We start from the raw sequence: 288,358 nt of genomic DNA on the forward strand, positions 1-288,358 counted from the left end.
AGGGGGCAGTCTGCTCATCCCCTCAGTTTGTGATACAGAGACAGGGGGCCGTCTACTCATCCACTGATTCTGTGATACAGAGACAGGGGGCGGTCTACTCATCCACTGAGTCTGTGATACAGAGACAGGGGGCGGTCTACTCATCCACTGAGTCTGTGATACAGAGACAGGAGGCGGTCTACTCATCCCCTGAGACTTTGATACAGAGACAGGGGGCAGTCTGCTCATCCCCTCAGTTTGTGATACAGAGACAGGGGGCGGTCTACTCATCCCCTGAGTCTGTGATACAGAGACAGGGGGCGGTCTACTCATCCGCTCATTTTGTGATACAGAGAGATGGGGCGGTGTACTCATCCCCTGAGTCTGTGAGACAGAGACAGGGGGCGGTCTACTCATCCCCTGAATCAATGATACAGAAACAGGGGGCGGTGCACTCATCCCCTGAGTCTGCGATACAGAGACAGGGGCCGGTCTGCTCATCCCCTGAGTCTGAGATACAGAGACAGGGGGCGGTCTACTCATCCCCTGAGTCTGTGATACAGAGACATGGGGCGGTCTACCTATCCCCTCAGTTTGTGATCCAGAGACAGGGGGCGGTCGACTCATCCCCTGAGTTTGTGATACAGAGACAGGGGACGGTCTACTCATCCCCTAAATTTGTGATACAGAGACAGGGGACGGTCTACTTATCCACTGAGTCTGTGACACAGAGACAGGGGGCGGTCTACTCATCCCCTGAGTCTGAGATACAGAGACAGGGGGCGGTCTACTCATCCCCTGAGTCTGAGATACAGAGACAGGGGGCGGTCTACTCATCCCCTAAATTAGTGATACAGAGACAGGGGACGGTCTACTTATCCACTGAGTCTGTGACACAGAGACAGGGGGCGGTCTACTCATCCCCTGGGTCAGTGATAAAGAGACAGGGGGCGGTCTACTCATCCCCTGAATCAATGACACAGAAACAGGGGGCGGTCCACTCATTTTCTGAGTCTGTGACACAGAGACAGGGGGCGGTCTACTCATCCCCTGAGTCTGTGACACAGAGACAGGGGGCGGTCTACTCATCCCCTGAATCAATGACACAGAAACAGGGGGCGGTCCACTCATTTTCTGAGTCTGTGACACAGAGACAGGGGGCGGTCTACTCATCCCCTGAATCAATGACACAGAAACAGGGGGCGGTCTACTCATCAGCTGAGTCTGTGATACATCGACAGGGGGCGGTCTACTCATCCCCTGAGTCTGTGATACATAGACAGGGGGCGGTCTACTCATCTGCTGAGTCTGTGACACTGCGACAGGGGGCGGTCTACTCATCCCCTGGGTCTGTGATACAGAGACAGGGGGCGGTCTACTCATCCCCTGGGTCTGTGATACAGAGACAGGTGGCGGTCTACTCATCCCCTGTGTTTGTGATACAGAGACAGTGGGCGGTCTAGTCATTCCCTGAGTCTGTGATACAGAGACAAGTGGCAGTTTACTCATCGCCTGAGTCTGTGACACAGAGACAGGGGGCGGTCAAGTCATCCCCTGAGTCTGTGATACAGAGATAGGGGGCGGTTAACTCTTTCCCTGAGTGTGAGATACAGAGACAGGGGGCGGTCTACTCATCCCCTGAGTCTGTGATACAGAGACAGGGGGCGTTCTACTCATCCCCTCAGTCTGTGATGCAGAGACAGGGGGCGGTCTACTCATCCCCTGAATCTGTGATACAGAGACAGGGGGCAGTCTGCTCATCCACTGAGTGTGTGATACAAAGACAGGGGACGTTCAACTCATCTCCTGAGTCTGTGATGCAGAGACAGGGGGTGGACTACTCAACCCCTGAGTCTGTGATACAGAGAGAGTGGGCGGTCTACTCAACCCCTGAGTCTGTGATACAAAGACAGGGGACGGTCTACTTATCCCCTGAGTTCCTGATACAGAGACAGTGGGCGGTCTACTTATCCCCTGAGTTTGTGATACAGAGACAGGGGGCAGTCTACTCAGCCCCAAAGTCCCTGAAATACAGACAGGGGCCAGTCTACCCATCCCCCGGGTCTATGAGACAGAGACTGGGGGAGATCTATTCAATCCTGAGAGTGTGATACAGAGAAAGGGGGCGGTCTAATCATCCCGTGAGTCTGAGATACAGAGACAAGGGGCAGTTTACTGATCCCCTGGGTCTGTGATACAGTGGAAGGGGGCGGTCTACTCATCCCCTGAGTCTGTGATCCAGAGACAGGGGGCGGTTTACTCTTCCCCTGAGTCTGTGATACAGAGACAGGGGGCGGTCTACTCATCCCCTGAGTCTGTGATACAGAGACAGAGGGCAGTCTGCTCAGCCACTGAGTGTGTGATACAGAGTTAGGGGGCGGTCTACTCATCACCTGAGTCTCTGATACAGAGACAGGGAGCGGTCTACTCATCCCCTGAGTCTGAGATGCAGAGACAGGGGACGGTCTACTCATCCCCTGAGTCTGAGATACAGAGACAGGGGACGGTCTACTCATCACCTGAGTCTCTGATACAGAGACAGGGAGCGGTCTACTCATCCCCTGAGTCTGAGATACAGAGACAGGGGACGGTCTACTCATCCCCTGAGTCTGAGATACAGAGACAGGGGGCGGTCTACTCATCCCCTGAGTCTGTGATACAGAGACAGGAGGGGTCTACTCATCACCTGAGTCTCTGATACAGAGACAGGGAGCGGTCTACTCATCCCCTGAGTCTGTGATACAGAGACAGGGGACGGTCTACTCATCCCCTGAGTCTGAGATACAGAGACAGGGGACGGTCTACTCATCCCCTGAGTCTGAGATACAGAGACAGGGGACGGTCTACTCATCCCCTGAGTCTGTGATACAGAGACAGGAGGCGGTCTAATCATCCCCTGAGTCTGTGATACAGAGACAGGAGGCGGTCTACTCATCCCCTGAGTCTGTGATGCAAAGACAGGGGACGGTCTGCTCACCCCTGAGTCTGTGATACAGAGACAGGAGGCGGTCTACACATCCCCTGAGTCTGTGGTACAAAGACAGGGGGCGGTCTACTCATCCCCTGAGTTTGTGATACAGAGACAGGGGGCGGTCTACTTATCCCCTCAGTCTGTGAAACAGAGTCAGGGTGTGGTCTAACCATCCCCCGAGTGTGCGATACAGAGACAGGGGGCGGTCTGCACATCCCCTGAGTCTGTGGTACAAAGACAGGGGGCGGTCTACTCATCCCCTGAGTTTGTGATACAGAGACAGGGGGCGGTCTACTCATCCCCTCAGTTTGTGATACAGAGACAGGGGGCGGTCTACTCATCCCCTGAGACTTTAATACAGAGACAGGGGGCAGTCTGCTCATCCCCTCAGTTTGTGATACAGAGACAGGGGGCCGTCTACTCATCCACTGATTCTGTGATACAGAGACAGGGGGCGGTCTACTCATCCACTGAGTCTGTGATACAGAGACAGGGGGCGGTCTACTCATCCACTGAGTCTGTGATACAGAGACAGGAGGCGGTCTACTCATCCCCTGAGACTTTGATACAGAGACAGGGGGCAGTCTGCTCATCCCCTCAGTTTGTGATACAGAGACAGGGGGCGGTCTACTCATCCCCTGAGTCTGTGATACAGAGACAGGGGACGGTCTACTCATCCCCTAAATTTGTGATACAGAGACAGGGGACGGTCTACTTATCCACTGAGTCTGTGACACAGAGACAGGGGGCGGTCTACTCATCCCCTGAGTCTGAGATACAGAGACAGGGGGCGGTCTACTCATCCCCTGAGTCTGAGATACAGAGACAGGGGGCGGTCTACTCATCCCCTAAATTAGTGATACAGAGACAGGGGACGGTCTACTTATCCACTGAGTCTGTGACACAGAGACAGGGGGCGGTCTACTCATCCCCTGGGTCAGTGATAAAGAGACAGGGGGCGGTCTACTCATCCCCTGAATCAATGACACAGAAACAGGGGGCGGTCCACTCATTTTCTGAGTCTGTGACACAGAGACAGGGGGCGGTCTACTCATCCCCTGAGTCTGTGACACAGAGACAGGGGGCGGTCTACTCATCCCCTGAATCAATGACACAGAAACAGGGGGCGGTCCACTCATTTTCTGAGTCTGTGACACAGAGACAGGGGGCGGTCTACTCATCCCCTGAATCAATGACACAGAAACAGGGGGCGGTCTACTCATCAGCTGAGTCTGTGATACATCGACAGGGGGCGGTCTACTCATCCCCTGAGTCTGTGATACATAGACAGGGGGCGGTCTACTCATCTGCTGAGTCTGTGACACTGCGACAGGGGGCGGTCTACTCATCCCCTGGGTCTGTGATACAGAGACAGGGGGCGGTCTACTCATCCCCTGGGTCTGTGATACAGAGACAGGTGGCGGTCTACTCATCCCCTGTGTTTGTGATACAGAGACAGTGGGCGGTCTAGTCATTCCCTGAGTCTGTGATACAGAGACAAGTGGCAGTTTACTCATCGCCTGAGTCTGTGACACAGAGACAGGGGGCGGTCAAGTCATCCCCTGAGTCTGTGATACAGAGATAGGGGGCGGTTAACTCTTTCCCTGAGTGTGAGATACAGAGACAGGGGGCGGTCTACTCATCCCCTGAGTCTGTGATACAGAGACAGGGGGCGTTCTACTCATCCCCTCAGTCTGTGATGCAGAGACAGGGGGCGGTCTACTCATCCCCTGAATCTGTGATACAGAGACAGGGGGCAGTCTGCTCATCCACTGAGTGTGTGATACAAAGACAGGGGACGTTCAACTCATCTCCTGAGTCTGTGATGCAGAGACAGGGGGTGGACTACTCAACCCCTGAGTCTGTGATACAGAGAGAGTGGGCGGTCTACTCAACCCCTGAGTCTGTGATACAAAGACAGGGGACGGTCTACTTATCCCCTGAGTTCCTGATACAGAGACAGTGGGCGGTCTACTTATCCCCTGAGTTTGTGATACAGAGACAGGGGGCAGTCTACTCAGCCCCAAAGTCCCTGAAATACAGACAGGGGCCAGTCTACCCATCCCCCGGGTCTATGAGACAGAGACTGGGGGAGATCTATTCAATCCTGAGAGTGTGATACAGAGAAAGGGGGCGGTCTAATCATCCCGTGAGTCTGAGATACAGAGACAAGGGGCAGTTTACTGATCCCCTGGGTCTGTGATACAGTGGAAGGGGGCGGTCTACTCATCCCCTGAGTCTGTGATCCAGAGACAGGGGGCGGTTTACTCTTCCCCTGAGTCTGTGATACAGAGACAGGGGGCGGTCTACTCATCCCCTGAGTCTGTGATACAGAGACAGAGGGCAGTCTGCTCAGCCACTGAGTGTGTGATACAGAGTTAGGGGGCGGTCTACTCATCACCTGAGTCTCTGATACAGAGACAGGGAGCGGTCTACTCATCCCCTGAGTCTGAGATGCAGAGACAGGGGACGGTCTACTCATCCCCTGAGTCTGAGATACAGAGACAGGGGACGGTCTACTCATCACCTGAGTCTCTGATACAGAGACAGGGAGCGGTCTACTCATCCCCTGAGTCTGAGATACAGAGACAGGGGACGGTCTACTCATCCCCTGAGTCTGAGATACAGAGACAGGGGGCGGTCTACTCATCCCCTGAGTCTGTGATACAGAGACAGGAGGGGTCTACTCATCACCTGAGTCTCTGATACAGAGACAGGGAGCGGTCTACTCATCCCCTGAGTCTGTGATACAGAGACAGGGGACGGTCTACTCATCCCCTGAGTCTGAGATACAGAGACAGGGGACGGTCTACTCATCCCCTGAGTCTGAGATACAGAGACAGGGGACGGTCTACTCATCCCCTGAGTCTGTGATACAGAGACAGGAGGCGGTCTAATCATCCCCTGAGTCTGTGATACAGAGACAGGAGGCGGTCTACTCATCCCCTGAGTCTGTGATGCAAAGACAGGGGACGGTCTGCTCACCCCTGAGTCTGTGATACAGAGACAGGAGGCGGTCTACACATCCCCTGAGTCTGTGGTACAAAGACAGGGGGCGGTCTACTCATCCCCTGAGTTTGTGATACAGAGACAGGGGGCGGTCTACTTATCCCCTCAGTCTGTGAAACAGAGTCAGGGTGTGGTCTAACCATCCCCCGAGTGTGCGATACAGAGACAGGGGGCGGTCTGCACATCCCCTGAGTCTGTGGTACAAAGACAGGGGGCGGTCTACTCATCCCCTGAGTTTGTGATACAGAGACAGGGGGCGGTCTACTCATCCCCTCAGTTTGTGATACAGAGACAGGGGGCGGTCTACTCATCCCCTGAGACTTTAATACAGAGACAGGGGGCAGTCTGCTCATCCCCTCAGTTTGTGATACAGAGACAGGGGGCCGTCTACTCATCCACTGATTCTGTGATACAGAGACAGGGGGCGGTCTACTCATCCACTGAGTCTGTGATACAGAGACAGGGGGCGGTCTACTCATCCACTGAGTCTGTGATACAGAGACAGGAGGCGGTCTACTCATCCCCTGAGACTTTGATACAGAGACAGGGGGCAGTCTGCTCATCCCCTCAGTTTGTGATACAGAGACAGGGGGCGGTCTACTCATCCCCTGAGTCTGTGATACAGAGACAGGGGGCGGTCTACTCATCCGCTCATTTTGTGATACAGAGACATGGGGCGGTGTACTCATCCCCTGAGTCTGTGAGACAGAGACAGGGGGCGGTCTACTCATCCCCTGAATCAATGATACAGAAACAGGGGGCGGTGCACTCATCCCCTGAGTCTGCGATACAGAGACAGGGGCCGGTCTGCTCATCCCCTGAGTCTGAGATACAGAGACAGGGGGCGGTCTACTCATCCCCTGAGTCTGTGATACAGAGACATGGGGCGGTCTACCTATCCCCTCAGTTTGTGATCCAGAGACAGGGGGCGGTCGACTCATCCCCTGAGTTTGTGATACAGAGACAGGGGACGGTCTACTCATCCCCTAAATTTGTAATACAGAGACAGGGGACGGTCTACTTATCCACTGAGTCTGTGACACAGAGACAGGGGGCGGTCTACTCATCCCCTGGGTCAGTGATAAAGAGACAGGGGGCGGTCTACTCATCCCCTGAATCAATGATACAGAAACAGGGGGCGGTGCACTCATCCCCTGAGTCTGAGATACAGAGACAGGGGGCGGTCTACTCATCCCATGAGTCTGTTATACAGAGACAGGCGGCGGTCTACTCATACCCTGAATCAATGATACAGAAACAGGGGGCGGTGCACTCATCCCCTGAGTCTGCGATACAGAGACAGGGGCCGGTCTGCTCATCCCCTGAGTCTGAGATACACAGACAGCGGGCGGTCTACTAATCCCCTCAGTTTGTGATACAGGGACAGGGGGCGGTCGACTCATCCCCTGAGTTTGTGATACAGAGACAGGCAGCCGTCTGCTCATTCCATAAATTCGCGATACAGAGACAGGGGACGGTCTACTCATCCCCTAAATTAGTGATACAGAGACAGGGGACGGTCTACTTATCCACTGAGTCTGTGACACAGAGACAGGGGGCGGTCTACTCATCCCCTGGGTCAGTGATAAAGAGACAGGGGGCGGTCTACTCATCCCCTGAATCAATGACACAGAAACAGGGGGCGGTCCACTCATTTTCTGAGTCTGTGACACAGAGACAGGGGGCGGTCTACTCATCCCCTGAGTCTGTGACACAGAGACAGGGGGCGGTCTACTCATCCCCTGAATCAATGACACAGAAACAGGGGGCGGTCTACTCATCCCCTGAGTCTGTGATACATAGACAGGGGGCGGTCTACTCATCAGCTGAGTCTGTGACACTGCGACAGGGGGCGGTCTACTCATCCCCTGTGTTTGTGATACAGAGACAGTGGGCGGTCTAGTCATTCCCTGAGTCTGTGATACAGTGACAGGGGGCGGTCTAGTCATTCCCTGAGTCTGTGATACAGAGAAAGGGGGCAGTCTACTCATCCCCTGAGTCTGAGATACAGAGACAAGGGGCAGTTTGCTCATCCCCTGGGTCTGTGATTCAGAGGAAGGGGGCGGTCTACTCATCCCCTGAGTCTGTGATACAGAGAAAGGGGGCGGTCTACTCATCCCGAGTTTGTTAGACAGAGACAGGGGGGGGTCTACTCATCCCCCGAGTGTGTGATACAGAGACAGGAGGCGGGCTACTCATCCCGAGTCTGTGATACAGAGACAGGGGGCGGTCTTCTCATCCACTGTGTCTGTGATACAGAGACAGAGGGCAGTCTACTCATTCCCTGTGTCTGTGATACAGAGGCAGGGGGCGGTCTACTCATCCCCCGAGTGTGTGATACAGAGAAAGGGGGCAGTCTACTCATCCCCTGAGTCTGAGATACAGAGACAAGGGGCAGTTTGCTCATCCCCTGGGTCTGTGATTCAGAGGAAGGGGGCGGTCTACTCATCCCCTGAGTCTGTGATACAGAGAAAGGGGGCGGTCTACTCATCCCGAGTTTGTTAGACAGAGACAGGGGGGGGTCTACTCATCCCCTGAGTCTTTCATACAGAGAATGTGTGCGGTCTACACATCACCTGAGTCTGTGATACAGAGACAGGGGGCGGTCTACTCATCCCCTGAGTCTGTGACACAGAGACAGGGGGCGGACTACTCATCCCTTGAGTCTGTGATACAGAGACAGGGGGCGGTCTACTCATTCCCTGAGTCTGTGATACAGAGACAGGGTGCGGTCTACTCATCCCCTGAGTCTGTGATACAGAGACAGTGGGGAGTCTACTCATCCCCTGAGTCTGTGATACAGAGACAGGGGGGGTCTACTCATCCCCTGAGTCTGTGATACAGAGACAGGGGGCGGTCTACTCATCCCCTGAGTCTGTGATACAGAGACAGGGGGCGGTCTACTCATTCCCTGAGTCTTTGATACAGAGAAAGGGGCCCGTCTTCTCATCCACTGAGTCTGTGATACAGAGACAGGGGGCGGTCTACTCATCCACTGTGTCTGTGATACAGAGACAGGGGGCGCTCTACTCATCCCCTGAGTCTTTGACACAGAGACAGGGGCCCGTCTTCTCATCCACTGAGTCTGTGATACAGAGACAGGGGGCGGTCTACTCATCCACTGAGTCTGTGATACAGAGACAGGGGGCGGTCTACTCATCCACTGAGTCTGTGATACAGAGACAGGAGGCGGTCTACTCATCCCCTGAGATTTCGATACAGAGACAGGGGGCAGTCTGCTCATCCCCTCAGTTTGTGATACAGAGACAGGGGGCGGTCTACTCATCCCCTGAGTCTGTGATACAGAGACAGGGGGCGGTCTACTCATCCCCTGAATCAGTGATACAGAAACAGGGGGCGGTGCACTCATCCCCTGAGTCTGCGATACAGAGACAGGGGCCGGTCTGCTCATCCCCTGAGTCTGAGATACAGAGACAGGGGGCGGTCTACTCATCCCCTGAGACTTTGATACAGAGACAGGGGGCAGTCTGCTCATCCCCTCAGTTTGTGATACAGAGACAGGGGGCGGTCTACTCATCCCCTGAGTCTGTGATACAGAGACAGGGGGCGGTCTACTCATCCCCTGAATCAGTGATACAGAAACAGGGGGCGGTGCACTCATCCCCTGAGTCTGCGATACAGAGACAGGGGCCGGTCTGCTCATCCCCTGAGTCTGAGATACAGAGACAGGGTGCGGTCTAATCATCCCCTGATTCTGTGATACAGAGACATGGGGCGGTCTACCTATCCCCTCAGTTTGTGATCCAGAGACAGGGGGCGGTCGACTCATCCCCTGAGTTTGTGATACAGAGACAGGGGACGGTCCACTCATCCCCTAAATTTGTGATACAGAGACAGGGGACGGTCTACTTATCCACTGAGTCTGTGACACAGAGACAGGGGGCGGTCTACTCAACCCCTGGGTCAGTGATAAAGAGACAGGGGGCGGTCTACTCATCCCCTGAATCAATGACACAGAAACAGGGGGCGGTCCACTCATTTTCTGAGTCTGTGACACAGAGACAGGGGGCGGTCTACTCATCCCCTGAGTCTGTGACACAGAGACAGGGGCCGGTCTGCTCATCCCCTGAATCAATGACACAGAAACAGGGGGCGGTCTACTCATCAGCTGAGTCTGTGATACTGCGACAGGGGGCGGTCTACTCATCCCCTGTGTTTGTGATACAGAGACAGTGGGCGGTCTAGTCATTCCCTGAGTCTGTGATACAGTGAGAGGGGGCGGTCTCGTCATTCCCTGAGTCTGTGATACAGTGACAGGGGGCGGTCTACTCATCCCCTGAGTGTGTGATACAGAGACAGGGAGCGGTCTCCCCATCCCCTGAGTGTGTGATACAGAGACAGGGAGCGGTCTACTCATTCCCTAAATTTGTGATACAGAGACAGGGGGCAGTCTACTCAGCCCCACATTCCCTGAAATACAGACATGGGCCAGTCTACTCATCACCCGGGTCGATGAGACAGAGACTGGGGGTGATCAATTCAAACCCGAGTATGTGAAAGAGAGACAGGGTGCAGTCTACTCATCCCCCGAGTGTGTGATACAGAGACAGGAGGCGGGCTACTCATCCCGAGTCTGTGATACAGAGACAGGGGGCGGTCTTCTCATCCACTGTGTCTGTGATACAGAGACAGAGGGCAGTCTACTCATTCCCTGAGTCTGTGATACAGAGGCAGGGGTCGGTCTACTCATCCCCCGAGTGTGTGATACAGAGAAAGGGGGCAGTCTACTCATCCCCTGAGTCTGAGATACAGAGACAAGGGGCAGTTTACTCATCCCCTGGGTCTGTGATTCAGAGGAAGGGGGCGGTCTACTCATCCCCTGAGTCTGTGATACAGAGAAAGGGGGCGATCTACTCATCCCGAGTTTGTTATACCAAGACAGGGGGCGGTCTACTCATCCCCCGAGTGTGTGATACAGAGACAGGAGGCGGGCTACTCATCCCGAGTCTGTGATACAGAGACAGGGGGCGGTCTTCTCATCCACTGTGTCTGTGATACAGAGACAGAGGGCAGTCTACTCATTCCCTGAGTCTGTGATACAGAGGCAGGGGGCGGTCTACTCATCCCCCGAGTGTGTGATACAGAGAAAGGGGGCAGTCTACTCATCCCCTGAGTCTGAGATACAGAGACAAGGGGCAGTTTACTCATCCACTGGGTCTGTGATTCAGAGGAAGGGGGCGGTCTACTCATCCCCTGAGTCTGTGATACAGAGAAAGGGGGCGGTCTACTCATCCCGAGTTTGTTAGACAGAGACAGAGGGGGGTCTACTCATCCCCTGAGTCTTTCAAACAGAGAATGTGTGCGGTCTACACATCACCTGAGTCTGTGATACAGAGACAGGAGGCGGTTACTCATCCCCTGAGTCTGTCATACAGAGAATGTGTGCGGTCTACACATCACCTGAGTCTGTGATACAGAGACAGGGTGCGGTCTACTCATCCCTTGAGTCTGTGATGCAGAGACAGGGGGCGGTCTACTCATTCCCTGAGTCTTTGATACAGAGACAGGGTGCGGTCTACTCATCCCCTGAGTCTGTGACACAGAGACAGGGGGCGGACTACTCATCCCTTGAGTCTGTGATGCAGAGACAGGGGGCGGTCTACTCATTCCCTGAGTCTTTGATACAGAGACAGGGTGCGGTCTACTCATCCCCTGAGTCTGTGATACAGAGACAGTGGGGGGTCTACTCATCCCCTGAGTCTGTGATACAGAGACAGGGGGGGTCTATTCATCCCCTGAGTCTGTGATACAGAGACAGGGGGCGGTCTACTCATCCCCTGAGTCTGTGACACAGAGACAGGGGGCGGTCTACTCATCCCCTGAGTCTTTGATACAGAGACAGGGGCCCGTCTTCTCATCCACTGAGTCTGTGATACAGAGACAGGAGGCGGTCTACTCATCCCCTGAGTCTGTGATACAGAGACAGGGGCCCGTCTTCTCATCTCCTGAGTCTTTGATACAGAGACAGGGGGCGGTCTACTCATCCCCTGAGTCTTTGATACAGAGACAGGGGCCTGTCTTCTCATCCACTGAGTCTGTGATACAGAGACAGGAGGCGGGCTACTCATCCCGAGTCTGTGATACAGAGACAGGGGGCGGTCTTCTCATCCACTGTGTCTGTGATACAGAGACAGAGGGCAGTCTACTCATCCCCCGAGTGTGTGATACAGAGAAAGGGGGCAGTCTACTCATCCCCTGAGTCTGAGATACAGAGACAAGGGGCAGTTTACTCATCCACTGGGTCTGTGATTCAGAGGAAGGGGGCGGTCTACTCATCCCCTGAGTCTGTGATACAGAGAAAGGGGGCGGTCTACTCATCCCGAGTTTGTTAGACAGAGACAGAGGGGGGTCTACTCATCCCCTGAGTCTTTCAAACAGAGAATGTGTGCGGTCTACACATCACCTGAGTCTGTGATACAGAGACAGGAGGCGGTTACTCATCCCCTGAGTCTGTCATACAGAGAATGTGTGCGGTCTACACATCACCTGAGTCTGTGATACAGAGACAGGGTGCGGTCTACTCATCCCTTGAGTCTGTGATGCAGAGACAGGGGGCGGTCTACTCATTCCCTGAGTCTTTGATACAGAGACAGGGTGCGGTCTACTCATCCCCTGAGTCTGTGACACAGAGACAGGGGGCGGACTACTCATCCCTTGAGTCTGTGATGCAGAGACAGGGGGCGGTCTACTCATTTCCTGAGTCTTTGATACAGAGACAGGGTGCGGTCTACTCATCCCCTGAGTCTGTGATACAGAGACAGTGGGGGGTCTACTCATCCCCTGAGTCTGTGATACAGAGACAGGGGGGGTCTATTCATCCCCTGAGTCTGTGATACAGAGACAGGGGGCGGTCTACTCATCCCCTGAGTCTGTGACACAGAGACAGGGGGCGGTCTACTCATCCCCTGAGTCTTTGATACAGAGACAGGGGCCCGTCTTCTCATCCACTGAGTCTGTGATACAGAGACAGGAGGCGGTCTACTCATCCCCTGAGTCTTTGATACAGAGACAGGGGCCCATCTTCTCATCCACTGAGTCTGTGATACAGAGACAGGGGGCGGTCTACTCATCCCTTGAGTCTGTGATACAGAGACAGGAGGCGGTCGACTCATTTCCTGAGTCTTTGATACAGAGACAGGGGCCGGTCTTCTCATCCACTGAGTCTGTGATACAGAGAAAGGGGGCGGACTACTCAATCACTGAGTCTGTGATACAGAGACAGGGGGCGGTCTACTCATTCCCTGAGTCTTTGATACAGAGACAGGGTGCGGTCTACTCATCCCCTGAGTCTGTGATACAGAGACAGTGGGGGGTCTACTCATCCCCTGAGTCTGTGATACAGAGACAGGGGGGGTCTATTCATCCCCTGAGTCTGTGATACAGAGACAGGGGGCGGTCTACTCATCCCCTGAGTCTGTGACACAGAGACAGGGGGCGGTCTACTCATCCCCTGAGTCTTTGATACAGAGACAGGGGCCCGTCTTCTCATCCACTGAGTCTGTGATACAGAGACAGGAGGCGGTCTACTCATCCCCTGAGTCTGTGATACAGAGACAGGGGCCCGTCTTCTCATCTCCTGAGTCTTTGATACAGAGACAGGGGGCGGTCTACTCATCCCCTGAGTCTTTGATACAGAGACAGGGGCCTGTCTTCTCATCCACTGAGTCTGTGATACAGAGACAGGGGGCGGTCTACTCATCCCTTGAGTCTGTGATACAGAGACAGGAGGCGGTCGACTCATCCCCTGAGTCTTTGATACATAGACAGGGGCCGGTCTTCTCATCCACTGAGTCTGTGATCCAGAGAAAGGGGACGGACTACTCATCCACTGAGTGTGTGATACAAAGACAGGGGACGGTCTACTCATCACCTGAGCCTGTGATACAGAGACAGGGGGTGGTCTACTCCTCCCCTGAGTCTGTGATACAGAGACAGGGGGCGGTCTACTCATCCCCTGAATCAATGATACAGAAACAGGGGGCGGTCTACTCATCCCATGAGTCTGTGATACAGAGACTGGCGGCGGTCTACTCATCCCCTAAATCTCTGACACAGAGACAGGGGGCAGTCTACTCATCCCCTGAGTCTATGATACAGAGACATGGGGCGGTCTACTCATCCCCTGAGTCTGTGATTCAGAGACAGGGGCCGGTCTGCTCATCCCCTGAGTCTGAGATACACAGACAGGGGGCGGTCTACTAATCCCCTGAGTCTGTGATACAGAGACATGGGGCGGTCTACTCATCAGCAGATTCTGAGACACTGCGACAGGAGGCGGTCTACTCATCACCTGAATCTGTGATACAGAGACAGGGGGCGGTCTACTCATCCCCTGGGTCTGTGATACAGAGACAGGTGGCGGTCTACTCATCCCCTGTGTTTGTGATACAGAGACAGTGGGCGGTCTAGTCATTCCCTGAGTCTGTGATACAGTGACAGGGGGCGGTCTACTCATCCCCTGAGTGTGTGATACAGAGACAGGGAGCGGTCTACTCATCCCCTGAGTGTGTGATACAGAGACAGGGAGCGGTCTACTCATTCCCTAAATTTGTGATACAGAGACAGGGGGCAGTCTACTCAGCCCCAAAGTCCCTGAAATACAGACATGGGCCAGTCTACTCATCACCCGGGTCGATGAGACAGAGACTGGGGGTGATCAATTCAAACCTGAGTATGTGATAGAGAGACAGGGTGCGGTCTACTCATCCCCCGAGTGTGTGATACAGAGACAGGAGGCGGTCTACTCATCCCGAGTTTGTTATACAGAGACAGGGGGCGGTCTACTCATCCCCCGAGTGTGTGATACAGAGACAGGAGGCGGGCTACTCATCCCGAGTCTGTGATACAGAGACAGGGGGCGGTCTTCTCATCCACTGTGTCTGTGATACAGAGACAGAGGGCAGTCTACTCATTCCCTGAGTCTGTGATACAGAGGCAGGGGGCGGTCTACTCATCCCCCGAGTGTGTGATACAGAGAAAGGGGGCAGTCTACTCATCCCCTGAGTCTGAGATACAGAGACAAGGGGCAGTTTATTCATCTCCTGGGTCTTTGATTCAGAGGAAGGGGGCGGTCTACTCATCCCCTGAGTCTGTGATACAGAGAAAGGGGGCGGTCTACTCATCCCGAGTTTGTTAGACAGAGACAGGGGGGGGTCTACTCATCCCCTGAGTCTTTCATACAGAGAATGTGTGCGGTCTACACATCACCTGAGTCTGTGATACAGAGACCGGGGGCGGTTACTCATCCCCTGAGTCTGTCATACAGAGAATGTGTGCGGTCTACACATCACCTGAGTCTGTGATACAGAGACAGGGTGCGGTCTACTCATTCCCTGAGTCTGTGATACAGAGACAGGGTGCGGTCTACTCATCCCCTGAGTCTGTCATACAGAGAATGTGTGCGGTCTACTCATCCCCTGAGTCTGTGACACAGAGACAGGGGGCGGTCTACTCATTCCCCTGAGTCTGTGATACAGAGACAGGGTGCGGTCTACTCATCCCCTGAGTCTGTGATACAGAGACAGGGGGGGTCTACTCATCCCCTGAGTCTGTGATACAGAGACAGGGGGCGGTCTACTCATCCCCTGAGTCTGTGATACAGAGACAGGGGGGGTCTTCTCATCCACTGAGTCTGTGATACAGAGACAGGGGGCGGTCTACTCATCCACTGAGTCTGTGATAAAGAGACAGGGGCCCGTCCTCTCATCCCCTGAGTCTTTGATACAGAGACAGGGGGCGGTCTACTCATCCCCTGAGTCTTTGATACAGAGACAGGGGCCCATCTTCTCATCCACTGAGTCTGTGATACAGAGACAGGGGGCGGTCTACTCATCCCTTGAGTCTGTGATACAGAGACAGGAGGCGGTCGACTCATTTCCTGAGTCTTTGATACAGAGACAGGGGCCGGTCTTCTCATCCACTGAGTCTGTGATACAGAGAAAGGGGACGGACTACTCAACCACTGAGTCTGTGATACAGAGACAGGGGGCGGTCTACTCATCCCCTGAGTCTTTGATACAGAGACAGAGGCCGGTCTTCTCATCCACTGAGACTGTGATACAGAGACAGGGAGCGCTCTACTCATACACTGAGTCTGTGATGCAAAGACAGGGGCCGTTCTAGTCATCCACTGAGTCTGTGATACAAAGACAAGGGCCGGTCTTCTCATCCACTGAGTCTGTGATACAGAGAAAGGGGACGGACTACTCAACCACTGTGTCTGTGATACAGAGACAAGGGGCAGTTTACTCATCCCCTGGGTCTGTGATTCAGAGGAAGGGGGCGGTCTACTCATCCCCTGAGTCTGTGATACAGAGAAAGGGGGCGGTCTACTCATCCCGAGTTTGTTAGACAGAGACAGGGGGGGGTCTACTCATCCCCTGAGTCTTTCATACAGAGAATGTGTGAAGTCTACACATCACCTGAGTCTGTGATACAGAGACAGGGGGCGGTTACTCATCCCCTGAGTCTGTCATACAGAGAATGTGTGCGGTCTACACATCACCTGAGTCTGTGATACAGAGACAGGGTGCGGTCTACTCATCCCCTGAGTCTGTGACACAGAGACAGGGGGCGGACTACTCATCCCTTGAGTCTGTGATACAGAGACAGGGGGCGGTCTACTCATTCCCTGAGTCTGTGATACAGAGACAGGGTGCGGTCTACTCATCCCCTGAGTCTGTGATACAGAGACAGTGGGGAGTCTACTCATCCCCTGAGTCTGTGATACAGAGACAGGGGGGGTCTACTCATCCCCTGAGTCTGTGATACAGAGACAGGGGGCGGTCTACTCATCCCCTGAGTCTGTGATACAGAGACAGGGGGCGGTCTACTCATTCCCTGAGTCTTTGATACAGAGACAGGGGCCCTTCTTCTCATCCACTGAGTCTGTGATATAGAGACAGGGGGCGGTCTACTCATCCACTGTGTCTGTGATACAGAGACAGGGGGCGCTCTACCCATCCCCTGAGTCTTTGATACAGAGACAGGGGCCCGTCTTCTCATCCACTGAGTCTGTGATACAGAGACAGGAGGCGGTCTACACATCCCCTGAGTCTGTGATACAGAGACAGGGGCCCGTCTTCTCATCCCCTGAGTCTTTGATACAGAGACAGGGGGCGGTCTACTCATCCCCTGAGTCTTTGATACAGAGACAGGGGGCGGTCTACTCATCCCCTGAGTCTTTGATACTGAGACAGGGGCCCATCTTCTCATCCCCTGAGTCTTTGATACAGAGACAGGGGGCGGTCTTCTCATCCACTGATACTGTGATACAGAGACAGGGGGCGGTCTACTCATCCCTTGAGTCTGTGATACAGAGACAGGAGGCGGTCTACTCATCCCCTGAGTCTTTGATACAGAGACAGAGGCCGGTCTTCTCATCCACTGAGACTGTGATACAGAGACAGGGAGCGCTCTACTCATACACTGGGTCTGTGATGCAAAGACAGGGGCCGTTCTAGTCATCCACCGAGTCTGTGATACAAAGACAAGGGCCGGTCTAGTCATCCACTGTCTCTGAGATACAGAGAAAGGGGGCGTCTTCTCATCCACTGTGGCTGTGATACAGAGACAGGGGGCGCTCTACTCATCCCCTGAGTCTGTGATACAGAGACAGGGGGCGGTCTACTTATCCCCTAAATTTGAGTTACAAAGACAGTGGGCGGTCTACTCATCCCCTAAATTTGTGATGCCTAGACAGGGTGCGGTCTACTCATCCACTGAGTGTGTGATACAAAGACAGGGGGCGGTCTAGTCATCCCCTGAGTCTGTGATACAGAGACAGGGGGCGCTCTACTCATCCCCTGAGTCTGTGATACAGAGACAGGGGGCGCTCTACTCATCCACTGAGTCTGTGATACAGAGACAGGGGGCGCTCTACTCATCCCCTGAGTCTGTGATACAGAGACAGGGGGCGGTCTACTCATCCACTGAGTCTGTGATACAGAGACAGGGGGCGGTCTACTCATCCCTTGAGTCTGTGATGCAGAGCAAGGGGGCAGTCTACTACTTCACTGATCTGTGATACAGAGACAGGGGGCGGTCTACTCATCCACTGAGTCTTTGATGCAGAGACAGGGGGCGCTCTACTCATCCACTGAGTCTGTGATACAGAGGCAGGGGGCGGTCTACTCATCCCCTGAGTCTGTGATACAGAGACAGGGGGCGGTCTACTCATCCCTTGAGTCTGTGATGCAGAGACAGGGGGGGGTCTACTCATCCCCTGAGTCTGTGATGCAGAGACAGGGGGCTGTCTACTCATACACTGAGTCTGTGATACACAGACAGGGGACGGTCCACTCATCCAAAGAGGCTGTGATACAGAGACAGGGGGCGGTCTACTCATCCCCTGAGTCTGTGCTACAGAGACAGGGGGGGGGTCTACTCATCCCCTGAGTCTGTGATGCAGAGACAGGGGGCTGTCTACTCATACACTGAGTCTGTGATACAGAGACAGGGGGCGGTCTACTCATCCCCTGAGTCTGTGATGCAGAGCAAGGGGGCAGTCTACTACTTCACTGATCTGTGATACAGAGACAGGGGCCCGTCTTCTCACCCACTGAGTCTGTGATACAGAGACAGGGGGCGGTCTACTCATCCCTTGAGTCTGTGATACAGAGACAGGAGGCGGTCGACTCATTTCCTGAGTCTTTGATACAGAGACAGGGGCCGGTCTTCTCATCCACTGAGTCTGTGATACAGAGAAAGGGGACGGACTACTCAACCACTGAGTTTGTGATACAGAGACAGGGGGCGGTCTACTCATCCCCTGAGTCTTTGATACAGAGACAGAGGCCGGTCTTCTCATCCACTGAGACTGTGATACAGAGACAGGGAGCGCTCTACTCATACACTGAGTCTGTGATGCAAAGACAGGGGCCATTCTAGTCATCCACTGAGTCTGTGATACAAAGACAAGGGCCGGTCTAGTCATCCACTGTCTCTGAGATACTGAGAAAGGGGGCGGTCTTCTCATCCACTGTGGCTGTGATACAGAGACAGGGGGCGCTCCACTCATCCCCTGAGTCTATGATACAGAGACAGGGGGCGGTCTACTCATCCACTGAGTCTGTGATACAGAGACAGGGGGCGGTCTACTCATCCCCTGAGTCTGTGATACAGAGACAGGGGGCGGTCTACTCATCCACTGAGTCTGTGATACAGAGACAGGGGGCGGTCTACTCATCCCCTGAGTCTGTGATACAGAGACAGGGGGCGGTCTACTCATCCCTTGAGTCTGTGATGCAGAGCAAGGGGGCAGTCTACTACTTCACTGATCTGTGATACAGAGACAGGGGGCGGTCTACTCATCCACTGAGTCTGTGATACAGAGACAGTGGGCGGTCTTGTCATTCCCTGAGTCTGTGATACAGTGACAGGGGGCGGTCTAGTCATTCCCTGAGTCTGTGATACAGTGACAGGGGGCGGTCTACTCATCCCCTGAGTGTGTGATACAGAGACAGGGAGCGGTCTACTCATCCCCTGAGTGTGTGATACAGAGACAGGGAGCGGTCTACTCATTCCCTAAATTTGTGATACAGAGACAGGGGGCAGTCTACTCAGCCCCAAAGTCCCTGAAATACAGACATGGGCCAGTCTACTCATCACCCGGGTCGATGAGACAGAGACTGGGGGTGATCAATTCAAACCTGAGTATGTGATAGAGAGACAGGGTGCGGTCTACTCATTCCCCGAGTGTGTGATACAGAGACAGGAGGCGGTCTACTCATCCCGAGTTTGTTATACAGAGACAGGGGGCGGTCTACTCATCCCCCGAGTGTGTGATACAGAGACAGGAGGCGGGCTACTCATCCCGAGTCTGTGATACAGAGACAGGGGGCGGTCTTCTCATCCACTGTGTCTGTGATACAGAGACAGAGGGCAGTCTACTCATTCCCTGAGTCTGTGGTACAGAGGCAGGGGGCGGTCTACTCATCCCCTGATTCTGAGATACAGAGACAAGGGGCAGTTTACTCATCCCCTGGGTCTGTGATTCAGAGGAAGGGGGCGGTCTACTCATCCCCTGAGTCTGTGAGTTTGTTAGACAGAGACAGGGGGGGGTCTACTAATCCCCTGAGTCTTTCATACAGAGAATGTGTGCGGTCTACACATCACCTGAGACTGTGATACAGAGACAGGGGGCGGTTACTCATCCCCTGAGTCTGTCATACAGAGAATGTGTGCGGTCTACACATCACCTGAGTCTGTGATACAGAGACAGGGTGCGGTCTACTCATCCCCTGAGTCAGTGACACAGAGACAGGGGGCGGACTACTCATCCCTTGAGTCTGTGATACAGAGACAGGGGGCGGTCTACTCATTCCCTGAGTCTGTGATACAGAGACAGGGTGCGGTCTACTCATCCCCTGAGTCTGTAATACAGAGACAGGGGGCGGTCTACTCATCCCCTGAGTCTGTGATACAGAGACAGGGGGCGGTCTACTCATTCCCTGAGTCTTTGATACAGAGACAGGGGCCCGTCTTCTCATCCACTGAGTCTGTGATACAGAGACAGGGGGCGGTCTACTCATCCACTGTGTCTGTGATACAGAGACAGGGGACGCTCTACTCATCCCCTGAGTCTTTGATACAGAGACAGGGGCCCGTCATCTCATCCCCTGAGTCTGTGATACAGAGACAGGAGGCGGTCTACACATCCCCTGAGTCTGTGATACAGAGACAGGGGCCCGTATTCTCATCCCCTGAGTCTTTGATACAGAGACAGGGGGCGGTCTTCTCATCCCCTGAGTCTTTGATACAGAGACAGGGGGCGGTCTACTCATCCCCTGAATCTTTGATACAGAGACAGGGGCCCGTCTTCTCATCCACTGAGTCTGTGATACAGAGACAGGGGGCGGTCTACTCATCCCTTGAGTCTGTGATACAGAGACAGGAGGCGGTCGACTCATCCCCTGAGTCTTTGATACAGAGACAGGGGCCGGTCTTCTCATCCACTGAGACTGTGATACAGAGAAAGGGGACAGACTACTCAACCACTGAGTCTGTGATACAGAGGCAGGGGGCGGTCTACTCATCCCCTGAGTCTTTGATACAGAGACAGAGGCCGGTCTTCTCATCCACTGAGACTGTGATACAGAGACAGGGAGCGCTCTACTCATACACTGAGTCTGTGATGCAAAGACAGGGGCCGTTCTAGTCATCCACTGAGTCTGTGATACAAAGACAGGGGCCGGTCTAGTCATCCACTGTCTCTGAGATACTGAGAAAGGGGGCGGTCTTCTCATCCACTGTGGCTGTGATACAGAGACAGGGGGCGCTCTACTCATCCCCTGAGTATGTGATACAGAGACAGTGGGCGCTCCACTCATCCCCTGAGTCTATGATACAGAGACAGGGGGCGGTCTACTCATCCCCTGAGTCTGTGATACAGAGACAGGGGGCGCTCTACTCATCCACTGAGTCTGTGATACAGAGACAGGGGGCGCTCTACTTATCCGCCGAGTCTATGATAGAGAGACAGAGGGCGGTCTACTCATTCACTGATCTGTGATACAGAGACAGGGGGCGGTCTTCTCATCCCTTGAGTCTGTGATACAGAGACAGGAGGCGGTCTACTCATCTACTGAGTCTGTGTTACAGAGACAAGGGGCAGTCTACTCATTCACTGATCTGTGATACAGAGACAGGGGGCGGTCTACTCATCCCCTGAGTCTATGATACATAGACAGGGGGTGGTCTACTCATCCCTTGAGTATGTGACACAGAGACAGGGTGCGGTCTACTCATCCCCTGAGTCTGTGATACAGAGACAGTGGGGGGTCTACTCATCCCCTGAGTCTGTGATACAGAGACAGGGGGGGGTCTACTCATCCCCTGAGTCTGTGATACAGAGACAGGGGGCGGTCTACTCATCCACTGTGTCTGTGATACAGAGACAGGGGGCGCTCTACTCATCCCTTGAGTCTGTGATACGGAGACAGGGGGCGGTCTACTCATCCACTGAGTCTGTGAAACAGAGACAGGGGGCGCTCTACTCATCCCCTGAGTCTGTGATGCAGAGACAGGGGGCGGTCTACTCATTCACTGAGTCTGTGATACAGAGACAGGGGGCGGTCTACTCATCCACTGTGTCTGTGATACAGAGACAGGGGGCGCTCTACTCATCCCCTGAGTCTGTGATGCAGAGACAGGGGGCGGTCTACTCATTCACTGAGTCTGTGATACAGAGACAGGGGGCGGTCTACTCATTCACTGAGTCTGTGATACAGAGACAGGGGACGGTCTACTCATCCCCTGAGTCTGTGATGCCGAGACAAGGGGCAGTTTACTCATCCCCTGGGTCTGTGACACATCGACAGGGGACGGTCTACTCATCCACTGAGTCTGTGATACAGAAACAGGGGACGGTCTTCTCATCCACTGACTCTGTGATACACAGACAGGGGACGGTCCACTCATTCAAAGAGTCTGTGACACAGAGACATGGGGCGGTCTACTCATCCCCTGAGTCTGTGATGCAGATACAGGGGGCGGTCTACTCATCCACTGAGTCTCTGCTACAGAGAAAGGGGACGGTCTACTCATCCCCTGAGTCTGTGATGCAGAGACAGGGGGCTGTCTTCTCATCCACTGAGTCTGTGATACAGAGACAGGAGGCGGTCTACACATCCCCTGAGTCTGTGATACAGAGACAGGGGCCCGTCTTCTCATCCCCTGAGTCTTTGATACAGAGACAGGGGGCGGTCTACTCATCCCCTGAGTCTTTGATACAGAGACAGGGGCCCGTCTTCTCATCCACTGAGTCTGTGATACAGAGACAGGGGGCGGTCTACTCATCCCTTGAGTCTGTGATGCAGAGACAGGAGGCGGTCGACTCATCCCCTGAGTCTTTGATACAGAGACAGGGGCCGGTCTTCTCATCCACTGAGTCTGTGATACAGAGACAGGGAGCGCTCTACCCATCCCCTGAGTCTTTGATACAGAGACAGAGGCCGGTCTTCTCATCCACTGAGACTGTGATACAGAGACAGGGGGCGGTCTACTCATCCACTGAGTCTGTGATACAGAGACAGGAGGCGGTCTACTCATCCCCTGAGATTTCGATACAGAGACAGGGGGCAGTCTGCTCATCCCCTCAGTTTGTGATACAGAGACAGGGGGCGGTCTACTCATCCCCTGAGACTTTGATACAGAGACAGGGGGCAGTCTGCTCATCCCCTCAGTTTGTGATACAGAGACAGGGGGCGGTCTACTCATCCCCTGAGTCTGTGATACAGAGACAGGGGGCGGTCTACTCATCCCCTGAATCAGTGATACAGAAACAGGGGGCGGTGCACTCATCCCCTGAGTCTGCGATACAGAGACAGGGGCCGGTCTGCTCATCCCCTGAGTCTGAGATACAGAGACAGGGTGCGGTCTAATCATCCCCTGATTCTGTGATACAGAGACATGGGGCGGTCTACCTATCCCCTCAGTTTGTGATCCAGAGACAGGGGGCGGTCGACTCATCCCCTGAGTTTGTGATACAGAGACAGGGGACGGTCCACTCATCCCCTAAATTTGTGATACAGAGACAGGGGACGGTCTACTTATCCACTGAGTCTGTGACACAGAGACAGGGGGCGGTCTACTCAACCCCTGGGTCAGTGATAAAGAGACAGGGGGCGGTCTACTCATCCCCTGAATCAATGACACAGAAACAGGGGGCGGTCCACTCATTTTCTGAGTCTGTGACACAGAGACAGGGGGCGGTCTACTCATCCCCTGAGTCTGTGACACAGAGACAGGGACCGGTCTGCTCATCCCCTGAATCAATGACACAGAAACAGGGGGCGGTCTACTCATCAGCTGAGTCTGTGATACTGCGACAGGGGGCGGTCTACTCATCCCCTGTGTTTGTGATACAGAGACAGTGGGCGGTCTAGTCATTCCCTGAGTCTGTGATACAGTGACAGGGGGCGGTCTACTCATCCCCTGAGTGTGTGATACAGAGACAGGGAGCGGTCTCCCCATCCCCTGAGTGTGTGATACAGAGACAGGGAGCGGTCTACTCATTCCCTAAATTTGTGATACAGAGACAGGGGGCAGTCTACTCAGCCCCACATTCCCTGAAATACAGACATGGGCCAGTCTACTCATCACCCGGGTCGATGAGACAGAGACTGGGGGTGATCAATTCAAACCCGAGTATGTGAAAGAGAGACAGGGTGCAGTCTACTCATCCCCCGAGTGTGTGATACAGAGACAGGAGGCGGGCTACTCATCCCGAGTCTGTGATACAGAGACAGGGGGCGGTCTTCTCATCCACTGTGTCTGTGATACAGAGACAGAGGGCAGTCTACTCATTCCCTGAGTCTGTGATACAGAGGCAGGGGTCGGTCTACTCATCCCCCGAGTGTGTGATACAGAGAAAGGGGGCAGTCTACTCATCCCCTGAGTCTGAGATACAGAGACAAGGGGCAGTTTACTCATCCCCTGGGTCTGTGATTCAGAGGAAGGGGGCGGTCTACTCATCCCCTGAGTCTGTGATACAGAGAAAGGGGGCGATCTACTCATCCCGAGTTTGTTATACCAAGACAGGGGGCGGTCTACTCATCCCCCGAGTGTGTGATACAGAGACAGGAGGCGGGCTACTCATCCCGAGTCTGTGATACAGAGACAGGGGGCGGTCTTCTCATCCACTGTGTCTGTGATACAGAGACAGAGGGCAGTCTACTCATTCCCTGAGTCTGTGATACAGAGGCAGGGGGCGGTCTACTCATCCCCCGAGTGTGTGATACAGAGAAAGGGGGCAGTCTACTCATCCCCTGAGTCTGAGATACAGAGACAAGGGGCAGTTTACTCATCCACTGGGTCTGTGATTCAGAGGAAGGGGGCGGTCTACTCATCCCCTGAGTCTGTGATACAGAGAAAGGGGGCGGTCTACTCATCCCGAGTTTGTTAGACAGAGACAGAGGGGGGTCTACTCATCCCCTGAGTCTTTCAAACAGAGAATGTGTGCGGTCTACACATCACCTGAGTCTGTGATACAGAGACAGGAGGCGGTTACTCATCCCCTGAGTCTGTCATACAGAGAATGTGTGCGGTCTACACATCACCTGAGTCTGTGATACAGAGACAGGGTGCGGTCTACTCATCCCTTGAGTCTGTGATGCAGAGACAGGGGGCGGTCTACTCATTCCCTGAGTCTTTGATACAGAGACAGGGTGCGGTCTACTCATCCCCTGAGTCTGTGACACAGAGACAGGGGGCGGACTACTCATCCCTTGAGTCTGTGATGCAGAGACAGGGGGCGGTCTACTCATTCCCTGAGTCTTTGATACAGAGACAGGGTGCGGTCTACTCATCCCCTGAGTCTGTGATACAGAGACAGTGGGGGGTCTACTCATCCCCTGAGTCTGTGATACAGAGACAGGGGGGGTCTATTCATCCCCTGAGTCTGTGATACAGAGACAGGGGGCGGTCTACTCATCCCCTGAGTCTGTGACACAGAGACAGGGGGCGGTCTACTCATCCCCTGAGTCTTTGATACAGAGACAGGGGCCCGTCTTCTCATCCACTGAGTCTGTGATACAGAGACAGGAGGCGGTCTACTCATCCCCTGAGTCTGTGATACAGAGACAGGGGCCCGTCTTCTCATCTCCTGAGTCTTTGATACAGAGACAGGGGGCGGTCTACTCATCCCCTGAGTCTTTGATACAGAGACAGGGGCCTGTCTTCTCATCCACTGAGTCTGTGATACAGAGACAGGGGGCGGTCTACTCATCCCTTGAGTCTGTGATACAGAGACAGGAGGCGGTCGACTCATCCCCTGAGTCTTTGATACATAGACAGGGGCCGGTCTTCTCATCCACTGAGTCTGTGATCCAGAGAAAGGGGACGGACTACTCATCCACTGAGTGTGTGATACAAAGACAGGGGACGGTCTACTCATCACCTGAGCCTGTGATACAGAGACAGGGGGTGGTCTACTCCTCCCCTGAGTCTGTGATACAGAGACAGGGGGCGGTCTACTCATCCCCTGAATCAATGATACAGAAACAGGGGGCGGTCTACTCATCCCATGAGTCTGTGATACAGAGACTGGCGGCGGTCTACTCATCCCCTAAATCTCTGACACAGAGACAGGGGGCAGTCTACTCATCCCCTGAGTCTATGATACAGAGACAAGGGGCGGTCTACTCATCCCCTGAGTCTGTGATTCAGAGACAGGGGCCGGTCTGCTCATCCCCTGAGTCTGAGATACACAGACAGGGGGCGGTCTACTAATCCCCTGAGTCTGTGATACAGAGACAGGGGGCGGTCTACTCATCCCCTGAATCAATGATACAGAAACAGGGGGCGGTCTACTCATCCCATGAGTCTGTGATACAGAGACTGGCGGCGGTCTACTCATCCCCTAAATCTCTGACACAGAGACAGGGGGCAGTCTACTCATCCCCTGAGTCTATGATACAGAGACATGGGGCGGTCTACTCATCCCCTGAGTCTGTGATTCAGAGACAGGGGCCGGTCTGCTCATCCCCTGAGTCTGAGATACACAGACAGGAGGCGGTCTACTCATCACCTGAATCTGTGATACAGAGACAGGGGGCGGTCTACTCATCCCCTGGGTCTGTGATACAGAGACAGGTGGCGGTCTACTCATCCCCTGTGTTTGTGATACAGAGACAGTGGGCGGTCTAGTCATTCCCTGAGTCTGTGATACAGTGACAGGGGGCGGTCTACTCATCCCCTGAGTGTGTGATACAGAGACAGGGAGCGGTCTACTCATCCCCTGAGTGTGTGATACAGAGACAGGGAGCGGTCTACTCATTCCCTAAATTTGTGATACAGAGACAGGGGGCAGTCTACTCAGCCCCAAAGTCCCTGAAATACAGACATGGGCCAGTCTACTCATCACCCGGGTCGATGAGACAGAGACTGGGGGTGATCAATTCAAACCTGAGTATGTGATAGAGAGACAGGGTGCGGTCTACTCATCCCCCGAGTGTGTGATACAGAGACAGGAGGCGGTCTACTCATCCCGAGTTTGTTATACAGAGACAGGGGGCGGTCTACTCATCCCCCGAGTGTGTGATACAGAGACAGGAGGCGGGCTACTCATCCCGAGTCTGTGATACAGAGACAGGGGGCGGTCTTCTCATCCACTGTGTCTGTGATACAGAGACAGAGGGCAGTCTACTCATTCCCTGAGTCTGTGATACAGAGGCAGGGGGCGGTCTACTCATCCCCCGAGTGTGTGATACAGAGAAAGGGGGCAGTCTACTCATCCCCTGAGTCTGAGATACAGAGACAAGGGGCAGTTTATTCATCTCCTGGGTCTGTGATTCAGAGGAAGGGGGCGGTCTACTCATCCCCTGAGTCTGTGATACAGAGAAAGGGGGCGGTCTACTCATCCCGAGTTTGTTAGACAGAGACAGGGGGGGGTCTACTCATCCCCTGAGTCTTTCATACAGAGAATGTGTGCGGTCTACACATCACCTGAGTCTGTGATACAGAGACAGGGGGCGGTCTACTCATCCACTGTGTCTGTGATACAGAGACAGGGGACGCTCTACTCATCCCCTGAGTCTTTGATACAGAGACAGGGGCCCGTCATCTCATCCCCTGAGTCTGTGATACAGAGACAGGAGGCGGTCTACACATCCCCTGAGTCTGTGATACAGAGACAGGGGCCCGTATTCTCATCCCCTGAGTCTTTGATACAGAGACAGGGGGCGGTCTTCTCATCCCCTGAGTCTTTGATACAGAGACAGGGGGCGGTCTACTCATCCCCTGAATCTTTGATACAGAGACAGGGGCCCGTCTTCTCATCCACTGAGTCTGTGATACAGAGACAGGGGGCGGTCCACTCATCCCTTGAGTCTGTGATACAGAGACAGGAGGCGGTCGACTCATCCCCTGAGTCTTTGATACAGAGACAGGGGCCGGTCTTCTCATCCACTGAGACTGTGATACAGAGAAAGGGGACAGACTACTCAACCACTGAGTCTGTGATACAGAGGCAGGGGGCGGTCTACTCATCCCCTGAGTCTTTGATACAGAGACAGAGGCCGGTCTTCTCATCCACTGAGACTGTGATACAGAGACAGGGAGCGCTCTACTCATACACTGAGTCTGTGATGCAAAGACAGGGGCCGTTCTAGTCATCCACTGAGTCTGTGATACAAAGACAGGGGCCGGTCTAGTCATCCACTGTCTCTGAGATACTGAGAAAGGGGGCGGTCTTCTCATCCACTGTGGCTGTGATACAGAGACAGGGGGCGCTCTACTCATCCCCTGAGTATGTGATACAGAGACAGTGGGCGCTCCACTCATCCCCTGAGTCTATGATACAGAGACAGGGGGCGGTCTACTCATCCCCTGAGTCTGTGATACAGAGACAGGGGGCGCTCTACTCATCCACTGAGTCTGTGATACAGAGACAGGGGGCGCTCTACTTATCCGCCGAGTCTATGATAGAGAGACAGAGGGCGGTCTACTCATTCACTGATCTGTGATACAGAGACAGGGGGCGGTCTTCTCATCCCTTGAGTCTGTGATACAGAGACAGGAGGCGGTCTACTCATCTACTGAGTCTGTGATACAGAGACAAGGGGCAGTCTACTCATTCACTGATCTGTGATACAGAGACAGGGGGCGGTCTACTCATCCCCTGAGTCTATGATACATAGACAGGGGGTGGTCTACTCATCCCTTGAGTATGTGACACAGAGACAGGGTGCGGTCTACTCATCCCCTGAGTCTGTGATACAGAGACAGTGGGGGGTCTACTCATCCCCTGAGTCTGTGATACAGAGACAGGGGGGGGTCTACTCATCCCCTGAGTCTGTGATACAGAGACAGGGGGCGGTCTACTCATCCACTGTGTCTGTGATACAGAGACAGGGGGCGCTCTACTCATCCCTTGAGTCTGTGATACGGAGACAGGGGGCGGTCTACTCATCCACTGAGTCTGTGAAACAGAGACAGGGGGCGCTCTACTCATCCCCTGAGTCTGTGATGCAGAGACAGGGGGCGGTCTACTCATTCACTGAGTCTGTGATACAGAGACAGGGGGCGGTCTACTCATCCACTGTGTCTGTGATACAGAGACAGGGGGCGCTCTACTCATCCCCTGAGTCTGTGATGCAGAGACAGGGGGCGGTCTACTCATTCACTGAGTCTGTGATACAGAGACAGGGGGCGGTCTACTCATTCACTGAGTCTGTGATACAGAGACAGGGGACGGTCTACTCATCCCCTGAGTCTGTGATGCCGAGACAAGGGGCAGTTTACTCATCCCCTGGGTCTGTGACACATCGACAGGGGACGGTCTACTCATCAACTGAGTCTGTGATACAGAAACAGGGGACGGTCTTCTCATCCACTGACTCTGTGATACACAGACAGGGGACGGTCCACTCATTCAAAGAGTCTGTGATACAGAGACAGGGGGCGGTCTACTCATCCCCTGAGTCTGTGATGCAGATACAGGGGGCGGTCTACTCATCCACTGAGTCTCTGCTACAGAGAAAGGGGACGGTCTACTCATCCCCTGAGTCTGTGATGCAGAGACAGGGGGCTGTCTTCTCATCCACTGAGTCTGTGATACAGAGACAGGAGGCGGTCTACACATCCCCTGAGTCTGTGATACAGAGACAGGGGCCCGTCTTCTCATCCCCTGAGTCTTTGATACAGAGACAGGGGGCGGTCTACTCATCCCCTGAGTCTTTGATACAGAGACAGGGGCCCGTCTTCTCATCCACTGAGTCTGTGATACAGAGACAGGGGGCGGTCTACTCATCCCTTGAGTCTGTGATGCAGAGACAGGAGGCGGTCGACTCATCCCCTGAGTCTTTGATACAGAGACAGGGGCCGGTCTTCTCATCCACTGAGTCTGTGATACAGAGACAGGGAGCGCTCTACTCATCCCCTGAGTCTTTGATACAGAGACAGAGGCCGGTCTTCTCATCCACTGAGACTGTGATACAGAGACAGGGAGCGCTCTACTCATACACTGAGTCTGTGATGCAAAGACAGGGGCCGTTCTAGTCATCCACTGAGTCTGTGATACAAAGACAAGGGCCGGTCTAGTCATCCACTGTCTCTGAGATACAGAGAAAGGGGGCAGTCTTCTCATCCACTGTGGCTGTGATACAGAGACAGGGGGCGCTCTACTCATCCCCTGAGTATGTGATACAGAGACAGTGGGTGCTCTACTCATCCACTGAGTCTGTGATACAGAGACAGGGGGCGGTCTACTCATCCCCTGAGTCTGTGATACAGAGACAGGGGGCGCTCTACTCATCCACTGAGTCTGTGATACAGAGACAGGGGGCGCTCTACTCATCCACTGAGTCTGTGATACAGAGACAGGGGGCGGTCTACTCATCCCCTGAGTCTGTGATACAGAGACAGGGGGCGCTCTACTCATCCACTGAGTCTGTGATGCAGAGACAGGGGGCGCTCTACTCATCCCCTGAGTCTGTGATACAGAGAAAGGGGACGGTCTTCATTTCCACTGAGTCTGTGCTACAGAGACAGGGGGCGGTCTACTCATCCACTGAGTCTGTGATACAGAGACAGGGGGCGGTCTACTCATCCCTTGAGTCTGTGATGCAGAGCAAGGGGGCAGTCTACTACTTCACTGATCTGTGATACAGAGACAGGGGGCGGTCTACTCATCCACTGAGTCTGTGATGCAGAGACAGGGGGCGCTCTACTCATCCCCTGAGTCTGTGATGCAGAGACAGGGGGCAGTCTACTACTTCACTGATCTGTGATACAGAGACAGGGGGCGGTCTACTCATCCAAAGAGTCTGTGATACAGAGACAGGGTGCGGTCTACTCATCCCCTGAGTCTGTGCTACAGAGACAGGGGGGGGTCTACTCATCCCCTGAGTCTGTGATGCAGAGACAGGGGGCTGTCTACTCATACACTGAGTCTGTGATGCAAAGACAGGGCCCGGTCTAGTCATCCACTGACTCTGAGATACAGAGAAAGGGGGCGGTCTTCTCATCCTCTGTGGCTGTGATACAGAGACAGGGGGCGCTCTACTCATCCCCTGAGTATGTGATACAGAGACAGGGGGCGGTCTACTCATCCCCTCACTCTGTGATCCAGAGACAGGGGGCGGTCTACTCATCCACTGAGTCTGTGATACAGAAACAGGGGGTGGTCTACTCATCCACTCACTCTGTGATACAGAGACAGGGGGAGCTCTACTCATCCCCTGATTATTTGATACAGAGACAGGTGGCGGTCTACTCATCCACTGAGTCTGTGATGCAGAGACAGGGGGCGGTCTACTCATCCCCTGAGTGTGTGATACAGAGACAGGGGGCAGTCTTCTCATCCCTTGAGTCTGTGATACAGAGACAGGAGGCGGTCTACTCATCTACTGAGTCTGTGATACAGAGACAGGGGGCGGTCTTCTCATCCACTGAGTCTGTGATACAGAGACAGAGGGCAGTCTTCTCATCCCTTGAGTCTGTGATACAGAGACAGGAGGCGGTTCACTCATCTACTGAGTCTGTGATGCAGAGACAAGGAGCGGTCGACGCATCCCCTGAGTCTGTGATACAGAGACAGGGGGCGCTCTACTTATCCGCCGAGTCTATGATAGAGAGACAGAGGGCCGTCTACTCATTCACTGATCTGTGATACAGAGACAGGGGGCGGTCTTCTCATCCCTTGAGTCTGTGATACAGAGACAGGAGGCGGTCTACTCATCTACTGAGTCTGTGATACAGAGACAAGGGGCGGTCTACTCATTTACTGATCTGTGATACAGAGACAGGGGGCGGTCTACTCATCCCCTGAGTCTATGATACAGAGACAGGGGGCGGTCTACTCATCTACTGAGTCTGTGATACAGAGTCAAGGGGCGGTCTACTCATCCCTTGAGTATGTGATACAGAGACAGGGTGCGGTCTACTCATCCCCTGAGTCTGTGATACAGAGACAGTGGGGGGTCTACTCATCCCCTGAGTCTGTGTTACAGAGACAGGGGGGGTCTACTCATCCCCTGAGTCTGTGATACAGAGACAGGGGGCGGTCTACTCATCCACTGTGTCTGTGATACAGAGACAGGGGACAGACTACTCATCCACTGAGTCTGTGATACAGAGACAGGGGACGGTCTACTCATCCACTGAGTCTGTGATACAGAGACAGGGGGCGGTCTACACATCCACTGTGTCTGTGATACAGAGACAGGGGGCGCTCTACTCATCCCCTGAGTCTGTGATGCAGAGACAGGGGGCGGTCTACTCATTCACTGAGTCTGTGATACAGAGACAGGGGGCGGTCTACTCATCCCCTGAGTCTGTGATGCCGAGACAAGGGGCAGTTTACTCATCCCCTGGGTCTGTGACACATCGACAGGGGACGGTCTACTCATCCACTGAGTCTGTGATACAGAAACAGGGGACGGTCTACTCATCCCTTGAGTCTGTGATGCAGAGCAAGGGGGCAGTCTCCTACTTCACTGATCTGTGATACAGAGACAGGGGGCGGTCTACTCATCCACTGAGTCTGTGATACAGAGACAGGGGCCCGTATTCTCATCCCCTGAGTCTTTGATACAGAGACAGGGGGCGGTCTTCTCATTCCCTGAGTCTTTGATACAGAGACAGGGGGCGGTCTACTCATCCCCTGAGTCTTTGATACAGAGACAGGGGCCCGTCTTCTCATCCACTGAGTCTGTGATACAGAGACAGGGGGCGGTCTACTCATCCCTTGAGTCTGTGATACAGAGACAGGAGGCGGTCGACTCATCCCCTGAGTCTTTGATACAGAGACAGGGGCTGGTCTTCTCATCCACTGAGTCTGTGATACAGAGAAAGGGGACAGACTACTCAACCACTGAGTCTGTGATACAGAGACAGGGGGCGGTCTACTCATCCCCTGAGTCTTTGATACAGAGACAGAGGCCGGTCTTCTCATCCACTGAGACTGTGATACAGAGACAGGGGGCGGTCTACCTTTCCCCTGAGTCTTTGATACAGAGACAGAGGCCGGTCTTCTCATCCCCTGAGTCTATGATACATAGACAGGGGGTGGTCTACTCATCCCTTGAGTATGTGATACAGAGACAGGGTGCGGTCTACTCATCCCCTGAGTCTGTGATACAGAGACAGTGGGGGGTCTACTCATCCCCTGAGTCTGTGATACAGAGACAGGGGGGGGTCTACTCATCCCCTGAGTCTGTGATACAGAGACAGGGGGCGGTCTATTCATCCACTGTGTCTGTGATACAGAAACAGGGGGCGCTCTACTCATCCCTTGAGTCTGTGATACGGAGACAGGGGGCGGTCTACTCATCCACTGAGTCTGTGAAACAGAGACAGGGGGCGCTCTACTCATCCCCTGAGTCTTTGATGCAGAGACAGGGGCCCATCTACTCATCCACTGAGTCTGTGATACAGAGACAGGGGGCGGTCTACTCATCCACTGTGTCTGTGATACAGAGACAGGGGGCGCTCTACTCATCCCCTGAGTCTGTGATGCAGAGACAGGGGGCGGTCTACTCATTCACTGAGTCTGTGATACAGAGACAGGGGGCGGTCTACTCATTCACTGAGTCTGTGATACAGAGACAGGGGACGGTCTACTCATCCCCTGAGTCTGTGATGCCGAGACAAGGGGCAGTTTACTCATCCCCTGGGTCTGTGACACATCGACAGGGGACGGTCTACTCATCCACTGAGTCTGTGATACAGAAACAGCGGACGGTCTTCTCATCCACTGACTCTGTGATACACAGACAGGGGACGGTCCACTCATTCAAAGAGTCTGTGACACAGAGACAGGGGGCGGTCTATTCATCCCCTGAGTCTGTGATGCAGATACAGGGGGCGGTCTACTCATCCACTGAGTCTCTGCTACAGAGACAGGGGACGGTCTACTCATACCCTGAGTCTGTGATGCAGAGACAGGGGGCTGTCTACTCATTCACTGAGTCTGTGATACAGAAACAGGGGCCCGTCTTCTCATCCACTGAGTCTGTGATACAGAGACAGGAGGCGGTCTACACATCCCCTGAGTCTGTGATACAGAGACAGGGGCCCGTCTTCTCATCCCCTGAGTCTTTGATACAGAGACAGGGGGCGGTCTACTCATCCCCTGAGTCTTTGATACAGAGACAGGGGCCCGTCTTCTCATCCACTGAGTCTGTGATACAGAGACAGGGGGCGGTCTACTCATCCCTTGAGTCTGTGATGCAGAGACAGGAGGCGGTCGACTCATCCCCTGAGTCTTTGATACAGAGACAGGGGCCGGTCTTCTCATCCACTGAGTCTGTGATACAGAGACAGGGAGCGCTCTACTCATCCCCTGAGTCTTTGATACAGAGACAGAGGCCGGTCTTCTCATCCACTGAGACTGTGATACAGAGACAGGGAGCGCTCTACTCATACACTGAGTCTGTGATGCAAAGACAGGGGCCGTTCTAGTCATCCACTGAGTCTGTGATACAAATACAAGGGCCGGTCTAGTCATCCACTGTCTCTGAGATACAGAGAAAGGGGGCAGTCTTCTCATCCACTGTGGCTGTGATACAGAGACAGGGGGCGCACTACTCATCCCCTGAGTATGTGATACAGAGACAGTGGGTGCTCTACTCATCCACTGAGTCTGTGATACAGAGACAGGGGGCGGTCTACTCATCCCCTGAGTCTGTGATACAGAGACAGGGGGCGCTCTACTCATCCACTGAGTCTGTGATACAGAGACAGGGGGCGCTCTACTCATCCACTGAGTCTGTGATACAGAGACAGGGGGCGGTCTACTCATCCCCTGAGTCTGTGATACAGAGAAAGGGGGCGCTCTACTCATCCACTGAGTCTGTGATGCAGAGACAGGGGGCGCTCTACTCATCCCCTGAGTCTGTGATACAGAGAAAGGGGACGGTCTACTCATCCACTGAGTCTGTGATACAGAGACAGGGGGCGGTCTACTCATCCCTTGAGTCTGTGATGCAGAGCAAGGGGGCAGTCTACTACTTCACTGATCTGTGATACAGAGACAGGGGGCGGTCTACTCATCCACTGAGTCTGTGATGCAGAGACAGGGGGCGCTCTACTCATCCACTGAGTCTGTGATGCAGAGGCAGGGGGCGGTCTCCTCATCCCCTGAGTCTGTGATGCAGAGACAGGGGGCAGTCTACTACTTCACTGATCTGTGATACAGAGACAGGGGGCGGTCTACTCATACACTGAGTCTGTGATGCAAAGACAGGGCCCGGTCTAGTCATCCACTGACTCTGAGATACAGAGAACGGGGGCGGTCTTCTCATCCTCTGTGGCTGTGATACAGAGACAGGGGGCGCTCTACTCATCCCCTGAGTATGTGATACAGAGACAGGGGGCGGTCTAGTCATCCACTGACTCTGAGATACAGAGAACGGGGGCGGTCTTCTCATCCTCTGTGGCTGTGATACAGAGACAGGGGGCGCTCTACTCATCCAAAGAGTCTGTGATACAGAGACAGGGGGCTGTCTACTCATACACTGAGTCTGTGATGCAAAGACAGGGCCCGGTCTAGTCATCCACTGACTCTGAGATACAGAGAACGGGGGCGGTCTTCTCATCCTCTGTGGCTGTGATACAGAGACAGGGGGCGCTCTACTCATCCCCTGAGTATGTGATACAGAGACAGGGGGCGGTCTACTCATCCCCTCACTCTGTGATCCAGAGACAGGGGGCGGTCTACTCATCCACTGAGTCTGTGATACAGAAACAGGGGGTGGTCTACTCATCCACTCACTCTGTGAAACAGAGACAGGGGGAGCTCTACTCATCCCCTGATTATATGATACAGAGACAGGGGGCGGTCTACTCATCCACTGAGTCTGTGATGCAGAGACAGGGGGCGGTCTACTCATCCCCTGAGTGTGTGATACAGAGACAGGGGGCAGTCTTCTCATCCCTTGAGTCTGTGATACAGAGACAGGAGGCGGTCTACTCATCTACTGAGTCTGTGATACAGAGACAGGGGGCGGTCTTCTCATCCACTGAGTCTGTGATACAGAGACAGAGGGCAGTCTTCTCATCCCTTGAGTCTGTGATACAGAGACAGGAGGCGGTTCACTCATCTACTGAGTCTGTGATGCAGAGACAAGGAGCGGTCGACTCATCCCCTGAGTCTGTGATACAGAGACAGGGGGCGCTCTACCTATCCGCCGAGTCTATGATAGAGAGACAGAGGGCGGTCTACTCATTCACTGATCTGTGATACAGAGACAGGGGGCGGTCTTCTCATCCCTTGAGTCTGTGATACAGAGACAGGAGGCGGTCTACTCATCTACTGAGTCTGTGATACAGAGACAAGGGGCGGTCTACTCATTCACTGATCTGTGATACAGAGACAGGGGGCGGTCTACTCATCCCCTGAGTCTATGATACAGAGACAGGGGGCGGTCTACTCATCTACTGAGTCTGTGATACAGAGACAAGGGGCGGTCTACTCATCCCTTGAGTATGTGATACAGAGACAGGGTGCGGTCTACTCATCCCCTGAGTCTGTGATACAGAGACAGTGGGGGGTCTACTCATCCCCTGAGTCTGTGTTACAGAGACAGGGGGGGTCTACTCATCCCCTGAGTCTGTGATACAGAGACAGGGGGCGGTCTACTCATCCACTGTGTCTGTGATACAGAGACAGGGGACAGACTACTCATCCACTGAGTCTGTGATACAGAGACAGGGGGCGGTCTACTCATCCACTGTGTCTGTGATACAGAGACAGGGGGCGCTCTACTCATCCCCTGAGTCTGTGATGCAGAGACAGGGGGCGGTCTACTCATTCACTGAGTCTGTGATACAGAGACAGGGGGCGGTCTACTCATTCACTGAGTCTGTGATACAGAGACAGGGGACGGTCTACTCATCCCCTGAGTCTGTGATGCCGAGACAAGGGGCAGTTTACTCATCCCCTGGGTCTGTGACACATCGACAGGGGACGGTCTACTCATCCACTGAGTCTGTGATACAGAAACAGGGGACGGTCTACTCATCCCTTGAGTCTGTGATGCAGAGCAAGGGGGCAGTCTACTACTTCACTGATCTGTGATACAGAGACAGGGGGCGGTCTACTCATCCACTGAGTCTGTGATACAGAGACAGGGGCCCGTATTCTCATCCCCTGAGTCTTTGATACAGAGACAGGGGGCGGTCTTCTCATCCGCTGAGTCTTTGATACAGAGACAGGGGGCGGTCTACTCATCCCCTGAGTCTTTGATACAGAGACAGGGGCCCGTCTTCTCATCCACTGAGTCTGTGATACAGAGACAGGGGGCGGTCTACTCATCCCTTGAGTCTGTGATACAGAGACAGGAGGCGGTCGACTCATCCCCTGAGTCTTTGATACAGAGACAGGGGCTGGTCTTCTCATCCACTGAGTCTGTGATACAGAGAAAGGGGACAGACTACTCAACCACTGAGTCTGTGATACAGAGACAGGGGGCGGTCTACTCATCCCCTGAGTCTTTGATACAGAGACAGAGGCCGGTCTTCTCATCCACTGAGACTGTGATACAGAGACAGGGAGCGCTCTACTCATACACTGAGTCTGTGATGCAAAGACAGGGGCCGTTCTAGTCATCCACTGAGTCTGTGATACAAAGACAAGGGCCGGTCTAGTCATCCACTGTCTCTGAGATACAGAGAAAGGGGGCGGTCTTCTCATCCACTGTGGCTGTGATACAGAGACAGGGGGCGCTCTACTCATCCCCTGAGTATGTGATACAGAGACAGTGGGCGCTCCACTCATCCCCTGAGTCTATGATACAGAGACAGGGGGCGGTCTACTCATCCCCTGAGTCTGTGATACAGAGACAGGGGGCGCTCTACTCATCCCCTGAGTCTGTGATACAGAGAAAGGGGACGGTCTTCATTTCCACTGAGTCTGTGCTACAGAGACAGGGGGCGGTCTACTCATCCACTGAGTCTGTGATACAGAGACAGGGGGCGGTCTACTCATCCCTTGAGTCTGTGATGCAGAGCAAGGGGGCAGTCTACTACTTCACTGATCTGTGATACAGAGACAGGGGGCGGTCTACTCATCCACTGAGTCTGTGATGCAGCGACAGGGGGCGCTCTACTCATCCACTGAGTCTGTGATACAGAGGCAGGGGGCGGTCTACTCATCCCTTGAGTCTGTGATGCAGAGACAGGGGGCAGTCTACTACTTCACTGATCTGTGATACAGAGACAGGGGGCGGTCTACTCATCCCTTGAGTCTGTGATGCAGAGACAGGGGGCAGTCTACTACTTCACTGATCTGTGATACAGAGACAGGGGGCGGTCTACTCATCCAAAGAGTCTGTGATACAGAGACAGGGGGCGGTCTACTCATCCCCTGAGTCTGTGCTACAGAGACAGGGGGGGGTCTACTCATCCCCTGAGTCTGTGATGCAGAGACAGGGGGCTGTCTACTCATACACTGAGTCTGTGATGCAAAGACAGGGCCCGGTCTAGTCATCCACTGACTCTGAGATACAGAGAAAGGGGGCGGTCTTCTCATCCACTGTGGCTGTGATACAGAGACAGGGGGCGCTCTACTCATCCCCTGAGTATGTGATACAGAGACAGGGGGCGGTCTACTCATCCACTGAGTCTGTGATACAGAAACAGGGGGTGGTCTACTCATCCACTCACTCTGTGATACAGAGACAGGGGGCGCTCTACTCATCCCCTGAGTATTTGATACAGAGACAGGGGGCGGTCTAGTCATCCACTGAGTCTGTGATGCAGAGACAGGGGGCGGTCTACTCATCCCCTGAGTGTGTGATACAGAGACAGGGGGCAGTCTTCTCATCCCTTGAGTCTGTGATTCAGAGACAGGAGGCGGTCTACTCATCTACTGAGTCTGTGATACAGAGACAGGGGGCGGTCTTCTCATCCACTGAGTCTGTGATACAGAGACAGAGGGCAGTCTTCTCATCCCTTGAGTCTGTGATACAGAGACAGGAGGCGGTCTACTCATCTACTGAGTCTGTGATGCAGAGACAAGGAGCGGTCGACTCATCTACTGAGTGTGTGATACAGAGACAGGGGTGCTCTACTTATCCGCCGAGTCTATGATAGAGAGACAGAGGGCGGTCTACTCATTCACTGATCTGTGATGCAGAGACAGGGGGCGGTCTTCTCATCCCTTGAGTCTGTGATACAGAGACAGGAGGCGGTCTACTCATCTACTGAGTCTGTGATACAGAGACAAGGGGCGGTCTACTCATTCACTGATCTGTGATACAGAGACAGGGGGCGGTCTACTCATCCCCTGAGTCTATGATACATAAACAGGGGGTGGTCTACTCATCCCTTGAATATGTGATACAGAGACAGGGTGCGGTCTACTCATCCCCTGAGTCTGTGATACAGAGACAGTGGGGGGTGTACTCATCCCCTGAGTCTGTGATACAGAGACAGGGGGGGGTCTACTCATCCCCTGAGTCTGTGATACAGAGACAGGGGGCGGTCTACTCATCCACTGTGTCTGTGATACAGAGACAGGGGGCGCTCTACTCATCCCTTGAGTCTGTGATACGGAGACAGGGGGCGGTCTACTCATCCACTGAGTCTGTGAAACAGAGACAGGGGGCGCTCTACTCATCCCTTGAGTCTGTGATACAGAGACAGGGGGCGGTCTACTCATCCACTGTGTCTGTGACACAGAGACAGGGGGCGCTCTACTCATCCCCTGATTCTGTGATGCAGAGACAGGGGGCGGTCTACTCATTCACTGAGTCTGTGATACAGAGACAGGGGGCGGTCTACTCATTCACTGAGTCTGTGATACAGAGACAGGGGACGGTCTACTCATCCCCTGAGTCTGTGATGCCGAGACAAGGGGCAGTTTACTCATCCCCTGGGTCTGTGACACATCGACAGGGGACGGTCTACTCATCCACTGAGTCTGTGATACAGAAACAGGGGACGTTCTTCTCATCCACTGACTCTGTGATACACAGACAGGGGACGGTCCACTCATTCAAAGAGTCTGTGACACAGAGACAGGGGGCGGTCTACTCATCCCCTGAGTCTGTGATGCAGATACAGGGGGCGGTCTACTCATCCACTGAGTCTCTGCTACAGAGACAGGGGACGGTCTACTCATCCCCTGAGTCTGTGATGCAGAGACAGGGGGCTGTCTACTCATTCACTGAGTCTGTGATACAGAAACAGGGGCCCGTCTTCTCATCCACTGAGTCTGTGATACAGAGACAGGAGGCGGTCTACACATCCCCTGAGTCTGTGATACAGAGACAGGGGCCCGTCTTCTCATCCCCTGAGTCTTTGATCCAGAGACAGGGTGCGGTCTACTCATCCCCTGAGTCTTTGATACAGAGACAGGGGCCCGTCTTCTCATCCACTGAGTCTGTGATACAGAGACAGGGGGCGGTCTGCTCATCCCTTGAGTCTGTGATGCAGAGACAGGAGGCGGTCGACTCATCCCCTGAGTCTTTGATACAGAGACAGGGGCCGGTCTTCTCATCCACTGAGTCTGTGATACAGAGACAGGGAGCGCTCTACTCATCCCCTGAGTCTTTGATACAGAGACAGAGGCCGGTCTTCTCATCCACTGAGACTGTGATGCAGAGACAGGGAGCGCTCTACTCATACACTGAGTCTGTGATGCAAAGACAGGGGCCGTTCTAGTCATCCACTGAGTCTGTGATACAAAGACAAGGGCCGGTCTAGTCATCCACTGTCTCTGAGATACAGAGAAAGGGGGCAGTCTTCTCATCCACTGTGGCTGTGATACAGAGACAGGGGGCGCTCTACTCATCCACTGAGTCTGTGATACAGAGACAGGGGGCGGTCTACTCATCCCCTGAGTCTGTGATGCAGAGACAGGGGGCGCTCTACTCATCCACTGAGTCTGTGATACAGAGACAGGGGGCGCTCTACTCATCCACTGAGTCTGTGATACAGAGACAGGGGGCGGTCTACTCATCCCCTGAGTCTGTGATACAGAGACAGGGGGCGCTCTACTCATCCACTGAGTCTGTGATGCAGAGACAGGGGGCGCTCTACTCATCCCCTGAGTCTGTGATTCAGAGAAAGGGGACGGTCTTCATTTCCACTGAGTCTGTGCTACAGAGACAGGGGGCGGTCTACTCATCCACTGAGTCTGTGATACAGAGACAGGGGGCGGTCTACTCATCCCTTGAGTCTGTGATGCAGAGCAAGGGGGCAGTCTACGACTTCACTGATCTGTGATACAGAGACAGGGGACGGTCTACTCATCCACTGAGTCTGTGATGCAGAGACAGGGGGCGCTCTACTCATCCACTGAGTCTGTGATGCAGAGGCAGGGGGCGGTCTCCTCATCCCCTGAGTCTGTGATGCAGAGACAGGGGGCAGTCTACTACTTCACTGATCTGTGATACAGAGACAGGGGGCGGTCTACTCATCCAAAGAGTCTGTGATACAGAGACAGGGGGCGTTCTACTCATCCCCTGAGTCTGTGCTACAGAGACAGGGGGGGGTCTACTCATCCCCTGAGTCTGTGATGCAGAGACAGGGGGCTGTCTACTCATACACTGAGTCTGTGATGCAAAGACAGGGCCCGGTCTAGTCATCCACTGACTCTGAGATACAGAGAAAGGGGGCGGTCTTCTCATCCTCTGTGGCTGTGATACAGAGACAGGGGGCGCTCTACTCATCCCCTGAGTATGTGATACAGAGACAGGGGGCGGTCTACTCATCCCCTCACTCTGTGATCCAGAGACAGGGGGCGGTCTACTCATCCACTGAGTCTGTGATACAGAAACAGGGGGTGGTCTACTCATCCACTCACTCTGTGATACAGAGACAGGGGGCGCTCTACTCATCCCCTGATTATTTGATACAGAGACAGGGGGCGGTCTACTCATCCACTGAGTCTGTGATGCAGAGACAGGGGGCGGTCTACTCATCCCCTGAGTGTGTGATACAGAGACAGGGGGCAGTCTTCTCATCCCTTGAGTCTGTGATACAGAGACAGGAGGCGGTCTACTCATCTACTGAGTCTGTGATACAGAGACAGGGGGCGGTCTTCTCATCCACTGAGTCTGTGATACAGAGACAGAGGGCAGTCTTCTCATCCCTTGAGTCTGTGATACAGAGACAGGAGGCGGTTCACTCATCTACTGAGTCTGTGATGCAGAGACAGGGGGCGCTCTACTTATCCGCCGAGTCTATGATAGAGAGACAGAGGGCGGTCTACTCATTCACTGATCTGTGATACAGAGACAGGGGGCGGTCTTCTCATCCCTTGAGTCTGAGATACAGAGACAGGAGGCGGTCTACTCATCTACTGAGTCTGTGATACAGAGACAAGGGGCGGTCTACTCATTCACTGATCTGTGATACAGAGACAGGGGGCGGTCTACTCATCCCCTGAGTCTATGATACAGAGACAGGGGGCGGTCTACTCATCTACTGAGTCTGTGATACAGAGACAAGGGGCGGTCTACTCATTCCTTGAGTATGTGATACAGAGACAGGGTGCGGTCTACTCATCCCCTGAGTCTGTGATACAGAGACAGTGGGGGGTCTACTCATCCAATGAGTCTGTGTTACAGAGACAGGGGGGGTCTACTCATCCCCTGAGTCTGTGATACAGAGACAGGGGGCAGTCTACTCATCCACTGTGTCTGTGATACAGAGACAGGGGACAGACTACTCATCCACTGAGTCTGTGATACAGAGACAGGGGACGGTCTACTCATCCACTGAGTCTGTGATACAGAGACAGGGGGCGGTCTACTCATCCACTGTGTCTGTGATACAGAGACAGGGGGCGCTCTACTCATCCCCTGAGTCTGTGATGCAGAGACAGGGGGCGGTCTACTCATTCACTGAGTCTGTGATACAGAGACAGGGGGCGGTCTACTCATTCACTGAGTCTGTGATACAGAGACAGGGGACGGTCTACTCATCCCCTGAGTCTGTGATGCCGAGACAAGGGGCAGTTTACTCATCCCCTGGGTCTGTGACACATCGACAGGGGACGGTCTACTCATCCACTGAGTCTGTGATACAGAAACAGGGGACGGTCTTCTCATCCACTGACTCTGTGATACACAGACAGGGGACGGTCCACTCATCCAAAGAGTCTGTGACACAGAGACAGGGGGCGGTCTACTCATCCCCTGAGTCTGTGATGCAGATACAGGGGGGGGTCTACTCATCCCCTGAGTCTGTGCTGCAGAGACAGGGGGCTGTCTACTCATTCACTGAGTCTGTGATACAGAAACAGGGGGCGGTCTACTCATCCACTGAGTATGTGATACAGAGACAGGGGGCCGTCTACTCATCCACTGAGTCTGTGATACAGATACAGGGGGGGGTCTACTCATCCCCTGAGTCTGTGCTGCAGAGACAGGGGGCGGTCTACTCATCCCCTAAGTCTGTGATGCAGAGACAGGGGGGGGTCTACTCATCCACTGAGTCTGTGATACAGAGACAGTGGGCGGTCTACCCATCCCCTGAGTCTGTGATGCAGATAAAGGGGGGGGTCTACTCATCCCCTGAGTCTGTGCTACAGAGACAGGGGGCTGTCTACTCATCCACTGAGTCTCTGCTACAGAGACAGGGGACAGTCTACTCATACACTGAGTCTGTGATGCAAAGACAGGGGACGGTCTACTAATCCCCTGAGTCTGTGATGCAGAGACAGGGGGCGGTTTACTCATCCCCTGAGTCTGTGATCCAGAGACGGGAGCGTCTACTCATCCCCTGAGTCTGTGATCCAGAGACGGGGGGGGGTCTACTCATCTCTTGAGTCTGTGATACAGAGACAGGGGTCGGTCTACTCATCCACTGAGTCTGTGATCCAGAGACAGGGGACGGTCTACTCATCCCCTGAGTCTGTGATGCAGGGACAGGGGGAGGTCTACTCATACACTGAGTCTGTGATGCAAAGACAGGGGCCGTTCTAGTCATCCACTGAGTCTGTGATCCAGAGACAGGGGACGGTCTACTCATCCCCTGAGTCTGTGATGCAGGGACAGGGGGAGGTCTACTCATCCATTGAGTCTGTGATACAAAGACAAGGGCCGGTCTAGTCATCCACTGACTATGAGATGCAGAGAAAGGGGGCGGTCTTCTCATCCACTGTGGCTGTGATCCAGAGACAGGGGGCACTCCACTCATCCCCTGAGTCTGTGATACAGAGACAGGGGGCGGTCTACTCATTCACTGAGTCTGTGATACAGAAACAGGGGGCGGTCTACTCATCCACTGACTCTGTGATACAGAGACAGGGGGCGGTCTACTCATCCCCCGAGTGTGTGATAAAGAGACAGGGGGAGGTCTACTCATCCCCCGAATGTGTGATAAAGAGACAGTGGGCGGTCTACTCATCCCCTGAGTCTGTGATACAGAGACAGGGGGCGGTCTAGTCATTCCCTGAGTCTGTGATGCAGTGACAGGGGGCGGTCTACTCATCCCCTGAGTCTGTGATGCAGGGACAGGGGACGGTCTACTCATCCCCCGAGTGTGTGTTACAGAGACAGGAGGCGGTCTACTCATCCCGAGTTTGTTATACAGAGACAGGGGGCCGTCTACTCATCCCCTGAGTCTGTGATACAGAGAAAGAGGGCGGTCTACTCATCCCCTGAGTCTGTCATACAAAGAATGTGTGCGGTCTACACATCACCTGAGTCTGTGATGCAGGGACAGGGGGCTGTATCCTCATACACTGAGTCTGTGAAGCAAAGACAGGGGCCGTTCTAGTCATCCACTGAGTCTGTGAAACAGAGACAGGGGACGGTCTACTCATCCATTGAGTCTGTGATACAGAGACAGGGGGTGCTCTAGTCATCCACTGAGTCTGTGATACAGAGACAGGGGGCGGTCTACTCATCCACTGAGTCTGTGATACAGAGACAGGGGGCGGTCTACTCATTCACTGAGTCTGTGATACAGAAACAGGGGGCGGTCTACTCATCCACTGACTCTGTGATACAGAGACAGGGGGCGGTCTACTCATTCACTGAGTCTGTGATACAGAGACAGGGGGCGCTCTACTCATCCCCTGAGTCTGTGATACAGAGACAGGGGGCGGTCTACTCATTCACTGAGTCTGTTATACAGAAACAGGGGGCGGTCTACTCATCCACTGACTCTGTGATACAGAAACAGGGGGCGGCCTACTCATTCACTGACTCTGTGGTCCAGAGACAGGGGGCGGTCTACTCATCCACTGTGTCTGTGATACAGAGACAGGGGGCGGTCTACTCATCCCCTGAGTCTGTGATACAGAGACAAGGGGCGGTCTTCTCATCCACTGAGTCTGTGATACAGAGACAGAGGGCAGTCTACTCATTCACTGATCTGTGATACAGAGACAGCGGGTGGCCTACTCATCCCCTGAGTCTATGATACAGAGACAGGGGGCGCTCTATTCATCCCCTGAGTCTTTGATACAGAGACAGGGGCCCGTCTTCTCATCCACTGAGTCTGTGATACAGAGACAGGGGGCGGTCTACTCATCCACTGAGTCTGTGATACAGAGACAGGGGGCGGTCTACTCATTCCCTGAGTCTGTGATACAGAGACAGGGGGTGGTCTACTTATCCCTTGAGAATGTGATACAGAGACAGGGGGCGGTCTACTCATTCACTGAGTCTGTGATACAGAAACAGGGGGCGGTCTACTCATCCACTGACTCTGTGATACAGAAACAGGGGGCGGCCTACTCATTCACTGAGTCTGTGATACAGAAACAGGGGGCGGTCTACTCATCCACTGTGTCTGTGATACAGAGACAGGGGGCGGTCTACTCATCCCCTGAGTCTATGATACAGAGACAGGGGGCGCACTATTCATCCCCTGAGTCTTTGATACATAGACAGGGGGTGGTCTACTTATCCCTTGAGAATGTGATACAGAGACAGGGGGCGGTCTACTCATCCCTTGAGTCTGTGATACAGAGACAGGGGGCGGTCTACTCATCCCCTGAGTCTGTGATACAGAGACAGCGGGCGGTCTAGTCATTCCCTGAGTCTGTGAGACAGTGACAGGGGGCGGTCTACTCATCCCCTGAGTGTGTGATACAGAGACAGGGAGCGGTCTACTCATTCCCTAAATTTGTGATACAGAGACAGGGGGCACTCTACTCAGCCCCAAAGTCCCTGAAATACAGACAGGAGGCGGTCTACTCATCCCCCGAGTCTGTCATGCAGAGAAAGTGTGCTTTCTACACATCACCTGAGTCTGTGATACAGCGAAAGGTGGCGGTCTACTCATCCCCCGAGTCTGTCATGCAGAGAATGTGTGCGTTCTACACATCACCTGAGTCTGTGATCCAGAGACAGGGGGCGGTCTACTCATTCCCCGAGTCTGTCATACACAGAATGTGTGCGGTCTACTCATCCCCCGAGTGTGTGATAAAGAGACAGGGGGCGGTCTACTCATTCCCTGAGTCTGTGATACAGAGAAAGGGGGCAGTCTACTCATCCCCTGAGTCTGTGATTCAGAGGAAGGGGACGGTCTACTCATCCCCTGAGTCTGTGACACAGAGACAGGGGGCGGTCTACACATCCCCTGAGTCTGTGATACAGAGACAGGGGGGGGTCTACTCATCCCCTGAGTCTGTGATACAGAGACAGGGGGCGGTCTACTCATCCCCTGAGTCTGTGATACAGAGACTGGGGGGGTCTACTCATCCCCTGAGTCTGTGATACAGAGACAGGGGGGGGTCTACTCATCCCCTGAGTCTGTGATACAGAGACTGGGGGGGTCTACTCATTCCCTGAGTCTGTGATACAGAGGAAGGGGACGGTCTACTCATCCCCTGAGTGTGTGATAAAGAGACAGGGGGCGGTCTACTCATTCCCTGAGTCTGTGATCCAGAGAAAGGGGGCAGTCTACTCATCCCCTGGGTCTGTGATACAAAGACAGGGGACGGTCTACTCATCCACTGAGTCTGTGATACAGAGACAGGGGGCGGTCTACTCATTCCCTGAGTCTGTGATCCAGAGAAAGGGGGCAGTCTACTCATCCCCTGAGTCCGTGATACAAAGACAGGGGGCGGACTATTCATCACTTGAGTCTGTGAGACAGAGACAGGGGACGGTCTAATCATCCCCTGAGTCTGTGATACTGAGACAGGGGGCGGTCTACTCATCCCCTGAGTCTGTGATACTGAGACAGGGGGCGGTCTACTCATCCCCTGAGTCTGTGATACAAAGACAGGGGACGGTCAACTCTTCCCCTGAGTCTGAGATGCAGAGACAGGGAGCGGTCTCTTCATCCCTTGTGGCTGTGATACAGTGACAGGGGGCTGTCTGCTCATCCACTGAGTGTGTGACACAAAGACAGGGGACGGACTACTCATCCCATGAGTCTGTGACACAGAGATAGGGGGAGGTCTACTCATGCCCTAAATTTGTGATGCAGTGACAGGGGGCGGTCTCCTCATTCCCTGAGCCTGTGATACAGAGACAGGGGGCGGTCTACTCATCGCCTGAGTCTGAGATACAGAGACAAGGGGCAGTTTACTCATCGCCTGGGTCTGTGATAGAGAGACAGGGGGCGGTCTACTCATCACCTCAGTTTGTGATGCAGAGACAGGGGGCGGTCTGCTCATCCACTGAGTTTGTGATACAAAGACAGGGGACGGTCTACTCATCCACTGAGTCTGTGATACAGAGACAGGGGGCGGTCTACTTATCCCCTAAATTTGAGTTACAAAGACAAGGGGCGGTCTACTCATCCCCTAAATTTGAGTTACAAAGACAGGGGGCGGTCTACTTATCCCCTCAGTATGTGATACAGAGACAGGGGGTGGTCTACTCATCCCCTGAGTCTTTGATACAGAGACAGGGGCCGGTCTACCCATCCACTGAGTCTGTGATGCCTAGACAGGGGGCGGTCTACTCATCCACTGAGTGTGTGGTACAAACACAGGGGGTGGTCTAGTCATCCCCTGACTCTGACATACAGAGACAGGGGGCGGTCTACTCATCCACTGAGTGTGTGGTACAAAGACAGTGGACGGTCTACTCATCCCATGAGACTGTGATACAGAGGCAGGAGGCGGTCAACTCATCCCCTGAATCTGTGATACAAAGAAAGGGGACGGTCTACTCATCCCCCGAGTGTGTGATACAGAGACAGGGGGCGGTCTACTCATTCCCTGAATCTGTGATACAAAGACAGGGGTCGGTCTACTCTTCCCCTGAGTCGATGATACAGAGACAGGGGGCGTTCGACTCTTCCCCTGAGTCTGAGATACAGAGGCAGGAGGCGGTCAACTCATCCCCTGAATCTGAGATACAGAGACAGGGGGCGGTCTACTCATCCCCTGGGTCTATGATACAGAGGAAGGGGACAGTCTACTCATCCCCTGAGTCTGTGATACAGAGACAGGGGGCGGTCTACTCATCCCCTGAGTCTGTGATACAGAGGAAGGGGACGGTCTACTCATCCCCTGAGTGTGTGATAAAGAGACAGGGGGCGGTCTACTCATTCCCTGAGTCTGTGATACAGAGAAAGGGGGCAGTCTACTCATCCCCTGAGTCTGAGATACAGAGAAAAGGGGCAGTTTACTCATCCCCTGGGTCTGTGATACAGAGGAAGGGGACGGTCTACTCATCCCCTGAGTCTGTGATACAGAGACAGGGGCCGATCTACTCATCCCTTGAGTCTGTGATGCAGAGACAGGAGGATGTCTAATCATCCCCTGAGTCGGTGATACAAAGACAGGGGGCGGTCTACTCATCCCCTGAGTCCGTGATACGAAGACAGGGTGCGGACTACTCATCACTTGAGTCTGTGATACAGAGACAGGGGGCAGTCTACTCATCCCCTGAGTCTTCGATACAGAGACAGGGGGCGGTCTACTCATCCCCTGAGTCTGTGATACTGAGACAGGGGGCTGTCTCATCATCCCCTGAGTCTGTGATACAAAGACGGGGGACGGTCTAAAATTCCCCTGAGTCTGAGATACAGAGACAGGGAGCGTTCTACTCATCCCTTGTGGCTGTGATACAGAGACAGGGGGCTGTCTGCTCATCCACTGAGTGTGTGACACAAAGACAGGGGACGGACTACTCATCCCATGAGTTTGTGACACAGAGATAGGGGGTGGTCTACTCATGCCCTGACTGTGAGATACAGAGACAGGGGGCGCTCTCCTCATCGCCTGGGTCTGTGATCGAGAGGAAGGGGGCGGTCTACTCATCCCTTGAGTCTGTGATACAGAGACACGGGGCGGTCTACTCATCCCCTCAGTTTGTGATGCAGAGACAGGGGGCAGTCTACTCATCCCCTGAGTCTGTGATACAGAGACAGGGGGCAGTCTGCTCATCCACTGAGTTTGTGATACAAAGACAGGGGACGGTCTACTCATCCACTGAGTCTGTGATACAGAGACAGGGGGCGGTCTACTCATCCCCTCAGTTTGTGATGCAGAGACAGGGGGCGGTCTACTCATCCACTGAGTCTTTGATACAGAGACAGGGGCATGTCTACCCAACCACTGAGTCTGTGATGCCTAGACAGGGGGCGGTCTACTCATCCCCCGAGTCTGTGATACAGAGACAGGGGGCGGTCTACTCATCCCCTGAGTCTGTGATACTGAGACAGGGGGCGGTCTACTCATCCACTGAGTTTGTGATACAAAGACAGGGGACGGTCTACTCATCCCCTGAGTCTGTGATACTGAGACAGGGGGCGGTCTACTCATCCACTGAGTTTGTGATACAGAGACAGGGGGTGGTCTACTCATCCCCTGAGTCTTTGATACAGAGACAGGGGCCGGTCTACCCAACCACTGAGTCTGTGATGCCTAGACAGGGGGCGGTCTACTCATCCACTGAGTGTGTGATACAGAGACAGGGGGCGGTCTAATCATCCCCCGAGTCTGTGATACAGAGACAGGGGGCGGTCTACTCATCCCCCGAGTTTGTGATACAGAGACAGGGGGCGGTCTACCCATCCCCTGAGTCTTTGATACAGAGACAGGGGCCGGTCTACCCAACCACTGAGTCTGTGATGCCTAGACAGGGGGCGGTCTACTCATCCACTGAGTGTGTGATACAGAGACAGGGGGCGGTCTAATCATCCCCCGAGTCTGTGATACAGAGACAGGGGGCGGTCTACTCATCCCATGAGACTGTGATACAGAGGCAGGAGGCGGTCAACTCATCCCCTGAATCTGTGATACAAAGACAGGGGTCGGTCTACTCTTCCCCTGAGTCGATGATACAGAGACAGGGGGCGTTCGACTCTTCCCCTGACTCTGAGATACAGAGGCAGGAGGCGGTCAACTCATCCCCTGAATCTGAGATACAGAGACAGGGGGCGGTCTACTCATCCCCTGGGTCTATGATACAGAGACAGGGGGCGGTCTACTCATCCCCTGAGTCCGTGATACAGAGGAAGGGGACGGTCTACTCATCCCCCGAGTGTGTGATACAGAGACAGGGGGCGGTCTACTCATTCCCTGAATCTGTGATACAAAGACAGGGGTCGGTCTACTCTTCCCCTGAGTCGATGATACAGAGACAGGGGGCGTTCGACTCTTCCCCTGAGTCTGAGATACAGAGGCAGGAGGCGGTCAACTCATCCCCTGAATCTGAGATACAGAGACAGGGGGCGGTCTACTCATCCCCTGGGTCTATGATACAGAGGAAGGGGACAGTCTACTCATCCCCTGAGTCTGTGATACAGAGACAGGGGGCGGTCTGCTCATCCCCTGAGTCTGTGATCGAGAGGAAGGGGGCGGTCTACTCATCCCCTGAGTGTGTGATAAAGAGAAAGGGGGCGGTCTACTCATTCCCTGAGTCTGTGATACAGAGAAAGGGGGCAGTCTACTCATCCCCTGAGTCTGAGATACAGAGACAAGGGGCAGTTTACTGATCCCCTGGGTCTGTGATACAGAGGAAGGGGACGGTCTACTCATCCCCTGAGTCTGTGATACAGAGACAGGGGCCGATCTACTCATCCCTTGAATCTGTGATGCAGAGACAGGAGGATGTCTAATCATCCCCTGAGTCGGTGATACAAAGACAGGGGGCGGTCTACTCATCCTCTGCATGTGTGATACAAAGACAGGGGACGGTCTACTCATCCCCTGAGTCCGTGATACGAAGACAGGGTGCGGACTACTCATCACTTGAGTCTGTGATACAGAGACAGGGGGCGGTCTACTCATCCCCTGAGTCTGTGATGCAGAGACAGGGGGCGGTCTACTCATCCCCTGAGTCTGTGATACTGAGACAGGGGGCTGTCTCATCATCCCCTGAGTCTGTGATACAAAGACGGGGGACGGTCTACTCTTCCCCTGAGTCTGAGATACAGAGACAGGGAGCGTTCTACTCATCCCTTGTGGCTGTGATACAGAGACAGGGGGCTGTCTGCTCATCCACTGAGTGTGTGACACAAAGACAGGGGACGGACTACTCATCCCATGAGTTTGTGACACAGAGATAGGGGGTGGTCTACTCATGCCCTAAATTTGTGATACAGAGACAGGGGGCTGTCTATTCATTCCCTGAGTCTGTGATACAGAGACAAGGGGCAGTTTACTCATCGCCTGGGTCTGTGATCGAGAGGAAGGGGGCGGTCTACTCATCCCTTGAGTCTGTGATACAGAGACACGGGGTGGTCTACTCATCCCCTCAGTTTGTGATGCAGAGACAGGGGGCGGTCTACTCATCCACTGAGTCTGTGATACTGAGACAGGGGGCGGTCTACTCATCCACTGAGTTTGTGATACAGAGACAGGGGGCCGTCTACTCGTCCCCTGAGTCTGGGATACTGAGACAGGGGGCGGTCTACTCATCCACAGAGTTTGTGATACAAAGACAGGGGACGGTCTACTCATCCCCTGAGTCTGTGATACTGAGACAGGGGGCGGTCTACTCATCCACTGAGTTTGTGATACAAAGACAGGGGACGGTCTACTCATACCCTAAGTCTGTGATACAGAGAAAGGGGGCGGTCAACTCATCCCCTGAGTCTGTGATACAGAGACAGGGGGTGGTCTACTCATCCCCTGAGTCTTTGATACAGAGACAGGGGCCGGTCTACCCAACCACTGAGTCTGTGATGCCTAGACAGGGGGCGGTCTACTCATCCCCCGAGTCTGTGATACAGAGACAGGGGGCGGTCTACTCATCCCCTGAGTCTGTGATACTGAGACAGGGGGCGGTCTACTCATCCACTGAGTTTGTGATACAAAGACAGGGGACGGTCTACTCATCCCCTGAGTCTGTGATACTGAGACAGGGGGCGGTCTACTCATCCACTGAGTTTGTGATACAAAGACAGGAGACGGTCTACTCATCCCCTGAGTCTGTGATACTGAGACAGGGGGCGGTCTACTCATCCACTGAGTTTGTGATACAAAGACAGGGGACGGTCTACTCATACCCTAAGTCTGTGATACAGAGAAAGGGGGCGGTCAACTCATCCCCTGAGTCTGTGATACAGAGACAGTGGGTGGTCTACTCATCCCCTGAGTCTTTGATACAGAGACAGGGGCCGGTCTACCCAACCACTGAGTCTGTGATGCCTTGACAGGGGGCGGTCTACTCATCCACTGAGTGTGTGATACAGAGACAGGGGGCGGTCTAATCATCCCCCGAGTCTGTGATACAGAGACAGGGGGCGGTCTACTCATCCCCCGAGTGTGTGATACAGAGACACGGGGCGGTCAAATCATGCCCTGAGTCTGTGATACAGAGACAGGAGGCAGTCAACTCATCCCCTGAGTCTGTGATACAAAGATAGGGGGCGGTCTATTCATCCACTGAGTCTGTGATACAGAGACAGGGGGCGGTCTACTCATCCCCTCAGTTTGTGATCCAGAGACAGAGGGTGTTCTACTCATCCCCTGAGTCTATGATACAGAGACAGGGGGCAGTCTGCTCATCCCCTGAGTCTATGATACAGAGACAGGGGGCGGTCTACTTATCCCCTCAGCATGTGATACAGAGATTGGGGGCGGTCTACTTATCCCCTCAGTTTGTGATACAGAGACAGGGGGTGGTCTAGTCATCCACTGAGACTGTGATGCCTAGACAGGGGGCGGTCTACTCATCCACTGAGTGTGTGATACAAAGAAAGGAGGCGGTCTAGTCATCCACTGAGTCTGTGATACAGAGACAGGGGGCGGACTACTCATCCACTGAGTCTGTGATACAGAGACAGGTGACGGTCTACTCATCCACTGATTCTGTGTTACAGAGACAGGGGGCGGTCTACTCATTCCCTGAATCAATGATACAGAGTCAGGGGGCGGTCTACTCATCTCCCGAGTCTGTGATAAAGAGATCGGGGGCGGTCTACTCATCCCCCGAGTGTGTGATACAGAGAAAGGGGGCTGTCTAATCATCCCCTGAGTCTGTGATACAGAGACAGGGGGCGGTCTACTCATCCCCTGAGTCTGTGAGACAGAGACAGGGGGCGGTCTACTCATCCCCTGAGTGTGTGATACAGAGACAGGGGGCGGTCTACTCATCCCCTGAGTCTGTGATACAGAGACAGGGGGCAGTCTGCTCATCCCCTCAGTATGTGATGCAGAGACAGGGGGCGGTCTACTCATCCCCTGAGTCTGTGATACAGAGACAGGGGGCAGTCTGCTCATCGCCTGAGTCTGTGACACAGAGACAGGGACGGTCTACTCATCCACTGAGTGTGTGATATAGAGACAGGGAGCGGTCTACTTATCCCCTAAATTTGTGTGACAAAGACAGGGGGCGGTCTACTTATCCCCTCAGTATTTGATACAGAGACAGGGGGCGGTATACTCATCCCCTGACTCTGTGAGACAGAGACAGGGGGCGTTCTTCTCATCCACTGAGTCTGTGATACAGAGACAGGTGAAGGTCTACTCATCCACTGACTCTGTGATGCAGAGACAGGGGGCGGTCTACTCATCCCCTGAATCAATGATACAGAGACAGGGGGTGGTCTACGCATCCCCCGAGTCTGTGAGACAGAGACAGGGGGCGATCTACTCATCCCCCGAGTCTGTGATACAGAGACAGGGGGCGGTCTACTCATCCCCCGAGTGTGTGAAACAGAGACAGGGGGCGGTCTACTCATACCCTGAATCTGTGATACAGAGAAAGGGGGCTGTCTAATCATCCCCTGAGTCTGTGAAACAGAGACAGGGGGCTGTCTGCTCATCGCCTGAGTCTTTGACACAGAGACAGGGACGGTCTACTCATCCCCTCAGTATGTGATACAGAGACAGGGGGCTGTCTACTCATCCCCTGACTCTGTGAGACAGAGACAGGGGGCGGTCTTCTCATCCACTGAGTCTGTGACACAGAGACTGGTGAAGGTCTACTCATCCACTGACTCTGTGATACAGAGACAGGGGGCGGTCTACTCATCCCCTGAATCAATGATACAGAGACAGGGGGCGGTCTACTCATCCCCCGAGTCTGTGATACAGAGACAGGAGGCGCTCTACTCATTCCCTGAGTCCGTGATACAGAGACAGGGGGCGGTCTACTCATCGCCGAGTGTGTGATACAGAGAAAGGGGGCAGTCTACTCATCCCCTGAGTCTGAGATACAGAGACAAGGGGCAGTTTACTGCTCCCCTGGGTCTGTGATAGAGAGGAAGGGGGCGGTCTACTCATCCCCTGAGTCTGAGAAACAGAGACAGGGGGCAGTCTGCTCATCCCCTCAGTTTGTGATACAGAGACAGGGGGCGGTCTACTCATCCCCTGAGAATGTGATACAGAGACAGGGGGCGGTCTACTCATCCCCTCAGTTTGTGATACAGAGACAGGGGGCGGTCTACTCATCCCCCGAGTCAGTGAAACAGAGACAGGGGGCGGTCTACTCATCCCCTGAATCAATGATACAGAGACAGGGGGCGGTCTATTCATCCCCCGTGTCTGTGATACAGAGACAGGGGGCTGTCTACTCATCCCCTGAATCAATGATACAGAGACAGGGGGCGGTCTATTCATCCCCCGAGTCTGTGATACAGAGACAGGGGGCTGTCTACTCATACCCTGAATCTGTGATACAGAGACAGGGGGCGGTCTACTCATTCCCTCAGTTTGTGATACAGAGACAGAGGGCGGTCTACTCATCTCCTGAGTCTGTTATACAGAGGAAGGGGGCCGTCTACTCATCCCCTGAGTCTGTGATACAGAGACAGGGGGCGGTCTACTCATCCCCTGTCTCTGTTATACAGAGGAAGGGGGCGGTCTACTCATCCCCTGAGTCGGTGATACAGAGACAGGGGGTGGTCTACTCATCCCCTGAATCAATGATACAGAGGCAGGGGGCGGTCTACTCATCCCCCAAGTCTGTGATACAAAGACAGGGGGCGGTCTACTCATTCCCTAAATTTGTGATACAGAGACAGAGGGCGTTCTACTCATCCCCTGAGTCTGTGATACAGAGATAGGGGGCGGTCTGCTCATCCCCTCAGTATGTGATGCAGAGACAAGGGGCGGTCTACTCATCCCCTGAGTCTGTGATACAGAGACAGGGGGCGGTCTACTCTTCCCCTGAGTCTTTGATACAGAGACTGGGGGCGGTCTACTCATCCCCTCAGTTTGTGATACAGAGACAGGGGGCGGTCTACGTATCCCCTCAGCATGTGTTACAGAGATAGGGGGCGGTCTACTCATCCCCTGAGTCTTTGATACAGAGACAGGGGCCGGTTTACCCATCCACTGAGTGTGTGATACAAAGACAGCTGACGGTCTACTCATCCACTGAGTCTGAGATACAAAGACAGGGGCCGGTCTAGTCATCCACTGACTCTGAGATACAGAGACAGGGGGGGGTCTACTCATCCCCCGAGTCTGTGTTACAGAGACAGGGGGGGGTCTACTCATCCCCCGAGTCTGTGATACAGAGACAGGTGACGGTCTACTCATCCACTGATTCTGTGTTACAGAGACAGGGGGGGGTCTTCTCATCCCCCGAGTCTGTGATACAGAGACAAGGGGCAGTTGACTCATCCCCTTGGTCTGTGATAGAGAGGAAGGGGGCGGTCTACTCATCCCCTGAGTCTGAGATACAGAGACAAGGGGCAGTTTACTCATCCCCTTGGTCTGTGATAGAGAGGAAGGGGGCGGTCTCCTCATCCCCTGAGTCTGAGAAACAGAGACAGGGGGCAGTCTGCTCATCCCCTCAGTATGTGATACAGAGACAGGGGGCGGTCTACTCATCCCCTGAGTCTGTGATACAGAGACAGGGGGCGGTCTTCTCATCCACTGAGTCTGTGATACAGAGACAGGGGGCGGTCTACTCATCCCCTCAGTATGTGATACAGAGACAGGGGGCGGTCTACTCATCCCCTGAGTCTGTGATACAGAGACAGGGGGCGGTCTTCTCATCCACTGAGTCTGTGATACAGAGACAGGTGACGGTCTACTCATGCACTGACTCTGTGATACAGAGACAGGGGGCGGTCTACTCATCCCCTGAGTCGGTGATACAGAGACAGGGGGCGGTCTACTCATCCCCCGAGTCTGTGATACAGAGACAGGGGGCTGTCTACTCATCCCCTGAGTCGGTGATACAGAGACAGGGGGCTGTCTACTCATCCCCTGAATCAATGATACAGAGACAGGGGGCGGTCTACTCATCCCCCGAGTCTGTGATACAGAGACAGGGGGCGGTCTACTCATCCCCCGAGTCGGTGAAACAGAGACAGGGGCGGTCTACTCATCCCCTGAGTCGGTGATACAGAGACAGGGGGCGGTCTACTCATCCCCTGAGTCTGTGATACAGAGACAGGGGGCGGTCTACTCATCCCTTGAGTCTGTGACACAGAAACAGTGGGCGGTCTACTCATCCCCTGAATCAATGATACAGAGACAGGGGCGGTCTACTCATACCCTGAATCTGTGATACAGAGACAGGGGGCGGTCTACTCATTCCCTCAGTTTGTGATACAGAGACAGGGGCCTCTCTCCTCATCCCCTGAATCAATGATACAGAGACAGGGGGCAGTCTACTTATCCCCTAAATTTGTGTTACAAAGACAGGGGGCGGTCCACTTATCCCCTCAGTATGTGATACAGAGACAGAGGGCGTTCTACTCATCCCCTGAGTCTGTGATGCAGAGACCGGGGCGGTCTACTCATCCCCTCAGTTTGTGATACAGAGACAGGGGGCGGTCTACTCATCCCCTGAGTCTGTGATACAGAGACAGGGGGCGGTCTGCTCATCCCCTGAATCAATGATACAGAGACAGGGGGCGGTCTACTCATCCCCCAAGTCTGTGATACTGAGACAGGGGGCGGTCTACTCATCCCCTGAGTCTGTGATGCAGAGACAGGGGGCGGTCTGCTCAACCCCGGAGTCTGTGATACAGAGACAGGGGCCGGTCTACTCATCCCCTGAGTTTGTGATACAGAAACAGGGGGCGGTCGACTCATCCCCTGAATCTGAGATACAGACACAAGGGGCAGTTTACTCATCCCCTGGGTCTGTGATAGAGACGAAGGGGGCGGTCTACTCATCCCCTGAGTCTGTGATACAGAGACAGGGGCGGTCTACTTATCCCCTCAGTTTGTGAAACAGAGACAGGGGGTGGTCTACTCATCCCCTGAGTCAGTGATACAGAGACAGGGGCGGTCTACTTATCCCCTCAGTTTGTGATGCCTAGACAGGGGGCGGTCTACTCATCCACTGAGTGTGTGATACAAAGACAGGGGGCTGTCTAGTCATCCCTTGACTCTGAGATGCAGAGACAGGGGGCGGTCTACTCATCCCCTGAGTCTTTGATACAGTGACAGGGGGCGGTCTTCTCATCCACTGAGTTTGTGATACAGAGACAGGTGACGGTCTACTCATCCACTGACTCTGTGAGACAGAGACAGGGGGCGGTCTACTCATCCACTGAGTCTGTTATACAGAGACAGGGGGCGGTCTACTCATTCTCTGAATCAATGATACTGAGTCAGGGGGCGTCTACTCATCCCCCGATTCTGTGATACAGAGACAGGGGGCGGTCTAATCATACCCTGAGTCTGTGATACAGAGAAAGGGGGCTGTCTAATCATGCCCTGAGTCTGTGATACAGAGACAGGAGGGGGTCAACTCATCCCCTCAGTCTGTGACACAGAGAAAGGGGGCAATCTGCTCATCCCCTCAGAATGTGATACAGAGACAGGGGGCGGTCTACTCATCCCCTGAGTCTGTGATGCAGAGACAGGGGGCAGTCTGCTGATCCACTGAGTGTGCAATACAAAGACAGGGGACGGTCTACTTATCCCCTCAGTTTGTGATACAGAGACAGGGGACGGTCTACTCATTCCCTGAGTTTGTGATAGAGAGACGGGGGCGGTCTATTCATCCCCTGAGTCTGTGACACAGAGACAGGGGGCGGTCTACTTATCCCGTCAGTTTGAGATACAGAGACAGGGGACGGTCTGCTCATCCCCTGAGTTTGTGATACAGAGACAGGGGGCGGTCTACTCATCCCCTGAGTCTGTGATACAGAGACAGGCAGCCGTCTGCTCATTCCATAAATTCGTGATACAGAGACAGGGGACGGTCTACTCATCCCCTCAGTTTGAGATACTGAGACAGGGGACGGTCTGCTCATCCCCTGAGTTTGTGATAGAGAGACAGGGGGCGGTCTACTCACCCCCTGAGTCTGTGACACAGAGACAGGGGGCGGTCTACTCATCCCCTGAGTTTGTGATACAGAGACAGGGGGCGGTCTACTCATCCCCTGAGTCTGTGATACAGAGACAGGGGGCGGTCTTCTCATCCCCTGAGTCCGTGATACAGAGACAGGGGGCGGTCTACTCATCCCCTGAGTCTGTGATACAGAGACAGGGGGCGGTCTTCTCATCCCCTGAGTTTGTGAAAGAGAGAAAAGGGGCGGTCTACTCATCCCCTGAGTCTGTGACACAGAGACAGGGGGCGGTCTACTTATCCCCTCAGTTTGTGATACGGAGACAGGTGACGGTCTACTCATCCCCTGAGTCTGTGATACAGAGACAGGGGGCAGTCTACTTATCCCCTCAGTTTGCGATAAAGAGACAGGGGACGGTCTACCCATCCCCTGAGTCTGTGATACAGAGACCGGAGTCGGTCTACTTATCCCCTCAGTTTGTGATACAGAGACAGGGGACGGTCTACTCAGCCCCTCAGTTTGTGATACAGAGACAGAGGGCGGTCTACTCATCCCCTGAGTCTGTGATACAGAGACAGGGGGCGGTCTACTTATCCCCTGAGTTTGTGATACAGAGACAGGGGGCGGTCTACTTATCCCCTCAGTTTGTGACACAGAGACAGGGGGTGGTCTACTTATCCACTCAGTTTGAGATACAGAGACAGGGGACGCTCTGCTCATCCCCTGAGTTTGTGATAGAGAGACAGGGGGCGGTCTACTTATCCCCTCAGTTTGAGATACAGAGACAGGAGGCGGTCTACTTTTCCCCTGAGTCTGTGACACAGAGAAAGGGGGCGGTCTACTCATCCCCTGAGTCTGTGACACAGAGACAGGGGGCGGTCTACTTATCCCCTGAGTCTGTGACACAGAGACAGTGGACGGTCTACTCATCCCCTGAGTCTGTGACACAGAGACAGGGGGCGGTCTACTTATCCCCTCAGTTTGTGATACAGAGACAGGGGGCGGTCTACTCATCCCCGGAGTCTGTGATACAGAGACAGGGGGCAGTCTGCTCATCCACTGAGTCTGTGATACAGAGACAGGGGGCGGTCTACTTATCCCCTCAGTTTGTGATACAGAGACAGGGGACGGTCTACTCATTCCCTGAGTTTGTGATAGAGAGACGGGGGCGGTCTACTCATCCCCTGAGTCTGTGACACAGAGACAGGGGGCGGTCTACTTATCCCGTCAGTTTGAGATACAGAGACAGGGGACGGTCTGCTCATCCCCTGAGTCTGTGATACAGAGACAGGGGGCAGTCTGCTCATCCCCTGAGTTTGTGATACAGAGACAGGGGGCGGTCTACTCGTCCCCTGATTTTGTGATACAGAGACAGGGGGCGGTCTACTCATCCCCTGAGTCTGTGATACAGAGACAGGCAGCCGTCTGCTCATTCCATAAATTCGTGATACAGAGACAGGGGACGGTCTACTCATCCCCTCAGTTTGTGATAGAGAGACAGGGGGCGGTCTACTCACCCCCTGAGTCTGTGATAGAGAGACAGGGGGCGGTCTACTCACCCCCTGAGTCTGTGACACAGAGACAGGGGGCGGTCTACTCATCCCCTGAGTTTGTGATACAGAGACAGGGGGCGGTCTACTCATCCCCATGAGTCTGTGATACAGAGACCGGAGTCGGTCTACTTATCCCCTCAGTTTGTGATACAGAGACAGGGGACGGTCTACTCAGCCCCTCAGTTTGTGATACAGAGACAGAGGGCGGTCTACTCATCCCCTGAGTCTGTGATACAGAGACAGGGGGCGGTCTACTTATCCCCTGAGTTTGTGATACAGAGACAGGGGGCGGTCTACTTATCCCCTCAGTTTGTGACACAGAGACAGGGGGTGGTCTACTTATCCACTCAGTTTGAGATACAGAGACAGGAGGCGGTCTAATTTTTCCCTGAGTCTGTGACACAGAGAAAGGGGGCGGTCTACTCATCCCCTGAGTCTGTGACACAGAGACAGGGGGCGGTCTACTTATCCCCTGAGTTTGTGATAGAGAGACAGGGGGCGGTCTACTTATCCCCTCAGTTTGAGATACAGAGACAGGAGGCGGTCTAATTTTTCCCTGAGTCTGTGACACAGAGAAAGGGGGCGGTCTACTCATCCCCTGAGTCTGTGACACAGAGACAGGGGGCGGTCTACTTATCCCCTGAGTCTGTGACACAGAGACAGTGGACGGTCTACTCATCCCCTGAGTCTGTGACACAGAGACAGGGGGCTGTCTCCTTATCCCCTCAGTTTGTGATACAGAGACATCGGGCGGTCTACTCATCCCCGGAGTCTGTGATACAGAGACAGGGGGCAGTCTGCTCATCCACTGAGTCTGTGATACAGAGACAGGGGGCGGTCTACTTATCCCCTCAGTTTGTGATACAGAGACAGGGGACGGTCTACTCATTCCCTGAGTTTGTGATAGAGAGACGGGGGCGGTCTACTCATCCCCTGAGTCTGTGACACAGAGACAGGGGGCGGTCTACTTATCCCGTCAGTTTGAGATACAGAGACAGGGGACGGTCTGCTCATCCCCTGAGTCTGTGATACAGAGACAGTGGGCAGTCTGCTCATCCCCTGAGTTTGTGATACAGAGACAGGGGGCGGTCAACTCGTCCCCTGAGTTTGTGATACAGAGACAGGGGGCGGTCTACTCATCCCCTGAGTCTGTGATGCAGAGACAGGCAGCCGTCTGCTCATTCCATAAATTCGTGATACAGAGACAGGGGACGGTCTACTCATCCCCTCAGTTTGAGATACATAGACAGGGGACGGACTGCTCATCCCCTGAGTTTGTGATAGAGAGACAGGGGGCGGTCTACTCACCCCCTGAGTCTGTGAAACAGATACAGGGGGCGGTCTACTCATCCCCTGAGTTTGTGATACAGAGACAGGGGGCGGTCTACTCATCCCCATGAGTCTGTGATACAGAGACAGGGGGCGGTCTTCTCATCCCCTGAGTCTGTGATACAGAGACAGGGGGCGGTCTACTCATCCCCTGAGTCTGTGATACAGAGACAGGGGGCGGTCTTCTCATCCCCTGAGTCTGTGATACAGAGACAGGGAGCGCTCTACTCATCCCCTGAGTCTGTGACACAGAGACAGGGGGCGGTCTACATATCCCCTCAGTTTGTGATACGGAGGCAGGTGACGGTCTACTCATCCCCTGAGTCTGTGATACAGAGACAGGGGCCGGTCTACTTATCCCCTCAGTTTGTGATGCAGAGACAGGGGACGGTCTACTCAGCCCCTCAGTTTGTGATACAGAGACAGAGGGCGGTCTACTCATCCCCTGAGTCTGTGATAGAGAGACAGGGGGCGGTCTACTTATCCCCTGAGTTTGTGATACAGAGACAGGGGGCGGTCTACTTATCCCCTCAGTTTGTGACACAGAGACAGGGGGCGGTCTACTTATCCCCTCAGTTTGAGATACAGAGACAGGGGACGCTCTGCTCATCCCCTGAGTTTGTGATAGAGAGACAGGGGACGGTCTACTTATCCCCTCAGTTTGAGATACAAAGACAGGGGGCGGTCTACTTATCCCCTCAGTTTGAGATACAGAGACAGGAGGCGGTCTACTTTTCCCCTGAGTCTGTGACACAGAGACAGGGGCCGGTCTACTCATCCCCTGAGTCTGTGACACAGAGACAAGGGGCGGTCTACTCATCCCCATGAGTCTGTGATACAGAGACAGGGGGCGGTCTTCTCATCCCCTGAGTCTGTGATACAGAGACAGGGGGCGGTCTACTTATCCCCTCAGTTTGAGATACAGAGACAAGCGGCGGTCTACTCATCCCCTGAGTTCGTGATACAGAGACAGGGGGCGGTCTTCTCATCCCCTGAGTCTGTGATACAGAGACAGGGGGCGGTCTACTTATCCCCTCAGTTTGAGATACAGAGACAGGGGGCGGTCTACTCATCCCCTGAGTTTCTGATACAGAGACAGGGGGCGGTCTACTCATCCCCATGAGTCTGTGATACAGAGACAGGGGGCGGTCTTCTCATCCCCTGAGTCTGTGATACAGAGACAGGGGGCGGTCTACTCATCCCCTGAGTCTGTGATACAGAGACAGGGGGCGGTCTTCTCATCCCCTGAGTTTGTGAAAGAGAGAAAAGGGGCGGTCTACTCATCCCCTGAGTCTGTGACACAGAGACAGGGGGCGGTCTACTTATCCCCTCAGTTTGTGATACGGAGACTAGTGACGGTCTACTCATCCCCTGAGTCTGTGATACAGAGACAGGGGGCGGTCTACTTATCCCCTCAGTTTGTGATACAGAGACAGGGGACGGTCTACCCATACCCTGAGTATGTGATACAGAGACAGGGGTCGGTCTACTTATCCCCTCAGTTTATGATACAGAGACAGGGGACGGTCTACTCAGCCCCTCAGTTTGTGATACAGAGACAGGGGGCGGTCTACTCATCCCCTGAGTCCGTGATACAGAGACAGGGGGCGGTCTACTCATCCCCTGAGTCCGTGATACAAAGACAGGGGGCAGTCTACTCATCCCCTGAGTCTGTGATACAGAGACAGGGGGCGGTCTACTTATCCCCTCAGTTTGTGATACAGAGACAGGGGGCGGTCTACTCATCCCCTGAGTCCGTGATACAAAGACAGGGGGCAGTCTACTCATCCCCTGAGTCTGTGATACAGAGACAGGGGGCGGTCTACTTATCCCCTCAGTTTGAGATACAGAGACAGGCGGCGGTCTACTCATCCCCTGAGTTTGTGATACAGAGACAGGGGGCGGTCTACTCATCCCCATGAGTCTGTGATACAGAGACAGGGGGCGGTCTTCTCATCCCCTGAGTCTGTGATACAGAGACAGGGGGCGGTCTACTTATCCCCTCAGTTTGAGATACAGAGACAGGGGGCGGTCTGCTCATCCCCATGAGTCTGTGATACAGAGACAGGGGGCGGTCTTCTCATCCCCTGAGTCTGTGATACAGAGACAGGGGGCGGTCTACTCATCCCCTGAGTCTGTGATACAGAGACAGGGGGCGGTCTTCTCATCCCCTGAGTTTGTGAAAGAGAGAAAAGGGGCGGTCTACTCATCCCCTGAGTCTGTGACACAGAGACAGGGGGCGGTCTACTTATCCCCTCAGTTTGTGATACGGAGACTAGTGACGGTCTACTCATCCCCTGAGTCTGTGATACAGAGACAGGGGGCGGTCTACTTATCCCCTCAGTTTGTGATACAGAGACAGGGGACGGTCTACCCATACCCTGAGTATGTGATACAGAGACAGGGGTCGGTCTACTTATCCCCTCAGTTTATGATACAGAGACAGGGGACGGTCTACTCAGCCCCTCAGTTTGTGATACAGAGACAGAGGGCGGTCTACTCATCCCCTGAGTCTGTGATACAGAGACAGGGGGCGGTCTACTTATCCCCTGAGTTTGTGATACAGAGACAGGGGGCGGTCTACTTATCCCCTCAGTTTGTGACACAGAGACAGGGGGCGGTCTACTTATCCCCTCAGTTTGAGATACAGAGACAGGGGATGCTCTGCTCATCCCCTGAGTTTGTGATAGAGGGACAGGGGGCGGTCTAATTATCCCCTCAGTTTGAGATACAAAGACAGGGGGCGGTCTACTTATCCCCTCAGTTTGAGATACAGAGACAGGAGGCGGTCTACTTTTCCCCTGAGTCTGTGACACAGAGACAGGGGGCCGTCTACTCATCCCCTGAGTCTGTGACACAGAGACAGAGGGCGGTCTACTTATCCCCTGAGTCTGTGACACAGAGACAGTGGACGGTCTACTCATCCCCTGAGTCTGTGACACAGAGACAGGGGGCGGTCTACTTATCCCCTCAGTTTGTGATACAGAGACAGGGGGCGGTCTACTTATCCCCTGAGTTTGTGATACCGAGACAGGGGCCGGTGTACTTATCCCCTCAGTTTGTGACACAGAGACAGGGGACGGTCTACTCATCCCCTCAGTGTGAGATACATAGACAGGGGACGGTCTGCTCATCCCCTGAGTTTGTGATAGAGAGACAGGGGGCGGTCTACGCACCCCCTGAGTCTGTGACACAGAGACAGGGGGTGGTCTACTCATCCCCTGAGTTTGTGATACAGAGACAGGGGGCGGTCTACTCATCCCCATGAGTCTGTGATACAGATACAGGGGGCGGTCTTCTCATCCCCTGAGTCTGTGATACAGAGACAGGGGGCGGTCTACTCATCCCCCGAGTGTTTGATACAGAGACAGGGGGCGGTCTACTCATCCCCCGAGTGTTTGATACAGAGACAGGGGGCGGTCTACTCATCCCCTGAGTCTGTGACACAGAGACAGGGGCGGTCTACTCATGCCCTGAGTCTGTGACACAGAGACAGGGGGCGGTCTACTCATCCCCTGATTCTATGATACAGAGACATGGGGCGGTCTACTCATCCCCTGAGTCTGTGATTCAGAGACAGGGGGCGGTCTACTCATCCCCTGAGTCTGTGATTCAGAGACAGGGGGCGGTCTACTCATCCCCTGAGTCTATGATACAGAGACATGGGGCAGTTAACTCATCCCCTGAGTCTATGAGACAGAGACATGGGGCGGTCTACTCATCCCCTGAGTCTGTGATTCAGAGACAGGGGGCGGTCTACTCATCCCCTGAGTTTGTGATACAGAGACAGGGGGCGGTCTACTCATCCCCATGAGTCTGTGATACAGAGACAGGGGGCGGTCTTCTCATCCCCTGAGTCTGTGATACAGAGACAGGGGGCGGTCTACTTATCCCCTCAGTTTGAGATACAGAGACAAGCGGCGGTCTACTCATCCCCTGAGTTCGTGATACAGAGACAGGGGGCGGTCTTCTCATCCCCTGAGTCTGTGATACAGAGACAGGGGGCGGTCTACTTATCCCCTCAGTTTGAGATACAGAGACAGGGGGCGGTCTACTCATCCCCTGAGTTTGTGATACAGAGACAGGGGGCGGTCTACTCATCCCCATGAGTCTGTGATACAGAGACAGGGGGCGGTCTTCTCATCCCCTGAGTCTGTGATACAGAGACAGGGGGCGGTCTACTCATCCCCTGAGTCTGTGATACAGAGACAGGGGGCGGTCTTCTCATCCCCTGAGTTTGTGAAAGAGAGAAAAGGGGCGGTCTACTCATCCCCTGAGTCTGTGACACAGAGACAGGGGGCGGTCTACTTATCCCCTCAGTTTGTGATACGGAGACTAGTGACGGTCTACTCATCCCCTGAGTCTGTGATACAGAGACAGGGGGCGGTCTACTTATCCCCTCAACTTGTGATACAGAGACAGGGGACGGTCTACCCATACCCTGAGTATGTGATACAGAGACAGGGGTCGGTCTACTTATCCCCTCAGTTTATGATACAGAGACAGGGGACGGTCTACTCAGCCCCTCAGTTTGTGATACAGAGACAGAGGGCGGTCTACTCATCCCCTGAGTCTGTGATACAGAGACAGGGGGCGGTCTACTTATCCCCTGAGTTTGTGATACAGAGACAGGGGGCGGTCTACTTATCCCCTCAGTTTGTGACACAGAGACAGGGGGCGGTCTACTTATCCCCTCAGTTTGAGATACAGAGACAGGGGACGCTCTGCTCATCCCCTGAGTTTGTGATAGAGGGACAGGGGGCGGTCTAATTATCCCCTCAGTTTGAGATACAAAGACAGGGGGCGGTCTACTTATCCCCTCAGTTTGAGATACAGAGACAGGAGGCGGTCTACTTTTCCCCTGAGTCTGTGACACAGAGACAGGGGCCGTCTACTCATCCCCTGAGTCTGTGACACAGAGACAGAGGGCGGTCTACTTATCCCCTGAGTCTGTGACACAGAGACAGTGGACGGTCTACTCATCCCCTGAGTCTGTGACACAGAGACAGGGGGCGGTCTACTTATCCCCTCAGTTTGTGATACAGAGACAGGGGGCGGTCTACTTATCCCCTGAGTTTGTGATACCGAGACAGGGGGCGGTGTACTTATCCCCTCAGTTTGTGACACAGAGACAGGGGGCGGTCTACTTATCCCCTCAGTTTGAGATACAGAGACAGGGGACGCTCTGCTCATCCCCTGAGTTTGTGATAGAGAGACAGGGGGCGGTCTACTTATCCCCTCAGTTTGAGATACAGAGACAGGAGGCGGTCTACTTTTCCCCTGAGTCTGTGACACAGAGAAAGGGGGCGGTCTACTCATCCCCTGAGTCTGTGACACAGAGACAGGGGGCGGTCTACTTATCCCCTGAGTCTGTGACACAGAGACAGTGGACGGTCTACTCATCCCCTGAGTCTGTGACACAGAGACAGGGGGCGGTCTACTTATCCCCTCAGTTTGTGATACAGAGACAGGGGGCGGTCTACTCATCCCCTGAGTCTGTGATACAGAGACAGGGGGCAGTCTGCTCATCCACTGAGTCTGTGATACAGAGACAGGGGGCGGTCTACTTATCCCGTCAGTTTGAGATACAGAGACAGGGGACGGTCTGCTCATCCCCTGAGTCTGTGATACAGAGACAGTGGGCAGTCTGCTCATCCCCTGAGTTTGTGATACAGAGAAAGGGGGCGGTCTACTCGTCCCCTGAGTTTGTGATACAGAGACAGGGGGCGGTCTACTCATCCCCTGAGTCTGTGATACAGAGACAGGCAGCCGTCTGCTCATTGCATAAATTCGTGATACAGAGACAGGGGACGGTCTACTCATCCCCTCAGTGTGAGATACATAGACAGGGGACGGTCTGCTCATCCCCTGAGTTTGTGATAGAGAGACAGGGGGCGGTCTACTCACCCCCTGAGTCTGTGACACAGAGACAGGGGGCGGTCTACTCATCCCCTGAGTTTGTGATACAGAGACAGGTGGCGGTCTACTCATCCCCATGAGTCTGTGATACAGAGACAGGGGGCGGTCTTCTCATCCCCTGAGTCTGTGATACAGAGACAGGGGGCGGTCTACTCATCCCCCGAGTGTTTGATACAGAGACAGGGGGCGGTCTACTCATCCCCCGAGTGTTTGATACAGAGACAGGGGGCGGTCTACTCATTCCCTGAGTCTGTGACACAGAGACAGGGGCGGTCTACTCATCCCCTGAGTCTGTGACACAGAGACAGGGGGCGGCCTACTCATCCCCTGAGTCTGTGACACAGAGACAGGGGGCGGTCTACTCATCCCCTGATTCTATGATACAGAGACATGGGGCGGTCTACTCATCCCCTGAGTCTGTGATTCAGAGACAGGGGGCGGTCTACTCATCCCCTGAGTCTGTGATTCAGAGACAGCGGGCGGTCTACTCATCCCCTGAGTCTATGATACAGAGACATGGGGCAGTTAACTTAGCCCCTGAGTCTATGAGACAGAGACATGGGGCGGTCTACTCATCCCCTGAGTCTGTGATTCAGAGACAGGGGGCGGTCTACTCATCCCCTGAGTCTATGATACAGGGACAGGAGGCGGTCTACTCATCCCCTGAGTCTATGAGACAGAGACATGGGGCGGTCTACTCATCCCCTGAGTCTGTGATTCAGAGACAGGGGGCGGTCTACTCATCCCCTGAGTCTATGATACAGAGACAGGGGGCGGTCTACTCCTCCCCTGAGTCTGTGATAAAGAGACAGGGGGCGGTCTACTCATCCCCTAAAACTGTGACACACAGGCAGGGGGCAGTCTGCTCATCCCCTGAGTCTGTGACACAGAGACAGGTGGCGCTCTACTCATCCCCTGAATCAATGATACAGAAACAGGGGACGGTGTACTCATCCCCTGAGTCTGTGATACAGGGACAGGGGGCAGTCTGCTCATCCCCTGAGTCTATGATACAGAGACAGGTTGCGGTCTACTCATCCCCAAGTGTGTGATACAGAGACAGGGGGCGGTCTACTCATCCCCTGAGTCTGTGACACAGAGACAGGGGCGGTCTACTCATCGCCTGAGTCTTTGACACAGAGACAGGGGGCGGTCTACTCATCCCCTGAATCAATGATACAGAAACAGGGGGCGTTGCACTCATCCCCTGAGTCTGTGATACAGAGACAGGGGGCGGTCTACTCATCCCCTGAGTCTGTGACACAGAGACAGGCAGTGTTCTACTCATCCCCTGAATCTGAGATACAGAGACAGGGGGCGGTCCACTCATCCCCTGAGCCTGTGACACAGAGACAGGGGGCGGTCTACTCATCCCCTGAATCAATGATACAGAAACAGGGGGCGTTCTACTCATCCCCTGAGCCTGTGACACAGAGACAGGGGTCGGTCTACTCATCCCCTGAATCAATGATACAGAAACAGGGGGCGGTCTACTCATCCCCTGAATCAATGATACAGAAACAGGGGGCGTTCTACTCATCCCCTGGGTCTGTGATACAGGGACAGGGGGCGGTCTAGTCATTCCCCGAGTGTTTGATACAGAGACAGGGAGCGGTCTACTCATCCCCCGAGTGTTTGATACAGAGACAGGTGGCAGTCTACTCATCCCCTGAGTCTGTGATGCAGACAGACGGCGCGGTCTACTCATCCCCTGAGTCGATGATACAGAGACATGGGGCGGTCTACTCATCCCCTGAGTCTGTGATTCAGAGACAGGGGGCGGTCTACTCATCCCCTGAGTCTATGATACAGAGACATGGGGCGGTCTACTCATCCCCTGAGTCTGTGATACAGGGACAGGAGGCGGTCTACTCCTCCCCTGAGTCTGTGATACAGAGACAAGGGGCGGTCTACTCATCCCCTGAATCAATGATACAGAAACAGGGGGCGGTGTACTCATCCCCAGAGTCTGTGACACAGAGACAGGGGGCGGTCTACTTATCCCCTGAATCAATGATACAGAAACAGGGAGCGGTGTACTCATCCCCTGAGTCTGTGATACAGGGACAGGGGGCGGTCTATTCCTCCCCTGAATCTTTGATACAGAGACAAGGGGCGGTCTAATCATCCCCGAGTGTGTGATACAGAGACAGGGGGCGGTCTACTCATCCCCTGAGTCTGTGACACAGAGACAGGGGCGGTCTACTCATCCCCTGAGTCTGTGACACAGAGACAGGGGGCGGTCTACTCATCCCCTGAATCAATGATACGGAAACAGGGGGCGGTCTACTCATCCACTGAGTCTGTGATACAGGGACAGGGGGCGGTCTACTCATCCCCTGAGTGTTTGATACAGAGACAGGGGGCGGTCTACTCATCCCCCGAGTATTTGATACAGAGACAGGGGGCGGTCTACTCATCCCCTGAGTCTGTGATGCAGAGACAGCGTGCAGTCTACTCATCCCCTGAGTCTATGAGACAGAGACATGGGGCGGTCTACTCATCCCCTGAGTCTGTGATTCAGAGACAGGGGGCGGTCTACTCATCCCCTGAGTCTATGATACAGAGACAGGGGGCGGTCTACTCATCCCCAGAGTCTGTGATTCAGAGACAGGGTGCGGTCTACTCATCCCCTGAGTCTATGATACAGAGACATGGGGCGGTCTACTCATCCCCAAGTGTGTGATACAGAGACAGGGGGCGGTCTACTCATCCCCTGAGTCTGTGACACAGAGACAGGGGCGGTCTACTCATCCCTTGAGTCTTTGACACAGAGACAGGGGGCGGTCTACTCATCCCCTGAATCAATGATACAGAAACAGGGGGCGGTGCACTCATCCCCTGAGTCTGTGATACAGAGACAGGGGGCGGTCTACTCATCCCCTGAGTCTGTGACACAGAGACAGGCAGTGTTCTACTCATCCCCTGAATCTGAGATACAGAGACAAGGGGCAGTTTGCTCATCACCTGGGTCAGTGATAAAGAGACAGGGGGCAGTCTACTCATCCACTGAGTCTGTGACACAGAGACAGGGGGCGGTCTACTCATCCCCTGAGTCTGTGACAGAGAGACAGGGGGCGGTCTACTCATCCCCTGAATCAATGATACAGAAACAGGGGGTGGTCTACTCATCCCATGAGTCTGTGATACAGAGACAGGCAGTGGTCTACTCATCTCCTGAGTCTGTGATACAGAGACAGGGGGCAGTCTACTCATCCCCTGAGTCTATGATACAGAGACATGGGGCGGTCTACTCATCCCCTAAATCTCTGACACAGAGACAGGGGGCAGTCTACTCATCCCCTGAGTCTATGACACAGAGACATGGGGCGGTCTACTCATCCCCTGAGTCTGTGATACAGAGACAGGGGGCGGTCTACTCATCCCCAGAGTCTGTGATACAGAGACATGGGGCGGTCTACCTATCCCCTCAGTTTGTGATACAGAGACAGGGGGCGGTCGACTCATCCCCTGAGTTTGTGATACAGAGACAGGCAGCCGTCTGCTCATCCCCTAAATCTCTGACACAGAGACAGGGGGCAGTCTACTCATCCCCTGAGTCTGTGATACAGAGACAGGGGGCGGTCTACTCATCCCCTGAGTCTGTGACACAGAGACAGGGGGCGGTCTACTCATCCCCTGAATCAATGATACAGAAACAGGGGACGGTGTACTCATCCCCTGAGTCTGTGATACAGGGACAGGGGGCAGTCTGCTCATCCCCTGAGTCTGTGATACAGGGACAAGGGGCAGTTTGCTCATCCCCTTGGTCAGTGATAAAGAGACAGGGAGCGGTCCACTCATTTTCTGAGTCTGTGACACAGAGACAGGGGACGGTCTACTCATCCCCTGAGTCTGTGACACAGAGACAGGGGGCGGTCTACTCATCCCCTGAATCAATGACACAGGAACAGGGGGCGGTGTACTCATCCCCTGAGTCTGTGACACAGAGACAAGGGGCGGTCTACTCATCCCCCGAGTGCATGATACATAGACAGGGGGCGCACTACTCATCCCCGGGCTCTGTGATGCAGAGACAGGCAGTGGTCTACTCATCTCCTGAGTCTGTGATACAGAGACAAGGGGCGGTCTACTCATCCCCTGAATCAATGACACAGAAACAGGGGGCGGTGTACTCATCCCCTGAGTCTGTGATACAGAGACAGGCAGTGGTCTACGCATCTCCTGAGTCTGTGATACAGAGACAGGGGGCGGTCTACTCATCCCCTGAGTCTGTGATACAGAGACAGGCAGTAGTCTACTCATCTCCTGAGTCTGTGATACAGAGACAAGGGGCGGTGTACTCATCCCCTGAATCAATGACACAGAAACAGGGGGCGGGGTACTCATCCCCTGAGTCTGTGATACAGAGACAGGGGGCGTTCTACTCATCGCCTAAATCTCTGACACAGAGACAGGGGGCGGTCTACTCATCCCCTGAGTCTGTGATACAGAGACAGGCAGTGGTCTACTCATCCCATGAGTCTGTTATACAGAGACAGGCGGCGGTCTACTCATCCCCTGAATCTGTGATACAGAGACAGGGGGCAGTCTACTCATCCCCTGAGTCTGTGACACAGCCACAGGGGGCGGTCTACTCATCCCCCGAGTGTGTGATACAGAGACAGGCAGTGGTCTACTCATCTCCTGAGTCTGTGATACAGAGACATGGGGCTGTCTACTCATCCCCTGAGTCTGTGACACAGAAACAGGGGGCGGTCTACTCATCCCCTGAGTCTGTGATACAGGGACAGGGGGTGGTCGACTCATCCCCTGAGTCTGTATTACAGAGACAGGGGGCGGTCTACTCATCCCACGACTGTGTGATACAGAGACAGGGGGTGCTCTTCTTATCCCCGGGCTCTGTGATACAGAGACATGGGGCGGTCTACTCATCCCCCGAGTGTGTGATACAGAGACAGGCAGTGGTCTACTCATCCCCTGAATCTGAGATACAGAGACAAAGGGCAGTTTGCTCATCCCCTGGGTCAGTGATAAAGAGACAGGGTCGGTCTACTCATCCCCTGAGTCTGTGACACAGAGACAGGGGGCGGTCTACTCATCCCCTGCATCTGTGACAGAGAGACAGGGGGCGGTTTACTCATCCCCTGAGTCTGTGATACAGAGACAGGCGGCGGTCTACTCATCCCCTGAGTCTGTGATGCAGAGACAGGCGGCGCTCTACCCATCCCCTAAAACTGTGACACAGAGGCAGGGGGCAGTCTGCTCATCCCCTGAGTCGATGATACAGAGATAGGGGGCGGTTACTCATTCCCTGACTCTGTGATACAGAGACAGGGGGCGGTCTACTCATCCCCTGAGTCAATGATACAGAGATAGGGGGCGGTTATCTCATTCCCTGACTCTGTGATACAGAGACAGGGGGCGGTCTACTCATCCCCTGAGTCTGAGATACAGAGACAGGGGACGGTCTACTCATCCACTGAGTCTGTGATACAGAGCCAGGGGGCGGTCTACTCATCCCCTAAATTTGTGATACAGAGACAGGGGGCGGTCTACTTATCCCCTCAGTTTGTGATACAGAGACAGGGGGTAGTCTACTCATCCCCTGAGTTTGTGATACAGAGACAGGCAGCCATCTGCTCATTCCATAAATTCGCGATACATAGACGGGACGGTCTACTCTTCCCCGAAACTTGTGATACAGAGACAGGGGGCGGTCTACTCATCCCCTGAGTCTGAGATACAGAGACAGGGGGCGGTCTACTCATCCCCTGAGTCTGTGATACAGGGACAGGGGGCGGTCTACTCATCTCCTGAGTCTGTGATACAGAGACAGGGGACGGTCTACTCATCTCCTGAGTCTGTGATACAGAGACAGGGGGCGGTCTACTCATCCCCTGAGTCTGTGATACAGAGACAGGCAGTGGTCTACTCATCTCCTGAGTCTGTGATACAGAGACAAGGGGCGGTCTACTCATCCCCTGAATCAATGACACAGAAACAGGGGGCGGTGTACTCATCCCCTGAGTCTGTGATACAGAGACAGGGGGCGGTCTACTCATCCCCTAAATCTCTGACACAGAGACAGGGGGCGGTCTACTCATCCCATGAGTCTGTGATACAGAGACAGGCAGTGGTCTACTCATCCCATGAGTCTGTTAGACAGAGACAGGCGGCGGTCTACTCATCCCCTAAATCTCTGACACAGAGACAGGGGGCAGTCTACTCATCCCCTGAGTCTATGATACAGAGACATGGGGCGGTCCACACATCCCCTGAGTCTGTGATACAGAGACAGGGGGCGGTCTACTCATCCCCTGAGTCTGTGATACAGAGACAGGGGGCGGTGTACTCATCCCCTGAGTCTGTGATACAGAGACAGGGGGCGGTCTACTCATCCCCTGAGTCTGTGATACAGAGACAGGGGGCGGTCTACTCATCCCCTGAGTCTGTGACACAGAGACAGGGGGCGGTCTACTCATCCCCTGAGTCTGTGATACAGAGACAGGGGGCGGTGTACTCATCCCCTGAGTCTGTGATACAGAGACAGGGGGCGGTCTACTCATCCCCCGAGTGTGTGAAACAGAGACAGGCAGTGGTCTACTCATCTCCTGAGTCTCTGATACAGAGACATGGGGCTGTCTACTCATCACCTGAGTCTGTGACACAGAAACAGGGGGCGGTCTACTCATCCACTGAGTCTGTGATACAGGGACAGGGGGTGGTCTACTCATCCACTGAGTCTGTGATACAGGGACAGGGGGTGGTCTACTCATCCCCTGAGTCTGTATTACAGAGACAGGGGGCGGTCTACTCATCCCCGAGTGTGTGATATAGAGACAGGGTGCGGTCTACTCATCCCCCGACTGTGTGATACAGAGACAGGGGGTGCTCTTCTTATACCCGGGCTCTGTGATACAGAGACATGGGGCGGTCTACTCATCCCCCGAGTGTGTGATACAGAGACAGGCAGTGGTCTACTCATCCCCTGAATCTGAGATACAGAGACAAAGGGCAGTTTGCTCATCCCCTGGGTCAGTGATAAAGAGACAGGGTCGGTCTACTCATCCCCTGAGTCTGTGACACAGAGACAGGGGGCGGTCTACTCATCCCCTGCATCTGTGACAGAGAGACAGTGGGCGGTCTACTCATCCCCTGAGTCTGTGATACAGAGACAGGCGGCGGTCTACTCATCCCCTGAGTCTGTGATGCAGAGACAGGCGGCGCTCTACCCATCCCCTAAAACTGTGACACAGAGGCAGGGGGCAGTCTGCTCATCCCCTGAGTCTATGATACAGAGATCGGGGGCGGTTAACTCATTCCCTGACTCTGTGATACAGAGACAGGGGGCGGTCTACTCATCCCCTGAGTCAATGATACAGAGATAGGGGGCGGTTATCTCATTCCCTGACTCTGTGATACAGAGACAGGTTGCGGTCTACTCATCCCCTGAGTCTGTGATACAGAGACAGGGGACGGTCTACTCATCCACTTAGTCTGTGATACAGAGCCAGGGGGCGGTCTACTCATCCCCTAAATTTGTGATACAGAGACAGGGGGCGGTCTACTTATCCGCTCAGTTTGTGATACAGAGACAGGGGGCAGTCTACTCATCCCCTGAGTTTGTGATACAGAGACAGGCAGCCATCTGCTCATTCCATAAATTCGCGATACATAGACGGGACGGTCTACTCTTCCCCGAAATTTGTGATACAGAGACATGGGGCGGTCTACTTATCCCCTGAGTCTGTGATACAGGGACAGGGGGCGGTCTACTCCTCCCCTGAGTCTGTGATACAGAGACAAGGGCCGGTCTACTCATCCCCGAGGGTGTGATAAAGAGACAGGGGGAGTTCTACTCATCCCCTGAGTCTGTGACACAGAGACCGGGGGAGGTCTACTCATCCCCTGAGTCTGTGACACAGAGACAGGGGGCGGTCTACTCATCCCCCGAGTGTGTGATTCAGAGACAGTGGGCGGTCTACTCATCCCCCGAGTGTGTGATTCAGAGACAGGGGACGCTCTTCTCATCCCCGGGCTCTGTGATCCAGGGACATGTGGTGGTCTACTCATCCCCTGTGCCTGTGATGCAGACAAACGGGGCGGTCTACTCATCCCCTGAGTCTGTGATACAGAGACAGGCAGTGTTCTACTCATCCCCTGAATCTGAGATACAGAGACAAGGGGCAGTTTGCTCATCCCCTGGGTCAGTGATAAAGAGATAGGGGGCGGTCTACACATCCCCTGAGTCTGTGACACAGAGACAGGGGGCGGTCTACTCATCCACTGAGTCTGTGATACAGAGACAGGGGGCGGTCTACTCATCCACTGAGTCTGTGATACAGAGACAGGCAGTGGTCTACTCATCTCCTGAGTCTGTGATACAGAGACAGGGGGCGGTCTACTCATCCCCTGAGTCTCTGATACTGAGACAGGGGACGGTCTACCCATCCCCTGAATCTGAGATACAGAGACAAGGGGCAGTTTGCTCATCCCCTGGGTCTGTGATACAGAGACAGGGGGCGGTCTACTCATCCCCTGAGTCTGTGACACAGAGACAGGGGGCGGTCTACTCATCCGCTGAATCAATGATACAGAAACAGGGGGCGGTGTACTCATCCCCTGAGTCAGTGATACAGAGACAGGGGGCGGTCTACTCGTCCCCTAAGTCTCTGATACTGAGACAGGGGACGGTCTACACATCCCCTGAATCTGAGATACAGAGACAAGGGGCAGTTTGCTCATCCCCTGAGTCTGTGATACAGAGACAGGGGGTGGTCTACTCATCCGCTGAATCAATGATACAGAAACAAGGGCGGTGTACTCATCCCCTGAGTCCGTGATACAGAAACAGGGGGCGGTCTACTCATCCCTGGGCTCTGTGATACAGAGACATGGGGCGGTCTACTCATCCCCTGAGTCTGTGATACAGGGACAGGCAGTGGTCTACTCATCCCCTGAATCTGAGATACATAGACAAGGGGCAGTTTGCTCATCCACTGGGTCAGTGATAAAGAGATAGGGGGCGATCTACTCATCCCCGAGTGTGTGATACAGAGACAGGGGGCGGTCTACTCATCCGCTGAGTCTGTGATACAGGGACATGGGGCGGTCTACTCATCCCCTGAGTCTGTGATACAGGGACATGGGGCGGTCTACTCATCCCCTGAGCCTGTGATGCAGACAAACGGGGCGCTCTACTCATCCACTGAGCCTGTGATACAGAGACAGGCAGTGTTCTACTCATCCCCTGAATCTGAGATACAGAGACAAGGGGCAGTTTGCTCATGCCCTGAGTCTGTGACACAGAGACAGGGGGCGATCTACTCATCCCCCAAGTGTGTGATACAGAGACAGGGGGCGCTCTACTCATCCCCTGAATCTGAGATACAGAGGAAGGGGCAGTTTGCTCATCCACTGGGTCAGTGATAAAGAGATAGGGGGCGGTCTGCTCATCCTCTGAATCTATGATCCAGGGACATGTGGTGGTCTACTGATCCCCTGAGCCTGTGATGCAGACAAACGGGGCGGTCTACTCATCCCCTGAGTCTGTGACACAGAGACAGGGGGCGGTCTACTCATCCCCTGAGTCTGTGACAGAGAGACAGGGGGCGGACTACTCATCCCCTGAGTCTGTGACACAGAGACAGGGGGCGGTCTACTCATCCCCTGAGTCTGTGACAGAGAGACAGGGGGCGGACTACTCATCCCCTGAGTCTGTGACACAGAGACAGGGGGCGCTCTACTCATCTCCTGAGTCTGTGATCCAGAGACAGTGGGCGCTCTACTCATCCCCTGAGTCTATTGTACAGAGACAGGGGGCGGTCTACTCATCTCCTGAGTCTGTGATACAGAGACAGTGGGCGCTCTACTCATCCCCTGAGTCTGTGAGACAGAGACAGGGGGCGCTCTACTCATCTCCTGAGTCTGTGATCCAGAGACAGGGGGCGCTCTACTCATCCCCTGAGTCTGTGATAAAGAGACAGGGGGCGGTCTACTCATCCCCTGAGTCTGTGATACAGAGTCAGGCGGCGGTCTACTCATCCCCTAAATCTCTGACACAGAGACAGGGGGCAGTCTACTCATCCCCTGAGTCTATGATACAGAGACATGGGGCGGTCCACACATCCCCTGAGTCTGTGATACAGAGACAGGGGGCGGTCTACTCATCCCCTGACTCTGTGACACAGAGACTGGGGGCGTACTACTCAACCCCTGAATCAATGATACAGAAACAGGGGGCGGTGAACTCATCCCCTGAGTCTGTGATACAGAGACATGGGGCGGTCCACACATCCCCTGAGTCTGTGATACAGAGACAGGGGGCGGTCTACTCGTCCCCTGAGTCTCTGATACAGAGACAGGGGACGGTCTACTCATCCGCTGAGTCTGTGACACAAAGACAGGGGACGGTCTACTCATCCCCTGAGTCTGTGATAAAGAGACTGGGGGCGGTCTACTCATCCCGAGTCTGTGATAAAGAGACAGGGGGCGTTCTACTCATCCCCTGAGTCTGTGATAAAGAGACAGGGGGCGGTCTACTCATCCCCTGACTCTGTGACACAGAGACTGGGGGCGTTCTACTCAACCCCTGAATCAATGATACAGAAACAGGGGGCGGTGCACTCATCCCCTGAGTCTGTGATACAGAGACAGGGGGCGTTCTACTCAACCCCTGAGTCTGTGATAAAGAGACAGGGGGCGTTCTACTCGTCCCCTGAGTCTCTGATACAGAGACAGGGGGCGGTCTACTCATCCCCTGAATCAATGATACAGAAACAGGGGGCAGTCTACTCATCCCCTGAGTCTGTGATACAGAGACAGGGGGCGGTCTCCTCATCCCATGAGTCTGTTATACAGAGTCAGGCGGCGGTCTACTCATCCCCTAAATCTCTGACACAGAGACAGGGGGCAGTCTACTCATCCCCTGAGTCTATGATACAGAGACATGGGGCGGTCCACACATCCCCTGAGTCTGTGATACAGAGACAGGGGGCGGTCTACTCATCCCCTGACTCTGTGACACAGAGACTGGGGGCGTACGACTCAACCCCTGAATCAATGATACAGAAACAGGGGGCGGTGAACTCATCCCCTGAGTCTGTGATACAGAGACATGGGGCGGTCCACACATCCCCTGAGTCTGTGATACAGAGACAGGGGGCGGTCTAATCGTCCCCTGAGTCTCTGATTCAGAGACAGGGGACGGTCTACTCATCCGCTGAGTCTGTGACACAAAGACAGGGGACGGTCTAATCATCCCCTGAGTCTGTGATACAGAGACAGGGGGCGGTCGACTCATCCCCCGAGTGTGTGATACAGAGACAGGGGGCGCTCTACTCATCCCCTGAGTCTGTGATACAGAGACAGGGGGCGTTCTACTCATCCCCTGAGTCTGTGATAAAGAGACAGGGGGCGGTCTACTCATCCCCTGAGTCTGTGATGAAGAGACAGGGGGCGTTCTACTCATCCCCTGAGTCTGTGATAAAGAGACAGGGGGCGGTCTACTCATCCCCTGAGCCTGTGACACAGAGACAGGGGGCGGTCTACTCATCCCCTGAATCAATGATACAGAAACAGGGGGCGGTCTACTCATCCCCTGACTCTGTGACACAGAGACTGGGGGCGTTCTACTCAACCCCTGAATCAATGATACAGAAACAGGGGGCGGTGCACTCATCCCCTGAGTCTGTGATACAGAGACAGGGGGCGCTCTACTCATCCCCTGTGTCTGTGACACAGAGACAGGGGGCGGTCTACTCATCCCCCGACTGTGTGATACAGAGACAGGGGGCGCTCTTCTCATCCCCTGAGTCTGTGATACAGAGACAGGGGGCGCTCGACTCATCCCCCGACTGTGTGATACAGAGACAGGGGGCGCTCTTCTCATCCCCTGAGTCTGTGATACAGTGACAGGGGGCGCTCTTCTCATCCCCTGGGTCTGTGATACCGAGACAGGGGGCGGTCTACTCCTTCCCTGAGTCTGTGATACAGAGACAGGGGGCGGTCTACTCATCCCCTGAGTCTGTGACACAGAGACCGGGGGCGGTCTACTCATCCCCTGATTCTGTGACACAGAGACAGGGGGCGGTCTACTCATCCGCTGAATCAATGAGACAGAAACAGGGGGCGGTGCACTCATCCCCTGAGTCTGTGACACAGAGACAGGGGGCGGTCTACTCATCCCCTGAGTCTATGATACAAAGACAGGGGGCGCTCTACTCATCCCCTGAGTCTATTATACAGAGACAGGGGGCGGTCTACTCATCCCCTGAGTCAATGATACAGAGATAGCGGGCGGTTAACTCATTCCCTGATTCTGTGATACAGAGACAGGGGGCGGTCTACTCCTCCCCTGAGTCTGTGATACAGAGACAGGGGGCGGTCTACTCCTCCCCTGAGTCTGTGATACAGAGACAGGGTGCGGTCTACTCATCCCCGAGGGTGTGAGACAGAGACAGGGGGAGCTCTACTCATCCCCTGAGTCTGTGACACAGAGACAGGGGGCGGTCTACTCATCCGCTGAATCAATGAGACAGAAACAGGGGGCGGTGTACTCATCCCCTGAGTCTGTGACACAGAGACAGGGGGCGGTCTACTCATCCCCTGAATCAATGATACAAGACAGGGGGCGGTCTAATCATCCCCCGAGTGTGTGATACAGAGACAGGGGGCGGTCTACTCATCCCCTGAGTCTGTGATACAAAGACAGGGGACGGTCTACTCATCCCCTGAGTCTGTGATACAGAGACCGGAGGCAGTCTACTCATCCTCTGAGTCTGTGATACAAAGACAGGGGGCGGTCTACTCTTCCCCTGAGTCGATGATACAGAGACAGGGTCGGTCGACTCTTCCCCTGAGTCTGAGATACTCAGACAGGGGGCGGTCTACTCATCCCTTGTGGCTGTGATACAGAGACAGGGGGCGGTCTAATCATCCCCTGAGTCTGTGATGCAGAGTCAGGTGGTGGTCTACTGATCCACTGAGTGTGTGATACAAACACAGGGGGCGGTCTCGTCATCCCCTGACTCTGAGATACAAAGACAGGGGGCGGTCTACTCATCCCCTGAGTCTTTGATACAGCGACAGGGGGCGGTCTTCTCATCCACTGAGTCTGTGATACAGAGACAGGGGACGGTCTACTCATCCACTGACTCTGTGATACAGAGACAGGGGGCGGTCTACTCATCCCCTGAGTCTGTTATACAGAGACAAGTGGCAGTTTACTCATCGCCTGAGTCTGTGACACAGAGACAGGGGGCGGTCTACTCATCCCTTGAATCAATGATACAGAGAAAGGGAGCGGTTTACTCATCCCCCGAGTCTGTGATCCAGAGACAGGGGGCAGTCTACTCATCCCCTGAGTCTATGATACAGAGACATGGGGCGGTCCACACATCCCCTGAGTCTGTGATACAGAGACAGGGGGCGGTCTACTCATCCCCTGACTCTGTGACACAGAGACTGGGGGCGTACTACTCAACCCCTGAATCAATGATACAGAAACAGGGGGCGGTGAACTCATCCCCTGAGTCTGTGATACAGAGACATGGGGCGGTCCACACATCCCCTGAGTCTGTGATACAGAGACAGGGGGCGGTCTACTCGTCCCCTGAGTCTCTGATACAGAGACAGGGGACGGTCTACTCATCCGCTGAGTCTGTGACACAAAGACAGGGGACGGTCTAATCATCCCCTGAGTCTGTGATACAGAGACATGGGGCGCTCTACTCATCCCCTGAGTCTGTGATACAGAGACTGGGGGCGGTCTACTCATCCCGAGTCTGTGATAAAGAGACAGGGGGCGTTCTACTCATCCCCTGAGTCTGTGATAAAGAGACTGGGGGCGGTCTACTCATCCCGAGTCTGTGATAAAGAGACAGGGGGCGTTCTACTCATCCCCTGAGTCTGTGATAAAGAGACAGGGGGCGGTCTACTCATCCCCTGACTCTGTGACACAGAGACTGGGGGCGTTCTACTCAACCCCTGAATCAATGATACAGAAACAGGGGGCGGTGCACTCATCCCCTGAGTCTGTGATACAGAGACAGGGGGCGTTCTACTCAACCCCTGAGTCTGTGATAAAGAGACAGGGGGCGTTCTACTCGTCCCCTGAGTCTCTGATACAGAGACAGGGGGCGGTCTACTCATCCCCTGAATCAATGATACAGAAACAGGGGGCAGTCTACTCATCCCCTGAGTCTGTGATACAGAGACAGGGGGCGGTCTCCTCATCCCATGAGTCTGTTATACAGAGTCAGGCGGCGGTCTACTCATCCCCTAAATCTCTGACACAGAGACAGGGGGCAGTCTACTCATCCCCTGAGTCTATGATACAGAGACATGGGGCGGTCCACACATCCCCTGAGTCTGTGATACAGAGACAGGGGGCGGTCTACTCATCCCCTGACTCTGTGACACAGAGACTGGGGGCGTACGACTCAACCCCTGAATCAATGATACAGAAACAGGGGGCGGTGAACTCATCCCCTGAGTCTGTGATACAGAGACATGGGGCGGTCCACACATCCCCTGAGTCTGTGATACAGAGACAGGGGGCGGTCTAATCGTCCCCTGAGTCTCTGATTCAGAGACAGGGGACGGTCTACTCATCCGCTGAGTCTGTGACACAAAGACAGGGGACGGTCTAATCATCCCCTGAGTCTGTGATACAGAGACAGGGGGCGGTCGACTCATCCCCCGAGTGTGTGATACAGAGACAGGGGGCGCTCTACTCATCCCCTGAGTCTGTGATACAGAGACAGGGGGCGTTCTACTCATCCCCTGAGTCTGTGATAAAGAGACAGGGGGCGGTCTACTCATCCCCTGAGTCTGTGATGAAGAGACAGGGGGCGGTCTACTCATCCCCTGAGCCTGTGACACAGAGACAGGGGGCGGTCTACTCATCCCCTGAATCAATGATACAGAAACAGGGGGCGGTCTACTCATCCCCTGACTCTGTGACACAGAGACTGGGGGCGTTCTACTCAACCCCTGAATCAATGATACAGAAACAGGGGGCGGTGCACTCATCCCCTGAGTCTGTGATACAGAGACAGGGGGCGCTCTACTCATCCCCTGTGTCTGTGACACAGAGACAGGGGGCGGTCTACTCATCCCCCGACTGTGTGATACAGAGACAGGGGGCGCTCTTCTCATCCCCTGAGTCTGTGATACAGAGACAGGGGGCGCTCGACTCATCCCCCGACTGTGTGATACAGAGACAGGGGGCGCTCTTCTCATCCCCTGAGTCTGTGATACAGTGACAGGGGGCGCTCTTCTCATCCCCTGGGTCTGTGATACCGAGACAGGGGGCGGTCTACTCCTTCCCTGAGTCTGTGATACAGAGACAGGGGGCGGTCTACTCATCCCCTGAGTCTGTGACACAGAGACCGGGGGCGGTCTACTCATCCCCTGATTCTGTGACACAGAGACAGGGGGCGGTCTACTCATCCGCTGAATCAATGAGACAGAAACAGGGGGCGGTGTACTCATCCCCTGAGTCTGTGACACAGAGACAGGGGGCGGTCTACTCATCCCCTGAGTCTATGATACAAAGACAGGGGGCGCTCTACTCATCCCCTGAGTCTATTATACAGAGACAGGGGGCGGTATACTCATCCCCTGAGTCAATGATACAGAGATAGCGGGCGGTTAACTCATTCCCTGATTCTGTGATACAGAGACAGGGGGCGGTCTACTCCTCCCCTGAGTCTGTGATACAGAGACAGGGGGCGGTCTACTCCTCCCCTGAGTCTGTGATACAGAGACAGGGTGCGGTCTACTCATCCCCGAGGGTGTGAGACAGAGACAGGGGGAGCTCTACTCATCCCCTGAGTCTGTGACACAGAGACAGGGGGCGGTCTACTCATCCGCTGAATCAATGAGACAGAAACAGGGGGCGGTGTACTCATCCCCTGAGTCTGTGACACAGAGACAGGGGGCGGTCTACTCATCCCCTGAATCAATGATACAAGACAGGGGGCGGTCTAATCATCCCCCGAGTGTGTGATACAGAGACAGGGGGCGGTCTACTCATCCCCTGAGTCTGTGATACAAAGACAGGGGACGGTCTACTCATCCCCTGAGTCTGTGATACAGAGACAGGAGGCAGTCTACTCATCCTCTGAGTCTGTGATACAAAGACAGGGGGCGGTCTACTCTTCCCCTGAGTCGATGATACAGAGACAGGGTCGGTCGACTCTTCCCCTGAGTCTGAGATACTGAGACAGGGGGCGGTCTACTCATCCCTTGTGGCTGTGATACAGAGACAGGGGGCGGTCTAATCATCCCCTGAGTCTGTGATGCAGAGTCAGGTGGTGGTCTACTGATCCACTGAGTGTGTGATACAAACACAGGGGGCGGTCTCGTCATCCCCTGACTCTGAGATACAAAGACAGGGGGCGGTCTACTCATCCCCTGAGTCTTTGATACAGCGACAGGGGGCGGTCTTCTCATCCACTGAGTCTGTGATACAGAGACAGGGGACGGTCTACTCATCCACTGACTCTGTGATACAGAGACAGGGGGCGGTCTACTCATCCCCTGAGTCTGTTATACAGAGACAAGTGGCAGTTTACTCATCGCCTGAGTCTGTGACACAGAGACAGGGGGCGGTCTACTCATCCCTTGAATCAATGATACAGAGAAAGGGAGCGGTTTACTCATCCCCCGAGTCTGTGATCCAGAGAAAGGGGGCTGTCTAATCATCCCCTGAGTCTGTGATACAGAGACAGGAGACGGTCAAGTCATCCCCTGAGTCTGTGATACAGAGATAGGGGGCGGTTAACTCTTTCCCTGAGTGTGAGATACAGAGACAGGGGGCGCTCGACTCATCCCCTGAGTCTGTGATACGGAGACAGGGGGCGTTCTGCTCATCCCCTCAGTCTGTGATACAGAGACAGGGGGCGGTCTACTCATCCCCTGAATCTGTGATACAGAGACAGGGGGCAGTCTGCTCATCCACTGAGTGTGTGATACAAAGACAGGGGACGTTCAACTCATCCGCTGAGTTTGTGATACAGAGACAGGGGGAGGTCTACTCATCCCCTAGATTTGTGATACAGAGACAGGGGGCGGTCTACTCCTCCCCTGAGCCTGTGATACAGAGACAGGGTGCGGTCTACTCATCCCCGAGGGTGTGAGACAGAGACAGGGGGAGCTCTACTCATCCCCTGAGTCTGTGACACAGAGACAGGGGGCGGTCTACTCATCCGCTGAATCAATGAGACAGAAACAGGGGGCGGTGTACTCATCCCCTGAGTCTGTGACACAGAGACAGGGGGCGGTCTACTCATCCCCTGAATCAATGATACAAGACAGGGGGCGGTCTACTCATCCCCTGAGTCTGTGATACAGAGACAGGGGGTGGTCTACTCATCCCCTGAGTCTGTGATACAAAGACAGGAGGCAGTCCACTCATCCCCTGAGTCGATGATACAGAGACAGTGTCGGTCGACTCTTCCCCTGAGTCTGAGATACTGAGACAGGGGGCGGTCTACTCATCCCTTGTGGCTGTGATACAGAGACAGGGGGCGGTCTAATCATCCCCTGAGTCTGTGATGCAGAGTCAGGTGGTGGTCTACTGATCCACTGAGTGTGTGATACAAACACAGGGGGCGGTCTAGTCATCCCCTGACTCTGAGATACAAAGAAAGGGGGCGGTCTACTCATCCCCTGAGTCTTTGATACAGCGACAGGGGGCGGTCTTCTCATCCACTGAGTCTGTGATACAGAGACAGGGGACGGTCTACTCATCCACTGACTCTGTGATACAGAGACAGGGGGAGGTCTACTCATCCCCTGAGTCTGTTATACAGAGACAAGTGGCAGTTTACTCATCGCCTGAGTCTGTGACACAGAGACAGGGGGCGGTCTACTCATCCCTTGAATCAATGATACAGAGAAAGGGAGCGGTTTACTCATCCCCCGAGTCTGTGATCCAGAGAAAGGGGGCTGTCTAATCATCCCCTGAGTCTGTGATACAGAGACAGGAGACGGTCAAGTCATCCCCTGAGTCTGTGATACAGAGATAGGGGGCGGTTAACTCTTTCCCTGAGTGTGAGATACAGAGACAGGGGGCGGTCTACTCATCCCCTGAGTCTGTGATACGGAGACAGGGGGCGTTCTGCTCATCCCCTCAGTCTGTGATGCAGAGACAGGGGGCGGTTCACTCATCCCCTGAGTCTGTGATACAGAGACAGGGGGCGTTCTGCTCATCCCCTCAGTCTGTGATACAGAGACAGGGGGCGGTCTACTCATCCCCTGAATCTGTGATACAGAGACAGGGGGCAGTCTGCTCATCCACTGAGTGTGTGATACAAAGACAGGGGACGTTCAACTCATCCGCTGAGTTTGTGATACAGAGACAGGGGGAGGTCTACTCATCCCCTAGATTTGTGATACAGAGACATGGGGCGGTCTACTCAACCCCTGAGTCTGTGATACAGAGAGAGGGGGCGGTCTACTCAACCCCTGAGTCTGTGATACAAAGACAGGGGACGGTCTACTTATCCCCTGAGTTCCTGATACAGAGACAGAGGGCGGTCTACTTATCCCCTGAGTTTGTGATACAGAGACAGGGGGCAGTCAACTCAGCCCCAAAGTCCCTGAAATACAGACAGGGGCCAGTCTACCCATCCCCCGGGTCAATGAGACAGAAACTGGGGGAGATCTATTCAATCCTGAGTGTGTGATACAGAGAAAGGGGGCGGTCTAATCATCCCGTGAGTCTGAGATACAGAGACAAGGGGCAGTTTACTGATCCCCTGGGTCTGTGATACAGAGGAAGGGGGCGGTCTACCCAACCCCTGAGTCTGTGATACAGAGACAGGGGACGGTCTACTCATCCCCTGAGTCTGTGATACAGAGACAGGGGACGGTCTACTCATCACCTGAGTCTCTGAAACAGAGACAGGGTGCGGTCTACTCATCCCCTGAGTCTGTGATACAGAGACAGGGGACGGTCTACTCATCCCCTGAGTCTGTGATACAGAGACAGGGGGCGGTCTACTCATCCCCTGAGTCTGAGATACAGAGACAGGGGACGGTCTACTCATCCCCTGAGTCTGTGATACAGAGACAGGGGGCGGTCTACTCATCCCCTGAGTCTGTGATACAGAGACAGGGGACGGTCTACTCATCACCTGAGTCTCTGATACAGAGACAGGGAGCGGTCTGCTTATCCCCTGAGTCTGTGATACAGAGACAGGGGGCGGTCTACACATCCCCTGAGTCTGTGGTCCAAAGACATGGGTCGGTCTACTCATCCCCTGAGTTTGTGATACAGAGACAGGGGGCGGTCTACTTATCCCCTCAGTTTGTGATACAGAGACAGGGGGCGGTCTACTTATCCCCTCAGTCTGTGATACAGACACAGGGGGCGGTCTACTCATCCCCTGAGTTTGTGATACAGAGACAGGGGGCGGTCTACTCATCGCCTGAGTCTGTGACACAGAGACAGGGGGCGGTCTACTCATCCACTGAGTTTGTGATACAAAGACAGGGGACGGTCGGCTCATCCACTGAGTCTGTGATGCCTAGACAGGGGGCGGTCTACTCATCCACTGAGTGTGTGATACAAAGACAGGAGGCGGTCTAGTCATCCACTGACTCTGAGATACAGAGACAGGGGGCGGTCTTCTCTTCCACTGAGTCTGTGATACAGAGACAGGTGACGGTCTACTCATCCACTGATTCTGTGTTACAGAGACGGGGGGCGGTCTACTCATTCCCTGAATCAATGATACAGAGTCAGGGGGCAGTCTGCTCATCCCCTCAGTTTGTGATACAGAGACAGGGGGCGGTCTACTCATCCCCTGAGACTTTGATACAGAGACAGGGGGCAGTCTGCTCATCCCCTCAGTTTGTGATACAGAGACAGGGGGCGGTCTACTAATCCCCTGAGATTTTGATACAGAGACAGGGGGCAGTCTGCTCATCCCCTCAGTTTGTGATACAGAGACAGGGGGCGGTCTACTCATCCCCTGAGACTTTGATACAGAGACAGGGGGCAGTCTGCTCATCCCCTCAGTTTGTGATACAGAGACAGGGGGCGGTCTACTCATCCCCTGAGTTTGTGATACAGAGACAGGGGACGGTGTACTTATCCCTTCTGTTTGTGATACAGAGACAGGGGGCGGTCTACTCATCCCCTGAGTTTGTGATACAGAGACAGGGGACGGTGTACTTATCCCTTCAGTTTGTGATACAGAGACAGGGGGCGGTCTACTCATCCCCTGAGTTTGTGATACAGAGACAGGGGGCGGTCTACTTATCCCCTCAGTTTGTGATACAGAGACAGGGGGCGGTCTACCTATCCCCTCAGTCTGTGATACAGACACAGGGGGCGGTCTATTCATCCCCTGAGTTTGTGATACAGAGACAGGGGGCGGTCTACTCATCGCCTGAGTCTGTGACACAGAGACAAGGGGCGGTCTACTCATCCACTGAGTTTGTGATACAAAGACAGGGGACGGTCGGCTCATCCACTGAGTCTGTGATGCCTAGACAGGGGGCGGTCTACTCATCCACTGAGTGTGTGATACAAAGACAGGAGGCGGTCTAGTCATCCACTGACTCTGAGATACAGAGACAGGGGGCGGTCTTCTCTTCCACTGAGTCTGTGATACAGAGACAGGTGACGGTCTACTCATCCACTGATTCTGTGTTACAGAGACGGGGGGCGGTCTACTCATTCCCTGAATCAATGATACAGAGTCAGGGGGCGGTCTACTCATCTCCCGAGTCTGTGATACAGAGACAGGGGCCGGTCTACTCATCCACTGATTCTGTGATACAGAGACAGGGGGCGGTCTACTCATCCACTGATTCTGTGATACAAAGACAGGGGACGGTCTACTCATCCACTGAGTCTGTGATACAGAGACAGGGGGCGGTCTACTTATCCCCTAAATTTGTGATACAGAGACAGGGGGCAGTCTACTTATCCCCTCAGTTTGTGATACAGAGACAGGGGGCGGTCTACTCATCCCCCGAGTCTGTGATGCAGAGTTTGGGGGCGGTTAACTCTTTCCCTGAGTCTGTGATACGGAGACAGGGGGCGGTCTACTCATCCCCTCAGTTTGTGATACAGAGACAGGGGGCGGTCTATTCATCCCCTGAGACTTTAATACAGAGACAGGGGGCGGTCTGCTCATCCCCTCAGTTTGTGAGACAGAGACAGGGGGCGGTCTACTCATCCACTGAGTCTGTGATACAGAGACAGTGGGCGGTCTACTCATCCACTGAGTCTGTGATACAGAGACAGGGGGCGGTCTACTCATCCACTGAGTCTGTGATACAGTGACAGGGGGTGGTCTACTCATCCACTGAGTCTGTGATACAGAGACAGGGGGCGGTCTACTCATCCACTGAGTCTGTGATACAGAGACAGGAGGCGGTCTACTCATCCCCTTGTGATTTCGATACAGAGACAGGGGGCAGTCTGCTCATCCCCTCAGTTTGTGATACAGAGACAGGGGGTGGTCTACTCATCCCCTGAGACTTTTATACAGAGACAGGGGGCAGTCTGCTCATCCCCTCAGTTTGTGATACAGAGACAGGGGGCGGTCTACTCATCCCCTGAGATTTTGATACAGAGACAGGGGGCAGTCTGCTCATCCCCTCAGTTTGTGACACAGAGACAGGGGGCGGTCTACTCATCCCCTGAGACTTTGATACAGAGACAGGGGGCAGTCTGCTCATCCCCTCAGTTTGTGATACAGAGACAGGGGGCGGTCTACTCATCCCCTGAGTCTGTGATACAGAGACAGGGGGCGGTCTACTCATCCGCTCATTTTGTGATACAGAGTCAGGGGGCGGTCTACTCATCCCCTGAGTCTGTGATACAGAGACAGGGGGCAGTCTGCTCATCCCCTCAGTTTCTGATACAGAGTCAGGGGGCGGTCTACTCATCCCCTGAGTCTGTGATACAGGTACAGGGGGCGGTCTACTTATCCCCTCAGTTTGTGATACAGAGACAGGGGGCTGTCTACTCATCCCCTGAGTTTGTGATACAGAGACAGGGGACGGTGTACTTATCCCTTCAGTTTGTGATACAGAGACAGGGGGCGATCTACTCATCCCCTGAGTTTGTGATACAGAGACAGGGGGCGGTCTACTTATCCCCTCAGTTTGTGATACAGAGACAGGGGGCGGTCTACTTATCCCCTCAGTCTGTGATACAGACACAGGGGGCGGTCTACTCATCCCCTGAGTTTGTGATACAGAGACAGGGGGCGGTCTACTCATCGCCTGAGTCTGTGACACAGAGACAGGGGGCGGTCTACTCATCCACTGAGTTTGTGATACAAAGACAGGGGACGGTCGGCTCATCCACTGAGTCTGTGATGCCTAGACAGGGGGCGGTCTACTCATCCACTGAGTGTGTGATACAAAGACAGGAGGCGGTCTAGTCATCCACTGACTCTGAGATACAGAGACAGGGGGCGGTCTTCTCTTCCACTGAGTCTGTGATACAGAGACAGGTGACGGTCTACTCATCCACTGATTCTGTGTTACAGAGACGGGGGGCGGTCTACTCATTCCCTGAATCAATGATACAGAGTCAGGGGGCGGTCTACTCATCTCCCGAGTCTGTGATACAGAGACAGGGGCCGGTCTACTCATCCACTGATTCTGTGATACAGAGACAGGGGGCGGTCTACTCATCCACTGATTCTGTGATACAAAGACAGGGGACGGTCTACTCATCCACTGAGTCTGTGCTACAGAGACAGGGGGCGGTCTACTTATCCCCTAAATTTGTGATACAGAGACAGGGGGCAGTCTACTTATCCCCTCAGTTTGTGATACAGAGACAGGGGGTGGTCTACTCATCCCCTGAGTCTTTGTTACAGAGACAGGGTGCGGTCCTCTCATCCACTGAGTCTGTGATACAGAGACAGGTGACGGTCTACTCATCCACTGACTTTGTGTTACAGAGACAGGGGGCGGTCTACACATTCCCGGAATCAATGACACAGAGTCAGAAGGCGGTCTACTCATCCCCCGAGGCTGTGATACAGAGACAGGGAGCGGTCTACTCATCCCCCGAGTGTGTGATACAGAGACAGGGGGCGGTCTGCTCAAACCCTGAGTCTGTGATACAGAGACAGGGGGCGGTCTACTCATCCCCTCAGTTTGTGATGCAGAGACAGGGGGCGGTCTACTCATCCCCTGAGTCTGTGATACAGAGACAGGGGGCGGTCTACTCATCCCCTAAATTTGAGTTACAAAGACAGAGGGCGGTCGACTTATCCCCTCAGTTTGTGATACAGAGACAGGGGGTGGTCTACTCATCCCCTGAGTCTTTGGTACAGAGACAAGTGGCAGTTTACTCATCGCCTGAGTCTGTGACACAGAGACAGGGGGCGGTCTTCTCTTCCACTGAGTCTGTGATACAGAGACAGGTGACGGTCTACTCATCCACTGATTCTGTGTTACAGAGACGGGGGGCGGTCTACTCATTCCCTGAATCAATGATACAGAGTCAGGGGGCAGTCTGCTCATCCCCTCAGTTTGTGATACAGAGACAGGGGGCGGTCTACTCATCCCCTGAGACTTTGATACAGAGACAGGGGGCAGTCTGCTCATCCCCTCAGTTTGTGATACAGAGACAGGGGGCGGTCTACTAATCCCCTGAGATTTTGATACAGAGACAGGGGGCAGTCTGCTCATCCCCTCAGTTTGTGATACAGAGACAGGGGGCGGTCTACTCATCCCCTGAGACTTTGATACAGAGACAGGGGGCAGTCTGCTCATCCCCTCAGTTTGTGATACAGAGACAGGGGGCGGTCTACTCATCCCCTGAGTTTGTGATACAGAGACAGGGGACGGTGTACTTATCCCTTCTGTTTGTGATACAGAGACAGGGGGCGGTCTACTCATCCCCTGAGTTTGTGATACAGAGACAGGGGACGGTGTACTTATCCCTTCAGTTTGTGATACAGAGACAGGGGGCGGTCTACTCATCCCCTGAGTTTGTGATACAGAGACAGGGGGCGGTCTACTTATCCCCTCAGTTTGTGATACAGAGACAGGGGGCGGTCTACCTATCCCCTCAGTCTGTGATACAGACACAGGGGGCGGTCTATTCATCCCCTGAGTTTGTGATACAGAGACAGGGGGCGGTCTACTCATCGCCTGAGTCTGTGACACAGAGACAAGGGGCGGTCTACTCATCCACTGAGTTTGTGATACAAAGACAGGGGACGGTCGGCTCATCCACTGAGTCTGTGATGCCTAGACAGGGGGCGGTCTACTCATCCACTGAGTGTGTGATACAAAGACAGGAGGCGGTCTAGTCATCCACTGACTCTGAGATACAGAGACAGGGGGCGGTCTTCTCTTCCACTGAGTCTGTGATACAGAGACAGGTGACGGTCTACTCATCCACTGATTCTGTGTTACAGAGACGGGGGGCGGTCTACTCATTCCCTGAATCAATGATACAGAGTCAGGGGGCGGTCTACTCATCTCCCGAGTCTGTGATACAGAGACAGGGGCCGGTCTACTCATCCACTGATTCTGTGATACAGAGACAGGGGGCGGTCTACTCATCCACTGATTCTGTGATACAAAGACAGGGGACGGTCTACTCATCCACTGAGTCTGTGATACAGAGACAGGGGGCGGTCTACTTATCCCCTAAATTTGTGATACAGAGACAGGGGGCAGTCTACTTATCCCCTCAGTTTGTGATACAGAGACAGGGGGCGGTCTACTCATCCCCCGAGTCTGTGATGCAGAGTTTGGGGGCGGTTAACTCTTTCCCTGAGTCTGTGATACGGAGACAGGGGGCGGTCTACTCATCCCCTCAGTTTGTGATACAGAGACAGGGGGCGGTCTATTCATCCCCTGAGACTTTAATACAGAGACAGGGGGCGGTCTGCTCATCCCCTCAGTTTGTGAGACAGAGACAGGGGGCGGTCTACTCATCCACTGAGTCTGTGATACAGAGACAGTGGGCGGTCTACTCATCCACTGAGTCTGTGATACAGAGACAGGGGGCGGTCTACTCATCCACTGAGTCTGTGATACAGTGACAGGGGGTGGTCTACTCATCCACTGAGTCTGTGATACAGAGACAGGGGGCGGTCTACTCATCCACTGAGTCTGTGATACAGAGACAGGAGGCGGTCTACTCATCCCCTTGTGATTTCGATACAGAGACAGGGGGCAGTCTGCTCATCCCCTCAGTTTGTGATACAGAGACAGGGGGTGGTCTACTCATCCCCTGAGACTTTTATACAGAGACAGGGGGCAGTCTGCTCATCCCCTCAGTTTGTGATACAGAGACAGGGGGCGGTCTACTCATCCCCTGAGATTTTGATACAGAGACAGGGGGCAGTCTGCTCATCCCCTCAGTTTGTGACACAGAGACAGGGGGCGGTCTACTCATCCCCTGAGACTTTGATACAGAGACAGGGGGCAGTCTGCTCATCCCCTCAGTTTGTGATACAGAGACAGGGGGCGGTCTACTCATCCCCTGAGTCTGTGATACAGAGACAGGGGGCGGTCTACTCATCCGCTCATTTTGTGATACAGAGTCAGGGGGCGGTCTACTCATCCCCTGAGTCTGTGATACAGAGACAGGGGGCAGTCTGCTCATCCCCTCAGTTTCTGATACAGAGTCAGGGGGCGGTCTACTCATCCCCTGAGTCTGTGATACAGGTACAGGGGGCGGTCTACTTATCCCCTCAGTTTGTGATACAGAGACAGGGGGCTGTCTACTCATCCCCTGAGTTTGTGATACAGAGACAGGGGACGGTGTACTTATCCCTTCAGTTTGTGATACAGAGACAGGGGGCGATCTACTCATCCCCTGAGTTTGTGATACAGAGACAGGGGGCGGTCTACTTATCCCCTCAGTTTGTGATACAGAGACAGGGGGCGGTCTACTTATCCCCTCAGTCTGTGATACAGACACAGGGGGCGGTCTACTCATCCCCTGAGTTTGTGATACAGAGACAGGGGGCGGTCTACTCATCGCCTGAGTCTGTGACACAGAGACAGGGGGCGGTCTACTCATCCACTGAGTTTGTGATACAAAGACAGGGGACGGTCGGCTCATCCACTGAGTCTGTGATGCCGAGACAGGGGGCGGTCTACTCATCCACTGAGTGTGTGATACAAAGACAGGAGGCGGTCTAGTCATCCACTGACTCTGAGATACAGAGACAGGGGGCGGTCTTCTCTTCCACTGAGTCTGTGATACAGAGACAGGTGACGGTCTACTCATCCACTGATTCTGTGTTACAGAGACGGGGGGCGGTCTACTCATTCCCTGAATCAATGATACAGAGTCAGGGGGCGGTCTACTCATCTCCCGAGTCTGTGATACAGAGACAGGGGCCGGTCTACTCATCCACTGATTCTGTGATACAGAGACAGGGGGCGGTCTACTCATCCACTGATTCTGTGATACAAAGACAGGGGACGGTCTACTCATCCACTGAGTCTGTGCTACAGAGACAGGGGGCGGTCTACTTATCCCCTAAATTTGTGATACAGAGACAGGGGGCAGTCTACTTATCCCCTCAGTTTGTGATACAGAGACAGGGGGTGGTCTACTCATCCCCTGAGTCTTTGTTACAGAGACAGGGTGCGGTCCTCTCATCCACTGAGTCTGTGATACAGAGACAGGTGACGGTCTACTCATCCACTGACTTTGTGTTACAGAGACAGGGGGCGGTCTACACATTCCCGGAATCAATGACACAGAGTCAGAAGGCGGTCTACTCATCCCCCGAGGCTGTGATACAGAGACAGGGAGCGGTCTACTCATCCCCCGAGTGTGTGATACAGAGACAGGGGGCGGTCTGCTCAAACCCTGAGTCTGTGATACAGAGACAGGGGGCGGTCTACTCATCCCCTCAGTTTGTGATGCAGAGACAGGGGGCGGTCTACTCATCCCCTGAGTCTGTGATACAGAGACAGGGGGCGGTCTACTCATCCCCTAAATTTGAGTTACAAAGACAGAGGGCGGTCGACTTATCCCCTCAGTTTGTGATACAGAGACAGGGGGTGGTCTACTCATCCCCTGAGTCTTTGGTACAGAGACAGGGGCCGGTCTACCCATCCACTGAGTCTTGTGATGCCTAGACAGGGGGCTGTCTACTCATCCACTGAGTGTGTGATACAAAGACAGGGGGCGGTCTAGTCATCCCCTGACTCTGAGATACAGAGACAGGGGGCGGACTACTCATCCCCTGAGTCTTTGATGCAGAGACAGGGGGCGGTCCTCTCATCCACTGAGTCTGTGATACAGAGACAGGTGACGGTCTACTCATCCACTGACTTTGTGTTACAGAGACAGGGGGCGGTCTACACATTCCCGGAATCAATGATACAGAGACAGGGGGCGGTCCTCTCATCCACTGAGTCTGTGATACAGAATCAGGGGGCGGTCTACTCATCCCCCCAGGGCTGTGATACAGAGACAGGGAGCGGTCTACTCATCCCCCGAGTGTGTGATACAGAGACAGGGGGCGGTCTGCTCATACCCTGAGTCTGTGATACAGAGAAAGGGGGCTGTCTAATCATGCCCTGAGTCTGTGATACAGAGACAGGAGGCGGTCAACTCATCCCCCGAGTGTGTGATACAGAGACAGGGGGCGGTCTACTCATTCCCTGAGCCTGTGATACAGAGACAGGGGGCGGTCTACTCATCCCCCGAGTCTGTGATACAGAGACAGGGGGCGGTCTACTCATCCCCCGAGTGTGTGATACAGAGACAGGGGGCGCTCTCCTCATTCCCTGAGCCTGTGATACAGAGACAGGGGGCGGTCTACTCATCGCCGAGTGTGTGATACAGAGAAAGGGGGCAGTCTACTCATCCCCTGAGTCTGAGAAACAGAGACAAGCGGCAGTTTACTCATCCCCTGGGTCTGTGATAGAGAGGAAGGGAGCGGTCTACTCATCCCTTGAGTCTGTGATACAGAGACAGGGGGGGGTCTACTCATCCCCTCAGTTTGTGATACAGAGACAGGGGGCGGTCGACTCATCCCCTGAGTCTGAGATACAGAGACAAGGGGCAGTTTACTCATCCCCTGGGTCTGTAATAGAGAGGAAGGGGCGGTCTACTCATCCCTTGAGTCTGTGATACAGAGACAGGGGGCGGTCTACTCATCCCCTCAGTTTGTGATGCAGAGACAGGGGACGGTCTACTCATCCCCTGAATCTGTGATACAGAGACAGGGGGCAGTCTGCTCATCCACTGAGTTTGTGATACAAAGACAGGGGACGGTCTACTCATCCACTGAGTCTGTGATACAGAGACAGGGGGCGGTCTACTTATCCCCTAAATTTGAGTTACAAAGACAGGGGGCAGTCTGCTCATCCCCTCAGTTTGTGATACAGAGACAGGGGGTGGTCTACTCATCCCCTGAGACTTTTATACAGAGACAGGGGGCAGTCTGCTCATCCCCTCAGTTTGTGATACAGAGACAGGGGGCGGTCTACTCATCCCCTGAGATTTTGATACAGAGACAGGGGGCAGTCTGCTCATCCCCTCAGTTTGTGACACAGAGACAGGGGGCGGTCTACTCATCCCCTGAGACTTTGATACAGAGACAGGGGGCAGTCTGCTCATCCCCTCAGTTTGTGATACAGAGACAGGGGGCGGTCTACTCATCCCCTGAGTCTGTGATACAGAGACAGGGGGCGGTCTACTCATCCGCTCATTTTGTGATACAGAGTCAGGGGGCGGTCTACTCATCCCCTGAGTCTGTGATACAGAGACAGGGGGCAGTCTGCTCATCCCCTCAGTTTCTGATACAGAGTCAGGGGGCGGTCTACTCATCCCCTGAGTCTGTGATACAGGTACAGGGGGCGGTCTACTTATCCCCTCAGTTTGTGATACAGAGACAGGGGGCTGTCTACTCATCCCCTGAGTTTGTGATACAGAGACAGGGGACGGTGTACTTATCCCTTCAGTTTGTGATACAGAGACAGGGGGCGATCTACTCATCCCCTGAGTTTGTGATACAGAGACAGGGGGCGGTCTACTTATCCCCTCAGTTTGTGATACAGAGACAGGGGGCGGTCTACTTATCCCCTCAGTCTGTGATACAGACACAGGGGGCGGTCTACTCATCCCCTGAGTGTGTGATACAGAGACAGGGGGCGGTCTACTCATCGCCTGAGTCTGTGACACAGAGACAGGGGGCGGTCTACTCATCCACTGAGTTTGTGATACAAAGACAGGGGACGGTCGGCTCATCCACTGAGTCTGTGATGCCTAGACAGGGGGCGGTCTACTCATCCACTGAGTGTGTGATACAAAGACAGGAGGCGGTCTAGTCATCCACTGACTCTGAGATACAGAGACAGGGGGCGGTCTTCTCTTCCACTGAGTCTGTGATACAGAGACAGGTGACGGTCTACTCATCCACTGATTCTGTGTTACAGAGACGGGGGGTGGTCTACTCATTCCCTGAATCAATGATACAGAGTCAGGGGGCGGTCTACTCATCTCCCGAGTCTGTGATACAGAGACAGGGGCCGGTCTACTCATCCACTGATTCTGTGATACAGAGACAGGGGGCGGTCTACTCATCCACTGATTCTGTGATACAAAGACAGGGGACGGTCTACTCATCCACTGAGTCTGTGCTACAGAGACAGGGGGCGGTCTACTTATCCCCTAAATTTGTGATACAGAGACAGGGGGCAGTCTACTTATCCCCTCAGTTTGTGATACAGAGACAGGGGGTGGTCTACTCATCCCCTGAGTCTTTGTTACAGAGACAGGGTGCGGTCCTCTCATCCACTGAGTCTGTGATACAGAGACAGGTGACGGTCTACTCATCCACTGACTTTGTGTTACAGAGACAGGGGGCGGTCTACACATTCCCGGAATCAATGACACAGAGTCAGAAGGCGGTCTACTCATCCCCCGAGGCTGTGATACAGAGACAGGGAGCGGTCTACTCATCCCCCGAGTGTGTGATACAGAGACAGGGGGCGGTCTGCTCAAACCCTGAGTCTGTGATACAGAGACAGGGGGCGGTCTACTCATCCCCTCAGTTTGTGATGCAGAGACAGGGGGCGGTCTACTCATCCCCTGAGTCTGTGATACAGAGACAGGGGGCGGTCTACTCATCCCCTAAATTTGAGTTACAAAGACAGAGGGCGGTCGACTTATCCCCTCAGTTTGTGATACAGAGACAGGGGGTGGTCTACTCATCCCCTGAGTCTTTGGTACAGAGACAGGGGCCGGTCTACCCATCCACTGAGTCTTGTGATGCCTAGACAGGGGGCTGTCTACTCATCCACTGAGTGTGTGATACAAAGACAGGGGGCGGTCTAGTCATCCCCTGACTCTGAGATACAGAGACAGGGGGCGGACTACTCATCCCCTGAGTCTTTGATGCAGAGACAGGGGGCGGTCCTCTCATCCACTGAGTCTGTGATACAGAGACAGGTGACGGTCTACTCATCCACTGACTTTGTGTTACAGAGACAGGGGGCGGTCTACACATTCCCGGAATCAATGATACAGAGACAGGGGGCGGTCCTCTCATCCACTGAGTCTGTGATACAGAATCAGGGGGCGGTCTACTCATCCCCCCAGGGCTGTGATAGAGAGACAGGGAGCGGTCTACTCATCCCCCGAGTGTGTGATACAGAGACAGGGGGCGATCTGCTCATACCCTGAGTCTGTGATACAGAGAAAGGGGGCTGTCTAATCATGCCCTGAGTCTGTGATACAGAGACAGGAGGCGGTCAACTCATCCCCTGAGTCTGTGATACAGAGACAGGAGGCGGTCAACTCATCCCCCGAGTGTGTGATACAGAGACAGGGGGCGGTCTACTCATTCCCTGAGCCTGTGATACAGAGACAGGGGGCGGTCTACTCATCCCCCGAGTCTGTGATACAGAGACAGGGGGCGGTCTCCTCATCCCCCGAGTGTGTGATACAGAGACAGGGGGCGCTCTCCTCATTCCCTGAGCCTGTGATACAGAGACAGGGGGCGGTCTACTCATCGCCGAGTGTGTGATACAGAGAAAGGGGGCAGTCTACTCATCCCCTGAGTCTGAGAAACAGAGACAAGCGGCAGTTTACTCATCCCCTGGGTCTGTGATAGAGAGGAAGGGAGCGGTCTACTCATCCCTTGAGTCTGTGATACAGAGACAGGGGGGGGTCTACTCATCCCCTCAGTTTGTGATACAGAGACAGGGGGCGGTCGACTCATCCCCTGAGTCTGAGATACAGAGACAAGGGGCAGTTTACTCATCCCCTGGGTCTGTAATAGAGAGGAAGGGGCGGTCTACTCATCCCTTGAGTCTGTGATACAGAGACAGGGGGCGGTCTACTCATCCCCTCAGTTTGTGATGCAGAGACAGGGGGCGGTCTACTCATCCCCTGAATCTGTGATACAGAGACAGGGGGCAGTCTGCTCATCCACTGAGTTTGTGATACAAAGACAGGGGACGGTCGACTCATCCACTGAGTCTGTGATACAGAGACAGGGGGCGGTCTACTTATCCCCTAAATTTGAGTTACAAAGACAGGGGGCGGTCTACTTAACCCCTAAATTTGTGATACAGAGACAGGGGGCGGTCTTCTTATCCCCACAGTTTTTGATACAGAGACAGGGGGTGGTCTACTCATCCCCTGAGTCTTTGATACAGAGACAGGGGGCGGTCTACTCATCCCCTAAATTTGAGTTACAAAGACAGAGGGCGGTCGACTTATCCCCTCAGTTTGTGATACAGAGACAGGGGGTGGTCTACTCATCCCCTGATTCTTTGGTACAGAGACAGGGGCCGGTCTACCCATCCACTGAGTCTGTGATGCCTAGACAGGGGGCTGTCTACTCATCCACTGAGTGTGCGATACAAAGACAGGGGGCGGTCTAGTCATCCCCTGACTCTGAGATACAGAGACAGGGGGCGGCTAACTCAACCCTGAGTCTGTGATACAGAGACAGGTGACGGTCCACTCATCCACTGACTTTGTGTTACAGAGACAGGGGGCGGTCTACACATTCCCGGAATCAATGAGACAGAGACAGGGGACGGTCCTCTCATCCACTGAGTCTGTGATACAGAGTCAGGGGGCGGTCTACTCATCCCCCCAGGGCTGTGATACAGAGACAGGGAGCGGTCTACTCATCCCCCGAGTGTGTGATACAGAGACAGGGGGCGGTCTGCTCATACCCTGAGTCTGTGATACAGAGAAAGGGGGCTGTCTAATCATGCCCTGAGTCTGTGATACAGAGACAGGAGGTGGTCAACTCATCCCCTGAGTCTGTGATACAGAGACAGGAGGCGGTCAACTCATCCCCCGAGTGTGTGATACAGAGACAGGGGGCGGTCTACTCATTCCCTGAGCCTGTGATACAGAGACAGGGGGCGGTCTACTCATCCCCCGAGTCTGTGATACAGAGACAGGGGGCGGTCTACTCATCCCCCGAGTGTGTGATACAGAGACAGGGGGCACTCTCCTCATTCCCTGAGCATGTGATACAGAGACAGGGGGCAGTCTACTCATCGCCGAGTGTGTGATACAGACAAAGGGGGCAGTCTACTCATCCCCTGAGTCTGAGATACAGAGACAAGGGGCAGTTTACTCATCCCCTGGGTCTGTGATAGAGAGGAAGGGAGCGGTCTACTCATCCCTTGAGTCTGTGATACAGAGACAGGGGGGGGTCTACTCATCCCCTCAGTTTGTGTACAGAGACAGGGGGCGGTCTACTCATCCCTTGATTCTGTGATACAGAGACAGGGGGCGGTCTACTCATCCCCTCAGTTTGTGATGCAGAGACAGGGGGCGGTCTACTCATCCCCTGAATCTGTGATACAGAGACAGGGGGCAGTCTGCTCATCCACTGAGTTTGTGATGCAAAGACAGGGGACGGTCTACTCATCCACTGAGTCTGTGATACAGAGACAGGGGGCGGTCTACTTATCCCCTAAATTTGAGTTACAAAGACAGGGGGCGGTCTACTCAACCCCTAAATTTGTGATACAGAGACAGGGGGCGGTCTTCTTATCCCCTCAGTTTTTGATACAGAGACAGGGGGTGGTCTACTCATCCCCTGAGTCTTTGATACAGAGACAGGGGCCGGTCTCCCCATCCACTGAGTCTGTGATGCCTAGACAGGGGGCGGTCTACTCATCCACTGAGTGTGTGATACAAAGACAGGGGGCGCTCTAGTCATCCCCTGACTCTGCGATACAGAGACAGGGGGCGGTCTACTCATCCCCTGAGTCTGTGATACAAAGACAGGGGACGGTCTGCTCATCCCCTGAGTCTGTGATACAGAGACAGCAGGAGGTCTACACATCCCCTGAGTCTGTGGTCCAAAGACAGGGGTCGGACTACTCATCCCCTGAGTTTGTGATACAGAGACAGGGGGCGGTCTACTTATCCCCTCAGTCTGTGATACAGAGACAGGGGGCAGTCTGCTCATCCACTGAGTGTGTGATACAAAGACAGGGGATGGTCTACTCATCCCCTGAGTTTGTGATACAGTGCCAGGGGGCGGTCTACTCATCCCCTGAGTCTGTGATACAGAGAAAGGGGGCGGTCTACTCATCCCCTGAGTTTGTGATACAGAGACAGGGGGCGGTCTACTTATCCCCTCAGTCTGTGAAACAGAGTCAGGGTGTGGTCTAACCATCCCCCGAGTGTGCGATACAGAGACAGGGGGCGGTCTACTCATCCCCCGAGTCTGTGATGCAGAGTTTGGGGGCGGTTAACTCTTTCCCTGAGTCTGTGATACGGAGACAGGGGGCGGTCTACTCATCCCCTCAGTTTGTGATACAGAGACAGGGGGCGGTCTATTCATCCCCTGAGACTTTAATACAGAGACAGGGGGCGGTCTGCTCATCCCCTCAGTTTGTGATACAGAGACAGGGGGCGGTCTACTCATCCACTGAGTCTGTGATACAGAGACAGTGGGCGGTCTACTCATCCACTGAGTCTGTGATACAGAGACAGGGGGCAGTCTACTCATCCATTGAGTCTGTGATACAGTGACAGGGGGTGGTCTACTCATCCACTGAGTCTGTGATACAGAGACAGGGGGCGGTCTACTCATCCACTGAGTCTGTGATACATAGACAGGAGGCGGTCTACTCATCCCCTGAGATTTCGATACAGAGACAGGGGGCAGTCTGCTCATCCCCTCAGTTTGTGATACAGAGACAGGGGGCGGTCTACTCATCCCCTGAGACTTTGATACAGAGACAGGGGGCAGTCTGCTCATCCCCTCAGTTTGTGATACAGAGACAGGGGGCGGTCTACTCATCCCCTGAGATTTTGATACAGAGACAGGGGGCAGTCTGCTCATCCCCTCAGTTTGTGATACAGAGACAGGGGGCGGTCTACTCATCCCCTGAGACTTTGATACAGAGACAGGGGGCAGTCTGCTCATCCCCTCAGTTTGTGATACAGAGACAGGGGGCGGTCTACTCATCCCCTGAGTCTGTGATACAGAGACAGGGGGCGGTCTACTCATCCGCTCATTTTGTGATACAGAGTCAGGGGGCGGTCTACTCAACCCCTGAGTCTGTGATACAGAGACAGGGGGCAGTCTGCTCATCCCCTCAGTTTCTGATACAGAGACAGCGGACGGTCTACTCATCCCCTGAATCAATGATACAGAAACAGGGGGCGGTGTACTCATCCCCTGAGTCTGTGATACAGGTACAGGGGGCGGTCTACTTATCCCCTCAGTTTGTGATACAGAGACAGGGGGCGGTCTACTCATCCCCTGAGTTTGTGATACAGAGACAGGGGACGGTGTACTTATCCCTTCAGTTTGTGATACAGAGACAGGGGGCGGTCTACTCATCCCCTGAGTTTGTGATACAGAGACAGGGGGCGGTCTACTTATCCCCTCAGTTTGTGATGCAGAGACAGGGGGCGGTCTACTCATCCCCTGAGTCTGTGATACAGAGACAGGGGGCAGTCTGCTCATCGCCTGAGTCTGTGACACAGAGACAGGGTGCGGTCTACTTATCCCCTAAATTTGTGATACAGAGACAGGGGGCAGTCTACTTATCCCCTCTGTTTGTGATACAGAGACAGGGGGTGGTCGACTCATCCCCTGAGTCTTTGATACAGAGACAGGGTGCGGTCCTCTCATCCACTGAGTCTGTGATACAGAGACAGGTGACGGTCTCCTCATCCACTGACTTTGTGTTACAGAGACAGGGGGCGGTCTACACATTCCCGGAATCAATGATACAGAGTCAGGAGGCGGTCTACTCATCCCCCGAGGCTGTGATACAGAGACAGGGAGTGGTCTACTCATCCCCCGAGTGTGTGATACAGAGACAGGGGGCGGTCTGCTCAAACCCTGAGTCTGTGATACAGAGACAGGGGGCGGTCTACTCATCCCCTCAGTTTGTGATGCAGAGACAGGGGGCGGTCTACTCATCCCCTGAGTCTGTGATACAGAGACAGGGGGCGGTCTACTCATCCCCTAAATTTGAGTTACAAAGACAGAGGGCGGTCGACTTATCCCCTCAGTTTGTGATACAGAGACAGGGGGTGTTCTGCTCATCCCCTGAGTCTTTGGTACAGAGACAGGGGCCGGTCTACCCATCCACTGAGTCTGTGATGCCTAGACAGGGGGCGGTCTACTCATCCTCTGAGTGTGTGATACAAAGACAGGGGGCGGTCTAGTCATCCCCTGACTCTGAGATACAGAGACAGGGGGCGGACTACTCATCCCCTGAGTCTTTGATGCAGAGACAGGGGGCGGTCCTCTCATCCACTGAGTCTGTGATACAGAGACAGGTGACGGTCTACTCATCCACTGACTTTGTGTTACAGAGACAGGGGGCGGTCTACACATTCCCGGAATCAATGATACAGAGACAGGGGGCGGTCCTCTCATCCACTGAGTCTGTGATACAGAGTCAGGGGGCGGTCTACTCATCCCCCCAGGGCTGTGATACAGAGACAGGGAGCGGTCTACTCATCCCCCGAGTGTGTGATACAGAGACAGGGGGCGGTCTGCTCATACCCTGAGTCTGTGATACAGAGAAAGGGGGCTGTCTAATCATGCCCTGAGTCTGTGATACAGAGACAGGAGGCGGTCAACTCATCCCCTGAGTCTGTGACACAGAGACAGGAGGCGGTCAACTCATCCCCCGAGTGTGTGATACAGAGACAGGGGGCGGTCTACTCATTCCCTGAGCCTGTGATACAGAGACAGGAGGCGGTCTACCCATCCCCCGAGTCTGTGATACAGAGACAGGGGGCGGTCTACTCATCCCCCGAGTGTGTGATACAGAGACAGGGGGCGCTCTCCTCATTCCCTGAGCCTGTGATACAGAGACAGGGGGCGGTCTACTCATCGCCGAGTGTGTGATACAGAGAAAGGGGGCAGTCTACTCATCCCCTGAGTCTGAGATACTGAGACAAGGGGCAGTTTACTCATCCCCTGGGTCTGTGATAGAGAGGAAGGGAGCGGTCTACTCATCCCTTGAGTCTGTGATACAGAGACAGGGGGGGGTCTACTCATCCCCTCAGTTTGTGATACAGAGACAGGGGGCGGTCGACTCATCCCCTGAGTCTGAGATACAGAGACAAGGGGCAGTTTACTCATCCCCTGGGTCTGTAATAGAGAGGAAGGGGCGGTCTACTCATCCCTTGAGTCTGTGATACAGAGACAGGGGGCGGTCTACTCATCCCCTCAGTTTGTGATGCAGAGACAGGGGGCGGTCTACTCATCCCCTGAATCTGTGATACAGAGACAGGGGGCAGTCTGCTCATCCCCTGAGTTTGTGATACAAAGACAGGGGACGGTCTACTCATCCACTGAGTCTGTGATACAGAGACAGGGGGCGGTCTACTTATCCCCTAAATTTGAGTTACAAAGACAGGGGGCGGTCTACTTAACCCCTAAATTTGTGATACAGAGACAGGGGGCGGTCTTCTTATCCCCACAGTTTTTGATACAGAGACAGGGGGTGGTCTACTCATCCCCTGAGTCTTTGATACAGAGACAGGGGGCGGTCTACTCATCCCCTAAATTTGAGTTACAAAGACAGAGGGCGGTCGACTTATCCCCTCAGTTTGTGATACAGAGACAGGAGGTGGTCTACTCATCCCCTGAGTCTTTGGTACAGAGACAGGGGCCGGTCTACCCATCCACTGAGTCTGTGATGCCTAGACGGGGGGCTGTCTACTCATCCACTGAGTGTGTGATACAAAGACAGGGGGCTGTCTAGTCATCCCCTGACTCTGAGATACAGAGACAGGGGGCGGACTACTCATCCCCTGAGTCTTTGATGCAGAGACAGGGGGCGGTCCTCTCATCCACTGAGTCTGTGATACAGAGACAGGTGACGGTCCACTCATCCACTGACTTTGTGTTACAGAGACAGGGGGCGGTCTACACATTCCCGGAATCAATGATACAGAGACAGGGGGCGGTCCTCTCATCCACTGAGTCTGTGATACAGAGTCAGGGGGCGGTCTACTCATCCCCCCAGGGCTGTGATACAGAGACAGGGAGCAGTCTACTCATCCCCCGAGTGTGTGATACAGAGACAGGGGGCGGTCTGCTCCTAACCTGAGTCTGTGATACAGAGAAAGGGGGCTGTCTAATCATGCCCTGAGTCTGTGATACAGAGACAGGAGGCGGTCAACTCATCCCCTGAGTCTGTGATACAGAGACAGGAGGCGGTCAACTCATCCCCCGAGTGTGTGATACAGAGACAGGGGGCGGTCTACTCATTCCCTGAGCCTGTGATACAGAGACAGGGGGCGGTCTACTCATCCCCCGAGTCTGTGATACAGAGACAGGGGGCGGTCTACTCATCCCCCGAGTGTGTGATACAGAGACAGGGGGCGCTCTCCTCATTCCCTGAGCCTGTGATACAGAGACAGGGGGCGGTCTACTCATCGCCGAGTGTGTGATACAGAGAAAGGGGGCAGTCTACTCATCCCCTGAGTCTGAGATACAGAGACAAGGGGCAGTTTACTCATCCCCTGGGTCTGTGATAGAGAGGAAGGGAGCGGTCTACTCATCCCTTGAGTCTGTGATACAGAGACAGGGGGGGGTCTACTCATCCCCTCAGTTTGTGATACAGAGACAGGGGGCGGTCTACTCATCCCCTGAGTCTGAGATACAGAGACAAGGGGCAGTTTACTCATCCCCTGGGTCTGTAATAGAGAGGAAGGGGCGGTCTACTCATCCCTTGAGTCTGTGATACAGAGACAGGGGGCGGTCTACTCATCCCCTCAGTTTGTGATGCAGAGACAGGGGGCGGTCCACTCATCCCCTGAATCTGTGATACAGAGACAGGGGGCAGTCTGCTCATCCACTGAGTTTGTGATACAAAGACAGGGGACGGTCTACTCATCCACTGAGTCTGTGATACAGAGACAGGGGGCGGTCTACTTATCCCCTAAATTTGAGTTACAAAGACAGGGGGCGGTCTACTCAACCCCTAAATTTGTGATACAGAGACAGGGGGCGGTCTTCTTATCCCCTCAGTTTTTGATACAGAGACAGGGGGTGGTCTACTCATCCCCTGAGTCTTTGATACAGAGACAGGGGCCGGTCTACCCATCCACTGAGTCTGTGATGCCTAGACAGGGGGCGGTCTACTCATCCACTGAGTGTGTGATACAAAGACAGGGGGCGGTCTAGTCATCCCCTGACTCTGAGATACAGAGACAGGGGGCGGACTACTCATCCCCTGAGTCTTTGACACAGAGACAGGGGGCGGTCCTCTCATCCACTGAGTCTGTTGTACTGAGACAGGTGATGATCAACTCATCCACTGACTCTGTGTTACAGAGACAGGGGGCGGTCTACACATTCCCGGAATCAATGATACAGAGTCAGGGGGCGGTCTACTCATCCCCCGAGGCTGTGATACAGAGACAGGGAGCGGTATACTCATCCCCCAAGTGTGTGACACAGAGACAGGGGGCTGTCAACTCATCCCCTGAGTCTGTGATACAGAGATCGGGGACGATTAACTCAATCGCTGAGTGTGAGATACAGAGACAGGGGGCGCTCTACTCATTCACTCAGTTTGTGAAACAGAGACAGGGGGCGGTCTACTCATCCCCGGAGTCTGTGATACAGAGACAGGGGGCGATTAACTCAATCGTTGAGTGTGAGATACAGAGACAGGTGACGGTCTACTCATCCACTGACTTTGTGTTACAGAGACAGGGGGCGGTCTACACATTCCCGGAATCAATGATACAGAGTCAGGGGGCGGTCTACTCATCCCCCGAGGCTGTGATACAGAGACAGGGAGCGGTCTACTCATCCCCCGAGTGTGTGATACAGAGACAGGGGGCGGTCTGCTCATACCCTGAGTCTGTGATACAGAGAAAGGGGCTGTCTAATCATGCCCTGAGTCTGTGATACAGAGACAGGAGGCGGTCAACTCATCCCCTGAGTCTGTGATACAGAGACAGGAGGCGGTCAACTCATCCTCTGAGTCTGTGATACAGAGATAGGGGGCGATTAACTCAATCGCTGAGTGTGAGATACAGAGACAGGGGGCGCTCTACTCATTCCCTCAGTTTGTGAAACAGAGACAGGGGGCGGTCTACTCATCCCCTGAGTCTGTGATACAGAGACAGGGGGCGTTCTACTCATCCCCTGAGTCTGTGATACAGAGACAGGGGGCGGTCTACTCATCCCCTGCGTGTGTGATACAGAGACAGGGGGCAGTCTGCTCATCCCCATGGTATGTGATGCAGAGACAGGGGGCGGTCTACTCATCCCCTGAGTCTGTGATACAGAGACAGGGGGCGGTCTACTCATCCCCTGAGTCTGTGATACAGAGACAGAGGGCGTTCTACTCATCCCCTCAGTATGTGATGCAGAGACAGGGGGCGGTCTACTCATCCCCTGAGTCTGTGATACAGAGACAGGGGGCGGTCTTCTCATCCACTGAGTCTGTGAAACAGAGACAGGTGACGGTCTACTCATACACTGAGTGTGTGATACAAAGACAGGAGGCGGTCTACTCATCTCCCGAGTCTGTGATACAGAGATCGGGGGCGGTCTACTCATCCCCCGAGTGTGTGATACAGAGAAAGGGGGCTGTCTAATCATCCCCTGAGTCTGTGATACAGATATAGGGGGCGGTTAACTCAATCGCTGAGAGTGAGATACAGAGACAGGGGGCAGTCTACTCATCCCCTGAGTTTGTGATACAGAGACAGGGGGCGGTCTACTCATCCCCTGAGTGTGTGATACAGAGACAGGGGGCGGTCTACTCATCGCCTGAGTCTGTGACACAGAGACAGGGGGCGGTCTACTCATCCACTGAGTTTGTGATACAAAGACAGGGGACGGTCTGCTAATCCACTGAGTCTGTGATGCCTAGACAGGGGGCGGTCTACTCATCCACTGAGTGTGTGATACAATGACAGGAGGCGGTCTAGTCATCCACTGACTCTGAGATACAGAGACAGGGGGCGGTCTTCTCTTCCACTGAGTCTGTGGTACAGAGACAGGTGACGGTCTACTCATCCACTGATTCTGTGTTACAGAGACGGGGGGCGGTCTACTCATTCCCTGAATCAATGATACAGATCAGGGGGCGGTCTACTCATCTCCCGAGTCTGTGATACAGAGATCGGGGGCGGTCTACTCATCCCCCGAGTGTGTGATACAGAGACAGGGGGCCTTCTACTCATCCCCTGAGTCTGTGATGCAGAGCCAGGAGGCGGTCAACTCATCCCCTGAGTCTGTGATACAGAGACAGGGGGCCGTCTGCTCATCCCCTCAGTTTGTGATCCAGAGACAGAGGGCATTCTACTCATCCCCTGAGTTTGTGATACAGAGACAGGGGGCGGTCTACTCATCCCCTGCGTGTGTGATACAGAGACAGGGGGCAGTCTGCTCATCCCCTCACTTTGTGATACAGAGACAGAGGGCATTCTACTCATCCCCTGAGTGTGTGATACAGAGACAGGGGGCGTTCTACTCATCACCTGAGTCTGTGATACAGAGACAGGGGGCAGTCTGCTCATCCCCTCAGTATGTGATGCAGAGACAGGGGGCGGTCTACTCATCCCCTGAGTCTGTGATACAGAGACAGGGGGCAGTCTTCTCATCCCCTCAGTTTGTGATACAGAGACAGAGGGCGTTCTACTCATGCCCTGAGTCTGTGAAACAGAGACAGGTGACGGTCTACTCATCCACTGAGTATGTGATAAAGAGACAGGAGGCGGTCTACTCATCTCCCGAGTCTGTGATGCAGAGATCGGGGGTGGTCTACTCATCCCCCGAGTGTGTGATACAGAGAAAGGGGGCTGTCTAATCATGCCCTGAGTCTGTGATCCAGAGACAGAGGCGGTCAACTCAATCGCTGAGAGTGAGATACAGAGACAGGGGGTGCTCTACTCATTCCCTCAGTTTGTGAGACAGAGACAGGAGGCGGTCTACTCATCCCCTGAGTTTGTGATACAGAGACAGGGGGCGCTCTACTCATCCCCTGAGTCTGTGACACAGAGACAGTGTGCGGTCGACTCAACCCCTGAGTCTATTATGCAGAGACAGGGGGCAGTCTACTCATCCCCTGAGTCTGTGATATAGAGACAGTGTGCGGTCTACTCAACCCCTGAGTCTATTACACAGAGACAGGGGGCGGTCTCCTCATCCCCCGAGTCTGTGATACAGGGACAGGAGGCTGTCTAATCATACCCCGAGTGTGTGATACAGAGACAGGGGGCGGTCTACTCATCCCCTGAGTCTGTGATACAAAGACAGGGGACGGACTGCTCATCCCATGAGTCTGTGATACAGAGGCAGGAGGCGGTCTACTCATCCCCTGAATCTGTGACACATAGACAGGGGGCGGTCTACTCTTCCCCTGAGTCGATGATACAGAGACAGGGGGCGTTCTACTCTTCCCCTGAGTCTGAGATACAGAGACAGGGGGCGGTCTACTCTTCCCCTGAGTCTGAGATACAGAGACAGGGGGCGGTCTACTCATCCCTTGCGGCTGTTATACAGAGACAGGGGGCTGTCAGCTCATCCACTGAGTGTGTGATGCAAATACAGGGGACGGTCTACTCATCTCCTGTGTCTGTGATACAGAGACAGGAGGCGGTCTACTCATCCCCTGAGTCTGTGATACAGAGACAGGGGGCGACCTACTCATCACCTAAATTTGTGATACAGAGACAGGGGGCGGTCTACTCATCAACTGAGTCTTTGGTACAGAGACAAGGGGCAGTTTACTCATCCCCTGAGTCTGTGATGCAGAGACAGGGGACGGTCTTCTCATCCACTGACTCTGAGATACAGAGACAGGGGGCGGTCTTCTCATCCACTGAGTCTGTGATACAGAGACAGGGGACGGTCTACGCATCCCCTGAGTCTGTGATGCAGAGACAGGGGACAGTCTACTCATCCACTGAGTCTGTCATAGAAAGACAGGGGGCAGTCTAGTCATCCACTGAGTCTGTGATACAGAGACAGGGGGCGGTCTACTCATCCACTGACTCTGTGATTCAGAGACAGGGGGCGGTCTACTCATCCACTGAGTCTGTGATACAGAGACAGGTGGCGCTCTACTGATCCCCTGAGTATTTGATACAGAGACAGGGGGCGGTTAATTCATTCCTTGAGTCTGAGATACAGAGACAGGGGGCGGTCTCCTCATCCACTGACTCTGTGATACAAAGACAGGGGACGGTCTACTCATCCACTGAGTCTGTGATACAGAAACAGGGGGCGGTCTACTCATCCACTGACTCTGAGATACAGAGACAGGGGGCGGTCTCCTCATCCACTGACTCTGTGAGACAGAGACAGGGGTCGGTCTACTCATCCCCTGAGTCTGTGATACAGAGGAAGGGGACGGTCTACTCATCCCCCGAGTGTGTGATAAAGAGACAGGGGGCGGTCTACTCATTCACTGAGTCTGTGATACAGAGAAAGGGGGCAGTCTACTCATCCCCTGAGTCTGTGATACAGAGACAGGGGGCGACCTACTCATCACCTGAGTCTGTGATACAGAGACAGGGGGCGGTCTTCTTATTCCCTGAGTCTGTGATACAGAGACAGGGGGCAGTCTACTCATCCCCCGAGTGTGTGATACAGAGAAAGGGGGCGGTCTACTCATCCCCTGAGTCTGAGATACAGAGACAGGGAGCGGTCTACTCATTCCCTAAATTTGTGACACAGAGACAGGGGGCAGTCTACTCAGCCCCAAAGTCCCTGAAATACAGACACAGGGGGCGGTCTACTCATCCCCTGAGTCTGTCAGACAGAGAAAGGGGGCAGTCTACTCATCCCCTGAGTCTGAGATAAAGAGACAAGGGGCAGTTTACTCATCCCCTGGGTCTGTGATACAGAGACAGGGAGCGGTCTACTCATTCCCTAGATTTGTGACACAGAGACAGGGGGCGGTCCAGTCATCCACTGAGTCTGTGATACAGAAACAGTTGGCGGTGTACTCATCCCCTGAGTCTGTGATGCAGAGACAGGGGGCGGTCTACTCATCCTCTGAATCAATGATACAGAAACAGTTGGCGGTGTACTCATCCCCTGAGTCTGTGATGCAGAGACAGGGGGCGGTCTACTCATCCCCTGAATCAATGATACAGAAACAGTTGGCGGTGTACTCATCCCCTGAGTCTGTGATGCAGAGACAGGGGGCGGTCTACTCATCCACCTGAGTCTGTGATGCAGAGACAGGCAGTGGTCTACTCATCCCCTGAATCTGAGATACAGAGACAAGGGGCAGTTTGCTCATCCCCTGGGTCAGTGATAAAGAGGCAGGGGGCGGTCTACTCATCCCCTGAATCTGTGATACAGAGACAGGGGGCAGTCTACTCATCCCCTGAATCTGTGACAGAGAGAAAGGGGGCGGTCTACTCATCCCCTGAATCAATGATACAGAAACAGGGGGCGGTCTACTCATCCCCCGAGAGTATGATACAGCGACCGGGGGCGGTCTACTCATACCCTGAGTCTGTGATACAGAGACAGGGGGTGGTCTACTCATCCCCGAGTGTGTGATACAGAGAAAGGGGGCAGTATACTCATTCCCTCAGTTTGTGATACAGAGACAGGGGGCGGTCTACTCATCCCCTGAGTCTGTGATACAGAGACAGGGGGCAGTCTCCTCATCCCCTGAGTCTGTGTTTCAGAGACAGGGGGCAGTCTACTCATCCCCTCAGTTTGTGATACAGAGACAGGGGGCGGCATACCCATCCCCTGAGTCTGTGTTTCAGAGACAGGGGGCAGTCTGCTCATCCCGTCAGTTTGTGATACAAAGACAGGGGACGGTCTACTCATCCACTGAGTCTGTGATACAGAGACAGGGGGCGGTCTGCTTATCCCCTCAGTTTGTGATACAGAGACAGGGGGCGGTCTACTCATCCCCTGAGTCTGTGATGCAGAGACAGGGGGCAGTCTGCTCATCCCCTCAGTTTGTGATACAGAGACAGGGGGCGGTCGACTCATCCCCTGAGTCTTTGATACAGAGACAGGGGGCAGTCTGCTCATCCACTGAGTCTGTGATACAAAGACAGGGGACGGTCTACTCATCCCCTCAGTTTGTGATACAGAGACAGGGGGCGGTCTACTTATCCCCTCAGTATGTGATACAGAGACAGGGGGTGGTCTCCTCATCCCCTGAGTCTTTGATACAGAGACAGGGGCCGGTCTACCCATCCACTGAGTCTGTGATGCCTAGACAGGGGGCGGTCTACTCATTCCCTGAATCAATGATACAGAGTCAGGGGGCGGTCTACTTATCCCCTGAGTCTGTGATACAGAGACAGGGGGCGGTCTACTCATCCCCTCAGTTTGTGATACAGTGACAGGGGGCGGTCTACTCATCCCCTGAGTCAGTGATACAGAGACAGGGGCGGTCTACTTATCCTCTCAGTTTGTGAAACAGAGACAGGGGGCGGTCTACTCATCCACTGAGTTTGTGATACAGAGACAGGTGACGGTCTACTCATCCCCTGAGTCTGTGAGACAGAGACAGGGGGCAGTCTACTCATCCCCTGAATCAATGATACAGAGACAGGGGGCGGTCTACACATCCCCCGAGTCTGTGATACAGAGACAGGGGGCGATCTACTCATCCCCCGAGTCTGTGATACAGAGTCAGGGGGCGGTCTACTCATCCCCTCAGTTTGTGATACAGAGACAGGGGGCGGTCTCCTCATCCCCTCAGTATGTGATGCAGAGACAGGGGGCGGTCTACTCATCCCCTTAATCTGTAATACAGAGACAGGGGGCGATCTTCTCATCCACTGAGTCTGCGAAACAGAGACAGGTGACGGTCTACTCATCCACTGACTCTGTGATACAGAGACAGGGGGCGGTCTACTCATCCCCTCAGTATGTGATGCAGAGACAGGGGGCGGTCTACTCATCCCCTTAATCTGTAATACAGAGACAGGGGGCGATCTTCTCATCCACTGAGTCTGCGAAACAGAGACAGGTGACGGTCTACTCATCCACTGACTCTGTGATACAGAGACAGGGGGCGGTCTACTCATCCCCTGAGTGTGTGATACAGAGACAGGGGGCAGTCTGCTCATTCCCTCAGTATGTGATGCATTGACAGGGGGCGGTCTACTCATCCCCTGAGTCTGTGAATAAGAGACAGGGGGCAGTCTGCTCATCCCCTCAGTATGTGATACAGAGACAGGGGGCGGTCTACTCATCCCCTCAGTCTGTAATGCAGAGACAGGGGGTGGTCTCCTCATCCCCTGAGTCTGTGAAACAGAGACAGGGGGCGGTCTACTCATCCCCTCAGTTTGTGACACAGAGACAGGGGGCGGTATACCCATCCCCTGAGTCTGTGATACAGAGACAGGGGGCAGTCTGCTCATCCCCTCAGTATGTGATACAGAGACAGGGGGCGGTCTACTCATCCCCTGAGTCTGTGATACAGAGACAGGGGGCAGTCTGCTCATCCACTGAGTGTGTGATACAAAGACAGGGGGCGGTCTGCTTATCCCCTCAGTTTGTGATACAGAGACAGGGGGCGGTCTACTCATCCACTGAGTCTGTGAAACAGAGACAGGTGACGGTCAACTCATCCACTGAGTGTGTGATACAGAGACAGGGGGCGGTCTACTCATCCCCTCAGTCTGTAATACAGAGACAGGGGGCGGTCGACTCATTCCCTGAGCCTGTGATACAGAGACAGGGGGCGGTCTGCTCATCCCCTCAGTATGTGATGCAGAGACAGGGGGCGGTCTACTCATCCCCTCAGTCTGTAATGCAGAGACAGGGGGCGATCTTCTCATCCACTGAGTCTGTGAAACAGAGACAGGTGACGGTCTACTCAACCACTGACTCTGTGATACAGAGACAGGGGGCGGTCTACTCATCCCCTGAGTGTGTGATACAGAGACAGGGGGCAGTCTGCTCATCCCTTCAATATGTGATGCAGAGACAGGGGGCGGTCTACTCATCCCATGAGTCTGTGATACAGAGACAGGGGGCAGTCTGCTCATCCACTGAGTGTGTGATACAAAGACAGGGGGCGGTCTGCTTATCCCCTCAGTTTGTGACACAGAGACAGGGGGCGGTATACCCATCCACTGAGTCTGTGATACAGAGACAGGGGGCAGTCTGCTCATCCCCTCAGTATGTGATACAGAGACAGGGGGCGGTCTACTCATCCCCTGAGTCTGTGATACAGAGACAGGGGACGGTCTACTCATCCCCTGAGTCTGTGATACAGAGACAGGGGGCGGTCTGCTCATCCACTGAGTGTGTGATACAAAGACAGGGGGCGGTCTGCTTATCCCCTCAGTTTGTGATACAGAGACAGGGGGCGGTATACTCATCCACTGAGTCTGTGAAACAGAGACAGGTGACGGTCTACTCATCCACTTTCTCTGTGATACAGAGACAGGGGGCGGTCTACTCATCCCCTGAGTGTGTGATACAGAGACAGGGGGCAGTCTGCTCATCCCCTCAGTATGTGATGCAGAGACAGTGGGCGGTCTACTCATCCACTGAGTCTGTGATACAGGGACAGGGGGCGGTCTACTCATCCCCTGAATCTGTGATACAGAGACAGGGGGCGGTCTCCCCATCCCCTCAGTATGTGATGCAGAGACAGGGGGCGGTCTACTCATCCCCTGAGTCTGTGACACAGAGACAGGGGGCAGTCTGCTCATCGCCTGAGTCTGTGACACAGAGACAGGGGACTGTCTGCTCATCCACTGAGTCTGTGATACAGAGACAGGTGACGGTCTACTCATGCACTGACTCTGTGATACACAGACAGGGGGCAGTCTCCTCATCCCCTGAATCAATGATACAGAGACAGGGTGCGGTGCACACATCCCCCGAGTCTGTGATACAGAGACAGGGGGCTGTCTACTCATCCCCTGAGTGTGTGATACAGAGAAAGGGGGCGGTCTACTCATTCCCTGAGCCTGTGATACAGAGACAGGGGTCGGTCTACTCATCCACTGAGTCTGTGATACAGGGACAGGGGGCGGTCTACTCATCCCCTGAGTGTGTGATACAGAGAAAGGGGGCGGTCTACTCATTCCCTGAGCCTGTGATACAGAGACAGGGGGCGGTCTGCTCATCCCCTGAGTCTGAGATACAGAGACAAGGGGCAGTTTACTCATCCCCTGAGTCTGTGATACAGAGACAGGGGGCGGTCTACTCATCCCCTGGGTCTGTGATAAAGAGGAAGGGGGCTGTCGACTCATCCCCTGAGTCTGTGATACAGAGACAGGGGGAGGTCTACTCATCCCCTCAGTCTGTGATCCAGAGACAGGGGGCGATCTTCTCATCCACTGAGTCTGTGAAACAGAGACAGGTGACGGTCTACTCATCCACTGAGTCTGTGATACAGAGACAGGGGGCGGTCTACTCATCCCCAGAGTGTGTGATACAGAGAAAGGGAGCGGTCTACTCATCCCCTGAGTCTGTGATCCAGAGACAGGGGGCGGTCTACTCATCCCCTCAGTCTGTGATCCAGAGACAGGGGGCGATCTTCTCATCCACTGAGTCTGTGAAACAGAGACAGGTGACGGTCTACTCATCCCCAGAGTCTGTGAAACAGAGACAGGAGGCAGTCTGCTCATCCCCTCAGTATGTGATACAGAGACAGGGGGCGGTCTACTCATCCCCTGAGTCTGTGAAAAAGAGACAGGGGGCAGTCTGCTCATCCCCTCAGTATGTGATACAGAGACAGGGGGCGGTCTACTCATCCACTGACTCTGTGATGCAGAGACAGGGGGCGGTCTACTCATCCCCTGAGTCTGTGATACAGAGACAGGGGGCAGTCTGCTCATCGCCTGAGTCTGTGACACAGAGACAGGGACTGTCTGCTCATCCATTGAGTCTGTGATACAGAGACAGGTGACGGTCTACTCATGGACTGACTCTGTGATACACAGACAGGGGGCATTCTCCTCATCCCCTGAATCAATGATACAGAGACAGGGGGCGGTGCACACATCCCCCGAGTCTGTGATACAGAGACAGGGGGCTGTCTACTCATTCCCTGAGTTTGTGATACAGAGACAAGGGGCGGTCTACTCATCCCCTCATTTTGTGATACAGAGACAGGGGGCGGTCTACTCATCCCCTGGGTCTGTGATAGAGACGAAGGGGGCGGTCTACTCATCCCCTGAGTCTGTGATACAGAGACAGGGGCGGTCTACTCATCCCTGAGTCTGTGATACAGAGACAGGGGCCGGTCTACTCATCCCCTCATTTTGTGATACAGAGACAGGGGGCGGTCTACTCATCCCCTGAGTCTGTGATACAGAGACAGGGGGCAGTCTACTTATACCCTTAATTTGTGTTACAAAGACAGGGGGCGGTCCACTTATCCCCTCAGTATGTGACACAGAGACAGGGGGTGTTCTACTCATCCCCTGAGTCAGTGATACAGAGACAGGGGCGGTCTACTTATCCCCTCAGTTTGTGAAACAGAGACAGGGTGTGGTCTACTCATCCACTGAGTCTGTGATACAGAGACAGGGGGCAGTCTACTTATCCCCTAAATTTGTGTTACAAAGACAGGGGGCGGTCTACTTATCCCCTCATTTTGTGATACAGAGACAGGGGGTGGTCTACTCATCCCCTGAGTCAGTGATACAGAGACAGGGGCGGTCTACTCATCCCCTGAGTCTGTGAGACAGAGACAGGGGGCAGTCTACTCATCCCCTGAATCAATGATACAACGACAGGGGGCTGTCTACTCATCCCCCGAGTCTGTGATACAGAGACAGGGGGCGGTCTACTCATCCTCTGAGTCTGAGATACAGAGACAAGGTGCAGTTTACTCATCCCCTGGGTCTGTGATAGAGAGGAAGGGGGCAGTCTACACATCCCCTGAGTCTGTGATACAGAGAGAGGGGGCGGTCTTCTCATCCACTCAGTTTGTGATACATTGACAGGGGGTTGTCTACTCATCCCCTGAGTCTGTGGTACAGAGACAGGGGGCGGTCTACTCATCCCCCCAGTGTGTGATACAGAGACAGGGGGCGCTCTACTTATCCCCTGAGTCTGTGATACAGAGACAGGGGGCGGTCTACTCATCCCCTGAGTGTGTGATACCGAGAAAGGGGGCGGTCTACTCATTCCCTGAGCCTGTGATACAGAGACAGGGGGCGGTCTACTCATCCACTGAGTATGTGATACAGAGACAAGGGGCGGTCTACTCATCCCCTCAGTCTGCAATACAGAGACAGGGGGCGGTCTACTCATTCCCTGAGCCTGTGATACAGAGACAGGGGGCGGTCTGCTCATCCCCTCAGTATGTGATGCAGAGACAGGGGGCGGTCTACTCATCCCCTCAGTCTGTAATGCAGAGACAGGGGGCGGTCTCCTCATTCCCTGAGTCTGTGAAACAGAGACAGGGGGCGGTCTACTCATCCCCTCAGTTTGTGACACAGAGACAGGGGGCGGTCTACTCATCCCCTCAGTCTGTAATGCAGAGACAGGGGGCGGTCTCCTCATCCCCTGAGTCTGTGATACAGAGACAGGGGGCAGTCTGCTCATCCCCTCAGTATGTGATACAGAGAGAGGGGGCGGTCTTCTCATCCACTCAGTTTGTGATACAGTGACAGGGGGCATTCTCCTCATCCCCTGAATCAATGATACAGAGACAGGGGGCGGTGCACACATCCCCCGAGTCTGTGATACAGAGACAGGGGGCTGTCTACTCATTCCCTGAGTTTGTGATACAGAGACAAGGGGCGGTCTACTCATCCCCTCATTTTGTGATACAGAGACAGGGGGCGGTCTACTCATCCCCTGGGTCTGTGATAGAGACGAAGGGGGCGGTCTACTCATCCCCTGAGTCTGTGATACAGAGACAGGGGCGGTCTACTCATCCCTGAGTCTGTGATACAGAGACAGGGGCCGGTCTACTCATCCCCTCATTTTGTGATACAGAGACAGGGGGCGGTCTACTCATCCCCTGAGTCTGTGATACAGAGACAGGGGGCAGTCTACTTATACCCTTAATTTGTGTTACAAAGACAGGGGGCGGTCCACTTATCCCCTCAGTATGTGACACAGAGACAGGGGGTGTTCTACTCATCCCCTGAGTCAGTGATACAGAGACAGGGGCGGTCTACTTATCCCCTCAGTTTGTGAAACAGAGACAGGGTGTGGTCTACTCATCCACTGAGTCTGTGATACAGAGACAGGGGGCAGTCTACTTATCCCCTAAATTTGTGTTACAAAGACAGGGGGCGGTCTACTTATCCCCTCATTTTGTGATACAGAGACAGGGGGTGGTCTACTCATCCCCTGAGTCAGTGATACAGAGACAGGGGCGGTCTACTCATCCCCTGAGTCTGTGAGACAGAGACAGGGGGCAGTCTACTCATCCCCTGAATCAATGATACAACGACAGGGGGCTGTCTACTCATCCCCCGAGTCTGTGATACAGAGACAGGGGGCGGTCTACTCATCCTCTGAGTCTGAGATACAGAGACAAGGTGCAGTTTACTCATCCCCTGGGTCTGTGATAGAGAGGAAGGGGGCAGTCTACACATCCCCTGAGTCTGTGATACAGAGAGAGGGGGCGGTCTTCTCATCCACTCAGTTTGTGATACAGTGACAGGGGGTTGTCTACTCATCCCCTGAGTCTGTGGTACAGAGACAGGGGGCGGTCTACTCATCCCCCCAGTGTGTGATACAGAGACAGGGGGCGCTCTACTTATCCCCTGAGTCTGTGATACAGAGACAGGGGGCGGTCTACTCATCCCCTGAGTGTGTGATACCGAGAAAGGGGGCGGTCTACTCATTCCCTGAGCCTGTGATACAGAGACAGGGGGCGGTCTACTCATCCACTGAGTATGTGATACAGAGACAAGGGGCGGTCTACTCATCCCCTCAGTCTGCAATACAGAGACAGGGGGCGGTCTACTCATTCCCTGAGCCTGTGATACAGAGACAGGGGGCGGTCTGCTCATCCCCTCAGTATGTGATGCAGAGACAGGGGGCGGTCTACTCATCCCCTCAGTCTGTAATGCAGAGACAGGGGGCGGTCTCCTCATTCCCTGAGTCTGTGAAACAGAGACAGGGGGCGGTCTACTCATCCCCTCAGTTTGTGACACAGAGACAGGGGGCGGTCTACTCATCCCCTCAGTCTGTAATGCAGAGACAGGGGGCGGTCTCCTCATCCCCTGAGTCTGTGATACAGAGACAGGGGGCAGTCTGCTCATCCCCTCAGTATGTGATACAGAGACAGGGGGCGGTCTACTCATCCCCTGAGTCTGTGATACAGAGACAGGGGGCAGTCTGCTCATCCACTGAGTGTGTGATACAAAGACAGGGGGCGGTCTGCTTATCCCCTCAGTTTGTGATACAGAGACAGGTGACGGTCTACTCATTCCCTGAGCCTGTGATACAGAGACAGGGGGCGGTCTGCTCATCCCCTCAGTATGTGATGCAGAGACAGGGGGCGGTCTACTCATCCCCTCAGTCTGTAATGCAGAGACAGGGGGCGATCTTCTCATCCCCTCAGTCTGTAATGCAGAGACAGGGGGCGATCTTCTCATCCACTGAGTCTGTGAAACAGAGACAGGTGACGGTCTACTCATCCACTGAGTGTGTGATACAGAGACAGGGGGCGGTCTACTTATCCCCTAAATTTGTGTGACAAAGACAGGGGGCGGTCTACTTATCCCCTCAGTATGTGATACAGAGACAGGGGGCAGTCTGCTCATCCCCTCAGTATGTGATACAGAGACAGGGGGCGGTCTACTCATCCCCTCAGTCTGTGATACAGAGACAGGGGGCGATCTTCTCATCCACTGAGTCTGTGAAACAGAGACAGGTGACGGTCTACTCATCCCCTGAGTCTGTGAGACAGAGACAGGGGGCAGTCTGCTCATCCACTGAGTGTGTGATACAAAGACAGGTGACGGTCTACTCATCCCCTGAGTCTGTGAGACAGAGACAGGGGGCAGTCTATTCATCCCCTGAATCAATGATACAGCGACAGGGGGCTGTCTACTCATCCCCCGAGTCTGTGATACAGAGACAGGGGGCGATCTTCTCATCCACTGACTCTGTGATGCAAAGACAGGGGGCGGTCTGCTCATCCCCTCAGTTTGTGATACAGAGACAGGGGGCGGTCTACTCATCCCCTGAGTCTGTGATACAGAGACAGGGGGCAGTCTCCTCATCCCTTGAGTCTGTGGTCCAGAGACAGGGGGCGGTCTACTCATCCACTGAGTCTGTAATACAGAGACAGAAGGCGGTCTACTTATCTCCTGAGTTTGTGATACAGAGACAGGGGACGGTCTACTCATCCCCTCAGTTTGTGATACAGAGACAGGGGGCAGTCTGCTCATCCCCTAAATTTGTGATACAGAGACAGGGGGCGGTCTCCTTATCCCCTCAGTTTGTGGTACTGAGACAGGGGGCGGTCTACTCATCCCCTGAGTCTGTAATACAGAGACAGAAGGCGGTCTACTCATCTCCTGAGTTTGTGATACAGAGACAGGGGAGGGTCTACTCATCCCCTCAGTTTGTGATACAGAGACAGGGGGCAGTCCGCTCATCCCCTAAATTTGTGATACAGAGACAGGGGGCGGTCTCCTTATCCGCTCAGTTTGTGATACAGAGACAGGGGGCGGTCTACTCATCCCCTGAGTCTGTGATACAGAGAAAGGGGGCTGTCTTCTCATCCCCTCAGTTTGTGCTCCAGAGACAGCGGGCGGTCTACTCATCACCTGAGTCTGTGATACAGAGACAGGGGGCGGTCTACTCATTCCCTGAGTCTGTGATCCAGAGAAAGGGGGCGGTCTACTCATCCCCTCAGTTTGTGGTCCAGAGACAGGGGGCGGTCTCCTCATCCCTTGAGTCTATGGTCCAGAGACAGGGGGCGGTCTACTCATTCCCTGAGTCTGTGATCCAGAGAAAGGGGGCGGTCTACTCATCCCCTCAGTTTGTGGTCCAGAGACAGGGGGCGGTCTCCTCATCCCTTGAGTCTATGGTCCAGAGACAGGGGGCGGTCTCCTCATCCCTTGAGTCTGTGGTCCAGAGACAGGGGGCGGTCTACTCATCCACTGAGTCTGTAATACAGGGACAGAAGGCGGTCTACTCATCTCCTGAGTTTGTGATACAGAAACAGGGGACGGTCTACTCATCCCCTCAGTTTGTGATACAGAGACAGGGGGCAGTCTGCTCATCCCCTAAATTTGTGATACAGAGACAGGGGGCGGTCTCCTTATCCCCTCAGTTTGTGATACAGAGACAGGGGGCGGTCTACTCATCCCCTGAGTCTGTGATCCAGAGACAGGGGGTGTTCTACTCATCCCCTCAGTTTGTGATACAGAGACAGCGGGCAGTCTACTCATCACCTGAGTCTGTGATACAGAGACAGGGGGCGGTCTACTCATCCCCTGAGTCTGTGATACAGAGAAAGGGGGCGGTCTTCTCATCCCCTCAGTTTGTGGTCCAGAGACAGGGGGCGGTCTACTCATCACCTGAGTCTGTGATACAGAGACTGGGGGCGGTCTACTCATCCCCCGAGTGTGTGATACAGAGACAGGGGGCGGTCTACTCATCCCCTGAGTCTGTGATGCAGACAAACGGGGCGGTCTACTCAACCCCTGAGTCTGTGATACAGAGAGAGGGGGCAGTCTGCTCATCCACTGAGTGTGTGATACAAAGACAGGGGACGGTCTACTCATCCACTGAGTCTGTGAGACAGAGACAGGGGGCGTTCTGCTTATCCCCTCAGTTTGTGATACAGAGACAGGGGGCGGTCTACTCATCCCCTGATTCTGTGATACAGAGACAGGGGGCGGTCTACTAATCCCCTCAGTATGTGATACAGAGACAGGGGGCAGTCTCCTCATCCCTTGAGTCTGTGGTCCAGAGACAGGGGGCGGTCTGCTCATCCACTGAGTGTGTGATGCAAAGACAGGGGGCGGTCTGCTCATCCCCTCAGTTTGTGATACAGAGACAGGGGGCGGTCTACTCATCCCCTGAGTCTGTGATACAGAGACGGGGGGCAGTCTCCTCATCCCTTGAGTCTGTGGTCCAGAGACAGGGGGCGGTCTACTCATCCACTGAGTCTGTAATACAGAGACAGAAGGCGGTCTACTCATCTCCTGAGTTTGTGATACAGAGACAGGGGACGGTCTACTCATCCCCTAAGTCTGTGATACAGAGACAGAGGGCGATCTCCTCATCCCCTGAGTCTGTGTTTCAGAGACAGGGGGCGGTCTACTCATCCCCTCAGTTTGTGACACAGAGACAGGGGGCGGTATACCCATCCCCTCAGTTTGTGATACAGAGACAGGGGGCGGTCTACTCATCCCCTGAGTCTGTGATGCAGAGACAGGGGGCAGTCTGCTCATCCCTTCAGTTAGTGATACAGAGACAGGGGGCGGACTACTCATTCCCTGAGTCTGTGATACAGAGACAGGGGGCAGTCTGCTCATCCACTGAGTGTGTGATACAAAGACAGGGGACGGTCTACTCATCCCCTCAGTTTGTGATACAGAGACAGGGGGTGGTCTACTCATTCCCTGAATCAATGATACAGAGTCAGGGGGCGGTCTACTCATCCCCCGAGTCTATGATACAGAGACAGGGTGCGGTCTACTCATCCCCCGAGAGTGTGATACAGAGATATGGGGCGGTCTAATCATACCCTGAGTCTGTGATACAGAGAACGGGGGCGGTCAACTCATCCCCTGAGTCTGTGATACAGAGACATGGGGCGGTCTACTAATTCCCTCAGTATGTGATACAGAGACAGGGGGCGGTCTACTCATCCCCTGAGTCTTTGATACAGAGACAGGGGGCAGTCTCCTCATCCCTTGAGTCTGTGGTCCAGAGACAGGGGGCGGTCTGCTCATCCACTGAGTGTTTGATGCAAAGACAGGGGGCGGTCTGCTCATCCCCTCAGTTTGTGATACAGAGACAGGGGGCGGTCTACTCATCCCCTGAGTCTGTGATACAGAGACAGGGGGCAGTCTCCTCATCCCTTGAGTCTGTGGTCCAGAGACAGGGGGCGGTCTACTCATCCACTGAGTCTGTAATACAGAGACAGAAGGCGGTCTACTCATCTCCTGAGTTTGTGATACAGAGACAGGGGACGGTCTACTCATCCCCTCAGTTTGTGATACAGAGACAGGGGGCAGTCTGCCCATCCCCTAAATTTGTGATACAGAGACAGGGGGCGGTCTCCTTATCCCCTCAGTTTGTGATACTGAGACAGGGGGCGGTCTACTCATCCCCTGAGTCTGTAATACAGAGACAGAAGGCGGTCTACTCATCTCCTGAGTTTGTGATACAGAGACAGGGGACGGTCTACTCATCCCCTCAGTTTGTGATACAGAGACAGGGGGCAGTCCGCTCATCCCCTAAATTTGTGATACAGAGACAGGGGGCGGTCTCCTTATCCGCTCAGTTTGTGATACAGAACAGGGGGCGGTCTACTCATCCCCTGAGTCTGTGATACAGAGAAAGGGGGCGGTCTTCTCATCCCCTCAGTTTGTGGTCCAGAGACAGCGGGCGGTCTACTCATCACCTGAGTCTGTGATACAGAGACAGGGGGCGGTCTACTCATTCCCTGAGTCTGTGATCCAGAGAAAGGGGGCGGTCTACTCATCCCCTCAGTTTGTGGTCCAGAGACAGGGGGCGGTCTCCTCATCCCTTGAGTCTATGGTCCAGAGACAGGGGGCGGTCTACTCATCCACTGAGTCTGTAATACAGGGACAGAAGGCGGTCTACTCATCCCCTCAGTTTGTGATACAGAGACAGGGGGCAGTCTGCTCATCCCCTAAATTTGTGATACAGAGACAGGGGGCGGTCTCCTTATCCCCTCAGTTTGTGATACAGAGACAGGGGGCGGTCTACTCATCCCCTGAGTCTGTGATCCAGAGACAGGGGGTGTTCTACTCATCCCCTCAGTTTGTGATACAGAGACAGCGGGCAGTCTACTCATCTCCTGAGTCTGTGATACAGAGACAGGGGGCGGTCTACTCATCCCCTGAGTCTGTGATACAGAGAAAGGGGGCGGTCTTCTCATCCCCTCGGTTTGTGGTCCAGAGACAGGGGGCGGTCTACTCATCACCTGAGTCTGTGATACAGAGACTGGGGACGGTCTACTCATCCCCCGAGTGTGTGATACAGAGACAGGGGGCGGTCTATTCATCCCCTGAGTCTGTGATGCAGACAAACGGGGCGGTCTACTCATCCCCTGAGTCTGTGATACAGAGAGAGGGGGCAGTCTGCTCATCCACTGAGTGTGTGATACAAAGACAGGGGACGGTCTACTCATCTACTGAGTCTGTGAGACAGAGACAGGGGGCGTTCTGCTTATCCCCTCAGTTTGTGATACAGAGACAGGGGGCGGTCTACTCATCCCCTGATTCTGTGATACAGAGACAGGGGGCGGTCTGCTCATCCACTGAGTCCGTGATACAGAGACAGGGGGCGGTCTACTCATCCCCTGAGTCCGTGATACAGAGACAGGGGGCGGTCTACTCATCCACTGAGACTGTGATACGGAGACAGGGGGCGGTCTACTCATCCCCTGAGTCCGTGATACAGAGACAGGTGGCGGTCTACTCATCCCCTGAGACTGTGATACGGAGACAGGGGGCGGTCTACTCATCCCCTCATTTTGTGATACAGAGACAGGGGGCGGTCTACTCATCCCCTGAGTCCGTGATACAGAGACAGGGGGCGGTCTACTCATCCCCTGAGACTGTGATACGGAGACAGGGGGCGGTCTACTCATCCCCTCATTTTGTGATACAGAGACAGGGGGCGGTCCACTCATCCCCTGAGTCTGTGATACAGAGACAGGGGGCAGTCTGCTCATCCCCTCAGTATGTGATACAGAGACAGGGGGCGGTCTACTCATCCCCTGAGTCTGTGATACAGAGACAGGGGGCAGTCTGCTCATCCACTGAGTGTGTGATACAAAGACAGGGGACGGTCTACTCATCCACTGAGTCTGTGAGACAGAGACAGGGGGCGTTCTGCTTATCCCCTCAGTTTGTGATACAGAGACAGGGGGCGGTCTACTCATCCCCTGATTCTGTGATACAGAGACAGGGGGCAGTCTGCTCATCCCCTCAGTTTGTGATACAGAGACAGGGGGCGGTCTACTCATCCCCTGATTCTGTGATACAGAGACAGGGGGCAGTCTGCTCATCCCCTCAGTTTGTGATACAGAGACAGGGGGCGGTCTACTCATCCCCTGATTCTGTGATACAGAGACAGGGGGCAGTCTGCTCATCCCCTCAGTTTGTGATACAGAGACAGGGGGCGGTCTACTCATCCCCTGAGTATGTGATGCAGAGACAGGGGGCAGTCTGCTCATCCCCTCAGTTTGTGATACAGAGACAGGGGGCGGTCGACTCATCCCCTGAGTCTTTGATACAGAGACAGGGGGCAGTCTGCTCATCCACTGAGTCTGTGATACAAAGACAGGTGACGGTCTACTCATCCCCTCAGTTTGTGATACAGAGACAGGGGGCGGTCTACTCATCCCCTAAATTTGTGAAACAGAGACAGGGGGCGGTCTACTTATCCCCTCAGTATGTGATACAGAGACAGGGGGTGGTCTACTCATCCCCTGAGTCTTTGATACAGAGACAGGGGCCGGTCTACCCATCCACTGAGTCTGTGATGCCTAGACAGGGGGCGGTCTACTCATTCCCTGAATCAATGATACAGAGTCAGGGGGCGGTCTACTCATCCCCTGGGTCTGTGATAGAGAGGAAGGGGGCGGTCTACTCATCCCCTGAGTCTGTGATACAGAGACAGGGGGCGGTCTACTCATCCCCTCAGTTTGTGATACAGTGACAGGGGGCGGTCTACTCATCCCCTGAGTCAGTGATACAGAGACAGGGGCGGTCTACTTATCCCCTCAGTTTGTGAAACAGAGACAGGGGGCTGTCTACTCATCCACTGAGTTTGTGATACAGAGACAGGTGACGGTCTACTCATCCCCTGAGTCTGTGAGACAGAGACAGGGGGCAGTCTACTCATCCCCTGAATCAATGATACAGAGACAGGGGGCGGTCTACTCATCCCCCGAGTCTGTGATACAGAGACAGGGGGCGATCTACTCATCCCCCGAGTCTGTGATACAGAGACAGGGGGCGGTCTACTCATCCCCTGAGTCTGAGATACAGAGACAAGGGGCAGTTTACTCATCCCCTGGGTCTGTGATAGAGAGGAAGGGGGCGGTCTACACATCCCCTGAGTCTGTGATACAGTGAGAGGGGGCGATCTTCTCATCCCCTCAGTTTGTGATACAGTGACAGGGGGTTGTCTACTCATCCCCTGAGTCTGTGATACAGAGACAGGGGGCGGTCTACTCATCCCCTCAGTTTGTGATACAGAGACAGGGGGCGGTCTCCTCATCCCCTGAGTCTGTGATGCAGAGACAAGGGGCAGTCTGCTCATCCCCTCAGTATGTGATACAGAGACAAGGGGCGGTCTACTCATCCCCTGGGTCTGTGATATAGAGGAAGGTGGCGGTGTACTCATCCCCTGAGTCTGTGATACAGAGACAGGGGGCGGTCTGCTCATCCCCCGAGTGTCTGATACTGAGACAGGGGGCGCTCTACTTATCCCCTGAGTCTGTGATACAGAGAAAGGGGGCGGTCTACTCATTCCCTGAGCCTTTGATACAGAGACAGGGGGCGATCTACTCATCCCCTGAGTGTGTGATACAGAGACAGGGGGCAGTCTGCTCATCCCCTCAGAATGTGATGCAGAGACAGGGGGCGGTCGACTCATCCCCTGAGTCTTTGATACAGAGACAGGGGGCAGTCTGCTCATCCACTGAGTCTGTGAAACAGAGACAGGTGACGGTCTACTCATCCACTGACTCTGTGATACAGAGACAGGGGGCGGTCTACTCATCCCCTGAGTCTGTGATACAGAGACAGGGGGCGGTCTACTTATCCCCTAAATTTGTGTGACAAAGACAGGGGGCGGTCTACTTATCCCCTCAGTATGTGATACAGAGACAGGGGTCGGTCTACTCATCCCCTGACTCTGTGAGACAGAGACAGGGGGCGGTCTTCTCATCCACTGAGTCTGTGACACAGAGACAGGTGACGGTCTACTCATCCACTGACTCTGTGATACAGAGACAGGGGGTGGTCTTCTCATCCACTGAGTCTGTGACACAGAGACAGGTGACGTTCTACTCATCCCCTGAATCAATGATCCAGAGACAGGGGGCGGTCTACTCATCCCCTGAGTGTGAGATACAGAGACAAGGGGCGGTCTACTCATCCCCTGAGTCTGAGATACAGAGACAAGGGGCAGTTTACTCATCCCCTGAGTCTGTGAAACAGAGACAGGGGGCGGTCTACTCATCCCCTCAGTTTGTGATACAGTGACAGGGGGCGGTCTACTCATCCCCTGATTCTGTGCTACAGAGACAGGGGGCGGTCTACTCATCCCCTGAGTCTGTGATACAGAGACAGGGGGCGGTCTACTCATCCCCTCAGTTTGTGATGCAGAGACAGGGGGCGGTCTACTCATCCCCTGATTCTGTGATACAGAGACAGGGGGCAGTCTGCTCATCCCCTCAGTTTGTGATACAGAGACAGCGGGCGGTCTACTCATCCCCTGAGTCTGTGATGCAGAGACAGGGGGCAGTCTGCTCATCCCCTCAGTTTGTGATACAGAGACAGGGGGCGGTCGACTCATCCCCTGAGTCTTTGATACAGAGACAGGGGGCAGTCTGCTCATCCACTGAGTCTGTGATACAAAGACAGAGGACGGTCTACTCATCCCCTCAGTTTGTGATACAGAGACAGGGGGCGGTCTACTCATCCCCTAAATTTGTGAAACAGAGACAGGGGGCGGTCTACTTATCCCCTCAGTATGTGATACAGAGACAGGGGGTGGTCTACTCATCCCCTGAGTCTTTGATACAGAGACAGGGGCCGGTCTACCCATCCACTGAGTCTGTGATGCCTCGACAGGGGGCGGTCTACTCATTCCCTGAATCAATGATACAGAGTCAGGGGGCGGTCTACTCATCCCCTGGGTCTGTGATAGAGAGGAAGGGGGCGGTCTACTCATCCCCTGAGTCTGTGATACAGAGACAGGGGGCGGTCTACTCATCCCCTCAGTTTGTGATACAGTGACAGGGGGCGGTCTACTCATCCCCTGAGTCAGTGATACAGAGACAGGGGGCAGTCTGCTCATCCACTGAGTGTGTGATACAAAGACAGGGGGCGGTCTGCATATCCCCTCAGTTAGTGATACAGAGACAGGGGGCGGACTACTCATTCCCTGAGTCTGTGATACAGAGACAGGGGGCAGTCTGCTCATCCACTGAGTGTGTGATACAAAGACAGGGGACGGTCTACTCATCCCCTCAGTTTGTGATACAGAGACAGTGGGTGGTCTACTCATTCCCTGAATCAATGATACAGAGTCAGGGGGCGGTCTACTCATCCCCCGAGTCTATGATACAGAGACAGGGTGCGGTCTACTCATCCCCCGAGAGTGTGATACAGAGATATGGGGCGGTCTAATCATACCCTGAGTCTGTGATACAGAGAACGGGGGCGGTCAACTCATCCCCTGAGTCTGTGATACAGAGACATGGGGCGGTCTACTAATCCCCTCAGTATGTGATACAGAGACAGGGGGCGGTCTACTCATCCCCTGAGTCTTTGATACAGAGACAGGGGGCAGTCTCCTCATCCCTTGAGTCTGTGGTCCAGAGACAGGGGGCGGTCTGCTCATCCACTGAGTGTGTGATGCAAAGACAGGGGGCGGTCTGCTCATCCCCTCAGTTTGTGATACAGAGACAGGGGGCGGTCTACTCATCCCCTGAGTCTGTGATACAGAGACAGGGGGCAGTCTCCTCATCCCTTGAGTCTGTGGTCCAGAGACAGGGGGCGGTCTACTCATCCACTGAGTCTGTAATACAGAGACAGAAGGCGGTCTACTCATCTCCTGAGTTTGTGATACAGAGACAGGGGACGGTCTACTCATCCCCTCAGTTTGTGATACAGAGACAGGGGGCAGTCTGCTCATCCCCTAAATTTGTGATACAGAGACAGGGGGCGGTCTCCTTATCCCCTCAGTTTGTGATACTGAGACAGGGGGCGGTCTACTCATCCCCTGAGTCTGTAATACAGAGACAGAAGGCGGTCTACTCATCTCCTGAGTTTGTGATACAGAGACAGGGGACGGTCTACTCATCCCCTCAGTTTGTGATACAGAGACAGGGGGCGGTCTACTCATCCCCTGAGTCTGTGATACAGAGAAAGGGGGCGGTCTTCTCATCCCCTCAGTTTGTGGTCCAGAGACAGCGGGCGGTCTACTCATCACCTGAGTCTGTGATACAGAGACAGGGGGCGGTCTACTCATTCCCTGAGTCTGTGATCCAGAGAAAGGGGGCGGTCTACTCATCCCCTCAGTTTGTGGTCCAGAGACAGGGGGCGGTCTCCTCATCCCTTGAGTCTATGGTCCAGAGACAGGGGGCAGTCTGCTCATCCCCTAAATTTGTGATACAGAGACAGGGGGCGGTCTCCTTATCCCCTCAGTTTGTGATACAGAGACAGGGGGCGGTCTACTCATCCCCTGAGTCTGTGATCCAGAGACAGGGGGTGTTCTACTCATCCCCTCAGTTTGTGATACAGAGACAGCGGGCAGTCTACTCATCACCTGAGTCTGTGATACAGAGACAGGGGGCGGTCTACTCATCCCCTGAGTCTGTGATACAGAGACTGGGGGCGGTCTACTCATCCCCCGAGTGTGTGATACAGAGACAGGGGGCGGTCTATTCATCCCCTGAGTCTGTGATGCAGACAAACGGGGCGGTCTACTCATCCCCTGAGTCTGTGATACAGAGAGAGGGGGCAGTCTGCTCATCCACTGAGTGTGTGATACAAAGACAGGGGACGGTCTACTCATCCACTGAGTCTGTGAGACAGAGACAGGGGGCGTTCTGCTTATCCCCTCAGTTTGTGATACAGAGACAGGGGGCGGTCTACTCATCCCCTGATTCTGTGATACAGAGACAGGGGGCGGTCTGCTCATCCACTGAGTCCGTGATACAGAGACAGGGGGCGGTCTACTCATCCCCTGAGTCCGTGATACAGAGACAGGGGGCGGTCTACTCATCCCCTGAGACTGTGATACGGAGACAGGGGGCGGTCTACTCATCCCCTGAGTCCGTGATACAGAGACAGGGGGCGGTCTACTCATCCCCTGAGACTGTGATACGGAGACAGGGGGCGGTCTACTCATCCCCTCATTTTGTGATACAGAGACAGGGGGCGGTCTACTCATCCCCTGAGTCCGTGATACAGAGACAGGGGGCGGTCTACTCATCCCCTGAGACTGTGATACGGAGACAGGGGGCGGTCTACTCATCCCCTCATTTTGTGATACAGAGACAGGGGGCGGTCCACTCATCCCCTGAGTCTGTGATACAGAGACAGGGGGCAGTCTGCTCATCCCCTCAGTATGTGATACAGAGACAGGGGGCGGTCTACTCATCCCCTGAGTCTGTGATACAGAGACAGGGGGCAGTCTGCTCATCCACTGAGTGTGTGATACAAAGACAGGGGACGGTCTACTCATCCACTGAGTCTGTGAGACAGAGACAGGGGGCGTTCTGCTTATCCCCTCAGTTTGTGATACAGAGACAGGGGGCGGTCTACTCATCCCCTGATTCTGTGATACAGAGACAGGGGGCAGTCTGCTCATCCCCTCAGTTTGTGATACAGAGACAGGGGGCGGTCTACTCATCCCCTGATTCTGTGATACAGAGACAGGGGGCAGTCTGCTCATCCCCTCAGTTTGTGATACAGAGACAGGGGGCGGTCTACTCATCCCCTGAGTATGTGATGCAGAGACAGGGGGCAGTCTGCTTATCCCCTCAGTTTGTGATACAGAGACAGGGGGCGGTCGACTCATCCCCTGAGTCTTTGATACTGAGACAGGGGGCAGTCTGCTCATCCACTGAGTCTGTGATACAAAGACAGGGGACGGTCTACTCATCCCCTCAGTTTGTGATACAGAGACAGGGGGCGGTCTACTCATCCCCTAAATTTGTTAAACAGAGACAGGGGGCGGTCTACTTATCCCCTCAGTATGTGATACAGAGACAGGGGGTGGTCTACTCATCCCCTGAGTCTTTGATACAGAGACAGGGGCCGGTCTACCCATCCACTGAGTCTGTGATGCCGAGACAGGGGGCGGTCTACTCATTCCCTGAATCAATGATACAGAGTCAGGGGGCGGTCTACTCATCCCCTGGGTCTGTGATAGAGAGGAAGGGGGCGGTCTACTCATCCCCTGAGTCTGTGATACAGAGACAGGGGGCGGTCTACTCATCCCCTCAGTTTGTGATACAGTGACAGGGGGCGGTCTACTCATCCCCTGAGTCAGTGATACAGAGACAGGGGCGGTCTACTTATCCCCTCAGTTTGTGAAACAGAGACAGGGGGCGGTCTACTCATCCACTGAGTTTGTGATACAGAGACAGGTGACGGTCTACTCATCCCCTGAGTCTGTGAGACAGAGACAGGGGGCGGTCAACCCATCCACTGAGTCTGTGATGCCTAGACAGGGGGAGGTCTACTCATTCACTGAATCAATGATACAGAGTCAGGGGGCGGTCTACTCATCCCCTGGGTCTGTGATATAGAGGAAGGGGGCGGTGTACTCATCCCCTGAGTCTGTGATACAGAGACAGGGGGCGGTCTACTCATTCCCTGAGCCTTTGATACAGAGACAGGGGGCGATCTACTCATCCCCTGAGTGTGTGATACAGAGACAGGGGGCAGTCTGCTCATCCCCTCAGAATGTGATGCAGAGACAGGGGGCGGTCTACTCATCCCCTTAATCTGTAATACAGAGACAGGGGGCGATCTTCTCATCCACTGAGTCTGTGAAACAGAGACAGGTGACGGTCTACTCATCCACTGACTCTGTGATACAGAGACAGGGGGCGGTCTACTCATCCCCTGAGTGTGTGATACAGAGACAGGGGGCAGTCTGCTCATCCCCTCAGTATGTGATGCAGAGACAGGGGGCGGTCTACTCATCCCCTCAGTCTGTGATACAGAGACAGGGGGCGATCTTCTCATCCACTGAGTCTGTGAAACAGAGACATTTGACGGTCTACTCATCCACTGACAGTGTGATACAGAGACAGGGACTGTCTACTCATCCACTGAGTGTGTGATACAGAGACAGGGGGCGGTCTACTTATCCCCTAAATTTGTGTGACAAAGACAGGGGGCGGTCTACTTATCCCCTCAGTATGTGATACAGAGACAGGGGGCGGTCTACTCATCCCCTGACTCTGTGAGACAGAGACAGGGGGCGGTCTTCTCATCCACTGAGTCTGTGACACAGAGACAGGTGACGGTCTACTCATCCACTGACTCTGTGATACAGAGACAGGGGGCGGTCTTCTCATCCACTGAGTCTGTGACACAGAGACAGGTGACGTTCTACTCATCCCCTGAATCAATGATCCAGAGACAGGGGGCGGTCTACTCATCCCCTGAGTGTGAGATACAGAGACAAGGGGCGGTCTACTCATCCCCTGAGTCTGAGATACAGAGACAAGGGGCAGTTTACTCATCCCCTGAGTCTGTGAAACAGAGACAGGGGGCGGTCTACTCATCCCCTCAGTTTGTGATACAGTGACAGGGGGCGGTCTACTCATCCCCTGAGTCTGTGCTACAGAGACAGGGGGCGGTCTACTCATCCCCTGAGTCTGTGATACAGAGACAGGGGGCGGTCTACTCATCCCCTCAGTTTGTGATGCAGAGACAGGGGGCGGTCTACTCATCCCCTGATTCTGTGATACAGAGACAGGGGGCAGTCTGCTCATCCCCTCAGTTTGTGATACAGAGACAGCGGGCGGTCAACTCATCCCCTGAGTCTGTGATGCAGAGACAGGGGGCAGTCTGCTCATCCCCTCAGTTTGTGATACAGAGACAGGGGGCGGTCGACTCATCCCCTGAGTCTTTGATACAGAGACAGGGGGCAGTCTGCTCATCCACTGAGTCTGTGATACAAAGACAGGGGACGGTCTACTCATCCCCTCAGTTTGTGATACAGAGACAGGGGGCGGTCTACTCATCCCCTAAATTTGTGAAACAGAGACAGGGGGCGGTCTACTTATCCCCTCAGTATGTGATACAGAGACAGGGGGTGGTCTACTCATCCCCTGAGTCTTTGATACAGAGACAGGGGCCGGTCTACCCATCCACTGAGTCTGTGATGCCTCGACAGGGGGCGGTCTACTCATCCCCTGGGTCTGTGATAGAGAGGAAGGGGGCGGTCTACTCATCCCCTGAGTCTGTGATACAGAGACAGGGGGCGGTCTACTCATCCCCTCAGTTTGTGATACAGTGACAGGGGGCGGTCTACTCATCCCCTGAGTCAGTGATACAGAGACAGGGGGCAGTCTGCTCATCCACTGAGTGTGTGATACAAAGACAGGGGGCGGTCTGCATATCCCCTCAGTTTGTGATACAGAGACAGGGGGCGGTCTACTCATCCCCTGAGTCTGTGATGCAGAGACAGGGGGCAGTCTGCTCACCCCTTCAGTTAGTGATACAGAGACAGGGGGCGGACTACTCATTCCCTGAGTCTGTGATACAGAGACAGGGGGCAGTCTGCTCATCCACTGAGTGTGTGATACAAAGACAGGGGACGGTCTACTCATCCCCTCAGTTTGTGATACAGAGACAGTGGGTGGTCTACTCATTCCCTGAATCAATGATACAGAGTCAGGGGGCGGTCTACTCATCCCCCGAGTCTATGATACAGAGACAGGGTGCGGTCTACTCATCCCCCGAGAGTGTGATACAGAGATATGGGGCGGTCTAATCATACCCTGAGTCTGTGATACAGAGAACGGGGGCGGTCAACTCATCCCCTGAGTCTGTGATACAGAGACATGGGGCGGTCTACTAATCCCCTCAGTATGTGATACAGAGACAGGGGGCGGTCTACTCATCCCCTGAGTCTTTGATACAGAGACAGGGGGCAGTCTCCTCATCCCTTGAGTCTGTGGTCCAGAGACAGGGGGCGGTCTGCTCATCCACTGAGTGTGTGATGCAAAGACAGGGGGCGGTCTGCTCATCCCCTCAGTTTCTGATACAGAGACAGGGGGCGGTCTACTCATCCCCTGAGTCTGTGATACAGAGACAGGGGGCAGTCTCCTCATCCCTTGAGTCTGTGGTCCAGAGACAGGGGGCGGTCTACTCATCCACTGAGTCTGTAATACAGAGACAGAAGGCGGTCTACTCATCTCCTGAGTTTGTGATACAGAGACAGGGGACGGTCTACTCATCCCCTCAGTTTGTGATACAGAGACAGGGGGCAGTCTGCTCATCCCCTAAATTTGTGATACAGAGACAGGGGGCGGTCTCCTTATCCCCTCAGTTTGTGATACTGAGACAGGGGGCGGTCTACTCATCCCCTGAGTCTGTAATACAGAGACAGAAGGCGGTCTACTCATCTCCTGAGTTTGTGATACAGAGACAGGGGACGGTCTACTCATCCCCTCAGTTTGTGATACAGAGACAGGGGGCAGTCCGCTCATCCCCTAAATTTGTGATACAGAGACAGGGGGCGGTCTCCTTATCCGCTTAGTTTGTGATACAGAGACAGGGGGCGGTCTACTCATCCCCTGAGTCTGTGATACAGAGAAAGGGGGCGGTCTTCTCATCCCCTCAGTTTGTGGTCCAGAGACAGCGGGCGGTCTACTCATCACCTGAGTCTGTGATACAGAGACAGGGGGCGGTCTACTCATTCCCTGAGTCTGTGATCCAGAGAAAGGGGGCGGTCTACTCATCCCCTCAGTTTGTGGTCCAGAGACAGGGGGCGGTCTCCTCATCCCTTGAGTCTATGGTCCAGAGACAGGGGGCGGTCTACTCATCCACTGAGTCTGTAATACAGGGACAGAAGGCGGTCTACTCATCTCCTGAGTTTGTGATACAGAGACAGGGGACGGTCTACTCATCCCCTCAGTTTGTGATACAGAGACAGGGGGCAGTCAGCTCATCCCCTAAATTTGTGATACAGAGACAGGGGGCGGTCTCCTTATCCCCTCAGTTTGTGATACAGAGACAGGGGGCGGTCTACTCATCCCCTGAGTCTGTGATCCAGAGACAGGGGGTGTTCTACTCATCCCCTCAGTTTGTGATACAGAGACAGCGGGCAGTCTACTCATCACCTGAGTCTGTGATACAGAGACAGGGGGCGGTCTACTCATCCCCTGAGTCTGTGATACAGAGAAAGGGGGCGGTCTTCTCATCCCCTCGGTTTGTGGTCCAGAGACAGGGGGCGGTCTACTCATCACCTGAGTCTGTGATACAGAGACTGGGGGCGGTCTACTCATCCCCCGAGTGTGTGATACAGAGACAGGGGGCGGTCTATTCATCCCCTGAGTCTGTGATGCAGACAAACGGGGCGGTTTACTCATCCCCTGAGTCTGTGATACAGAGAGAGGGGGCAGTCTGCTCATCCACTGAGTGTGTGATACAAAGACAGGGGACGGTCTACTCATCCACTGAGTCTGTGAGACAGAGACAGGGGTCGTTCTGTTTATCCCCTCAGTTTGTGATACAGAGACAGGGGGCGGTCTACTCATCCCCTGATTCTGTGATACAGAGACAGGGGGCGGTCTGCTCATCCACTGAGTCCGTGATACAGAGACAGGGGGCGGTCTACTCATCCCCTGAGTCCGTGATACAGAGACAGGGGGCGGTCTACTCATCCCCTGAGACTGTGATACGGAGACAGGGGGCGGTCTACTCATCCCCTGAGTCCGTGATACAGAGACAGGGGGCGGTCTACTCATCCCCTGAGACTATGATACGGAGACAGGGGGCGGTCTACTCATCCCCTCATTTTGTGATACAGAGACAGGGGGCGGTCTACTCATCCCCTGAGTCCGTGATACAGAGACAGGGGGCGGTCTACTCATCCCCTGAGACTGTGATACGGAGACAGGGGGCGGTCTACTCATCCCCACATTTTTTGATACAGAGACAGGGGGCGGTCCACTCATCCCCTGAGTCTGTGATACAGAGACAGGGGGCAGTCTGCTCATCCCCTCAGTATGTGATACAGAGACAGGGGGCGGTCTACTCATCCCCTGAGTCTGTGATACAGAGACAGGGGGCAGTCTGCTCATCCACTGAGTGTGTGATACAAAGACAGGGGACGGTCTACTCATCCACTGAGTCTGTGAGACAGAGACAGGGGGCGTTCTGCTTATCCCCTCAGTTTGTGATACAGAGACAGGGGGCGGTCTACTCATCCCCTGATTCTGTGATACAGAGACAGGGGGCAGTCTGCTCATCCCCTCAGTTTGTGATACAGAGACAGGGGGCGGTCTACTCATCCCCTGATTCTGTGATACAGAGACAGGGGGCAGTCTGCTCATCCCCTCAGTTTGTGATACAGAGACAGGGGGCGGTCTACTCATCCCCTGAGTATGTGATGCAGAGACAGGGGGCAGTCTGCTCATCCCCTCAGTTTGTGATACAGAGACAGGGGGCGGTCGACTCATCCCCTGAGTCTTTGATACAGAGACAGGGGGCAGTCTGCTCATCCACTGAGTCTGTGATACAAAGACAGGGGACGGTCTACTCATCTCCTCAGTTTGTGATACAGAGACAGGGGGCGGTCTACTCATCCCCTAAATTTGTGAAACAGAGACAGGGGGCGGTCTACTTATCCCCTCAGTATGTGATACAGAGACAGGGGGTGGTCTACTCATCCCCTGAGTCTTTGATACAGAGACAGGGGCCGGTCTACCCATCCACTGAGTCTGTGATGCCTAGACAGGGGGAGGTCTACTCATTCACTGAATCAATGATACAGAGTCAGGGGGCGGTCTACTCATCCCCTGGGTCTGTGATAGAGAGGAAGGGGGCGGTCTACTCATCCCCTGAGTCTGTGATACAGAGACAGGGGGCGGTCTACTCATCCCCTCAGTTTGTGATACAGTGACAGGGGGCGGTCTACTCATCCCCTGAGTCAGTGATACAGAGACAGGGGCGGTCTACTTATCCCCTCAGTTTGTGAAACAGAGACAGGGGGCGGTCTACTCATCCACTGAGTTTGTGATACAGAGACAGGTGACGGTCTACTCATCCCCTGAGTCTGTGAGACAGAGACAGGGGGCAGTCTACTCATCCCCTGAATCAATGATACAGAGACAGGGGGCGGTCTACTCATCCCCCGAGTCTGTGATAGAGAGGAAGGGGGCGGTCTACTCATCCCCTGAGTCTGTGATACAGAGACAGGGGGCGGTCTACTCATCCCCTCAGTTTGTGATACAGTGACAGGGGGCGGTCTACTCATCCCCTGAGTCAGTGATACAGAGACAGGGGGCAGTCTGCTCATCCACTGAGTGTGTGATACAAAGACAGGGGGCGGTCTGCATATCCCCTCAGTTTGTGATACAGAGACAGGGGGCGGTCTACTCATCCCCTGAGTCTGTGATGCAGAGACAGAGGGCAGTCTGCTCATGCCTTCAGTTAGTGATACAGAGACAGGGGGCGGACTACTCATTCCCTGAGTCTGTGATACAGAGACAGGGGGCAGTCTGCTCATCCACTGAGTGTGTGATACAAAGACAGGGGACGGTCTACTCATCCCCTCAGTTTGTGATACAGAGACAGTGGGTGGTCTACTCATTCCCTGAATCAATGATACAGAGTCAGGGGGCGGTCTACTCATCCCCCGAGTCTATGATACAGAGACAGGGTGCGGTCTACTCATCCCCCGAGAGTGTGATACAGAGATATGGGGCGGTCTAATCATACCCTGAGTCTGTGATACAGAGAACGGGGGCGGTCAACTCATCCCCTGAGTCTGTGATACAGAGACATGGGGCGGTCTACTAATCCCCTCAGTATGTGATACAGAGACAGGGGGCGGTCTACTCATCCCCTGAGTCTTTGATACAGAGACAGCGGGCAGTCTCCTCATCCCTTGAGTCTGTGGTCCAGAGACAGGGGGCGGTCTGCTCATCCACTGAGTGTGTGATGCAAAGACAGGGGGCGGTCTGCTCATCCCCTCAGTTTCTGATACAGAGACAGGGGGCGGTCTACTCATCCCCTGAGTCTGTGATACAGAGACAGGGGGCAGTCTCCTCATCCCTTGAGTCTGTGGTCCAGAGACAGGGGGCGGTCTACTCATCCACTGAGTCTGTAATACAGAGACAGAAGGCGGTCTACTCATCTCCTGAGTTTGTGATACAGAGACAGGGGACGGTCTACTCATCCCCTCAGTTTGTGATACAGAGACAGGGGGCAGTCTGCTCATCCCCTAAATTTGTGATACAGAGACAGGGGGCGGTCTCCTTATCCCCTCAGTTTGTGATACTGAGACAGGGGGCGGTCTACTCATCCCCTGAGTCTGTAATACAGAGACAGAAGGCGGTCTACTCATCTCCTGAGTTTGTGATACAGAGACAGGGGACGGTCTACTCATCCCCTCAGTTTGTGATACAGAGACAGGGGGCAGTCCGCTCATCCCCTAAATTTGTGATACAGAGACAGGGGGCGGTCTCCTTATCCGCTCAGTTTGTGATACAGAGACAGGGGGCGGTCTACTCATCCCCTGAGTCTGTGATACAGAGAAAGGGGGCGGTCTTCTCATCCCCTCAGTTTGTGGTCCAGAGACAGCGGGCGGTCTACTCATCACCTGAGTCTGTGATACAGAGACAGGGGGCGGTCTACTCATTCCCTGAGTCTGTGATCCAGAGAAAGGGGGCGGTCTACTCATCCCCTCAGTTTGTGGTCCAGAGACAGGGGGCGGTCTCCTCATCCCTTGAGTCTATGGTCCAGAGACAGGGGGCGGTCTACTCATCCACTGAGTCTGTAATACAGGGACAGAAGGCGGTCTACTCATCTCCTGAGTTTGTGATACAGAGACAGGGGACGGTCTACTCATCCCCTCAGTTTGTGATACAGAGACAGGGGGCAGTCAGCTCATCCCCTAAATTTGTGATACAGAGACAGGGGGCGGTCTCCTTATCCCCTCAGTTTGTGATACAGAGACAGGGGGCGGTCTACTCATCCCCTGAGTCTGTGATCCAGAGACAGGGGGTGTTCTACTCATCCCCTCAGTTTGTGATACAGAGACAGCGGGCAGTCTACTCATCACCTGAGTCTGTGATACAGAGACAGGGGGCGGTCTACTCATCCCCTGAGTCTGTGATACAGAGAAAGGGGGCGGTCTTCTCATCCCCTCGGTTTGTGGTCCAGAGACAGGGGGCGGTCTACTCATCACCTGAGTCTGTGATACAGAGACTGGGGACGGTCTACTCATCCCCCGAGTGTGTGATACAGAGACAGGGGGCGGTCTACTCATCCCCTGAGTCTGTGATACAGAGAGAGGGGGCAGTCTGCTCATCCACTGAGTGTGTGATACAAAGACAGGGGACGGTCTACTCATCCACTGAGTCTGTGAGACAGAGACAGGGGGCGTTCTGTTTATCCCCTCAGTTTGTGATACAGAGACAGGGGGCGGTCTACTCATCCCCTGATTCTGTGATACAGAGACAGGGGGCGGTCTGCTCATCCACTGAGTCCGTGATACAGAGACAGGGGGCGGTCTACTCATCCCCTGAGTCCGTGATACAGAGACAGAGGGCGGTCTACTCATCCCCTGAGACTGTGATACGGAGACAGGGGGCGGTCTACTCATCCCCTGAGTCCGTGATACAGAGACAGGGGGCGGTCTACTCATCCCCTGAGACTGTGATACGGAGACAGGGGGCGGTCTACTCATCCCCTCATTTTGTGATACAGAGACAGGGGGCGGTCTACTCATCCCCTGAGTCCGTGATACAGAGACAGGGGGCGGTCTACTCATCCCCTGAGACTGTGATACGGAGACAGGGGGCGGTCTACTCATCCCCTCATTTTGTGATACAGAGACAGGGGGCGGTCCACTCATCCCCTGAGTCTGTGATACAGAGACAGGGGGCAGTCTGCTCATCCCCTCAGTATGTGATACAGAGACAGGGGGCGGTCTACTCATCCCCTGAGTCTGTGATACAGAGACAGGGGGCAGTCTGCTCATCCACTGAGTGTGTGATACAAAGACAGGGGACGGTCTACTCATCCACTGAGTCTGTGAGACAGAGACAGGGGGCGTTCTGCTTATCCCCTCAGTTTGTGATACAGAGACAGGGGGCGGTCTACTCATCCCCTGATTCTGTGATACAGAGACAGGGGGCAGTCTGCTCATCCCCTCAGTTTGTGATACAGAGACAGGGGGCGGTCTACACATCCCCTGATTCTGTGATACAGAGACAGGGGGCAGTCTGCTCATCCCCTCAGTTTGTGATACAGAGACAGGGGGCGGTCCACTCATCCCCTGAGTATGTGATGCAGAGACAGGGGGCAGTCTGCTCATCCCCTCAGTTTGTGATACAGAGACAGGGGGCGGTCGACTCATCCCCTGAGTCTTTGATACAGAGACAGGGGGCAGTCTGCTCATCCACTGAGTCTGTGATACAAAGACAGGGGACGGTCTACTCATCCCCTCAGTTTGTGATACAGAGACAGGGGGCGGTCTACTCATCCCCTAAATTTGTGAAACAGAGACAGGGGGCGGTCTACTTATCCCCTCAGTATGTGATACAGAGACAGGGGGTGGTCTACTCATCCCCTGAGTCTTTGATACAGAGACAGGGGCCGGTCTACCCATCCACTGAGTCTGTGATGCCTAGACAGGGGGAGGTCTACTCATTCACTGAATCAATGATACAGAGTCAGGGGGCGGTCTACTCATCCCCTGGGTCTGTGATAGAGAGGAAGGGGGCGGTCTACTCATCCCCTGAGTCTGTGATACAGAGACAGGGGGCGGTCTACTCATCCCCTCAGTTTGTGATACAGTGACAGGGGGCGGTCTACTCATCCCCTGAGTCAGTGATACAGAGACAGGGGCGGTCTACTTATCCCCTCAGTTTGTGAAACAGAGACAGGGGCGGTCTACTCATCCCCTGAATCAATGATACAGAGACAGGGGGCGGTCTACTCATCCCCCGAGTCTGTGATACAGAGACAGGGGGCGATCTACTCATCCCCCGAGTCTGTGATACAGAGACAGGGGGCGGTCTACTCATCCCCTGAGTCTGAGATACAGAGACAAGGGGCAGTTTACTCATCCCCTGGGTCTGTGATAGAGAGGAAGGGGGCGGTCTACACATCCCCTGAGTCTGTGATACAGTGAGAGGGGGCGATCTTCTCATCCCCTCAGTTTGTGATACAGTGACAGGGGGTTGTCTACTCATCCCCTGAGTCTGTGATACAGAGACAGGGGGCGGTCTACTCATCCCCTCAGTTTGTGATACAGAGACAGGGTGCGGTCTCCTCATCCCCTGAGTCTGTGATGCAGAGACAGGGGGCAGTCTGCTCATCCCCTCAGTATGTGATACAGAGACAAGGGGCGGTCTACTCATCCCCTGGGTCTGTGATATAGAGGAAGGGGGCGGTGTACTCATCCCCTGAGTCTGTGATACAGAGACAGGGGGCGGTCTGCTCATCCCCCGAGTGTGTGATACTGAGACAGGGGGCGCTCTACTTATCCCCTGAGTCTGTGATACAGAGAAAGGGGGCGGTCTACTCATTCCCTGAGCCTTTGATACAGAGACAGGAGGCGATCTACTCATCCCCTGAGTGTGTGATACAGAGACAGGGGGCAGTCTGCTCATCCCCTCAGAATGTGATGCAGAGACAGGGGGCGGTCTACTCATCCCCTTAATCTGTAATACAGAGACAGGGGGCGATCTTCTCATCCACTGAGTCTGTGAAACAGAGACAGGTGACGGTCTACTCATCCACTGACTCTGTGATACAAAGACAGGGGACGGTCTACTCATCCACTGAGTCTGTGAGACAGAGACAGGGGGCGTTCTGCTTATCCCCTCAGTTTGTGATACAGAGACAGGGGGCGGTCTACTCATCCCCTGATTCTGTGATACAGAGACAGGGGGCAGTCTGCTCATCCCCTCAGTTTGTGATACAGAGACAGGGGGCGGTCTACTCATCCCCTGATTCTGTGATACAGAGACAGGGGGCAGTCTGCTCATCCCCTCAGTTTGTGATACAGAGACAGGGGGCGGTCTACTCATCCCCTGAGTATGTGATGCAGAGACAGGGGGCAGTCTGCTCATCCCCTCAGTTTGTGATACAGAGACAGGGGGCGGTCGACTCATCCCCTGAGTCTTTGATACAGAGACAGGGGGCAGTCTGCTCATCCACTGAGTCTGTGATACAAAGACAGGGGACGGTCTACTCATCCCCTCAGTTTGTGATACAGAGACAGGGGGCGGTCTACTCATCCCCTAAATTTGTGAAACAGAGACAGGGGGCGGTCTACTTATCCCCTCAGTATGTGATACAGAGACAGGGGGTGGTCTACTCATCCCCTGAGTCTTTGATACAGAGACAGGGGCCGGTCTACCCATCCACTGAGTCTGTGATGCCTAGACAGGGGGAGGTCTACTCATTCACTGAATCAATGATACAGAGTCAGGGGGCGGTCTACTCATCCCCTGGGTCTGTGATAGAGAGGAAGGGGGCGGTCTACTCATCCCCTGAGTCTGTGATACAGAGACAGGGGGCGGTCTACTCATCCCCTCAGTTTGTGATACAGTGACAGGGGGCGGTCTACTCATCCCCTGAGTCAGTGATACAGAGACAGGGGCGGTCTACTTATCCCCTCAGTTTGTGAAACAGAGACAGGGGGCGGTCTACTCATCCACTGAGTTTGTGATACAGAGACAGGTGACGGTCTACTCATCCCCTGAGTCTGTGAGACAGAGACAGGGGGCAGTCTACTCATCCCCTGAATCAATGATACAGAGACAGGGGGCGGTCTACTCATCCCCCGAGTCTGTGATACAGTGACAGGGGGCGATCTACTCATCCCCCGAGTCTGTGATACAGAGACAGGGGGCGGTCTACTCATCCCCTGAGTCTGAGATACAGAGACAAGGGGCAGTTTACTCATCCCCTGGGTCTGTGATAGAGAGGAAGGGGGCGGTCTACACATCCCCTGAGTCTGTGATACAGTGAGAGGGGGCGATCTTCTCATCCCCTCAGTTTGTGATACAGTGACAGGGGGTTGTCTACTCATCCCCTGAGTCTGTGATACAGAGACAGGGGGCGGTCTACTCATCCCCTCAGTTTGTGATACAGAGACAGGGGGCGGTCTCCTCATCCCCTGAGTCTGTGATGCAGAGACAGGGGGCAGTCTGCTCATCCCCTCAGTATGTGATACAGAGACAAGGGGCGGTCTACTCATCCCCTGGGTCTGTGATATAGAGGAAGGGGGCGGTGTACTCATCCACTGAGTCTGTGATACAGAGACAGGGGGCGGTCTGCTCATCCCCCGAGTGTGTGATACTGAGACAGGGGGCGCTCTACTTATCCCCTGAGTCTGTGATACAGAGAAAGGGGGCGGTCTACTCATTCCCTGAGCCTTTGATACAGAGACAGGGGGCGATCTACTCATCCCCTGAGTGTGTGATACAGAGACAGGGGGCAGTCTGCTCATCCCCTCAGAATGTGATGCAGAGACAGGGGGCGGTCTACTCATCCCCTTAATCTGTAATACAGAGACAGGGGGCGATCTTCTCATCCACTGAGTCTGTGAAACAGAGACAGGTGACGGTCTACTCATCCACTGACTCTGTGATACAGAGACAGGGGGCGGTCTACTTATCCCCTAAATTTGTGTGACAAAGACAGGGGGCGGTCTACTTATCCCCTCAGTATGTGATACAGAGACAGGGGGCGGTCTACTCATCCCCTGACTCTGTGAGACAGAGACAGGGGGCGGTCTTCTCATCCACTGAGTCTGTGACACAGAGACAGGTGACGGTCTACTCATCCACTGACTCTGTGATACAGAGACAGGGGGCGGTCTTCTCATCCACTGAGTCTGTGACACAGAGACAGGTGACGTTCTACTCATCCCCTGAATCAATGATCCAGAGACAGGGGGCGGTCTACTCATCCCCTGAGTGTGAGATACAGAGACAAGGGGCGGTCTACTCATCCCCTGAGTCTGAGATACAGAGACAAGGGGCAGTTTACTCATCCCCTGAGTCTGTGAAACAGAGACAGGGGGCGGTCTACTCATCCCCTCAGTTTGTGATACAGTGACAGGGGGCGGTCTACTCATCCCCTGAGTCTGTGCTACAGAGACAGGGGGCGGTCTACTCATCCCCTGAGTCTGTGATACAGAGACAGGGGGCGGTCTACTCATCCCCTCAGTTTGTGATGCAGAGACAGGGGGCGGTCTACTCATCCTCTGATTCTGTGATACAGAGACAGGGGGCAGTCTGCTCATCCCCTCAGTTTGTGATACAGAGACAGCGGGCGGTCTACTCATCCCCTGAGTCTGTGATGCAGAGACAGGGGGCAGTCTGCTCATCCCCTCAGTTTGTGATACAGAGACAGGGGGCGGTCGACTCATCCCCTGAGTCTTTGATACAGAGACAGGGGGCAGTCTGCTCATCCACTGAGTCTGTGATACAAAGACAGGGGACGGTCTACTCATCCCCTCAGTTTGTGATACAGAGACAGGGGGCGGTCTACTCATCCCCTAAATTTGTGAAACAGAGACAGGGGGCGGTCTACTTATCCCCTCAGTATGTGATACAGAGACAGGGGGTGGTCTACTCATCCCCTGAGTCTTTGATACAGAGACAGGTGCCGGTCTACCCATCCACTGAGTCTGTGATGCCTCGACAGGGGGCGGTCTACTCATTCCCTGAATCAATGATACAGAGTCAGGGGGCGGTCTACTCATCCCCTGGGTCTGTGATAGAGAGGAAGGGGGCGGTCTACTCATCCCCTGAGTCAGTGATACAGAGACAGGGGGCGGTCTACTCATCCCCTCAGTTTGTGAAACAGAGACAGGGGGCGGTCTACTCATCCACTGAGTTTGTGATACAGAGACAGGTGATGGTCTACTCATCCCCTGAGTCTGTGAGACAGCGACAGGGGGCAGTCTACTCATCCCCTGAATCAATGATACAGAGACAGGGGGCGGTCTACTCATCCCCCGAGTCTGTGATACAGAGACAGGGGGCGATCTACTCATCCCCCGAGTCTGTGATACAGAGACAGGGGGCGGTCTACTCATCCCCTGAGTCTGAGATACAGAGACAAGGGGCAGTTTACTCATCCCCTGGGTCTGTGATAGAGAGGAAGGGGGCGGTCTGCACATCCCCTCAGTTTGTGATACAGAGACAGGGGGCCGTCTCCTCATCCCCTGAGTCTGTGATGCAGAGACAGGGGGCAGTCTGCTCATCCCCTCAGTATGTGATACAGAGACAAGGGGCGGTCTACTCATCCCCTGGGTCTGTGATATAGAGGAAGGGGGCGGTGTACTCATCCCCTGAGTCTGTGATACAGAGACAGGGGGCGGTCTACTCATCCCCCGAGTGTGTGATACTGAGACAGGGGGCGCTCTACTTATCCCCTGAGTCTGTGAAACAGAGAAAGGGGGCGGTCTACTCATTCCCTGAGCCTGTGATACAGAGACAGGGGGCGATCTACTCATCCCCTGAGTGTGTGATACAGAGACAGGGGGCGGTCTACTCATCCCCTCAGTTTGTGATACAGTGACAGGGGGCGGTCTACTCATCCCCTGAGTCAGTGATACAGAGACAGGGGCGGTCTACTTCTCCCCTCAGTTTGTGAAACAGAGACAGGGGGCGGTCTACTCATCCACTGAGTTTGTGATACAGAGACAGGTGACGGTCTACTCATCCCCTGAGTCTGTGAGACAGAGACAGGGGGCAGTCTACTCATCCCCTGAATCAATGATACAGAGACAGGGGGCGGTCTACTCATCCCCTAAATTTGTGAAACAGAGACAGGGGGCGGTCTACTTATCCCCTCAGTATGTGATACAGAGACAGGGGGTGGTCTACTCATCCCCTGAGTCTTTGATACAGAGACAGGGGCCGGTCTACCCATCCACTGAGTCTGTGATGCCTCGACAGGGGGCGGTCTACTCATTCCCTGAATCAATGATACAGAGTCAGGGGGCGGTCTACTCATCCCCTGGGTCTGTGATAGAGAGGAAGGGGGCGGTCTACTCATCCCCTGAGTCAGTGATACAGAGACAGGGGGCGGTCTACTCATCCCCTTAGTTTGTGAAACAGAGACAGGGGGCGGTCTACTCATCCACTGAGTTTGTGATACAGAGACAGGTGATGGTCTACTCATCCCCTGAGTCTGTGAGACAGCGACAGGGGGCAGTCTACTCATCCCCTGAATCAATGATACAGAGACAGGGGGCGGTCTACTCATCCCCCGAGTCTGTGATACAGAGACAGGGGGCGATCTACTCATCCCCCGAGTCTGTGATACAGAGACAGGGGGCGGTCTACTCATCCCCTGAGTCTGAGATACAGAGACAAGGGGCAGTTTACTCATCCCCTGGGTCTGTGATAGAGAGGAAGGGGGCGGTCTGCACATCCCCTCAGTTTGTGATACAGAGACAGGGGGCCGTCTCCTCATCCCCTGAGTCTGTGATGCAGAGACAGGGGGCAGTCTGCTCATCCCCTCAGTATGTGATACAGAGACAAGGGGCGGTCTACTCATCCCCTGGGTCTGTGATATAGAGGAAGGGGGCGGTGTACTCATCCCCTGGGTCTGTGATACAGAGACAGGGGGCGGTCTACTCATCCCCCGAGTGTGTGATACTGAGACAGGGGGCGCTCTACTTATCCCCTGAGTCTGTGAAACAGAGAAAGGGGGCGGTCTACTCATTCCCTGAGCCTGTGATACAGAGACAGGGGGCGATCTACTCATCCCCTGAGTGTGTGATACAGAGACAGGGGGCGGTCTACTCATCCCCTCAGTTTGTGATACAGTGACAGGGGGCGGTCTACTCATCCCCTGAGTCAGTGATACAGAGACAGGGGCGGTCTACTTCTCCCCTCAGTTTGTGAAACAGAGACAGGGGGCGGTCTACTCATCCACTGAGTTTGTGATACAGAGACAGGTGACGGTCTACTCATCCCCTGAGTCTGTGAGACAGAGACAGGGGGCAGTCTACTCATCCCCTGAATCAATGATACAGAGACAGGGGGCAGTCTACTCATCCCCTAAATTTGTGAAACAGAGACAGGGGGCGGTCTACTTATCCCCTCAGTATGTGATACAGAGACAGGGGGTGGTCTACTCATCCCCTGAGTCTTTGATACAGAGACAGGGGCCGGTCTACCCATCCACTGAGTCTGTGATGCCTCGACAGGGGGCGGTCTACTCATTCCCTGAATCAATGATACAGAGTCAGGGGGCGGTCTGCTCATCCCCTGGGTCTGTGATAGAGAGGAAGGGGGCGGTCTACTCATCCCCTGAGTCTGTGATACAGAGACAGGGGGCGGTCTACTCATCCCCTCAGTTTGTGATACAGTGACAGGGGGCGGTCTACTCATCCCCTGAGTCAGTGATACAGAGACAGGGGCGGTCTACTTATCCCCTCATTTTGTGAAACAGAGACAGGGTGCGGTCTACTCATCCACTGAGTTTGTGATACAGAGACAGGTGACGGTCTACTCATCCCCTGAGTCTGTGAGACAGAGACAGGGGGCAGTCTACTCATCCCCTGAATCAATGATACAGAGACAGGGGGCGGTCTACTCATCCCCCGAGTCTGTGATACAGAGACAGGGGGCGATCTACTCATCCCCCGAGTCTGTGATACAGAGACAGGGGGCGGTCTACTCATCCCCTGAGTCTGAGATACAGAGACAAGGGGCAGTTTACTCATCCCCTGGGTCTGTGATAGATAGGAAGGGGGCGGTCTACACATCCCCTCAGTTTGTGATACAGAGACAGGGGGCGGTCTCCTCATCCCCTGAGTCTGTGATGCAGAGACAGGGGGCAGTCTGCTCATCCCCTCAGTATGTGATACAGAGACAAGGGGCGGTCTACTCATCCCCTGGGTCTGTGATATAGAGGAAGGGGGCGGTGTACTCATCCCCTGAGTCTGTGATACAGAGACAGGGGGCGGTCTACTCATCCCCCGAGTGTGTGATACTGAGACAGGGGGCGCTCTACTTATCCCCTGAGTCTGTGATACAGAGAAAGGGGGCCGTCTACTCATTCCCTGAGCCTGTGATACAGAGACAGGGGGCGATCTACTCATCCCCTGAGTGTGTGATACAGAGACAGGGGGCGGTCTACTCATCCCCTCAGTTTGTGATACAGTGACAGGGGGCGGTCTACTCATCCCCTGAGTCAGTGATACAGAGACAGGGGCGGTCTACTTCTCCCCTCAGTTTGTGAAACAGAGACAGGGGGCGGTCTACTCATCCGCTGAGATTGTGATACAGAGACAGGTGACGGTCTACTCATCCCCTGAGTCTGTGAGACAGAGACAGGGGGCAGTCTACTCATCCCCTGAATCAATGATACAGAGACAGGGGGCGGTCTACTCATCCCCCGAGTCTGTGATACAGAGACAGGGGGCGATCTACTCATCCCCCGAGTCTGTGACACAGTGAGAGGGGGTGATCTTCTCATCCCCTCAGTTTGTGATACAGTGACAGGGGGTTGTCTACTCATCCCCTGAGTCTGTGATACAGAGACAGAGGGCGGTCTACTCATCCCCTCAGTTTGTGATACAGAGACAGGGGGCGGTCTCCTCATCCCCTGAGTCTGTGATGCAGAGACAGGGGGCAGTCTGCTCATCCCCTCAGTATGTGATACAGAGACAAGGGGCGGTCTACTCATCCCCTGGGTCTGTGATACAGAGGAAGGGGGCGGTCTACTCATCCCCTGAGTCTGTGATACAGAGACAGGGGGCGGTCTACTCATCCCCTCAGTTTGTGATACAGTGACAGGGGGCGGTCTACTCATCCCCTGAGTCAGTGATACAGAGACAGGGGCGGTCTACTTATCCCCTCAGTTTGTGAAACAGAGACAGGGGGCGGTCTACTCATCCACTGAGTTTGTGATACAGAGACAGGTGATGGTCTACTCATCCCCTGAGTCTGTGAGACAGAGACAGGGGGCAGTCTACTCATCCCCTGAATCAATGATACAGAGACAGGGGGCGGTCTACTCATCCCCCGAGTCTGTGATACAGAGACAGGGGGCGATCTACTCATCCCCCGAGTCTGTGATACAGAGACAGGGGGCGGTCTGCTCATCCCCTGAGTCTGAGATACAGAGACAAGGGGCAGTTTACTCATCCCCTGGGTCTGTGATAGAGAGGAAGGGGGCGGTCTGCACATCCCCTCAGTTTGTGATACAGAGACAGGGGGCGGTCTCCTCATCCCCTGAGTCTGTGATGCAGAGACAGGGGGCAGTCTGCTCATCCCCTGAGTATGTGATACAGAGACAAGGGGCGGTCTACTCATCCCCTGGGTCTGTGATATAGAGGAAGGGGGCGGTGTACTCATCCCCTGAGTCTGTGATACAGAGACAGGGGGTGGTCTACTCATCCCCCGAGTGTGTGATACTGAGACAGGGGGCGCTCTACTTATCCCCTGAGTCTGTGATACAGAGACAGGGGGCGGTCTACTCATCCCCTGAGTCAGTGATACAGAGACAGGGGCGGTCTACTTCTCCCCTCAGTTTGTGAAACAGAGACAGGGGGCGGTCTACTCATCCACTGAGTTTGTGATACAGAGACAGGTGACGGTCTACTCATCACCTGAGTCTGTGAGACAGAGACAGGGGGCAGTCTACTCATCCCCTGAATCAATGATACAGAGACAGGGGGCGGTCTACTCATCCCCTAAATTTGTGAAACAGAGACAGGGGGCGGTCTACTTATCCCCTCAGTATGTGATACAGAGACAGGGGGTGGTCTACTCATCCCCTGAGTCTTTGATACAGAGACAGGGGCCGGTCTACCCATCCACTGAGTCTGTGATGCCTCGACAGGGGGCGGTCTACTCATTCCCTGAATCAATGATACAGAGTCAGGGGGCGGTCTACTCATCCCCTGGGTCTGTGATAGAGAGGAAGGGGGCGGTCTACTCATCCCCTGAGTCTGTGATACAGAGACAGGGGGCGGTCTACTCATCCCCTCAGTTTGTGATACAGTGACAGGGGGCGGTCTACTCATCCCCTGAGTCAGTGATCCAGAGACAGGGGCGGTCTACTTATCCCCTCAGTTTGTGAAACAGAGACAGGGTGCGGTCTACTCATCCACTGAGTTTGTGATACAGAGACAGGTGACGGTCTACTCATCCCCTGAGTCTGTGAGACAGAGACAGGGGGCAGTCTACTCATCCCCTGAATCAATGATACAGAGACAGGGGGCGGTCTACTCATCCCCCGAGTCTGTGATACAGAGACAGGGGGCGATCTACTCATCCCCCGAGTCTGTGATACAGAGACAGGGGGCGGTCTACTCATCCCCTGAGTCTGAGATACAGAGACAAGGGGCAGTTTACTCATCCCCTGGGTCTGTGATAGAGAGGAAGGGGGCGGTCTACACATCCCCTCAGTTTGTGATACAGAGACAGGGGGCGGTCTCCTCATCCCCTGAGTCTGTGATGCAGAGACAGGGGGCAGTCTGCTCATCCCCTCAGTATGTGATACAGAGACAAGGGGCGGTCTACTCATCCCCTGGGTCTGTGATATAGAGGAAGGGGGCGGTGTACTCATCCCCTGAGTCTGTGATACAGAGACAGGGGGCGGTCTACTCATCCCCCGAGTGTGTGATACTGAGACAGGGGGCGCTCTACTTATCCCCTGAGTCTGTGATACAGAGAAAGGGGGCCGTCTACTCATTCCCTGAGCCTGTGATACAGAGACAGGGGGCGATCTACTCATCCCCTGAGTGTGTGATACAGAGACAGGGGGCGGTCTACTCATCCCCTCAGTTTGTGATACAGTGACAGGGGGCGGTCTACTCATCCCCTGAGTCAGTGATACAGAGACAGGGGCGGTCTACTTCTCCCCTCAGTTTGTGAAACAGAGACAGGGGGCGGTCTACTCATCCGCTGAGATTGTGATACAGAGACAGGTGACGGTCTACTCATCCCCTGAGTCTGTGAGACAGAGACAGGGGGCAGTCTACTCATCCCCTGAATCAATGATACAGAGACAGGGGGCGGTCTACTCATCCCCCGAGTCTGTGATACAGAGGCAGGGGGCGATCTACTCATCCCCCGAGTCTGTGACACAGTGAGAGGGGGTGATCTTCTCATCCCCTCAGTTTGTGATACAGTGACAGGGGGTTGTCTACTCATCCCCTGAGTCTGTGATACAGAGACAGGGGGCGGTCTACTCATCCCCTCAGTTTGTGATACAGAGACAGGGGGCGGTCTCCTCATCCCCTGAGTCTGTGATGCAGAGACAGGGGGCAGTCTGCTCATCCCCTCAGTATGTGATACAGAGACAAGGGGCGGTCTACTCATCCCCTGGGTCTGTGATATAGAGGAAGGGGGCGGTGTACTCATCCCCTGAGTCTGTGATACAGAGACAGGGGGCGGTCTACTCATCCCCCGAGTGTGTGATACTGAGACAGGGGGCGCTCTACTTATCCCCTGAGTCTGTGATACAGAGAAAGGGGGCGGTCTACTCATTCCCTGAGCCTGTGATACAGAGACAGGGGGCGATCTACTCATCCCCTGAGTGTGTGATACAGAGACAGGGGGCAGTCTGCTCATCCCCTCAGAATGTGATGCAGAGACAGGGGGCGGTCTACTCATCCCCTTAATCTGTAATACAGAGACAGGGGGCGATCTTCTCATCCACTGAGTCTGTGAAACAGAGACAGGTGACGGTCTACTCATCCACTGACTCTGTGATACAGAGACAGGGGGCGGTCTACTCATCCCCTGAGTGTGTGATACAGAGACAGGGGGCAGTCTGCTCATCCCCTCAGTATGTGATGCAGAGACAGGGGGCGGTCTACTCATCCCCTCAGTCTGTGATACAGAGACAGGGGGCGATCTTCTCATCCACTGAGTCTGTGAAAATGAGACAGGTGACGGTCCACGCATCCACTGACACTGTGATACAGAGACAGGGACTGTCTACTCATCCACTGAGTGTGTGATACAGAGACAGGGGGCGGTCTACTTATCCCCTTAATTTGTGTGACAAAGACAGGGGGCGGTCTACTTATCCCCTCAGTATGTGATACAGAGACAGGGGGCGGTCTACTCATCCCCTGACTCTGTGAGACAGAGACAGGGGGCGGTCTTCTCATCCACTGAGTCTGTGACACAGAGACAGGTGACGGTCTACTCATCCACTGACTCTGTGATACAGAGACAGGGGGCGGTCTTCTCATCCACTGAGTCTGTGACACAGAGACAGGTGACGTTCTACTCATCCCCTGAATCAATGATCCAGAGACAGGGGGCGGTCTACTCATCCCCTGAGTGTGAGATACAGAGACAGGGGGCGGTCTACTCATCCCCTGAGTCTGAGATACAGAGACAAGGGGCAGTTTACTCATCCCCTGAGTCTGTGATACAGAGACAGGGGGCGGTCTACTCATCCCCTCAGTTTGTGATACAGTGACAGGGGGCGGTCTACTCATCCCCTGAGTCTGTGCTACAGAGACAGGGGGCGGTCTACTCATCCCCTGAGTCTGTGATACAGAGACAGGGGTCGGTCTACTCATCCCCTCAGTTTGTGATGCAGAGACAGGGGGCGGTCTACTCATCCCCTGAGTCTGTGAAACAGAGACAGGGGGCAGTCTGCTCATCCCCTCAGTATGTGATACAGGGACAGGGGGCGGTCTACTCATCCCCTGGGTCTGTGATATAGAGGAAGGGGGCGGTGTTCTCATCCCCTGAGTCTGTGATACAGAGACAGGGGGCGGTCTACTCATCCCCCGAGTGTGTGATACTGAGACAGGGGGCGCTCTACTCATCCCCTGAGTCTGTGATACAGAGATAGGGGTCGGTCTACTCATCCACTGAGTCTGTGAGACAGAGACAGGGGGCGTTCTGCTTATCCCCTCAGTTTGTGATACAGAGACAGGGGGCGGTCTACTCATCCCCTGATTCTGTGATACAGAGACAGGGGGCAGTCTGCTCATCCCCTCAGTTTGTGATACAGAGACAGGGGGCGGTCTACTCATCCCCTGATTCTGTGATACAGAGACAGGGGGCAGTCTGCTCATCCCCTCAGTTTGTGATACAGAGACAGGGGGCGGTCTACTCATCCCCTGAGTCTGTGATGCAGAGACAGGGGGCAGTCTGCTCATCCCCTCAGTTTGTGATACAGAGACAGGGGGCGGTCGACTCATCCCCTGAGTCTTTGATACAGAGACAGGGGTCAGTCTGCTCATCCACTGAGTCTGTGATACAAAGACAGGGGCCGGTCTACTCATCCCCTCAGTTTGTGATACAGAGACAGGGGGCGGTCTACTCATCCCCTAAATTTGTGAAACAGAGACAGGGGGTGGTCTACTCATCCCCTGAGTCTTTGATACAGAGACAGGGGCCGGTCTACCCATCCACTGAGTCTGTGATGCCTCGACAGGGGGCGGTCTACTCATTCCCTGAATCAATGATACAGAGTCAGGGGACGGTCTACTCATCCCCTGGGTCTGTGATAGAGAGGAAGGGGGCGGTCTACTCATCCCCTGAGTCTGTGATACAGAGACAGGGGGCGGTCTACTCATCCCCTCAGTTTGTGATACAGTGACAGGGGGCGGTCTACTCATCCCCTGAGTCAGTGATACAGAGACAGGGGCGGTCTACTTATCCCCTCAGTTTGTGAAACAGAGACAGGGGGCGGTCTACTCATCCACTGAGTTTGTGATACAGAGACAGGTGACGGTCTACTCATCCCCTGAGTCTGTGAGACAGAGACAGGGGGCAGTCTACTCATCCCCTGAATCAATGATACAGAGACAGGGGGCGGTCTACTCATCCCCCGAGTCTGTGATACAGAGACAGGGGGCGATCTACTCATCCCCCGAGTCTGTGATACAGAGACAGGGGGCGGTCTACTCATCCCCTGAGTCTGAGATACAGAGACAAGGGGCAGTTTACTCATCCCCTGGGTCTGTGATAGAGAGGAAGGGGGCGGTCTACACATCCCCTGAGTCTGTGATACAGTGAGAGGGGGCGATCTTCTCATCCCCTCAGTTTGTGATACAGTGACATGGGGGTTGTCTACTCATCCCCTGAGTCTGTGATACAGAGACAGGGGGCGGTCTACTCATCCCCTCAGTTTGTGATACAGAGACAGGGGGCGATCTCCTCATCCCCTGAGTCTGTGATGCAGAGACAGGGGGCAGTCTGCTCATCCCCTCAGTATGTGATACAGAGACAAGGGGCGGTCTACTCATCCCCTGGGTCTGTGATATAGAGGAAGGGGGCGGTGTACTCATCCCCTGAGTCTGTGATACAGAGACAGGGGGCGGTCTACTCATCCCCCGAGTGTGTGATACTGAGACAGGGGGCGCTCTACTTATCCCCTGAGTCTGTGATACAGAGAAAGGGGGCGGTCTACTCATTCCCTGAGCCTGTGATATAGAGACAGGGGGCAGTCTGCTCATCCCCTCAGAATGTGATGCAGAGACAGGGGGCGGTCTACTCATCCCCTTAATCTGTAATACAGAGACAGGGGGCGATCTTCTCATCCACTGAGTCTGTGAAACAGAGACAGGTGACGGTCTACTCATCCACTGACTCTGTGATACAGAGACAGGGGGCGGTCTACTCATCCCCTGAGTGTGTGATACAGAGACAGGGGGCAGTCTGCTCATCCCCTCAGGATGTGATGCAGAGAAAGGGGGCGGTCTACTCATCCCCTCAGTCTGTGATACAGAGACAGGGGGCTATCTTCTCATCCACTGAGTCTGTGAAACAGAGACAGTTGACGGTCTACTCATCCACTGACACTGTGATACAGAGACAGGGACTGTCTACTCATCCACTGAGTGTGTGATACAGAGACAGGGGGCGGTCTACTTATCCCCTAAATTTGTGTGACAAAGACAGGGGGCGGTCTACTTATCCCCTCAGTATGTGATACAGAGACAGGGGGCGGTCTACTCATCCCCTGACTCTGTGAGACAGAGACAGGGGGCGGTCTTCTCATCCACTGAGTCTGTGACACAGAGACAGGTGACGGTCTACTCATCCACTGACTCTGTGATACAGAGACACGGGGCGGTCTTCTCATCAACTGAGTCTGTGAAACAGAGACAGGGGGCGGTCTACTCATCCCCTGAGTCTGAGATACAGAGACAAGGGGCAGTTTACTCATCCCCTGAGTCTGTGATACAGAGACAGGGCGCGGTCTACTCATCCCCTCAGTTTGTGATACAGTGACAGGGGGCGGTCTACTCATCCCCTGAGTCTGTGATACAGAGACAGGGGGCGGTCTACTCATCCCCTGAGTCTGTGATACAGAGACAGGGGGCGGTCTACTCATCCCCTCAGTTTGTGATGCAGAAACAGGGGGCGGTCTACTCATCCCCTGAGTCTGTGAAACAGAGACAGGGGGCGGTCTGCTCATCCCCTCAGTATGTGATACAGAGACAGGGGGCGGTCTACTCATCCCCCGAGTGTGTGATACTGAGACAGGGGGCGCTCTACTCATCCCCTGAGTCTGTGATACAGAGATAGGGGGCGGTCTACTCATCCACTGAGTCTGTGATACAGAGACAGGGGGCGGTCTACTCATTCCCTGAGCCTGTGATACAGAGACAGGGGGCGGTCTACTCATCCCCTGAGTGTGTGATACAGAGACAGTGGGCAGTCTGCTCATCCCCTCAGTATGTGATGCAGAGACAGGGGGCGGTCTACTCATCCCCTCAGTCTGTGATCCAGAGACAGGGGGCGATCTTCTCATCCACTGAGTCTGTGAAACAGAGACAGGTGACGGTCTACTCATCCACTGACTCTGTGATACAGAGACAGGGGGCGGTCTACTCATCCACTGAGTCTGTGATACAGAGACAGGGGGCAGCCTGCTCATCGCCTGAGTCTGTGACACAGAGACAGGGACTGTCTACTCATCCACTGAGTGTGTGATACAGAGACAGGGGGCGGTCTACTTATCCCCTAAATTTGTGTGACAAAGACAGGGGGCGGTCTACTTATCCCCTCATTATGTGATGCAGAGACAGGGGGCGGTCGACTCATCCCCTGACTCTGTGACACAGAGACAGCGGGCAGACTTCTCATCCACTGAGTCTGTGACACAGAGACGGGTGACGGTCTACTCATCCACTGACTCTGTGATACAGAGACAGGGGGTGGTCTTCTCATCCACTGAGTCTGTGACACAGAGACAGGTGACGGTCTACTCATCCCCTGAATCAATGATACAGAGACAGGGGGCGGTCTACTCATCCCCTGAGTCTGAGATACAGAGACAAGGGGCAGTTTACTCATCCCCTGGGTCTGTGATAAAGAGGAAGGGAGCGGTCTACTCGTCCCCTGAGTCTGTGATCCAGAGACAGGGGGCGGTCTACTCATCCCCTCAGTTTGTGATACAGTGACAGGGGGCGGTCTACTCATCCCCTGAGTCCGTGATACAGAGACAGGGGGCGGTCTACTCATCCCCTCAGTTTGTGATACAGAGACAGGGGGCGGTCTACTCATCCCCTGATTCTGTGATCCAGAGACAGGGGGCGGTCTACTCATCCCCTCAGTCTGTGATACAGAGACAGGGGGCGGTCTACTCATCCCCTCAGTTTGTGATACAGAGACAGGGGGCGGTCTACTCATCCCCTGAGTCTGTGAAACAGAGACAGGGGGCAGTCTGCTCATCCCATCAGTATGTGATACAGAGACAGGGGGCGGTCTACTCATCCCCTGGGTCTGTGATATAGAGGAAGGGGGCGGTGTACTCATCCCCTGAGTCTGTGATACAGAGACAGGGTGCGGTCTACTCATCCCCCGAGTGTGTGATACTGAGACAGGGGGCGCTCTACTCATCCCCTGAGTCTGTGATTCAGAGATGGGGGACGGTCTACTCATCCACTGAGTCTGTGATACAGAGACAGGGGGCGGTCTACTCATCCCCTGAGTGTGTGATACAGAGAAAGTGGGCGGTCTACTCATTCCCTGAGCCTGTGATACAGAGACATGGGGCGGTCTACTCATCCCCTGAGTGTGTGATACAGAGACAGTGGGCAGTCTACTCATCCCCTCAGTCTGTGATCCAGAGACAGGGGGCGATCTTCTCATCCACTGAGTCTGTGAAACAGAGACAGGTGACGGTCTACTCATCCACTGACTCTGTGATACAGAGACAGGGGGCGGTCTACTCATCCCCTGAGTCTGTGATACAGAGACAGGGGGCAGTCTGCTCATCGCCTGAGTCTGTGACACAGAGGCAGGGACTGTCTACTCATCCACTGAGTGTGTGATACAGAGACAGGGGGCGGTCTACTTATCCCCTAAATTTGTGTGACTAAGACAGGGGGCGGTCTACTTATCCCCTCATTATGTGATGCAGAGACAGGGGGCGGTCTACTCATCCCCTGACTCTGTGAGACAGAGACAGGGGGCGGTCTTCTCATCCACTGAGTCTGTGACACAGAGACAGGTGACGGTCTCCTCATCCACTGACTCTGTGATACAGAGACAGGGGGCGGTCTTCTCATCCCCTGAGTCTGAGATACAGAGACAAGGGCCAGTTTACTCATCCCCTGGGTCTGTGATTAAGAGGAAGGGGGCGGTCTACTCATCCCCTGAGTCTGTGATCCAGAGACAGGGGGCGGTCTACTCATCCCCTCAGTTTGTGATACAGTGACAGGGGGCGGTCTACTCATCCCCTGAGTCTGTGATACAGAGACAGGGGGCGGTCTACTCATCCCCTGAGTCTGTGATACAGAGACAGGGGGCGGTCTACTCATCCCCTCAGTTTGTGATACAGAGACAGGGGGCGGTCTACTCATCCCCTGAGTCTGTGATCCAGAGACAGGGGGCGGTCTACTCATCCCCTGAGTCTGAGATACAGAGACAAGGGCCAGTTTACTCATCCCCTGGGTCTGTGATAAAGAGGAAGGGGGTGGTCTACTCATCCCCTGAGTCTGTGATACAGAGACAGGGGGCGGTCTACTCATCCCCTGAGTCTGTGATACAGAGACAGGGGGCGGTCTACTCATCCCCTCAGTTTGTGATACAGAGACAGGGGGCGGTCTACTCATCCCCTGAGTCTGTGATCCAGAGACAGGGGGCGGTCTACTCATCCCCTGAGTCTGTGATACAGAGACAGGGGGCGGTCTACTCATCCCCTCAGTTTGTGATACATAGACAGGGGGCGGTCTACTCATCCCCTGAGTCTGTGATCCAGAGACAGGGGGCGGTCTACTCATCCCCTGAGTCTGTGATACAGAGACAGGGGGCGGTCTACTCATCCCCTCAGTTTGTGATACAGAGACAGGGGGCGGTCTACTCATCCCCTGAGTCTGTGAAACAGAGACAGGGGGCAGTCTGCTCATCCCCTCAGTATGTGATACAGAGACAGGGGGCGGTCTTCTCATCCCCTGAGTCTGTGATACAGAGACAGGGGGCAGTCTGCTCATCCCCTCAGTATGTGATACAGAGACAGGGGGTGGTCTACTCATCCCCTGAGTCTGTGAAACAGAGACAGGGGGCTGTCTACTCATCCCCTGAGTCTGTGATACAGAGACAGGGGGCAGTCTGCTCATCGCCTGAGTCTGTGACACAGAGACAGGGACTGTCTACTCATCCACTGAGTCTGTGACACAGAGACAGGTGACGGTCTACTCATGCACTGACTCTGTGATACACAGACAGGGGGCAGTCTCCTCATCCCCTGAATCAATGATACAGAGACAGGGGGCGGTGCACACATCCCCCGAGTCTGTGATACAGAGACAGGGGGCTGTCTACTCATTCCCTGAGTTTGTGATACAGAGACAGGGGGCGGTCTACTCATCCCCTGAATCTGAGATACAGACACTAGGGGCAGTTTACTCATCCCCTGGGTCTGTGATGGAGACGAAGGGGGCGGTCTACTCATCCCCTGAGTCTGTGATACAGAGACAGGGGGCGGTCTACTCATCCCCTGAGTCTGTGATACAGAGACAGGGGCCGGTCTACTCATCCCCTCATTTTGTGATACAGAGACAGGGGGCGGTCTGCTCATCCCCTGAGTCTGTGATACAGAGACAGGGGGCAGTCTACTTTTCCCCTAAATTTGTGTTACAAAGACAGGGGGCGGTCCACTTATCCCCTCAGTAAGTGATACAGAGACAGGGGGTGGTCTACTCATCCCCTGAGTCAGTGATACAGAGACAGGGGCGGTCTACTTATCCCCTCAGTTTGTGAAACAGAGACAGGGGGTGGTCTACTCATCCACTGAGTCTGTGATACAGAGACAGGGGGCAGTCTACTTATCCCCTAAATTTGTGTTACAAAGACAGGGGGCGGTCTACTTATCCCCTCATTTTGTGATACAGAGACAGGGGGTGGTCTACTCATCCCCTGAGTCAGTGATACAGAGACAGGGGCGGTCTACTTATCCCCTCAGTTTGTGAAACAGAGACAGGGGGCGGTCTACTCATCCACTGAGTTTGTGATACAGAGACAGGTGACGGTCTACTCATCCCCTGAGTCTGTGAGACAGAGACAGGGGGCAGTCTACTCATCCCCTGAATCAATGATACAGCGACAGGGGGCTGTCTACTCATCCCCCGAGTCTGTGATACAGAGACAGGGGGCGATCTACTCATCCCCCGAGTCTGTGATACAGAGACCGGGGGCGGTCTACTCATCCCCTGAGTCTGAGATACAGAGACAAGGGGCAGTTTACTCATCCCCTGGGTCTGTGATAGAGAGGAAGGGGGCAGTCTACACATCCCCTGAGTCTGTGATACAGAGAGAGGGGGCGTTCTACTCATCCCCTCAGTTTGTGATACAGTGACAGGGGGTTGTCTACTCATCCCCTGACTCTGTGATACAGAGACAGGGGGCAGTCTGCTCATCCCCTCAGTATGTGATACAGAGACAAGGGGCGGTCGACTCATCCCCTGGGTCTGTGATATAGAGGAAGGGGGCGGTGTACTCATCCCCTGAGTCTGTGGTACAGAGACAGGGGGCGGTCTACTTATCCACTGAGTCTGAGATACAGAGACAGGGGGCGGTCTACTCATCCCCTGAGTGTGTGATACCGAGAAAGGGGGCGGTCTACTCATTCCCTGAGCCTGTGATACAGAGACAGGGGAGGTCTACTCATCCACTGAGTGTGTGATACAGAGACAGGGGGCGGTCTACTCATTCCCTGAGCCTATGATACAGAGACAGGGGGCGGTCTGCTCATCCCCTCAGTATGTGATGCAGAGACAGGCGGCGGTCTACTCATCCACTCAGTCTGTGATACAGAGACAGGGGGCGGTCTACTCATCCCCTGAGTGTGTGATACAGAGACAGGGGGCGGTCTACACATCCCCTGAGTGTGTGATACAGAGACAGGGGGCAGTCTGCTCATCCCCTCAGTATGTGATGCAGAGACAGGGGGCGGTCTACTCATCCCCTAAGTCTGTGATACAGAGACAGAGGGCGGTCTCCTCATCCCCTGAGTCTGTGTTTCAGAGACAGGGGCGGGTCTACTCATCCCCTCAGTTTGTGACACAGAGAAAGGGGGCGGTATACCCATCCGCTCAGTATGTGATACAGAGACAGGGGGCGGTCTACTCATCCCCTGAGTCTGTGATACAGAGACAGGGGGCAGTCTGCTCATCCACTGAGTGTGTGATACAAAGACAGGGGGCGGTCTGCTTATCCCCTCAGTTTGTGATACAGAGACAGGGGGCGGTCTACTCATCCACTGAGTCTGTGAAACAGAGACAGGTGACGGTCTACTCATCCACTGAGTGTGTGATACAGAGACAGGTGGCGGTCTACTCATCCCCTCAGTCTGTAATACAGAGACAGGGGGCGGTCTACTCATTCCCTGAGCCTGTGATACAGAGACAGGGGGCGGTCTGCTCATCCCCTCAGTATGTGATGCAGAGACAGGGGGCGGTCTACTCATCCCCTCAGTCTGTAATGCAGAGACAGGGGGCGATCTTCTCATCCACTGAGTCTGTGAAACAGAGACAGGTGACGGTCTACTCATCCACTGACTCTGTGATACAGAGACAGGGGGCGGTCTACTCATCCCCTCAGTTTGTGATACAGTGACAGGGGGCGGTCTACTCATCCCCTGAGTCTGTGATACAGAGACAGGGGGCGGTCTACTCATCCCCTGAGTCTGTGATACAGAGACAGGGGGCGGTCTACTCATCCCCTCAGTTTGTGATGCAGAGACAGGGGGCGGTCTACTCATCCCCTGAGTCTGTGAAACAGAGACAGGGGGCAATCTGCTCATCCCCTCAGTATGTGATACAGAGACAGGGGGCGGTCTACTCATCCCCTGGGTCTGTGATATAGAGGAAGGGGGCGGTGTACTCATCCCCTGAGTCTGTGATACAGAGACAGGGGGCGGTCTACTCATCCCCTCAGTTTGTGATACATTGACAGGGGGCGGTCTACTCATCCCCTGAGTCTGTGATACAGAGACAGGGGGCGGTCTACTCATCCCCTGAGTCTGTGATACAGAGACAGGGGGCGGTCTACTCATCCCCTCAGTTTGTGATACAGTGACAGGGGGTTGTCTACTCATCCCCTGAGTCTGTGATACAGAGACAGGGGGCGGTCTACTCATCCCCACAGTTTGTGAGACAGAGACAGGGGGCGGTCTCCTCATCCCCTGAGTCTGTGATACAGAGACAGGGGGCAGTCTGCTCATCCCCTCAGTATGTGATACAGAGACAAGGGTCGGTCGACTCATCCCCTGGGTCTGTGATATAGAGGAAGGGGGCGGTGTACTCATCCCCTGAGTCTGTGGTACAGAGACAGGGGGCGGTCTACTTATCCACTGAGTCTGTGATACAGAGACAGGGGGCGGTCTACTCATCCCCTGAGTGTGTGATACCGAGAAAGGGGGCGGTCTACTCATTCCCTGAGCCTGTGATACAGAGACAGGGGGCGGTCTACTCATCCACTGAGTGTGTGATACAGAGACAGGGGGCGGTCTACTCATTCCCTGAGCCTGTGATACAGAGACAGGGGGCGGTCTGCTCACCCCCTCAGTATGTGATGCAGAGACAGGCGGCGGTCTACTCATCCCCTCAGTCTGTGATACAGAGACAGGGGGCGGTCTACTCATCCCCTGAGTCTGTGATACAGAGACAGGGGGCGGTCTGCTCATCCCCTCAGTATGTGATGCAGAGACAGGCGGCGGTCTACTCATCCCCTCAGTCTGTGATACAGAGACAGGGGGCGGTCTACTCATCCACTGAGTCTGTGAAACAGAGACAGGTGACGGTCTACTCATCCACTGACTCTGTGATACAGAGACAGGGGGCGGTCTACACATCCCCTGAGTGTGTGATACAGTGACAGGGGGCAGTCTGCTCATCCCCTCAGTATGTGATGCAGAGACAGGGGGCGGTCTACTCATCCCCTAAGTCTGTGATACAGAGACAGAGGGCGGTCTCCTCATCCCCTGAGTCTGTGTTTCAGAGACAGGGGCGGGTCTACTCATCCCCTCAGTTTGTGACACAGAGACAGGGGGCGGTATACCCATCCGCTCAGTATGTGATGCAGAGACAGGGGGCGGTCTACTCATCCCCTGAGTCTGTGATACAGAGACAGGGGGCAGTCTGCTCATCCACTGAGTGTGTGATACAAAGACAGGGGGCGGTCTGCTTATCCCCTCAGTTTGTGATACAGAGACAGGGGGCGGTCTACTCATCCACTGAGTCTGTGAAACAGAGACAGGTGACGGTCTACTCATCCACTGAGTGTGTGATACAGAGACAGGTGGCGGTCTACTGATCCCCTCAGTCTGTAATACAGAGACAGGGGGCGGTCTACTCATTCCCTGAGCCTGTGATACAGAGACAGGGGGCGGTCTGCTCATCCCCTCAGTATGTGATGCAGAGACAGGGGGCGGTCTACTCATCCCCTCAGTCTGTAATACAGAGACAGGGGGCGGTCTACTCATTCCCTGAGCCTGTGATACAGAGACAGGGGGCGGTCTACTCATCCCCTCAGTCTGTAATGCAGAGACAGGGGGCGATCTTCTCATCCACTGAGTCTGTGAAACAGAGACAGGTGACGGTCTACTCATCCACTGACTCTGTGATACAGAGACAGGGGGCGGTCTACTCATCCCCTCAGTTTGTGATACAGTGACAGGGGGCGGTCTACTCATCCCCTGAGTCTGTGATACAGAGACAGGGGGCGGTCTACTCATCCCCTGAGTCTGTGATACAGAGACAGGGGGCGGTCTACTCATCCCCTCAGTTTGTGATGCAGAGACAGGGGGCGGTCTACTCATCCCCTGAGTCTGTGAAACAGAGACAGGGGGCAATCTGCTCATCCCCTCAGTATGTGATACAGAGACAGGGGGCGGTCTACTCATCCCCTGGGTCTGTGATATAGAGGAAGGGGGCGGTGTACTCATCCGCTGAGTCTGTGATACAGAGACAGGGGGCGGTCTACTCATCCCCTCAGTTTGTGATACAGTGACAGGGGGCGGTCTACTCATCCCCTGAGTCTGTGATACAGAGACAGGGGGCGGTCTACTCATCCCCTGAGTCTGTGATACAGAGACAGGGGGCGGTCTACTCATCCCCTCAGTTTGTGATACAGTGACAGGGGGTTGTCTACTCATCCCCTGAGTCTGTGATACAGAGACAGGGGGCGGTCTACTCATCCCCACAGTTTGTGAGACAGAGACAGGGGGCGGTCTCCTCATCCCCTGAGTCTGTGATACAGAGAGAGGGGGCAGTCTGCTCATCCCCTCAGTATGTGATACAGAGACAAGGGGCGGTCGACTCATCCCCTGGGTCTGTGATATAGAGGAAGGGGGCGGTGTACTCATCCCCTGAGTCTGTGGTACAGAGACAGGGGGCGGTCTACTTATCCACTGAGTCTGTGATACAGAGACAGGGGGCGGTCTACTCATCCCCTGAGTGTGTGATACCGAGAAAGGGGGCGGTCTACTCATTCCCTGAGCCTGTGATACAGAGACAGGGGGCGGTCTACTCATCCACTGAGTGTGTGATACAGAGACAGGGGGCGGTCTACTCATTCCCTGAGCCTGTGATACAGAGACAGGGGGCGGTCTGCTCACCCCCTCAGTATGTGATGCAGAGACAGGGGGCGGTCTACTCATCCCCACAGTTTGTGAGACAGAGACAGGGGGCGGTCTCCTCATCCCCTGAGTCTGTGATACAGAGACAGGGGGCAGTCTGCTCATCCCCTCAGTATGTGATACAGAGACAAGGGGCGGTCGACTCATCACCTGGGTCTGTGATATAGAGGAAGGGGGCGGTGTACTCATCCCCTGAGTCTGTGGTACAGAGACAGGGGGCGGTCTACTTATCCACTGAGTCTGTGATACAGAGACAGGGGGCGGTCTACTCATCCCCTGAGTGTGTGATACCGAGAAAGGGGGCGGTCTACTCATTCCCTGAGCCTGTGATACAGAGACAGGGGGCGGTCTACTCATCCACTGAGTGTGTGATACAGAAACAGGGGGCGGTCTACTCATTCCCTGAGCCTGTGATACAGAGACAGGGGGCGGTCTGCTCATCCCCTCAGTATGTGATGCAGAGACAGGCGGCGGTCTACTCATCCCCTGAGTGTGTGATACCGAGAAAGGGGTCGGTCTACTCATTCCCTGAGCCTGTGATACAGAGACAGGGGGCGGTCTACTCATCCACTGAGTGTGTGATACAGAGACAGGGGGCGGTCTACTCATCCCCTCAGTCTGTGATACAGAGACAGGGGGCGGTCTACTCATCCCCTGAGTGTGTGATACAGAGACAGGGGGCGGTCTACTCATCCACTGAGTCTGTGAAACAGAGACAGGTGACGGTCTACTCATCCACTGACTCTGTGATACAGAGACAGGGGGCGGTCTACACATCCCCTGAGTGTGTGATACAGAGACAGGGGGCAGTCTGCTCATCCCCTCAGTATGTGATGCAGAGACAGGGGGAGGTCTACTCATCCCCTAAGTCTGTGATACAGAGACAGAGGGCGGTCTCCTCATCCCCTGAGTCTGTGTTTCAGAGACAGGGGGCGGTCTACTCATCCCCTGGGTCTGTGATATAGAGGAAAGGGGCGGTGTACTCATCCCCTGAGTCTGTGATACAGAGACAGGGGGCGGTCTACTCATCCCCTCAGTTTGTGATACAGAGACAGGGGGCGGTCTACTCATCCCCTGATTCTGTGATCCAGAGACAGGGGGCGGTCAACTCATCCCCTGAATCTGAGATACAGACACAAGGGGCAGTTTACTCATCCCCTGGGTCTGTGATGGAGACGAAGGGGGCGGTCTACTCATCCCCTCATTTTGTGATACAGAGACAGGGGCCGGTCTACTCATCCCCTGAGTCTGTGATACAGAGACAGGGGCCGGTCTACTTATCCCCTAAATTTGTGTTACAAAGACAGGGGGCGGTCCACTTATCCCCTCAGTATGTGATACAGAGACAGGGGGTGGTCTACTCATCCCCTGAGTCAGTGATACAGAGACAGGGGCGGTCTACTTATCCCCTCAGTTTGTGAAACAGAGACAGGGGGTGGTCTACTCATCCACTGAGTCTGTGATACAGAGACAGGGGGCAGTCTACTTATCCCCTAAATTTGTGTTACAAAGACAGTGGGCGGTCTACTTATCCCCTCATTTTGTGATACAGAAACAGGGGGTGGTCTACTCATCCCCTGAGTCAGTGATACAGAGGCAGGGGCGGTCTACTTATCCCCTCAGTTTGTGAAACAGAGACAGGGGGCGGTCTACTCATCCACTGAGTTTGTGATACAGAGACAGGTGACGGTCTACTCATCCCCTGAGTCTGTGAGACAGAGACAGGGGGCAGTCTACTCATCCCCTGAATCAATGATACAGCGACAGGGGGCTGTCTACTCATCCCCCGAGTCTGTGATACAGAGACAGGGGGCGAACTACTCATCCCCCGAGTCTGTGATACAGAGACCGGGGGCGGTCTACTCATCCCCTGAGTCTGAGATACAGAGACAAGGGGCAGTTTACTCATCCCCTGGGTCTGTGATAGAGAGGAAGGGGGCAGTCTACACATCCCCTGAGTCTGTGATACAGAGAGAGGGGGCGTTCTACTCATCTCCACAGTTTGTGATACAGTGACAGGGGGTTGTCTACTCATCCCCTGAGTCTGTGATACAGAGACAGGGGGCGGTCTACTCATCCCCACAGTTTGTGATACAGAGACAGGGGGCGGTCTCCTCATCCACTGAGTTTGTGATACAGAGACAGGTGACGGTCTACTCATCCCCTGAGTCTGTGAGACAGAGACAGGGGGCAGTCTACTCATCCCCTGAATCAATGATACAGCGACAGGGGGCTGTCTACTCATCCCCCGAGTCTGTGATACAGAGACAGGGGGCGGTGTACTCATCCCCTGAGTCTGTGGTACAGAGACAGGGGGCGGTCTACTTATCCACTGAGTCTGTGATACAGAGACAGGGGGCGGTCTACTCATCCTCTGAGTGTGTGATACCGAGAAAGTGGGCGGTCTACTCATTCCCTGAGCCTGTGATACAGAGACAGGGGGCGGTCTACTCATCCCCACAGTTTGTGATACAGAGACAGGGGGCGGTCTCCTCATCCCCTGAGTCTGTGATACAGAGACAGGGGGCAGTCTGCTCATCCCCTCAGTATGTGATACAGAGACAAGGGGCGGTCGACTCATCCCCTGGGTCTGTGATATAGAGGAAGGGGGCGGTGTACTCATCCCCTGAGTCTGTGGTACAGAGACAGGGGGCGGTCTACTCATCCACTGAGTGTGTGATACAGAGACAGGGGGCGGTCTACTCATTCCCTGAGCCTGTGATACAGAGACAGGGGGCGGTCTGCTCATCCCCTCAGTATGTGATGCAGAGACAGGCGGCGGTCTACTCATCCCCTCAGTCTGTGATACAGAGACAGGGGGCGGTCTACTCATCCACTGAGTCTGTGAAACAGAGACAGGTGACGGTCTACTCATCCACTGACTCTGTGATACAGAGACAGGGGGCGGTCTACACATCCCCTGAGTGTGTGATACAGAGACAGGGGGCAGTCTGCTCATCCCCTCAGTATGTGATGCAGAGATAGGGGGCGGTCTACTCATCCCCTAAGTCTGTGATACAGAGACAGAGGGCGGTCTCCTCATCCCCTGAGTCTGTGTTTCAGAGACAGGGGGCGGTCTACTCATCCCCTCAGTTTGTGACACAGAGACAGGGGGCGGTATACCCATCCCCTCAGTATGTGATACAGAGACAGGGGGCGGTCTACTCATGCCCTGAGTCTGTGATACAGAGACAGGGGGCAGTCTGCTCATCCCCTCAGTTTGTGATACAGAGACAGGGGGCGGTCTACTCATCCACTGAGTCTGTGAAACAGAGACAGGTGACGGTCTACTCATCCACTGAGTGTGTGATACAGAGACAGGGGGCGGTCTACTCATCCCCTCAGTCTGTAATACAGAGACAGGGGGCGGTCTACTCATTCCCTGAGCCTGTGATACAGAGACAGGGGGCGGTCTGCTCATCCCCTCAGTATGTGATGCAGAGACAGGGGGCGGTCTACTCATCCCCTCAGTCTGTAATGCAGAGACAGGGGGCGATCTTCTCATCCACTGAGTCTGTGAAACAGAGACAGGTGACGGTCTACTCATCCACTGACTCTGTGATACAGAGACAGGGGGCGGTCTACTCATCCCCTCAGTTTGTGATACAGTGACAGGGGGCGGTCTACTCATCCCCTGAGTCTGTGATACAGAGACAGGGGGCGGTCTACTCATCCCCTGAGTCTGTGATACAGAGACAGGGGGCGTTCTACTCATCCCCTCAGTTTGTGATGCAGAGACAGGGGGCGGTCTACTCATCCCCTGAGTCTGTGAAACAGAGACAGGGGGCAATCTGCTCATCCCCTCAGTATGTGATACAGAGACAGGGGGCGGTCTACTCATCCCCTGGGTCTGTGATATAGAGGAAGGGGGCGGTGTACTCATCCCCTGAGTCTGTGATACAGAGACAGGGGGCGGTCTACCTATCCCCTCAGTTTGTGATACAGTGACAGGGGGCGGTCTACTCATCCCCTCAGTTTGTGATACAGTGACAGGGGGTTGTCTACGCATCCCCTGAGTCTGTGATACAGAGACAGGGGGCGGTCTACTCATCCCCACAGTTTGTGATACAGAGACAGGGGGCGGTCTCCTCATCCCCTGAGTCTGTGATACAGAGACAGGGGGCAGTCTGCTCATCCCCTCAGTATGTGATACAGAGACAATTGGCGGTCGACTCATCCCCTGAGTCTGTGGTACAGAGACAGGGGGCGGTCTACTCATCCCCTCAGTTTGTGATGCAGAGACAGGGGGCGGTCTACTCATCCCCTGAGTCTGTGAAACAGAGACAGGGGGCAATCTGCTCATCCCCTCAGTATGTGATACAGAGACAGGGGGCGGTCTACTCATCCCCTGGGTCTGTGATATAGAGGAAGGGGGCGGTGTACTCATCCGCTGAGTCTGTGATACAGAGACAGGGGGCGGTCTACTCATCCCCTCAGTTTGTGATACAGTGACAGGGGGCGGTCTACTCATCCCCTGAGTCTGTGATACAGAGACAGGGGGCGGTCTACTCATCCCCTGAGTCTGTGATACAGAGACAGGGGGCGGTCTACTCATCCCCTCAGTTTGTGATACAGTGACAGGGGGTTGTCTACTCATCCCCTGAGTCTGTGATACAGAGACAGGGGGCGGTCTACTCATCCCCACAGTTTGTGAGACAGAGACAGGGGGCGGTCTCCTCATCCCCTGAGTCTGTGATACAGAGACAGGGGGCAGTCTGCTCATCCCCTCAGTATGTGATACAGAGACAAGGGGCGGTCGACTCATCCCCTGGGTCTGTGATATAGAGGAAGGGGGCGGTGTACTCATCCCCTGAGTCTGTGGTACAGAGACAGGGGGCGGTCTACTTATCCACTGAGTCTGTGATACAGAGACAGGGGGCGGTCTACTCATCCCCTGAGTGTGTGATACCGAGAAAGGGGGCGGTCTACTCATTCCCTGAGCCTGTGATACAGAGACAGGGGGCGGTCTACTCATCCACTGAGTGTGTGATACAGAGACAGGGGGCGGTCTACTCATTCCCTGAGCCTGTGATACAGAGACAGGGGGCGGTCTGCTCACCCCCTCAGTATGTGATGCAGAGACAGGGGGCGGTCTACTCATCCCCACAGTTTGTGAGACAGAGACAGGGGGCGGTCTCCTCATCCCCTGAGTCTGTGATACAGAGACAGGGGGCAGTCTGCTCATCCCCTCAGTATGTGATACAGAGACAAGGGGCGGTCGACTCATCACCTGGGTCTGTGATATAGAGGAAGGGGGCGGTGTACTCATCCCCTGAGTCTGTGGTACAGAGACAGGGGGCGGTCTACTTATCCACTGAGTCTGTGATACAGAGACAGGGGGCGGTCTACTCATCCCCTGAGTGTGTGATACCGAGAAAGGGGGCGGTCTACTCATTCCCTGAGCCTGTGATACAGAGACAGGGGGCGGTCTACTCATCCACTGAGTGTGTGATACAGAAACAGGGGGCGGTCTACTCATTCCCTGAGCCTGTGATACAGAGACAGGGGGCGGTCTGCTCATCCCCTCAGTATGTGATGCAGAGACAGGCGGCGGTCTACTCATCCCCTGAGTGTGTGATACCGAGAAAGGGGTCGGTCTACTCATTCCCTGAGCCTGTGATACAGAGACAGGGGGCGGTCTACTCATCCACTGAGTGTGTGATACAGAGACAGGGGGCGGTCTACTCATCCCCTCAGTCTGTGATACAGAGACAGGGGGCGGTCTACTCATCCCCTGAGTGTGTGATACAGAGACAGGGGGCGGTCTACTCATCCACTGAGTCTGTGAAACAGAGACAGGTGACGGTCTACTCATCCACTGACTCTGTGATACAGAGACAGGGGGCGGTCTACACATCCCCTGAGTGTGTGATACAGAGACAGGGGGCAGTCTGCTCATCCCCTCAGTATGTGATGCAGAGACAGGGGGAGGTCTACTCATCCCCTAAGTCTGTGATACAGAGACAGAGGGCGGTCTCCTCATCCCCTGAGTCTGTGTTTCAGAGACAGGGGGCGGTCTACTCATCCCCTGGGTCTGTGATATAGAGGAAAGGGGCGGTGTACTCATCCCCTGAGTCTGTGATACAGAGACAGGGGGCGGTCTACTCATCCCCTCAGTTTGTGATACAGAGACAGGGGGCGGTCTACTCATCCCCTGATTCTGTGATCCAGAGACAGGGGGCGGTCAACTCATCCCCTGAATCTGAGATACAGACACAAGGGGCAGTTTACTCATCCCCTGGGTCTGTGATGGAGACGAAGGGGGCGGTCTACTCATCCCCTCATTTTGTGATACAGAGACAGGGGCCGGTCTACTCATCCCCTGAGTCTGTGATACAGAGACAGGGGCCGGTCTACTTATCCCCTAAATTTGTGTTACAAAGACAGGGGGCGGTCCACTTATCCCCTCAGTATGTGATACAGAGACAGGGGGTGGTCTACTCATCCCCTGAGTCAGTGATACAGAGACAGGGGCGGTCTACTTATCCCCTCAGTTTGTGAAACAGAGACAGGGGGTGGTCTACTCATCCACTGAGTCTGTGATACAGAGACAGGGGGCAGTCTACTTATCCCCTAAATTTGTGTTACAAAGACAGTGGGCGGTCTACTTATCCCCTCATTTTGTGATACAGAAACAGGGGGTGGTCTACTCATCCCCTGAGTCAGTGATACAGAGGCAGGGGCGGTCTACTTATCCCCTCAGTTTGTGAAACAGAGACAGGGGGCGGTCTACTCATCCACTGAGTTTGTGATACAGAGACAGGTGACGGTCTACTCATCCCCTGAGTCTGTGAGACAGAGACAGGGGGCAGTCTACTCATCCCCTGAATCAATGATACAGCGACAGGGGGCTGTCTACTCATCCCCCGAGTCTGTGATACAGAGACAGGGGGCGAACTACTCATCCCCCGAGTCTGTGATACAGAGACCGGGGGCGGTCTACTCATCCCCTGAGTCTGAGATACAGAGACAAGGGGCAGTTTACTCATCCCCTGGGTCTGTGATAGAGAGGAAGGGGGCAGTCTACACATCCCCTGAGTCTGTGATACAGAGAGAGGGGGCGTTCTACTCATCTCCACAGTTTGTGATACAGTGACAGGGGGTTGTCTACTCATCCCCTGAGTCTGTGATACAGAGACAGGGGGCGGTCTACTCATCCCCACAGTTTGTGATACAGAGACAGGGGGCGGTCTCCTCATCCACTGAGTTTGTGATACAGAGACAGGTGACGGTCTACTCATCCCCTGAGTCTGTGAGACAGAGACAGGGGGCAGTCTACTCATCCCCTGAATCAATGATACAGCGACAGGGGGCTGTCTACTCATCCCCCGAGTCTGTGATACAGAGACAGGGGGCGGTGTACTCATCCCCTGAGTCTGTGGTACAGAGACAGGGGGCGGTCTACTTATCCACTGAGTCTGTGATACAGAGACAGGGGGCGGTCTACTCATCCTCTGAGTGTGTGATACCGAGAAAGTGGGCGGTCTACTCATTCCCTGAGCCTGTGATACAGAGACAGGGGGCGGTCTACTCATCCCCACAGTTTGTGATACAGAGACAGGGGGCGGTCTCCTCATCCCCTGAGTCTGTGATACAGAGACAGGGGGCAGTCTGCTCATCCCCTCAGTATGTGATACAGAGACAAGGGGCGGTCGACTCATCCCCTGGGTCTGTGATATAGAGGAAGGGGGCGGTGTACTCATCCCCTGAGTCTGTGGTACAGAGACAGGGGGCGGTCTACTCATCCACTGAGTGTGTGATACAGAGACAGGGGGCGGTCTACTCATTCCCTGAGCCTGTGATACAGAGACAGGGGGCGGTCTGCTCATCCCCTCAGTATGTGATGCAGAGACAGGCGGCGGTCTACTCATCCCCTCAGTCTGTGATACAGAGACAGGGGGCGGTCTACTCATCCACTGAGTCTGTGAAACAGAGACAGGTGACGGTCTACTCATCCACTGACTCTGTGATACAGAGACAGGGGGCGGTCTACACATCCCCTGAGTGTGTGATACAGAGACAGGGGGCAGTCTGCTCATCCCCTCAGTATGTGATGCAGAGATAGGGGGCGGTCTACTCATCCCCTAAGTCTGTGATACAGAGACAGAGGGCGGTCTCCTCATCCCCTGAGTCTGTGTTTCAGAGACAGGGGGCGGTCTACTCATCCCCTCAGTTTGTGACACAGAGACAGGGGGCGGTATACCCATCCCCTCAGTATGTGATACAGAGACAGGGGGCGGTCTACTCATGCCCTGAGTCTGTGATACAGAGACAGGGGGCAGTCTGCTCATCCCCTCAGTTTGTGATACAGAGACAGGGGGCGGTCTACTCATCCACTGAGTCTGTGAAACAGAGACAGGTGACGGTCTACTCATCCACTGAGTGTGTGATACAGAGACAGGGGGCGGTCTACTCATCCCCTCAGTCTGTAATACAGAGACAGGGGGCGGTCTACTCATTCCCTGAGCCTGTGATACAGAGACAGGGGGCGGTCTGCTCATCCCCTCAGTATGTGATGCAGAGACAGGGGGCGGTCTACTCATCCCCTCAGTCTGTAATGCAGAGACAGGGGGCGATCTTCTCATCCACTGAGTCTGTGAAACAGAGACAGGTGACGGTCTACTCATCCACTGACTCTGTGATACAGAGACAGGGGGCGGTCTACTCATCCCCTCAGTTTGTGATACAGTGACAGGGGGCGGTCTACTCATCCCCTGAGTCTGTGATACAGAGACAGGGGGCGGTCTACTCATCCCCTGAGTCTGTGATACAGAGACAGGGGGCGTTCTACTCATCCCCTCAGTTTGTGATGCAGAGACAGGGGGCGGTCTACTCATCCCCTGAGTCTGTGAAACAGAGACAGGGGGCAATCTGCTCATCCCCTCAGTATGTGATACAGAGACAGGGGGCGGTCTACTCATCCCCTGGGTCTGTGATATAGAGGAAGGGGGCGGTGTACTCATCCCCTGAGTCTGTGATACAGAGACAGGGGGCGGTCTACCTATCCCCTCAGTTTGTGATACAGTGACAGGGGGCGGTCTACTCATCCCCTCAGTTTGTGATACAGTGACAGGGGGTTGTCTACGCATCCCCTGAGTCTGTGATACAGAGACAGGGGGCGGTCTACTCATCCCCACAGTTTGTGATACAGAGACAGGGGGCGGTCTCCTCATCCCCTGAGTCTGTGATACAGAGACAGGGGGCAGTCTGCTCATCCCCTCAGTATGTGATACAGAGACAATTGGCGGTCGACTCATCCCCTGAGTCTGTGGTACAGAGACAGGGGGCGGTCTACTTATCCACTGAGTCTGTGATACAGAGACAGGGGGTGGTCTACTCATCCCCTGAGTGTGTGATACCGAGACTGGGGGCGGTCTACTCATTCCCTGAGCCTGTGATACAGAGACAGGGGGCGGTCTACTCATCCACTGAGTGTGTGATACAGAGACAGGGGGCGGTCTACTCATTCCCTGAGCCAGTGATACAGAGACAGGGGGCGGTCTGCTCATCCCCTCAGTATGTGATGCAGAGACAGGCGGCGGTCTACTCATCCCCTCAGTCTGTGATACAGAGACAGGGGGCGGTCTACACATCCCCTGAGTGTGTGATACAGAGACAGGGGGCAGTCTGCTCATCCCCTCAGTATGTGATGCAGAGACAGGGGGCGGTCTCCTCATCCCCTGAGTCTGTGTTTCAGAGACAGGGGGCGGTCTACTCATCCCCTCAGTATGTGATACAGAGACAGGGGGCGGTCTGCTCATCCACTGAGTGTGTGATACAAAGACAGGGGGCGGTCTGCTTATCCCCTCAGTTTGTGATACAGAGACAGGGGGCGGTCTACTCATCCACTGAGTCTGTGAAACAGAGACAGGTGACGGTCTACTCATCCACTGAGTGTGCGATACAGAGACAGGGGGCGGTCTACTCATCCCCTCAGTCTGTAATACAGAGACAGGGGGCAGTCTACTCATTCCCTGAGCCTGTGATACAGAGACAGGGGGCGGTCTGCTCATCCCCTCAGTATGTGATGCAGAGACAGGGGGCGATCTTCTCATCCACTGAATCTGTGAAACAGAGACAGGTGACGGTCTACTCATCCACTGACTCTGTGATACAGAGACAGGGGGCGGTCTACTCATCCCCTCAGTTTGTGATACAGTGACAGGGGGCGTTCTACTCATCCCCTGAGTCTGTGATACAGAGACAGGGGGCGGTCTACTCATCCCCTGAGTCTGTGATACAGAGACAGGGGGCGGTCTACTCATCCCCTCAGTTTGTGATGCAGAGACAGGGGGCGGTCTACTCATCCCCTGAGTCTGTGAAACAGAGACAGGGGGCAGTCTGCTCATCCCCTCAGTATGTGATTCAGAGACAGGGGGCGGTCTACTCATCCCCTGTGTCTGTGATATAGAGGAAGGGGGCGGTGTACTCATCCCCTGAGTCTGTGATACAGAGACAGGGGGCGGTCTACTCATCCCCCGAGTGTGTGATACTGAGACATGGGGCGCTCTACTCATCCCCTGAGTCTGTGATACAGAGATAGGGGGCGGTCTACTCATCCACTGAGTCTGTGATACAGAGACAGGGGGCGGTCTACTCATCCCCTGAGTGTGTGATACAGAGAAAGGGGGCGGTCTACTCATTCCCTGAGCCTGTGATACAGAGACAGGGGGCGGTCTACTCATCCCCTCAGTTTGTGATACAGAGACAGGGGCGGTCTACTCATCCACTGAGTCTGTGAAACAGAGACAGGTGACGGTCTACTCATCCACTGAGTGTGTGATACAGAGACAGTGGGCAGTCTGCTCATCCCCTCAGTATGTGATGCAGAGACAGGGGGCGGTCTACTCATCCACTGAGTGTGTGATACAGAGACAGTGGGCAGTCTGCTCATCCCCTCAGTATGTGATACAGAGACAGGGGGCGATCTTCTCATCCACTGAGTCTGTGAAACAGAGACAGGTGACGGTCTACTCATCCACTGACTCTGTGATACAGAGACAGAGGGCGGTCTACTCATCCCCTGAGTCTGTGATACAGAGACAGGGGGCAGCCTGCTCATCGCCTGAGTCTGTGACACAGAGACAGGGACTGTCTACTCATCCACTGAGTGTGTGATACAGAGACAGGGGGCGGTCTACTTATCCCCTAAATTTGTGTGACAAAGACAGGGGGCGGTCTACTTATCCCCTCATTATGTGATGCAGAGACAGGGGGCGGTCTACTCATCCCCTGACTCTGTGAGACAGAGACACGGGGCGGTCTTCTCATCCACTGAGTCTGTGAAACAGAGACAGGTGACGGTCTACTCATCCACTGACTCTGTGATACAGAGACAGGGGGTGGTCTTCTCATCCACTGAGTCTGTGACACAGAGACAGGTGACGGTCTACTCATCCCCTGAATCAATGATACAGAGACAGGGGGCGGTCTACTCATCCCCTGAGTCTGAGATACAGAGACAAGGGGCAGTTTACTCATCCCCTGGGTCTGTGATAAAGAGGAAGGGGGCGGTCTACTCATCCCCTGAGTCTGTGATCCAGAGACAGGGGGCGGTCTACTCATCCCCTCAGTTTGTGATACAGTGACAGGGGGCGGTCTACTCATCCCCTGAGTCTGTGATACAGAGACAGGGGGCGGTCTACTCATCCCCTCAGTTTGTGATACAGAGACAGGGGGCGGTCTACTCATCCCCTGATTCTGTGATCCAGAGACAGGGGGCGGTCTACTCATCCCCTGAATCTGAGATACAGACACAAGGGGCAGTTTACTCATCCCCTGGGTCTGTGATGGAGACGAAGGGGGCGGTCTACTCATCCCCTCATTTTGTGATACAGAGACAGGGGGCGGTCTACTCATCCCCTGAGTCTGTGATACAGAGACAGGGGCCGGTCTACTCATCCCCTGAGTCTGAGATACAGAGACAAGGGGCAGTTTACTCATCCCCTGGGTCTGTGATAAAGAGGAAGGGGGCGGTCTACTCATCCCCTGAGTCTGTGATCCAGAGACAGGGGGCGGTCTACTCATCCCCTCAGTTTGTGATACAGTGACAGGGGGCGGTCTACTCATCCCCTGAGTCTGTGATACAGAGACAGGGGGCGGTCTACTCATCCCCTCAGTTTGTGATACAGAGACAGGGGGCGGTCTACTCATCCCCTGATTCTGTGATCCAGAGACAGGGGGCGGTCTACTCATCCCCTGAATCTGAGATACAGACACAAGGGGCAGTTTACTCATCCCCTGGGTCTGTGATGGAGACGAAGGGGGCGGTCTACTCATCCCCTCATTTTGTGATACAGAGACAGGGGGCGGTCTACTCATCCCCTGAGTCTGTGATACAGAGACAGGGGCCGGTCTACTTATCCCCTAAATTTGTGTTACAAAGACAGGGGGCGGTCCACTTATCCCCTCAGTATGTGATACAGAGACAGGGGGTGGTCTACTCATCCACTGAGTCTGTGATACAGAGACAGGGTGCAGTCTACTTATCCCCTAAATTTGTGTTACAAAGACAGGGGGCGGTCTACTTATCCCCTCATTTTGTGATACAGAAACAGGGGGTGGTCTACTCATCCCCTGAGTCAGTGATACAGAGACAGGGGCGGTCTACTTATCCCCTCAGTTTGTGAAACAGAGACAGGGGGCGGTCTACTCATCCACTGAGTTTGTGATACAGAGACAGGTGACGGTCTACTCATCCCCTGAGTCTGTGAGACAGAGACAGGGGGCAGTCTACTCATCCCCTGAATCAATGATACAGCGACAGGGGGCTGTCTACTCATCCCCCGAGTCTGTGATACAGAGACAGGTGGCGATCTACTCATCCTCCGAGTCTGTGATACAGAGACAGGGGGCGGTCTACTCATCCCCTGAGTCTGAGATACAGAGACAAGGGGCAGTTTACTCATCCCCTGGGTCTGTGATAGAGAGGAAGGGGGCAGTCTACACATCCCCTGAGTCTGTGATACAGAGAGAGGGGGCGTTCTACTCATCCCCTCAGTTTGTGATACAGTGACAGGGGGTTGTCTACTCATCCCCTGAGTCTGTGATACAGAGACAGGGGGCGGTCTACTCATCCCCACAGTTTGTGATACAGAGACAGGGGGCGGTCTCCTCATCCCCTGAGTCTGTGATACAGAGACAGGGGGCAGTCTGCTCATCCCCTCAGTATGTGATACAGAGACAAGGGGCGGTCGACTCATCCCCTGGGTCTGTGATATCGAGGAAGGGGGCGGTGTACTCATCCCCTGAGTCTGTGGTACAGAGACAGGGGGCGGTCTACTTATCCACTGAGTCTGTGATACAGAGACAGGGGGCGGTCTACTCATCCTCTGAGTGTGTGATACCGAGAAAGGGGGCGGTCTGCTCATTCCCTGAGCCTGTGATACAGAGACAGGGGGCGGTCTACTCATCCCCTGAGTCTGTGATACAGAGACAGGGGGCGGTCTACTCATTCCCTGAGCCTGTGATACAGAGACAGGGGGCGGTCTGCTCATCCCCTCAGTATGTGATGCAGAGACAGGCGGCGGTCTACTCATCCCCTCAGTCTGTGATACAGAGACAGGGGGCGGTCTACTCATCCCCTGAGTGTGTGATACAGAGACAGGGGGCGGTCTACTCATCCACTGAGTCTGTGAAACAGAGACAGGTGACGGTCTACTCATCCACTGACTCTGTGATACAGAGACAGGGGGCGGTCTACACATCCCCTGAGTGTGTGATACAGAGACAGGGGGCAGTCTGCTCATCCCCTCAGTATGTGATGCAGAGACAGGGGGCGGTCTACTCATCCCCTAAGTCTGTGATACAGAGACAGAGGGCGGTCTCCTCATCCCCTGAGTCTGTGTTTCAGAGACAGGGGGCGGTCTACTCATCCCCTCAGTTTGTGACACAGAGACAGGGGGCGGTATACCCATCCCCTCAGTATGTGATACAGAGACAGGGGGCGGTCTACTCATCCCCTGAGTCTGTGATACAGAGACAGGGGGCAGTCTGCTCATCCACTGAGTGTGTGATACAAAGACAGGGGGCGGTCTGCTTATCCCCTCAGTTTGTGATACAGAGACAGGGGGCGGTCTACTCATCCACTGAGTCTGTGAAACAGAGACAGGTGACGGTCTACTCATCCACTGAGTGTGTGATACAGAGACAGGGGGCGGTCTACTCATCCCCTCAGTCTGTAATACAGAGACAGGGGGCGGTCTACTCATTCCCTGAGCCTGTGATACAGAGACAGGGGGCGGTCTGCTCATCCCCTCAGTATGTGATGCAGAGACAGGGGGCGATCTTCTCATCCACTGAGTCTGTGAAACAGAGACAGGTGACGGTCTACTCATCCACTGACTCTGTGATACAGAGACAGGGGGCGGTCTACTCATCCCCTCAGTTTGTGATACAGTGACAGGGGGCGGTCTACTCATCCCCTCAGTTTGTGATACAGTGACAGGGGGCGGTCTACTCATCCCCTGAGTCTGTGATACAGAGACAGGGGGCGGTCTACTCATCCCCTGAGTCTGTGATACAGAGACAAGGGGCGGTCTACTCATCCCCTCAGTTTGTGATGCAGAGACAGGGGGCGGTCTACTCATCCCCTGAGTCTGTGAAACAGAGACAGGGGGCAATCTGCTCATCCCCTCAGTATGTGATACAGAGACAGGGGGCGGTCTACTCATCCCCTGGGTCTGTGATATAGAGGAAGGGGGCGGTGTACTCATCCGCTGAGTCTGTGATACAGAGACAGGGGGCGGTCTACTCATCCCCTCAGTTTGTGATACAGTGACAGGGGGCGGTCTACTCATCCCCTGAGTCTGTGATACAGAGACAGGGGGCGGTCTACTCATCCCCTGAGTCTGTGATACAGAGACAGGGGGCGGTCTACTCATCCCCTCAGTTTGTGATACAGTGACAGGGGGTTGTCTACTCATCCCCTGAGTCTGTGATACAGAGACAGGGGGCGGTCTACTCATCCCCACAGTTTGTGATACAGAGACAGGGGGCGGTCTCCTCATCCCCTGAGTCTGTGATACAGAGACAGGGGGCAGTCTGCTCATCCCCTCAGTATGTGATACAGAGACAAGGGGCGGTCGACTCATCCCCTGGGTCTGTGATATAGAGGAAGGGGGCGGTGTACTCATCCCCTGAGTCTGTGGTACAGAGACAGGGGGCGGTCTACTTATCCACTGAGTCTGTGATACAGAGACAGGGGGTGGTCTACTCATCCCCTGAGTGTGTGATACCGAGAAAGGGGGCGGTCTACTCATTCCCTGAGCCTGTGATACAGAGACAGGGGGCGGTCTACTCATCCACTGAGTGTGTGATACAGAGACAGGGGGCGGTCTACTCATTCCCTGAGCCTGTGATACAGAGACAGGGGGCGGTCTGCTCATCCCCTCAGTATGTGATGCAGAGACAGGCGGCGGTCTACTCATCCCCTCAGTCTGTGATACAGAGACAGGGGGCGGTCTACTCATCCCCTGAGTGTGTGATACAGAGACAGGGGGCGGTCTACTCATCCACTGAGTCTGTGAAACAGAGACAGGTGACGGTCTACTCATCCACTGACTCTGTGATACAGAGACAGGGGGCGGTCTACACATCCCCTGAGTGTGTGATACAGAGACAGGGGGCAGTCTGCTCATCCCCTCAGTATGTGATGCAGAGACAGGGGGCGGTCTACTCATCCCCTAAGTCTGTGATACAGAGACAGAGGGCGGTCTCCTCATCCCCTGAGTCTGTGATACAGAGACAGGGGGCGGTCTACTCATCCCCTGAGTGTGTGATACAGAGACAGGGGGCGGTCTACTCATCCACTGAGTCTGTGAAACAGAGACAGGTGACGGTCTACTCATCCACTGACTCTGTGATACAGAGACAGGGGGCGGTCTACACATCCCCTGAGTGTGTGATACAGAGACAGGGGGCGGTCTACTCATCCCCTCAGTTTGTGACACAGAGACAGGGGGCGGTATACCCATCCCCTCAGTATGTGATACAGAGACAGGGGGCGGTCTACTCATCCCCTGAGTCTGTGATACAGAGACAGGGGGCAGTCTGCTCATCCACTGAGTGTGTGATACAAAGACAGGGGGCGGTCTGCTTATCCCCTCAGTTTGTGATACAGAGACAGGGGGCGGTCTACTCATCCACTGAGTCTGTGAAACAGAGACAGGTGACGGTCTACTCATCCACTGAGTGTGTGATACAGAGACAGGGGGCGGTCTACTCATCCCCTCAGTCTGTAATACAGAGACAGGGGGCGGTCTACTCATTCCCTGAGCCTGTGATAAAGAGACAGGGAGCAGTCTGCTCATCCCCTCAGTATGTGATGCAGAGACAGGGGGCGGTCTACTCATCCCCTCAGTCTGTAATGCAGAGACAGGGGGCGATCTTTTCATCCACTGAGTCTGTGAAACAGAGACAGGTGACGGTCTACTCATCCACTGACTCTGTGATACAGAGACAGGGGGCGGTCTACTCATCCCCTCAGTTTGTGATACAGTGACAGGGGGCGGTCTACTCATCCCCTGAGTCTGTGATACAGAGACAGGGGGCGGTCTACTCATCCCCTGAGTCTGTGATACAGAGACAGGGGGCGGTCTACTCATCCCCTCAGTTTGTGATGCAGAGACAGGGGGCAGTCTACTCATCCCCTGAGTCTGTGAAGCAGAGACAGGGGGCAATCTGCTCATCCCCTCAGTATGTGATACAGAGACAGGGGGCGGTCTACTCATCCCCTGGGTCTGTGATATAGAGGAAGGGGGCGGTGTACTCATCCCCTGAGTCTGTGATACAGAGACAGGGGGCGGTCTACTCATCCCCTCAGTTTGTGATACAGTGACAGGGGGCGGTCTACTCATCCCCTGAGTCTGTGATACAGAGACAGGGGGCGGTCTACTCAACCCCTGAGTCTGTGATACAGAGACAGGGGGCGGTCTACTCATCCCCTCAGTTTGTGATACAGTGACAGGGGCTTGTCTACTCATCCCCTGAGTCTGTGATACAGAGACAGGGGGCGGTCTACTCATCCCCACAGTTTGTGATACAGAGACAGGGGGCGGTCTCCTCATCCCCTGAGTCTGTGATACAGAGACAGGGGGCAGTCTGCTCATCCCCTCAGTATGTGATACAGAGACAAGGGGCGGTCGACTCATCCCCTGGGTCTGTGATATAGAGGAAGGGGGCGGTGTACTCATCCCCTGAGTCTGTGGTACAGAGACAGGGGGCGGTCTACTTATCCACTGAGTCTGTGATACAGAGACAGGGGGTGGTCTACTCATCCCCTGAGTGTGTGATACCGAGAAAGGGGGCGGTCTACTCATTCCCTGAGCCTGTGATACAGAGACAGGGGGCGGTCTACTCATCCACTGAGTGTGTGATACAGAGACAGGGGGCGGTCTACTCATTCCCTGAGCCTGTGATACAGAGACAGGGTGCGGTCTGCTCATCCCCTCAGTATGTGATGCAGAGACAGGCGGCGGTCTACTCATCCCCTCAGTCTGTGATACAGAGACAGGGGGCGGTCTACTCATCCCCTGAGTGTGTGATACAGAGGCAGGGGGCGGTCTACTCATCCACTGAGTCTGTGAAACAGAGACAGGTGACGGTCTACTCATCCACTGACTCTGTGATACAGAGACAGGGGGCGGTCTAAACATCCCCTGAGTGTGTGATACAGAGACAGGGGGCAGTCTGCTCATCCCCTCAGTATGTGATGCAGAGACAGGGGGCGGTCTACTCATCCCCTAAGTCTGTGATACAGAGACAGGGGGCGGTCTACTCATCCCCTCAGTTTGTGACACAGAGACAGGGGGCGGTATACCCATCCCCTCAGTATGTGATACAGAGACAGGGGGCGGTCTACTCATCCCCTGAGTCTGTGATACAGAGACAGGGGGCAGTCTGCTCATCCACTGAGTGTGTGATACAAAGACAGGGGGCGGTCTGCTTATCCCCTCAGTTTGTGATACAGAGACAGGGGGCGGTCTACTCATCCACTGAGTCTGTGAAACAGAGACAGGTGACGGTCTACTCATCCACTGAGTGTGTGATACAGAGACAGGGGGCGGTCTACTCATCCCCTCAGTCTGTAATACAGAGACAGGGGGCGGTCTACTCATTCCCTGAGCCTGTGATACAGAGACAGGGAGCGGTCTGCTCATCCCCTCAGTATGTGATGCAGAGACAGGGGGCGGTCTACTCATCCCCTCATTCTGTGATACAGAGACATGGGGCGATCTTCTCATCCACTGAGTCTGTGAAACAGAGACAGGTGACGGTCTACTCATCCACTGACTCTGTGATACAGAGACAGGGGGCGGTCTACTCATCCCCTCAGTTTGTGATACAGTGACAGGGGGCGGTCTACTCATCCCCTGAGTCTGTGATACAGAGACAGGGGGCGGTCTACTCATCCCATGAGTCTGTGAAACAGAAACAGGGGGCAGTCTGCTCATCCCCTCAGTATGTGATACAGAAACAGGGGGCGGTCTACTCATCCCCTGGGTCTATGATATAGAGGAAGGGGGCCGTGTACTCATCCCCTGAGTCTGTGATACAGAGACAGGGGGCGGTCTACTCATCCCCCGAGTGTGTGATACTGAGACAGGGGGCGCTCTACTCATCCCCTGAGTCTGTGATACAGAGATAGGGGGCGGTCTACTCATCCACTGAGTCTGTGATTCAGAGACAGGGGGCGGTCTACTCATCCCCTGAGTGTGTGATACAGAGAAAGGGGGCGGTCTACTCATTCCCTGAGCCTGTGATACAGAGACAGGGGGCGGTCTACTCATCCCCTGAGTGTGTGATACAGAGACAGTGGGCAGTCTGCTCATCCCCTCAGTATGTGATGCAGAGACAGGGGGCGGTCTACTCATCCCCTCAGTCTGTGATCCAGAGACAGGGGGCGATCTTCTCATCCACTGAGTCTGTGAAACATAGACAGGTGACGGTCTACTCATCCACTGACATGTGATACAGAGACAGGGGGCTGTCTGCTCATCCCCTCAGTATGTGATACAGAGACAGGGGGCGGTCTACTCATCCACTGACTCTGTGATGCAGAGACAGGGGGCGGTCTACTCATCCCCTGAGTCTGTGATACAGAGACAGGGGGCAGTCTGCTCATCGCCTGAGTCTGTGACACAGAGACAGGGACTGTCTACTCATCCACTGAGTCTGTGATACAGAGACAGGTGACGGTCTACTCATGCACTGACTCTGTGATACACAGACAGGGAGCAGTCTCCTCATCCCCTGAATCAATGATACAGAGACAGGGGGCGGTGCACACATCCCCCGAGTCTGTGATACAGAGACAGGGGGCAGTCTACTCATTCCCTGAGTTTGTGATGCAGAGACAGGGGGCGGTCTACTCATCCCCTGAATCTGAGATACAGACACAAGGGGCAGTTTACTCATCCCCTGGGTCTGTGATGGAGACGAAGGGGGCGGTCTACTCATCCCCTGAGTCTGTGATACAGAGACAGGGGGCGGTCTACTCATCCCCTGAGTCTGTGATACAGAGACAGGGGCCGGTCTACTCATCCCCTCATTTTGTGATACAGAGACAGGGGGCGGTCTACTCATCCCCTGAGTGTGTGATACAGAGACAGGGGGCGGTCTACTCATCCCCTCAGTCTGTGATACAGAGACAGGGGGCGGTCTACTCATCCCCTGAGTGTGTGATACAGAGACAGTTGGCAGTCTGCTCATCCCCTCAGTATGTGATGCAGAGACAGGGGGCGGTCTACTCATCCCCTCAGTCTGTGATCCAGAGACAGGGGGCGATCTTCTCATCCATTGAGTCTGTGAAACAGAGACAGGTGACGGTCTACTCATCCACTGACTCTGTGATACAGAGACAGAGGGCGGTCTACTCATCCCCTGAGTCTGTGATACAGAGACAGGGGGCAGCCTGCTCATCGCCTGAGTCTGTGACACAGAGACAGGGACTGTCTACTCATCCACTGAGTGTGTGATACAGAGACAGGGGGCGGTCTACTTATCCCCTAAATTTGTGTGACAAAGACAGGGGGCGGTCTACTTATCCCCTCATTATGTGATGCAGAGACAGGGGGCGGTCTACTCATCCCCTGACTCTGTGAGACAGAGACAGGGGGCGGTCTTCTCATCCACTGAGTCTGTGACACAGAGACAGGTGACGGTCTACTCATCCCCTGAATCAATGATACAGAGACAGGGGGCGGTCTACTCATCCCCTGACTCTGTGAGACAGAGACATGGGGCGGTCTTCTCATCCACTGAGTCTGTGACACAGAGACAGGTGACGGTCTACTCATCCCCTGAATCAATGATACAGAGACAGGGGGCGGTCTATTCATCCCCTGAGTCTGAGATACAGAGACAAGGGGCAGTTTACTCATCCCCTGGGTCTGTGATAAAGAGGAAGGGGGCGGTCTACTCATCCCCTGAGTCTGTGATCCAGAGACAGGGGGCGGTCTACTCATCCCCTCAGTTTGTGATACAGTGACAGGGGGCGGTCTACTCATCCCCTGAGTCTGTGATACAGAGACAGGGGGCGGTCTACTCATCCCCTCAGTTTGTGATACAGAGACAGGGGGCGGTCTACTCATCCCCTGATTCTGTGATCCAGAGACAGGGGGCGGTCTACTCATCCCCTGAATCTGAGATGCAGACACAAGGGGCAGTTTACTCATCCCCTGGGTCTGTGATGGAGACGAAGGGGGCGGTCTACTCATCCCCTCATTTTGTGATACAGAGACAGGGGGCGGATCTACTCATCCCCTGAGTCTGTGATGCAGAGACAGGGGCCGGTCTACTTATCCCCTAAATTTGTGTTACAAAGACAGGGGGCGGTCCACTTATCCCCTCAGTATGTGATACAGAGACAGGGGGTGGTCTACTCATCCCCTGAGTCAGTGATACAGAGACAGGGGCGGTCTACTTATCCCCTCAGTTTGTGAAACAGAGACAGGGGGTGGTCTACTCATCCACTGAGTCTGTGATACAGAGACAGGGGGCAGTCTACTTATCCCCTAAATTTGTGTTACAAAGACAGGGGGCGGTCTACTTATCCCCTCATTTTGTGATACAGAAACAGGGGGTGGTCTACTCATCCCGTGAGTCAGTGATACAGAGACAGGGGCGGTCTACTTATCCCCTCAGTTTGTGAAACAGAGACAGGGGGCGGTCTACTCATCCACTGAGTTTGTGATACAGAGACAGGTGACGGTCTACTCATCCCCTGAGTCTGTGAGACAGAGACAGGGGGCTGTCTACTCATCCCCTGAATCAATGATACAGCGACAGGGGGCTGTCTACTCATCCCCCGAGTCTGTGATACAGAGACAGGGGGCGATCTACTCATCCCCCGAGTCTGTGATACAGAGACCGGGGGCGGTCTACTCATCCCCTGAGTCTGAGATACAGAGACAAGGGGCAGTTTACTCATCCCCTGGGTCTGTGATAGAGAGGAAGGGGGCAGTCTACACATCCCCTGAGTCTGTGATACAGAGAGAGGGGGCGTTCTTCTCATCCCCTCAGTTTGTGATACAGTGACAGGGGGTTGTCTACTCATCCCCTGAGTCTGTGATACAGAGACAGGGGGCGGTCTACTCATCCCCACAGTTTGTGATACAGAGACAGGGGGCGGTCTCCTCATTCCCCTGAGTCTGTGATACAGAGACAGGGGGCAGTCTGCTCATCCCCTCAGTATGTGATACAGAGACAAGGGGCGGTCGACTCATCCCCTGGGTCTGTGATATAGAGGAAGGGGGCGGTGTTCTCATCCACCTGAGTCTGTGGTACAGAGACAGGGGGCGGTCTACTTATTCACTGAGACTGTGATACAGAGACAGGGGGCGGTCTACTCATCCCCTGAGTGTCTGATACCGAGAAAGGGGGCGGTCTACTCATTCCCTGAGCCTGTGATACAGAGACAGGGGGCGGTCTACTCATCCACTGAGTGTGTGATACAGAGACAGGGGGCGGTCTACTCATTCCCTGAGCCTGTGATACAGACAGGGGGCGGTCTGCTCATCCCCTCAGTATGTGATGCAGAGACAGGCGGCGGTCTACTCATCCCCTCAGTCTGTGATACAGAGACAGGGGGCGGTCTACTCATCCCCTGAGTGTGTGATACAGAGACAGGGGGCGGTCTACTCATCCACTGAGTCTGTGAAACAGAGACAGGTGACGGTCTACTCATCCACTGACTCTGTGATACAGAGACAGGGGGCGGTCTACACATCCCCTGAGTGTGTGATACAGAGACAGGGGGCAGTCTGCTCATCCCCTCAGTATGTGATGCAGAGACAGGGGGCGGTCTACTCATCCCCTAAGTCTGTGATACAGAGACAGAGGGCGGTCTCCTCATCCCCTGAGTCTGTGTTTCAGAGACAGGGGGCGGTCTACTCATCCCCTCAGTTTGTGACACAGAGACAGGGGGCGGTATACCCATCCCCTCAGTATGTGATACAGAGACAGGGGGCGGTCTACTCATCCCCTGAGTCTGTGATACAGAGACAGGGGGCAGTCTGCTCATCCACTGAGTGTGTGATACAAAGACAGGGGGCGGTCTGCTTATCCCCTCAGTTTGTGATACAGAGACAGGGGGCGGTCTACTCATCCACTGAGTCTGTGAAACAGAGACAGGTGACGGTCTACTCATCCACTGAGTGTGTGATACAGAGACAGGGGGCGGTCTACTCATCCCCTCAGTCTGTAATACAGAGACAGGGGGCGGTCTACTCATTCCCTGAGCCTGTGATACAGAGACAGGGGGCGGTCTGCTCATCCCCTCAGTATGTGATGCAGAGACAGGGGGCGGTCTACTCATCCCCTCAGTCTGTAATGCAGAGACAGGGGGCGATCTTCTCATCCACTGAGTCTGTGAAACAGAGACAGGTGACGGTCTACTCATCCACTGACTCTGTGATACAGAGACAGGGGGCGGTCTACTCATCCCCTCAGTTTGTGATACAGTGACAGGGGGCGGTCTACTCATCCCCTGAGTCTGTGATACAGAGACAGGGGGCGGTCTACTCATCCCCTCAGTTTGTGATGCAGAGACAGGGGGCGGTCTACTCATCCCCTGAGTCGGTGAAACAGAGACAGGGGGCAATCTGCTCATCCCCTCAGTATGTGATACAGAGACATGGGGCGGTCTACTCATCCCCTGGGTCTGTGATATAGAGGAAGGGGGCGGTGTACTCATCCCCTGAGTCTGTGATACAGAGACAGGGGGCGGTCTACTCATCCCCTCAGTTTGTGATACAGTGACAGGGGGCGGTCTACTCATCCCCTGAGTCTGTGATACAGAGACAGGGGGCGGTCTTCTCATCCCCTGAGTCTGTGATACAGAGACAGGGGGCGGTCTACTCATCCCCTCAGTTTGTGATACAGTGACAGGGGGTTGTCTACTCATCCCCTGAGTCTGTGATACAGAGACAGGGGGCGGTCTACTCATCCCCACAGTTTGTGATACAGAGCCAGGGGGCGGTCTCCTCATCCCCTGAGTCTGTGATACAGAGACAGGGGGCAGTCTGCTCATCCCCTCAGTATGTGATACAGAGACAAGGTGCGGTCGACTCATCCCCTGGGTCTGTGATATAGAGGAAGGGGGCGGTGTACTCATACCCTGAGTCTGTGGTACAGAGACAGGGGGCGGTCTACTTATCCACTGAGTCTGTGATACAGAGACAGGGGGTGGTCTACTCATCCCCTGAGTGTGTGATACCGAGAAAGGGGGCGGTCTACTCATTCCCTGAGCCTGTGATACAGAGACAGGGGGCGGTCTACTCATCCACTGAGTGTGTGATACAGAGACAGGGGGCGGTCTACTCATCCCCTGAGTGTGTGATACCGAGAAAGGGGGCGGTCTACTCATTCCCTGAGCCTGTGATACAGAGACAGGGGGCGGTCTGCTCATCCCCTGAGTGTGTGATACAGAGACTGGGGGCGGTCTACTCATCCACTGAGTCTGTGAAACAGAGACAGGTGGCGGTCTACACATCCCCTGAGTGTGTGATACAGAGACAGGGGGCAGTCTGCTCATCCCCTCAGTATGTGATGCAGAGACAGGGGGTGGTCTACTCATCCCCTGAGTGTGTGATACCGAGAAAGGGGGCGGTCTACTCATTCCCTGAGCCTGTGATACAGAGACAGGGGGCGGTCTGCTCATCCCCTCAGTATGTGATGCAGAGACAGGCGGCGGTCTACTCATCCCCTGAGTGTGTGATACCGAGAAAGGGGGCGGTCTACTCATCCCCTCAGTCTGTGATACAGAGACAGGGGGCGGTCTACTCATCCACTGAGTCTGTGAAACAGAGACAGGTGACGGTCTACTCATCCACTGACTCTGTGATACAGAGACAGGGGGCGGTCTACACATCCCCTGAGTGTGTGATACAGAGACAGGGGGCAGTCTGCTCATCCCCTCAGTATGTGATGCAGAGACAGGTGGCGGTCTACTCATCCCCTGGGTCTGTGATATAGAGGAAGGGGGCGGTGTACTCATCCCCTGAGTCTGTGATACAGAGACAGGGGGCGGTCTACACATCCCCTGAGTGTGTGATACAGAGACAGGGGGCAATCTGCTCATCCCCTCAGTATGTGATACAGAGACAGGGGGCGGTCTACTCATCCCCTGGGTCTGTGATATAGAGGAAGGGGGCGGTGTACTCATCCCCTGAGTCTGTGATACAGAGACAGGGGGCGGTCTACTCATCCCCTCAGTTTGTGATACAGTGACAGGGGGCGGTCTACTCATCCCCTGAGTCTGTGATACAGAGACAGGGGGCGGTCTACTCATCCCCTGAGTCTGTGATACAGAGACAGGGGGCGGTCTACTCATCCCCTCAGTTTGTGATACAGTGACAGGGGGTTGTCTACTCATCCCCTGAGTCTGTGATACAGAGACAGGGGGCGGTCTACTCATCCCCACAGTTTGTGATACAGAGACAGGGGGCGGTCTCCTCATCCCCTGAGTCTGTGATACAGAGACAGGGGGCAGTCTGCTCATCCCCTCAGTATGTGATACAGAGACAAGGGGCGGTCGACTCATCCCCTGGGTCTGTGATATAGAGGAAGGGGGCGGTGTACTCATCCCCTGAGTCTGTGGTACAGAGACAGGGGGCGGTCTACTTATCCACTGAGTCTGTGATACAGAGACAGGGGGTGGTCTACTCATCCCCTGAGTGTGTGATACCGAGAAAGGGGGCGGTCTACTCATTCCCTGAGCCTGTGATACAGAGACAGGGGGCGGTCTACTCATCCACTGAGTGTGTGATACAGAGACAGGGGGCGGTCTACTCATTCCCTGAGCCTGTGATACAGAGACAGGGGGCGGTCTGCTCATCCCCTCAGTATGTGATGCAGAGACAGGCGGCGGTCTACTCATCCCCTCAGTCTGTGATACAGAGACAGGGGGCGGTCTACTCATCCCCTGAGTGTGTGATACAGAGACAGGGGGCGGTCTACTCATCCACTGAGTCTGTGAAACAGAGACAGGTGACGGTCTACTCATCCACTGACTCTGTGATACAGAGACAGGGGGCGGTCTACACATCCCCTGAGTGTGTGATACAGAGACAGGGGGCGGTCTGCTCATCCCCTCAGTATGTGATGCAGAGACAGGGGGCGGTCTCCTCATCCCCTGAGTCTTTGTTTCAGAGACAGGGGGCGGTCTGCTCATCCCCTCAGTTTGTGACACAGAGACAGGGGGCGGTATACCCATCCCCTCAGTATGTGATACAGAGACAGGGGGCGGTCTACTCATCCCCTGAGTCTGTGATACAGAGACAGGGGGCAGTCTGCTCATCCACTGAGTGTGTGATACAAAGACAGGGGGCGGTCTGCTTATCCCCTCAGTTTGTGATACAGAGACAGGGGGCGGTCTACTCATCCACTGAGTGTGTGTTACAGAGACAGGGGGCGGTCTACTCATCCCCTCAGTCTGTAATACAGAGACAGGGGGCGGTCTACTCATTCCCTGAGCCTGTGATACAGAGACAGGGGGCGGTCTGCTCATCCCCTCAGTATGTGATGCAGAGACAGGGGGCGGTCTACTCATCCCTTCAGTCTGTAATGCAGAGACAGGGGGCGATCTTCTCATCCACTGAGTCTGTGAAACAGAGACAGGTGACGGTCTACTCATCCACTGACTCTGTGATACAGAGACAGGGGGCGGTCTACTCATCCCCTGAGTCTGTGATACAGAGACAGGGGGCAGCCTGCTCATCGCCTGAGTCTGTGACACAGAGACAGGGACTGTCTACTCATCCACTGAGTGTGTGATACAGAGACAGGGGGCGGTCTACTTATCCCCTAAATTTGTGTGACAAAGACAGGGGGCGGTCTACTTATCCCCTCATTATGTGATGCAGAGACAGGGGGCGGTCTACTCATCCCCTGACTCTGTGAGACAGAGACAGGGGGCGGTCTTCTCATCCACTGAGTCTGTGACACAGAGACAGGTGACGGTCTACTCATCCCCTGAATCAATGATACAGAGACAGGGGGCGGTCTACGCATCCCCTGAGTCTGAGATACAGAGACAAGGGGCAGTTTACTCATCCCCTGGGTCTGTGATAAAGAGGAAGGGGGCGGTCTACTCATCCCCCGAGTCTGTGATCCAGAGACAGGGGGCGGTCTACTCATCCCCTCAGTTTGTGATACAGTGACAGGGGGCGGTCTACTCATCCCCTGAGTCTGTGATACAGAGACAGGGGGCGGTCTACTCATCCCCTCAGTTTGTGATACAGAGACAGGGGGCGGTCTACTCATCCCCTGATTCTGTGATCCAGAGACAGGGGGCGGTCTACTCATCCCCTGAGTCTGTGATACAGAGACAGGGGGCGGTCTACTCATCCCCTCAGTTTGTGATACAGAGACAGGGGGCGGTCTACTCATCCCCTGAGTCTGTGAAACAGAGACAGGGGGCAGTCTGCTCATCCCCTCAGTATGTGATACAGAGACAGGGGGCGGTCTACTCATCGCCTGGGTCTGTGATATAGAGGAAGGGGGCGGTGTACTCATCCCCTGAGTCTGTGATACAGAGACAGGGGGCGGTCTACTCATCCCCCGAGTGTGTGATACTGAGACAGGGGGCGCTCTACTCATCCCCTGAGTCTGTGATTCAGAGATGGGGGGCGGTCTACTCATCCACTGAGTCTGTGATACAGAGACAGGGGGCGGTCTACTCATCCCCTGAGTGTGTGATACAGAGAAAGGGGGCGGCCTACTCATTCCCTGAGCCTGTGATACAGAGACAGGGGGCGGTCTACTCATCCCCTGAGTGTGTGATACAGAGACAGGGGGCAGTCTGCTCATCCCCTCAGTCTGTGATCCAGAGACAGGGGGCGGTCTACTCATCCACTGAGTCTGTGAAACAGAGACAGGTGACGGTCTACTCATCCACTGACTCTGTGATACAGAGACAGGGGGCGGTCTACTCATCCCCTGAGTCTGATACAGAGACAGGGGGCAGTCTGCTCATCGCCTGAGTCTGTGACACAGAGGCAGGGACTGTCTACTCATCCACTGAGTGTGTGATACAGAGACAGGGGGCGGTCTACTTATCCCCTAAATTTGTGTGACAAAGACAGGGGGCGGTCTACTTATCCCCTCATTATGTGATGCAGAGACAGGGGGCGGTCTACTCATCCCCTGACTCTGTGAGACAGAGACAGGGGGCGGTCTTCTCATCCACTGAGTCTGTGACACAGAGACAGGTGACGGTCTACTCATCCACTGACTCTGTGATACAGAGACAGGGGGCGGTCTTCTCATCCCCTGAGTCTGAGATACAGAGACAAGGGCCAGTTTACTCATCCCCTGGATCTGTGATAAAGAGGAAGGGGGCGGTCTACTCATCCCCTGAGTCTGTGATCCAGAGACAGGGGGCGGTCTACTCATCCCCTCAGTTTGTGATGCAGTGACAGGGGGCGGTCTACTCATCCCCTGAGTCTGTGATACAGAGACAGGGGGCGGTCTACTCATCCCCTGAGTCTGTGATACAGAGACAGGGGGCGGTCTACTCTTCCCCTCAGTTTGTGATACAGAGACAGGGGGCGGTCTACTCATCCCCTGAGTCTGTGATCCAGAGACAGGGGGCGGTCTACTCATCCCCTGAGTCTGAGATACAGAGACAAGGGCCAGTTTACTCATCCCCTGGGTCTGTGATAAAGAGGAAGGGGGCGGTCTACTCATCCCCTGAGTCTGTGATCCAGAGACAGGGGGCAGTCTACTCATCCCCTCAGTTTGTGATACAGTGACAGGGGGCGGTCTACTCATCCCCTGAGTCTGTGATACAGAGACAGGGGGCGGTCTACTCATCCCCTGAGTCTGTGATACAGAGACAGGGGGCGGTCTACTCATCCCCTCAGTTTGTGATACAGAGACAGGGGGCGGTCTACTCATCCCCTGAGTCTGTGATCCAGAGACAGGGGGCGGTCTACTCATCCCCTGAGTCTGTGATACAGAGACAGGGGGCGGTCTACTCATCCCCTCAGTTTGTGATACAGAGACAGGGGGCGGTCTACACATCCCCTGAGTCTGTGAAACTGAGACAGGGGGCAGTCTGCTCATCCCCTCAGTATGTGATACAGAGACAGGTGGCAGTCTTCTCATCCCCTGAGTCTGTGATACAGAGACAGGGGGCAGTCTGCTCATCCCCTCAGTATGTGATACAGAGACAGGGGGCGGTCTACTCATCCCCTGAGTCTGTGAAACAGAGACAGGGGGCTGTCTGCTCATCCCCTCAGTATGTGATACAGAGACAGGGGGCGGTCTACTCATCCACTGACTCTGTGATGCAGAGACAGGGGGCGGTCTACTCATCCCCTGAGTCTGTGATACAGAGACAGGGGGCAGTCTGCTCATCGCCTGAGTCTGTGACACAGAGACAGGGACTGTCTACTCATCCACTGAGTCTGTGATACAGAGACAGGTGACGGTCTACTCATGCACTGACTCTGTGATACACAGACAGGGGGCAGTCTCCTCATCCCCTGAATCAATGATACAGAGACAGGGGGCGGTGCACACATCCCCCGAGTCTGTGATACAGAGACAGGGGGCTGTCTACTCATTCCCTGAGTTTGTGATACAGAGACAGGCGGCGGTCTACTCATCCCCTGAATCTGAGATACAGACACAAGGGGCAGTTTACTCATCCCCTGGGTCTGTGATGGAGACGAAGGGGGCGGTCTACTCATCCCCTGAGTCTGTGATACAGAGACAGGGGCCGGTCTACTCATCCCCTCATTTTGTGATACAGAGACAGGGGGCGGTCTACTCATCCCCTGAGTCTGTGATACAGAGACAGGGGGCAGTCTACTTATCCCCTAAATTTGTGTTACAAAGACAGGGGGCGGTCCACTTATCCCCTCAGTATGTGAGACAGAGACAGGGGGTGGTCTACTCATCCCCTGAGTCAGTGATACAGAGACAGGGGCGGTCTACTTATCCCCTCAGTTTGTGAAACAGAGACAGGGGGTGGTCTACTCATCCACTGAGTCTGTGATACAGAGACAGGGGGCAGTCTACTTATCCCCTAAATTTGTGTTACAAAGACAGGGGGCGGTCTACTTATCCCCTCATTTTGTGATACAGAGACAGGGGGTGGTCTACTCATCCCCTGAGTCAGTGATACAGAGACAGGGGCGGTCTACTTATCCCCTCAGTTTGTGAAACAGAGACAGGGGGCGGTCTACTCATCCCCTGAGTCTGTGAGACAGAGACAGGGGGCAGTCTACTCATCCCCTGAATCAATGATATAGCGACAGGGGGCTGTCTACTCATCCCCCGAGTCTGTGATACAGAGACAGGGGGCGATCTACTCATCCCCCCAGTCTGTGATACAGAGACCGGGGGCAGTTTACTCATCCCCTGGGTCTGTGATAGAGAGGAAGGGGGCAGTCTACACATCCCCTGAGTCTGTGATACAGAGAGAGGGGGCGTTCTACTCATCCCCTCAGTTTGTGATGCAGTGACAGGGGGTTGTCTACTCATCCCCTGAGTCTGTGATACAGAGACAGGGGGCGGTCTACTCATCCCCACAGTTTGTGATACAGAGACAGGGGGCGGTCTCCTCATCCCCTGAGTCTGTGATACAGAGACAGGGGGCAGTCTGCTCATCCCCTCAGTATGTGATACAGAGACAAGGGGCGGTCGACTCATCCCCTGGGTCTGTGATATAGAGGAAGGGGGCGGTGTACTCATCCCCTGAGTCTGTGGTACAGAGACAGGGGGCGGTCTACTCATCCCCTGAGTGTGTGATACCGAGAAAGGGGGCGGTCTACTCATTCCTTGAGCCTGTGATACAGAGACAGGGGGCGGTCTACTCATCCACTGAGTGTGTGATACAGAGACAGGGGGCGGTCTACTCATTCCCTGAGCCTGTGATACAGAGACAGGGGGCGGTCTGCTCATCCCCTCAGTATATGATGCAGAGACAGGCGGCGGTCTACTCATCCCCTCAGTCTGTGATACAGAGACAGGGGGCGGTCTACTCATCCCCTGAGTGTGTGATACAGAGACAGGGGGCGGTCAACTCATCCACTGAGTCTGTGAAACAGAGACAGGTGACGGTCTACTCATCCACTGACTCTGTGAAACAGAGACAGGGGGCGGTCTACACATCCCCTGAGTGTGTGATACAGAGACAGGGGGCAGTCTACTCATCCCCTAAGTCTGTGATACAGAGACAGAGGGCGGTCTCCTCATCCCCTGAGTCTGTGTTTCAGAGACAGGGGGCGGTCTACTCATCCCCTCAGTTTGTGACACAGAGACAGGGGGCGGTATACCCATCCCCTCAGTATGTGATACAGAGACAGGGGGCGGTCTACTCATCCCCTGAGTCTGTGATACAGAGACAGGGGGCAGTCTGCTCATCCACTGAGTGTGTGATACAAAGACAGGGGGCGGTCTGCTTATCCCCTCAGTTTGTGATACAGAGACAGGGGGCGGTCTACTCATCCACTGAGTCTGTGAAACAGAGACAGGTGACGGTCTACTCATCCACTGAGTGTGTGATACAGAGACAGGGGGCGGTCTACTCATCCCCTCAGTCTGTAATACAGAGACAGGGGGCGGTCTACTCATTCCCTGAGCCTGTGATACAGAGACAGGGGGCGGTCTGCTCATCCCCTCAGTATGTGATGCAGAGACAGGGGGCGGTCTACTCATCCCCTCAGTCTGTAATGCAGAGACAGGGGGCGATCTTCTCATCCACTGAGTCTGTGAAACAGAGACAGGTGACGGTCTACTCATCCACTGACTCTGTGATACAGAGACAGGGGGCGGTCTATTCATCCCCTGAGTGTGTGATACAGAGACAGGGGGCGGTCTACTCATCCACTGAGTCTGTGAAACAGAGACAGGTGACGGTCTACTGATCCACTGACTCTGTGATACATAGACAGGGGGCGGTCTACTCATCCCCTGAGTGTGTGATACAGAGACAGGGGGCGGTCTACTCATCCCCTCAGTCTGTGATACAGAGACAGGGGGCGGTCTACTCATCCCCTGACTCTGTGAGACAGAGACAGGGGGCGGTCTTATCATCCACTGAGTCTGTGACACAGAGACAGGTGACGGTCTACTCATCCACTGACTCTGTGATACAGAGACAGGGGGCGGTCTTCTCATCCACTGAGTCTGTGACACAGAGACAGGTGACGGTCTACTCATCCCCTGAATCAATGATACAGAGACAGGGGGCGGTCTACTCATCCCCTGAGTGTGAGATACAGAGACAGGGGGCGGTCTACTCATCCCCTGAGTCTGAGATACAGAGACAAGGGGCAGTTTACTCATCCCCTGGGTCTGTGATAAAGAGGAAGGGGGCGGTCTACTCATCCCCTGAGTCTGTGATACAGAGACAGGGTGAGGTCTACTCATCCCCTCAGTTTGTGATACAGTGACAGGGGGCGGTCTACTCATCCCCTGATTCTGTGATGCAGAGACAGGGGACGGTCTACTCATCCCCTCAGTTTGTGATCCAGAGACAGGGGGCGGTATACTCATCCCCTGAGTCTGTGAAACAGAGACAGGGGGCGGTCTACTCATCCCCTGAGTCTGTGATACAGAGAAAGGGGGCGGTCTACTAATCCCCTCAGTTTGTGATACAGAGACAGGGGGCGGTCTGCTCATCCCCTGAATCAATGACACAGAGACAGGGGGCCGTCTACTTATCCCCTGAATCAATGATACAGAGACAAGGGGCGGTCTACTTATCCCCCGAGTCTGTGATACAGAGACAGGGGGCAGTCTGCTCATCCACTGAGTCTGTGATACAGAGACAGGTGACGGTCTAATCATCCCCTGAGTCTGTGATACAGAGACAGGAGGCGGTCTACTCATCCCCTGACTCTGTGATACAGAGACAGGGGGCAGTCTACTCATCCCCTGAGTCTGTGATACAGAGACAGGGCGCGGTCTACTCATCCCCCGAGTCTATGATACAGAGACAGGGGGTGGTCTACTCATCCCCCGAGAGTGTGATACAGAGACATGAGGCGGTCTACTCATACCCTGAGTCTGTGATACAGAGACAGGGGGCAGTCTGCTCATCGCCTCAGTATGTGATACAGAGACAGGGGGCGGTCTACCCATCCCCTGAGTCTGTGAGACAGAGACAGGGGGCGGTCTATTCATCCCCTAAGTCTGTGATACAGAGACAGAGGGCGATCTCCTCATCCTCTGAGTCTGTGTTTCAGAGACAGGGGGCGGTCTACTCATCCCCTCAGTTTGTGACACAGAGACAGGGGGCGGTATACCCATCCCCTGAGTCTGTGATACAGAGACAGGGGGCGGTCTACTCATCCCCTTAGTCTGTGATACAGAGACAGGGGGCAGTCTGCTCATCCACTGAGTGTGTGATACAAAGACAGGGGGCGGTCTGCTTATACCCTCAGTTTGTGATACAGAGACAGGGGGCGGTCTACTCATCCCCTGAGTCTGTGATGCAGAGACAGGGGGTAGTCTGCTCATCCACTGAGTGTGTGATACAAAGACAGGGGACGGTCTACTCATCCCCTCAGTTTGTGATACAGAGACAGGGGGCGGTCTACTCATTCCCTGAGTCTTTGATGCAGAGACAGGGGGTAGTCTGCTCATCCACTGAGTGTGTGATACAAAGACAGGGGACGGTCTACTCATCCCCTCAGTTTGTGATACAGAGACAGGGGGCGGTCCACTCATCCCCTAAATTTGTGAAACAGAGACAGGGGGCGGTCTACTCATTCCCTGAATCAATGATACAGAGTCAGGGGGCGGTCTACTCATCCCCCGAGTCTATGATACAGAGACAGGGTGCGGTCTACTCATCCCCCGAGAGTGTGATACAGAGATATGGGGCGGTCTAATCATACCCTGAGTCTGTGATACAGAGAACGGGGGCGGTCAACTCATCCCCTGCGTCTGATACAGAGATGGGGGCGGTTAACTCAATCGCTGAGTCTGTGATGCAGAGACAGGGGGCGGTCTACTCATCCCCTGAGTCTGTGATACAGAGACAGGGGGCGGTCTACTCATCCCCTGAGTCTGTGATACAGAGACAGGGGGCGGTCTACTAATCCCCTCAGTTTGTGATACAGAGACAGGGGGCAGTCTGCTCATCCCCTCAGTATGTGATACAGAGACAGGGGGCGCTCTACTCATCCCCTGAGTCTGTGATACAGAGACAGGGGGCGGTCTACTCATCCCTTGAGTCTGTGATCCAAAGACAGGGGGCAGTCTGCTCATCCACTGAGTGTGTGATGCAAAGACAGGGGGCGGTCTGCTCATCCCCTCAGTTTGTGATACAGAGACAGGGGGCGGTCTACTCATCCCCTGAGTCTGTGATACAGAGACAGGGGGCAGTCTCCTCATCCCTTGAGTCTGTGGTCCAGAGACAGGGGGCGGTCTACTCATCCACTGAGTCTGTAATACAGAGACAGAAGGCAGTCTACTCATCTCCTGAGTTTGTGATACAGAGACAGGGGACGTTCTACTCATCCCCTCAGTTTGTGATACAGAGACAGGGGGCAGTCTGCTCATCCCCTAAATTTGTGATACAGAGACAGGGGGCGGTCTCCTTATCCCCTCAGTTTGTGATACAGAGACAGGGGGCGGTCTACTCATCCCCTGAGTCTGTAATACAGAGACAGAAGGCGGTCTACTCATCTCCTGAGTTTGTGATACAGAGACAGGGGACGGTCTACTCATCCCCTCAGTTTGTGAAACAGAGACAGGGGGCAGTCTGCTCATCCCCTCAGTTTGTGATACAGAGACAGGGGGCAGTCTGCTCATCCCCTAAATTTGTGATACAGAGACAGGGGGCGGTCTCCTTATCCCCTCAGTTTGTGATACAGAGACAGGGGGCGGTCTACTCATCCCCTGAGTCTGTGATACAGAAAAAGGGGGCGGTCTTCTCATCCCCTCAGTTTGTGGTCCAGAGACAGCGGGCGGTCTACTCATCACCTGAGTCTGTGATACAGAGACAGGGGGCGGTCTACTCATTCCCTGAGTCTGTGATCCAGAGAAAGGGGGCGGTCTTCTCATCCCCTCAGTTTGTGGTCCAGAGACAGGGGGCGGTCTCCTCATCCCTTGAGTCTGTGGTCCAGAGACAGGGGGCGGTCTACTCATCCACTGAGTCTGTAATACAGGGACAGAAGGCGGTCTACTCATCTCCTGAGTTTGTGATACAGAGACAGGGGACGGTCTACTCATCCCCTCAGTTTGTGATACAGAGACAGGGGGCAGTCTGCTCATCCCCTAAATTTGTGATACAGAGACAGGGGGCGGTCTCCTTATCCCCTCAGTTTGTGATACAGAGACAGGGGGCGGTCTACTCATCACCTGAGTCTGTGATACAGAGACAGGGGGCGGTCTACTCATCCCCTGAGTCTGTGATACAGAGAAAGGGGGCGGTATACCCATCCCCTGAGTCTGTGATACAGAGACAGGGGGCGGTCTACTCATCCCCTTAGTCTGTGATACAGAGACAGGGGGCAGTCTGCTCATCCACTGAGTGTGTGATACAAAGACAGGGGGCGGTCTGCTTATACCCTCAGTTTGTGATACAGAGACAGGGGGCGGTCTACTCATCCCCTGAGTCTGTGATGCAGAGACAGGGGGTAGTCTGCTCATCCACTGAGTGTGTGATACAAAGACAGGGGACGGTCTACTCATCCCCTCAGTTTGTGATACAGAGACAGGGGGCGGTCTACTCATTCCCTGAGTCTTTGATGCAGAGACAGGGGGTAGTCTGCTCATCCACTGAGTGTGTGATACAAAGACAGGGGACGGTCTACTCATCCCCTCAGTTTGTGATACAGAGACAGGGGGCGGTCCACTCATCCCCTAAATTTGTGAAACAGAGACAGGGGGCGGTCTACTCATTCCCTGAATCAATGATACAGAGTCAGGGGGCGGTCTACTCATCCCCCGAGTCTATGATACAGAGACAGGGTGCGGTCTACTCATCCCCCGAGAGTGTGATACAGAGATATGGGGCGGTCTAATCATACCCTGAGTCTGTGATACAGAGAACGGGGGCGGTCAACTCATCCCCTGCGTCTGATACAGAGATGGGGGCGGTTAACTCAATCGCTGAGTCTGTGATGCAGAGACAGGGGGCGGTCTACTCATCCCCTGAGTCTGTGATACAGAGACAGGGGGCGGTCTACTCATCCCCTGAGTCTGTGATACAGAGACAGGGGGCGGTCTACTAATCCCCTCAGTTTGTGATACAGAGACAGGGGGCAGTCTGCTCATCCCCTCAGTATGTGATACAGAGACAGGGGGCGCTCTACTCATCCCCTGAGTCTGTGATACAGAGACAGGGGGCAGTCTGCTCATCCACTGAGTCTTTGATACAGAGACAGGGGGCGGTCTACTCATCCCTTGAGTCTGTGATCCAAAGACAGGGGGCAGTCTGCTCATCCACTGAGTGTGTGATGCAAAGACAGGGGGCGGTCTGCTCATCCCCTCAGTTTGTGATACAGAGACAGGGGGCGGTCTACTCATCCCCTGAGTCTGTGATACAGAGACAGGGGGCAGTCTCCTCATCCCTTGAGTCTGTGGTCCAGAGACAGGGGGCGGTCTACTCATCCACTGAGTCTGTAATACAGAGACAGAAGGCAGTCTACTCATCTCCTGAGTTTGTGATACAGAGACAGGGGACGTTCTACTCATCCCCTCAGTTTGTGATACAGAGACAGGGGGCAGTCTGCTCATCCCCTAAATTTGTGATACAGAGACAGGGGGCGGTCTCCTTATCCCCTCAGTTTGTGATACAGAGACAGGGGGCGGTCTACTCATCCCCTGAGTCTGTAATACAGAGACAGAAGGCGGTCTACTCATCTCCTGAGTTTGTGATACAGAGACAGGGGACGGTCTACTCATCCCCTCAGTTTGTGAAACAGAGACAGGGGGCAGTCTGCTCATCCCCTCAGTTTGTGATACAGAGACAGGGGGCAGTCTGCTCATCCCCTAAATTTGTGATACAGAGACAGGGGGCGGTCTCCTTATCCCCTCAGTTTGTGATACAGAGACAGGGGGCGGTCTACTCATCCCCTGAGTCTGTGATACAGAAAAAGGGGGCGGTCTTCTCATCCCCTCAGTTTGTGGTCCAGAGACAGCGGGCGGTCTACTCATCACCTGAGTCTGTGATACAGAGACAGGGGGCGGTCTACTCATTCCCTGAGTCTGTGATCCAGAGAAAGGGGGCGGTCTTCTCATCCCCTCAGTTTGTGGTCCAGAGACAGGGGGCGGTCTCCTCATCCCTTGAGTCTGTGGTCCAGAGACAGGGGGCGGTCTACTCATCCACTGAGTCTGTAATACAGGGACAGAAGGCGGTCTACTCATCTCCTGAGTTTGTGATACAGAGACAGGGGACGGTCTACTCATCCCCTCAGTTTGTGATACAGAGACAGGGGGCAGTCTGCTCATCCCCTAAATTTGTGATACAGAGACAGGGGGCGATCTCCTTATCCCCTCAGTTTGTGATACAGAGACAGGGGGCGGTCTACTCATCACCTGAGTCTGTGATACAGAGACAGGGGGCGGTCTACTCATCCCCTGAGTCTGTGATACAGAGAAAGGGGGCGGTCTTCTCATCCCCTCAGTTTGTGGTCCAGAGACAGGGGGCGGTCTACTCATCACCTGAGTCTGTGATACAGAGACTGGGGGCGGTCTACTCATCCCCCGAGTGTGTGATACAGAGACAGGGGGCGGTCTACTCATCCCCGGGCTCTGTGATACAGAGACATGGGGCGGTCTACTCATCCCCTGAGTCTGTGATGCAGACAAACGGGGCGGTCTACTCATCCCCTGAGTCTGTGATACAGAGACAGGCAGTGTTCTACTCATCCCCTGAATCTGAGATACAGAGACAAGGGGTAGTTTGCGCATCCCCTGGGTCAGTGATAAAGGGACAGGCATCGGTCTACTCATCCCCTGAGTCTGTGACACAGAGACAGGGGGCGGCCTACTCATCCCCTGAATCAATGATACAGAAACAGGGGGCGGTGTACTCATCCCCTGAGTCTGTGATACAGAGACAGGGGGCGGTCTACTCATCCCCTGAGTCTATGATACAGAGACATGGTGTGGTCTACTCATCCCCTGAGTCTGTGACACAGAGACAGGGGGTGGTCTACTCATCCCCTGAATCAATGATACTGAAACAGGGGGCGGTGCACTCATCCCCTGAGTCTGCGATACAGAGGCAGGGGGCGGTCTACTCATCCCTTGAGTCTCTGATACTGAGACAGGGGACGGTCTACTCATCCCCTGAATCTGAGATACAGAGACAAGGGGCGCTCTACTCATCCCCTGAGTGTGTGATACAGAGACAGGTGACGGTCTACTCATCCACTGACTCTGCTACAGAGACAGGGACTGTCTACTCATCCACTGAGTGTGTGATACAGAGACAGGGGGCGGTCTACTTATCCCCTAAATTTGTGTGACAAAGACAGGGGGCGGTCTACTTATCCCCTCAGTATGTGATACAGAGACAGGGGGCGGTCTACTCATCCCCTGACTCTGTGAGACAGAGACAGGGGGCGGTCTTATCATCCACTGAGTCTGTGACACAGAGACAGGTGACGGTCTACTCATCCACTGACTCTGTGATACAGAGACAGGGGGCGGTCTTCTCATCCACTGAGTCTGTGACACAGAGACAGGTGACGGTCTACTCATCCCCTGAATCAATGATACAGAGACAGGGGGCGGTCTACTCATCCCCTGAGTGTGAGATACAGAGACAGGGGGCGGTCTACTCATCCCCTGAGTCTGAGATACAGAGACAAGGGGCAGTTTACTCATCCCCTGGGTCTGTGATAAAGAGGAAGGGGGCGGTCTACTCATCCCCTGAGTCTGTGATACAGAGACAGGGTGAGGTCTACTCATCCCCTCAGTTTGTGATACAGTGACAGGGGGCGGTCTACTCATCCCCTGATTCTGTGATGCAGAGACAGGGGGCGGTCTACTCATCCTCTGAGTCTGTGTTTCAGAGACAGGGGGCGGTCTACTCATCCCCTCAGTTTGTGACACAGAGACAGGGGGCGGTATACCCATCCCCTGAGTCTGTGATACAGAGACAGGGGGCGGTCTACTCATCCCCTTAGTCTGTGATACAGAGACAGGGGGCAGTCTGCTCATCCACTGAGTGTGTGATACAAAGACAGGGGGCGGTCTGCTTATACCCTCAGTTTGTGATACAGAGACAGGGGGCGGTCTACTCATCCCCTGAGTCTGTGATGCAGAGACAGGGGGTAGTCTGCTCATCCACTGAGTGTGTGATACAAAGACAGGGGACGGTCTACTCATCCCCTCAGTTTGTGATACAGAGACAGGGGGCGGTCTACTCATTCCCTGAGTCTTTGATACAGAGACAGGGGGTAGTCTGCTCATCCACTGAGTGTGTGATACAAAGACAGGGGACGGTCTACTCATCCCCTCAGTTTGTGATACAGAGACAGGGGGCGGTCCACTCATCCCCTAAATTTGTGAAACAGAGACAGGGGGCGGTCTACTCATTCCCTGAATCAATGATACAGAGTCAGGGGGCGGTCTACTCATCCCCCGAGTCTATGATACAGAGACAGGGTGCGGTCTACTCATCCCCCGAGAGTGTGATACAGAGATATGGGGCGGTCTAATCATACCCTGAGTCTGTGATACAGAGAACGGGGGCGGTCAACTCATCCCCTGCGTCTGATACAGAGATGGGGGCGGTTAACTCAATCGCTGAGTCTGTGATGCAGAGACAGGGGGCGGTCTACTCATCCCCTGAGTCTGTGATACAGAGACAGGGGGCGGTCTACTCATCCCCTGAGTCTGTGATACAGAGACAGGGGGCGGTCTACTAATCCCCTCAGTTTGTGATACAGAGACAGGGGGCAGTCTGCTCATCCCCTCAGTATGTGATACAGAGACAGGGGGCGCTCTACTCATCCCCTGAGTCTGTGATACAGAGACAGGGGGCAGTCTGCTCATCCACTGAGTCTTTGATACAGAGACAGGGGGCGGTCTACTCATCCCTTGAGTCTGTGATCCAAAGACAGGGGGCAGTCTGCTCATCCACTGAGTGTGTGATGCAAAGACAGGGAGCGGTCTGCTCATCCCCTCAGTTTGTGATACAGAGACAGGGGGCGGTCTACTCATCCCCTGAGTCTGTGATACAGAGACAGGGGGCAGTCTCCTCATCCCTTGAGTCTGTGGTCCAGAGACAGGGGGCGGTCTACTCATCCACTGAGTCTGTAATACAGAGACAGAAGGCAGTCTACTCATCTCCTGAGTTTGTGATACAGAGACAGGGGACGTTCTACTCATCCCCTCAGTTTGTGATACAGAGACAGGGGGCAGTCTGCTCATCCCCTAAATTTGTGATACAGAGACAGGGGGCGGTCTCCTTATCCCCTCAGTTTGTGATACAGAGACAGGGGGCGGTCTACTCATCCCCTGAGTCTGTAATACAGAGACAGAAGGCGGTCTACTCATCTCCTGAGTTTGTGATACAGAGACAGGGGACGGTCTACTCATCCCCTCAGTTTGTGATACAGAGACAGGGGGCAGTCTGCTCATCCCCTCAGTTTGTGATACAGAGACAGGGGGCAGTCTGCTCATCCCCTAAATTTGTGATACAGAGACAGGGGGCGGTCTCCTTATCCCCTCAGTTTGTGATACAGAGACAGGGGGCGGTCTACTCATCCCCTGAGTCTGTGATACAGAAAAAGGGGGCGGTCTTCTCATCCCCTCAGTTTGTGGTCCAGAGACAGCGGGCGGTCTACTCATCACCTGAGTCTGTGATACAGAGACAGGGGGCGGTCTACTCATCCCCTGACTCTGTGATCCAGAGAAAGGGGGCGGTCTTCTCATCCCCTCAGTTTTTGGTCCAGAGACAGGGGGCGGTCTCCTCATCCCTTGAGTCTGTGGTCCAGAGACAGGGGGCGGTCTACTCATCCACTGAGTCTGTAATACAGGGACAGAAGGCGGTCTACTCATCTCCTGAGTTTGTGATACAGAGACAGGGGACGGTCTACTCATCCCCTCAGTTTGTGATACAGAGACAGGGGGCAGTCTGCTCATCCCCTAAATTTGTGATACAGAGACAGGGGGCGGTCTCCTTATCCCCTCAGTTTGTGATACAGAGACAGGGGGCGGTCTACTCATCACCTGAGTCTGTGATACAGAGACAGGGGGCGGTCTACTCATCCCCTGAGTCTGTGATACAGAGAAAGGGGGCGGTCTTCTCATCCCCTCAGTTTGTGGTCCAGAGACAGGGGGCGGTCTACTCATCACCTGAGTCTGTGATACAGAGACTGGGGGCGGTCTACTCATCCCCCGAGTGTGTGATACAGAGACAGGGGGCGGTCTACTCATCCCCGGGCTCTGTGATACAGAGACATGGGGCGGTCTACTCATCCCCTGAGTCTGTGATGCAGACAAACGGGGCGGTCTACTCATCCCCTGAGTCTGTGATACAGAGACAGGCAGTGTTCTACTCATCCCCTGAATCTGAGATACAGAGACAAGGGGTAGTTTGCGCATCGCCTGGGTCAGTGATAAAGGGACAGGCATCGGTCTACTCATCCCCTGAGTCTGTGACACAGAGACAGGGGGCGGCCTACTCATCCCCTGAATCAATGATACAGAAACAGGGGGCGGTGTACTCATCCCCTGAGTCTGTGATACAGAGACAAGGGGCGGTCTACTCATCCCCTGAGTCTATGATACAGAGACATGGTGTGGTCTACTCATCCCCTGAGTCTGTGACACAGAGACAGGGGGTGGTCTACTCATCCCCTGAATCAATGATACTGAAACAGGGGGCGGTGCACTCATCCCCTGAGTCTGCGATACAGAGGCAGGGGGCGGTCTACTCATCCCTTGAGTCTCTGATACTGAGACAGGGGACGGTCTACTCATCCCCTGAATCTGAGATACAGAGACAAGGGGCGGTCTACTCATCCCCTGAGTGTGTGATACAGAGACAGGGGGCGGTCTACTCATCCCCTCAGTCTGTGATACTTAGACAGGGGGCGATCTTCTCATCCACTGAGTCTGTGAAACAGAGACAGGTGACGGTCTACTCATCCACTGACTCTGCTACAGAGACAGGGACTGTCTACTCATCCACTGAGTGTATGATACAGAGACAGGGGGCGGTCTACTTATCCCCTAAATTTGTGTGACAAAGACAGGGGGCGGTCTACTTATCCCCTCAGTATGTGATACAGAGACAGGGGGCGGTCTACTCATCCCCTGACTCTGTGAGACAGAGACAGGGGGCGGTCTTATCATCCACTGAGTCTGTGACACAGAGACAGGTGACGGTCTACTCATCCACTGACTCTGTGATACAGAGACAGGGGGCGGTCTTCTCATCCACTGAGTCTGTGACACAGAGACAGGTGACGGTCTACTCATCCCCTGAATCAATGATACAGAGACAGGGGGCGGTCTACTCATCCCCTGAGTGTGAGATACAGAGACAGGGGGCGGTCTACTCATCCCCTGAGTCTGAGATACAGAGACAAGGGGCAGTTTACTCATCCCCTGGGTCTGTGATAAAGAGGAAGGGGGCGGTCTACTCATCCCCTGAGTCTGTGATACAGAGACAGGGTGAGGTCTACTCATCCCCTCAGTTTGTGATACAGTGACAGGGGGCGGTCTACTCATCCCCTGATTCTGTGATGCAGAGACAGGGGGCGGTCTACTCATCCCCTCAGTTTGTGATCCAGAGACAGGGGGCGGTCTACTCATCCCCTGAGTCTGTGAAACAGAGACAGGGGGCAGTCTGCTCATCCCCTCAGTATGTGATACAGAGACAGGGGGCGGTCTACTCATCCCCTGAGTCTGTGAGACAGAGACAGGGGGCGGTCTACTCATCCCCTGAGTCTGTGATACAGAAAAAGGGGGCGGTCTTCTCATCCCCTCAGTTTGTGGTCCAGAGACAGCGGGCGGTCTACTCATCACCTGAGTCTGTGATACAGAGACAGGGGGCGGTCTACTCATTCCCTGAGTCTGTGATCCAGAGAAAGGGGGCGGTCTTCTCATCCCCTCAGTTTGTGGTCCAGAGACAGGGGGCGGTCTCCTCATCCCTTGAGTCTGTGGTCCAGAGACAGGGGGCGGTCTACTCATCCACTGAGTCTGTAATACAGGGACAGAAGGCGGTCTACTCATCTCCTGAGTTTGTGATACAGAGACAGGGGACGGTCTACTCATCCCCTCAGTTTGTGATACAGAGACAGGGGGCAGTCTGCTCATCCCCTAAATTTGTGATACAGAGACAGGGGGCGGTCTCCTTATCCCCTCAGTTTGTGATACAGAGACAGGGGGCGGTCTACTCATCCCCTGAGTCTGTGATCCAGAGACAGGGGGCGGTCTACTCATCCCCTCAGTTTGTGATACAGAGACAGCGGGCGGTCTACTCATCACCTGAGTCTGTGATACAGAGACAGGGGGCGGTCTACTCATCCCCTGAGTCTGTGATACAGAGAAAGGGGGCGGTCTTCTCATCCCCTCAGTTTGTGGTCCAGAGACAGGGGGCGGTCTACTCATCACCTGAGTCTGTGATACAGAGACTGGGGGCGGTCTACTCATCCCCCGAGTGTGTGATACAGAGACAGGGGGCGGTCTACTCATCCCCGGGCTCTGTGATACAGAGACATGGGGCGGTCTACTCATCCCCTGAGTCTGTGATGCAGACAAACGGGGCGGTCTACTCATCCCCTGAGTCTGTGATACAGAGACAGGCAGTGTTCTACTCATCCCCTGAATCTGAGATACAGAGACAAGGGGGTGTTTGCGCATCCCCTGGGTCAGTGATAAAGGGACAGGCATCGGTCTACTCATCCCCTGAGTCTGTGACACAGAGACAGGGGGCGGCCTACTCACCCCCTGAATCAATGATACAGAAACAGGGGGCGGTGTACTCATCCCCTGAGTCTGTGATACAGAGACAGGGGGCGTTCTACTCATCCCCTGAGTCTATGATACAGAGACATGGTGTGGTCTACTCATCCCCTGAGTCTGTGACACAGAGACAGGGGGTGGTCTACTCATCCCCTGAATCAATGATACTGAAACAGGGGGCGGTGCACTCATCCCCTGAGTCTGCGATACAGAGGCAGGGGGCGGTCTACTCATCCCTTGAGTCTCTGATACTGAGACAGGGGACGGTCTACTCATCCCCTGAATCAGAGATACAGAGACAAGGGGCGGTCTACTCATCCTCTGAGTGTGTGATACAGAGACAGGGGGCGGTCTACTCATCCCCTCAGTCTGTGATACTTAGACAGGGGGCGATCTTCTCATCCACTGAGTCTGTGAAACAGAGACAGGTGACGGTCTACTCATCCACTGACTCTGCTACAGAGACAGGGACTGTCTACTCATCCACTGAGTGTGTGATACAGAGACAGGGGGCGGTCTACTTATCCCCTAAATTTGTGTGACAAAGACAGGGGGCGGTCTACTTATCCCCTCAGTATGTGATACAGAGACAGGGGGCGGTCTACACATCCCCTGACTCTGTGAGACAGAGACAGGGGGCGGTCTTATCATCCACTGCGTCTGTGACACAGAGACAGGTGACGGTCTACTCATCCACTGACTCTGTGATACAGAGACAGGGGGCGGTCTTCTCATCCACTGAGTCTGTGACACAGAGACAGGTGACGGTCTACTCATCCCCTGAATCAATGATACAGAGACAGGGGGCGGTCTACTCATCCCCTGAATGTGAGATACAGAGACAGGGGGCGGTCTACTCATCCCCTGAGTCTGAGATACAGAGACAAGGGGCAGTTTACTCATCCCCTGGGTCTGTGATAAAGAGGAAGGGGGCGGTCTACTCATCCCCTGAGTCTGTGATACAGAGACAGGGTGAGGTCTACTCATCCCCTCAGTTTGTGATACAGTGACAGGGGGCGGTCTACTCATCCCCTGATTCTGTGATGCAGAGACAGGGGGCGGTCTACTCATCCCCTCAGTTTGTGATCCAGAGACAGGGGGCGGTCTACTCATCCCCTGAGTCTGTGAAACAGAGACAGGGGGCAGTCTGCTCATCCCCTCAGTATGTGATACAGAGACAGGGGGCGGTCTACTCATCCCCTGAGTCTGTGAGACAGAGACAGGGGGCGGTCTACTCATCCCCTGAGTCTGTGATACAGAGACAGGGGGCGGTCTACTAATCCCCTCAGTTTGTGATACAGAGACAGGGGGCGGTCTGCTCATCCCCTGAATCAATGACACAGAGACAGGGGGCCGTCTACTTAACCCCTGAATCAATGATACAGAGACAAGGGGCGGTCTACTTATCCCCCGAGTCTGTGATACAGAGACAGGGGGCAGTCTGCTCATCCACTGAGTCTGTGATACAGAGACAGGTGACGGTCTAATCATCCCCTGAGTCTGTGATACAGAGACAGGAGGCGGTCTACTCATCCCCTGACTCTGTGATACAGAGACAGGGGGCAGTCTACTCATCCCCTGAGTCTGTGATACAGAGACAGGGCGCGGTCTACTCATCCCCCGAGTCTATGATACAGAGACAGGGGGTGGTCTACTCATCCCCCGAGAGTGTGATACAGTGACATGGGGCGGTCTACTCATACCCTGAGTCTGTGATACAGAGACAGGGGGCAGTCTGCTCATCGCCTCAGTATGTGATACAGAGACAGGGGGCGTTCTACTCATCCCCTGAGTCTGTGAGACAGAGACAGGGGGCGGTCTACTCATCCCCTAAGTCTGTGATACAGAGACAGAGGGCGATCTCCTCATCCTCTGAGTCTGTGTTTCAGAGACAGGGGGCGGTCTACTCATCCCCTCAGTTTGTGACACAGAGACAGGGGGCGGTATACCCATCCCATGAGTCTGTGATACAGAGACAGGGGGCGGTCTACTCATCCCCTTAGTCTGTGATACAGAGACAGGGGGCAGTCTGCTCATCCACTGAGTGTGTGATACAAAGACAGGGGGCGGTCTGCTTATACCCTCAGTTTGTGATACAGAGACAGGGGGCGGTCTACTCATCCCCTGAGTCTGTGATGCAGAGACAGGGGGCGGTCTGCTTATCCCCTCAGTTTGTGATACAGAGACAGGTGGCTGTCTACTCATTCCCTGAGTCTTTGATACAGAGACAGGAGGTAGTCTGCTCATCCACTGAGTGTGTGATACAAAGACAGGGGACGGTCTACTCATCCCCTCAGTTTGTGATACAGAGACAGGGGGCGGTCCACTCATCCCCTAAATTTGTGAAACAGAGACAGGGGGCGGTCTACTCATTCCCTGAATCAATGATACAGAGTCAGGGGGCGGTCTACTCATCCCCCGAGTCTATGATACAGAGACAGGGTGCGGTCTACTCATCCCCCGAGAGTGTGATACAGAGATATGGGGCGGTCTAATCATACCCTGAGTCTGTGATACAGAGAACGGGGGCGGTCAACTCATCCCCTGAGTCAGATACAGAGATGGGGGCGGTTAACTCAATCGCTGAGTCTGTGATGCAGAGACAGGGGGCGGTCTACTCATCCCCTGAGTCTGTGATACAGAGACAGGGGGCGGTCTACTCATCCCCTGAGTCTGTGATCCAGAGACAGGGGGCGGTCTACTCATCCCTTGAGTCTGTGATCCAAAGACAGGGGGCAGTCTGCTCATCCACTGAGTGTGTGATGCAAAGACAGGGGGCGGTCTGCTCATCCCCTCAGTTTGTGATACAGAGACAGGGGGCGGTCTACTCATCCCCTGAGTCTGTGATACAGAGACAGGGGGCAGTCTCCTCATCCCTTGAGTCTGTGGTCCAGAGACAGGGGGCGGTCTACTCATCCACTGAGTCTGTAATACAGAGACAGAAGGCGGTCTACTCATCTCCTGAGTTTGTGATACAGAGACAGGGGACGTTCTACTCATCCCCTCAGTTTGTGATACAGAGACAGGGGGCAGTCTGCTCATCCCCTAAATTTGTGATACAGAGACAGGGGGCGGTCTCCTTATCCCCTCAGTTTGTGATACAGAGACAGGGGGCGGTCTACTCATCCCCTGAGTCTGTAATACAGAGACAGAAGGCGCTCTACTCATCTCCTGAGTTTGTGATACAGAGACAGGGGACGGTCTACTCATCCCCTCAGTTTGTGATACAGAGACAGGGGGCAGTCTGCTCATCCCCTAAATTTGTGATACAGAGACAGGGGGCGGTCTCCATATCCCCTCAGTTTGTGATACAGAGACAGGGGGCGGTCTACTCATCCCCTGAGTCTGTAATACAGAGACAGAAGGCGGTCTACTCATCTCCTGAGTTTGTGATACAGAGACAGGGGACGGTCTACTCATCCCCTCAGTTTGTGATACAGAGACAGGGGGCAGTCTGCTCATCCCCTAAATTTGTGATACAGAGACAGGGGGCGGTCTCCTTATCCCCTCAGTTTGTGATACAGAGACAGGGGGCGGTCTACTTAAACCCTCAGTTTGTGATACAGAGACAGGGGGTGGTCTACTCAGCCCCTGAGTCTGTGACACAGAGACAGGGGGTGGTCTACCCATCCCCTGAGTCTGTGACACAGAGACAGGGTGCGGTCGACTCATCCCCTGAGTCTGTGATACAGAGAAGGGTAGCGGTCTACTCATCCCCTGAGTCTGTGATACAGAGACAGGGGGCAGTCTACTCATCCCCTGAGTCTGTGACACAGAGACAGGGGGCGGTCTACTCATCCCCTCAGTATGTGATACAGAGACAGGGGGCGGTCTACTCATCCCCTGAGTCTGTGATACGGAGACAGGGGGCGGTCTACTCATCCCCTCAGTATGTGATACAGAGACAGGGGGCGGTCTACTCATCCACTGATTCTGTGATACAGAGACAGGGGGCGGTCTAATCATCCCCTGAGTCTGTGATGCAGACAAACGGGGCGGTCTACTCATCCCCTGAGTCTGTGATACAGAGACAGGCAGTGTTCTACTCATCCCCTGAATCTGAGATACAGAGACAAGGGGTAGTTTGCGCATCCCCTCGGTCAGTGATAAAGGGACAGGGGTCGGTCTACTCATCCCCTGAGTCTGTGACACAGAGACAGGGGGCGGTCTACTCATCCCCTGAATCAATGATACAGAAACAGGGGGCGGTGTACTCATCCCCTGAGTCTGTGATACAGAGAAAGGGGGCGGTCTACTCATCCCCTGAGTCTATGATACAGAGACATGGTGTGGTCTACTCATCCCCTGAGTCTGTGACACAGAGACAGGGGGTGGTCTACTCATCCCCTGAATCAATGATACTGAAACAGGGGGCGGTGCACTCATCCCCTGAGTCTGCGATACAGAGGCAGGGGGCGGTCTACTCATCCCTTGAGTCTCTGATACTGAGACAGGGGACGGTCTACTCATCCCCTGAATCTGAGATACAGAGACAAGGGGCAGTTTGCTCTTCCCCTGGGTCTGTCATACAGAGACAGGGAGCGGTCTACTCATCCCCTGAGTCTGTGACACAGAGACAGGGAGCGGTCTGCTCATCCCCTGAGTCTGTGATACAGAGACAGGGGGCGCTCTACTCATCCCCGGGCTCTTTGATTCAGAGACATGGGGCGGTCTACTCATCCACTGAGTCTGTAATACAGAGACAGAAGGCGGTCTACTCATCTCCTGAGTTTGTGATACAGAGGCAGGGGACGGTCTACTCATCCCCTCAGTTTGTGATACAGAGACAGGGGGCAGTCTGCTCATCCCCTAAATTTGTGATACAGAGACAGGGGGCGGTCTCCTTATCCCCTCAGTTTGTGATACAGAGACAGGGGGCGGTCTACTCATCCCCTGAGTCTGTAATACAGAGACAGAAGGCGGTCTACTCATCTCCTGAGTTTGTGATACAGAGACAGGGGACGGTCTACTCATCCCCTCAGTTTGTGATACAGAGACAGGGGGCAGTCTGCTCATCCCCTAAATTTGTGATACAGAGACAGGGGGCGGTCTCCTTATCCCCTCAGTTTGTGATACAGAGACAGGGGGCGGTCTACTCATCCCCTGAGTCTGTAATACAGAGACAGAAGGCGGTCTACTCATCTCCTGAGTTTGTGATACAGAGGCAGGGGACGGTCTACTCATCCCCTCAGTTTGTGATACAGAGACAGGGGGCAGTCTGCTCATCCCCTAAATTTGTGATACAGAGACAGGGGGCGGTCTCCTTATCCCCTCAGTTTGTGATACAGAGACAGGGGGCGGTCTACTCATCCCCTGAGTCTGTAATACAGAGACAGAAGGCGGTCTACTCATCTCCTGAGTTTGTGATACAGAGACAGGGGGCGGTCTGCTTATCCCCTCAGTTTGTGATACAGAGACAGGTGGCTGTCTACTCATTCCCTGAGTCTTTGATACAGAGACAGGAGGTAGTCTGCTCATCCACTGAGTGTGTGATACAAAGACAGGGGACGGTCTACTCATCCCCTCAGTTTGTGATACAGAGACAGGGGGCGGTCCACTCATCCCCTAAATTTGTGAAACAGAGACAGGGGGCGGTCTACTCATTCCCTGAATCAATGATACAGAGTCAGGGGGCGGTCTACTCATCCCCCGAGTCTATGATACAGAGACAGGGTGCGGTCTACTCATCCCCCGAGAGTGTGATACAGAGATATGGGGCGGTCTAATCATACCCTGAGTCTGTGATACAGAGAACGGGGGCGGTCAACTCATCCCCTGAGTCAGATACAGAGATGGGGGCGGTTAACTCAATCGCTGAGTCTGTGATGCAGAGACAGGGGGCGGTCTACTCATCCCCTGAGTCTGTGATACAGAGACAGGGGGCGGTCTACTCATCCCCTGAGTCTGTGATCCAGAGACAGGGGGCGGTCTACTCATCCCTTGAGTCTGTGATCCAAAGACAGGGGGCAGTCTGCTCATCCACTGAGTGTGTGATGCAAAGACAGGGGGCGGTCTGCTCATCCCCTCAGTTTGTGATACAGAGACAGGGGGCGGTCTACTCATCCCCTGAGTCTGTGATACAGAGACAGGGGGCAGTCTCCTCATCCCTTGAGTCTGTGGTCCAGAGACAGGGGGCGGTCTACTCATCCACTGAGTCTGTAATACAGAGACAGAAGGCGGTCTACTCATCTCCTGAGTTTGTGATACAGAGACATGGGACGTTCTACTCATCCCCTCAGTTTGTGATACAGAGACAGGGGGCAGTCTGCTCATCCCCTAAATTTGTGATACAGAGACAGGGGGCGGTCTCCTTATCCCCTCAGTTTGTGATACAGAGACAGGGGGCGGTCTACTCATCCCCTGAGTCTGTAATACAGAGACAGAAGGCGCTCTACTCATCTCCTGAGTTTGTGATACAGAGACAGGGGACGGTCTACTCATCCCCTCAGTTTGTGATACAGAGACAGGGGGCAGTCTGCTCATCCCCTAAATTTGTGATACAGAGACAGGGGGCGGTCTCCATATCCCCTCAGTTTGTGATACAGAGACAGGGGGCGGTCTACTCATCCCCTGAGTCTGTAATACAGAGACAGAAGGCGGTCTACTCATCTCCTGAGTTTGTGATACAGAGACAGGGGACGGTCTACTCATCCCCTCAGTTTGTGATACAGAGACAGGGGGCAGTCTGCTCATCCCCTAAATTTGTGATACAGAGACAGGGGGCGGTCTCCTTATCCCCTCAGTTTGTGATACAGAGACAGGGGGCGGTCTACTTAACCCCTCAGTTTGTGATACAGAGACAGGGGGTGGTCTACTCAGCCCCTGAGTCTGTGACACAGAGACAGGGGGTGGTCTACCCATCCCCTGAGTCTGTGACACAGAGACAGGGTGCGGTCGACTCATCCCCTGAGTCTGTGATACAGAGAAGGGTAGCGGTCTACTCATCCCCTGAGTCTGTGATACAGAGACAGGGGGCAGTCTACTCATCCCCTGAGTCTGTGACACAGAGACAGGGGGCGGTCTACTCATCCCCTCAGTATGTGATACAGAGACAGGGGGCGGTCTACTCATCCCCTGAGTCTGTGATACGGAGACAGGGGGCGGTCTACTCATCCCCTCAGTATGTGATACAGAGACAGGGGGCGGTCTACTCATCCACTGATTCTGTGATACAGAGACAGGGGGCGGTCTAATCATCCCCTGAGTCTGTGATGCAGACAAACGGGGCGGTCTACTCATCCCCTGAGTCTGTGATACAGAGACAGGCAGTGTTCTACTCATCCCCTGAATCTGAGATACAGAGACAAGGGGTAGTTTGCGCATCCCCTCGGTCAGTGATAAAGGGACAGGGGTCGGTCTACTCATCCCCTGAGTCTGTGACACAGAGACAGGGGGCGGTCTACTCATCCCCTGAATCAATGATACAGAAACAGGGGGCGGTGTACTCATCCCCTGAGTCTGTGATACAGAGAAAGGGGGCGGTCTACTCATCCCCTGAGTCTATGATACAGAGACATGGTGTGGTCTACTCATCCCCTGAGTCTGTGACACAGAGACAGGGGGTGGTCTACTCATCCCCTGAATCAATGATACTGAAACAGGGGGCGGTGCACTCATCCCCTGAGTCTGCGATACAGAGGCAGGGGGCGGTCTACTCATCCCTTGAGTCTCTGATACTGAGACAGGGGACGGTCTACTCATCCCCTGAATCTGAGATACAGAGACAAGGGGCAGTTTGCTCTTCCCCTGGGTCTGTCATACAGAGACAGGGAGCGGTCTACTCATCCCCTGAGTCTGTGACACAGAGACAGGGAGCGGTCTGCTCATCCCCTGAGTCTGTGATACAGAGACAGGGGGCGCTCTACTCATCCCCGGGCTCTTTGATTCAGAGACATGGGGCGGTCTACTCATCCACTGAGTCTGTAATACAGAGACAGAAGGCGGTCTACTCATCTCCTGAGTTTGTGATACAGAGGCAGGGGACGGTCTACTCATCCCCTCAGTTTGTGATACAGAGACAGGGGGCAGTCTGCTCATCCCCTAAATTTGTGATACAGAGACAGGGGGCGGTCTCCTTATCCCCTCAGTTTGTGATACAGAGACAGGGGGCGGTCTACTCATCCCCTGAGTCTGTAATACAGAGACAGAAGGCGGTCTACTCATCTCCTGAGTTTGTGATACAGAGACAGGGGACGGTCTACTCATCCCCTCAGTTTGTGATACAGAGACAGGGGGCAGTCTGCTCATCCCCTAAATTTGTGATACAGAGACAGGGGGCGGTCTCCTTATCCCCACAGTTTGTGATACAGAGACAGGGGGCGGTCTACTCATCCCCTGAGTCTGTGATACAGAAAAAGGGGGCGGTCTTCTCATCCCCTCAGTTTGTGGTCCAGAGACAGCGGGCGGTCTACTCATCACCTGAGTCTGTGATACAGAGACAGGGGGCGGTCTACTCATTCCCTGAGTCTGTGATCCAGAGAAAGGGGGCGGTCTTCTCATCCCCTCAGTTTGTGGTCCAGAGACAGGGGGCGGTCTCCTCATCCCTTTAGTCTGTGGTCCAGAGACAGGGGGCGGTCTACTCATCCACTGAGTCTGTAATACAGGGACAGAAGGCGGTCTACTCATCTCCTGAGTTTGTGATACAGAGACAGGGGACGGTCTACTCATCCCCTCAGTTTGTGATACAGAGAGAGGGGGCAGTCTGCTCATCCCCTAAATTTGTGATACAGAGACAGGGGGCGGTCTCCTTATCCCCTCAGTTTGTGATACAGAGACAGGTGACGGTCTACTCATCCCCTGAGTCTGTGATCCAGAGACAGGGGGCGGTCTACTCATCCCCTCAGTTTGTGATACAGAGACAGCGGGCGGTCTACTCATCACCTGAGTCTGTGATACAGAGACAGGGGGCGGTCTACTCATCCCCTGAGTCTGTGATGCAGAGAAAGGGGGCGGTCTTCTCATCCCCTCAGTTTGTGGTCCAGAGACAGGGGGCGGTCTACTCATCACCTGAGTCTGTGATACAGAGACTGGGGGCGGTCTACTCATCCCCCGAGTGTGTGATACAGAGACAGGGGGCGGTCTACTCATCCCCGGGCTCTGTGATACAGAGTCATGGGGCGGTCTACTCATCCCCTGAGTCTGTGATGCAGACAAACGGGGCGGTCGACTCATCCCCTGAGTCTGTGATACAGAGACAGGCAGTGTTCTACTCATTCCCCTGAATCTGAGATACAGAGACAAGGGGTAGTTTGCGCATCCCCTGGGTCAGTGATAAAGGGACAGGCATCGGTCTACTCATCCCCTGAGTCTGTGACACAGAGACAGGGGGCGGCCTACTCATCCCCTCAATCAATGATACAGAAACAGGGGGCGGTGTACTCATCCCCTGAGTCTGTGATACAGAGACAGGGGGCGGTCTACTCATCCCCTGAGTCTATGATACAGAGACATGGTGTGGTCTACTCATCCCCTGAGTCTGTGACACAGAGACAGGGGGTGGTCTTCTCATCCCCTGAATCAATGATACTGAAAGAGGGGGCGGTGCACTCATCCCCTGAGTCTGCGATACAGAGGCAGGGGGCGGTCTACTCATCCCTTGAGTCTCTGATACTGAGACAGGGGACGGTCTACTCATCCCCTGAGTCTGTGATACAGAGACAGGGGGCGCTCTACTCATCCCCGGGCTCTTTGATTCAGAGACAGGGGGCGGTCTACTCATCCCCTGAATCTGAGATACAGAGACAAGGGGTGGTTTGCTCATCCCCTTGGTCTGTGACACAGAGACAGGGTGCGGTCTACTCATCCCCTGAGTCTGTGACACAGAGACAGGGTGCGGTCTACTCACGCCCTGAGTCTGTTACACAGAGACAGGGGGCGGTGTACTCATCCCCTGAGTCTGTTACACAGAGACAGGGGGCGGTCTACTCATCCCCTGAGTCTGTGACACAGAGACAGGGTGCGGTCTACTCACGCCCTGAATCAATGATACAGAAACAAGGGGCGGTGTACTCATCCCCTGAGTCTGTGATGCAGACAAACGGGGCGGTCTACTCATCCTCTGAATCTGAGATAGAGAAAGGGGCAGTTTGCTCATCCCCTTGGTCAGTGATAAAGAGACAGGGGGCGGTCGACTTATCCCCTGAGTCTGTGACACAGAGACAGGAGGCGGTCTACTTATCCCCTGAGTCTGTGACACAGAGACAGGGGGCGGTGTACTCATCCCCTGAGTCTTTTACACAGAGACAGGGGGCGGTCTACTCATACCCCGAGTGTATGATACGGAGACAGGGGGCACTCTACTCATCCCCGGGCTCTGTGATACAGAGACAGGGGGTGGTCTACTCATCCCCTGAGTCTGTGACACAGAGACAGGGGGCGGTCCACTCATCACCTGAGTCTGTGATACAGAGACAGGGGGCGGTCTACTCATCCCCTCAGTCTGTGATACAGAGACAGGGGGCGGTCTACTCATCCCCTGATTCTGTGATACAGAGACAGGGGGCGGTCCACTCATCCCCTGAGTCTGTGATACAGAGACAGGGGGCAGTCTGCTCATCCCCTCAGTCTGTGATACAGAGACAGGGGGCGGTCTACTCATCCCCTGATTCTGTGATACAGAGACAGGGGGCGGTCTACTCATCCCCTGAGTCTGTGATACAGAGACAGGGGGCGGTCTACTCATCCCCGAGTGTGTGATACAGAGAAAGGGGGCAGTATACTCATCCCCTCAGTTTGTGATACAGAGACAGGGGGCGGTCCACTCATCCCCTGAGTCTGTGATACAGAGACAGGGGGCAGTCTGCTCATCCCCTCAGTCTGTGATACAGAGACAGGGGGCGGTCTACTCATCCCCTGATTCTGTGATACAGAGAGAGGGGGCAGTCTGCTCATCCCCTCAGTTTGTGATACAGAGACAGGGGGCGGTCTACTCATCCCCTGAGTCTGTGATACAGAGACAGGGGGCGGTCTACTCATCCCCTGATTCTGTGATACAGAGACAGGGGGCAGTCTGCTCATCCCCTCAGTTTGTGATACAGAGACAGGGGGCGGTCTACTCATCCACTGAGTGTGTGTTACAAAGACAGGGGACGGTCTCCTCATCCCCTCAGTTTGTGATACCGAAAAAAGGGGCGGTATACTCATCCCCTAAATTTGTGATACAGAGACATGGGGCGGTCTACTTATCCCCTCAGTATGTGATACAGAGACAGGGGGCGGTCTACTTATCCCCTCAGTTTGTGATACAGAGACAGGGGGTGGTCTACTCAGCCCCTGAGTCTGTGACACAGAGACAGGGGGCGGTCTACTCATCCCCTGAGTCTGTGACACAGAGACAGGGTGCGGTCGACTCATCCCCTGAGTCTGTGATACAGAGACAGGGGGCGGTCTACTCATCCCCTGAGTCTGTGATACAGAGACAGGGGGCGGTCTACTCATCCCCTGAGTCTGTGACACAGAGACAGGGGGCGGTCTACTCATCCCCTCAGTTTGTGATACAGAGACAGGGGGCGGTCTACTCATCCCCTGAGTCTGTGATACGGAGACAGGGGGCGGTCTACTCATCCCCTCAGTATGTGATACAGAGACAGGGGGCGGTCTACTCATCCACTGAGTCTGTGATACAGAGACAGGGGGCGGTCTAATCATCCACAGAGTCTGTGATACAGAGACAGGGGGCGGTCTGCTCATCCCCTCAGTTTGTGATACAGAGACAGGGGGCGGTCTAATCATCCACTGAGTCTGTGATACAGAGACAGGGGGCGGTCTGCTTATCCCCTCAGTTTGTGATACAGAGACAGGGGGCGGTCTGCTCCTCCCCTGAGTCTGTGACTCAGAGACAGGGGGCGGTCTACTGATCCCCTCAGTTTGTGATACAGAGACATGGGGCAGTCTACTCATCCCCTGAGTCTGTGATTCAGACAAACGGGGCGGTCTACTCATCCCCTGAGTCTGTGATACAGAGACAGGCAGTGTTCTACTCATCCCCTGAATCTGAGATACAGAGACAAGGGGTAGTTTGCGCATCCCCTGGGTCAGTGATAAAGGGACAGGGGTCGGTCTACTCATCCCCTGAGTCTGTGACACAGAGACAGGGAGCGGTCTACTCATCCCCTGAGTCTGTGATACAGAGACAGGGGGCGCTCTACTCATCCCCGGGCTCTTTGATTCAGAGACATGGGGCGGTCTACTCATCCCCTGAGTCTGTGATGCAGACAAACGGGGCGGTCTACTCATCCCCTGAATCTGAGATACAGAGACAAGGGGCAGTTTGCTCATCCCCTTGGTCAGTGATAAAGAGACAGGGGGCGGTCTACTTATCCCCTGAGTCTGTTACACAGAGACAGGGGGCGGTGTACTCATCCCCTGAGTCTGTTACACAGAGACAGGGGGCGGTCTACTCATCCCCTGAGTCTGTTACACAGAGACAGGGTGCGGTCTACTCATCCCCTGAGTCTGTTACACAGAGACAGGGGGCGGTCTACTCATCCCCTGAGTCTGTTACACAGAGACAGGGGGCGGTCTACTCATCCCCTCAGTATGTGCTACAGAGACAGGGGGCGGTCTACTCATCCACTGAGTCTGTGATACAGAGACAGGGGGCGGTCTAATCATCCACAGAGTCTGTGATACAGAGACAGGGGGCGGTCTACTAATCCCCTGTGTCTGTTACACAGAGACAGGGGGCGGTCTACTCATCCCCTGAATCTGTGACACAGAGACAGGGTGCGGTCTACTCACGCCCTGAATCAATGATACAGAAACAAGGGGCGGTGTACTCATCCCCTGAGTCTGTGATGCAGACAAACGGGGCGGTCCACTCATCCTCTGAATCTGAGATACAGAGAAAGGGGCAGTTTGCTCATCCCCTTGGTCAGTGATAAAGAGACAGGGGGCGGTCGACTTATCCCCTGAGTCTGTGACACAGAGACAGGAGGCGGTCTACTTATCCCCTGAGTCTGTGACACAGAGACAGGGGGCGGTGTACTCATCCGCTGAGTCTTTTACACAGAGACAGGGGGCAGTCTACTCATACCCCGAGTGCATGATACAGAGACAGGGGGCACTCTACTCATCCCCGGGCTCTGTGATACAGAGACAGGGGGTGGTCTACTCATCCCCTGAGTCTGTGACACAGAGACAGGGGGCGGTCTACTCATCCCCTCAGTTTGTGATACAGAGACAGTGGGCGATCTACTCATCCCCTGAGTCTGTGATCCAAAGACAGGGGGCAGTCTGCTCATCCACTGAGTGTGTGATGCAAAGACAGGGGGCGGTCTGCTCATCCCCTCATTTTGTGATACAGAGACAGGGGGCGGTCTACTCATCCCCTGAGTCTGTGATACAGAGACAGGGGGCAGTCTCCTCATCCCTTGAGTCTGTGGTCCAGAGACAGGGGGCGGTCTACTCATCCACTGAGTCTGTAATACAGAGACAGAAGGCGGTCTACTCATCTCCTGAGTTTGAGATACAGAGACAGGGGACGGTCTACTCATCCCCTCAGTTTGTGATACAGAGACAGGGGGCGGTCTACTCATCCCCTAAATTTGTGATACAGAGACAGGGGGCGGTCTCCTTATCCCCTCAGTTTGTGATACAGAGACAGGGGGCGGACTACTCATCCCCTGAGTCTGTAATACAGAGACAGAAGGCGGTCTACTCATCTCCTGAGTTTGTGATACAGAGACAGGGGACGGTCTACTCATCCCCTCAGTTTGTGATACAGAGACAGGGGGCAGTCTGCTCATCCCCTAAATTTGTGATACAGAGACAGGGGGCGGTCTCCTTATCCCCTCAGTTTGTGATACAGAGACAGGGGGCGGTCTACTCATCCCCTGAGTCTGTGATACAGAAAAAGGGGGCGGTCTTCTCATCCCCTCAGTTTGTGGTCCAGAGACAGCGGGCGGTCTACTCATCACCTGAGTCTGTGATACAGAGACAGGGGGCGGTCTACTCATTCCCTGAGTCTGTGATCCAGAGAAAGGGGGCGGTCTTCTCATCCCCTCAGTTTGTGGTCCAGAGACAGGGGGCGGTCTATTCATCCACTGAGTCTGTAATACAGGGACAGAAGGCGGTCTACTCATCTCCTGAGTTTGTGATACAGAGACAGGGGACGGTCTACTCATCCCCTCAGTTTGTGATACAGAGACAGGGGGCAGTCTGCTCATCCCCTAAATTTGTGATACAGAGACAGGGGGCGGTCTCCTTATCCCCTCAGTTTGTGATACAGAGACAGGGGGCGGTCTACTCATCCCCTGAGTCTGTGATCCAGAGACAGGGGGCGGTCTACTCATCCCCTCAGTTTGTGATACAGAGACAGCGGGCGGTCTACTCATCACCTGAGTCTGTGATACAGAGAAAGTGGGCGGTCTTCTCATCCCCTGAGTCTGTGATACAGAGAAAGTGGGCGGTCTTCTCATCCCCTCAGTTTGTGGTCCAGAGACAGGGGGCGGTCTCCTCATCCCCTGAGTCTGTGATACAGAGAAAGTGGGCGGTCTTCTCATCCCCTCAGTTTGTGGTCCAGAGACAGGGGGCGGTCTACTCATCCCCCGAGTGTGTGATACAGAGACAGGGGGCGGTCTACTCATCCCCGGCTCTGTGATACAGAGACATGGGGCGGTCTACTCATACCCTGAGTCTGTGATGCAGACAAACGGGGCGGTCTACTCATCCCCTGAGTCTGTGATACAGAGACAGGCAGTGTTCTACTCATCCCCTGAATCTGAGATACAGAGACAAGGGGTAGTTTGCGCATCCCCAGGGTCAGTGATAAAGGGACAGGCATCGGTCTACTCATCCCCTGAGTCTGTGACACAGAGACAGGGGGCGGCCTACTCATCCCCTGAATCAATGATACAGAAACATGGGGCGGTGTACTCATCCCCTGAGTCTGTGATACAGAGACAGGGGGCGTTCTACTCATCCCCTGAGTCTATGATACAGAGACATGGTGTGGTCTACTCATCCCCTGAGTCTGTGACACAGAGACAGGGGGTGGTCTACTCATCCCCTGAATCAATGATACTGAAACAGGGGGCGGTGCACTCATCCCCTGAGTCTGCGATACAGAGGCAGGGGGCGGTCTACTCATCCCTTGAGTCTCTGATACTGAGACAGGGGACGGTCTACTCATCCCCTGAATCTGAGATACAGAGACAAGGGGCAGTTTGCTCTTCCCCTGGGTCTGTCATACAGAGACAGGGAGCGGTCTACTCATCCCCTGAGTCTGTGACACAGAGACAGGGAGCGGTCTACTAATCCCCTGAGTCTGTGATACGGAGACAGGGGGCGCTCTACTCATCCCCGGGCTCTTTGATTCAGAGACATGGGGCGGTCTACTCATCCCCTGAGTCTGTGATGCAGACAAACGGGGCGGTCTACTCATCCCCTGAATCTGAGATACAGAGACAAGGGGCAGTTTGCTCATCCCCTTGGTCAGTGATAAAGAGACAGGGGGCCGTCTACTTATCCCCTGAGTCTGTTACACAGAGACAGGGGGCGGTCTACTCATCCCCTGAGTCTGTGACACAGAGACAGGGTGCGGTCTACTCATCCCCTGAGTCTGTTACACAGAGACAGGGGGCGGTCTACTCATCCCCTGAGTCTGTTACACAGAGACAGGGGGCGGTCTACTCATCCCCTGAGTCTGTGACACAGAGACAGGGTGCGGTCTACTCACGCCCTGAATCAATGATACAGAAACAAGGGGCGGTGTACTCATCCCCTGAGTCTGTGACACAGAGACAGGGGGCGGTGTACTCATCCCCTGAGTCTTTTACACAGAGACAGGGGGCGGTCTACTCATACCCCGAGTGTATGATACAGAGACAGGGGGCACTCTACTCATCCCCGGGCTCTGTGATACAGAGACAGGGGGTGGTCTACTCATCCCCTGAGTCTGTGACACAGAGACAGGGGGCGGTCCACTCATCACCTGAGTCTGTGATACAGAGACAGGGGGCGGTCTACTCATCCCCGAGTGTGTGATACAGAGAAAGGGGGCAGTATACTCATCCCCTCAGTATGTGATACAGAGACATGGGGCGGTCTCCTCATCCCCTGAGTCTGTGATACAGAGACAGGGGGCAGTCTGCTCATCCACTGAGTGTGTGATACAAAGACAGGGGACGGTCTACTCATCCACTGAGTCTGTGAGACAGAGACAGGGGGCGTTCTGCTTATCCCCTCAGTTTGTGATACAGAGACAGGGGGCGGTCTACTCATCCCCTGATTCTGTGATACAGAGACAGGGGGCAGTCTGCTGATCCCCTCAGTTTGTGAGACAGAGACAGGGGGCGGTCTACTCATCCCCTGAGTCTGTGATACAGAGACAGGGGGCAGTCTGCTCATCCACTGAGTGTGTGTTACAAAGACAGGGGACGGTCTCCTCATCCCCTCAGTTTGTGATACAGAGACAGGGGGCGGTATACTCATCCCCTAAATTTGTGATACAGAGACAGGGGGCGGTCTACTTATCCCCTCAGTATGTGATGCAGAGACAGGGGGCGGTCTACTCATCCCCTGAGTCTGTGATACAGAGACAGGGGGCGGTCTACTCATCCCCTGAGTCTGTGATACAGAGACAGGGGGCGGTCTACTCATCCCCTCAGTTTGTGATACAGAGACGGGGGGCAGTCTACTCATCCCCTGAGTCTGTGAGACGGAGACAGGGGGCGGTCTATTCATCCCCTCAGTATGTGATACAGAGACAGGGGGCGGTCTACTCATCCACTGAGTCTGTGATTCAGAGACAGGGGGCGGTCAAATCATCCACAGAGTCTGTGATACAGAGACAGGGGGTGGTCTGCTCATCCCCTCAGTTTGTGATACAGAGACAGGGGGCGGTCTAATCATCCACTGAGTCTGAGATACAGAGACAAGGGGCAGTTTGCTCTTCCCCTGGGTCTGTCATACAGAGACAGGGAGCGGTCTACTCATCCCCTGAGTCTGTGATACAGAGACAGGGGGCGCTCTACTAATCCCCGGGTTCTTTGATTCAGAGACAGGGGGCGGTCTACTCATCCCCTGAATCTGAGATACAGAGACAAGGGGCAGTTTGATCATCCCCTTGGTCAGTGATAAAGAGACAGGGGGCGGTCTACTTATCCCCTGAGTCTGTGACACAGAGACAGGGGGCGGTCTACTCATCCCCTGAGTCTGTGACACAGAGACAGGGTGCGGTCTACTCATCCCCTGAGTCTGTTACACAGAGACAGGGGGCGGTCTACTCATCCCCTGAGTCTGTTACACAGAGACAGGGGGCGGTCTACTCATCCCCTGAGTCTGTGACACAGAGACAGGGAGCGGTCTACTCATCCCCTGAGTCTGTGATACAGAGACAGGGGGCGCTCTACTCATCCCCGGGTTCTTTGATTCAGAGACAGGGGGCGGTCTACTCATCCCCTGAATCTGAGATACAGAGACAAGGGGCAGTTTGATCATCCCCTTGGTCAGTGATAAAGAGACAGGGGGCAGTCTACTTATCCCCTGAGTCTGTGACACAGAGACAGGGGGCGGTCTACTCATCCCCTGAGTCTGTGACACAGAGACAGGGTGCGGTCTACTCATCCCCTGAGTCTGTTACACAGAGACAGGGGGCGGTCTACTCATCCCCTGAGTCTGTTACACAGAGACAGGGGGCGGTCTACTCATCCCCTGAGTCTGTGACACAGAGACAGGGTGCGGTCTACTCACGCCCTGAATCAATGATACAGAAACAAGGGGCGGTGTACTCATCCCCTGAGTCTGTGATGCAGACAAACGGGGCGGTCTACTCATCCTCTGAATCTGAGATACAGAGACAAGGGGCAGTTTGCTCATCCCCTTGGTCAGTGATAAAGAGACAGGGGGCGGTCTACTTATCCCCTGAGTCTGTGACACAGAGACAGGGGGCGGTCTACTTATCCCCTGAGTCTGTGACACAGAGACAGGGGGCGGTGTACTCATCCCCTGAGTCTTTTACACAGAGACAGGGGGCGGTCTACTCATACCCCGAGTGTATGATACTTAGACAGGGGGCACTCTACTCATCCCCGGGCTCTGTGATACAGAGACAGGGGGTGGTCTACTCATCCCCTGAGTCTGTGACACAGAGACAGGGGGCGGTCCACTCATCACCTGAGTCTGTGATACAGAGACAGGGGGCGGTCTACTCATCCCCGAGTGTGTGATACAGAGAAAGGGGGCAGTATACTCATCCCCTCAGTTTGTGATACAGAGACAGGGGGCAGTCTGCTCATCCCCTCAGTATGTGATACAGAGACAGGGGGCGGTCTACTCATCGCCTGAGTCTATGATACAGAGACAGGGGGCAGTCTGCTCATCCACTGAGTGTGTGATACAAAGACAGGGGACGGTCTACTCATCCACTGAGTCTGTGAGACAGAGACAGGGGGCATTCTGCTTATCCCCTCAGTTTGTGATACAGAGACAGGGGGCGGTCTAACCATCCCCTGATTCTGTGATACAGAGACAGGGGGCAGTCTGCTCATCCCCTCAGTTTGTGATACAGAGACAGGGGGCGGTCTACTCATTCCCTGATTCTGTGATACAGAGACAGGGGGCAGTCTGCTCATCCCCTCAGTTTGTGATACAGAGACAGGGGGCGGTCTACTCATCCCCTGATTCTGTGATACAGAGACAGGGGGCAGTCTGCTCATCCCCTCAGTTTGTGATACACAGACAGGGGGCGGTCTACTCATCCCCTGAGTCTGTGATACAGAGACAGGGGGCAATCTGCTCATCCCCTCAGTTTGTGATACAGAGACAGGGGGCGGTATACTCATCCCCTAAATTTGTGATACAGAGACAGGGGGCGGTCTACTTATCCCCTCAGTTTGTGATATAGAGACCGGGGGTGGTCTACTCAGCCCCTGAGTCTGTGACACAGAGACAGGGTGCGGTCTACTCACGCCCTGAATCAATGATACAGAAACAAGGGGCGGTGTACTCATCCCCTGAGTCTGTGATGCAGACAAACGAGGCGGTCTACTCATCCTCTGAATCTGAGATACAGAGACAAGGGGCAGTTTGCTCATCCCCTTGGTCAGTGATAAAGAGACAGGGGGCGGTCTACTTATCCCCTGAGTCTGTGACACAGAGACAGGGGGCGGTCTACTTATCCCCTGAGTCTGTGACACAGAGACAGGGGGCGGTGTACTCATCCCCTGAGTCTTTTACACAGAGACAGGGGGCGGTCTACTCATATCCCGAGTGTATGATACAGAGACAGGGGGCACTCTACTCATCCCCGGGCTCTGTGATACAGAGACAGGGGGTGGTCTACTCATCCCCTGAGTCTGTGACACAGAGACAGGGGGCGGTCCACTCATCACCTGAGTCTGTGATACAGAGACAGGGGGCGGTCTACTCATCCCCGAGTGTGTGATACAGAGAAAGGGGGCAGTATACTCATCCCCTCAGTTTGTGATACAGAGACAGGGGGCAGTCTGCTCATCCCCTCAGTATGTGATACAGAGACAGGGGGCGGTCTACTCATCGCCTGAGTCTATGATACAGAGACAGGGGGCAGTCTGCTCATCCACTGAGCGTGTGATACAAAGACAGGGGACGGTCTACTCATCCACTGAGTCTGTGAGACAGAGACAGGGGGCATTCTGCTTATCCCCTCAGATTGTGATACAGAGACAGGGGGCGGTCTACTCATCCCCTGATTCTGTGATACAGAGACAGGGGGCAGTCTGCTCATCCCCTCAGTTTGTGATACAGAGACAGGGGGCGGTCTACTCATCCCCTGATTCTGAGATACAGAGACAGGGGGCAGTCTGCTCATCCCCTCAGTTTGTGATACAGAGACAGGGGGCGGTCTACTCATCCCCTGATTCTGTGATACAGAGACAGGGGGCAGTCTGCTCATCCCCTCAGTTTGTGATACAGAGACAGGGGGCGGTCTACTCATCCCGTGAGTCTGTGATACAGAGACAGGGGGCAATCTGCTCATCCCCTCAGTTTGTGATACAGAGACAGGGGGCGGTATACTCATCCCCTAAATTTGTGATACAGAGACAGGGGGCGGTCTACTTATCCCCTCAGTATGTGATACAGAGACAGGGGGCGGTCTACTTATCCCCTCAGTTTGTGATATAGAGACCGGGGGTGGTCTACTCAGCCCCTGAGTCTGTGACACAGAGACAGGGTGCGGTCGACTCATCCCCTGAGTCTGTGATACAGAGACAGGGGGCGGTCTACTCATCCCCAGAGTCTGTGATACAGAGACAGGGGGCGGTCTACTCATCCCCTGAGTCTGTGATACAGAGACAGGGGGCGGTCTACTCATCCCCTGAGTCTGTGACACAGAGACAGGGGGCGGTCTACTCATCCCCTCAGTTTGTGATACAGAGACAGGGGGCGGTCTACTCATCCCCTGAGTCTGTGATACGGAGACAGGGGGCGGTCTACTCATCCCCTCAGTATGTGATACAGAGACAGGGGGCGGTCTACTCATCGCCTGAGTCTATGATACAGAGACAGGGGGCAGTCTGCTCATCCACTGAGTGTGTGATACAAAGTCAGGGGACGGTCTACTCATCCACTGAGTCTGTGAGACAGAGACAGGGGGCATTCTGCTTATCCCCTCAGTTTGTGATACAGAGACAGGGGGCGGTCTACCCATCCCCTGATTCTGTGATACAGAGACAGGGGGCAGTCTGCTCATCCCCTCAGTTTGTGATACAGAGACAGGGGGCGGTCTACTCATCCCCTGATTCTGTGATACAGAGACAGGGGGCAGTCTGCTCATCCCCTCAGTTTGTGATACAGAGACAGGGGGCGGTCTACTCTTCCCCTGATTCTGTGATACAGAGACAGGGGGCAGTCTGCTCATCCCCTCAGTTTGTGATACACAGACAGGGGGCGGTCTACTCATCCCCTGAGTCTGTGATACAGAGACAGGGGGCAATCTGCTCATCCCCTCAGTTTGTGATACAGAGACAGGGGGCGGTATACTCATCCCCTAAATTTGTGATACAGAGACAGGGGGCGGTCTACTTATCCCCTCAGTATGTGATACAGAGACAGGGGGCGGTCTACTTATCCCCTCAGTTTGTGATATAGAGACCGGGGGTGGTCTACTCAGCCCCTGAGTCTGTGACACAGAGACAGGGTGCGGTCTACTCACGCCCTGAATCAATGATACAGAAACAAGGGGCGGTGTACTCATCCCCTGAGTCTGTGATGCAGACAAACGGGGCGGTCTACTCATCCTCTGAATCTGAGATACAGAGACAAGGGGCAGTTTGCTCATCCCCTTGGTCAGTGATAAAGAGACAGGGGGCGGTCTACTTATCCCCTGAGTCTGTGACACAGAGACAGGGGGCGGTCTACTTATCCCCTGAGTCTGTGACACAGAGACAGGGGGCGGTGTACTCATCCCCTGAGTCTTTTACACAGAGACAGGGGGCGGTCTACTCATACCCCGAGTGTATGATACAGAGACAGGGGGCACTCTACTCATCCCCGGGCTCTGTGATACAGAGACAGGGGGTGGTCTACTCATCCCCTGAGTCTGTGACACAGAGACAGGGGGCGGTCCACTCATCACCTGAGTCTGTGATACAGAGACAGGGGGCGGTCTACTCATCCCCGAGTGTGTGATACAGAGAAAGGGGGCAGTATACTCATCCCCTCAGTTTGTGATACAGAGACAGGGGGCAGTCTGCTCATCCCCTCAGTATGTGATACAGAGACAGGGGGCGGTCTACTCATCGCCTGAGTCTATGATACAGAGACAGGGGGCAGTCTGCTCATCCACTGAGTGTGTGATACAAAGACAGGGGACGGTCTACTCATCCACTGAGTCTGTGAGACAGAGATAGGGGGCATTCTGCTTATCCCCTCAGTTTGTGATACAGAGACAGGGGGCGGTCTACTCATCCCCTGATTCTGTGATACAGAGACAGGGGGCAGTCTGCTCATCCCCTCAGTTTGTGATACAGAGACAGGGGGCGGTCTACTCATCCCCTGATTCTGAGATACAGAGACAGGGGGCAGTCTGCTCATCCCCTCAGTTTGTGATACAGAGACAGGGGGCGGTCTACTCATCCCCTGATTCTGTGATACAGAGACAGGGGGCAGTCTGCTCATCCCCTCAGTTTGTGATACAGAGACAGGGGGCGGTCTACTCATCCCGTGAGTCTGTGATACAGAGACAGGGAGCAATCTGCTCATCCCCTCAGTTTGTGACACAGAGACAGGGGGCGGTATACTCATCCCCTAAATTTGTGATACAGAGACAGGGGGCGGTCTACTCATCCCCTGAGTCTGTGATACAGAGACAGGGGGCGGTCTACTCATCCCCTGAGTCTGTGACACAGAGACAGGGGGCGGTCTACTCATCCCCTCAGTTTGTGATACAGAGACAGGGGGCGGTCTACTCATCCCCTGAGTCTGTGATACGGAGACAGGGGGCGGTCTACTCATCCCCTCAGTATGTGATACAGAGACAGGGGGCGGTCTACTCATCCACTGAGTCTGTGATACAGAGACAGGGGGCGGTCAAATCATCCACAGAGTCTGTGATACAGAGACAGGGGGCGGTCTACTCATCCACAGAGTCTGTGATACAGAGACAGGGGGCGGTCTGCTCATCCCCTCAGTTTTTGATACAGAGACAGGGGGCGGTCTAATCATCCACTGAGTCTGTGATACAGAGACAGGAGGCGGTCTGCTTATCCCCTCAGTTTGTGATACAGAGACAGGGGGCGGTCTGCTCATCCCCTGAGTCTGTGACTCAGAGACAGGGGGCGGTCCACTGATCCCCTCAGTTTGTGATACAGAGACATGGGGCAGTCTAGTCATCCCCTGAGTCTGTGATGCAGACAAACGGGGCGGTCTACTCATCCCCTGAGTCTGTGAAACAGAGACAGGCAGTGTTCTACTCATCCCCTGAATCTGAGATACAGAGACAAGGGGTAGTTTGCGCATCCCCTGGGTCAGTGATAAAGGGACAGGGGTCGGTCTACTCATCCCCTGAGTCTGTGACACAGAGACAGGGGGCGGTCTACTCATCCCCTGAATCAATGATACAGAAACAGGGGGCGGTGTACTCATCCCCTGAGTCTGTGATACAGAGACAGGGGGCGGTCTACTCATCCCCTGAGTCTATGATACAGAGACATGGTGTGGTCTACTCATCCCCTGAGTCTGTGACACAGAGACAGGGGGTGGTCTACTCATCCCCTGAATCAATGATACTGAAACAGGGGGCGGTGCACTCATCCCCTGAGTCTGCGATACAGAGGCAGGGGGCGGTCTACTCATCCCTTGAGTCTCTGATACTGAGACAGGGGACGGTCTACTCATCCCCTGAATCTGAGATACAGAGACAAGGGGCAGTTTGCTCTTCCCCTGGGTCTGTCATACAGAGACAGGGAGCGGTCTACTCATCCCCTGAGTCTGTGACACAGAGACAGGGAGCGGTCTACTCATCCCCTGAGTCTGTGATACAGAGACAGGGGGCGCTCTACTCATCCCCGGGCTCTTTGATTCAGAGACATGGGGCGGTCTACTCATCCCCTGAGTCTGTGATGCAGACAAAGGGGCGGTCTACTCATCCCCTGAATCTGAGATACAGAGACAAGGGGCAGTTTGCTCATCCCCTTGGTCAGTGATAAAGAGACAGGGGGCGGTCTACTTATCCCCTGAGTCTGTGACACAGAGACAGGGTGCGGTCTACTCACGGGCTGAATCAATGATACAGAAACAAGGGGCGGTGTACTCATCCCCTGAGTCTGTGATGCAGACAAACGGGGCGGTCTACTCATCCTCTGAATCTGAGATACAGAGACAAGGGGCAATTTGCTCATCCCCTTGGTCAGTGATAAAGAGACAGGGGGCGGTCTACTTATCCCCTGAGTCTGTTACACAGAGACAGGGGGCGGTCTACTCATCCCCTGAGTCTGTGACACAGAGACAGGGTGCGGTCTACTCACGGGCTGAATCAATGATACAGAAACAAGGGGCGGTGTACTCATCCCCTGAGTCTGTGATGCAGACAAACGGGGCGGTCTACTCATCCTCTGAATCTGAGATACAGAGACAGGGGGCACTCTACTCATCCCCGGGCTCTGTGATACAGGGACAGGGGGTGGTCTACTCATCCCCTGAGTCTGTGACACAGAGACAGGGGGCACTCTACTCATCCCCGGGCTCTGTGATGCAGAGACAGGGGGTGGTCTACTCATCCCCTCAGTTTGTGATACAGAGACAGTGGGCGATCTACTCATCCCCTGAGTCTGTGATACAGAGACAGGGGGCGGTCTACTGATCCCCTGAGACTGTGATAAGGAGACAGGGGGCGGTCTACTCATCCCCTCATTTTGTGATACAGAGACAGGGGGCAGTCCACTCATCCCCTGAGTCTATGATACAGAGACAGGGGGCAGTCTGCTCATCCACTGAGTGTGTGATACAAAGACAGGGGACGGTCTACTCATCCACTGAGTCTGTGATACAGAGACAGGGGGTAGTCTGCTCATCCCCTCAGTTTGTGATACAGAGACAGGGGGCGGTCTACTCATCCCCTGAGTCTGTGATACAGAGACAGGGGGCAGTCTGCTCATCCCCTCAGTTTGTGATACAAAGACAGGGGACGGTCTCCTGTGCCCCTCAGTTTGTGATACAGAGACAGGGGGCGGTATACTCATCCCCTAAATTTGTGATACAGAGACAGGGGGCGGTCTACTTATCCCCTCAGTATGTGATACAGAGACAGGGGGCGGTCTACTTATCCCCTCAGTTTGTGATACAGAGACAGGGGGTGGTCTACTCATCCCCTGAGTCTGTGACACAGAGACAGGGGGCGGTCTACTCATCCCCTGAGTCTGTGACACAGAGACAGGGTGCGGTCGACTCATCCCCTGAGTCTGTGATACAGAGACAGGGGGCGGTCTACTCTTCCCCTGAGTCTGTGATACAGAGACAGGGGGCGGTCTACTCATCCCCTGAGTCTGTGATGCAGAGACAGGGGGCGGTCTACTCATCCCCTGAGTCTGTGACACAGAGACAGGGGGCGGTCTACTCATCCCCTCAGTTTGTGATACAGAGACAGGGGGCGGTCTACTCATCCCCTGAGTCTGTGATACGGAGACAGGGGGCGGTCTACTCATCCCCTCAGTTTGTGATACAGAGACAGGGGGCGGACTACTCATCCACTGAGTCTGTGATACAGAGACAGGGGGCGGTCTAATCATCCACAGAGTCTGTGATACAGAGACAGGGGGCGGTCTGCTCATCCCCTGAGACTGTGATACAGAGACATGGGGCGTTCTGCTCATCCCCTCAGTTTGTGATACAGAGACAGGGGGCGGTCTAATCATCCACTGAGTCTGTGATACAGAGACAGGGGGCGGTCTGCTTATCCCCTCAGTTTATGATACAGAGACAGGGGGTGGTCTGCTCATCCCCTGAGTCTGTGATACAGAGACAGGGGGCGGTCTGCTCATTCCCTCAGTTTGTGATACAGAGACAGGGGGCGGTCTGCTTATCCCCTCAGTTTGTCATACAGAGACAGGGGGCAGTCTGCTTATCCCCTCAGTTTGTGATACAGAGACAGGGGGCGGTCTACTCATCCCCTGAGTCTGTGATACAGAGACAGGGGGCAGTATGCTCATCCAATGAGTGTGTGATACAAAGACAGGGGACGGTCTTCTCATCCCCTGAGTTTGTGATAGAGAGACAGGGGGCGGTATACTCATCCCCTGAGTCTGTGACTCAGAGACAGGGGGCGGTCTACTGATCCCCTCAGTTTGTGATACAGAGACACGGGGCGGTCTACTCATCCCCTGAGTTTGTGATACAGAGACAGGGGGTGGTCTACTCATCCCCTAATTTTGTGATACAGAGACAGGCGGCGGTCTACTTATCCCCTCAGTTTGTGATACAGAGAAGTGGGACAGTCTACTCATCCCCTGAGTTTGTGATAGAGAGACAGGGGGCGGTCTACTCATCCCCTAAATTTGTGATACAGAGACAGGGGACGGTCTACTCATCCCCTGAATCTGTGATACAGGGACAGGGGGTGGTCTACTCATCCACTGAGTCTGTGATACAGAGACAGGGGGCGCTCTACTCATCCCCTGAGTCTTTGATACAGAGACAGGGGGCGGTCTGCTCATCCATTGAGTGATTGATACAAAGACAGGGGACGATCTACTCATCCCCTCAGTTTGTGATACAAAGACAGGGGGCGGTCTACTCATCCCCTGAGTCTGTGAGACAGAGACAGGGGGCGGTCTACTCATCCCCTGAGTCTGTGATACAGAGACAGGGGGCGGTCTACTTATCCCCTCAGTTTGTGATACAGAGACAGGGGGCGGTCTACTCATCCCCTGAGTCTGTGACACACAGACAGGGGGCGGTCTACTCATCCCCTGAGTCTGTGACACAGAGACAGGGTTCGGTCTACTCATCCCCTGAATCAATGATACAGAAACAGGGGACGGTGTACTCATCCCCTCAGCCTGTGATACAGAGACAGGGGGCGGTCTACTCATCCCCTGAGTCTGTGATACAGGAATGGTTTCAGTGTCTGGGGAAGGGGTTTCACTGTGTGGGGAAGGGTTTCAGTGTGTGGGGTAGGGTGTCAGTGTGTGGGGAATGGTTTCAGTGTGTGGGGAAGTGTTTCAGTGTGTGGGGAATGGTTTCACTGTGTGGGGAAGGGTTTCAGTTTGTGGGGAATGGTTTCAGTGTGTGGGGAAGTGGTTTCAGTGTGTGGGGAATGGTTTCAGTTTGTGGGGAATGGTTTCAGTGTGTGGGGAAGGGGTTTCAGCTTTTGGTAAGGGGTTTCAGTGTGTGGGGAATGGTTTCAGTGTGTGGGGAAGTTGTTTCACTGTGTGGGGAATGTTATCAGTGTGTGGGGAAGGTGTTTCAGTGTGTGGGGAAGGGGTTTCACTGTCTGGAAATGGTTTCAGTGAGTGGTGAAGGGTTTCAGTGTGTGGGGAAGGGGTTTCAGTGTGTGGGGAATGATTTCAGTGTGTGGGGAAGGGGTTTCAGTGTGTGGGGAATGGTTTCACTATGTGGGGAAGGGTTTTCACTGTGTGGGGAATGGTTCCAGTGTGTGGGGAAGGGTTTCAGTGTGTGGGGAATGGTTTCAGTGTGTGGGGAAGTGGTTTTACTGTGTGGGGAATGGTTTCAATGTGTGGGGAAGGGGTTTCAGTGTGTGTGGAAGGGGTTTCAGTGTGTGGGGAATGGTTTCAGTGTGAGGGGAAGTGGTTTCAGTGTGTGGGGTAAGGTTTCAGTGTGTGGGGAATGGTTTCAGTGTGTGGGGAATGGTTTCAGTGTGTGGGGAAGGGGTTTCACTGTGTGGGGAATGGTTTCAGTGTGTGGGGAAGGGGTTTCAGTGTGTGGGGAAGGGGTTTCACTATGTGGGGAATGGTTTCAGTGTGTTGGGAAGAGTTTCAGTGTGTGGGGGAGGGGTTTCAGTGTGTGGGGAATGGTTTCAGTGTGTGGGGAAGGTGTTGCAGTGTGTGGGGAATGGTTTCAGTGCGTGGGGAATGGGTTTCACTGTGTGGGGAGTGGTTTGAGTGTGTGGGGAAGGGTTTCAGTGTGTGGGGAATGGTTTCAGTGTGTGGGGAATGGTTTCAGTGTTTGGGGGAGGGGTTTCAGTGTTTGGGGAAGGGGTTTCAGTGTGTGGGGAAGGGGTTTCAGTGTGTGGGGAATGGTTTCAGTGTGTGTGGAAGAGGTTTCAGTGTGTGCGGAAGGGGTTTCAGTCTGTGGGGAAGGGTTTCAGTGTGTGGGGAAGGGGTTTTAGTCTGTGGGGAATGGTTTCAGTGTGTAGGGAAGGGGTTTCAGTGTGTGGAGAAGGGGTTTCACTGTGTGGGGAAGGGGTTTCAGTTTGCGGGGAAGGGGTTTCAGTGTGCGGGGAAGGATTTCAGTTTGTCGGGAAGGGTTTCAGTGTGTGGGGAATGGTTTCAGTGTGTGCGGAAGGGGTTTCAGTGTGTGGGGAAGGGGTTTCAGTTTGTGGGGAAGGGGTTTTACTGTATGGGCAAGGGGTTTCAGTGTGTGGGGAAGGGGTTTCACTGTGTGGGGAAGGTGTTTCAGTGTGTGGGGAATTGTTTCAGTGTGTGGGGAAAGGATTTCAGTGTGTGGGGAAGGTGATTCAGTGTGTGGGGAAGGGGATTCACTGTGTGGGGAAGGGGTTTCAGTGTGTGGGGAAGGGGTTTCAGTGTGTGGGGAATGGGTTCAGTGTGTGGGGAAGGGGTTTCAGTGTATGGGGAAGGGGTTTCAGTGTGTGTGGAAGGGGCTTCAGTGTGTGGGGAATGGTTACAGTGTGTGGGGAAGGGGTTTCAGTGTGTGTAGAAGGGGTTTCAGTGTGTGGGGAATGTGGTTCAGTGTGTGGGGAAGGGGTTTCAGTGTGTGGGGAATGGTTTCAGTGTGTGGGGAAGGGGTTTCACTGTGTGAGGAATGGGTTTCAGTGTGTGGGGAATGGTTTCAGTGTGGGGGAATGGGTTTCAGTGTGTGGGGAAGGGTTTCAGTGTGTGGGGAAGGGGTTTCAGTGTGTGGGGATGGGGTTTCAGTGTGTGGGGAAGGGGATTCAGTGTGTGGGAAATGATTTCAGTGTGTGGGGACGGGTTTGAGTGTGTGGGGAAGGGTTTGAGTGTGTGGGGACGGGTTTCACTGTGTGGGGAAGGTGTATCTGTGTGTGGGGAATGGTTTCAGTGTGTGGGGAAGGTATTCAATGTGTGGGGAAGGTGTTTCACTGTGAGGGGAAGGGTTCTCAGTGTGTGGGGAATGGTTTCACTGTGTGGGGAATGGTTTCAGTGTGTGGGGAAGGGGTTTCACTGTGTGTGGAAGGTGTTTTAGTGTGGAGTGAAGGGGTTTCAGTGTGTGGGGAGGGGTTTCACTGTGTGTGGAATGTGTTTCAGTGTGTGGGGAAGGGTTTCAGTGTGTGGGGAAGGTGTTTCAGTGTGCGGGGTTAGGGTTGGGGTTAGGGTGAGGGTTAGGGTTAGTTGGTGGTCCACTCAGCCCCTGAGTCTGTGACACAGAGACAGGGGGTGGTCTACTCATCCCCTGAGTCTGTGACACAGAGACAGGGGGCGGTCTACTCATCCCCCGAGTGAATGATACAGAGACAGAGGGCGCTCTACTCATCCCCCGAGCTCTGTGATCCAGAGACAGGGGGCGCTCGACTCATCCCCTGCGTTTGTGATAGAGAGACAGGGGGTGGTCTACACATCCCCTGAGTCTGTGACACAGAGACAGGGGGCGGTCCACTCATCCCCTGAGTCTGTGATACAGAGACAGGGGGCGGTCTACTCATCCCCTGAGTCTGTGATACGGAGACAGGGGGCGGTCTACTCATCCCCTGAGTCTGTGATACAGAGACAGGGGGCGGTCTACTCATCCCCTCAGTTTGTAATACAGAGACAGGGGGCCGTCTACTCATCCCCTGAGTCTGTGATGCAGAGACAGGGGGCGGTCTACTCATCCCTTGAGTCTGTTTGACAGAGACAGGGGGCGTTCTACTCATCCCCTGAGTCTGTGATGCAGAGACAGGGGGCGGTCTACTTATCGCCTCAGTTTGTGATACAGAGACAGGGGGCGGTCTACTCATCCCCTGAGTCTGTGACACACAGACAGGGGGCGGTCTACTCATCCCCTGAGTCTGTGACACAGAGACAGGGGGCGGTCTACTCCTCCCCTGAATCAATGATACAGAAACAGGGGACGGTGTACTCATCCCCTGAGTCTGTGATACAGAGACAGGGGGCGGTCTACTCATCCCCTGAGTCTGTGACACAGAGACAGGGGGCGGTCTACTCATCCCCCGAGTGAATGATACAGAGACAGAGGGCGCTCTACTCATCCCCCGGGCTCTGTGATCCAGAGACAGGGGGGGCGCTCGACTCATCCCCTGAGTTTGTGATAGAGAGACAGGGGGTGGTCTACACATCCCCTGAGTCTGTGACACAGAGACAGGGGGCGGTCCACTCATCCCCTGAGTCTGTGATACAGAGACAGGGGGCGGTCTACTCATCCCCTGAGTCTGTGATACGGAGACAGGGGGCGGTCTACTCATCCCCTGAGTCTGTGATACAGAGACAGGGGGCGGTCTACTCATCCCCTCAGTTGGTAATACAGAGACAGGGGGCCGTCTACTCATCCCCTGAGTCTGTGATACAGAGACAGGGGGCGGTCGACTCATCCCCTGAGTCTGTGATGCAGAGACAGGGGGCGGTCTACTCATCCCTTGAGTCTGTTTGACAGAGACAGGGGGCGTTCTACTCATCCCCTGAGTCTGTGATGCAGAGACAGGGGGCGGTCTACTTATCGCCTCAGTTTGTGATACAGAGACAGGGGGCGGTCTACTTATCCCCTGAGTCTGTGACACACAGACAGGGGGTGGTCCACTCATCCCCTGAGTCTGTGACACAGAGACAGGGGGCTGTATACTCCTCCCCTGAATCAATGATACAGAAACAGGGGACGGTGTACTCATCCCCTGAGTCTGTGATACAGAGACAGGGGGCGGTCTACTCATCCCCTGAGTCTGTGATACAGGAATGGTTTCAGTGTCTGCGGAAGGGGTTTCACTGTGTGGGGAAGGGTTTCAGTGTGTGGGGTAGGGTATCAGTGTGTGGGGAATGGTTTCAGTGTGTGGGGAAGGGTTTCAGTGTGTGGGGAATGGTTTCACTGTGTGGGGAAGGGTTTCAGTGTGTGGGGAATGGTTTCAGTGTGTGGGGAATGGTTTCAGTGTGTGGGGAAGGGGTTTCAGTGTGTGGGGAATGGTTTCAGTGTGTGGGGAATTTGTTTCACTGTGTGGGGAATGTTATCAGTGTGTGGGGAAGGGGTTTCAGTGTGTGGGGAAGGGGTTTCACTGTGTGGGGAATGGTTACAGTGAGTGGTGAAGGGTTTCAGTGTGTGGGGAAGGGGTTTCAGTGTGTGGGGAATGATTTCAGTGTGTGGGGAAGGGGTTTCAGTGTGTGGAGAATGGTTTCAGTGTGTGGGGAAGGGGTTTCACTGTGTGGGGAATGGTTTTAGTGTGTGGGGAAGGGTTTCAGTGTGTGGGGAATGGTTTCAGTGTGTGGGGAAGTGGTTTCACTGTGTGGGGAATGGTTTCAGTGTGTGGGGAAGGGGTTTCAGTGTGTGTGGAAGGGGTTTCAGTGTGTGGGGAAGTGGTTTCACTGTGTGGGGAATGGTTTCAGTGTGTGGGGAAGGGGTTTCAGTGTGTGTGGAAGGGGTTTCAGTGTGTGGGGAATGGTTTCAGTGTGTGGGGAATGGTTTCAGTGTGTGGGGAAGGGGTTTCACTGCGTGGGGAATGGTTTCAGTGTGTGGGGAAGGGGTTTCAGTGTGTGGGGAAGGGGTTTCACTATGTGGGGAATGGTTTCAGTGTGTTGGGAAGGGTTTCAGTATGCGGGGAAGTGGTTTCAGCGTGTGGGGAATGGTTTCAGTGTGTGGGGAAGGGGTTTCAGTGTGTGTGGAAGGGGTTTCAGTCTGCGGGGAATGGTTTCAGTGTGTGGGGAACGGTTTCAGTGTGTGTGGAATGGTTTCAGTGTGTTGGGAAAGGGTTTCACTGCGTGGGGAATGGTTTCAGTGTGTGGGGAATGGGTTTCAGTGTGTGGGGAAGGGGTTTCACTGCGTGGGGAAGGGGTTTCAGTGTGTGGGGAAGGGGTTTCAGTGTGTGGGGAAGGGGTTTCACTGCGTGGGGAATGGTTTCAGTGTGTGGGGAAGGGGTTTCAGTGTGTGGGGAAGGGGTTTCACGCTGTGGGGAATGGTTTCAGTGTGTTGGGAAGGGTTTCAGTGTGCGGGGTTAGGGTTAGGGTTAGGGTGAGGGTTAGGGTTAGTTGGTGGTCCACTCAGACCCTGAGTCTGTGACACAGAGAGAGGGGGTTGTCTACTCATCCCCTGAGTCTGTGACACAGAGACAGGGGGCGGTCTACTCATCCCCCGAGTGAATGATACAGAGACAGAGGGCGCTCTACTCATCCCCCGGGCTCTGTGATCCAGAGACAGGGGGCGCTCTACTCATCCCCTGAGTTTGTGATAGAGAGACAGGGGGTGGTCTACTCATCCCCTGAGTCTGTGACACAGAGACAGGGGGCGGTCCACTCATCCCCTGAGTCTGTGATACAGAGACAGGGGGCGGTCTACTCATCCCCTGAGTCTGTGATACGGAGACAGGGGGCGGTCTACTCATCCCCTGAGTCTGTGATACAGAGACAGGGGGCGGTCTACTCATCCCCTCAGTTTGTAATACAGAGACAGGGGGCCGTCTACTCATCCCCTGAGTCTGTGTAACAGAGACAGGGGGCGGTCTACTCATCCCCTGAGTCTGTGATACGGAGACAGGGGGCGGTCTACTCATCCCCTGAGTCTGTGATACAGAGACAGGGGGCGGTCTACTCATCCCCTCAGTTTGTAATACAGAGACAGGGGGCCGTCTACTCATCCCCTGAGTCTGTGATACAGAGACAGGGGGCGGTCTACTCATCCCCTGAGTCTGTGATGCAGAGACAGGGGGCGGTCTACTCATCCCTTGAGTCTGTTTGACAGAGACAGGGGGCGTTCTACTCATCCCCTGAGTCTGTGATGCAGAGACAGGGGGCGGTCTACTTATCGCCTCAGTTTGTGATACAGAGGCAGGGGGCGGTCTACTCATCCCCTGAGTCTGTGACACACAGACAGGGGGCGGTCTACTCATCCCCTGAGTCTGTGACACAGAGACAGGGGGCGGTCTACTCCTCCCCTGAATCAATGATACAGAAACAGGGGACGGTGCACTCATCCCCTGAGTCTGTGATACAGAGACAGGGGGCGGTCTACTCATCCCCTGAGTCTGTGATACAGGAATGGTTTCAGTGTCTGCGGAAGGGGTTTCACTGTGTGGGGAAGGGTTTCAGTGTGTGGGGTAGGGTATCAGTGTGTGGGGAATGGTTTCAGTGTGTGGGGAAGGGTTTCAGTGTGTGGGGAATGGTTTCACTGTGTGGGGAAGGGTTTCAGTGTGTGGGGAATGGTTTCAGTGTGTGGGGAATGGTTTCAGTGTGTGGGGAAGGGGTTTCAGTGTGTGGGGAATGTTATCAGTGTGTGGGGAAGGGGTTTCAGTGTGTGGGGAAGGTGTTTCACTGTGTGGGGAATGTTTACAGTGAGTGGTGAAGGGTTTCAGTGTGTGGGGAAGGGGTTTCAGTGTGTGGGGAATGATTTCAGTGTGTGGGGAAGGGGTTTCAGTGTGTGGAGAATGGTTTCAGTGTGTGGGGAAGGGGTTTCACTGTGTGAGGAATGGTTTCAGTGTGTGGGGAAGGGTTTCAGTGTGTGGGGAATGGTTTCAGTGTGTGGGGAAGTGGTTTCACTGTGTGGGGAATGGTTTCAGTGTGTGGGGAAGGGGTTTCAGTGTGTGTGGAAGGGGTTTCAGTGTGCGGGGAATGGTTTCAGTGTGTGTCGAAGTGGTTTCAGTGTGTGGCGTAAGGTTTCAGTGTGTGGGGAATGGTTTCAGTGTGTGGGGAATGGTTTCAGTGTGTGGGGAAGGGGTTTCACTGCGTGGGGAATGGTTTCAGTGTGTGGGGAAGGGGTTTCAGTGTGTGGGGAAGGGGTTTCACTATGTGGGGAATGGTTTCAGTGTGTTGGGAAGGGTTTCAGTGTGCGGGGAAGTGGTTTCAGTGTGTGGGGAATGGTTTCAGTGTGTGGGGAAGGGGTTTCAGTGTGTGTGGAAGGGGTTTCAGTGTGCGGGGAATGGTTTCAGTGTGTGGGGAATGGTTTCAGTGTGTGGGGAAGGGGTTTCACTGCGTGGGGAATGGTTTCAGTGTGTGGGGAAGGGGTTTCAGTGTGTGGGGAAGGGGTTTCACTGCGTGGGGAACGGTTTCAGTGTGTGGGGAAGGGGTTTCAGTGTGTGGGGAAGGGGTTTCACTGCGTGGGGAATGGTTTCAGTGTGTGGGACAGGGTTTCAGTGTGTGGGGAAGGGGTTTCACGCTGTGGGGAATGGTTTCAGTGTGTTGGGAAGGGTTTCAGTGTGCGGGGTTAGGGTTAGGGTTAGGGTGAGGGTTAGGGTTAGTTGGTGGTCCACTCAGCCCCTGAGTCTGTGACACAGAGAGAGGGGGTTGTCTACTCATCCCCTGAGTCTGTGACACAGAGACAGGGGGCGGTCTACTCATCCCCCGAGTGAATGATACAGAGACAGAGGGCGCTCTACTCATCCCCCGGGCTCTGTGATCCAGAGACAGGGGGCGCTCTACTCATCCCCTGAGTTTGTGATAGAGAGACAGGGGGTTGTCTACTCATCCCCTGAGTCTGTGACACAGAGACAGGGGGCGGTCCACTCATCCCCTGAGTCTGTGATACAGAGACAGGGGGCGGTCTACTCATCCCCTGAGTCTGTGATACGGAGACATGGGGCGGTCTACTCATCCCCTGAGTCTGTGATACAGAGACAGGGGGCGGTCTACTCATCCCCTCAGTTTGTAATACAGAGACAGGGGGCCGTCTACTCATCCCCTGAGTCTGTGTAACAGAGACAGGGGGCGGTCTACTCATCCCCTGAGTCTGTGATGCAGAGACAGGGGGCGGTCTACTCATCCCTTGAGTCTGTTTGACAGAGACAGGGGGTGTTCTACTCATCCCCTGAGTCTGTGATGCAGAGACAGGGGGCGGTCTACATATCCCCTCAGTTTGTGATACAGAGACAGGGGGCGGTCTACTCATCCCCTGAGTCTGTGACACACAGACAGGGGGCGGTCTACTCATCCCCTGAGTCTGTGACACAGAGACAGGGGGCGGTCTACTCATCCCCTGAGTCTGTGACACAGAGACAGGGGGCGGTCGACTCCTCCCCTGAATCAATGATACAGAAACAGGGGACGGTGTACTCATCCCCTGAGTCAGTGATCCAGAGGCAGGGGGCGGTCTACTCATCCCCTGAGTCTGTGATACAGGAATGGTTTCAGTGTCTGGGGAAGGGGTTTCACTGTGTGGGGAAGGGTTTCATTGTGTGGGGTAGGGTGACAGTGTGTGGGGAATGGTTTCAGTGAGTGGGGAAGGGTTTCAGTGTGTGGGGAATGGTTTCACTGTGTGGGGAAGGGTTTCAGTGTGTGGGGAACGGTTTCAGTGTGTGGGGAATGGTTTCAGTGTGTGGGGAAGGGGTTTCAGTGTGTGGGGAATGGTTTCAGTGTGTGGGGAATTTGTTTCACTGTGTGGGGAATATTATCAGTGTGTGGGGAAGGGGTTTCAGTGTGTGGGGAAGGGATTTCACTGTGTGGGGAATGGTTACAGTGAGTGGTGAAGGGTTTCCGTGTGTGGGGAAGGGGTTTCAGTGTGTGGGGAATGATTTCAGTGTGTGGGGAAGGGGTTTCAGTGTGTGGAGAATGGTTTCAGTGTGTGGGGAAGGGTTTCAGTGTGTGGGGAATGGTTTCAGTGTGTGGGGAAGTGGTTTCGCTGTGTGGGGAATGGTTTCAGTGTGTGGGGAAGGGGTTTCAGTGTGTGTGGAAGGGGTTTCAGTGTGCGGGGAATGGTTTCAGTGTGTGTCGAAGTGGTTTCAGTGTGTGGCGTAAGGTTTCAGTGTGTGGGGAATGGTTTCAGTGTGTGGGGAATGGTTTCAGTGTGTGGGGAAGGGGTTTCACTGCGTGGGGAATGGTTTCTGTGTGTGGGGAAGGGGTTTCAGTGTGTGGGGAAGGGGTTTCACTATGTGGGGAATGGTTTCAGTGTGTTGGGAAGGGTTTCAGTGAGTGGGGAAGGGGTTTCAGTGTGTGGTGAATGGTTTCAGTGTGTGGGGAAGGTGTTGCAGTGTGTGGGGAATGGTTTCAGTGTGTGGGGAATGGGTTTCACTGTGTGGGGAATGATTTCAGTGTGTGGGGAAGGTTTTCAGTGTGTGGGGAATGGTTTCAGTGTGTGGGGAATGGTTTCAGTGTGTGGGGAAGGGGTTTCAGTATTTGGGGAAGGGGTTTCAGTGTGTGGGGAAGGGGTTTCAGTGTGTGGGGAATGATTTCAGTGTGTGTGCAAGAGGTTTCAGTGTGTGCGGAAGGGGTTTCAGTGTGTGGGGAAGGGTTTCAGTGTGTGGGGAAGGGGTTTCAGTGTGTGGGGAATGGTTTCTGTTTGTAGGGAAGGGGTTTCAGTGTGTGGAGAAGGGGTTTCACTGTGTGGGGAAGGGGTTTCAGTGTGCGGGGAAGGGGTTTCAGTGTGCGGGGAAGGGTTTCAGTTTGTGGAGAAGGGTTTAAGTGTGTGGGGAATGGTTTCAGTGTGTGGGGAAGGGGTTTCAGTGTGTGGGGAAGGGGTTTCAGTGTGTGGGGAAGGGTTTTCACCGTGTGGGCAAGTGGTTTCACTGTGTGGGGAAGGGGATTCTCTGTGTGGGGAAGGGGTTTCAGTGTGTGGGGAAGGGGTTTCAGTGTGTGGGTAAGGGGTTTCAGTGTGTGTGGAAGGGGTTTCAGTGTGTGGGGAATGGTTGCATTGTGTGGGGAAGGGGTTTCAGTGTGTGTGGAAGCGGTTTCGGTGTGTGGGGGATGTGGTTCAGTGTGGGGAAGGGATTTCAGTGTGTGGGGAATGGTTTCAGTGTGTGGTGAAGGGGTTTCACTGTGTGGGGAAGGGGTTTCAGTGTGTGGGGAATGGTTTCAGCGTGGGGGAATGGGTTTCAGCGTGTGGGGAATGGTTTCAGTGTGTGCGGAAGGGGTTTCCGTGTGTGCGGATGGTGTTTCAGTGTGTGGGGAAGGGGATTCAGTGTGTGGGAAATGGTTTCAGTGTGTAGGACGGGTTTCTCTGTGTGGGGAAGGGTTTCAGTGTGTGGGGAAGGTGTTTCACTGTTTGGGGAAGGTGTATCAGTGTGTGGGGAATGGTTTCAGTGTGTGGAGAAGGTATTCAGTGTGTGGGGAAGGGGTTTCACTGTGAGGGGAAGGGTTGTCAGTGTGTGGGGAATGGTTTCACTGTGTGGGGAATGGTTTCAGTGTGTGGGGAAGGGGTTTCACTGTGTGTGGAAGGTGTTTCAGTGTCTGGGGAAGGGGTTTCAGTGTGTGGGGATGGGTTTCAGTGTGTGGGGAAGGTGTTTCAGTGTGCGGGGTTAGGGTTAGGGTTAGGGTTAGGGTTAGGGTAAGGGTTAGGGTTGGGGTTCGGGTTAGGGTTAGTGTTAGGGTTAGGGGGTGGTCTACTCAGCCCCTGAGTCTGTGACACAGAGACAGGGGGCGGTCTACTCATCCGCTGAGTCTGTGACACAGAGACAGGGGGCGGTCTACTCATCCCCCGAGTGTATGATACAGAGACAGGGGGCGGTCCACTCATCCCCTGAGTTTGTGATAGAGAGACAGGGGGCGGTCTACTCATCCCCTGAGTCTGTGACACAGAGACAGGGGGTGTTCCACTCATCCCCTGAGTCTGTGATACAGAGACAGGGGGCAGTCTACTCATCCCCTGAGTCTGTGATACGGAGACAGGGGGCGGTCTACTCATCCCCGAGTGTGTGATACAGAGAAAGGGGGCAGTATACTCATCCCCTCAGTTTGTGATACAGAGACAGGGGGCCGTCTACTCATCCCCTGAGTCTGTGATACGGAGACAGGGGGCGGTCTACTCATCCCCTCAGTTTGTGATACAGAGACAGGGGGCGGTCTACTCATCCCCTGAGTCTGTGATACAGAGACAGGGGAGCAGTCTGCTCATCCACTGAGTGTGTGATACCAAGACCGGGGACGGTCTACTCATCCCCTGAGTATGTGATAGAGAGACAGGGGGCGGTCTACTCATCCCCTGAGTCTGTGACACAGAGACGGGGGGCGGTCTACTCATCCCCTGAGTCTGTGACACAGAGACGGGGGGCGGTCTACTGATCCCCTCAGTTTGTGATACAGAGACAGGGGGTGGTCTACCTATCCCCTCAGTTTGTGATACAGAGAAGTGGGACGGTCTACTCATCCCCTGAGTTTGTGACAGTGAGACAGGGGGCGGTCTACTCATCCCTTGACTCTGTGATACAGTGACAGGGGGCGGTCTACTCATCCACTGAGACTGTGATACAGAGACAGGGGGCGGTCTACTTATCCCCTCAGTTTGTGATACAGAGACAGGGGCCGCTCTTCTCATCCCTGAGTCTGTGATACAAAGATAGGGGACGATCTACTCATCCCCTCAGTTTGTGATGCAGAGACAGGGGGCGGTCTACTCATCCCCTGAGTCTGTGAGACAGAGACAGGGGGCGGTCTACTCATCCCCTGAGTCTGTGATACAGAGACAGGGGGCGGTCTACCTATCCCCTTAGTTTGTGATACAGAGACAGGGGGCGGTCGACTCATCCCCTGAGTCTGTGACATACAGACAGGGGGCGGTCTACTCGACCCCTGAGTCTGTGACACAGAGACAGGGGGCGGTCTACTCATCCCCTGAGTCTGTGACACAGAGACAGGGGGCGGTCCACTCATCCCCTGAGTCTGTGATACAGAGACAGGGGGCGGTCTACTCCTCCCCTGAGTATGTGATAGAGAGACAGGGGGCGGTCTACTCATCCCCTGAGTCCGTGACACAGAGACGGGGGGCGGTCTACTGATCCCCTCAGTTTGTGATATAGAGACAGGGGGTGGTCTACTTATCCCCTCAGTTTGTGATACAGAGAAGTGGGACGGTCTACTCATCCCCTGAGTTTATGATAGTGAGACAGGGGGCAGTCTACTCATCCCCTGAGTCTGTGATACAGTGACAGGGGGCGGTCCACTCATCCACTGAGTCTGTGATACAGAGACAGGGGGCGGTCTACTTATCCCCTCAGTTTGTGATACAGAGACAGGGGCCGCTCTACTCATCCACTGAGTCTGTGATACAAAGACAGGGGACGTTCTACTCATCCCCTCAGTTTGTGATACAGAGACAGGGGGCAGTCTACTCATCCCCTGAGTCTGTGAGACAGAGACAGTGGGCCGTCTACTCATCCCCTGAGTCTGTGATGCAGAGCCAGGGGGCGGTCTACTTATCCCCTCAGTTTGTGATACAGAGACAGGGGGCGGTCTACTCATCCCCTGAGTCTGTGACACACAGACAGGGGGCGGTCTACTCATCCCCTGAGTCTGTGACACAGAGACAGGGGGCGGTCTACTCATCCCCTGAGTCTGTGACACAGAGGCAGGGGGCGGTCTACTCATCCCCAGAGTCTGTGACACAGAGACAGGGGGCGGTCTACTCATCCCCTGAATCAATGATACAGAAACAGGGGACGGTGTACTCATCCCCTTAGTCTGTGACACAGAGACAGGGGGCGGTCTACTCATCCCATGAGTCTGTGAAACAGGAATGGTTTCAGTGTCTGGGGAAGGGGTTTCACTGTGTGGGGAAGGGTTTCAGTGTGTGGGGTAGGGTGTCCGTGTGTGGGGAATGGTTTCAGTGTGTGGGGAAGGGTTACAGTGTGTGGGGAATGGTGTCACTGTGTGGGGAAGGGTTTCAGTGTGTGGGGATTGGTTTCAGTGTGTGGGGAATGGTTTCAGTGTGCGGGGATAGGTTTCAGTGTGTGGGGAATGGTTTCAGTGTGTGGGGAAGTTGTTTCACTGTTTGGGGAATGTTATCAGTGTGTGGGGAAGGGGTTTCAGTGTGTGGGGAAGGGGTTTCACTGTGTGGGGAATGGTTTCAGTGTGTGATGAAGGGTTTCAATGTGTGGGGAAGGGGTTTCAGTGTGTGGGGAATGATTTCAGTGTGTGGGGAAGGGGTTTCAGTGTGTGGGGAATGGTTTCAGTGTGTGGGGAAGGGGTTTCACTGTGTGGGGAATGGTTTCAGTGTGTGGGGAAGGGGTTTCAGAGTGTGTGGAAGGGGTTTCAGTGTGTGGGGAATGGTTTCAGTGTGTGTCGAAGTGGTTTCAGTGTGTGGGGAATGGTTTCAGTGTGTTGGGAAGGGTTTCAGTGAGTGGGGAAGGGGTTTCAGTGTGTGGTGAATGGTTTCAGTGTGTGGGGAAGGTGTTGCAGTGTGTGGGGAATGGTTTCAGTGTGTGGGGAATGGGTTTCACTGTGTGGGGAATGATTTCAGTGTGTGGGGAAGGTTTTCAGTGTGTGGGGAATGGTTTCAGTGTGTGGGGAATGGTTTCAGTGTGTGGGGAAGGGGTTTCAGTATTTGGGGAAGGGGTTTCAGTGTGTGGGGAAGGGGTTTCAGTGTGTGGGGAATGATTTCAGTGTGTGTGCAAGAGGTTTCAGTGTGTGCGGAAGGGGTTTCAGTGTGTGGGGAAGGGTTTCAGTGTGTGGGGAAGGGGTTTCAGTGTGTGGGGAATGGTTTCTGTTTGTAGGGAAGGGGTTTCAGTGTGTGGAGAAGGGGTTTCACTGTGTGGGGAAGGGGTTTCAGTGTGCGGGGAAGGGGTTTCAGTGTGCGGGGAAGGGTTTCAGTTTGTGGAGAAGGGTTTAAGTGTGTGGGGAATGGTTTCAGTGTGTGGGGAAGGGGTTTCAGTGTGTGGGGAAGGGGTTTCAGTGTGTGGGGAAGGGTTTTCACCGTGTGGGCAAGTGGTTTCACTGTGTGGGGAAGGGGATTCTCTGTGTGGGGAAGGGGTTTCAGTGTGTGGGGAAGGGGTTTCAGTGTGTGGGTAAGGGGTTTCAGTGTGTGTGGAAGGGGTTTCAGTGTGTGGGGAATGGTTGCATTGTGTGGGGAAGGGGTTTCAGTGTGTGTGGAAGCGGTTTCGGTGTGTGGGGGATGTGGTTCAGTGTGGGGAAGGGATTTCAGTGTGTGGGGAATGGTTTCAGTGTGTGGTGAAGGGGTTTCACTGTGTGGGGAAGGGGTTTCAGTGTGTGGGGAATGGTTTCAGCGTGGGGGAATGGGTTTCAGCGTGTGGGGAATGGTTTCAGTGTGTGCGGAAGGGGTTTCCGTGTGTGCGGATGGTGTTTCAGTGTGTGGGGAAGGGGATTCAGTGTGTGGGAAATGGTTTCAGTGTGTAGGACGGGTTTCTCTGTGTGGGGAAGGGTTTCAGTGTGTGGGGAAGGTGTTTCACTGTTTGGGGAAGGTGTATCAGTGTGTGGGGAATGGTTTCAGTGTGTGGAGAAGGTATTCAGTGTGTGGGGAAGGGGTTTCACTGTGAGGGGAAGGGTTGTCAGTGTGTGGGGAATGGTTTCACTGTGTGGGGAATGGTTTCAGTGTGTGGGGAAGGGGTTTCACTGTGTGTGGAAGGTGTTTCAGTGTCTGGGGAAGGGGTTTCAGTGTGTGGGGATGGGTTTCAGTGTGTGGGGAAGGTGTTTCAGTGTGCGGGGTTAGGGTTAGGGTTAGGGTTAGGGTTAGGGTAAGGGTTAGGGTTGGGGTTCGGGTTAGGGTTAGTGTTAGGGTTAGGGGGTGGTCTACTCAGCCCCTGAGTCTGTGACACAGAGACAGGGGGCGGTCTACTCATCCGCTGAGTCTGTGACACAGAGACAGGGGGCGGTCTACTCATCCCCCGAGTGTATGATACAGAGACAGGGGGCGGTCCACTCATCCCCTGAGTTTGTGATAGAGAGACAGGGGGCGGTCTACTCATCCCCTGAGTCTGTGACACAGAGACAGGGGGTGTTCCACTCATCCCCTGAGTCTGTGATACAGAGACAGGGGGCAGTCTACTCATCCCCTGAGTCTGTGATACGGAGACAGGGGGCGGTCTACTCATCCCCGAGTGTGTGATACAGAGAAAGGGGGCAGTATACTCATCCCCTCAGTTTGTGATACAGAGACAGGGGGCCGTCTACTCATCCCCTGAGTCTGTGATACGGAGACAGGGGGCGGTCTACTCATCCCCTCAGTTTGTGATACAGAGACAGGGGGCGGTCTACTCATCCCCTGAGTCTGTGATACAGAGACAGGGGAGCAGTCTGCTCATCCACTGAGTGTGTGATACCAAGACCGGGGACGGTCTACTCATCCCCTGAGTATGTGATAGAGAGACAGGGGGCGGTCTACTCATCCCCTGAGTCTGTGACACAGAGACGGGGGGCGGTCTACTCATCCCCTGAGTCTGTGACACAGAGACGGGGGGCGGTCTACTGATCCCCTCAGTTTGTGATACAGAGACAGGGGGTGGTCTACCTATCCCCTCAGTTTGTGATACAGAGAAGTGGGACGGTCTACTCATCCCCTGAGTTTGTGACAGTGAGACAGGGGGCGGTCTACTCATCCCTTGACTCTGTGATACAGTGACAGGGGGCGGTCTACTCATCCACTGAGACTGTGATACAGAGACAGGGGGCGGTCTACTTATCCCCTCAGTTTGTGATACAGAGACAGGGGCCGCTCTTCTCATCCCTGAGTCTGTGATACAAAGATAGGGGACGATCTACTCATCCCCTCAGTTTGTGATGCAGAGACAGGGGGCGGTCTACTCATCCCCTGAGTCTGTGAGACAGAGACAGGGGGCGGTCTACTCATCCCCTGAGTCTGTGATACAGAGACAGGGGGCGGTCTACCTATCCCCTTAGTTTGTGATACAGAGACAGGGGGCGGTCGACTCATCCCCTGAGTCTGTGACATACAGACAGGGGGCGGTCTACTCGACCCCTGAGTCTGTGACACAGAGACAGGGGGCGGTCTACTCATCCCCTGAGTCTGTGACACAGAGACAGGGGGCGGTCCACTCATCCCCTGAGTCTGTGATACAGAGACAGGGGGCGGTCTACTCCTCCCCTGAGTATGTGATAGAGAGACAGGGGGCGGTCTACTCATCCCCTGAGTCCGTGACACAGAGACGGGGGGCGGTCTACTGATCCCCTCAGTTTGTGATATAGAGACAGGGGGTGGTCTACTTATCCCCTCAGTTTGTGATACAGAGAAGTGGGACGGTCTACTCATCCCCTGAGTTTATGATAGTGAGACAGGGGGCAGTCTACTCATCCCCTGAGTCTGTGATACAGTGACAGGGGGCGGTCCACTCATCCACTGAGTCTGTGATACAGAGACAGGGGGCGGTCTACTTATCCCCTCAGTTTGTGATACAGAGACAGGGGCCGCTCTACTCATCCACTGAGTCTGTGATACAAAGACAGGGGACGTTCTACTCATCCCCTCAGTTTGTGATACAGAGACAGGGGGCAGTCTACTCATCCCCTGAGTCTGTGAGACAGAGACAGTGGGCCGTCTACTCATCCCCTGAGTCTGTGATGCAGAGCCAGGGGGCGGTCTACTTATCCCCTCAGTTTGTGATACAGAGACAGGGGGCGGTCTACTCATCCCCTGAGTCTGTGACACACAGACAGGGGGCGGTCTACTCATCCCCTGAGTCTGTGACACAGAGACAGGGGGCGGTCTACTCATCCCCTGAGTCTGTGACACAGAGGCAGGGGGCGGTCTACTCATCCCCAGAGTCTGTGACACAGAGACAGGGGGCGGTCTACTCATCCCCTGAATCAATGATACAGAAACAGGGGACGGTGTACTCATCCCCTTAGTCTGTGACACAGAGACAGGGGGCGGTCTACTCATCCCATGAGTCTGTGATACAGGAATGGTTTCAGTGTCTGGGGAAGGGGTTTCACTGTGTGGGGAAGGGTTTCAGTGTGTGGGGTAGGGTGTCCGTGTGTGGGGAATGGTTTCAGTGTGTGGGGAAGGGTTACAGTGTGTGGGGAATGGTGTCACTGTGTGGGGAAGGGTTTCAGTGTGTGGGGATTGGTTTCAGTGTGTGGGGAATGGTTTCAGTGTGCGGGGATAGGTTTCAGTGTGTGGGGAATGGTTTCAGTGTGTGGGGAAGTTGTTTCACTGTTTGGGGAATGTTATCAGTGTGTGGGGAAGGGGTTTCAGTGTGTGGGGAAGGGGTTTCACTGTGTGGGGAATGGTTTCAGTGTGTGATGAAGGGTTTCAATGTGTGGGGAAGGGGTTTCAGTGTGTGGGGAATGATTTCAGTGTGTGGGGAAGGGGTTTCAGTGTGTGGGGAATGGTTTCAGTGTGTGGGGAAGGGGTTTCACTGTGTGGGGAATGGTTTCAGTGTGTGGGGAAGGGGTTTCAGAGTGTGTGGAAGGGGTTTCAGTGTGTGGGGAATGGTTTCAGTGTGTGTCGAAGTGGTTTCAGTGTGTGGGGAATGGTTTCAGTGTGTGGGGAATGGTTTCAGTGTGTGGGGAATGGGATTCAGTGTGTGGGAAATGATTTCAGTGTGTGGGGACGGGTTTCAGTGTGTGGGGAAGCGTTTCAGTGTGTGGGGAAGGGGTTACACTCTGTGGGGAATGGTTTCAGTGTGTTGGGAAGGGTTTCAGTGTGTGGGGAAGGGGTTTCAGTGTGTGGGGAATGGTTTCAGTGTGTGGGGAAGGGGTTTCAGTGTGTGGGGAATGATTTCAGTGTGTGGGGAAGGGGTTTCAGTGTGTGGGGAATGGTTTCAGTGTGTGGGGAAGGGGTTTCACTGTGTGGGGAATGGTTTCAGTGTGTGGGGAAGGGTTTCAGTGTGTGGGGAATGGTTTCAGTGTGTGGGGAAGTGGTTTCACTGTGTGGGGAATGGTTTCAGTGTGTGGGGAAGGGTTTTCAGTGTGTGTGGAAGGGGTTTCAGTGAGTGGGGAATGGTTTCAGTGTGTTTCGAAGTGGTTTCAGTGTGTGGGGAAGGGTTTCAGTGTGTGGGGAATGGTGTCAGTGTGTGGGGAATGGTTTCAGTGTGTGGGGATGGGTTTTACAGTTTGGGGACGGGGTTTCAGTGTGTGGGGAAGGGGATTCAGTGTGTGGGAAATGGTTTCAGTGTGTGGGGACGGGTTTCAGTGTGTGGGGAAGCGTTTCAGTGTATGGGGAAGGGGTTTCACTCTGTGGGGAATGGTTCAGTGTGTTGGGAAGGGTTTCAGTGTGTGGGGAAGGTGTTGCAGTGTGTGGGGAATGGTTTCAGTGTGTGGCGAATGGGTTTCACTCTGTGGGGAATGGGTTTCAGTGTGTGGGGAAGGGGTTTCACTGTGTGGGGAATGGTTTCAGTGTGTGGGGAAGGGTTTTCAGTGTGTGTGGAAGGGGTTTCAGTGAGTGGGGAATGGTCTCAGTGTGTTTCGAAGTGGTTTCAGTGTGTGGGGAAGGGTTTCAGTGTGTGGGGAATGGTGTCAGTATGTGGGGAATGGTTTCAGTGTGTGGGGAAGGGTTTTACAGTTTGGGGACGGGGTTTCAGTGTGTGGGGAAGGGGATTCAGTGTGTGGGAAATGGTTTCAGTGTGTGGGGACGGGTTTCAGTGTGTGGGGAAGCGTTTCAGTGTATGGGGAAGGGGTTTCACTCTGTGGGGAATGGTTCAGTGTGTTGGGAAGGGTTTCAGTGTGTGGGGAAGGTGTTGCAGTGTGTGGGGAATGGGTTTCAGTGTGTGGCGAATGGGTTTCAATGTGTGGGGAATGGTTTCACTGTGTTGGGAAGGGTTGCAGTGTGTGGGGAAGGGGTTTCAGTGTTTGGGGAATGGTTTCACTGTGTGGGGAAGGTGTTGCAGTGTGTGGGGAATGGTTTCAGTGTGTGGGGAATGGGTTTCACTGTGTGGGGAATGGGTTTCAGTGTGTGGGGAAGGGGTTTCTGTGTGTGGGGAATGGTTTCAGTGTGTGAGGAAGGGGTTTCAGTGCGTGGGTAAGGGGTTTCAGTGTGTGTGGAAGTGGTTTCAGTTTGTGGGGAATGTTTTCAGTGTGTGGGGAAGGGGTTTCAGTGTGTGTGGAATGGGTTTCAGTGTGTGGGGAATGTGGTTCAGAGAGTGGGGAAGGGGTTTCAGTGTGTGGGGAATGGTTTCAGTGTGTGGAGAAGTGGTTTCACTGTTTGGGGAAGGGGTTTCAGTGTGTGGGGAATGGTTTCAGTGTGGGGAAGGGGTTTCAGTGTGTGGGGAAGGGTTTCAGTGTGTGGGGAAGGGGTTTCAGTGAGTGGGGATGGGGTTTCAGTGTGTGGGGAAGGGGATTCAGTGTGTGGGAAATGGTGTCAGTGTGTGGGGACGGGTTTCAGTGTGTGGGGAAGGGTTTCAGTGTGTGGGGAAGGGGTTTCACTGTGTGGGGAAGGTGTATCAGTGTGTGGGGAATGGTTTCAGTATGTGGGGAAGGTATTCACTGTGTGGGGAAGGGTTTTCACTGTGAGCGGAAGGGTTTTCAGTGTGTGGGGAATGCTTTCACTGTGTGGGGACTGGTTTCAGTGTGTGGGGAATGGTTTCAGTGTGTGGGGAATGGTTTCAGTGTGTGGGGAACGGGTTTTACTGTGTGGGGTAAGTTTTCAGTGTGTGGGGAATGGTTTCACTGTGTGGAGAATGGTTTCAGTTTGTGGGGAATGGTTTCAGTGTGTGGGGAATGGTTTCAGTGTGTGGGGAAGTGGTTTCACTGTGTGGGGAATGGTTTCAGTGTGTGGGGAAGGGGTTTCAGTGTGTGGGGAAGGGGTTTCACTCTGTGGGGAATGGTTTCTGTGTGTTGGGAAGGGTTGCAGTGTGTGGGGAAGGGGTTTCAGTGTGTGGGGAATGGTTTCAGTGTGTGGGGATGGTGTTGCAGTGTGTGGGGAATGCTTTCAGTGTGTGGGGAATGGGTTTCACTGTGTGGGGAATGGGTTTCAGTGTGTGGGGAATGGGTTTCAATGTGTGGGGAATGGTTTCAGTGTGTGGGGAAGGGGTTTCAGTGCGTGGGGAAGGGGTTTCAGTGTGTGTGGAAGTGGTTTCAGTGTGTGGGGAATGGTTTCAGTGTGTGGGGAAGGGGTTTCAGTGTGTGTGGAAGGGGTTTCAGTGTGTGGGGAATGTGGTCCAGTGAGTGGGGAAGGGGTTTCAGGGTGTGGGGAATGGTTTCAGTGTGTGGAGAAGGGGTTTCACTGTTTGGGGAAGGGGTTTCAGTGTGTGGGGAATGGTTTCAGTGTGTGGGGAAGGGGTTTCAGTGTGTGGGGAAGGGTTTCAGTGTGTGGGGAAGGGGTTTCAGTGAGTGGGGATGGGGTTTCAGTGTGTGGGGAAGGGGATTCAGTGTGTGGGAAATGGTGTCAGTGTGTGGGGACGGGTTTCAGTGTGTGGGGAAGGGTTTCAGTGTGTGGGGAAGGGGTTTCACTGTGTGGGGAAGGTGTATCAGTGTGTGGGGAATGGTTTCAGTATGTGGGGAAGGTATTCAGTGTGTGGGGAAGGGGTTTCAGTGTGTGGGGAATGGTTTCACTGTGTGGGGAATGGTTTCAGTGTGTGGGGAAGGGGTTTCGCTGTGTGTGGAAGGTGTTTCAGTGTGGGGTGAAGGGGTTTCAGTGTGTGGGGAGGGGTTTCACTGTGTGTGGAATGTGTTTCAGTGTGTGGGGAAGGGGTTTCAGTGTGTGGGGAAGGGGTTTCAGTGTGTGGGGAAGGGTTTCAGTGTGTGGGGAAGGGGTTTCAGTGTGTGGGGAAGGGTTTCAGTGTGTGGGGAAGGGTTTCACTGTGCGGGGAAGGTGTTTCAGTGTGTGGGGAAGGGTTTCAGTGTGTGGGGAAGGGGTTTCAGTATGTGGGGAAGGGTTTCAGTGTGTGGGGAATGGTTTCAGTGTGTGGGGAATGGTTTCAGCTTGTGGGGAAGGGGTTCCAGTGTGTGGGGAAGGATTTCAGTGTGTGGGGCAGGGTTTCAGTGTGTGGGGAAGTGTTTCAGTGTGTGGGGAAGGGGTTTCAGTGTGTGGGGAAGTGTTTCAGTGTGTGGGTATGGGTTTCAGTGTGTGGGGAAGGGTTTCAGTGTGTGGGGAAGGAGTTTCAGTGTGTGGGGAAGGTGTTTCACTGTGTGGGGAAGTGTTTCAGTGTGTGGGTATGGGTTTCAGTGTGTGGGGAAGGGTTTCAGTGTGTGGGGAAGGAGTTTCAGTGTGTGGGGAAGGTGTTTCACTGTGTGGGGACGGAGTTTCAGTGTGTGGGGTAGGGGTTTCAGTGTGTAGGGTCGGCGTTTCAGTGTGTGGAGAAGGGTTTCAGTGTGTGGGAAGGTGTTTCAGTGTGCGCGGAAGGGGTTTCACTGTGTGGGGATGGGTTTACAGTGTGTGGGGAAGATGTTTCAGTGTGTGGGGACGGGGTTTCTGCGTGTGGGGAATGGTTTCAGCGTGTGGGGAATGGTTTCAGTGTGTGGGGAACGGGTTTTACTGTGTGGGGAATGGTTTCAGTGAGTGGGGAAGGGTTTCAGTGTGTGGGGAATGGTTTCAGTGTGGGGAATGGTTTCAGTGTGTGGGGAAGGGGTTTCACTGTGTGGGGAATGGTTTCAGTGTGTGGGGAAGGGGTTTCAGTGTGTGGGGAAGGGGTTTCACTCTGTGGGGAATGGTTTCTGTGTGTTGGGAAGGGTTGCAGTGTGTGGGGAAGGGGTTTCAGTGTGTGGGGAATGGTTTCACTGTGTGGGGAAGGTGTTGCAGTGTGTGGGGAATGGTTTCAGTGTGTGGGGAACGGGTTTCACTGTGTGGGGAATGGGTTTCAGTGTGTGGGGAAGGGGTTTCAGTGTGTGGGGAATGGTTTCAGTGTTTGGGGAAGGGGTTTCAGTGCGTGGGGAAGGGGTTTCAGTGTGTGTGGAAGTGGTTTCAGTGTGTGGGGAATGGTTTCAGTGTGTGGTGAAGGGGTTTCAGTGTGTGTGGAAGGGGTTTCAGTGTGTGGGGAATGTGGTTTAGTGTGTGGGGAAGGGGTGTCAGTGTGTGGGGAATGGTTTCAGTGTGTGGAGAAGGGGTTTCACTGTTTGGGGAAGGGGTTTCAGTGTGTGGGGAATGGTTTCAGTGTGTGGGGAAGGGGTTTCAGTGTGTGGGGAATGGTTTCACTGTGTGGGGAAGGTGTTGCAGTGTGTGGGGAATGGTTTCAGTGTGTGGGGAACGGGTTTCACTGTGTGGGGAATGGGTTTCAGTGTGTGGGAAAGGGGTTTCAGTGTGTGGGGAATGGTTTCAGTGTTTGGGGAAGGGGTTTCAGTGCGTGGGGAAGGGGTTTCAGTGTGTGTGGAAGTGGTTTCAGTGTGTGGGGAATGGTTTCAGTGTGTGGTGAAGGGGTTTCAGTGTGTGTGGAAGGGGTTTCAGTGTGTGGGGAATGTGGTTTAGTGTGTGGGGAAGGGGTGTCAGTGTGTGGGGAATGGTTTCAGTGTGTGGAGAAGGGGTTTCACTGTTTGGGGAAGGGGTTTCAGTGTGTGGGGAATGGTTTCAGTGTGTGGGGAAGGGGTTTCAGTGTGTGGGGAAGTGGGTTCAGGGTGTGGGGAAGGGTTTCAGTGAGTGGCGATGGGGTTTCAGTGTGTGTGGAAGGGGATTCAGTGTGTGGGAAATGGTTTCAGTGTGTGGGGACGGGTCTCAGTGTGTGGGGAAGGGGTTTCACTGTGTGGGGAAGGTGTATCAGTGTGTGGGGAATGGTTTCAGTGTGTGGGGAAGGTATTCAGTGTGAGGGGAAGGGGTTTCACTGTGAGGGGAAGGGTTTTCAGTGTGTGGAGAATGGTTTCACTGTGTGGGGAATGGTTTCAGTGTGTGGCGAAGGGGTTTCACTGTGTGTGGAAGGTGTTTCAGTGTGGGGTGAAGGGGTTTCAGTGTGTGGGGAGGGGTTTCACTGTGTGTGGAATGTGTTTCAGTGTGTGGGGCAGGGGTTTCAGTGTGTGGGGAAGGGTTTCAGTGTGTGGGGAAGGGTTTCAGTGTGTGGGGAAGGGGTTTCAGTGTGTGGGGAAGGGTTTCAGTGTGTGGGGAAGGGTTTCAGTGTGTGGGGAAGGGGTTTCAGTATGTGGGGAAGGGGTTTCAGTATGTGGGGAAGGGTTTCAGTGTGTGGGGAATGGTTTCAGTGTGTGGGGAATGGTTTCAGCTTGTGGGGAAGGGGTTCCAGTGTGTGGGGAAGGATTGCAGTGTGTGGGGAAGGGTTTCAGTGTGTGGGGAAGTGTTTCAGTGTGTGGGGAAGGGGTTTCAGTGTGTGGGGAAGTGTTTCAGTGTGTGGGTATGGGTTTCAGTGTGTGGGGAAGGGTTTCGGTGTGTGGGGAAGGAGTTTCAGTGTGTGGGGAAGGTGTTTCACTGGGTAGGGACGGGGTTTCAGTGTATGGGGTAGGGGTTTCAGTGTGTAGGGTCGGGGTTTCAGTGTGTGGGGAAGGGTTTCAGTGTGTGGGGACGGGGTTTCAGTGTGTGCGGAAGGGGTTTCACTGTGTGGGGATGGGTTTTCAGTGTGTGGGGAAGATATTTCAGTGTGTGGGGACTGGGTTTCTGTGTGTGGGGAAGGGGTTTCCGTATGTGGGGAAAGGGTTTCAGTGTGTGGGGAAGGGGTTTCCCTGTGTGGGGAAGGGGTTTCAGTGTGTGGGGAAGGGGTTTCAGTGTGTGGGGAATGGTTTCCCTGTGTGGGGCAAGGGTTTCATTGTGTGAGGAAGGGGTTTCAGTGTGTGGGGAAGGGGATTCACTGTGTGAGGAAGGGGTTTCAGTGTTTGGGGAAGGGGATTCGGTGTGTGGGGACGTTGTTTCAGTGTGTGGGGAAGGGGTTTCAGTGTGTGGGGAAGGGGTTTCAGTGCGTGGGGAAGGGGTTTCAGTGCATGGGGAAGGGGATTCAGTGTGTGGGAAATGGTTTCAGTGTGTGGGGACGGGTCTCAGTGTGTGGGGAAGGGTTTCAGTGTGTGGGGAAGGGGTTTCACTGTGTGGGGAAGGTGTATCAGTGTGTGGGGAATGGTTTCAGTGTGTGGGGAAGGTATTCAGTGTGAGGGGAAGGGGTTTCACTGTGAGGGGAAGGGTTTTCAGTGTGTGGAGAATCGTTTCACTGTGTGGGGAATGGTTTCAGTGTGTGGCGATGGGGTTTTACTGTGTGTGGAAGGTGTTTCAGTGTGGGGTGAAGGGGTTTCAGTGTGTGGGGAGGGGTTTCACTGTGTGTGGAATGTGTTTCAGTGTGTGGGGCAGGGGTTTCAGTGTGTGGGGAAGGGTTTCAGTGTGTGGGGAAGGGTTTCAGTGTGTGGGGAAGTGGTTTCAGTGTGTGGGGAAGGGTTTCAGTGTGTGGGGAAGGGTTTCAGTGTGTGGGGAAGGGGTTTCAGTATGTGGGGAAGGGGTTCCAGTGTGTGGGGAAGGATTTCAGTGTGTGGGGAAGGGTTTCAGTGTGTGGGGAAGTGTTTCAGTGTGTGGGGAAGGGGTTTCAGTGTGTGGGGAAGTGTTTCAGTGTGTGGGTATGGGTTTCAGTGTGTGGGGAAGGGGTTTCAGTGTGTGGGGAAGTGTTTCAGTGTGTGGGTATGGGTTTCAGTGTGTGGGGAAGGGTTTCAGTGTGTGGGGAAGGAGTTTCAGTGTGTGGGGAAGGTGTTTCACTGTGTGGGGACGGAGTTTCAGTGTGTGGGGTAGGGGTTTCAGTGTGTAGGGTCGGCGTTTCAGTGTGTGGAGAAGGGTTTCAGTGTGTGGGAAGGTGTTTCAGTGTGCGCGGAAGGGGTTTCACTGTGTGGGGATGGGTTTACAGTGTGTGGGGAAGATGTTTCAGTGTGTGGGGACGGGGTTTCTGCGTGTGGGGAATGGTTTCAGCGTGTGGGGAATGGTTTCAGTGTGTGGGGAACGGGTTTTACTGTGTGGGGAATGGTTTCAGTGAGTGGGGAAGGGTTTCAGTGTGTGGGGAATGGTTTCAGTGTGGGGAATGGTTTCAGTGTGTGGGGAAGGGGTTTCACTGTGTGGGGAATGGTTTCAGTGTGTGGGGAAGGGGTTTCAGTGTGTGGGGAAGGGGTTTCACTCTGTGGGGAATGGTTTCTGTGTGTTGGGAAGGGTTGCAGTGTGTGGGGAAGGGGTTTCAGTGTGTGGGGAATGGTTTCACTGTGTGGGGAAGGTGTTGCAGTGTGTGGGGAATGGTTTCAGTGTGTGGGGAACGGGTTTCACTGTGTGGGGAATGGGTTTCAGTGTGTGGGGAAGGGGTTTCAGTGTGTGGGGAATGGTTTCAGTGTTTGGGGAAGGGGTTTCAGTGCGTGGGGAAGGGGTTTCAGTGTGTGTGGAAGTGGTTTCAGTGTGTGGGGAATGGTTTCAGTGTGTGGTGAAGGGGTTTCAGTGTGTGTGGAAGGGGTTTCAGTGTGTGGGGAATGTGGTTTAGTGTGTGGGGAAGGGGTGTCAGTGTGTGGGGAATGGTTTCAGTGTGTGGAGAAGGGGTTTCACTGTTTGGGGAAGGGGTTTCAGTGTGTGGGGAATGGTTTCAGTGTGTGGGGAAGGGGTTTCAGTGTGTGGGGAAGTGGGTTCAGGGTGTGGGGAAGGGTTTCAGTGAGTGGCGATGGGGTTTCAGTGTGTGTGGAAGGGGATTCAGTGTGTGGGAAATGGTTTCAGTGTGTGGGGACGGGTCTCAGTGTGTGGGGAAGGGGTTTCACTGTGTGGGGAAGGTGTATCAGTGTGTGGGGAATGGTTTCAGTGTGTGGGGAAGGTATTCAGTGTGAGGGGAAGGGGTTTCACTGTGAGGGGAAGGGTTTTCAGTGTGTGGAGAATGGTTTCACTGTGTGGGGAATGGTTTCAGTGTGTGGCGAAGGGGTTTCACTGTGTGTGGAAGGTGTTTCAGTGTGGGGTGAAGGGGTTTCAGTGTGTGGGGAGGGGTTTCACTGTGTGTGGAATGTGTTTCAGTGTGTGGGGCAGGGGTTTCAGTGTGTGGGGAAGGGTTTCAGTGTGTGGGGAAGGGTTTCAGTGTGTGGGGAAGGGGTTTCAGTGTGTGGGGAAGGGTTTCAGTGTGTGGGGAAGGGTTTCAGTGTGTGGGGAAGGGGTTTCAGTATGTGGGGAAGGGGTTTCAGTATGTGGGGAAGGGTTTCAGTGTGTGGGGAATGGTTTCAGTGTGTGGGGAATGGTTTCAGCTTGTGGGGAAGGGGTTCCAGTGTGTGGGGAAGGATTGCAGTGTGTGGGGAAGGGTTTCAGTGTGTGGGGAAGTGTTTCAGTGTGTGGGGAAGGGGTTTCAGTGTGTGGGGAAGTGTTTCAGTGTGTGGGTATGGGTTTCAGTGTGTGGGGAAGGGTTTCGGTGTGTGGGGAAGGAGTTTCAGTGTGTGGGGAAGGTGTTTCACTGGGTAGGGACGGGGTTTCAGTGTATGGGGTAGGGGTTTCAGTGTGTAGGGTCGGGGTTTCAGTGTGTGGGGAAGGGTTTCAGTGTGTGGGGACGGGGTTTCAGTGTGTGCGGAAGGGGTTTCACTGTGTGGGGATGGGTTTTCAGTGTGTGGGGAAGATATTTCAGTGTGTGGGGACTGGGTTTCTGTGTGTGGGGAAGGGGTTTCCGTATGTGGGGAAAGGGTTTCAGTGTGTGGGGAAGGGGTTTCCCTGTGTGGGGAAGGGGTTTCAGTGTGTGGGGAAGGGGTTTCAGTGTGTGGGGAATGGTTTCCCTGTGTGGGGCAAGGGTTTCATTGTGTGAGGAAGGGGTTTCAGTGTGTGGGGAAGGGGATTCACTGTGTGAGGAAGGGGTTTCAGTGTTTGGGGAAGGGGATTCGGTGTGTGGGGACGTTGTTTCAGTGTGTGGGGAAGGGGTTTCAGTGTGTGGGGAAGGGGTTTCAGTGCGTGGGGAAGGGGTTTCAGTGCATGGGGAAGGGGATTCAGTGTGTGGGAAATGGTTTCAGTGTGTGGGGACGGGTCTCAGTGTGTGGGGAAGGGTTTCAGTGTGTGGGGAAGGGGTTTCACTGTGTGGGGAAGGTGTATCAGTGTGTGGGGAATGGTTTCAGTGTGTGGGGAAGGTATTCAGTGTGAGGGGAAGGGGTTTCACTGTGAGGGGAAGGGTTTTCAGTGTGTGGAGAATCGTTTCACTGTGTGGGGAATGGTTTCAGTGTGTGGCGAAGGGGTTTTACTGTGTGTGGAAGGTGTTTCAGTGTGGGGTGAAGGGGTTTCAGTGTGTGGGGAGGGGTTTCACTGTGTGTGGAATGTGTTTCAGTGTGTGGGGCAGGGGTTTCAGTGTGTGGGGAAGGGTTTCAGTGTGTGGGGAAGGGTTTCAGTGTGTGGGGAAGTGGTTTCAGTGTGTGGGGAAGGGTTTCAGTGTGTGGGGAAGGGTTTCAGTGTGTGGGGAAGGGGTTTCAGTATGTGGGGAAGGGGTTCCAGTGTGTGGGGAAGGATTTCAGTGTGTGGGGAAGGGTTTCAGTGTGTGGGGAAGTGTTTCAGTGTGTGGGGAAGGGGTTTCAGTGTGTGGGGAAGTGTTTCAGTGTGTGGGTATGGGTTTCAGTGTGTGGGGAAGGGTTTCGGTGTGTGGGGAAGGAGTTTCAGTGTGTGGGGAAGGTGTTTCACTGGGTAGGGACGGGGTTTCAGTGTATGGGGTAGGGGTTTCAGTGTGTAGGGTCGGGGTTTCAGTGTGTGGGGAAGGGTTTCAGTGTGTGGGGACGGGTTTCAGTGTGTGCGGAAGGGGTTTCACTGTGTGGGGACGGGTTTTCAGTGTGTGGGGATGATATTTCAGTGTGTGGGGACTGGGTTTCTGTGTGTGGGGAAGGGGTTTCCGTATGTGGGGAAAGGGTTTCAGTGTGTGGGGAAGGGTTTCAGTGTGTGGGGAAGGGGTTTCAGTGAGTGGGGATGGGGTTTCAGTGTGTGGGGAAGGGGATTCAGTGTGTGGGAAATGGTGTCAGTGTGTGGGGACGGGTTTCAGGATGTGGGGAAGGGTTTCAGTGTGTGGGGAAGGTGTATCAGTGTGTGGGGAATGGTTTCAGTATGTGGGGAAGGTAATCAGTGTGTGGGGAAGGGGTTTCAGTGTGTGGGGAATTGTTTCACTGTGTGGGGAATGGTTTCAGTGTGTGGGGAAGGGGTTTCGCTGTGTGTGGAAGGTGTTTCAGTGTGGGGTGAAGGGGTTTCAGTGTGTGGGGAGGGGTTTCACTGTGTGTTGAATGTGTTTCAGTGTGTGGGGAAGGGTTTCAGTGTGTGGGGAAGGGTTTCAGTGTGTGGGGAAGGGGTTTCAGTGTGTGGGGAAGGGTTTCAGTGTGTGGGGAAGTGTTTCACTGTGCGGGGAAGGTGTTTCACTGTGTGGGGAAGGGTTTCAGTGTGTGGGGAAGGGGTTTCAGTATGTGGGGAAGGGGTTTCAGTATGTGGGGAAGGGTTTCAGTGTGTGGGGAATGGTTTCAGTGTGTGGGGAATGGTTTCAGCTTGTGGGGAAGGGGTTCCAGTGTGTGGGGAAGGATTTCAGTGTGTGGGGAAGTGTTTCAGTGTGTGGGGAAGTGTTTCAGTGTGTGGGGAAGGGATTTCAGTGTGTGGGGAAGTGTTTCAGTGTGTGGGTATGGGTTTCAGTGTGTGGGGAAGGGTTTCAGTGTGTGGGGAAGGAGTTTCAGTGTGTGGGGAAGGTGTTTCACTGTGTGGGGACGGGGTTTCAGTGTGTGGGGTAGGGGTTTCAGTGTGTAGTGTCGGCGTTTCAGTGTGTGGGGAAGGGTTTCAGTGTGTGGGAAGGTGTTTCAGTGTGTGCGGAAGGGGTTTCACTGTGTGGGGATGGGTTTTCAGTGTGTGGGGAAGATGTTTCAGTGTGTGGGGACGGGGTTTCTGTGTGTGGGGAATGGTTTCAGCGTGTGGGGAATGGTTTCAGTGTGTGGGGAACGGGTTTTACTGTGTGGGGAATGGTTTCAGTGAGTGGGGAAGGGTTTCATTGTGTGGGGAATGGTTTCAGTGTGGGGAATGGTTTCAGTGTGTGGGGAAGGGGTTTCACTGTGTGGGGAATGGTTTCAGTGTGTGGGGAAGGGGTTTCAGTGTGTGGGGAAGGGGTTTCACTCTGTGGGGAATGGTTTCTGTGTGTTGGGAAGGGTTGCAGTGTGTGGGGAAGGGGTTTCAGTGTGTGGGGAATGGTTTCACTGTGTGGGGAAGGTGTTGCAGTGTGTGGGGAATGGTTTCAGTGCGTGGGGAACGGGTTTCACTGTGTGGGGAATGGGTTTCAGTGTGTGGGGAAGGGGTTTCAGTGTGTGGGGAATGGTTTCAGTGTGTGGGGAAGGGGTTTCAGTGCGTGGGGAAGGGGTTTCAGTGTGTGTGGAAGTGGTTTCAGTGTGTGGGGAATGGTTTCAGTGTGTGGGGAAGGGGTTTCAGTGTGTGTGGAAGGGGTTTCAGTGTGTGGGGAATGTGGTTCAGTGTGTGGGCATGGGGTGTCAGTGTGTTCGGAATGGTTTCAGTGTGTGGAGAAGGGGTTTCACTGTTTGGGGAAGGGGTTTCAGTGTGTGGGGAATGGTTTCAGTGTGTGGGGAAGGGGTTTCAGTGTGTGGGGAAGTGGTTTCAGGGTGTGGGGAAGGGGTTTCAGTGTGTGGCGATGGGGTTTCAGTGTGTGGGGAAGGGGATTCAGTGTGTGGGAAATGGTTTCAGTGTGTGGGGACGGGTCTCAGCGTGTGGGGAAGGGGTTTCACTGTGTGGGGAAGGTGTTGCAGTGTGTGGGGAATGGTTTCAGTGCGTGGGGAACGGGTTTCACTGTGTGGGGAATGGGTTTCAGTGTGTGGGGAAGGGGTTTCAGTGTGTGGGGAATGGTTTCAGTGTGTGGGGAAGGGGTTTCAGTGCGTGGGGAAGGGGTTTCAGTGTGTGTGGAAGTGGTTTCAGTGTGTGGGGAATGGTTTCAGTGTGTGGGGAAGGGGTTTCAGTGTGTGTGGAAGGGGTTTCAGTGTGTGGGGAATGTGGTTCAGTGTGTGGGCATGGGGTGTCAGTGTGTTCGGAATGGTTTCAGTGTGTGGAGAAGGGGTTTCACTGTTTGGGGAAGGGGTTTCAGTGTGTGGGGAATGGTTTCAGTGTGTGGGGAAGGGGTTTCAGTGTGTGGGGAAGTGGTTTCAGGGTGTGGGGAAGGGGTTTCAGTGTGTGGCGATGGGGTTTCAGTGTGTGGGGAAGGGGATTCAGTTTGTGGGAAATGGTTTCAGTGTGTGGGGACGGGTCTCAGTGTGTGGGGAAGGGGTTTCACTGTGTGGGGAAGGTGTATCAGTGTGTGGGGAATGGTTTCAGTGTGTGGGGAAGGTATTCAGTGTGAGGGGAAGGGGTTTCACTGTGAGGGGAAGGGTTTTCAATGTGTGGAGAATGGTTTCACTGTGTGGGGAATGGTTTCAGTGTGTGGCGAAGGGGTTTCACTGTGTGTGGAAGGTGTTTCAGTGTGGGGTGAAGTGGTTTCAGTGTGTGGGGAGGGGTTTCACTGTGTGTGGAATGTGTTTCAGTGTGTGGGGCAGGGGTTTCAGTGTGTGGGGAAGGGTTTCAGTGTGTGGGGAAGGGTTTCAGTGTGTGGGGAAGGGGTTTCAGTGTGTGGGGAAGGGTTTCAGTCTGTGGGGAAGGGTTTCAGTGTGTGGGGAAGGGGTTTCAGTATGTGGGGAAGGGGTTTCAGTATGTGGGGAAGGGTTTCAGTGTGTGGGGAATGGTTTCAGTGTGTGGGGAATGGTTTCAGCTTGTGGGGAAGGGGTTCCAGTGTGTGGGGAAGGATTGCAGTGTGTGGGGAATGGTTTCAGTGTGTGGGGAAGTGTTTCAGTGTGTGGGGAAGGGGTTTCAGTGTGTGGGGAAGGTGTTTCACTGGGTAGGGACGGGGTTTCAGTGTATGGGGTAGGGGTTTCAGTGTGTAGGGTCGGGGTTTCAGTGTGTGGGGAAGGGTTTCAGTGTGTGGGGACGGGGTTTCAGTGTGTGCGGAAGGGGTTTCACTGTGTGGGGATGGGTTTTCAGTGTGTGGGGAAGATATTTCAGTGTGTGGGGAATGGGTTTCTGTGTGTGGGGAAGGGGTTTCCGTATGTGGGGAAAGGGTTTCAGTGTGTGGGGAAGGGTTTCAGTGTGTGGGGAAGGGGTTTCAGTGTGTGGGGAAGGGTTTCAGTGTGTGGGGAAGTGTTTCACTGTGCGGGGAAGGGTTTCAGTGTGTGGGGAAGGGGTTTCAGTATGTGGGGAAGGGGTTTCAGTATGTGGGGAAGGGTTTCAGTGTGTGGGGAATGGTTTCAGTGTGTGGGGAAGGGGTTTCAGTGCGTGGGGAAGGGGTTCCAGTGTGTGGGGAAGGATTTCAGTGTAGGGGAAGGGTTTCAGTGTGTGGGGAAGTGTTTCAGTGTGTGGGGAAGGGGTTTCAGTGTGTGGGGAAGTGTTTCAGTGTGTGGGTATGGGTTTCAGTGTGTGGGGAAGGGTTTCAGTGTGTGGGGAAGGAGTTTCAGTGTGTGGGGAAGGTGTTTCACTGTGTGGGGACGGGGTTTCAGTGTGTGGGGTAGGGGTTTCAGTGTGTAGTGTCGGCGTTTCAGTGTGTGGGGAAGGGTTTCAATGTGTGGGAAGGTGTTTCAGTGTGTGCGGAAGGGGTTTCACTGTGTGGGGATGGGTTTTCAGTGTGTGGGGAAGATGTTTCAGTGTGTGGGGACGGGGTTTCTGTGTGTGGGGAATGGTTTCAGCGTGTGGGGAATGGTTTCAGTGTGTGGGGAACGGGTTTTACTGTGTGGGGAATGGTTTCAGTGAGTGGGGAAGGGTTTCATTGTGTGGGGAATGGTTTCAGTGTGGGGAATGGTTTCAGTGTGTGGGGAAGGGGTTTCACTGTGTGGGGAATGGTTTCAGTGTGTGGGGAAGGGGTTTCAGTGTGTGGGGAAGGGGTTTCACTCTGTGGGGAATGGTTTCTGTGTGTTGGGAAGGGTTGCAGTGTGTGGGGAAGGGGTTTCAGTGTGTGGGGAATGGTTTCACTGTGTGGGGAAGGTGTTGCAGTGTGTGGGGAATGGTTTCAGTGCGTGGGGAACGGGTTTCACTGTGTGGGGAATGGGTTTCAGTGTGTGGGGAAGGGGTTTCAGTGTGTGGGGAATGGTTTCAGTGTGTGGGGAAGGGGTTTCAGTGCGTGGGGAAGGGGTTTCAGTGTGTGTGGAAGTGGTTTCAGTGTGTGGGGAATGGTTTCAGTGTGTGGGGAAGTGGTTTCAGTGTGTGTGGAAGGGGTTTCAGTGTGTGGGGAATGTGGTTTAGTGTGTGGGGAAGGGGTGCCAGTGTGTGGGGAATGGTTTCAGTGTGTGGAGAAGGGGTTTCACTGTTTGGGGAAGGGGTTTCAGTGTGTGGGGAATGGTTTCAGTGTGTGGGGAAGGGGTTTCAGTGTGTGGGGAAGTGGTTTCAGTGTGTGGGGTAGGGGTTTCAGTGTGTAGTGTCGGCGTTTCAGTGTGTGGGGAAGGGTTTCAATGTGTGGGAAGTTGTTTCAGTGTGTGCGGAAGGGGTTTCACTGTGTGGGGATGGGTTTTCAGTGTGTGGGGAAGATGTTTCAGTGTGTGGGGACGGGGTTTCTGTGTGTGGGGAATGGTTTCAGCGTGTGGGGAATGGTTTCAGTGTGTGGGGAACGGGTTTTACTGTGTGGGGAATGGTTTCAGTGAGTGGGGAAGGGTTTCATTGTGTGGGGAATGGTTTCAGTGTGGGGAATGGTTTCAGTGTGTGGGGAAGGGGTTTCACTGTGTGGGGAATGGTTTCAGTGTGTGGGGAAGGGGTTTCAGTGTGTGGGGAAGGGGTTTCACTCTGTGGGGAATGGTTTCTGTGTGTTGGGAAGGGTTGCAGTGTGTGGGGAAGGGGTTTCAGTGTGTGGGGAATGGTTTCACTGTGTGGGGAAGGTGTTGCAGTGTGTGGGGAATGGTTTCAGTGCGTGGGGAACGGGTTTCACTGTGTGGGGAATGGGTTTCAGTGTGTGGGGAAGGGGTTTCAGTGTGTGGGGAATGGTTTCAGTGTGTGGGGAAGGGGTTTCAGTGCGTGGGGAAGGGGTTTCAGTGTGTGTGGAAGTGGTTTCAGTGTGTGGGGAATGGTTTCAGTGTGTGGGGAAGTGGTTTCAGTGTGTGTGGATGGGGTTTCAGTGTGTGGGGAATGTGGTTTAGTGTGTGGGGAAGGGGTGCCAGTGTGTGGGGAATGGTTTCAGTGTGTGGAGAAGGGGTTTCACTGTTTGGGGAAGGGGTTTCAGTGTGTGGGGAATGGTTTCAGTGTGTGGGGAAGGGGTTTCAGTGTGTGGGGAAGTGGTTTCAGGGTGTGGGGAAGGGGTTTCAGTGTGTGGCGATGGGGTTTCAGTGTGTGGGGAAGGGGATTCAGTGTGTGGGAAATGGTTTCAGTGTGTGGGGACGGGTCTCAGTGTGTGGGGAAGGGGTTTCACTGTGTGGGGAAGGTGTATCAGTGTGTGGGGAATGGTTTCAGTGTGTGGGGAAGGTATTCAGTGTGAGGGGAAGGGGTTTCACTGAGAGGGGAAGGGTTTTCAGTGTGTGGAGAATGGTTTCACTGTGTGGGGAATGGTTTCAGTGTGTGGCGAAGGGGTTTCACTGTGTGTGGAAGGTGTTTCAGTGTGGGGTGAAGTGGTTTCAGTGTGTGGGGAGGTGTTTCACTGTGTGTGGAATGTGTTTCAGTGTGTGGGGCAGGGGTTTCAGTGTGTGGGGAAGGGTTTCAGTGTGTGGGGAAGGGTTTCAGTGTGTGGGGAAGGGGTTTCAGTGTCTGGGGAAGGGTTTCAGTCTGTGGGGAAGGGTTTCAGTGTGTGGGGAAGGGGTTTCAGTATGTGGGGAAGGGGTTTCAGTATGTGGGGAAGGGTTTCAGTGTGTGGGGAATGGTTTCAGTGTGTGGGGAATGGTTTCAGCTTGTGGGGAAGGGGTTCCAGTGTGTGGGGAAGGATTGCAGTGTGTGGGGAAGGGTTTCAGTGTGTGGGGAAGTGTTTCAGTGTGTGGGGAAGGGGTTTCAGTGTGTGGGGAAGGTGTTTCACTGGGTAGGGACGGGGTTTCAGTGTATGGGGTAGGGGTTTCAGTGTGTAGGGTCGGGGTTTCAGTGTGTGGGGAAGGGTTTCAGTGTGTGGGGACGGGGTTTCAGTGTGTGCGGAAGCGGTTTCACTGTGTGGGGATGGGTTTTCAGTGTGTGGGGAAGATATTTCAGTGTGTGGGGAATGGGTTTCTGTGTGTGGGGAAGGCGTTTCCGTATGTGGGGAAAGGGTTTCAGTGTGTGGGGAAGGGGTTTCCCTGTGTGGGGAAGGGGTTTCAGTGTGTGTGGAAGTGGTTTCAGTGTGTGGGGAATGGTTTCAGTGTGTGGGGAAGGGGTTTCAGTGTGTGTGGAAGGGGTTTCAGTGTGTGGGGAATGTGGTTCAGTGTGTGGGGAAGGGGTTTCAGTGTGTGGGGAATGGTTTCAGTGTGTGGAGAAGGGGTTTCACTGTTTGGGGAAGGGGTTTCAGTGTGTGGGGAATGGTTTCAGTGTGTGGGGAAGGGGTTTCAGTGTGTGGGAAATGGTTTCAGTGTGTGGGGACGGGTTTCACTGTGTGGGGAAGGGTTTCAGTGCGTGGGGAAGGGGTTTGACTGTGTGGGGAAGGTGTATCAGTGTGTGGGGAATGGTTTCAGTGTGTGGGGAAGGTATTCAGTGTGTGGGGAAGGGTTTTCACTGTGAGGGGAAGGGTTTTCAGTGTGTGGGGAATGGTTTCACTGTGTGGGGAATGGTTTCAGTGTGTGGGGAAGGGGTTTCGCTGTGTGTGGAAGGTGTTTCAGTGTGGGGTGAAGGGGTTTCAGTGTGTGGGGAGGGGTGTCACTGTGTGTGGAATGTGTTTCAGTGTGTGGGAAAGGGGTTTCAGTGTGTGGGGAAGGGTTTCAGTGTGTGGGGAAGGGTTTCAGTGTGTGGGGAAGGGGTTTCAGTGTGTGGGGAAGGGTTTCAGTGTGTGGGGAAGGGTTTCACTGTGCGGGGAAGGTGTTTCAGTGTGTGGGGAAGGGTTTCAGTGTGTGGGGAAGGGGTTTCAGTATGTGGGGAATGGGTTTCAGTATGTGGGGAAGGGTTTCAGTGTGTGGGGAATGGTTCCAGTGTGTGGGGAATGGTTTCAGCTTGTGGGGAAGGGGTTCCAGTGTGTGGGGAAGGATTTCAGTGTGTGGGGAAGGGTTTCAGTGTGTGGGGAAGTGTTTCAGTGTGTGGGGAAGGGGTTTCAGTGTGTGGGGAAGTGTTTCAGTGTGTGGGTATGGGTTTCAGTGTGTGGGGAAGGGTTTCAGTGTGTGGGGAAGGAGTTTCAGTGTGTGGGGAAGGTGTTTCACTGTGTGGGGACGGGGTTTCAGTATGTGGGGTAGGGGTTTCAGTGTGTAGGGTCGGCGTTTCAGTGTGTGGGGAAGGGTTTCAGTGTGTGGGAAGGTGTTTCAGTGTGTGCGGAAGGGGTTTCACTGTGTGGGGATGGGTTTTCAGTGTGTGGGGAAGATGCTTCAGTGTGTGGGGAAGGGGTTTCTGTGTGTGGGGAATGGTTTCAGTGTGTGGGGAATGGTTTCAGTGTGTGGGGAACGGGTTTTACTGTGTGGGGTAAGGTTTCAGTGTGTGGGGAATGGTTTCACTGTGTGGAGAAGGGTTTCACTGTGTGGGGAATGGTTTCAGTGTGTGGGGAAGGGGTTTCACTGTGTGGGGAATGGCTTCAGTGTGTGGGGAAGGGGTTTCAGTGTGTGGGGTAGGGGTTTCACTCTGTGGGGAATGGTTTCTGTGTGTTGGGAAGAGTTGCAGTGTGTGGGGAAGTGGTTTCCGTGTGTGGGGAATGGTTTCAGTGTGTGGGGAAGGTGTTGCAGTGTGTGGGGAATGGTTTCAGTGTGTGGGGAATGGGTTTCACTGTGTGGGGAATGGGTTTCAATGTGAGGGGAAGGGGTTTCAGTGTGTGGGGAATGGTTTCAGAGTGTGGGGAAGGGGTTTCAGTGCGTGGGGAAGTGGTTTCAGTGTGTGGGGAATGGTTTCAGTGTGTGGGGAAGGGGTTTCAGTGTGTGTGGAAGGGGTTTCAGTGTGTGGGGAATGTGGTTCAGTCAGTGGGGAAGGGGTGTCAGTGTGTGGGGAATGGTTTCAGTGTGTGGAGAAGGGGTTTCTCTGTTTGGGGAAGGGGTTTCAGTGTGTGGGGAATGGTTTCAGTGTGTGGGGAAGGGGATTCAGTGTGTGGCGAAGTGGTTTCAGTGTGTGGGGAAGGGGTTTCAGTGTGTGGGGATGGGGTTTCAGTGTGTGGGGAAGGGGATTCAGTGTGTGGGGAAGGGTTTCAGTGTGTGGGGAAGGGTTTCACTGTGCGGGGAAGGTGTTTCAGTGTGTGGGGAAGGGTTTCAGTGTGTGGGGAAGGGGTTTCAGTATGTGGGGAAGGGGTTTCAGTATGTGGGGAATGGTTTCAGTGTGTGGGAAGGTGTTTCAGTGTGTGCGGAAGGGGTTTCACTGTGTGGGGGTGGGTTTTCAGTGTGTGGGGAAGATGTTTCAGTGTGTGGGGACGGGGTTTCTGTGTGTGGGGAATGGTTTCAGTTTGTGGGGAATGGTTTCAGTGTGTGGGGAACGGGTTTTACTGTGTGGGGTAAGGTTTCAGTGTGTGGGGAATGGTTTCACTGTGTGGAGAAGGGTTTCAGTGTGTGGGGAATGGTTTCAGTGTGTGGGGAATGGTTTCAGTGTGTGGGGAAGGGGTTTCACTGTGTGGGGAATGGTTTCAGTGTGTGGGGAAGGGGTTTCACTCTGTGGGGAATGGTTTCTGTGTGTTGGGAAGGGGTTTCAGTGTGTGGGGAAGGGGTTTCACTCTGTGGGGAATGGTTTCTGTGTGTTGGGAAGGGGTTCCAGTGTGTGGGGAAGGATTGCAGTGTGTGGGGAAGGGTTTCAGTGTGTGGGGAAGTGTTTCAGTGTGTGGGGAAGGGGTTTCAGTGTGTGGGGAAGGTGTTTCACTGGGTAGGGACGGGGTTTCAGTGTATGGGGTAGGGGTTTCAGTGTGTAGGGTCGGGGTTTCAGTGTGTGGGGAAGGGTTTCAGTGTGTGGGGATGGGGTTTCAGTGTGTGCGGAAGGGGTTTCACTGTGTGGGGATGGGTTTTCAGTGTGTGGGGAAGATATTTCAGTGTGTGGGGAATGGGTTTCTGTGTGTGGGGAAGGCGTTTCCGTATGTGGGGAAAGGGTTTCAGTGTGTGGGGAAGGGGTTTCCCTGTGTGGGGAAGGGGTTTCAGTGTGTGTGGAAGTGGTTTCAGTGTGTGGGGAATGGTTTCAGTGTGTGGGGAAGGGGTTTCAGTGTGTGTGGAAGGGGTTTCAGTGTGTGGGGAATGTGGTTCAGTGTGTGGGGAAGGGGTTTCAGTGTGTGGGGAATGGTTTCAGTGTGTGGAGAAGGGGTTTCACTGTTTGGGGAAGGGGTTTCAGTGTGTGGGGAATGGTTTCAGTGTGTGGGGAAGGGGTTTCAGTGTGTGGGAAATGGTTTCAGTGTGTGGGGACGGGTTTCACTGTGTGGGGAAGGGTTTCAGTGCGTGGGGAAGGGGTTTGACTGTGTGGGGAAGGTGTATCAGTGTGTGGGGAATGGTTTCAGTGTGTGGGGAAGGTATTCAGTGTGTGGGGAAGGGTTTTCACTGTGAGGGGAAGGGTTTTCAGTGTGTGGGGAATGGTTTCACTGTGTGGGGAATGGTTTCAGTGTGTGGGGAAGGGGTTTCGCTGTGTGTGGAAGGTGTTTCAGTGTGGGGTGAAGGGGTTTCAGTGTGTGGGGAGGGGTGTCACTGTGTGTGGAATGTGTTTCAGTGTGTGGGAAAGGGGTTTCAGTGTGTGGGGAAGGGTTTCAGTGTGTGGGGAAGGGTTTCAGTGTGTGGGGAAGGGGTTTCAGTGTGTGGGGAAGGGTTTCAGTGTGTGGGGAAGGGTTTCACTGTGCGGGGAAGGTGTTTCAGTGTGTGGGGAAGGGTTTCAGTGTGTGGGGAAGGGGTTTCAGTATGTGGGGAATGGGTTTCAGTATGTGGGGAAGGGTTTCAGTGTGTGGGGAATGGTTCCAGTGTGTGGGGAATGGTTTCAGCTTGTGGGGAAGGGGTTCCAGTGTGTGGGGAAGGATTTCAGTGTGTGGGGAAGGGTTTCAGTGTGTGGGGAAGTGTTTCAGTGTGTGGGGAAGGGGTTTCAGTGTGTGGGGAAGTGTTTCAGTGTGTGGGTATGGGTTTCAGTGTGTGGGGAAGGGTTTCAGTGTGTGGGGAAGGAGTTTCAGTGTGTGGGGAAGGTGTTTCACTGTGTGGGGACGGGGTTTCAGTATGTGGGGTAGGGGTTTCAGTGTGTAGGGTCGGCGTTTCAGTGTGTGGGGAAGGGTTTCAGTGTGTGGGAAGGTGTTTCAGTGTGTGCGGAAGGGGTTTCACTGTGTGGGGATGGGTTTTCAGTGTGTGGGGAAGATGCTTCAGTGTGTGGGGAAGGGGTTTCTGTGTGTGGGGAATGGTTTCAGTGTGTGGGGAATGGTTTCAGTGTGTGGGGAACGGGTTTTACTGTGTGGGGTAAGGTTTCAGTGTGTGGGGAATGGTTTCACTGTGTGGAGAAGGGTTTCACTGTGTGGGGAATGGTTTCAGTGTGTGGGGAAGGGGTTTCACTGTGTGGGGAATGGATTCAGTGTGTGGGGAAGGGGTTTCAGTGTGTGGGGTAGGGGTTTCACTCTGTGGGGAATGGTTTCTGTGTGTTGGGAAGAGTTGCAGTGTGTGGGGAAGTGGTTTCCGTGTGTGGGGAATGGTTTCAGTGTGTGGGGAAGGTGTTGCAGTGTGTGGGGAATGGTTTCAGTGTGTGGGGAATGGGTTTCACTGTGTGGGGAATGGGTTTCAATGTGAGGGGAAGGGGTTTCAGTGTGTGGGGAATGGTTTCAGAGTGTGGGGAAGGGGTTTCAGTGCGTGGGGAAGTGGTTTCAGTGTGTGGGGAATGGTTTCAGTGTGTGGGGAAGGGTTATCAGTGTGTGTGGAAGGGGTTTCAGTGTGTGGGGAATGTGGTTCAGTCAGTGGGGAAGGGGTGTCAGTGTGTGGGGAATGGTTTCAGTGTGTGGAGAAGGGGTTTCTCTGTTTGGGGAAGGGGTTTCAGTGTGTGGGGAATGGTTTCAGTGTGTGGGGAAGGGGATTCAGTGTGTGGCGAAGTGGTTTCAGTGTGTGGGGAAGGGGTTTCAGTGTGTGGGGATGGGGTTTCAGTGTGTGGGGAAGGGGATTCAGTGTGTGGGGAAGGGTTTCAGTGTGTGGGGAAGGGTTTCACTGTGCGGGGAAGGTGTTTCAGTGTGTGGGGAAGGGTTTCAGTGTGTGGGGAAGGGGTTTCAGTATGTGGGGAAGGGGTTTCAGTATGTGGGGAATGGTTTCAGTGTGTGGGAAGGTGTTTCAGTGTGTGCGGAAGGGGTTTCACTGTGTGGGGGTGGGTTTTCAGTGTGTGGGGAAGATGTTTCAGTGTGTGGGGACGGGGTTTCTGTGTGTGGGGAATGGTTTCAGTTTGTGGGGAATGGTTTCAGTGTGTGGGGAACGGGTTTTACTGTGTGGGGTAAGGTTTCAGTGTGTGGGGAATGGTTTCACTGTGTGGAGAAGGGTTTCAGTGTGTGGGGAATGGTTTCAGTGTGTGGGGAATGGTTTCAGTGTGTGGGGAAGGGGTTTCACTGTGTGGGGAATGGTTTCAGTGTGTGGGGAAGGGGTTTCACTCTGTGGGGAATGGTTTCTGTGTGTTGGGAAGGGGTTTCAGTGTGTGGGGAAGGGGTTTCACTCTGTGGGGAATGGTTTCTGTGTGTTGGGAAGGGGTTTCAGTGTGTGGGGAATGGTTTCAGTGTGTGGGGAAGGGGTTTCAGTGCGTGGGGAAGGGGTTTCAGTGTGTGTGGAAGTGGTTTCAGTGTGTGGGGAATGGTTTCAGTGTGTGGGGAAGGGGTTTCAGTGTGTGTGGAAGGGGTTTCAGTGTGTGGGGAATGTGGTTCAGTGTGTGGAAGGGGTGTCAGTGTGTGGGGAATGGTTTCAGGGTGTGGAGAAGGGGTTTCACTGTTTGGGGAAGGGGTTTCAGTGTGTGGGGAATGGTTTCAGTGTGTGGGGAAGGGGTTTCAGTGTGTGGGGAAGATGCTTCAGTGTGTGGGGAAGGGGTTTCAGTGTGTGGGGATGGGGATTCAGTGTGTGGGGAAGGGGATTCAGTGTGTGGGAAATGGTTTCAGTGTGTGGGGACGGGTTTCAGTGTGTGGGGAAGGGGTTTCACTTTGTGGGGAATGGCTTCAGTGTGTGGGGAAGGGGTTTCACTGTGTGGGGAAGGGGTTTCACTCTGTGGGGAATGGTTTCTGTGTGTTGGGAAGGGTTGCAGTGTGTGGGGAAGGGGTTTCAGTGTGTGGGGAATGGTTTCAGTGTGTGGGGAAGGTGTTGCAGTGTGTGGGGAATGGTTTCAGTGTTTGGGGAATGGGTTTCACTGTGTGGGGAATGGGTTTCAATGTGTGGGGAAGGGGTTTCAGTGTGTGGGGAATGGTTTCAGTGTGTGGGGAAGGGGTTTCAGTGCGTGGGGAAGGGGTTTCAGTGTGTGTGGAAGTGGTTTCAGTGTGTGGGGAATGGTTTCAGTGTGTGGGGAAGGGGTTTCAGTGTGTGTGGAAGGGGTTTCAGTGTGTGGGGAATGTGGTTCAGTGTTTGGGGAAGGGGTTTCAGTGTGTGGGGAATGGTTTCAGAGTGTGGAGAAGGGGTTTCACTGTTTGGGGAAGGGGTTTCAGTGTGTGGGGAATGGTTTCAGTGTGTGGGGAAGGGGTTTCAGTGTGTGGGGAAGTGGTTTCAGTGTGTGGGGAAGGGGTTTCAGTGTGTGGGGATGGGGTTTCAGTGTGTGGGGAAGGGGATTCAGTGTGTGGGGAATGGTTTCAGTGTGTGGGGAAGGGTTGCACTGTGCGGGGAAGGTGTTTCAGTGTGTGGGGAAGGGTTTCAGTGTGTGGAAGGGATTTCAGTATGTGGGGAAGGGGTTTCAGTATGTGGGGAAGGGTTTCAGTGTGTGGGAAATGGTTTCAGTGTGTGGGGAATGGTTTCAGCTTGTGGGGAAGGGGTTCCAGTGTGTGGGGAAGCATTTCAGTGTGTGGGGAAGGGTTTCACTGTGTGGGGAAGTGTTTCAGTGTGTGGGTATGGGCTTCAGTGTGTGGGGAAGGGTTTCAGTGTGTGGGGAAGGAGTTTCAGTGTGTGGGGAAGGTGTTTCACTGTGTGGGGACGGTGTTTCAGTGTGTGGGGTAGGGGTTCCAGTTTGTAGGGTCGGGGTTTCAGTGTGTGGGGAAGGGCTTCAGTGTGTGGGAAGGTGTTTCAGTGTGTGCGGAAGGGGTTTCACTGTGTGGGGATGGGTTTTCAGTGTGTGGGGAAGATGTTTCAGTGTGTGGGGAATGGTTTCTGTGTGTGGTGAATGGTTTCAGTGTGTGGGGAATGGTTTCAGTGTGTGGGGAACGGGTTTTACTGTGTGGGGTAAGGTTTCAGTGTGTGGGGAATGGTTTCACTGTGTGGAGAAGGGTTTCAGTGTGTGGGGAATGGTTTCAGTGTGTGGGGAATGGTTTCAGTGTGTGGGGAATGGGTTTCAGTGTGTGGGGAATGGTTTCAGTGTGTGGGGAAGGGGTTTCAGTGTGTGGGGAAGGGGTTTCACTCTGTGGGGAATGGTTTCTGTGTGTTGGGAAGGGGTGCAGTGTGTGGGGAAGGGGTTTCAGTGTGTGGGGAATGGTTTCAGTGTGTGGGGAAGGTTTTGCAGTGTGTGGGAAATGGTTTCAGTGTGTGGGGAATGGGTTTCACTGTGTGGGGAATGGGTTTCAGTGTGTGGGGAAGGGGTTTCAGTATGTGGGGAAGGGTTTCAGTGTGTGGGGAATGGTTTCAGTGTGTGGGGAATGGTTTCAGCTTGTGGGGAAAGGGTTCCAGTGTGTGGGGAAGGATTTCAGTGTGTGGGGAAGGGTTTCAGTGTGTGGGGAAGTGTTTCAGTGTGTGGGGAAGGGGTTTCAGAGTGTGAGGAATGGTTTCAGTGTGTGGGGAAGGGGTTTCAGTGTGTGGGGAAGAGGTTTCAGTGTGTGGGGAAGGGGTTTCAGTGTGTGGGGATGGGGTTTCAGTGTGTGGGGCGGGGATTCAGTGTGTGGGAAATGGTTTCAGTGTGTGGGGACGGGTTTCAGTGTGTGGGGAAGGGGTTTCACTGTGTGGGGAATGGCTTCAGTGTGTGGGGAAGGGGTTTCACTGTGTGGGGAAGGGGTTTCACTCTGTGGGGAATGGTTTCTGTGTGTTGGGAAGGGTTGCAGTGTGTGGGGAAGGGGTTTCAGTGTGTGGGGAATGGGTTCAGTGTGTGGGGAAGGTGTTGCAGTGTGTGGGGAATGGTTTCAGTGTGTGGGGAATGGGTTTCACTGTGTGGGGAATGGGTTTCAATGTGTGGGGAAGGGGTTTCAGTGTGTGGGGAATGGTTTCAGTGTGTGGGGAAGGGGTTTCAGTGCGTGGGGAAGGGGTTTCAGTGTGTGTGGAAGTGGTTTCAGTGTGTGGGGAATGGTTTCAGTGTGTGGGGAAGGGGTTTCAGTGTGTGTGGAAGGGGTTTCAGTGTGTGGGTAATGTGGTTCAGTGTGTGGGGAAGGGGTGTCAGTGTGTGGGGAATGGTTTCAGTGTGTGGAGAAGGGGTTTCACTGTTTGGGGAAGGGGTTTCAGTGTGTGGGGAATGGTTTCAGTGTGTGGGGAAGGGGTCTCAGTGTGTGGGGAAGTTGTGTCAGTGTGTGGGGAAGGGGTTTCAGTGTGTGGGGATGGGGTTTCAGTGTGTGGGGAAGGGGATTCAGTGTGCGGGGAAGGGTTTCAGTGTGTGGGGAAGGGTTTCACTGTGCGGGGAAGCTGTTTCAGTGTGTGGGGAAGGGGTTCAGTGTGTGGGAAAGGGGTTTCAGTATGTGGGGAAGGGGTTTCAGTATGTGGGGAAGGGTTTCAATGTGTGGGGAATGGTTTCAGAGTGTGGGGAATGGTTTCAGTGTGTGGGGAACGGGTTTTACTGTGTGGGGTAAGGTTTCAGTGTGTGGGGAATGGTTTCACTGTGTGGAGAAGGGTTTCAGTGTGTGGGGAATGGTTTCAGTGTGTGGGGAATGGTTTCAGTGTGTGGGGGAGGGGTTTCACTGTGTGGGGAATGGTTTCAGTGTGTGGGGAAGGGGTTTCAGTGTGTGGGGATGGGGTTTCACTCTGTGGGGAATGGTTTCTGTGTGTTGGGAAGGGTTGCAGTGTGTGGGGAAGGGGTTTCAGTGTGTGGGGAATGGTTTCAGTGTGTGGGGAAGGTGTTGCAGTGTGTGGGGAATGGTTTCAGTGTGTGGGGAATGGGTTTCACTGTGTGGGGAATGGGTTTCAGTGTGTGGGGTAGGGGTTTCAGTGTGTAGGGTCGGGGTTTCAGTGTGTGGGGAAGGGGTTTCAGTGTGTGGGGAAGGGGTTTCACTCTGTGGGGAATGGTTTCTGTGTGTTGGGAAGGGTTGCAGTGTGTGGGGAAGGGGTTTCAGTGTGTGGGGAATGGTTTCAGTGTGTGGGGAAGGTGTTGCAGTGTGTGGGGAATGGTTTCAGTGTGTGGTGAATGGGTTTCACTGTGTGGGGAATGGGTTTCAGTGTGTGGGGAAGGGGTTTCAGTGTGTGGGGAATGGTTTCAGTGTGTGGGGAAGGGGTTTCAGTGCGTGGGGAAGGGGTTTCAGTGTGTGTGGAAGTGGTTTCAGTGTGTGGGGAATGGTTTCAGTGTGTGGGGAAGGGGTTTCAGTGTGTGTGGAAGGGGTTTCAGTGTGTGGGGATTGTGGTTCAGTGTGTGGGGAAGGCATGTCAGTGTGTGGGGAATGGTTTCAATGTGTGGAGAAGGGGTTTCACTGTTTGGGGAAGGGGTTTCAGTGTGTGGGGAATGGTTTCAGTGTGTGGGGAAGGGGTTTCAGTGTGTGGGGAAGAGGTTTCAGTGTGTGGGGAAGGGGTTTCAGTGTGTGGGGATGGGGTTTCAGTGTGTGGGGAAGGGGATTCAGTGTGTGGGAAATGGTTTCAGTGTGTGGGGACGTGTTTCAGTGTGTGGGGAAGGGGTTTCACTGTGTGGGGAATGGCTTCAGTGTGTGGGGAAGGGGTTTCACTGTGTGGGGAAGGGGTTTCACTCTGTGGGGAATGGTGTCTGTGTGTTGGGAAGGGTTGCAGTGTGTGGGGAAGGGGTTTCAGTGTGTGGGGAATGGTTTCAGTGTGTGGGGAAGGTGTTGCAGTGTGTGGGGAATGGTTTCAGTGTGTGGGGAATGGGTTTCACTGTGTGGGGAATGGGTTTCAATGTGTGGGGAAGGGGTTTCAGTGTGTGGGAAATGGTTTCAGTGTGTGGGGAAGGGGTTTCAGTGCGTGGGGAAGGGGTTTCACTGTGTGTGGAAGTGGTTTCAGTGCGTGGGGAATGGTTTCAGTGTGTGGGGAAGGGGTTTCAGTGTGTGTGGAAGGGGTTTCAGTGTGTGGGGAATGTGGTTCAGTGTGTGGGGAAGGGGTTTCAGTGTGTGGGGAATGGTTTCAGTGTGTGGAGAAGGGGTTTCACTGTTTGGGGAAGGGGTTTCAGTGTGTGGGGAATGGTTTCAGTGTGTGGGGAAGTGGTTTCAGTGTGTGGGGTGGTGGTTTCAGTGTGTGGGGAAGGGGTTTCAGTGTGTGGGGATGGGGTTTCAGTGTGTGGGGAAGGGGATTCAGTGTGTGGGGAATGGTTTCAGTGTGTGGGGAAGGGTTGCACTGTGCGGGGAAGGTGTTTCAGTGTGTGGGGAAGGGTTTCAGTGTGTGGGGAATGGGTTTCTGTATGTGGGGAAGGGGTTTCAGTATGTGGGGAAGGGTTTCAGTGTGTGGGAAAATGTTTCAGTGTGTGGGGAATGGTTTCAGCTTGTGGGGAAGGGGTTCCAGTGTGTGGGGAAGGATTTCAGTGTGTGGGGAAGGGTTTCACTGTGTGGGGAAGTGTTTCAGTGTGTGGGGAAGGGGTTTCAGTGTGTGGGGAAGTGTTTCAGTGTGTGGGTATGGGTTTCAGTGTGTGGGGAAGGGTTTCAGTGTGTGGGGAAGGAGTTTCAGTGTGTGGGGAAGGTGTTTCACTGTGTGGGGACGGGGTTTCAGTCTGTGGGGTAGGGGTTTCAGTGTGTAGGGTCGGGGTTTCAGTGTGTGGGGAAGGGTTTCAGTGTGTGGGAAGGTGTTTCAGTGTGTGCGGAAGGTGTTGCACTTTGTGGGGATGGGTTTTCAGTGTGTGGGGAAGATGTTTCAGTGTGTGGGGAAGGTGTTTCTGTGTGTGGGGAATGGTTTCAGTGTGTGGGGAATGGTTTCAGTGTGTGGGGAACGGGTTTTACTGTGTGGGGTAAGGTTTCAGTGTGTGGGGAATGGTTTCACTGTGTGGAGAAGGGTTTCAGTGTGTGGGGAATGGTTTCAGTGTGTGGGGAATGGTTTCAGTGTGTGGGGAAGGGGTTTCACTGTGTGGGGAATGGTTTCAGTGTGTGGGGATGGGGTTTCACTCTGTGGGGAATGGTTTCTGTGTGTTGGGAAGGGTTGCAGTGTGTGGGGAAGGTGTTTCAGTGTGTGGGGAATGGTTTCAGTGTGTGGGGAAGGTGTTGCAGTGTGTGGGGAATGGTTTCAGTGTGTGGGGAATGGGTTTCACTGTGTGGGGAATGGGTTTCAGTGTGTGGGGTAGGGGTTTCAGTGTGTAGGGTCGGGGTTTCAGTGTGTGGGGAAGGGGTTTCAGTGTGTGGGGAAGGGGTTTCACTCTGTGGGGAATGGTTTCAGTGTGTTGGGAAGGGTTGCAGTGTGTGGGGAAGGGGTTTCAGTGTGGGGAATGGTTTCAGTGTGTGGGGAAGGTGTTGCAGTGTGTGGGGAATGGTTTCAGTGTGTGTGGAATGGGTTTCACTGTGTGGGGAATGGGTTTCAGTGTGTGGGGTAGGGGTTTCAGTGTGTGGGGAATGGTTTCAGTGTGTGGGGAAGGGGTTTCAGTGCGTGGGGAAGGGGTTTCAGTGTGTGTGGAAGTGGTTTCAGTGTGTGGGGAATGGTTTCAGTGTGTGGGGAAGGGGTTTCAGTGTGTGTGGAAGGGGTTTCAGTGTGTGGGGAATGTGGTTCAGTGTGTGGAAGGGGTGTCAGTGTGTGGGGAATGGTTTCAGGGTGTGGAGAAGGGGTTTCACTGTTTGGGGAAGGGGTTTCAGTGTGTGGGGAATGGTTTCAGTGTGTGGGGAAGGGGTTTCAGTGTGTGGGGAAGATGCTTCAGTGTGTGGGGAAGGGGTTTCAGTGTGTGGGGATGGGGATTCAGTGTGTGGGGAAGGGGATTCAGTGTGTGGGAAATGGTTTCAGTGTGTGGGGACGGGTTTCAGTGTGTGGGGAAGGGGTTTCACTTTGTGGGGAATGGCTTCAGTGTGTGGGGAAGGGGTTTCACTGTGTGGGGAAGGGGTTTCACTCTGTGGGGAATGGTTTCTGTGTGTTGGGAAGGGTTGCAGTGTGTGGGGAAGGGGTTTCAGTGTGTGGGGAATGGTTTCAGTGTGTGGGGAAGGTGTTGCAGTGTGTGGGGAATGGTTTCAGTGTGTGGGGAATGGGTTTCACTGTGTGGGGAATGGGTTTCAATGTGTGGGGAAGGGGTTTCAGTGTGTGGGGAATGGTTTCAGTGTGTGGGGAAGGGGTTTCAGTGCGTGGGGAGGGGTTTCAGTGTGTGTGGAAGTGGTTTCAGTGTGTGGGGAATGGTTTCAGTGTGTGGGGAAGGGGTTTCAGTGTGTGTGGAAGGGGTTTCAGTGTGTGGGGAATGTGGTTCAGTGTGTGGGGAAGGGGTTTCAGTGTGTGGGGAATGGTTTCAGAGTGTGGAGAAGGGGTTTCACTGTTTGGGGAAGGGGTTTCAGTGTGTGGGGAATGGTTTCAGTGTGTGGGGAAGGGGTTTCAGTGTGTGGGGAAGTGGTTTCAGTGTGTGGGGAAGGGGTTTCAGTGTGTGGGGATGGGGTTTCAGTGTGTGGGGAAGGGGATTCAGTGTGTGGGGAATGGTTTCAGTGTGTGGGGAAGGGTTGCACTGTGCGGGGAAGGTGTTTCAGTGTGTGGGGAAGGGTTTCAGTGTGTGGAAGGGATTTCAGTATGTGGGGAAGGGGTTTCAGTATGTGGGGAAGGGTTTCAGTGTGTGGGAAATGGTTTCAGTGTGTGGGGAATGGTTTCAGCTTGTGGGGAAGGGGTTCCAGTGTGTGGGGAAGCATTTCAGTGTGTGGGGAAGGGTTTCACTGTGTGGGGAAGTGTTTCAGTGTGTGGGTATGGGCTTCAGTGTGTGGGGAAGGGTTTCAGTGTGTGGGGAAGGAGTTTCAGTGTGTGGGGAAGGTGTTTCACTGTGTGGGGACGGTGTTTCAGTGTGTGGGGTAGGGGTTCCAGTTTGTAGGGTCGGGGTTTCAGTGTGTGGGGAAGGGCTTCAGTGTGTGGGAAGGTGTTTCAGTGTGTGCGGAAGGGGTTTCACTGTGTGGGGATGGGTTTTCAGTGTGTGGGGAAGATGTTTCAGTGTGTGGGGAATGGTTTCTGTGTGTGGTGAATGGTTTCAGTGTGTGGGGAATGGTTTCAGAGTGTGGGGAACGGGTTTTACTGTGTGGGGTAAGGTTTCAGTGTGTGGGGAATGGTTTCACTGTGTGGAGAAGGGTTTCAGTGTGTGGGGAATGGTTTCAGTGTGTGGGGAATGGTTTCAGTGTGTGGGGAATGGGTTTCAGTGTGTGGGGAATGGTTTCAGTGTGTGGGGAAGGGGTTTCAGTGTGTGGGGAAGGGGTTTCACTCTGTGGGGAATGGTTTCTGTGTGTTGGGAAGGGGTGCAGTGTGTGGGGAAGGGGTTTCAGTGTGTGGGGAATGGTTTCAGTGTGTGGGGAAGGTTTTGCAGTGTGTGGGAAATGGTTTCAGTGTGTGGGGAATGGGTTTCACTGTGTGGGGAATGGGTTTCAGTGTGTGGGGAAGGGGTTTCAGTATGTGGGGAAGGGTTTCAGTGTGTGGGGAATGGTTTCAGTGTGTGGGGAATGGTTTCAGCTTGTGGGGAAAGGGTTCCAGTGTGTGGGGAAGGATTTCAGTGTGTGGGGAAGGGTTTCAGTGTGTGGGGAAGTGTTTCAGTGTGTGGGGAAGGGGTTTCAGAGTGTGAGGAATGGTTTCAGTGTGTGGGGAAGGGGTTTCAGTGTGTGGGGAAGAGGTTTCAGTGTGTGGGGAAGGGGTTTCAGTGTGTGGGGATGGGGTTTCAGTGTGTGGGGCGGGGATTCAGTGTGTGGGAAATGGTTTCAGTGTGTGGGGACGGGTTTCAGTGTGTGGGGAAGGGGTTTCACTGTGTGGGGAATGGCTTCAGTGTGTGGGGAAGGGGTTTCACTGTGTGGGGAAGGGGTTTCACTCTGTGGGGAATGGTTTCTGTGTGTTGGGAAGGGTTGCAGTGTGTGGGGAAGGGGTTTCAGTGTGTGGGGAATGGTTTCAGTGTGTGGGGAAGGTGTTGCAGTGTGTGGGGAATGGTTTCAGTGTGTGGGGAATGGGTTTCACTGTGTGGGGAATGGGTTTCAATGTGTGGGGAAGGGGTTTCAGTGTGTGGGGAATGGTTTCAGTGTGTGGGGAAGGGGTTTCAGTGCGTGGGGAAGGGGTTTCAGTGTGTGTGGAAGTGGTTTCAGTGTGTGGGGAATGGTTTCAGTGTGTGGGGAAGGGGTTTCAGTGTGTGTGGAAGGGGTTTCAGTGTGTGGGTAATGTGGTTCAGTGTGTGGGGAAGGGGTGTCAGTGTGTGGGGAATGGTTTCAGTGTGTGGAGAAGGGGTTTCACTGTTTGGGGAAGGGGTTTCAGTGTGTGGGGAATGGTTTCAGTGTGTGGGGAAGGGGTCTCAGTGTGTGGGGAAGTTGTGTCAGTGTGTGGGGAAGGGGTTTCAGTGTGTGGGGATGGGGTTTCAGTGTGTGGGGAAGGGGATTCAGTGTGCGGGGAAGGGTTTCAGTGTGTGGGGAAGGGTTTCACTGTGCGGGGAAGCTGTTTCAGTGTGTGGGGAAGGGGTTCAGTGTGTGGGAAAGGGGTTTCAGTATGTGGGGAAGGGGTTTCAGTATGTGGGGAAGGGTTTCAATGTGTGGGGAATGGTTTCAGAGTGTGGGGAATGGTTTCAGTGTGTGGGGAACGGGTTTTACTGTGTGGGGTAAGGTTTCAGTGTGTGGGGAATGATTTCACTGTGTGGAGAAGGGTTTCAGTGTGTGGGGAATGGTTTCAGTGTGTGGGGAATGGTTTCAGTGTGTGGGGGAGGGGTTTCACTGTGTGGGGAATGGTTTCAGTGTGTGGGGAAGGGGTTTCAGTGTGTGGGGATGGGGTTTCACTCTGTGGGGAATGGTTTCTGTGTGTTGGGAAGGGTTGCAGTGTGTGGGGAAGGGGTTTCAGTGTGTGGGGAATGGTTTCAGTGTGTGGGGAAGGTGTTGCAGTGTGTGGGGAATGGTTTCAGTGTGTGGGGAATGGGTTTCACTGTGTGGGGAATGGGTTTCAGTGTGTGGGGTAGGGGTTTCAGTGTGTAGGGTCGGGGTTTCAGTGTGTGGGGAAGGGGTTTCAGTGTGTGGGGAAGGGGTTTCACTCTGTGGGGAATGGTTTCTGTGTGTTGGGAAGGGTTGCAGTGTGTGGGGAAGGGGTTTCAGTGTGTGGGGAATGGTTTCAGTGTGTGGGGAAGGTGTTGCAGTGTGTGGGGAATGGTTTCAGTGTGTGGTGAATGGGTTTCACTGTGTGGGGAATGGGTTTCAGTGTGTGGGGAAGGGGTTTCAGTGTGTGGGGAATGGTTTCAGTGTGTGGGGAAGGGGTTTCAGTGCGTGGGGAAGGGGTTTCAGTGTGTGTGGAAGTGGTTTCAGTGTGTGGGGAATGGTTTCAGTGTGTGGGGAAGGGGTTTCAGTGTGTGTGGAAGGGGTTTCAGTGTGTGGGGATTGTGGTTCAGTGTGTGGGGAAGGCATGTCAGTGTGTGGGGAATGGTTTCAATGTGTGGAGAAGGGGTTTCACTGTTTGGGGAAGGGGTTTCAGTGTGTGGGGAATGGTTTCAGTGTGTGGGGAAGGGGTTTCAGTGTGTGGGGAAGAGGTTTCAGTGTGTGGGGAAGGGGTTTCAGTGTGTGGGGATGGGGTTTCAGTGTGTGGGGAAGGGGATTCAGTGTGTGGGAAATGGTTTCAGTGTGTGGGGACGTGTTTCAGTGTGTGGGGAAGGGGTTTCACTGTGTGGGGAATGGCTTCAGTGTGTGGGGAAGGGGTTTCACTGTGTGGGGAAGGGGTTTCACTCTGTGGGGAATGGTGTCTGTGTGTTGGGAAGGGTTGCAGTGTGTGGGGAAGGGGTTTCAGTGTGTGGGGAATGGTTTCAGTGTGTGGGGAAGGTGTTGCAGTGTGTGGGGAATGGTTTCAGTTTGTGGGGAATGGGTTTCACTGTGTGGGGAATGGGTTTCAATGTGTGGGGAAGGGGTTTCAGTGTGTGGGAAATGGTTTCAGTGTGTGGGGAAGGGGTTTCAGTGCGTGGGGAAGGGGTTTCACTGTGTGTGGATGTGGTTTCAGTGTGTGGGGAATGGTTTCAGTGTGTGGGGAAGGGGTTTCAGTGTGTGTGGAAGGGGTTTCAGTGTGTGGGGAATGTGGTTCAGTGTGTGGGGAAGGGGTTTCAGTGTGTGGGGAATGGTTTCAGTGTGTGGAGAAGGGGTTTCACTGTTTGGGGAAGGGGTTTCAGTGTGTGGGGAATGGTTTCAGTGTGTGGGGAAGTGGTTTCAGTGTGTGGGGTGGTGGTTTCAGTGTGTGGGGAAGGGGTTTCAGTGTGTGGGGATGGGGTTTCAGTGTGTGGGGAAGGGGATTCAGTGTGTGGGGAATGGTTTCAGTGTGTGGGGAAGGGTTGCACTGTGCGGGGAAGGTGTTTCAGTGTGTGGGGAAGGGTTTCAGTGTGTGGGGAATGGGTTTCTGTATGTGGGGAAGGGGTTTCAGTATGTGGGGAAGGGTTTCAGTGTGTGGGAAAATGTTTCAGTGTGTGGGGAATGGTTTCAGCTTGTGGGGAAGGGGTTCCAGTGTGTGGGGAAGGATTTCAGTGTGTGGGGAAGGGTTTCACTGTGTGGGGAAGTGTTTCAGTGTGTGGGGAAGGGGTTTCAGTGTGTGGGGAAGTGTTTCAGTGTGTGGGTATGGGTTTCAGTGTGTGGGGAAGGGTTTCAGTGTGTGGGGAAGGAGTTTCAGTGTGTGGGGAAGGTGTTTCACTGTGTGGGGACGGGGTTTCAGTCTGTGGGGTAGGGGTTTCAGTGTGTAGGGTCGGGGTTTCAGTGTGTGGGGAAGGGTTTCAGTGTGTGGGAAGGTGTTTCAGTGTGTGCGGAAGGTGTTGCACTTTGTGGGGATGGGTTTTCAGTGTGTGGGGAAGATGTTTCAGTGTGTGGGGAAGGTGTTTCTGTGTGTGGGGAATGGTTTCAGTGTGTGGGGAATGGTTTCAGTGTGTGGGGAACGGGTTTTACTGTGTGGGGTAAGGTTTCAGTGTGTGGGGAATGGTTTCACTGTGTGGAGAAGGGTTTCAGTGTGTGGGGAATGGTTTCAGTGTGTGGGGAATGGTTTCAGTGTGTGGGGAAGGGGTTTCACTGTGTGGGGAATGGTTTCAGTGTGTGGGGATGGGGTTTCACTCTGTGGGGAATGGTTTCTGTGTGTTGGGAAGGGTTGCAGTGTGTGGGGAAGGTGTTTCAGTGTGTGGGGAATGGTTTCAGTGTGTGGGGAAGGTGTTGCAGTGTGTGGGGAATGGTTTCAGTGTGTGGGGAATGGGTTTCACTGTGTGGGGAATGGGTTTCAGTGTGTGGGGTAGGGGTTTCAGTGTGTAGGGTCGGGGTTTCAGTGTGTGGGGAAGGGGTTTCAGTGTGTGGGGAAGGGGTTTCACTCTGTGGGGAATGGTTTCAGTGTGTTGGGAAGGGTTGCAGTGTGTGGGGAAGGGGTTTCAGTGTGGGGAATGGTTTCAGTGTGTGGGGAAGGTGTTGCAGTGTGTGGGGAATGGTTTCAGTGTGTGTGGAATGGGTTTCACTGTGTGGGGAATGGGTTTCAGTGTGTGGGGAAGGGGTTTCAGTGTGTGGGGAATGGTTTCAGTGTGTGGGGAAGGGGTTTCAGTGCGTGGGGAAGGGGTTTCAGTGTGTGTGGAAGTGGTTTCAGTGTGTGGGGAATGGTTTCAGTGTGTGGGGAAGGGGTTTCAGTGTGTGTGGAAGGTGTTTCAGTGTGTGGGGAATGTGGTTCAGTGTGTGGGGAAGGGGTGTCAGTGTGTGGGGAATGGTTTCAGTGTGTGGAGAAGGGGTTTCACTGTTTGGGGAAGGGGTTTCAGTGTGTGGGGAATGGTTTCAGTGTGTGGGGAAGGGGTTTCAGTGTGTGGGGAAGAGGTTTCAGGGTGTGGGGAAGGGGTTTCAGTGTGTGGGGATGGGGTTTCAGTGTGTGGGGAAGGGGACTCAGTGTGTGGGAAATGGTTTCAGTGTGTGGGGACGGTTTTCAGTGTGTGGGGAAGGGGTTTCACTGTGTGGGGAATGGCTTCAGTGTGTGGGGAAGGGGTTTCACTGTGTGGGGAAGGGGTTCCAGTGTGTGGGGAAGCATTTCAGTGTGTGGGGAAGGGTTTCACTGTGTGGGGAAGTGTTTCAGTGTGTGGGGAAGGGGTTTCAGTGTGTGGGGAAGTGTTTCAGTGTGTGGGTATGGGCTTCAGTGTGTGGGGAAGGGTTTCAGTGTGTGGGGAAGGAGTTTCAGTGTGTGGGGAAGGTGTTTCACTGTGTGGGGACGGTGTTTCAGTGTGTGGGGTAGGGGTTCCAGTTTGTAGGGTCGGGGTTTCAGTGTGTGGGGAAGGGCTTCAGTGTGTGGGAAGGTGTTTCAGTGTGTGCGGAAGGGGTTTCACTGTGTGGGGATGGGTTTTCAGTGTGTGGGGAAGATGTTTCAGTGTGTGGGGAATGGTTTCTGTGTGTGGTGAATGGTTTCAGTGTGTGGGGAATGGTTTCAGTGTGTGGGGAACGGGTTTTACTGTGTGGGGTAAGGTTTCAGTGTGTGGGGAATGGTTTCACTGTGTGGAGAAGGGTTTCAGTGTGTGGGGAATGGTTTCAGTGTGTGGGGAATGGTTTCAGTGTGTGGGGAAGGGGTTTCACTGTGTGGGGAATGGTTTCAGTGTGTGGGGAAGGGGTTTCAGTGTGTGGGGAAGGGGTTTCACTCTGTGGGGAATGGTTTCTGTGTGTTGGGAAGGGGTGCAGTGTGTGGGGAAGGGGTTTCAGTGTGTGGGGAATGGTTTCAGTGTGTGGGGAAGGTGTTGCAGTGTGTGGGAAATGGTTTCAGTGTGTGGGGAATGGGTTTCACTGTGTGGGGAATGGGTTTCAGTGTGTGGGGAAGGGGTTTCAGTATGTGGGGAAGGGTTTCAGTGTGTGGGGAATGGTTTCAGTGTGTGGGGAATGGTTTCAGCTTGTGGGGAAAGGGTTCCAGTGTGTGGGGAAGGATTTCAGTGTGTGGGGAAGGGTTTCAGTGTGTGGGGAAGTGTTTCAGTGTGTGGGGAAGGGGTTTCAGAGTGTGAGGAATGGTTTCAGTGTGTGGGGAAGGGGTTTCAGTGTGTGGGGAAGAGGTTTCAGTGTGTGGGGAAGGGGTTTCAGTGTGTGGGGATGGGGTTTCAGTGTGTGGGGAGGGGATTCAGTGTGTGGGAAATGGTTTCAGTGTGTGGGGACGGGTTTCAGTGTGTGGGGAAGGGGTTTCACTGTGTGGGGAATGGCTTCAGTGTGTGGGGAAGGGGTTTCACTGTGTGGGGAAGGGGTTTCACTCTGTGGGGAATGGTTTCTGTGTGTTGGGAAGGGTTGCAGTGTGTGGGGAAGGGGTTTCAGTGTGTGGGGAATGGTTTCAGTGTGTGGGGAAGGTGTTGCAGTGTGTGGGGAATGGTTTCAGTGTGTGGGGAATGGGTTTCACTGTGTGGGGAATGGGTTTCAATGTGTGGGGAAGGGGTTTCAGTGTGTGGGGAATGGTTTCAGTGTGTGGGGAAGGGGTTTCAGTGCCTGGGGAAGGGGTTTCAGTGTGTGTGGAAGTGGTTTCAGTGTGTGGGGAATGGTTTCAGTGTGTGGGGAAGGGGTTTCAGTGTGTGTGGAAGGGGTTTCAGTGTGTGGGTAATGTGGTTCAGTGTGTGGGGAAGGGGTGTCAGTGTGTGGGGAATGGTTTCAGTGTGTGGAGAAGGGGTTTCACTGTTTGGGGAAGGGGTTTCAGTGTGTGGGGAATGGTTTCAGTGTGTGGGGAAGGGGTCTCAGTGTGTGGGGAAGTTGTGTCAGTGTGTGGGGAAGGGGTTTCAGTGTGTGGGGATGGGGTTTCAGTGTGTGGGGAAGGGGATTCAGTGTGTGGGGAAGGGTTTCAGTGTGTGGGGAAGGGTTTCACTGTGCGGGGAAGCTGTTTCAGTGTGTGGGGAAGGGGTTCAGTGTGTGGGAAAGGGGTTTCAGTATGTGGGGAAGGGGTTTCAGTATGTGGGGAAGGGTTTCAATGTGTGGGGAATGGTTTCAGAGTGTGGGGAATGGTTTCAGTGTGTGGGGAACGGGTTTTACTGTGTGGGGTAAGGTTTCAGTGTGTGGGGAATGGTTTCACTGTGTGGAGAAGGGTTTCAGTGTGTGGGGAATGGTTTCAGTGTGTGGGGAATGGTTTCAGTGTGTGGGGGAGGGGTTTCACTGTGTGGGGAATGGTTTCAGTGTGTGGGGAAGGGGTTTCAGTGTGTGGGGATGGGGTTTCACTCTGTGGGGAATGGTTTCTGTGTGTTGGGAAGGGTTGCAGTGTGTGGGGAAGGGGTTTCAGTGTGTGGGGAATGGTTTCAGTGTGTGGGGAAGGTGTTGCAGTGTGTGGGGAATGGTTTCAGTGTGTGGGGAATGGGTTTCACTGTGTGGGGAATGGGTTTCAGTGTGTGGGGTAGGGGTTTCAGTGTGTAGGGTCGGGGTTTCAGTGTGTGGGGAAGGGGTTTCAGTGTGTGGGGAAGGGGTTTCACTCTGTGGGGAATGGTTTCTGTGTGTTGGGAAGGGTTGCAGTGTGTGGGGAAGGGGTTTCAGTGTGTGGGGAATGGTTTCAGTGTGTGGGGAAGGTG

This window comes from Heterodontus francisci, unplaced genomic scaffold (genome assembly GCF_036365525.1).
Source record: "Heterodontus francisci isolate sHetFra1 unplaced genomic scaffold, sHetFra1.hap1 HAP1_SCAFFOLD_159, whole genome shotgun sequence".
Lineage (NCBI taxonomy): Eukaryota > Metazoa > Chordata > Chondrichthyes > Heterodontiformes > Heterodontidae > Heterodontus > Heterodontus francisci.